Below are 288,358 nucleotides of genomic sequence, written 5' to 3' on the forward strand. Positions count from 1 at the left end.
TATTACATATACCCTGATGTACTCCTCACATATTACATATACCCTGATGTACTCCTCACATATTACATATACTCTGATGTACTCCTCACATATTACATATACCCTGATGTTCTCCGCACAGATTACATATACCCTGATATACTCCTCACATATTACATATATCCTGATGTACTCCTCACATATTACATATACCCTGATGTACTCCTCACATATTACATATATCCTGATGTACTTCTCACATATTACATATACCCTGATGTACTCCTCACAGATTACATATACCCTGATGTACTCCTCACATATTACATATATCCTGATGTACTCCTCACATATTACATATACCCTGATGTACTCCTCACATATTATATATACCCTGATGTGCTCCTCACATATTACATATATCCTGATGTGCTCCTCACATATTACATATACCCTGATGTACTCCGCACATATTACATATACCCTGATGTACTCCTCACATATTACATATATCCTGATGTACTCCTCACATATTACATATACCATGATGTACACCTCACAGATTACATATACCCTGATGTACTCCTCACATATTACATATATCCTGATGTACTCCGCACAGATTACATATACCCTGATGTACTCCGCACAGATTACATATACCCTGATGTACTCCTCACATATTACATATATCCTGATGTACTCCTCACATATTACATATACCCTGATGTACTCCGCACATATTACATATACACTGATGTACTCCTCACATATTACATATACCCCGATGTACTCCTCACATATTACATATATCCTGATGTACTCCTCACAGATTACATATATCCTGATGTACTCCTCACATATTACATATACACTGATGTACTCCTCACACATTACATATACCCTGATGTACTCCTCACATATTACATATACCCTGATGTACTCCTCACAGCTTACATATACCCTGATGTACTCCTCACAGATTACATATACCCTGATGTACTCCTCACATATTACATATACCCTGATGTATTCCTCACATATTACATATACCCTGATGTACTCCTCACAGATTACATATACCCTGATGTACTCCTCACAGCTTATATATACCCTGATGTACTCCTCACATATTACATATACCCTGATGTACTCCTCACACATTACATATACCCTGATGTACTCCTCACATATTACATATATCCTGATGTACTCCTCACATATTACATATACCCTGATGTACTCCTCACATATTACATATACCCTGATGTACTCCTCACATATTACATATACACTGATGTACTCCTCACATATTACATATACCCTGATGTACTCCTCACAGATTACATATACCCTGATGTACTCCTCACATATTACATATATACTGATGTACTCCTCACATATTACATATATCCTGATGTACTCCTCACATATTACATATATCCTGATGTACTCCTCACATATTACATATACACTGATGTACTCCTCACATATTACATATACCCTGATGTACTCCTCACAGATTACATATACCCTGATGTACTCCTCACATATTACATATACCCTGATGTACTCCTCAGATATTATATATACCCTGATGTACTCCTCACATATTACATATATCCTGATGTACTCCTCACATATTACATATACCCTGATGTACTCCTCACATATTACATATATCCTGATGTACTCCTCACATATTACATATATCCTGATGTACTCCTCACATATTACATATACCCTGATGTACTCCTCACATATTACATATATCCTGATGTACTCCTCACATATTACATATATCCTGATGTACTCCTCACATATTACATATATCCTGATGTACTCCTCACATATGACATATACCCTGATGTACTCCTCACATATTACATATACCCTGATGTACTCCTCACATATTACATATATCCTGATGTACTCCTCACAGATTACATATACCCTGATGTGCTCCTCACATATTACATATATCCTGATGTGCTCCTCACATATTACATATACCCTGATGTACTCCTCACAGATTACATATACCCTGATGTACTCCTCACACATTACATATACCCTGATGTACTCCTCACATATTACATATATCTAGATGTACTCCTCACATATTACATATATCCTGATGTACTCCTCACATATTACATATATCCTGATGTACTCCTCACATATTACATATATACTGATGTGCCCCTCACAGATTACATATACCCTGATGTACCCCTCACATATTACATATATCCTGATGTACTCCTCACATATTACATATATCCTGATGTACTCCTCACATATTACATATACCCTGATGTACTCCTCACAGATTACATATATCCTGATGTACTCCTCACAGATTACATATACCCTGATGTACTCCTCACATATTACATATATCCTGATGTACTCCTCACATATTACATATACCCTGATGTACTCCTTACATATTACATATATCCTGATGTACTCCTCACAGATTACATATACCCTGATGTACTCCTCACATATTACATATATCCTGATGTACTCCTCACATATTACATATACCCTGATGTACTCCTCACATATTACATATACCCTGATGTACTCCTCACATATTACATATATCCTGATGTACTCCTCACAGATTACATATACCCTGATGTACTCCTCACATATTACATATACCCTGATGTACTGCACACATATTACATATACCCTGATGTACTCCTCACATATTACATATATCCTGATGTACTCCTCACAGATTACATATACCCTGATGTATCCTCACATATTACATATATCCTGATGTACTCCTCACATATTACATATATCCTGATGAACTCCTCACATATTACATATACCCTGATGTACTCCTCACATATTACATATACCCTGATGTACTCCTCACATATTACATATACCCTGATGTACTCCTCACATATTACATATACCCTGATGTACTCCGCACATATTACATATACCCTGATGTACTCCTCACATATTACATATACCCTGATGTACTCCGCACATATTACATATATCCTGATGTACTCCTCACATATTACATATACCCTGATGTCACTTTTGTTTGGTACATCAGGGGTTTTGCAAATGCAACATGGCGTCCGCAAACCATTCCAGAAAAATCTACGCTCCAAAAGATAAATACCGCTCCTTTTCTTCTGAATTCTCCCATATACGTAAACAGCCTATTATAACCACATATGGGGTGTTACCGTACTCGGGAGAAATTACTTTACAAATGTTGGGGTGCTTTTTCTTCTCTATTCCTTGTAAAAATGAAAAATGTTGATCTAAAACGACATCTTGTTGGGAGAAAAATTTTTTTTTCATTTTCATAGCTTAAAGGGGTTGTCCCAAGTTGATAAATGGAGCCATAAAGCTCCCCCATGTAAAAATAAGAAGAATTCTAATTACCTGTCCGTCGTCCAGCGATGTCGTTTTCTTGATATCGTTGATTGAAGTTGCGGTCAGTCCCTCTTTGTATCCTGCTCGTTGCCTAGGTTCCCGGCCACCGCTATTTACCTTTAGCGGTGGCCGCGCATGCGTAGACATCCTCTGCGTCCGGAGCAGAGGATGTCATTTGCTCGTGAACGCGCATCGCGGCGCTTCTCGGCGCATGCGCAGAAGATGTAGTGGAAGGCACCCGTCGCAAGGAGAAGTCTGCGCTCCGCTAAAGGTAAGTGTGTATATGTTTGTTTGTGTGTGTGTGTGTGTGTGTCTGTGTTTGTGTATATATGGGTGTGTTTCTGTATATGTTTGTGTATGTGTGTTTGTGTATATTTGGGTGTGTTTGTGTACATGTGTTTGTGTATATGTTTGTGTGTGTATGTGTGTGTGTGTGTTTGTGTATATATGGGTGTGTTTGTGTGTGTCTGTGTTTGTGTATATATGGGTGTGTTTGTGTATATGTGTTTGTGCATATGTGTGTTTATGTGTGAGTGTATATATGGGTGTATTTGTGTGTATGTGTATATGTTTGTGTATATTTTTGGGTATGTGTGTGTGTGTGTGTATATATGGGTGTGTTTGTGTATATGTTTGTGTGTATATGTTTGTGTGTGTGTGTTTTTGTATATGTGTGTGTTTGTGTATGTGTATATATGGGTGTGTTTGTGTATGTGTGTATATGTTTGTGTGTGTATATGTGTGTGTGTGTGTGTATATGTGTGTTTGTGTATATATGGGTGTGTTTCTGTATATGTTTGTGTATATTTGGGTGTGTTTGTGTACATGTGTTTGTGTATATGTTTGTGTGTATGTGTGTGTGTATATGTGTGTGTGTGTGTGTGTGTGTATATATGGGTGTGTTTGTGTATATATGGGTGTGTTTGTGTATATATGGGTGTGTTTGTTTATATGTTTGTGTATGTGTGTTTGTGTATATTTGGGTGTGTTTGTGTACATGTGTTTTCTGTGTATATGTGTGTGTGTATATGTGTGTGTGTGTTTGTGTATATATGGGTGTGTTTGTGCATATGTGTATATGTTTGTGTGTATGTGTGTGTATTTTTGTATATGTATATTTGTGTGTTTGTTTATATGTGTGTTTGTGTATATATGGGTGTGTTTGTGTACATGTGTTTGTGTATATGTTTGTGTGTATATGTGTGTGTTTGTGTGTATATGTGTTTGTGTATATGTTTGTGTTTATGTGTGTGTTTGTGTAATATATGGGTGTATGTTTATATGTGTTTGTGTATATGTTTATGTGTGGGGTTGTTTGTGTAGGAGAGTATAAGTATCGGTATTGTTCACATTGATAACTTTTTTTTATGTTGTTGCAGATTTTGATGTACCGATTGGACTACGTCTTCGATTCGTTGGACTACTGCGTAGATCTACGTTTTTTTAAAATTTTAATAAAATGGTTAACGAGGGTTTTGTTGGGGATTTCTTATTTCAATAAAAAAAAAATTGTCTTTGTGTTTTTTTTTAAACTTTATTAGTGCCTAGATAATGGCAGTTGGCTGATTGACAGCGTCCATTATTAAGGCGGTACTTAGTGTTAGCCGGTGCAGAGGCTAGCACTAACCACCCATTATTACCCCGGTACCCACCACCACCAGGGGTGCCGGGAAGAGCTTGGTACGATCCAGTACCCGACCATCTGTTGTGATGGTCGGGTACTGGGGCGGCCGTAGGCTGGTATTATGAGGCTGGGAAGGGCCAAAAACAGTGGATCTTCCCACCCTTGTACTGCTAGGCTGCTGCTGCTGTGTTGTATCGGGCTGGTTATAAAAATGTGGGGGATCCCCACGTCGTTTTTTTTTTAAATTTAACAATAGACGTTGGGTCCCCCACATTTTTAATAACCAGCCATATACAAGGCCGCAGCAGCCTGGCATTACACGGGTGGGAGGGGCCACTGGTTTTGTCCATTCCCAGGCTAATAACACTGTGTTGTATGTGGCTGGTTCTGATAAATTGGGTGGAACCCCATGTCTTTTTAATAAAAATAATAAATAAATAATAAAAAAAAAAAATGACGTGGTGTCCCCCCCCCATTTTTATAACCAGCCAGATACAACACAGCAGCAGCAGCCTAGCATTACAAGGGTGGGAAGGTCCACTGTTTTTGGCCCTTCCCAGCCTCATGATACCAGCCTGCGGCCGCCCCAGAGCCCGCCCATCACAACAGATGGTCGGGTACTGGATCGTACCCAGCTCTTCCCGGCACCCCTGGTGGTGGTGGGTACCGGGGTAATAATGGGTGGTTAGTGCTAGCCTCTGCACCGGCTAACACTAAGCCTCCCCTTAGTAATGGACCTTGTCACTCAGACAGCGGCCATTACTAAAGTGATAGTAATAAAACTTGAAAATAAAACACAAAGATATAGATAAAATATTTTATTGAAATAAAGCACCCCCAACACAACCCTCATTAACCATTTTATTGATGAAATAAAAAAGCGTCATCTAAGTAGTCCTCGAAACCGACGTAGTCCAAACACCAAACCTGTAAAAAATCAAAAATATAAAAAAAATATGAAATAAAACATGTCGTAGGCTTAGTTTCACTTTCATGTGTGATACTGACTGTTATACCATGTATAGAAGCCTGCAGCAAAGTTGGCTTAGATACAGGGCGCCAGCAGACAGTATCATACATGGCCATACAGACATTTATACAAACAAACATACATACATACATGCAAACATACATGCACATATAGACATACATACAAGCAAACATACATACAAGCAAACATACATACAAGCAAACATACATACATTCAAGCAAACATACATACATACAAGCAAACATACATACAAGCAAACATACATCAAAACATACATACATGCAAACATACATACATGCACATATACACATACAAACATACATACATGCAAACATACATGCACATATACACATACAAACATGACAACATACATACATGAAAACATACATGCAAGCAAACATACATACATGCAAACATACATGCATGCAAACGTACATACATGAAAACATACATGCACATATACACATACAAACATGACAACATACATACAAGAAAACATATATGCACATATACACATACATACATACATGCAAACATACATACATACATACATGCAAACATACATACATACATACATGACAACATACATACAAAAATAAACTCACTAAGACGTTCCCACGAAGAGCTGAACGGTCCCGTCACTTTTCTTCTCCCATTCACAATAACATAGCGGTGGGCGCAGATGACATAATCACGTGGGCCTGATATGATTACGTCATCTGCGCCACAACGCATTGTTACTATGAATGCGAGCGGCGCCAAGTAGAAGGAAGATGGCAAGTGACGGGACTGTTCAGAGCGCCGTTAGAACGTCTTAGGTGAGTTTATTTTTTTGATATATTTTTAGTTGTTCGCCGGGTGCTGATGCAGCACCGGTACGGCGGCTACAAACATTACATGTAGTGACAGGGTGGGGGAGAAGTTGTTTGCCGAAACGGTGTGAGTGTAGTGTAGTGTAGTGTAGTGTAGTGTAGTGTAGTGTAGTGTAGTATAGTGTAGTGTAGTTGACATTCACGGTAAGTTCGTCTCAATCGGGCTTACCATGCCCGCTTGAGACGAACATTCTCCCGATGTTGCTAGAACTACAGTATCTAGCAACATCGGGAGCGCGCACACTGCGGAGCGGAGCGGCTTGATTGACATCAAGCCGCTCACGCCCCTTTTTAGAAAAGATAACCAGCACTTGCTGAGTTATCAAGTGTAAAAAAAAGGCACTTAGGAAATGAATTTTAAATTTTTTTTAACAGCAAATGTTTTAAAATTCATTTCCTGCTTAGAATGTTTAAAAAAAAAAATTTGAGTCAACTTGGGACAACCCCTTTAATTCTAATTAATTCAGTAAAAAACCTTTGGGATCAAAATTTTCACTATACCCCTAGATGATTCCTCAGGGAGTGCAGTTTCCCAAATGGAGTCAATTTTGGGGTGTTTCCACTGTACTAGTACTACAGGGGCTCAGCAAATGTGACATGGCGCACAGACACTATCCATAATCCAAATGGTGCTAGTTCCATTCTGAGCCCTACCGTGTGTCCAAACAGCCGTTTATGACCACATGTGGGGTATTGTTTTACTCGGGAGAAGTTGCTTTACTAATTTTATGGTGCTTTTTCTCCTTCAGTCCTTGTGGAAATGAAAAAAAAAAAAACTAAACCTACATTTTATTTGAAAAAATGTAGATTTTCATTTTTACGACCTACTTCCAATTTGTTCTGTAAAACACCTGTGGGGTCAAACTGCTCACTGTACTCCTAGATAATTTCCTCATGGGGTGTAGTTTCCAAAATGAGGTCACTTGTTGGGGGTTTCCACTGTTTTGTCCCCTCAGGAGCTTTGCAAATGCGACGTGGCCTCCGCAAACCATTCCTGCTAAATTTGAGTTCCAAAAGCCAAATGGCGCTCTTTCCCTTCTCAGTCTCGCCGTGTCTCCAAACAGCTGTTTATTACCACATGTGGGGTATTGTTTTACTTGGGAGAAATTTCTTTACAAATTTTATGGTGCTTTTTCTCCTTTCGTCCTTGTGGAAATGAAAAAAAATTAGCTAAACCTACATTTTATTTGAAAAAATGTAGATTTTCATTTTCATGGCCTAGTTCCAAAAATTTTTGCAAAAAAACTGGCCGGTCAAAATGCTTGCTACACCCCTAGATAAATTCCTCGAGGGGTATAGTTTCCAAAATGGGGTCACTTGTTGGGGGTTTCCACTGTTTTGTCCCCTAGGGGGCTTTGCAAATGCGACATGGCGTCCGCAAACCATTCCTGCTAAATTTGAGCTCCAAGAGCCAAATGGCGCTCTTTCCATTCTAAGCCCTGCTGTGTGTCCAAATAACCGTTTATTACCACATGTGGGGTATTGTTTTACTCGGGAGAAATTGCTCTACAAATGTTGTGGTGCTTTTTCTACTTTAGTTCTTTTGGAAATGAAAAAAAATTAGCTAAACCTACATTTTATTTGAAAAAATGTAGATTTTCATTTTCATGGCCTAGTTCCAAAAATTTTTGCAAAAAAACTGGCGGGTCAAAATGCTTGCTACACCCCTAGATAAATTCCTCGAGGGGTGTAGTTTCCCAAATGGGGTCACTTTTGGGGGGTTTCCACTGTTTTAGTTCCACAAGACCTGTTCAAAGCTGACATGGTGCCTAAAATATATTCTAATAAAAAGGAGACCCAAAATCCACCAGGTGCTCCTTTGCTTCTGAGGCCGGTGCTTCAGTCCAGTAGCACACTAGAGCCACATGTGGGATATTTCCTAAAACTGCAGAATCTGGGCAATAAATATTGAGTTGCATTTCTTGGGTAAAACATTCTGTGGTACAAAAAAAATGTATTCAAAATGAATTTATGGAAAAAAATAATGAACTTTGTAAATTTCACCTCTACTTTGCCTTAATTCCTGCGCAATGTCTAAAGGGTTAAGAAACTTTCTAAATGCTGTTTTGAATACTTTGAGGGGTGCAGTTTTTAAAATGGGGTGACTTATTGGGGGTTTCTAATATCTAAGGACCTCAAAGCCACTTCACAACTGAACTGGCCCCTGTAAAAATAGCATTTTGAAATTTTCTTGAAAATGTGAGAAATTGCTGCTAAAGTTCTAAGCCTTGTAACGTCCTAGAAAAATAAAATGATGTTCAAAAAACGATGCCAATCTAAAGTAGACATATGGGGGATGTTAGTTAGCAACATTTTTGTGTGGTATAACTGCCTGTCTTACAAGCAGATACATTTAAATTGAGAAAAATGCAAATTTTTGCAATTTTTCGCTAAATTTTGGTGATTTTCACAATTAAATACTGAATGTATCGGGCAAATTTTGCCAGTAACATAAAGTCCAATGTGTCACGAGAAAACAATCTCAGAATCACTTGGATAGGTAAAAGCATTCCGGAGTTATTACCACATAAAGTGAAACATGTCAGATTTGAAAAATGAGGCTCTGTCAGGAAGGTCAAAAGTGGCCAAAGAGGGAAGGGGTTAATAGACAGGCAATATCACCGGACTAAACCTTACTACTACACGACACATTTTGCTTCTATAGAATGCAAATATTAGTAACTCAAGCGCAGGCATATACAATAGAGTAACATTCTTATAGATACATTGGATAATACTATTACTCCGTACATGAGTGCTGTCCAGATTCACGGACAGAAGTGGTTACCCGCCACTATACACACGAAGTGTGACATCAAATCATTAAATAAAAAGAAATGGAGACAGCACTACCAAATTTTCAAAGTGAAGATCCTTTTATTCCACAGTGCAACGTTTCAGCTCAACACGAGCCTTTCTCAAGCATAATAATGTGACACACAGAACGCATATATATGTAATACAAGGTCATAAAGCCAATTACATACATATAGTAAAATTGTGTAATAGTGATACAGCAAGTATACAAAATTTTTTTATATCAATGGAATCCCCCATAGATGTGCTAATACATAAATAAAAAAATAAGTTAGAAACACTCCATATACATAGTGTAAATAGTGCATTCACTGTAATAAGGCCAATCAATCAGATGGGCTACATGTGTATAATAACATGTGAGAATGTTAGAAAACAGGTGTATAAAATAAAGTTAAAAACATCTTACCCTCGCTGGATCGGCTGATAGCGTTGTGCACTCTCTTACTACGTAGAACTAAACATTGCGTAATCCTAGCACCTGTGTGTATGAGTCATCGCACAATACGTCATTATGCGCATGCACATTGTCTACCAGAGGCGCTGATCGCCATATTGAAAGAGGGCTATACACCCATAGATGTTTCCCATGGATGACGTCGGATCCTGTCCGTCTCAGCTATGAGTCATTGGACATATCGTAGATTCGTGTCTGCGCAATGCCCATTAAGGATCGTTGGCCCCATTTTGAAAAAGGGCAACATCACTCCATATGTTGCAATCAATGGGAAGAAGGAAGGAGGCTGGCACTGCCAAAACCGCACAGTCGGAATGGAGTATTGAAGTGTGGCTTGCTTTCTATTTGGATAATTGCAGGTAAATTACCACGGAGTTGCTCATCGAAAGAGTAGCACAATCGGCTGAATATAAATGTGTAGAGGAATGATCGAGGCACTCACCGGAACTGGCAAACAATTTCTTTATTACAAAAAGATCTTGGTCAGGATGTGGAATTGCCAATTCCACATCCTGACCAAGATCTTTTTGTAATAAAGAATTTGTTTGCCAGTTCCGGTGAGTGCCTCGATCATTCCTCTACACATTTATCACTCCATATGTTACACATCTATTCTATCCACTATAGAGTCTAATAGGTCAAATATATAGCGATATGAACTACATGTACTATCTCTGTAATATAAATGAAGATAGATATTATGTCTCAGATCAATAATCCTTGTACCTCATCTGTAGCGATGGGGATTTTGGAGCACATATGGGTAAATATAAAACTCATAATATACAAACACAGAGATTTACATATCGTCTTAGAAATATTGTGGACGGAAGACATGAACGGCATATATGCGAAAACTTTTCCAAAAAATACGATGCATATAATCAGGTATAAGAGTAGTGCAAATATATAGCTTCAACCGATCCTTGAGGCAAATCTTGAGAATAATATCTAGGATGAAGGGAAAAATGTATAAAGTAATTTGTAGGACATTGACAATATATATCAGACCTAAACATTGTAAATAGCATATATAAAATGTAATTATAATATAGATATGGTCAAATTATTTCCTATTCTCCCAGTGCAATGAGGATGGGGAGGAACACGGGGAAGATGATGAATACACGAGCAGATGTTCAAATCGGAGTGTCCCACTTGGTTATCTAGAAAAACTTGGAAAGATCTTGAAGTCTATATTAAGACCTCTAGGGGATAAGGTATCTAATTTAAAAATCCATTCCAACTCCAACCTTTTCAATTTGGAGATCCTATCTCCACCTCGTCTATGACGCGGTACATGATCGACAATATATAACTTAAAGTCATTCTCCCCATGGTTATTTTCCACAAAATGTTTAGGTAATGGTAGGTCAATTTTCTTGGTACGAATGGTGGACTTATGGTTGTTTATGCGTTTTCTGCAATCTAGAGAGGTTTCACCTACATACAATAATTTGCAAGGACATTGAATGATGTATATTACATGATCCGATTTACATGTAAGATGATGTTTAATTTTGTAGGTAGAACCTTTAATGGGATGAATGAATACCTCGCTTTTAACCATATTCCTACAATTATTACAACCTAAACACGGGAAGCAACCAAATTTTTTGGGGGCTAATAAAGACTGATAATTCTTAGTCAAAGAGCCCACATCAGCATGTACTAGACGATCTCTCAAATTTTTGGTCCTGCGCTATACGCGGTGGGACTTCAAATTCTGGGATTTTATCAAAAGAACTCCTAAGTATACCCCATTCTTTTTTAATGATGTTGGCAATATCATTGCTCTTATGGGAGTATGTGGACACCAGTGTTAGTCTATGAGAGGGCGATTGTTTACGATTTTGCAGAAGATCATCTCGGAATCCCCTCCACTTTAGATCTTTTATTGTCCAATAATTTTTTAGGGTACCCCCGATTCCTGAATTTCTGAGACATATCACTCAACCTATCGTCGAGAGTTAAAGGATCCTGCACGATCCTCTTCACCCTCAACATCTGGCTATAGGGGAGAGAAGCGATCATAGGGTGGGGATGACAGCTTTCGAACCTCAGTAAATTATTACGGTCCGTAGGTTTACTGTACAAATCCGTGGTGAGTTTATGTTCCTGAATATACACTCTAGTGTCAAGAAAATTTAGAGATGTTGTTGAAGAATCCATAGTGAATTTAATATCGTCATCTATATTATTCAGAAAGCTAAAGAAACACTCCAACTCCACTTGAGTACCTGTCCAGATGACTAAGACGTCGTCTATGTATCTCCACCACCTCAAAACCTTAGTGAAGTGGGGAGAGCCATAGACGGCGCCTTCCTCCAAAGCTGTCATGAACATATTTGCGTATGTGGGAGCCACGTTAGATCCCATGGCCGTACCCCTCCTCTGTGCATAAAAGGAGTCACCAAACAAAAAATAATTTTCTGTAAGGACAATTTCCAAGAGACACATAAGAAGATTAATGCATTCATGGGTATAATTGGACTGTTGTAACGCTTCAGATACAATATTAAGACCTCTCGTGTGGTTAATTGAAGTATAGAGACTGCACACATCAAACGATACAAGTGTGCAGTCCCCCATCAACTCAACCTCATTCAATTTGGTCAAAAAGTCAGTAGTGTCCTGAATATATGATTTAGCATTAATGGCAAAATCACGTAACATTTTATCTAAAAAAATGGCTATCGGTGAAAAAATGGAGCCGCAACCCGATATAATCGGTCTGCCCGGAGGGTCTACCAATGCCTTATGGATTTTTGGAAGACAGTACAGCACAGGGACCACCGGATGCCGCACCGTCATAAAATCCAACAGGTCACTATCAATGATACCCGCATTATGGGCCTCAACCAATATTGTGTCAATGGTATTTTTGATTCTAAATTTAGGATCCCCAGGAAGTGGCTCATAGGCATTAACATCTGACAATTGTCTAGCCAATTCAGCCAAATAGCGTGATGTGGCCATGACCACCAAGGCACCACCCTTGTCTGCGGGCTTGATGGTCAGGGACACATCACGAGAAAGGCCATCAACCGCCACTATCTCATCCCTCGTCAAGTTAGGAGGACCTACGAATCTACCATTGTCGCTCTCTCTCAGGGTACGAATACAATGTTTCACAATATCAATAAATGTATCAATTGCAGGTTCATTAATAAAGGGTTGGTGTGCACTCTTTTTATGTAGCCCAATCTCTTTTAGTGTAATTTCAGTATGGTGTACAGATCTATTGTCAAAATTTTTACCGGCAAACAATACCTTGAATTTTATTTTACGAAAAAAATCAAGAAGGTCCAGTTCTAATTGGAACCAATCCACACTAGAAGTGGGACTAAATGATAATCCCTTATTCAGGGCTGAAATTTCCACATTAGATAAGTCACGTGATGATATATTTACCACAAGATTTTCTATGGATTTTTGCTGAGTTTGTATTCCTTGTTGACAAATTGACGGTCCCTCTTTGCTCTGAAGGCTCATCAGCGATCAGCGCCTCTGGTAGACAATGCGCATGCGCATAATGACGTATTGTGCGATGACTCATACACACAGGTGCTAGGATTACGCAATGTTTAGTTCTACGTAGTAAGAGAGTGCACAACGCTATCAGCCGATCCAGCGAGGGTAAGATGTTTTTAACTTTATTTTATACACCTGTTTTCTAACATTCTCACATGTTATTATACACATGTAGCCCATCTGATTGATTGGCCTTATTACAGTGAATGCACTATTTACACTATGTATATGGAGTGTTTCTAACTTATTTTTTTATTTATGTATTAGCACATCTATGGGGGATTCCATTGATATAAACATTTTTTGTATACTTGCTGTATCACTATTACACAATTTTACTATATGTATGTAATTGGCTTTATGACCTTGTATTACATATATATGCGTTCTGTGTGTCACATTATTATGCTTGAGAAAGGCTCGTGTTGAGCTGAAACATTGCACCGTGGAATAAAAGGATCTTCACTTTGAAAATTTGGTAGTGCTGTCTCCATTTCTTTTTTTGCCTTGACTGAGGGGTCACCTCGGACTGTGACCCAGGAGACGTGCACCCTCTTGAAAAATGTATCCTGTGCTGCTGATCTATACAAATCATTAAATAAAATTGTACCTTCAGAAGACTCAATGACGGAACCAGTGTATACCGGTTGACAGAGCGGAGTCACAGGCAATAAGTGCTCACCGGCTTGGGCCCAAGAATGAATCCACTGTCTCGGTCAGCACCACTCCTTGTTCCCATCTGGACGTCCTGAAGGACCATGCGGGAACACCAAATGTTATGGCAGTATAGACTCTTCTCAATCTCCATATGAAATCACATCATTCACTTTCTTTAGGTTAAGAAGGTTTATTGTGTGTACAGAGCTCTGAAGTCTTATTCAGAACGGACATCATCATTAATTACAGCAGTTTATATAGCCAATATGACGTATGTGTGACATGTGCACCAGGAAACCGAAATAATTAGCATACAATAGCAAATGTTTACATTACACAATGTGGCCAAGTTAAATTAATTATCAAACAATAGTCTACATAACAAAATGTGGTAAGGCTAATTTATCATATACACAAAGGTTAGTTGAACAGATGAACTTCCTGTAACTTTCTGTCTGTTAGCTGACACAATAGAATCAGTATAGCTTCAGTTCTCCTACTAGACACGTCAGTATTCTCCATATTGATACATTAGTAAAAAGTTTTAAGCGTAGCTAAAAACATATTTAAACTGCTATTATGTCCCTCTATGTGAATACATTACTCCTAGCAATTTTTTTCACTTCAAAGTACCTTTTTTTGTAGCTTTTTTTTCTTGTGAAACCGTCCACATCTATTTTCTCACACTTCCTGATTCTGGCAGTTGCTAGGGGCGTGTCTTACTGTGTGTGATGTTATGATTTGTCTGTATCTTTCATGGGCAGTGAACTCCGAGGTGATCATTACAATACTGTGAGCGTGCACTGAGCTATACAAAGCACAACACATTATATATAGAGATGGAAATATCTCTGCACACTCCAGAAGAAAGCAATCAGAGGTTTTCTTTTCACTTTCCCTGGCAAGGGAAGGGAAGATAAAACGGCAGGGTGATTGGGGGGGGGGGCGGTACGGAGCAGTCCTAGTCTTATCTGATGCTAATTAGCAGCTCAGATTACAGTGTCCAGAGACTCTTTGCTGGAGGGAAGGGGGAGAATCATCCAGGCACAGAGACCAGTGCGCACAGTGTCTTCCATGCGCTCTAATGCTAGAGAACTGTGTAGTGTATAGAGGCAGAGAGACCTTCCTGACGTCACGATGGGGGCGTGAACATCTGACGTGAGGATGGGGCCACCACCCACCCGTACTCATAGGCAGCAGACTCTGTACACTGATACATTCAAACGGTGTACAGATTTCTTCTAGCAACGGGAGAAATACAAGAAATAAAATGTGGTAGAAAAGTGTCAGAGTGGCCATTTATAACACAAAAGGGATCCAAATGAATTATTAAAGTATATTACAAAATATATTTATACTACACATGCTGCTAGAAAATACAAAGTTGATCGAACGTTTAGTTACGCTTTAATGTCTTAATTTTTGCCTATGACTGGGAGTTGTAGTCCTCTCCTCCCTGCGGTGTCCTCTGATATATCATAATAAAAGCCTGGGCATGCTGAAAGTTGTAGTCCTCTCCTCTTATACCTCCTCCCTGTTGTGTCCTCTGATATATCATAACAGCCTGGACATGCTGGGACTTTTAGTCCTCTCCTCTTCTACCTCCTCCCTGTAATGTCCTCTGATATATCATAACAGCCTGGACATGCTGGGACTTTTAGTCCTCTCCTCTTCTACCTCCTCCCTGTAATGTCCTCTGATATATCATAACAGCCTGGACATGCTGGGACTTTTAGTCCTCTCCTCTTCTACCTCCTCCCTGTAATGTCCCCTGATATCACATAATGCTATAATAAAGAATATCCACCCAATACGGAAAATAAAATACTACATTCTTTATTAAGACACAAAACAGTTGTAAATACCATTTAAATAGCAAACATAAAACCAAAATGTACCTAAAATAAAACAAAAAGAGGACAGTGCATAATCGTAAGGCAGGACATATATGGCGGTAACATAGGTCAAGATCACTCAATATAATGACTCTTCAAACACAAAACGGAGCCTTTAAGACAAAATGGATTCCAAATATCCAAGATGAAGTCCACACAGAATGTACTTATTTAACCCCTTTAATGACCAGCCTATTTTAGACCTTAATGACCAAGCTATTTTTTACGTTTTTCCATCGTCGCATTCCAAGAGCAATAATTATTTTTTTTTGCGTGGACATAGCAGTATAAGGTCTTGTTTTTTGCTGGACAAATTTTATTTTTTAATAGCACCATTTTGAGGTACATATTATTTCTTGATTAACTTTTCTTGGGGGGGGGGGAATAGAAATAAAATCAGACATTTCACCACTCTTTTTCGCGTCCTAAATCTATGCCGTTTTACCGTGTGGTATAAATAACACAATAACTTTATTCAGCGGGTTGTTACGATTGCAACGATATCAAATTTGTATAGTTTTTTTGTATGTTTTACTATTTTTATACAGCAAAAACGCTTTTCTTCCATATTTAAAGAGCTATAACATTTTTTATTGTTCCGCTGATGCAGATGTATGAGGTCTTTTTTTTTTTTGCGGAAAGACTTGTAGTTTTTATTGGTAACATTTTGGAGTAGATGCGACTTTTTATCAAATTTTTTTAATATCAGGATTCACAGAAAACAGCAATTTTTCCGTAATTTTTTATTAATTTTTTACGGTGTTCACCGTGCGGGTTAAGTAATGTAATAGCTTTATGGACGGGGTCGTTATGGACGCGGTGATATCAAATGTGTGTAACTTTTTTAATAGTAAAGCAGTTTGTAAGGGGAAAAAGCGGGTTTTTCATTTTTTTTTTTTATTGACTTTATTAAACTTTTTTTTACTAGTCCCACTAGGGGACTTTAATATGCGATCCTCCGATCGCTATTGTAATACACTTCAATACTTTTGTATTGCAGTGTATTACTGCCTGGCCGTTTAAAACGGTCAGGCATCTGCTAGGACATGACTCCGGCATGACCTAGCAGGCATTCGCTACAGGCAGACCTGGGGGCCTTTATTAGGCCCCCGGCTGCCATCGGAGACACAGGACCTCGGCGATCTTATCGCCAGGTGTCAGTGGGATGAGAGGGAGCTCCCTCCTTCTCTCCAAAAATTACTCTCAAGATGGGCGAACGGGCGAGATCGATACTTATATTGATCTCACCTGTTAAAATAGGGACGCCCCCAGCCCTCAGCTACGCCTGGCAGGTGAGAGCAGGGAGATTTGACAGCTCCCTGCTCTGTTTAATTTATTCTGATGCAGCGCCGTAAAAAGGCTTATGCATGAGAATAAAGCCCTTTAGTGGCCGCCGTGAAAAAGGCGTATTGGCGGTCACTAACGGGTTAAACATCAGTTAATCACTTTCACGTACACTTAATTATAAGAACGCAGTAACAGATGATTTTGGTTTCCTTAGACTTAATTCTTCTTTTTCTTTTCTAGTGAAATAATGAGAAGCAGATCAGCTAGGGCAATCCTACCCCTGACGAATAGGTCCGTTCAGTCCCTGAAATGCGTTGGAGCTTTATTGTCCATGCTGATACCCCAGGCTACTATCTCTTACATTACAGTTTAGTTTTTGAGCACTAACTACACCAGTCAGGGTGCCACTATAGTACAGGCAATCCTCCATTACTTTAATAAAATGTAGACACAATAAAGAACCAGGATGTGGTGCCAACTCCTGAGCATGAGAATAGCCCAACCAATCCTCAACAACCATCTGCCCAAGTGGCGAGTTTTCTGGTATCTTAGCGGAGTATCTTCCCTATCTCTAAATTTTAGACGTACTAGCTTGCTTACCTACTGCATGAAATACTTAGTGAGTAAAGTTGTGTGGACTGTAGGACTTTGATAAGGTGAATTATCCCTTTATCCTGGTCCATGGTGTATCACTGTCCCCTGGATGAGCAATCCCTAGAATCTTATTTCTCACATTCCAAACAAGAATATGGCTTCATGTAAATTCTCTAAGTTTAAAAAACGTATTTCCTTGTAAAATATATTCCACATATAGAGCATCAAAACAGCTTCTCCCCTGTGTGACTTCTCTGATGATCCTTAAGTTTGCATTTAGTAATAAAACATTTCCCACATTCTGAACATGAATATGGCTTCTCTCCTGTGTGAATTCTCAAATGTGTAACAAGACTTGCTTTATCTGTAAAACATTTCCCACATTCTGAACATGAATACGGCTTCTCTCCTGTGTGACTTCTCTCATGTATAACAAGACGTGATTTATCTGTAAAACATTTCCCACATTCTGAACATGAATATGGCTTCTCTCCTGTGTGACTTCTCTCATGTCTAACAAGATGTGATCTATATGTAAAACATTTCCCACATTCAGAACATGAATATGGCTTCTCTCCTGTGTGAATTCTCTCATGTGTAACAAGACTTGCTTTATCTGTAAAACATTTCCCACATTCTGAACATGAATACGGCTTCTCTCCTGTGTGACTTCTCTCATGTACAACAAGACGTGATTTATATTCAAAATATTTCCCACATTCTGGACATGAATATGGCTTCTCTCCTGTGTGACTTCTCTCATGTACAACAAGACATGATTTATATGTAAAATATTTCCCACATTCTGGACATGAATATGGCTTCTCCCCTGTGTGAATTCGCATATGCATAGCAAGACCTGATCTTTGTGTAAAACATTTCCCACATTCTGAACATGAATATGGCTTCTCTCCTGTGTGAATTCTCTCATGTACAACAAGTCTTACTTTATCTGTAAAACATTTCCCACATTCTGGACACGAATACAGCTTCTCTCCTGTGTGAATTCTCTCATGTACAGCAAGATTTGATTTACGTGTAAAACATTTCCCACATTCTGAACATGAATATAGCTTCTCTCCTGTGTGCCTACTCTCATGTACAGCAAGATGTGATTTTTGTGTAAAACCTCTCCCACATTCTGAACATGAATACGGCTTCTCTCCTGTGTGACTTCTCTCATGTATAGCAAGATGTGATTTAGCTTTAAAGGATTTCCTACATTCTGAACATGAATACGGTTTCTCTCCTGTGTGACTTCTCTCATGTACAGCAAGATGTGATTTCGATTTAAAGGATTTCCTACATTCTGAACATGAATACGGTTTCTTCCCGGTGTGACTTCTCTGATGTACAGCAAGATGTGATTTATGTGTAAAACATTCCCCACATTCTGAACATGAATACGGCCTCTCCCCTGTGTGACTTCTCTCATGTACAGTAAGATCAAATTTTCGTGTAAAACATTTCTCACATTCTGAACATGAATACGGCTTCTCTCCTGTGTGAATTCTCCAATGTCTAACAAGACCTGATTTATACTTAAAACATGTGCCACATTCTGAACATGAATACGGCTTCTCCCCTGTGAGAATTCTCTGTGTTAAAAGACCTGAGATTTTTGTGCATTGTTGACCACATTGAAACCTTTTACCGCCTTTCTGAGCTGTACTTGTGGTAGCAATCTGTGATTGGTCAGGAGAAGGTTCCTCATGATTAGGGGAAATATATGATAGATCTGTACTGTGAAGTCCTGGATTTACATTAAGGGTAATGAGGTTTTCTCCTGAAGACTGCTGCATATCTTTATCTTCTACTTTATGATTTATGGATAGCATGAAGTTTCCCTCAGTCTTCTTACTGGAGTTTTCTGTTAGGATTAGGATGAATATAATTAGCTTTTTTTAACCCACAAAGCAGACAAAATTTATAACATTCATTTCAGACAAACACAAATGCAGTTTTGACGGAGTTTTTTTATTTTTATTTCTTAAATTAAAGCCAGAAGTGGATCAAGCAGGAAGGAGAAGTATACGTAATTGGTTTTGATTCTACTCCTGGCTTTGGCTTAAAGAAAAAACTGATTACAAAATAAAATATATAGATGGACTTCCGATGGCGGGACATCCAGGATGGCCGCGTTTCAACTTGGCTCCTGCTCCACGCTGCAGCTCCTAGTCTCTGGACCAAGCATCATAGGCTTTTGAGACCTGAGACACGACTACACCCCGGAGACAGCCTTACTCTGCTGCGGGAGCTCATTATCTATTGCCGAATTCGGCCCAACAGGTGAGTGTGAGATCGCTCTTAGAGGCGGCGGTGCCATTACCCGCCAGGCCGCGGGATCTAGGGCCTAATTCCCTGACACGCTACAAGAGAGGTGACACAAACGACCACCGGAGAAAGGGCGGAAAGAGATGAGGGTCCCTTCCAGCACGGCTCCCTTCAGTGTAGTGGGATGATTTGCAGTGCTTGACCGCTGACGACTTCTCACACATTCCCGCAAGACCGACCGGGACACCTCACTGGTATCGGACACTACATCACCGCCTGGATACAGAGAAGTTCTCTGCACTGCTACCCTACTTGCCTCACTGCATGACAACATATCAATGTGGTTTGCTTATCTATGTGACTTGAGGAGAATAACGTTCCTTAAAAACTACTGTTCCCTGCGTGTGAACTGGAAACTTTTAGATATGAAATACAACTTACTGCAGAAACTGCACAGTGTCTGACGCCATGTAGTGGCTGATTTGTAGATTTCTCTACATCCCTGTAACTTTGAATCTCTTGACGCTGAAGTGCACTATACTCTTATGTGCGGACTGACATCTATTGACGGTTTATACTGAGAATACTTTTATATGCACAGGATACTCTACTATCTCTGGTAATCACTACCGACTGGATCATCGCATTCACTTTTACGACACAGATATTGGGAAAACTGCCCTCCTCTGTTACATCTTCTAACTAGATGACCGCAACTAGAGGGCGCCTATTCTTCAAATGAGGCAATAGAAATATGTACATGGGGACTGTGCTCTTTATGTAACCTATTTTGCATTTATAACTCTGCCTCTCCCTTGCATTTGAAACGGTCCGCTGGGACCTTGCTATGGACAGAAATCTTACTACAAAATCGTCTGGCAGACAGCTGCGAGCTGACTAAAGATCAGGGACAGAAAAATGCATATACAAAAGCTGCAGGCCAAATACAAGGCCACTTCCAAAACATCCAATACTAAAAGTAAAGTTTCACCTGATGAGGTATCCAATACGGCTGATCTTTTTTCAGGATATGACATCACTCCTCCAAACCGCTCTCCTAGTTCTAGTCCTCTGGGACTTTTTAATAGGGATGATCTTCAAGCAGTCTTGGTGGCTGACAAAGTATCACAACTATTGATCCCATTGTTTGACAAACGTCTCGAAGTGCTCCATACCTCAATAAATTTTGCGCTATCTCAAATTACTAACAATGCGCATAGAATAGTGGAATTGGAAACTCGGGTGCAAGGGATGGAACAAACTATTGCCCACCTTGAAACCACTCTACAACACAGCCAAACATTGGAGGTGGCACTCCGAGACCAGGTGGAAGACATGGAAAACCAACATCGTCGAAACAATCTGCGCTTTGTTGGCATCCCAGAGGGTGTAGGAGGGGAACATCTTTTCGACTGACTAAGGAACTGCCAGCGGCTCTGAAATTGGAGACACTGAGTGACCCTCTAACAATTGAAAGAGCGTTTGGAATTGGCCCTCTGGATGCCAACAGGGGAAACGGAAATAGCAGACCACGTTAGGTTATTGCAAAAATATCTAAATTTATGGGTAAAAGAGAATTCTGAGGGCATATAGACAGCAAAGGGAGTTGCGGATTCAGGGTAACCGAATCTTAAGTTTCCAAGATTTTTCAGCCGCAGTATCGCAAAAGAGGAAGACTTTTGTACCCATCTGTAAAGTGCTAGCAGAGAACACGAAATTTCAACTACTATACCCGGCCAAGCGGAGAATAAAAGATGGAACAAGATCACTAACCTTTGACAATCCTTTGGATGCCAGGCGACACCTTCACATGGAAGATGGCTGAGAATATCAAATCATAATTAGGGGAGAGACAGTCCCCACTTTAGCACATTCCTTTAAAAACTTGTTGAATTGCAGATGTACTATGTACTAAACTATATATGAGATTGGATCATATTAAATGCTAGAGCTCAGTACAAATCGTACGGTGCCAACCAGTAAGTGTAAACTATTATAATGCGAAAAGGGGAAAGGGACAAAGGGAACTGGGAAAGGGGCAAGGAGAAAGGGAAATTGAGGGGAAACCACTGGTAAACTGGCACTCGGCTCAGCGATGTATAAAAATATCAAAAATGTATTATCAGTAAGTTAAGAAACAGAGGGTAGCGATAAGTGCGACCCTGTATCAATTTAAACAATCAAACACAAAATACATACAATAGACAAACAAAAATAGACACCACAGGCCCGGCCGGGTCACTAGTACACATGAATTATCAATAATAATCAAGGATTATAACATCAAGTTCAAGATCAAGTGTTGCAGTATGGTAAGCTAGTAATAGACCCGTTCAGTAATGGGCAGTGTGCAGATCATGCGTTTAATAGACCCGTTTAGTAATGGGCAATGTGCAGATCATGCGTTTAGCGATTGTAATTAATGTGTGGAACATATTCAATGTGTCAGGTGTGGATACAAAAATGGGTGTAACGTCTTGATGCACTACATGAGTGCATCCACATATATAACCTATGGATCCCACTGTAAGGATACAATGAAAGGGATGTAAACAATATGTGTAACCTATAGAACTCGCTGTAGGAAATTACAATGAAAAATTGCAATAAATTGCATCAACATAGCATGCAGATTTTAGCCAACAAGATTTGTTCAACAGCCCATGTCAAATAATATACTTATCGCCAATAGTTATGGCTTCTGAAGTGGAGGTTGAGATGTTGTCATTAAATTCCATATGTGCTGTGGATCTGTCAGATTGCAAGCTTTGGTGCTTTTCCAGAGATCATGTTGTGGCCGGCATCCAGGCCAGAAATACGCAGGAGCCCAAAAGGCAATAGTGGTTTTTGAAAAGAAACAGTTATTGTTCAAATGAAGAGAGTTCCTTGATGAACCATATATCATATGGGTTAATAGGCAAGTAAACTAGGACGAAACGTATGTATATTAACCACGTCTCTGTGGTCGTCAAGCTCTTGAGTCATCAGGCTCTCATCGGCATGAAGGTTATACGTTTAAAACGTGTATGCAGCAAGCGGTTCCACAGGTGAGTCCACAGATCAATCCACACAATGCTCGGCATTTGACGTCACAGAAAGAGGTGCGTACGCTGACGCGTTACGTCACCACTTGACTTTCCCAGAGCTCTGAGGAAGTTACGTGGTGACGAAACGTGTCACCACATGAGCAGTGTGTGGATTGATCTGTGGACTTTAAGGAACAACTGGGTTCCTGCGATCCTTGGAGGATCACAAACTTAAACTCACGGAAATACAGATGCCATTCTGCGGTACACAACAAATTTTCATATTGATTATTTTTTTATATCCACTACACTCTTTACACACCATCTCGTATCCCGAATTAACCCAATACCAATTTCGGATCATGCACCTATACATATGTCTTTTCGGATAGCTATACCTTAACAGAGAACTATGTTCTGAAGGTTCGCATCGTACCTGGTAAATTCAGAGGACTTTAAATACTATTTAAAGATACAATGGACTAACTACCTGGATGATAATATGGAACACCTAGAAGATGCACCTTTGCTCTGGGCAACGGCAAAAGTCGTAATCCGAGGTCACATAATTGGCTACATAGCACATAGGAAAAAATACAACGGGAACAATTCAACAAACTACATACATCTTTGCGGTCAGCCCAATCAATATATGCTCAGGACCCGACCCCTCAAGCTCAACAAATATAACAGCTAAACATCTTCTAGAAACTTTTGGACAAGTGAACCCACAATGGCAGGTCAAACACACACAGAATAGATTCTATAGATGGGGAAATAAGGCAGGATCTTTACTAGCCACTATGGCAAAGTGAATTAAACCATACAAACCCATCCAGACACTGCGTAATCCTCAAACAGAGAGCTTAACCTGTAAACCGGACAAAATAGGGAAAATCTTCCAGGACTACTTTCAAGATTTATATCGAGCTGCCCCAGCGGACCCTTTAAAAATTTGATCTTTCCTTCACACTTTACAGGTGCCCACCCAGAGGAACAGCAAAATATGTTCGATTCTGTTATACAAAAGGAGGAAGTTTGTGATGTAATTAAAGCATCTGTAAATGGTAAAACACCAGGGTCGGATGGATTCTCGGCTGAATTTTATAAAATGCTGTCTCCAGAAATAATTCCAACTTTAACTAACCTATATAATTCCGCTTATACACAGACAGTTCTGTCAGACTACTTTACGGACTCCAGAATTATTCTCTTGCCAAAACTCAACAAAGATCCGATTGACCCACAGTCTTATAGACCCATATCACTGCTGAACAGCGATTATAAATTCTTATCTAAAATTCTAGCCAAAAGATTACAGCTCATTGTACCACAAATACTTAGTCCAACACAGACAAGCTTCACTTAGGGAAGGCAGTGCATAAAGAATATTCATGCGGCAGTAGCGGCCACAGTGATGGCTCAAAATCAACATAGCCAGGTAACTATGCTCAGGAGTCTAGACTCGGAGAAAGCGTTTGATAAGGTGGAATGGCCTTTCTTGACTGAGGCCCTAACACAGCGCAAATTCGGTGCTACTTTTATGAACTACATAGCGCTCCTACAAACTGACACTAGGACTACAATCACGGTTAACGGACATAACACACCTCATGTAGATAGGTTTAGAGGGGCATGACTAGGATGCCCACTTTCTCCCCTACTTTTTAATTTGTCGATAGATCCTTTATCATTTACAGATCTCCCCAGCATTTCCGGGCATAAAAAAAAGACGAGGTAGAACTCAAATTAGCAGCGTTTGCGGATGACATACTGCTGATCTCCAATCCCAAACAAGCCATACCTCATATATTGAGGGACCTGTCTACCATTTGAAGCCTTTCGGGCTACACTCTCAACATTGATAAAACGGAGGCACTTTTGCTTAGGGGACTGTCACGACCTTTATGGTCATCTGCATATCCGTTTAGGTGGCATGCTTTCTCGCTGAAATCTCCGTCCATACATACAAACTTTGGAGGTGACTCTGAAGATATGGGGATCTCTGGCCCTTTCATACCTGGGAAGAGCATACATGTTAAAAATTACCCAGACTTTTATATCTATTTCATACGTTCCCAATTTATCCCACGCCAGGGGGACAAAAAAGTCGAAATTTCTTATACCGTAATTTTATTTAGGGGGGGGGGGGGTGGGGAGGCCAAGGATAGAGTACAAACTGTTACAACAACCTAAACTCAACAGAGGGATAGCTTTCACTAATATCAGAATATATAATCTGGCATCCTTACTTCGGGTAATAAGGGATTGGATAAATAACACATCACATTTTTCAGACTCCAAGTTAGAACAAGACCTCCTCCCATATTGTGCACTACCCACCATGCTTCATTTACAGCATCAAATGCTGCCGGAAGAAGTGAAAGATAATCCTCTCTTGCTTTCTACATGGAAAGGGTGGAACAAAATCAGATGCATATTGGAAGTTTCCCCTTTGATCTCCCCTTATCTAACCTTAGTCAGGATGATGGGTCTCATGCAATATTTGGACACTGGTACAGGGCGGGTATCAAAAACATATATTTCTTACTTCATGTTGCCGAAAAGAGGATGTATACAAGAATAGAGCTTCTGCGGAAATATCCAGATATCTTATTCCCACAATTCATGTATTTTCAGGCGAAAAATTATATTAACACTTTATTACATAAACGAACCGATAGAGATTGGAACCCCACTATTCATGCGAAATTCAATAAACTCACAACTGTTAAGGGGGCGATATCACGAAACTATCAAGCTCTACAAATACTAATAAATTATGCAGAGGCGGCAGTTTCTCTTTCCAAGTGGGTACTGGATGATTCAACTCTTACTTATGGAAATGTTCTGTTGGCAAAAGTACAAGCTCATAAATATTTACCGTCTGCTAGGTATTTGGAAATGAGAATGCAGATATGTCACAGAGCGTATCTCACTCCCATAATGGGTTATTTGATGGGCATATATAATAGTCCTGTTTTAAATGTAGTGGGACTGATGCAAATCTGTACCACTGCTTGTGGCCATGCCCTGTAATGAAATAATTTGGGGATAGACTAAGAACTTTTACTTTAACACACCGGACTAACTTCGTTCCTAATGATGCCTTGTGGCCTATTTTTGGATGCTTGGACAAAGGAAGTTATAACTATACACTGGGAGCAGGTAAATTATTGCACATGATAGCAGCAGCAGGTGTAAAATCTATTTTACAAACATGGTTACAAAAACAAGCACCGCCATTCCAATTGTTTTTTGGAAAATAAATTTCCTTTTTTGTTTAAAATGGATTGGACGGAGACTTCGATACGCAAGACAGCGCTCAGACTCCTTTTTTGACACATGGGGTTTTATCTCTGTACTTCCGCACCGGATCAGGGAAGCTATACAAAATAATTTCCAGAACACTGTATGGTACCAGGAGAGGGTATTGATGGGGTCTCCGCCGATATCATAACAATATTATGAAATGTGAGTACTGGACATGCTCACTGATAGGCGGAATCGCACGATTCACTCTAAAACACTTTGGCGCATTTTTTTACCTATATATGTTGCAAGGGAATAGGGTACTTAGTCCTCATTGGGTGGCAATATCTCGGGGAACGTAGGGAGCATGGCTGGCTCTGAGTTCCTCTTAGGAACTCCTACTTATACTTATTTAAAGCACTGTTTGATACTTGACTTGGTGTTATTTTACGGTTTTCTTTACTATATGATTTATTGTACGGATAGTGGCGATATTCATTCCTATTTAATAACTTAGTAGACGCCTCTAAATACTTGAAGTTTGTACGCAAGATCAGCAACAAATTCTGATATAACATCGCTCCTAGATACAGTGGTGTTATTGCTTTGTTGTTTTTGTTCAACTGTAAAAGAGATATTTATTGTGCAAATAGCAATAAAAACATTTTGGAAAAATAATATATATATATATATATATCGATGATAAAGTACAGGTTTCTGGTCTATTCCTAGTCAGCGCTTTTATTACATAAACCTTGACTTAATAAAACAAATAAATGTGCGTGCCACCTTACCTGGCAATCAAGCCTTTCTCCTACCAACACATTTGATCCTTCAATACCAATTAGAAATCACTTTAATACTACAGCTTAAAGCAACCCTCCAGTTCCAGGACAATGTATTTAATATGATAGTGTATATGGTGTAACATTACCTGGTGCCCTTCAGTTGTGCCCCTCTCGCGTGGATTTGCCATTTTAGGGTTCCCTCTGTGCTGTTCCAAAATGACTGCACTTCTTTGACTATGAGACACTCCCACTGTTCTCGAATTGGCCAGAGCAGTTCTGTCCAATACGTGAACAGATGGAGTATGTTCGACAGTCTGAGAAGCGCTATGGCTTCCTTGAGAGAACACAGAGGGGACCCTAAAACTGTGTATCCCCGGCAGAGGGGCACAACTGATGGGCGCTTTAATATATTTACTGAGAATCCAACCTTACACACAGTCTACGTTTAACAGGATACTTTTAGAGAATCATGGACATGAAAATTAGATAATAATGGCTGCAGTCACCAGATCTCCATTTTATAGAACACATTAAGTATGTAGCAAATGTCATAATCTGTGGGTACGTGTACCCACTATGCCGCACCGCCGTAGCGCGGAGGCAGCTGGTCAAATAACAGAGTACCCAATAAATACAAAGTTCAGCACAAGGGTACCTGAATAGTCTGGACAGTCGCAGTAGCTAGGCACAGATGGAACTTTAGACGGCAGAGAATGTCACACATGGCGGAGGATATCAGGCGTGGCCAGGCGTGGTGTACGACAGCAGACTTAGTTACATAGTTACATATAGTTACATAGTTAGTACGGCTGAAAAAAGACACATGTCCATCAAGTTCAACCAAGGGAAGGGAAAAGGGAAGGAAACATTTCTACACATAGGAGCTAATATTTTTTTGTTCTAGGAAATTATCTAACCCTTTTTTAAAGCCATCTACTGTCCCTGCTGTGACCAGCTCCTGCGGTAGACTATTCCATAGATTCACAGTTCTCACTGTAAAGAAGGCTTGTCGCCTCTGCAGCTTGAACCTTTTTTTCTCCAGACGGAGGGAGTGCCCCCTTGTTTTTTGAGGGGGTTTTACAAGGAACAGGATTTGACCATATTTTTTGTATGTGCCATTAATATATTTATATAAGTTAATCATGTCCCCCCTTAGTCGTCTTTTTTCAAGGCTAAATAGGTTTAATTCTTTCAATCTTTCCTCATAACTTAAATTCTCCATGCCCCTAATTAGCTTCGTTGCTCTTCTTTGTATTTTTTCCAACTCCAGGGCATCCTTTCTATGAACTGGAGCCCAGAACTGGACTGCATATTCTAGATGAGGCCTCACTAATGCTTTGTAAAGTGGCAATATTACATCCCTGTCCCGCGAGTCCATGCCTCTTTTAATACACGACAATATCCTGCTGGCCTTTGAAGCAGCTGATTGACACTGCATGCTGTTATTGAGTTTATGATTTACAAGTACACCCAGATCCTTCTCAACAAGTGAATCCGCCAGTGTAGCTCCCCCTAGGACATATGATGCATGCAGGTTGTTGGTACCCAGATGCATAACTTTACATTTATCTACATTAAACTTCATCTGCCAAGTGGACGCCCAAACACTTAGTTTGTTTAAATCTGCCTGTAATTCATGAACATCTTCCATAGTCTGAACTATATTGCATAGCTTGGTGTCATCTGCAAAAATAGAAATAGTGCTATTAATCCCATCCTCTATATCATTAATAAATAAGTTGAATAGTAGGGGTCCCAGCACTGAACCCTGGGGTACACCACTTATAACCGGTGACCATTCAGAGTAGGAATCATTGACCACAACTCTCTGGATACGGTCCTTGAGCCAATTCTCAATCCAATTACAAACTATATTTTCTAAACCTATAGTCCGTAATTTACCCATTAGGCGTCTATGGGGGACAGTGTCAAATGCCTTTGCAAAGTCCAAAAACACTAAATCCACAGCGGCCCCTCTGTCTAGACTTCTGCTCACCTCTTCATAAAAACAGATTAGGTTAGTTTGACAACTTCTGTCCTTAGTAAAACCGTGCTGGCTGTCACTTATAATGCTATTTATTGTCACATAATCCTGTATATAGTCCCTCAATAGCCCCTCAAACATTTTCCCCACGATGGATGTTAAGCTTACTGGTCTATAATTACCCGGGGAAGACCTAGAGCCCTTTTTGAAAATAGGCACCACATTTGCCCTGCGCCAGTCCCTTGGCACTATACCAGTCACTAGAGATTCTCTGAATATTATGAAAAGGGGGACAGAAATAACTGGACTAAGCTCTTTAAGAACTCTAGGGTGTAACCCATCTGGTCCCGGGGCCTTGTGCACATTTATTTTATTTAATTTAGCTTGGACCATCTCTACATTCATCCAATTCAGTATATCAACTGATATATTAACAGCACTGGCACCGGCTACATCAGCTGCTCCTTCTTCAGTTGTATATACAGAGCTAAAGAACCCATTTAGTAACTGTGCCTTCTCTTGATCCCCTGTGATCAACTCCCCATTACCATTATCTAGGGGTCCCACATGTTCAGACCTGGGCTTTTTTGAATTTATATGCTTGAAGAATTTTTTGGGATTTTTTTTACTATCCTTGGCCACCTGCCTTTCATTTTGTATTTTTGCTAATTTTATTACATTTTTACAGATTTTATTAAGCTCCTTATATTTTACAAAGGCTACAGCTGTACCCTCAGATTTGTATTTTTTTAAATGCCCTTTTTTTGTCATGTATTGCCCCTTTCACAGAATGTGTAAGCCATGTGGGGTTTAATTTGAGTCGTTTATACTTGTTACCTGTAGGAATAAATTTTGCACTATAATAACTCAAAGTAGATTTGAAAATCTCCCATTTATCATTTGTTCCATTATTTGACATTAGTTCTTCCCGATGACAGAACACGACTCCAACACGACTTAGGGATCAGGAACCAACACAGCACAGGAACAGGCAGTAGGGCACTGGAATACGATAACACAGAGGGACCATTTGCAAAGACTAACATGGGAATTACAAACAATGCTCAGGCAGGGAGTGAAAGGGGAGGGCACCTTTTATAGTCCAGAGAGATTAGGGCTGATTAATAATAAAATTCATGTGCGCGCACTGGCTCTTTAAAGCCGGACACGAGCGTGCGTGCACCCTACGGGACACAGCCGAACAGAGCGGAAGTGAGTGCTGGCGTCTCCTAGGAAGGAGATGCCGGCCAGCACTCAGATCCATGGCCGCAGCCGCTGAGGGGTGAGTAGGAACGGCGGTTCGCGGCCGTGTACACTACAGTATGCCACCTCTTATTCCCCCTTTTCTTGGGACCAGAGCGAGAGAGAAATTTCTTAATGAGGGTAGGGGCATTAGGGCTCTCCTCTGGCTCCCAGGACCTCTCCTCAGAACCAAACCTTCTCCAGTCTACCAAATAGAAAGTCCTTCCTCTTACCCTCTTGCAGTCCAGGATCTCCCGCACCTAAAAAAAAACACATCAGATGAACTGCTGGGAGCAACTGCGGGACTGGGAGTCTTACTGTAGTGGCTCAGGACAACCGGTTTCAGGAGGGACACATGAAAAGTTTTGGGGATTCCGAGGGTAAGAGGCAGCCGAAGCTTACAGGAGACAGGGTTTATCTGTTGTAGTATTTCAAAGGGTCCGAGGAACCTGGGAGAAAACTTGTACGAAGGCATCTTCAGACGGATATTCTGTGAGGACAACCAGACTTTGGTACCTGGAAGATACAGAGGCGGCTCTCTCCTTTTAATATCCGTTTTTCGCTTCATGCGATCAACTGCTAGCAGAATAGAGGACCGGGTCTGTTGCCAGATTTGCAGAAAGTCCCCAAATGCAGAGTCCGCAGCGGGTACCTGAGATGTAGCCAAGACAGGAAGAGGGATTCTAAAATGTTCACCGTACACAATGTAGAACGGTGTGGAAGTGGTGGACTCACTTGTGCGAGTGTTGCATGAGAACTCACACTGTACCCAGTCATCATGCTGCATGGAGATGAAGTGGCAGAGATAATTCTCCATGATCTGGTTAATCCTCTCGACTTGACAATTGGACTGGGGATGGTAGGCTGAGGAAAAGTCCAATGTCACATCCAGGAGATTACAGAGAGCTCTTCAGAATTTCGAGGTGAACTGAACCCCTCGATCAGACAATATGTGAGGCAAGCCATGCAGGCGGAAGATGTGCTGAATGAAGAGAGATTAGCTAGTCAAGGAGCAGAAAATAGGCCAGTCAGCGGAACAAAATGAGCCATCTTGGAGAACCGATCCACCACCACATTGCATCACACTGATGGAGGAAGGTCAGTGATAAAGTCCATTGCAATATGCAGCGAGGGGGCGTTGGGCACAGGCAGAGGTTGGAGCAGACCGGCAGGCTTGGAGTGAGCAACCTTGTTAGAAGCACACACAGTGCAGGAAGAGAGATTGTCCACAACATCCTTGGGCAGTGTGGGCCACCAGAAATGACGAGTTATCAGGTCTCGAGTCTTACGAACACCCGCGTGTCCAGCCAGTTTGGAGCAGTGTCCCCAGCGAAGGATTATCCTCCTTTCTGCCAGCCCCACAAAAGTCCTCCCCGGCGGGATGTCTCTAATTTGAAGAGGATTAGGTCTATGATACATTGCAGGAACTCCATAATGTCCTTTGTTTCAAACGACCTGGATAGGGCATGGACCATTACATTTTTGTCAGCAGGACAGTAGGGAAGCACAAAGTGGCTTGACGGGGATTTAGCCATTAAGCCGATTGGAGAGAAGTGAGGTTCTTGTGGTCAGTGGATATAAAGATGGGATGAGCTGCGCCCTCTAGCAGATGTCTCCACTCCTCCAGAGCCAATTTGATGGCCAATAACTCCCAAACCCCAATAGAGTGATTGCGCTCAGTGGAGGAAAAAATTATTGAATAATAGCCACACACCACTGTCTTTAATTTGAAGCTTCTCTGGAACAGAACTGCACCTGCACCAACAGAGTAAGCGTCACCTCCAGCGAAAACTGTCAAGAGACGTCAGGATGATGGAGGATTGAGGCGGAGGTAAAAGCACTCTTGAGGCTATTAAATGCAGATTCTGCCTCTCGAGTCCACACCCTGGCGTTCACACCCTTCTTGGTAACGATAGAGATTGGAGCCGTCAGTGATGAGAAGTTTGGGATAAACTGCCGGTAGAAGTTGGCAAATCCCGAAAAATGCTATATGGACCACAGGTAATGAGGACGTGGTCATTCCAGGACGGACTTTACCTTCTCAGGGTCCATCTTGATAACTTGATCCGAAATGATGTAGCCCAGGAAGGGCAGAGAATTTTTTACAAAGACACACTTCTCCAGCTTGGCAGACGATTCTCCCTTAATCACAGTAGAAGTTGACGAACATGCCTCCGATGAGTCGTGGGATCTGGAGAGAAAATCAAAATATCATCGAGATAGACCACAACACAGACATAGAGATCTCGGAAGATATTCTAATTCCTGGAAGACCGCGGGAGCGTTACATAAACCGAATGGCATCACCAGGTATTCGTAGTGCCCGTCTCGAGTTCTGAATGCCGTTTTCCACTCGTCACCTGGACTAATTTGGATCAAATAGTAAGCCCCACGCAAGTTTAGTTACGAAAAAATCCTGGCTCCTTGTATACGGTCAAACAGTTTGGATATTTGTGGCAATGGGTATTTGTTCTTGACCGTGATCTGGTTGAGACCACTGTAGTCAATGCAGGGTCGAAGAGATCTGCCTTTCCTCTTAACTAAAAAGAAGGGGAGGAAGACTATTATATGCAACCCTTCTCCAGATTCTCATTGATGTAGGCTGACATGGATTGAGTCTCTGGCAAGGAGAGATGATATACCCATACACGTGGAGAAGCATTTGGAAACAGTTCAATTAGACAGTCGTAAGACCGGTGTGGGGGGAAGCATCTCAGCCTCCTTTTTGCTAAAGACATCTGCAAATTGAGAAAAATAAGTAGGTAATCCCGCTAATGACTGAGGCCGAGGAGGCTGGACGGGGTGGATCTGAAAAAGGCAACGCTGGAGACATTTGGGACCCATAAAGAACTTCTCCGGAACTCCAATCCAGGACAGGAGCATGCAGCCGGAGCCAAGGCAGGCCCAGTAGAAGCGGATTGATGGCTTTAGGCAAGACAAGGAAGTTCAATCAGTTCAGTATGAAGGACTCCAACTTGGAGCTTCAGCGGCTTGGTTTCAGACACGATTGGATCAGGCAGACGAAGACCATTCACCGAGGCAACAGCCAAAGACAGCTCCAGTGGGCAACTGGAGATGATCCACTAGGTCTTGCTGGATGAAGTGGGGTGACTAGGTCCGCGGCCGTGGACAATGAATAGACAGAGTGGGGTTATCAATCACAATCTGTAATAAAGCTTTCCAGTACATTGTTGAATCCATTCCACTAAAAGCCTGCTTCACACGGCCGTGTTCGTACCGTATGTCGGATGGATTTCCAGGACCAAACACAGTTCAGGGAGCCGGACTTCTACCATCATAGTTATTTATAATATTAGGAGTCACTATGCCGTGCTGAAATTTTGTCTTTAGTACAGTAGTCCCATGGAGAGACAGTGACTCATAGTATCATGCATCATTATGCTGCTAGGAGTCTGGCTCCCTGAACTGTATTTGGTCAGGGAAATAAAGCCAACATACAGTCCGAACACAGCCGTCAGAAGCAGGCCTCAGAATTGAGACTGTTCTAAGAGGAAAGAGGTTTCTATCTAGCACTGAATAGGTGGACCTAGTGCAGTGCCCTCTGAGAGAAGGTAATTAACCGGCACGATTAACCCCTTAGATGCCAAGGTCAATAGCAATCACGGAATCTAAGAGTTTTTTAGCCGACTGGCACCCCTGCGAGCCGATCATGTGGGTGCCAATGGTTGGTATGGCAACTGGAGGCCTAACAATGGCCTCCTTGTTTGCTAAGTCCGGAAGCCTGTTAGGACCTGCCTCTGGCAGGTCCTAATTGACTTGCTGACAGTGTCACACTAATAGCTCTAATACATTGCACTATGTAGGTAGTGTAATGTATTAGTATAGTGATCAGTGTTGCAGGCCTTCAAGTCCCTTAGTGAAAAAGTTAATAAAAATGTTGTATAATAAAAAAGTTTCAAAGTTAAAAACCCAACATTTTTTCCCATAATAAGCCTTTTATAATTGTAAAAAAACCAAAAACAAACAATACATAAATTGGTATCGTAGCATCCGTAAGGACACAAACTATAAAACTATTGTAATGACAGGGATAGGGAAACAGACAAGTGAGCCCTAATGTACCAGCCACTCAGTCCCTGCCTACTTGCAACGACCCGCCCTAGGCGACGGGGTACAACTGGGCGACGGTCCCTACACTCACTAAGTGCACGACAGACAACCAGACAAGGGAACACAGAACAAAAGGGAAACGGGGCAGTTGCCCACGGCAGCACCGTGAGCAACAAGAGTAGTAAACGAGCAGAGTCAAACCAGGAGAGTACGAGGTGCCAAACGCAGAGCAGGAGAGTAGTGAACAAGCCGAGTCAAACCAGGAGTGTACGAGGTACCAAACGCAGAGCAGGAAAGTAGTCAGTAAGCCAGGGTCAATACGAAGCAGGGACAAGTAGTACAAGAAGCTGCAGCAGGGCCAGGAAACCAACAGAGAAGAATCACAAGCAAGGAGGAACAGGAAAGGCAGGTATACATAGACAGAGGGCGGGAGCTAGCTCCGTCTGGCCAGGCTGTGATAGGCTCTCCCACTCCTAAGCCTGCCATCCTGAGTGGTGGAAGATGGAGTCAGTCTCACAGACATAGAAGCAGGTGCAGACTAATTATCTATGGGCGTTGATACAGAAGTTGTGCCTGGCAGATCTTTTACAACTATTATGTCATTTATCCCACACGGTGAATGCACAAGAAGAAAAAAATATATAAAAAAATAACACCAGAATCGCTGTTTGTAAGTCACATCTACTCCTAAAAAATGGAATAAAGAGTGATGAAAAACTCACATTTACCCCAAAATAGAACAAATATAATGACATTCCGTCCTGCAAAAAAAACGCCCCGACACAGCTTTGTCGACGCAAAAATAATTTTTTTTATAGATCTTAGACTATGGCAAATGGTTTTATGTTGTTGTTTTTTTTTTTTTAAAGTGATTTTATTGTGCAAAAGCTGGAATACTAAAAAAAACAAAAATGATATAGATTTGGTATCGCCGTGATCGTATCGACCCGGCAGAATAAAGTTAACATGTCATTTATGGCGTACGGTGAATGCTGAAAAAATAATACTTACAATTTTCTAAAAAGAATTACATAATTGTGTAACACCCATGGCCGCGGACCATCAGGATTACTCACCTCCTGACGGCCGCAGCCATGGATCAGTGAGCAATGGCCCGTATCTCCTCCTCAGGAGACACCAACGCTCACTTCCATTTCACTCTGCTGTGTCCCGTGGGGTGCTCTTAAAGGGCCAGCGCGCGCACCTGAATCTGTTACCAAATTAGCCCATGATCCTGGACTGTAAGAAGGGCCCTACCCCTTCCTGCATTGCCTGAGCATTGTTGTCATTTACCTATGTTCGTCTCTGCAAATGGTCCCTTAAGTGCTTACCAGTTCTCAGTGTTCCCATTCCTGCTTCCTGTCTCCCGTGCTATCCTGGTCCAAGTGCCGTCTAGAGTTGGAGTCGTGTTGTGCTGAGTACTATGCCTGTCTTGCCATACTACACCTAGTGTCGGCCTGCTGCCAAGGTCCCACCGAGCCTATCTTCGCTACTGTCAGAACTTACCACAGGTACACCTATTCGAACTATAGACTTTGACATGTATCCTGTTGGCCAGCTGCCATACCGTCAAGGCGGTACGGCCCAATGGGTCCACGCACCCAACGTGACAATACGCTTAGGCCATGGAGTCCGCTGGTCAGCCTAAGACTAGGCCGATCTGGGAGACCTGCGTCCACGACAGGACCAACTCCTCCCCCAGTGAATTCCACTGGACAGCGGCTTGCTGAACAAGATGCAGCCTCCTCAGCTCCTGTTCCAACTGATCCTCTTTCTACACCTCCTGTCAGCACCAGGGTTGATCCCCGATTCTCTCTACCACTACCGCAACGTTACAACGGAGACGCAAGTACCTGCAGGGGATTCCTCAATCAGTGGCAGATCCCCTTCTCTCTTCATGCCAGAGCATTTCCGACTGATGGCGCCAAGATTGCCTTCATTGTTTCTCTGCTTACTTGCAAGGCCCTAGCGTGGGCGAACCCGATCTGGGAAGGACAGGGAGCAGAGACCCGTGACTTCCAGGGGTTCCTCCGGACATTTTGTACTGTGTTTGAGGAACCTGGACGAGTTTCGTCGGCAGCGGCCTCCTTGCTGAACCTGCGCCAGGGAGACACCTCCGTGGGAGAGTACGCCATTCAATTCCATACCCTGGCAGGAGAGCTGTCCTGGAACGACAAGGCCCTGGTGGCTACATTCTGGCAGGGATTGTCGTCCGAGATCAAGGACGAACTGGCTGCTCGTGATCTGCCAACCAACCTGGACGCCCTCATTTTGCTTGCCATCCGGGTTGATAGGAGGCTCCGGGAACGATGCCAGGAGATTCGTCGGGTGAGAAGACTCCCTAGGCTGGCTCCTACCTTCCAGCAGTTCCTGTTACCCTCACCAGGTGGCCCACCTGAGGAGCCTATGCAGGTAGACTGGCTTAAATTATCCGTTCAGGAGAAAAAGCGCAGATGCACTTCGGGACTTTGTCTTTATTGCGGCTTCGGATGCCATGTTGTGCGCCTGTGTCCTCAGAAGCCAAAAAACCCCAATGCCTAGGATTGATTGGGGAGACAATCCTACGCGATACTGGGCTGGACAGACACTTTTCTTCTAAACTGTCTATCCCCGTGACGATTGCGTCCGGCGAGAAGAACCACTTGGTCTCTGCCTATCTTGACTCTGGGTCCGCAGCCAGTTTTATCTTCAAGGATCTAGTGGATCTCCTCCAGTTGCCTACGACCTCTCTGGAGAGGCCATTGATTGTCGCCTCGGTGAATGGGCTACCTCTGCCAGACCGCTGAGGCTTCAGGTAGGGGCTCTGCGTTCCGAACTCATCTCATTTCTTGTTCTACCCAAGGCCGTCAAACCTGTACTGCTTGGCCTGCCCTGGCTCCGACTACACGCCCCAGTTCTGGACTGGAATTCCGGAGAGGTTCTCCAGTGGGGTCCCAACTGCCTTGACTGCTCCATCTGGCCCCGCCTCCTCCTCCTCAATCTTTGACAGGATTGCCCTCTAATTATGCTATGTTCTCGGATGTCTGCAGGAAGAAGGAGGCGGAGTCACTGCCCACACCCCGGGCGCATGACTGTCCTATCGAACGGGTGCCTGATGCATCCCTTCCCCTTGGTAGGATATATCCTCTCTCTTTGCCAGAGACTCAGTCCATTTCCGCTTATATTAAGGAGGTTCTGGAGAAGTATTTCATACGGAAGTCCTAAGCCCCGGCAGGAGCCGTATTCTACTTCGTCAAGAAATACGACGGCTCTCTGCGACCCTGCATTAACTACTGGGGTCTCAACCAGATCACGGTCAAGAATAGATATCCGTTGGACATTGATTTCAGAGCTTTTTGACCGCATAGGAGGAGCTAAAAAAATCTCCAAACTAGATCTGCATGGGGCCTACAACCTAATCCGAATTCACCGGAGTGACGAATGAAAGACAGCATTTAACACCCGAGACGGGCACTATGAACATCTGGTGATGCCTTTTGGCTTGTGTAATGCTCCCGCGGCCTTCCAAGAATTTGTCAATGACATCTTCCGGGATCTCCCCTATGATTGTGTTGCAGTCTATATTGATGATCTCTTAATTTTTTCCCCAGACCCGTTGACTCATCAGAGACATGTCCGTTAAGTTCTGCTGCGATTGAGGGAAAATCGTCTGTATGCCAAGCTGGAGAAGTGCATGTTTGAGAGGAGTTCTCTACACTTCCTGGGCTACACAATCTCGGACCAAGGTCTCAAGATGAATCCGTAAAAAGTAAAGGCCGTACTGGAATGGTCACGCCCTCAAGGCTTAAGGTCCATACAGCGTTTTCTGGGATCTGCCAATTTTTACCGGCAGTTCATCCCGAACCTCTCCTCACTGACATCTCCCATCTCTACCCCCACCAAGAAAGGCATGAACGACAAGGTGTGGACTCCAGAGGGGGAATCCGCATTTAATAGCCTGAAGAGTGCCTTCACGTGAGCCTCCACCCTCCATCATCCTGATGTATCTCGACAGTTTTAGTTGAAGGTGGACGCCTCCTCTGTTGGTGGTGGTGAACTCCTGTTCCAGAGAGGTTCCAAGGGCAAGCAATGGTATGTGGTTATCACTCTAAACTCTTCTCTTCCGTAGAACGCAACTACTCGATTGGGTATCGGGAGTTATTGGCCATCAAATTGGCCCTGGAGGAGTGGAGGCATCTACTAGAGGGCGCAGTTCATCCCATCTTGATATTCACGGACCACAAGAATCACACCTATCTCCAGACAGCCCAATGGCTGAACTCTCATCAGGCCAGGTGGTCACTGTTCTTTGCTCGGTTCAAGTTTCCACTACCATCTGGCCGACAAGAATGTGAGGGTCGATGCCTTGTCCAGGTTGTTCGAGACAGAGGACACCATGGAGTCTCCACAAAATATTATTGATCCGTCTTGCATTGTCTCTGTCAACCCCCTGCAAGTTAGAAACATCCCTCCGGGGAGGACATTTGTGCACCTGGCAGACAGAGGGAGAATCCTCCGCTGGGGACACAGCTCCAGACTGGCAGATCACGTGGCTACCCGTAAAACCAGAGACCTGATTGCACGTAATTTCTGGGGGCCCACGCTGCCCAAAGACATCATGGACTTTGTTTCATCCTGCTCGGTGTCCGCAACGAACAAGGTTGCTCACTCCAAACCTGCTGGCCTGCTCCAGCCGCTGCCTATGCCCGATGCTCCCTGGCAGCATATAGCAATGGACTTTGTTACGGACCTGCCTCTGCGGGATGCAGTGTGGTCTGGGTGGTGGTGGACCGATTTTCGAAGAAGGCTCACTTCGTTCCGCTGACCGGTCTACCTTCTGCTTCTCGACTGGCCAACCTTCTGCTTCACGACTGGCCAACCACTTCATCCAACACATCTTCCGCCTGCACGGCTTACAGCGGCATATCGGGTCTAATCGGGGGTTTCCGTTCACCTCAAGGTTCTAGAGAGCCCTCTGTAAACACCTCAATGTAAATTTGGACTTTTCCTCAGCCTACTATCATCAGTCCAATGGTCAAGTCGAGAGGATCAATCAGATCATGGAGAACTACCTACGACACCATCTCCAGACAGCATGATGACTGGGTGCAGCTTTTTCCTTGGGCCGCATTTTCGTACAATAACCATACAAGCGAGTCCACAATAACTACACCGTTCTTCATAGTCTACGGCCAACACCCACAAATTCCTTTCCCAGTGTCCGTTATGATGTCTGAGGTGCCTGCAGCGGATTCTGCTTTTAGGGACTTCCTGCAGATCTGGCTCTAGACCCGATCCTCCATTCTGCTGGCGGTAGACCGCATGAAACGTAAGGCAGACACAAGGAGAGGACAACCTCCCAGGTTTCTTACAGGTACCAAGGTCTGGCTGTCCTCCAGAAATATCGGCCTGAGGGTGTCATCATACGAGTTTGCTCCAAGGTTCCTCGGACCCTTCGAGATCTTGCAATGGATCAACCTTGTCTCCTACAAGCTTCGGCTGCCTCCTGTCCTCAAGATCCCCAACTCCTTCCATGTCTCCCTCCTGAAGACTGTGGTCCTGAACGGCTACACCAAGATTCCTAGTCCTGCAGTTGCTCCCAGCGGTTCATCAGATACCGTCAGGGTTAAGGAGATCCTGGAAACCAGGAGAGTAGGAGAAATAACTTTTTATTCGGTGGATTGGAGGGGGTTTGGTCCAGAAGAGAGGTCCTGGGAACCAGAGGAGAACCTCAATTCCCCTACCCTCCTGAAGAAGATTCTCTCCCGCTCTGGTCCCAAGAGGAGGGGGCGTAAGAGGGGGGATACTGTACTCACCTCTTGACGGCCGCAGCCATGGATCAGTGAGCGCTGGCCCGCATCTCCTCCTCAGGAGACGCCAGCACTCACTTCCATTTCACTCTGTGTCCCGTAGGGTGCACCTGCGCGCTCGGTCTTAAAGGGCCAGCGCGCGCACCTCAATCTGTTACCAAATTCGCCCATGATCCTGGACTATAAAGGCACTGCCCCTCCCTGCGTTGCCTGAGAGTTGTTGTCGTTTACCTATGTTCGTCTCTGCAAATGGTCCCTTAAGTGTTTTCCAGTTCCCAGTGTTCCAGTTCCTGCTTCCTGTATCCTATATCTTGTGCTATCCTGGTCCAAGTGCTGTCTAGAGTTGAAGTCGTGTTGTGCGGAGTACTATGCCTATTTTGCCATACTACGCCTAGTGTCTGCCCGCTGCTAAGGTCCTATCCGAGCCCATCTTCGCTACTGTCAGAATTTACCACAGGTACACCTATCCGAACTATAGACTTTGACTTGTATCCTGTTGGCCAGCTGCCATATCGTCAAGGCGGTACGGCCCAGTGACAACGTGACAAATTGCTTGTTTTCGTTAAATTTCCTCTTCCAAAAAATGAAATAAAAAAAAGTCATCAAAAAGTTGCATTTGACCCAAAATGGAACAAATAAAATCTGCATCTTGTCCCGCAGAAAACAAGCCCTCACACATCTCCAACAACCGAAAATTAAAAAAAAGTTATGGCTCTAGAAATGCGTAGAGTAAAAAACAGCTTGACGTGGAGGAATATTCCTTCCTGTAGTACAACATAAAAAAACTATATAAATTTTATAACGCCGTAAACGTACTGACTCGCCAAATAAAGTTAACGTAATTTATACTGCACGGGAAACACCATAAAAAGAAAAATAAATAAGGAAACATTTTTTGGGTCCCTAGCCTCCCAGATAATGATGCCAGTAAAAATTATAGATCGTCCCAGGAAAAAAGACCCTGATCCAGTTATGTGGCTAGAAATAACAAAAAAGTTATGGCACTAGTAAGGCGGTGCTGAAAAAACATCCCTATGTGCAGGTCAAAGGGGAACATTCCTTCAGTTTCTAGAAGTAGTTATCAAGGACCTAGTATTTAGGAACCAGGAAGGGGAGGGCCATAGCACATCTGCCAGTAGCGTGGGCGCCCGTATCATACCAGGGCTTCACTTTCCAAGCAAAATTTCCCAAATTACAAAAGAGAGAAAGTCACAAAAGGGGCACTACCAAGCAAAATCCACGCTCCAAATGTTGATCTAAAACTATTTCTTAACCCCCACCCGCAAGAGTAAGTAACTGTACGTCGTTGCGGGAGGTTACTTCCCTCACGAGGACGCATAGTTACGGAGTGGTTTCCGGTGCACATTGTCGGCGACAGTGTGCACCAGGAACCGGGAGGTCAGCTGTCGCTGACAGCTGACACACTGCTCTTGCCGACCAGCGGTCCTTTGCCGCTGATTTCCGTTAATAACCCCTTAAATTCGGCGATCGGTTGCAATCGCCAAATTTTAGGGGTTTCTAGCATATCGGCAGACCGAAATCGCGGGGTTTGCCGATAGTTAGCATGGCAAACGGAAGCCAAACAATGGCTTCCGTCTCTGCCATGGACGGAAGCTCATCAGGACCAACGGATAGGCTTCGTGTCAGAGTGACAGGAAGTTACTGTGTCGTTCCCAATGAACACTGTCGGCGACAAGGTGTGCATCGGGAACTGGGAGATCAGCTGTCCCCGACAGCGGACACTCCAGTGTTGCCGATCAGCGGCTCATCGTCGCTGATTTCGGCAATTAACCCATTAAATGTGGTGCTCGATTGCCATCACCACGTTTGTAGCACATCTGCAGCCCCCATGCAATTGTGGGGGCTGCTGATGCTTGTGATGGCATCCGGAGGCCAGGCAACAGCCTCTGGGTCTGCCATGTATGGAAGCCTATGAGGACCAGCCTCAGGCTGGTCCTCGTAAACTTACTGTCAGAGTGACTGCGACGTCACACTGACAGTTGGAATACCCAAAACTAGGTAGTGTACTGTATTCTAGCAGCGATCAGAACTGCAGGTAAAAAAAGAAAGTGTAAAAAGTAAAAAAAAAGTTAATTACAAAAGGTTTTATAAAAGTGTAAAAATAAAAGTTTTTGTTTTCCTGTAATCAGTCATATATTATAGGAAACAAATGAAACAGTTAAAAAAAAAAGTACACATATTTGGTATCACCGTGTTCATAAACGACCCAAACTATGAAACTATAATGTTATTTTTTACGCACGGTGAACGCCGCAAACAAAATAAACGGAAAACTCTGTCAGCATCACTATTTTTTGGTCACCACCCCTCTCAAGATATAGAATAAAAAGTGATCAAAAAGTCGCAATTATTTTATAGAAACTTAATTTTATTGCACAAACGCTGCAAAACTTAAGAAACTAAACACATATGGTTTCGGCGTAATCGTACCAACCTGCAGAATAAAGTAAAACGTAATTTATTGAGCACGGTGAAGGCTGTAAGAAATAAAGAATGTAAAGCGACAAAATCGCTGTTTTTTGGTTACTTTAGCTCTAAAAAAGATCCTGTGGGGTCAAAATGCTCACTATACCCCTAGAAAAACTCCTTGAGGGGTGTAGTTTCCAAAATAGGGTCACTTTTGTGGGGTTTCCACTGTTTTGGTCCCTCCGGGGCGTTGCAAACCCGACATGGCACTGAAAACCAATCCAGCAAAATCTGCGCTCCAAAATCAAAAAGGCGCTCCTTCCCTCCTGAGCCCTGCTGTGGGTCCAAACATCAGTTTATGACCACATGTGGGGTATTGCCGTAATCGGGAGAAATTGCTATACAAATGTTGGGGTGCTTTTTCTCCTTTATTCCTTGTAAAAATGAAAAAATTATGTTTCCACAAGAAAAAAAATGTGATTTTTATCTTCACAGCCTAATTCCACTAAATTCTCCAAAAAAAACTTTAGGGTCAAAATGCTAACTATACCCCTACAATGCCTTGAGGGGTGTAGTTTCCAAAATGAGGTCACTTTTGGGGGGTTTCGACTGTTTAGGTACCACAAGACCTCTTCAAACCTGACATGGTGCTTAAAATATGTTCCTAAAAAAAAGGAGGCCCCAAAATCCACTAGGTGCTCCTTTGCTTCTGAGGCCAGTGCAGAATCTGGGCAATAAATATTGAGTTGCATTTCTCCGGTAAAACCTTCTGTGTTACAGATTTTTTTTTATTACAAATGAATTTTGGCCAAAAAAATGAAATTTGTAAATTTCACCTCTGCTTTGCCTTAATTCCTGTGAAACGCCTTAAGGGTTAAAATACTTTCTGAATGTGGTTCTGAATACCTTGAGGCGTGCAGTTTTCAAAATGGGGTGATTTATGGGGACTTTCTAAAAAAATGGCCTATTGAAATATTCTTGAAAATATGAGAAATTGCTGCTATAGTTCTAAACCTTGTAACGTCCTAGAAAAATAAAAGGACGTGAAAAAAAACAATGCAAACATAAAGTACACATATGGGAAATGTGAACTAGTAACTATTTTGTGTGGTATTACTATCGGTTTTACAAACAAATACATTTAAATTTAGAAAAATGAAAATTTTAGCTAAAATGTGAAGTTTTTCACAAATAAATATTGAATTTATCGTCAAAATTTTATCACTAACATAAAGTACAATATGTCACGAGAAAACAATCTCAGAATCTCTTGGATAGGCAAAAGCATTCCGGATTTATTACCACATAAAGTGACACGTCAGATTTGAAAAAATCATCTGTGTCCACAAGGCAAAAATAGGCTGTGTCCTAAAGGGGTTAATACTAATTAATTCAGCAAAAATAACCTTTGGTGTCAAAATTCTAACTATATCCATTGAATTCCTCAAGGGGTGTAGTATCCCAAATAGAGTTACCTTCGGGGGATTTCCACTGAACTGGTACTACAGGGGCTCTGCAAATGTGACATGGCGTCCAGAAACCAATTCAGCAAAATCTACATTCCAAAATCCAAATGGCACTCCTTCCCTACTGAGCCCTGCCGTGTGTCCAAACAGCAGTTTATGAGCACATATGGGGTGTTGTCATATGGGGTGTTGCTTTACAAAAGTGGAGGTTCTTTTTCTTCTTTTTTTTTCCTTGTGGAAATTAAAACAAATTGAGCTAAAACTACATCTTACTGGAAAAAATAGCAATTAGACCTACCGGTAATTGTATTTCCAGGAATCCATCATGACAGCACTACAGGAGGTTGCCCTATTGACCTCTGTAGGGACAGGAAGACAGAGAGGTTAAAAGGCCCCTCCCACCACCCACTTGCCAGTGTTTTTCAATTACTACACCAGGATGGATGCAACCCTATTTTATTTCTAGGGATAATAACTGACATGTTAAATGCACAAATCAGAATTCAATAAGGGAGGGATGTAATGGTGCTGTCATGATGGATTCCTGGAAATACAATTACCGGTAGGTCTAATTGCTATTTTCCAGTACATCCCTCATGACAGCACTACAGGAGCAATACCAGATTATAATGCTCAGGGCGGGACTATGGATTGAAGGACTTTCCGTCCAAAACTTAAATCCGTATCGGACAGAACATCGAGCCTATAATGTTTGCAAAACGTATGATGGCTTGACCAAGTGGCAGCTCTGCAGATTTGGTCCATAGAGGCTTCTCTTCTTTCTGCCCAGGATGCCGAAACTGCCCTCGTTGAATGGGCTCTGATGCCTTGTGGGGCACATAGTCCTTGGGACTTGTAGGCTTCTTGTATGGTGGTTTTTACCCATCTCGCTAGAGAGCCTTTTGAGGCTTTCTTTCCTCTATTCTTTCCCCCAAACAGGAGAAATAGATTTTTATCTAGTCTCCAGGAGGAGGTTCTATCCAGATACTGAAGAATTGTTCGCCTGACATCCAGGCAATGGAATTTTTCTTCTTGTTGGTTTTTTGGATCTGGATAAAAGGAAGGTAGAATTATTTCTTGTTCTCTATGGAAAGCAGTAGATACCTTTGGAATAAAGGAAGGATCCAGCTTTAGGATGATCTTATCCTCTTGTACTTTTAGGTACGGTTCTATGACTGACAGAGATTGTATTTCTCCAATCCTTCTTGCTGAAGTAATAGCGACTAAGAATGCAGTTTTTCGAGTTAAAAAATGCATACTAATTGTGTCGAGCGGCTCAAAGGGGGGGGGCTCACAAAGAGTTGGTAAACACCACATTCAAATCCCAGGTAGGAACTGATTTCTTTAGGGAAGGTTTCAGTTTAGAGACCGCTTGGGTGAATCTTCTGATCCACTGATGTTCAGCAAGAGGAGTGTTAAAAAATATTACCTAAGGCTGAAATCTGTACTTTTAAGGTACTAGGGCTAAGCCCTTTCTTGAATCCCGATTGTAAAAAATCTAGGATTTTCGCAATGTTGGGAGAAAAGGGGTCTGGTCCTGGGTTTCCATGCCAGGAACAGAATTTCTTCCAAATGTTTTGATAGATTTTAGAGGTAACTTCTTTATGACTTGATAAGATAGTTGAAATTACCTCATCTGACAGACCGTGGTTCCTCAAGATCTGCCTTTCAGGATCCAGGCTGACAATTTCAGAGTTTCTATTCCCTGAAAAAATAAGGGACCCTGGGAGAGAAGATTCTCCTTGACTGGGAGCATGATAGGGTCTTCCAACGCTAGGTATTTTACGATTGGAAACCAACTTCTTTTTGGCCAATAGGGAAGAATAATGATGAGCTTTGTCAAATCTTCCTGGATTTTTCTTAATACCATTGGTATTCGAGGAAACGGAGGAAAGGCATAGGCCAGATCCATGTCCCAGGGTTGGGACAATGCATCTACTCCCAATGGGTTGTCTCTGAGATTTAGGGAGAAGAATGTCTCTACTTGAGAGTTTTTCCTCGTGGCAAACAGGTCTATTTGTGGATAACCCCAATTTCGGGTTAGGGACAGAAAGACTTCCCTGTTTAGGGACCATTCTCCAGGGTCTACTTTTTCCCGACTCAGGAAATCTGCTGATAGGTTCTCTGAGCCTTTTAGGTGGACTGCAGAGACTGATAGGACATTTTCTTCTGCCCAACTGAAAATTTGTGTAGAGAGGGCCTGAAGAAGAGTGTGTCTTGTTCCCCCTTGATGGCGAAGAAAGGACACTGCTGTCGTGTTGTCCGATAAAATTCTTATATGCTTCCCTTTTATGATGGGTGAAGCTCTTCTAAGTGTCTCCCATACGGCTCTTAGTTCTTTGAAGTTTGAGGACATCATCTTCATTTGAACAGGCCATGTGCCCTGAAAGTGTTGGTCTTGGATTACCGACCCCCAGCCGTGTTTGCTGGCATCTGTGGTAATCACTACATAAGGAGAAGTTCTCCAGGGGACTCCCTTGTCTATGTTGTTTGTGCAGAGCCACCACAGGAGGGATGATTTCACAGTCTCGGAAATTAGAATTTTTGAATTCAGGGAGTTTTGTTTTCGATCCCACTGGGACAAGATCAGATTCTGTAAGGGTCTGGAGTGAAATTGGCTCCATGGAATAGATTGGATGCAAGACGTCATCATTCCCAACATCTGCATACATTCCCTTATGGAACAGGCGTCTTTCCCCAAAAATGTCCTTACTTCTGCCAGTAGGAGTATTTGTTTCTCTCTTGGGAGGAAGGAATGTTGAAGGGAGGAGTCCAGCAGTACTCCTAAGAAGACCTTCTGTTTCTGGGGAGGAAGACTCGACTTCTGAAAGTTGATTATCCATCCCAATTCCTGTAGTAGGGAAAGAACCTGTGACCGATGACTGACTAAGATAGCCGGAGTATCTACCGTCAACAAGAAGTCGTCTAGATATGGGATAATTACTATACCTTGACTTCTTATGAATGCCATGATCTCTGCAATAACTTTTGTAAAAATTCTGGGGGCGGAGGAAATGCCGAAGGGGAGGCAGACAAACTGTAAGTGGAGAATGGAAGGACCGTCCTGAATTGCGAATCGGAGGAATCTCTGGTACGCGGGGTGGATAGGAACGTGATAATACGCATCCTTTAAATCGATCGTACACATTGATGCCTCTTCTCTTATTAGAGGAATCGTTGATCTGATAGACTCCATCTTGAATTTTCGATATTTCACCCATTTGTTTAGGACCTTCAGGTTGATAATTGGCCTGTAGGAACCGCTTGGTTTTTTGACTAAGAATATTTTTGAATAGTGGCCTTTGCAGATTTCGTTGTGGGGAACTGGAGAAATGGCTCTCAATTTGAGTAGTTTCTGGACGTCCTGGATAAGGATCTGATGAAGGTCTTTTGCTTGGTACTGGGTTATTAGAAATTTCTCCGGAGGAATGGAGGAAAATTCTATTTTGTACCCTTCTTCTATGATCTTTAGAACCCAGGGGTTCTGGGTTATTCTCGACCATTTGGGATAAAATTGTAGGAGTCTTCCTCCTATGCTCTTGGCGTCATTGCTTTGAGGGCTGGAATGAATTATTTGGGTTAAGGAGATATCCTCGACCCCTTTTTCCTTTGGGGTAACTCCAGCGACCGGACTTCCCTTTCCCGCTGTAGTTCTGTAAGGTAGGATCCCTCTGTTGGCGAAATCTTCCAAACTGAGGGGGTTTTTTTGGTTTCTCTTCAGGAAACCCCTTTTTCCTATCTGTTGCACTTTCCAGCATGTTATCGAGGAGAGGACCGAACATCAGAGACCCTGTAAACGGGATAGAACACAATTTGTTCTTGGACTTCGTATCTCCTGACCACATTTTGAGCCATAATGCTCTTCTAGCAGCATTTGAGAGAGCCCCATTCCTGGCAGCAAATCTAATAGATTCCGCTGAAGCGTCTACCAAGAATCCGGTTGCCATTTTTTAGTAAAGGTAGAGATTCTAATAGATCTTGTCGTGATGTCTTCATCATCAAATGGGTCTCTAGCTGGTTTAGCCATATAAACATTGCTCTTGCTACTGATGTGGCCGCGATATTAGTTGAGATCAAGGCAGAGGAAGATTCCCACGCTCTTTTCAGTAGTCCGTCTGCCTTTCGGTCCATGGCGTCCCTCAACTGCGAGGAATCTTCAAATGGGATTGCGGTTTTTTTAGCAACCCTGGCTACTGGGACATCTACTTTTGGGATCTCATCCCAAGGCTTAGTGTCCTCTGGATCAAAGAGAAGTCTGTTTTTAAAATCTCTAGAAATTAAGAGCCTTTTTTCTGAATCTTCCCATTCAGTTGTCACCATTCTTTTAAGATTTTCGTTTACCGGAAAAACCCTTGTTTTCTTTTCTTTTCCGTTAGACCTCCAAACATCTCATCCTGGATGGTATGTGGTTGGTCTTCTTCGGGAATATCCATGGTTTCCCGTATTGCTTGAATTAAGGTATCCGACATCTCGGAAGAGAAGAAGAATTTTTTCTCTTGAGTGGAAGAAGTTGAAGGCAAGAGTTCCTCTCCTTCTTCTAACTCACCCTCCGATAGGTAATAACACTCCTGCTCAGAGTCAGACCCCTGAGAAGGAGGACAATATTTTTGATCCACTTCAATCTTGCGGAGGGGCGAGGGAGGCTACTGACTGACCCACTTCTTCACGAATCATAGCCCTAAGTTCAGACATGAACGTTGGTTGTTCCTCCTTTAGTATTTTTGCAATACAATCCTGACACAATTGTTTCCTATGGGACTCTGGCAATTTTTTTGCACAAGTCGCACATTTTTTAACCTTCTTTTTATCAGTTTGTCTCTGAGAGGAATCTTTTTCCTAGAGAAAACAGAAGGTAGGTAAAGTATGGTGTACATACATAAGGGGTCATAACCCTTCCCCAAGGGTGAGACTCACGTGGCCCTGGGACATATCTGGAGTTCCATCAGGACGAGGAAGTTCCATACCGCGACAGGTAACAGGCAATGCAATATGCAATCCACAAAAATAATCCAAGTTAGAGTTATCAGCTCTAACTACATACCTGTGCATGTCCCTTTAAATGCGGGCGTTTTGAATTTCCCGCCTTCCAAGATGGCCACGGACCGGAAGTAGCCCAACGTCATCTCCGGTCGGCTATTAGTCTCCAGCATGTTTTCCTTTGGAGTGCAGCCACGTTTATGGAGCTGCCGGTCCCCGCCTGGTCCGCGGCCAGGCCGAAGCCTGCTTGGGAAAACCCAGCCCCCACACACTACCCGAACCCTGCCTAGGATTCCTCCGGTAGGTGTCTCAGGGTGGGAGCTAAGGGACCCCTCGTTCGAGGGGTGTTAGCCTGGGCTTTAGGGGGAAGAGAAGGGGGAGTGCACGGACCCCCCGATCTTGCCCCCTGCCCGAGTTTTCTTTCCTGCAGTAACACAGGAGCGACGTCTCTCTGCTCCTGACCCTGTGGGGACAGGAAGAACACTGGCAAGTGGGTGGTGGAAGGGGCCTTTTAACCTCTCTGTCTTCCTGTCCCTACAGAGGTCAATAGGGCAACCTCCTGTAGTGCTGTCATGAGGGATGTACTGGAAAAATATATTTTTCATCTTCACTGCCCATTTCTAATAAAATCTATGAAACACCCGAAGGGTCAAAATGCTCACTACACCCCTAGATTCCTTTCTTGTGGGCTGTAGCTTCCAAAATGGTGTATATTTGGGGTTTTTCCTATGTTTTGACACCACAAGACCTCTTTAAACCTGACATGGTGCCTAAAATATTATGTAATAAAAAGAAAGCTGCAAAATCCTAAAAAAAAAGCATTAGAATTTAATTACAAATTTTTTTTTGAAATGTCACCTTCACTTTGCTTTCATTCCTGTGAAACGCCTAAATGGTTAAGAAACTGCTGTTTTGAATACTTTTCGGGGTGCAGATTTTAAATGGAATGTTTTATGGGGGTTTCTAATATATAGGCCCCTTAAAGCCACTTCAGCACTGAACCGGTCCCTAAAAAAAAAAAACAGGCTTTTGAAATTTTCTTGGAAATGTGAGAAATTGCTGCTAAACTTAGAAGCCTTGTAACGTCCTAGGAAAATAAAAGGACGTTCAAAAATTATTTTTCTGCTGCTCTGCTCTTTTAAATCCACTGGATAGTAGGGGCTGTGTCCTGCGCTCCCAATCTTGCCAGCACAACTAAGGCGCTCTCCCAATCTTCCCAGCACACCTCAGGCGCGCTCCCAATCTTACCAGCACACCTCAGGCGCGCTCCCAATCTTCCCAGCACAACTCAGGCGCGCTCCCAATCTTCCCAGCACACCTCAGGCGCGCTCCCGTACACAGGCTCCTCAGCATCCAGAGCCTGTGTTTCCTGTACTGCAGCCTCTCCAATCTGGACTTCCCTCTCTTTCGGTCTATGCTATAACCGCTTCTTTCTCAGAGGTGAAATCTGTAGATTATTTCTGATACACTTATGCCTTCTACAGAGCTCCTGGCTTGTAAATCTTCTCCCCCTCCCCCATCCTCTCGCTTTGTCGGTATGGGTATCGTAACTATCATCTTCTTCATAGTCAGCTGTTCATACAATCTACAGAGCTCCTGGCATGTGTGTCATACATTGTATGGGCATCATAACGGGGGATCCTCTGCATAGACTATGAAAGGGATCTCCATAGAGACAAGTGGAGGGGAGGGGGACAGTTGTATTACACATACAAGGAGAGGGAGACATACCATGGGACGACTTTACATTTTGGATTATATTTCACTGTAGACTTTTATGTAACATGGACAACACAAAAAATGTGCTGTGACCCCACGAGCCCCTATCAGCATTGATGTGGTGTTTAAGAGGTTAAACTGAGTTCTCTCAGATCCCGGATCCATAGGTCACCTTGTAGAGAACTTCTATGTGCAGTCACAGCTCCCTCAAGTCCTGCACTATGTGTAACACATTGTCTGACGTGTAAGGGTATGTGCACACGACAACGGCAATTCCGTCTGAAATTAAGGAGCTTTTTTCAGGAGAAAACAGCTCCTGAATTTCAGACGTAATTGCTCGTACCTGCATTTTTTACCGCATCTTTTTCGGACGGAATTTGGAGCTGTTCTTCATTGGAGTCAATGAAAAACGGCTCCAATTACGTCCCATGAAGTGTCCTGCACTTCTTTGACGCGGCCGTAATTGTATGCGCCGTCTTTTGACAGCGACGCGTAAAGTGACAGCTCGTCTGCACAGGACATCCTAAGACCCATTGCAAGCAATGGGCAGATGTTTGCAGACGTATTGGAGCCGTCTTTTCAGGCGTATTTCGAGGCGTAAAATGCCTCAATAATACCTGAAAAGTGGTCGTGTGCACATACCCTTACTGGAATGTAGAACTAAGGAGGAACCCCACCTTAACAAACCTCCCAATTCACTTTCTAAATTCATTATTACTGACCTCTGGTAACACCTCCTGGAATTTCCTCCTCCACTTCACTCTTACACGGTTGATCGCCCCTCACCTGCTCTTCTTCATCATCCTGCGCTTTATTATTAGTGAGATCTTCCTCCTGATATCACATATGTAACAATTCAGTACAATACAGCAGAGAGGGCGAAGAATCTAACAGATCAACATAAGAAACCACCAAAATCTATGACCCCATCTATGACCGCAGAACCAAAAACCTCCACACCCCCCTATATAGATCTGATATAGGGCTCAGCTTCATCTACCTGATGATTCTCTGGGACATTGTGATTTTCCTCTGGACAGTCCTTGGAATACAGAGGACTGGGACATCTCTCTGGTGGATTTCTCCTACTGGATCCATCTGTAGGAAACACACAGTGACTGAATACATGACTACTGTATATCTGTCTATATATCAGACACTTCTCTCTACACTTCTGTTTACCGATCAGAGCCGAAATCACAATGTTGAGGTCCTCACTACCTGTGTCGATGATCCTGCATCTTGTAAGCCGCAGGCCTAAAGTTGACTGTGACCCACCAGAGTGAATGGCGGGGCGCTGACGGCTCCCTGCTCCACCATAGTATTTAACTGTATCTGTGTTCTGTGGTCGTGGATACACATGAAAGTGGCGGGACACAGGGCGCCTCTATATCGAGAGTTCCCTACAACCAAAAAAAGTGTCTGGGCGTCAACTGCTTATTAGCCTCTTAAAGCCTGTGTACACCTCTGTAGGCAATATTGTCTATACATTATTATTAACCCCTTCACAACAGCCATATGGCTATATACGTCCCAACTGCTGATGCCCGGGCAGTTGTCACATATATAAACGTAGGCAGAATGGGACAGAATTTAATGTGTACAGCGCTGCACTTTCATGTCTGCCGGCTCTCTCCACAAGTGCAAGAACATCTCCCCCTTAGTTTCATCAAACTTAGATGCCAAACCCCTGCAGATAGCACCTTAACCCCCCTGTAGGAAGTGCCACACACCCCTGTAAACAGCGCCACCGCCCCCTGTAGATTGCGCCACTAAAGCTCCCTCTAGGAGCGGAATCCCTTGCCAGAGAATTGTGCTCCTAGAGGGAGCCCCTCACGTCTCTGTCCATATATGGACAGGGAGAGTGATGTCAGGGACTCCTCCGGGAGTGGAATCCACGGCCTATTTAAGAGAGAGGATCATTTCTCAAATCGGACGTGCCACTTTAAAGGGTATGTGCACACGGGGCAGATAAGCTGCAGATTTTCTACAGAGTATTTAATTGCGGGAAAATCTGCAGCGTGTTACAGCTGCAGCAATGAGGATGAGATTTCAACAAATCTCATCCACACGCTGCGGAAAAAACACGCAGAAAAGAAGTGCGGTGCAGATTCTCAATTTACAACATGTCAACATCTCCTGTGAAAATGCTGAGGAATCTCCACACAGAAAACCCGGTCAGAAGTTCCGCAGTGTTTACACGGTTATACTGACATTATATAGAAAACTATTATACTGCCGGAGTGTGCCGATGATAATACACGTCATGTAGAAAGACGATTATCGGCACACTCCGGCAGTATAATAGTTTTCTATATAATGTCAGTATAACCGGAGGTTCTCTTTAATATTACAAGTTATGGTACTAGATTCTGGAGATGGGACGGTGATCCAGGGATTTATTGTGATTTCCAGATTTGGGGTCGGGGGAGGAGTTTTCCCCTAATGAGACAATTGTCATCCTCCTCATGGGGGTTTTATCTTCCTCTGGATCGACACGGTCGGATTATAGGTTGCACTTGATGGACTTGTGACTTTTTTCCTCCTTAGTAACTGTACAACACAGAATGTATGGGAAGGTTGTAACGATCAGTAACTTCTCTTGTTTTCTGTCTGTTTTATGAGTCTATATAAACCTTCTTAAATGGTGATTATTAAAGTTAGTTTTTAGTCTCTACCCTTTACTAATCCCTTTATATGAGTTTTGAGGACACTATTTTTTCTTAAATGAATTGCAGCCATTATCGGCGTCCTGCAGAAGTTCTTCGTTTGTGAACTACTAGTCTAAAGCCGGTCATACACTCTAGATGTCAGGTGAACCATCGATCCTCCCCTCCTCCATGTACATGAACGCTCGGTCGGGTGTGTATGTGTCTTCAATAGGGGAAAGTCGCTGCCAAACTCCTCTGATAGTGACTTATCTACTAACAAAAGGATCCGGCATGTTGAAATTCCACAGCCCGATCCTTCTCTCTCCGAACATCTGACGTCCGGGGAGAGTTGGGAAGTCGCCATATACATTAGAAAGTCAGCAGGTCCGGGCGACATACATCTAATGTGTATGACCAGCTTAGCACCCTGGTGGAGAGTGATGACTGGCAGGAACATACACCTGGTACGACTGCCCATCCTCCGCACTACAGATGAGCGGCATGTCACAGAATATGATTGCGTTGCTCCTCCCCACAAATGTGCCGGACAGGAGGTAAAGCAAGGAACGTGTGTTTGGAGCTCCGGCATCGGCCCCCAAGAAACGTCTGTCACACCCTCAGATTTTATGATCAGGCCCACAAAGGAAAAGCTGTCAATCATTCTGTGTGGGCGGGGGATGCAGGACTCACAGGCTCTCTCTAGGAGTCCTGGCAGCATTTAGAAGGGAACCTGTCAAACATTCTGAGTGGGCTGGGGATGCAGGACTCACAGGCTCTCTCTAGGAGTCCTAGAAGCATTTAGAAGGGAACCGGTCAATCATTCTGAGTGGGCGGGGGATGCAGGACTCACAGGCTTTCTCTAGGAGTCCTGGCAGCATTTAGAAGGGAACCTGTCAGTAAGTTTGGAGTCATAACATTGAGCATGTCGTTATGTAGATGGAGTTTAGTGTTCCAAACCTGCCCTCGTCAAAACCCTCCGTTTCAGCAAAAGTAAAAGAAGTTACAAGTTACTGAGAGGAGTCCAGCGAGAATGAGAGCATGAACATTACACACATGAAGCCGAGGACGGTGCACCTCGCTTTCCTGCGCTCGTACAGCTCTGGGCTTCATTTGTGGCAAAGACAAAATCTGTCTGGTGAACGGAGCGCTCTGGATTTATTGGACATATACAGGAAACATAAGGATCTAACGTGAGGTGAAAAGAGCAGAAATTGTGGAGCTCCTACATTACACGTCATTGTACACACGTGTATATGTACTGAACATGACGATATTAAGACTTCAACATGGCCGCCAGTCCAGCCTGTGCCCCCAGTAATGCCAATATATATATATCTGTCTCTTCTCACCTTGTGATGTGCGCGGCCGGTACTCCTCCATCATGACCTCCTCGTACAGATCCTTGTGTCCTTCTAGATACTCCCACTCCTCCATGGAGAAATAGACAGTGACATCCTGACACCTTATAGGAACCTGACACACACAATGATACAGTCATCACCCGGACACCTCCAGTGCTGTTACTGTAGAAATTCCCAGCATTCCCAGTAGTGTCACCTCTCCAGTCAGCAGCTCAGTCATCTTGTAGATCAGTTCTAAGATCTTCTTCTCATGTATCCTGGAGTGAGGGGGAGGCTCTGTGATGGGGCTCTGACTACTGCTCCATCCTCCTGACTCATGGATGATGGGAGTCGTACAGTCACCCGATGTCTTCTTCACTATTGTGTACTCCTGTGTATGGAGAGAGACACTTAGAGAACTGAACACAGTATTCCCCCCTCAGTAGAAAGAGGGAGATTGTGACCCCGCTGTATAGAGCTCTAGTGACCCCACATCTGTAATACTGGAGACCTCACCTACAAAAAGACATTGAGAAAATAGAACGAGGCCAAAACTAAAAAGGAAATAATATTGGGGGGACTAGATGGACCATGTGCTCTCCTCCTGCCGTCATCTTCTATGTTTCTATATAGAGGTCATCCTGATCCTCCTGGTTCCTTGTCATTGCTCTACAACATTACTATTGCTGCATTGGTGACATGACACATAACTGACCATATTGGTGGCTGATCTTCAGCTTTTCTGCTGGTGGCTTCTTGACGTCACTTGGAAGGTCTAGACGCTGTTATACAGGACACTGGATTCTTCCTATTACTTCCTATTATGTATTGTCCCTTCCCTATGTGTGACTTGTTCTATAATGTAGAAATGTTTACCTCTCCGCTCAACAGGTAGATGATCTCCAAGGTGAAGTCTAATATTCTTCTGCTCATCTCATTCCTGTCCTTGTCCATCCTTGGTGGGTCACTCAGGAGAAGGAACGTTGTGGAGGAGAAGATGAGAAAACTGGAGGAACTGGAGGATCTAGTACTGCAGACGTCTTTATGGAGAAAGGAGAAGATGGAGATCATACAGGGGACATCATCATGTGTAACATACAGAACCTCACTTATTCATCATTGAGAGAAACATCTTCTCAGAGCCGTCACCACATGGAATAAAGGGGTATTCCCAACACGGACATTTCTCCCCAGGATATGCCAGAAATGTCTGGTAGATGCGGCTCCACCTCTGGCCGTGCTCGGCTGTTTCTGGACCTCCTATACAAGTGAATGGAGAGAGTCGTGCACATGTGTGGTCACCTCTCCATTCATTCTCCACCTGGATGTAGTCATCACCTCACCAGGCGGGTCGGGGGACCTGACAACCCGACACATGGCGGATACTGGGGAGACATTGCTGACATCTGACAAGACGTGGTGCACACTATGCAGTCAGTGTTTGATATGAACTGTGAGGTTCTGCAGCAGCTGAGGTGACATTATATATAGAGAACATGCAGTGTGATCTCTTATCACCATGTTACAGCGCAGGTGGAGCGGAGCAGAGTGATACATTGTTTAATGGGATAAGATTTAGTATAAACTTTTATTTTACTCATTTAACCCCTTCCTGCACAGGACATTTACCGCTCAGGAGTTGTTCACATGACATAGGGAAGACCGGACACCTGCTGCAAAGGCCGGAGACCGGAGAGAACTGCGATTACAGCCATTTAACCCCTTTGATGCTGCGGTCAATAGTGACTGAGGCATGGGTTTGAGGTTTGGGAGGAGGCTCCTCTGTGAGATCATCCGAACCTCGAGATTGTGGAGTAATGATGAGTTGTCAATTTCAATTGTGAACAGAAACAAAAAAAACTTCCTTACAAAATGTTTTATTATGGATTTTTTGGAACTATAAATAATTGTTATCACCCCAAAAATAATGTCCGGACTTATAAATGATGATATTTTACGACTTAGAAACATTATTGTAAACTGTCTTCCCATTTGCGGTCAGGACTGGATGACATTATTCGGGATGGTGTACGAGTTATTCCAGAGAGACCCCAACACGAGGACAACGTCTCCCCCGAGTTTATGTGAGAGTGAAATACGGAGTCAGACTTGTCTCACCACTGAAGGTTATTTCCACCGTGGTCATAAAAAGCCGATCCTGGAATTATAACAGAGCTACAAATAGTTCTTGGTCTTGTACAGATAACGGGGTGTCACTAGTAAGACAGATATAGATTATACACATCACGTCATTTATCTCATCCGCTCTCTACAATGTCAGGGTCAATATGTCAGTTGTACAACAGTTAGGGTATGTGCACATGACCTCTTTTCAGATGTAATGGAGGCGTTTTACGCCTCGAATTACGCCTGAAAAGACGGCTACAATACGTTGGCAAACATCTGCCCATTGCTTGCAATGGGTCTTACGATGTTCTGTGCAGACGAGCTGTCAAACTGAACGTCGCTGTCAAAAGACGGCGCGTAAAATTACGCCTGCGGCAAAGAAGTGCAGGACACTTCTTGGGACGTAATTGGAGCCGTTTTCATTGACTTCAATGAAAACCAGCTCCAATTACATCCGTAAAAGACGCCGCGAAAAACGCGTGCACTTGTAAAAACTTCTGAAATTCAGGAGCTGTTTTCTCCTGAAAACAGCTCCATAATTTCAGACGTATTTGGCGTTATCGTGTGCACATACTCTAATGGTGCGAATACATAAACCCGTTCTAGATAGTAACAAGACAGACGAAAGCAATCCATCAGTCATGTCCAAAGGCGGCCATCCCCATGACAACACTGAACGTCATGGTGCGGGGAGAAGTATGGAGCGGGTTTACAGGCTGAGCCCGCTCCAATGGAACCCATGAACGGAGCCCTGACACAGATGTGAACGAAACCTAAGCAGGCTAAAAAAGGTATCAACTATTTGTATATAAGACAGTCTCTCTCCTCTTTGTATATCCGACAGGAGAGAGACTGTCTAATGTAAATAGAGGAGAGAGAGAAACGCTGATACAGTCTCTCTCCTGTTTACTTCATAATTACCTGGCTGTAGTGGCTCCTCCTCCTTGGTTCTCTCCTTTTCCCTTTAGAGCCCGCAGGATCCAGTGTGTGTCCTCGGGTTCCTTATGCTCTAGTGCCCCTCCCGCCAAAATGTGAAGCCAATACCGTGGGGTCGGGACTGAGATCAATTTCACGATTCTAATAAAAATTTGAATCGTGCTGCAATAAAAGGGCAAATTAATTGAATTAATTTGATTAGGTGCTCAACCCCAGCAGCAAGTGTATTACAGCTGACACGTCGCACTAAGGCCCCATGCACACGGCCGTGCCTGTAGTCACGGCACGCGATGATGGGCACGGCCACCGCGGACAGCCACTCGCATTTTCGGCCCGTGCTCCCATACAAAGTGTGGGAGCAGGGCCCATAAAATGCAAAATAACTAACGTGTTCCATAATTTGCAGTATACTTCTACGGCCCGAACACCTTCCCTCAAATATATGGGAAGGTGTCTGTGGTCAATAGTAGTGGATGTACATGGGGCCTAACGGCCAGGAACAGAGAGAACTCCAATCCCGGCTATTTAACTACTTACAGTGAAGGAAATACGTATTTGATCCCTTGCTGATTTTGTAAGTTTGCCCACTGTCAAAGTCATGAACAGTCTAGAATTTTTAGGCAAGGTTAATTTATCAGTGAGAGATAGATTATATATAAAAAAAAAAAAAGAAAATCACAATGTCAAAATGATATCTATTTATTTGCATTGTGCACAGAGAAATAAGTATTTGACCCCCTACCAACCATTAAGAGTTCAGCCTCCTCCAGACCAGTTACACGCTCCAAATCAACTTGGTGCCTGCATTATAGACAGCTCTTACATGGTCACCTGTATAACAGACTCCTGTCCACAGACTCAATGAATCAGTCTGACTCTAACCTCTACAACATGGGCAAGACCAAAGAGCTTTCTAAGGATGTCAGGGACAAGATCATAGACCTGCACAAGGCTGGAATGGGCTACAAAACCATAAGTAAGATGCTGGGTGAGAAGGAGACAACTGTTGGTGCAATAGTAAGAAAATGGAAGACATACAAAATGACTGTCAATCGACATAGATCTGGGGCTCCATGCAAAATCTCACCTCGTGGGGTATCCTTGATCCTGAGGAAGGTGAGAGCTCAGCCGAAAACTACACGGGGGGAACTTGTTAATGATCTCAAGGCAGCTGGGACCACAGTCACCAAGAAAACCATTGGTAACATATTACGCCGTAATGGATTAAAATCCTGCAGTGCCCACAAGGTCCCCCTGCTCAAGAAGGCACATGTACAGGTCCATCTGAGGTTTGCAAATGAACATCTGGATGATTCTGAGAGTGATTGGGAGAAGGTGCTGTGGTCAGATGAGACTAAAATTGAGCTCTTTGTCATTATCTCAACTCGCCGTGTTTGGAGGAAGAGAAATGCTGCCTATGACCCAAAGAACACCGTCCCCACTGTCAAGCATGGAGGTGGAAACATTATGTTTTGGGGGTGTTTCTCTGCTAAGGGCACAGGACTACTTCACCGCATCAATGGGAGAATGGATGGAGCCATGTACCGTCAAATCCTGAGTGACAACCTCCTTCCCTCCACCAGGACATTAAAAATGGCTCGTGGCTGGGTCTTCCAGCACGACAATGACCCGAAACATACAGCCAAGGCAACAAAGGAGTGGCTCAAAAAGAAGCACAGTCTCCAGACCTTAATCCCATCGAAAACTTATGGAGGGAGCTGAAGATCCGAGTTGCCAAGCGACAGCCTCGAAATCTTAATGATTTACAGATGATCTGCAAAGAGGAGTGGGCCAAAATTCCATCTAACATGTGTGCAAACCTCATCATCAACTACAAAAAACATCTGACTGCTGTGCTTGCCAACAAGGGTTTTGCCACCAAGTATTAAGTCTTGTTTGCCAAAGGGATGAAATACTTATTTCTCTGTGCACAATGCAAATAAATATATATAATTTTGACAATGTGATTTTCTTTTTTTTTTTTTATATAATCTATCTCTCACTGGTAAAATTAACCTAGCCTAAAAATTCTAGACTGTTCATGTCTTTGACAGTGGGCAAACTTACAAAATCAGCAAGGGATCAAATACTTATTGCCTTCACTGTAGATGCCTTGGTCAATAGCAACTGCAGAATTTAAGCTGTTAAAATGAGGGGGTAGTCCTCTGACAGCTCATCGGCTCCTCCCGACGAGATCACGGGGTGCAGATGGTTGTCATGGCAGCCTGGGGGGGGGGGTAATGAAGGTCTGCCATCTTTCTACTCCTATTAAGCCCCAATAGTTCAAGTCGCCAAGGGAAGTAGTACAATTTGTTAAAAGTAGTCAAATAAAGTTTTTAGTTATGTTCAAAAATACTAAAATAACTTCCCATTTTTTCTCTAAAGTAACGTAAAAAAAACACTAAATAAACATAACTGGTATCACCGCATCCGTAAAAGTCATAACCATTACACTTTAACCCCTTAAGGACGCAGCCTTGTTTCGGCCTTAAAGGACGAGTGTCACGGAAAAAATATATCAATTTGCATTTAGTGTTTTATTATAAAATCTTTTATTTATGTGTGTGTTTTACTTTTTTCTAACTTTTACTTCACTATGGGGGCTGCTATGTTGTTTTTCATCTCCGTATGTGTCGATTAACGACACATACAGAGATGGAATACGGCAGCTACAGTGCATAGGAGTCAATGAACGGCTCCCGTCTATTGATTCTGCTCTCTCGCTCTGTACTGTGCAGACTCAGGTCAGAGTCACACAGAGCAGAGCAGCTGTTTGCAGGGAGAGAGCAGGCGCTATCTTGAAGACCAGCTGCACTGCAGGTAAGGTCTGTGTCTCTGCATGTCCCACTCTCTATCTCACAGACCCCCGCTCTCGTGCCCCCCCCCCCCCCTTGTATGAAGGACACACAATGAAACTGTACTGGGAAAGCCCTGAACGATAAATCTCTAGTTGTGCTGAGACTGTTTGGGGATGTGATTAATGAACCTCTCAGTCTCAGCACAACTAGAGAGATTTACTGTTCAGGGGTCTGGGAAAGCTGGGTGACCACCATTACCCCTCCTACTGGAGTATGAGAGGTTCATTAGTAACATCCCCCAACACACTCCAGTAGGAGTAATGGTGGTCACCCAGCTTTCCCAGACCCCTGAACGATAAATCTCTCTAGTTGTGCTGAGACTGAGAGGTTCATTAGTCACATTCCCAAACAGTCTCAGCACAACTAGAGAGATTTACCGTTCAGGGGTCTGGGAAAGCTGGGTGACCACCATTACCCCTGCACTGGAGTGTGAGAGGTTCATTAGTCACATCCCTAAACGCACTCAAGTAGGAGGGGTAATGGTGGTCACCTAGCTTTCCCAGACGCAGATATAACCAGGAAAGAGCTGGATGGATGGGCTGAGGGTGCACAGGGTTTTTGGCGATCCCCCTCTGTCATGTGATCGGACCTAGGTTACCGGTTCATCAGACGGGGTTCATGTGACTATAAATCTGTCCATAACAAGAGACAGTGCACTCAGGACAAGCCCTGCCCTCATGCCGTAGTTGTGCGGTTCTGTCTGCAGTGATGGCGGTGGGTGGCTCTGTCACCCGCCTCCCCCATCGGGTCATCTCAGGACAGAAGGGGTTTCCGGATTGGAGACACAGCGCCGCACCTGTCCTCAGGTTGTGTCTGGTATTGCAGTTCACCTCCATTGAAGTGAATAGGACAGAGCTGTAATACCACAAGCGACCTGAGGACAGGTGCGGCGCCATGTTTTCCTGGACGACCCCTTAAAGACTTTTCCCGTGTGTGTGTGTGGCAGAGCGGAGTGTGCACGGGCGCCGCTGATACTTCATAGCCGCTTATCATCTGTTTTGAAGAATGAGCCGCGAGCACCCCCCCCACACACACACAAATCCCCCAAACACGCAAAATCAAGTGTAATCAAGCATTTTTTATGTGTTTTTTTGCACGTAATATGTGCAAAAAACAAAACATGTCAAATACACGGCGTGTGAACTGGTCAACTGAAAAGTCATTCACTTCACTTTCATCATTCTAAGGCTGGGTTCACACGACCTATTTTCAGGCGTAAACGAGGCGTTTTACGCCTCGATTTACGCCTGAAAAAGACGGCTCCAATACGTCGGCAAACATCTGCCCATTCATTTGAATGGGTTTGCCGACGTACTGTGCAGACGACCTGTAATTTTACGCATCGCTGTCAAAAGACGGCGCATAAAATAAGAGCCTCGGCAAAGAAGTGCAGGACACTTCTTGGGACGTAATTTGAGCCGTTTTTCATTGAATTCAATGAAGAACAGCTCCAAATTACGGCCGTAATTGACGCCTCGCAAAACGCGAGTATGAGCAATTACGTCTGAAATGATGGAGCTGTTTTCTCCAGAAAACAGCTCCGTCATTTCAGACGTAAATGCAGTTAGCGTGTGCACATACCCTAAGGGTATGTTCACACACAATGTTTTCAGCTGAAAAATCGGAAGCAGAACGCCTACAAGCATCTGCCCATTGGTTTCAATGGGAAATACGGCGTTCTGTTACGTGGTAGTTTTCCAAAAACGGCACATAAAAAGACGCCCGACCAAAATGAAGTGCACATCACTTCTTGGGACGTTTTTCATTGACTTTATAGAAAACCAGCTCCAAAAACGGCCGTTAAAAAACGCGAGTTTGATTAAAAAATGGCTGAAAATCAGGATCGGTTTTCCCTTTGTTTAGTAAGTGTGTGAACATACACTTAGTCTTTTGGTGTGTCCTATAACTTCTTCCAGCTGCAGAATCACACCCAATATGGCTGCCGGATACTGCTCAGCAATTTGAAGACACCTTTTCCTGGCTTGTGAGAGGGGGGTGAGATTCCCTCCCACATTTACAGCAGCTGTGAGTCAGGTTGCTTTGCCTTATTCACCTTGCTGTAATTCTGGGAAGTGCTCCCCCTGGTGGCCAACATTGGAAAACATGTCAAATTATTATTTCATTTTTAATACTTTCCACCATACGGAAGAAAAAAAAAATACAGCAAAAAACTTAAAAAATATAATAGAAATAAGTAACGACACTTAAAAAAAAGGTTTAATTTGCGACACATTCCCTTTAACCCCTTAAGGACGCAGCCTAGTTTTGGCCTTAAGGCTCAGAGCCCATTTTTCAAATCTGACATATTTCACTTTATGTGGTAATAACGTCGGAATGCTTAAACCTACCCAAGCGATTCTGAGATTGTTTTCTCGTGACACATTGGGCTTCATGTTCGTGGTAAAATTTGGTCGATATATTCAGTGTTTATTGGTGAAAAATTGCAAAATTTAGAGAAAATTTTGAAAAAATAGCATTTTTCAGAATTTAAATGCATCTGCTTGTAAAACAGACGGTTATACCACCCAAAATAGTTACTAGTTCACATTTCCCATATGTCTACTTTAGATTGGCATCGTTTTTTGAACATTCTTTTATTTTTCTTGTACGTTACAAGGCTTAGAACATCAACAGCAATTTCTCATATTTTTAAGAAAATTTCAAAAGCCTTTTTTTTAAGGTACCTCTTGAGTTCTGAAGTGGCTTTGTGGGGCCTATGTATTAGAAACCCCCATAAAACACCCCATTTTAAAAACTAGACCCCTCAAAGTATTCAAAACAGCATTTAGAAAGTTTTTTAACCCTTCAGGCATTTCACAGGAATTAAAGCAAAGTGGAGGTGAAATTTGCAAATTTCATTTTTCTTGCTGAATTTCAATTTTATTCATTTTTTTTTCTATAACACAGAAGGTTTTACCAGAGAAACACTACTAAATATGTATTGTCCAGATTCTGCAGTTTTTAGAAATGTCCCACATGAGGCCCTACTGCGCTCGTGGAATAAAACACAAGCCCTAGAAGCAAAGAAGCGCCTAGTACATTTTGAGTCCTCTTTTTTATTAGAATATATTTTAGGCAGCATGCCAGGTTTGAAGAAGTGTTGAGGTGCCAAAACAGTAGGAATCCCCCAATAGTGACCACATTTTGGAAACTACACCCCTCAAGGAATTATTTTAGGGTTGTTGTTACGATTTTGACCGCACAGTTTTTTCACAGCACGTATTTGAATTGGGCTGTGAAATGAAAAAAATTTCATTTTTTCCAATAAAATGTCATTTGTGATCAAAATTTCTTATTTTCACAGGGAACAAAATACCCCATTTTGTTGCCCATTTTGTCCTTAGTGTGGCAATACCCCATTTGTGGTGATAAACTGCCGTTTGGGCCCATGGGAGGGCTCAGAAGGAAAGGAGCGCTATATGTTTGTTGGAGTCCAGATTTTGTTGGATTGGTTTTCGGGTGCCATGTCGCATTTGCAGAGCCTCAGAGGTATCAAAGCAATGGAAACCCACCAAAAGTGACCCCATTTTGGAAACTACACCCCTCAAGGAATTCATTTATGGTTGTTGTTAGCATTTTGACCACACAGTTTTTTCACAGCACCTATTTCAATTGGGCTGTGACATTAAAAAAATGAAATTTTTTCCAATAAGATGTAATTTTTTACCAAAATTTCTTATTTTCACAGGGAACAAAATACTCAATTTTGTTGCCCAATTTCTCCTGAGTGCATCAATACCCCATTTGTGGCAATAAACTGCCGTTTGGGCCCATGGGAGGGCTCAGAAGGAAAGGAGCGCTATATGTTTGTTGGAGTCCAGATTTTGTTGGATTGGTTTTCGGGTGCCATGTCGCATTTGCAGAGCCTCAGATGTATCAAAGCAATGGAAACCCACCAAAAGTGACCCCATTTTGGAAACTACACCCCTCAAGGAATTCATTTATGGGTAATGTGACCATTTAGACTCCATAGTTTCTTCACAGAACTTATTTGAATTGGGCTGGGAATTAAAAAAAAATATTTTTTTTCCAATAATATGTCATTTTAGCTCAAAAATTTTTATTTTCACAAGAAATAAAATACTCCATTTTGTTGCCCAATTTGTCCTGAGTGCATCAATACCCCATTTGTGGCAATAAACTGCCGTTTGGGCCCATGGGAGGGCTCAGAAGGAAAGGAGAACTGTGTGTTCTTTGGAGTCCAGATTTTGCTGGATTGGTTTTCGGGTGCCGTGTCGCATTTGCAGAGCCCCAGAGGTATCAAAGCAATAGAAACCAACCACAAATGACCCCATTTTGGAAACTACACCCCTCAAGGAATTCATTTATGGGTGTTGCGACCATTTTGACCCCATAGTTTTTTCACAGAACTTATTTGAATTGGGCTGGGAATGAAAACCAAATTATTTTTTTCAAATAATATGTAGTTTTGGCTGAAAATTTCTTATTTTCACAAGAAACAAAATACCCCATTCTGTTGCGCAATTTGTCCTGAGTGCAGCAATACCCCATTTGTTGTGATAAACTGCCGTTTGGCCCATGGGAGGGCTCAGAAGGAAAGGACCACCATTTGGCCTACTGGGGATTTTCTAGTGCGAAGTCATGTATGCAGAAGCCCCTGAGGTACCAGTACAGTTGAAACCCGCAAGAAGTGACCCCGTTTTAAAAACTACACCCTTAAGGCATTCATCTAGAGGTGTAGTGAGCATTTTGACCGGAGACCTACACCCCATAAACTGTAATGTGGGTTCTCCCGGGTATGGCAATACCCTACATGTGGCTGTTATCAGCTGCCTGGACACACAGCAGGGCTCAGAGGGGAAAGACGAGGGGGGATAAGCTGTGTGGAGTGCATCAGGGTAAGTAAAATTGGGGTAAATTATAAACCAAGGGATGGATGATAAATTTTAAAACACTCTTTCATACAGAGCTCTGGTTATTCGGGACACGTGTCACATTGATATATTGTGTCCTCCCTTATCCCCCTCTTATAGCAGACTTTGCACCTCTTTTGACTTTTTCCCTTCTTGCCAGTTTGGGGAACTTCTCCTGGAAAGTGTTGCCCTGGTACGATGCGTGTGGGCTCGCTTCCAGAAGTACTGGGTGCCCCCCCTTCTTGGTCCCTAAAGATTAGGTTCTTGATAATCACCTCTTGAAATTCCAGGAAAGTTCCCGTCTGGCCTGCACATCGATGTAGCATGTACGCATTGTACAATGCCATCTGTATGATGTGCCCAGCCAGCTTCTTATACCACACCGCATAGCGCTGTAGGGCTTCAGGGCTTGATCTTACAAGTCCATCCCTCCCATGTACCTATTGTAGTCCAGGATGCAGTCTGGTTTGGGGGTGGCCTTTCCTTCATATATCCTAAACCTGTAGGTATACCCTGATGCACTCTCGCACAGCTTATACATCTTCACGCCATACCTTGCCCTCTTACCCGGCAGGTACTCGCGGAATTGAACCCTTCCTTTAAAATGTACCAGGGACTCCTCAATAGAAATACACTTCTCGGGGGTGTATGCTTGGGAAAACCGGGCACTGGAACGGTCTAATAGGGGTCTCGGTTTATACAAACGGTCAAAACTGGGGTCATCTCGGGGTGGGCACGGCTCATTATCAGTATAATGTAAGAAGCGAAGTATTGCCTCATTTATTTATTTTTTTAGGTTCCAGTTCAGTTCTGAAGTTGCTTTGAGGGGCCCATATATTAGAAACCCCTATGAAATACCCCATTTTAGAAACTAGACCCCTCAAAGTATTCACAACAGCATTTAGAAAGTTTATGAACCCTTTAGGTGTTTCACAAAAATTTAGAGCAAAGTAGAGGTGAAATGTACATTTTTTTTTTGTCAGAAAATCCTCTTTATACCATTTTTTTTATAACACAAAAGGATTTATCAGAGAAACGCAACTTAATACGTATTGCCCAGATTCTGCAGTTTAGAGAAATATCCCACGTGTCCCTAGTGCGGTAATGGACGGAAGCGCCGGCCTCCGAAGCAAAGGAGCACCTAGTGGATTATGAGGCCTCCTTTTTATTAGGCACCATGTCCGGTTTGAAGAGGTCTTGTGGTGCCAAAACATTGGGAACCCCCCAAAAGTGACCCCAATTTGGAAACTAGACCCCTTGAGGAATCCATTGCAGTTTTCATGTCATGCATGCGGCTTTTTGATCAGTTTTTATTCTATTTTTAGGTGGCGTGGTGACTAAAAAAACAGCAATTCTACTATTGTTTTTTTTTCATTTTTTTTTACAGCGTTCACCATGCGCTATAAATGACATTCACTTTATTCTGCGGGGCGATACGATTACGGCGATACCAGATGTTTATAGTTTTTTTTTATGTCTTATGGCGTTTGCACAATAAAATACATTTTGTAAACAATCATTCACTTTTTGTGTTATCATATTCTAAGAGCCAGAACGTTTTTATTTTTCAATCAATAAAGCCGTGCGAGGACTTATTTTTTGCGTAACGAACTGTAGTTTCCATCAGTACCATTTTTAGTTACATGCGACTTTTTGATCTCTTTTTATTCCATTTATTGGGAGGTGAAGGGACCAAACAATTGTGATTCTGGTTCGGTTTATTATTATTTTCTTTTACGGCGTTCACCGCGCGGGATAAATAACGAAATAATTTTGTAGTTCAGGCCGTTACGGACGCGGCGATACCAATTATGTATAGTTTATTTGTTTGTTTATATATTTTTATTAATAATAAAGGAGTGATAAGGGAAAAGGGGGGATTTTTACTTTTAATACTTTTAAATCTTTTATTTTCTTATTTTTACACATCTTTTTTTAACTTTTTTTTTACTTTATTACTTTGTCCCACTAGGGGACATGAGGGCAGGAGGCCCTGATCGCTATTCTAATACACTGCACTACATGCGTAGTGCAGTGTATTAGAACTGTCAGCTACTCACTGACAGCAAGCATAGTGGGTCCTGACGTTGTCAGGACCCACTAGGCTTCCGTCTATGGCATAGCCGGACGCCATTGTTTGGTGTCCGGTTGCCATAGTCACCATCGCCGGCCGCTATCGCGTAGCAAGCCGGCGATGGCAGCTTAACCCCTAAAAAGCCGCGATCTCTATAGAACGCGGCTTTTAAGGGGTTAATCAGCGGGGACACAGCGATCGGTCCCCGCTGCAGGAGCTGTGACAGCTGCTGAACAAGACAGCAGCGTCACAGCTCCTGTATGTGTCGGGAGGACGGCCGAAACGGCCGTTACTCCCGAGACGTACTATTACGGCATGGAGCGCAAACGATACAGCTGCCATGACGTAATAGTACGACAAGGAGCGGGAAGGGGTTAAGGCTCAGAGTCCATTTTTCAAATCTGACATTTTACTTTATGTGGTAATAACTTCGAAATGCTTAAACCTATCCAAGCGATTCTGAGACTGTTTTCTTGTGACACATTGGGCTTTATGTTAGTGGTAAAATTTGTTCGATATATTCAGTGTTTATTGGTGAAAAATTGCAAAATTTAGAGAAAATGTATAAAAAAATAGCATTATTCAGAATTTAAATGCATCTGCTTGTAAAAGAGACGGTTATACCACCCAAAATAGTTACTAGTTCACATTTCCCATATGTCTACTTTAGATTGGCATAGTTTTTTGAACATTCTTTTATTTTTCTTGGACATTACAAGGCTTAGAACATAAACTGCAATTTCTCATATTTTTAAGAAAATGTCAAAAGCCTTTTTTTTTAAGGTGCCAGTTCAGTTCTGAAGTGGCTTTGAGGGGCCTATGTATTAGAAACCCCCATAAAACACCCCATTTTAAAAACTAGACCCCTCAAAGTATTCAAAACAGCATTTAGACAGTTTTTTAACCCTTCAGGCGTTTCACAGGAATTAAAGCAAAGTGGAGGTGAAATTTGCAAATTAAATTTTTCTTGCTGAATTTCAATTTCATTCAATTTTTTTCTGTAACACAAAAGGTTTTACCAGAGAAACACTACTAAATATGTATTGTCCAGATTCTGCAGATTTTAGAAATGTCCCACATGTGGCCCTAGTGCGCTCGTGGACTAAAACACAAGCCCCAGAAGCAAAGAAGCACCTAGTGCATTTTGAGGCCTCTTTTTTTATTAGAATATATTTTAGGCAGCATGCCAGGTTTGAAGAGGTGTTGAGGTAACAAAGCAATGGAAACCCACCAGAAGTGACCCCATTTTGGAAACTACACCCCTCAAGGAATTCATATATGGTTGTTGTTACAATTTTGACCGCACAGTTTTTTCACAGCACCTATTTGAATTGGGCTGTGAAATTATAAAAATGAAATTTTTTCCAATGAGATGTCATTTTTGATCAAAATTTCTTATTTTCACAGGGAACAAAATACCCCATTTTGTTGCCCAATTTGTCCTTAGTGCGGCAATACCCCATTTGTGGTGATAAACTGCCATTTGGGCCCATGGCAGGGCTCACATGGAAAGGACCACCATTTGGCCTCCTGGAGCTTTTCTGGTGCTAAGTCATGTATGCAGAAGCCCCTGAGGTACCAATACAGTTGAAACCCCCGAGAAGTGACCCCATTTTAAAAACGACACCCCTTAAGACATTCATCTAGAGGTGTAGTGAGCATTTTGACCCCACAGGTATTGTGTAAAAGATAATGCGCAGGAGATGGTGCAGAGTGAGATTTGCAATTTTCTATATATATATATGGCATGTCAGTGTCCGATATAGTGTGCCCAGCATGTGCCACCGGAGATCTACACCCCATAAGCTGTAATGTGGGTTCTCCCGGGTACGGCAATACCCTACATGTGGCTGTTATCAGCTGCCTGGGCACACGGCAGGGCTCAGAAGGGAAAGATGAGGGTGATAAGCTGTGCGGAGTGCATCGGGGTAAATTAAAAATTAAGGGATGTATGATAAATTCGAAAACAATCTTTCATACAGAGCTCTGGCTTTTCGGGACACGTGTCACATTGGTATATTTTTTCCCTCCTTATCCCCCTCTTTGAGCAGACTCTGCACCTCTTTTGACCTTTTTCCCTTCTTGCCAGTTAGGGGAACTTCTCCTGGAAAGTGTTTCCCTGGTACGATGCGTGTGGCCTCGCTTCCAGAAGTACTGGGTGTCCCCCTTCTTGTTCCCTAAAGATTAGGTTCTTGATAACCACCTCTTGAAATTCCAGGAAAGTTCCCCTCTGGCCTGCACATCGATGTAGCACGTACGCATTGTACAAAGCCATCTGTATGATGTGCACGGCCGGCTTCTTATACCACACCGCATGGCGCTGTAGGGCTTCAGGACTTGATCTGACAAGTCCACCCCTCCCATGTACCTATTGTAGTCCAGGATGCAGTCTGGTGTGGGGGTCTCTGTACTGGTACCTCGTACAGGTACATGGGTACTAGTGTGACATCTCTCTTGTCCTTGTACTTGACACACAATATATTGCTGCTAGATTGTGCCCTGCTCTCACCCCTTCTTGTTTGCCCTGCAGAGTCTTAGGGAGGCCTCTGAGATTTCTTCTAGCAGTGCCGCATGCCGCAGGACTTCTGGAAGCGAGGCAGTTGAACAGTGGGACACTGGTATAAAAATTATCCAGGTAGAGGTGGTAACCCTGGTCCAGCGGTGGGTGCACCAAATCCCACACAATTTTTGCATTAATTCCCAGTAAGGGGGGGGGACGACATTCTGGGGGCTGAATACTGGTGTCCTTCCCTTCATATATCCTAAATTTGTAGGTATACCCTGATGCACTCGCGCACAGCTTATACATCTTCACACCATACCTTGCCCTCTTACTCGGCAGGTAGTGGCGGAATTGAAGCCTCCTTTTAAAATGTGCTAGGGACTCATCAATAGAAATACACTTCTCGGGGGTGTATGCTTGGGCAAACCGGGCACTGAAACGGTCTAATAGGGGTCTCAGTTTGTACAAACGGTCAAAACTGGGGTCATCTCGGGGTGGGCACGGCTCATTATCAGCAAAATGTAAGAAGCGAAGTATTGCCTCATAACGCATCCTGGACATGGCCATACGGTACATCGGGGTGCGGTACAAGAGTCCATGCTCCAGTAGGTCCTAATGGATGGCTTTTTCAGAAGCCCCATGTTCAAATGAAGTCCTCAGAACTTGCCCAACTCTGCTGCGTCTACAGGGGTCCACCTGTGGGATTGGGCATAAAATGATGTGGGGTTCTTAGTAATACACTGTTGGGCATATAAATTCGTCTGGGAGACCATAAGATCTATACAGTCATCAGTGAAGAAGAACTTGAAAAAGTCCATTTCACTGAGCCCTGCCGTATTAAATTTTATCCCTGAGCTGCCCGTGTACTCTGGGATTTGGGGCTCATAAATGTCTGGTATGGGGGTCCAAATGGGGTCACTTCGCTCGGGGGCTTGAACTGTGGCCGGGTCACTTAGCTCGGGGGTTTCATATGCGGCGGGGTCATTTCGCTCGGGGGTTTCATATGCGGCGGGGTCATTTCACTTGGGGGCTTCAACTGCAGTGGTGGTCCTGGGGCGTCTCCTAGGGGGTTCCTCTTCTTCATCACTGGATGAGGAGGTGGAAAAGTAAAACAGAGTCTCACCACCCGACGACTCTGTGTCGGAGGCAAGAAATGAATACGCCTCTTCGGCACTAAATGTCCGTTGGGACATGTTTGATTGTTTCCTTCCCTAACTAGGAACAATAGGCTGCTACCTAAACCAGCCAAAAATATTGATGTTTTTATAGAACGAGTGGGCTTCCCTGACACTAAACCTAACTACTGCGAGGGTTCCTAACACTAAACCTAACTAGATTTTATTTGAACTTCCCTGAGACTAAATCTAACTACGGCGACTATTCCCTGACACTAAACCTATCTAGATTATTCCGAGCTTCCCTAACACTAAATCTAACTACGGTGACGGGTACCTGACACTAAACCTATCTAGATTATTCCGAGCTTCCCTGACGCTAAACCTAACTATGGTGATGGACCCCTAACGCTAAATCTAACTACAGTGACGGATTACTGACGCTAAATTCCCTGACGCTATACCTAACTACGCTTTTTGACGGTTCCCTGACACTAACTAACCCTAATACTAAACTAACCAGTTAAATTGTCTAAATAAAGTTTTTTTTTTATATATTTTTTTGTTTTATAAAGAAAAAAAAGAAAAAAATAATCCCCAGGGACCAAGAAATTGGTCCTGAAGACTAAGAAGTGGTCAGTGATAGGAGATCACTGACCAAAAACGTGGGGGGAACACAAGGAGGAAGGGTACAGGACTGGGTAGTGGATTGGGCAGGTGGGAAGCAGAAAAAAGTTGTTTTTTAACTTCTTATTTCACTTTTTCTCTTCTCTCTCTCACAACCGCTCTGAACGCCTCGCTATCTCCAACAGGGCGTTCAGGGCGGATGTGAGGTGAAGCGACTGATCGCCACTATTGGACAGTTACTCAGTAACTGACCAATAGTGGCGATCGTGGAGGCGGGACCATCGCGGCAGGATCCGGCGTATTGAGCTGTGATAGCCTGCTGTCGGAAACAGCAGCTGTCGCAGCTCGTGCACGCGCCGGGGGAAAATGGCGATGCAATGGCTGAGCGCGAACGATACACTTAGCACGACGGATTATGACGCCGCTGAGTGCGAAGGGGTTAATGTTATTTACCCGTACAGTTAACGCAATAGGGGGGGAAAAAAAGTGCTAGAATCGCTGTTTTGTGGTCACTTAGCCCTAAAAAATGATATTATATTTTCACTACTGCAATATATTAATATCGGCATATTATGATATATATCTGCACGCGCATATTTATGCATTTCTATATACTTATTACACATATTATTGGTATAATGTGACATATATTTGTACGTTTATATGTATTACACCTACACATATTGGATGACCTATCAAATAATGAAATAGAATATATCTTTTTTTATGGTATTATATATACGGTTTATTTTCTATTTATCCTTTTCATTCGTTGCACCTTTATCTGTTTTACATATTTATTATATTATCATATTTGTATATGCGATCACCGGCGTATTTTGCTATATATTCCTTTCATATCTATGCACTTTATTTTACTTTTCATATATTTTTAACTCTATATGTTTTTGATATAGTAATTAAATATTGTCTCACATCTAGATTTCATGATATCTACACGTATGGATTATAGCTCACTGTATATTCACTATGTATTTAGACATTTTTCGTACTTTTTGCACTTTTATGAATTTCATATAAGTATATATATATATTTTTCTAGCAAACACGTAGAGTGCAATTATTTGCTCAATAAATATGCAACGTTTCCGTCTGACTAATAGTGTTATAGATTTTTCGGGTGCCGTCTTAAGTCTTTTTCACGTTATTATTTCTCCCTATTTCTTCTTTTATTTTTCACTTCACGTGCACGCGCGATCACTCCCCTTACTCACTTTTTATTATTCCACTATTTATTTATATTGAAAATTAATATGTTGTTTTTTTTGTACATTTATGAAGTTCTAATCTTAGGGTGTCGCCTTTTCGATAGGGGCATTTATGTGCACGTATCTATCATATATATGTGTAATTAATCTTTTATTTTCTGTGAGCACATGTGTATATATATATACTGATCTATGCATATTTATAAGGGTATGTTGCGTCCAGGTTCTGGGTTGTGTCAATACCTATATGAACTGCCGATATACAGATGTAAATAGTCGATACAAACAGCTTATGATCTAACAATATCTGTCTGTTTGTAGTATAGTTCCCATCCCCCAGTGCGGAGACACGCCTTCTATCCCTTTACACCTAGACGTAATATTCTGGCATTATGCCAGTCTCCAAGATGGCGTAGCCCTCTTTGTGTTCGACGGACATGGATAGTCCGACTCCTCCTCTGCTATTCCGGCTGTCTTTGATGCGCACGCGCAGTGCGTACTCTCATGACTGTTGTCGTCATGTACGCTGATTCTGGCGCCCGGATGAGCGCCAGTGCGCATGCGCGATTCTGAGCGTCATGGCGCCTGCTGGCACGAGTCCAATCTCTGGTCTGCGCTTACATCTTCCGGTCCTGAGATACGGTAGGCGTGCGTATACTGATAACTACAAATGCCTATAACCTGTGTGTGCTCCATGCTCACTGGATGTTGACACAATCCACTCCTAATGCGTCCCATATTTAAGATGACGGTTATCCCATCAGTCAGTACCCCTTGAGAAAGCTGACGGCGAAACGCGCGTCTAGTGTGGCGATACTTTTTTGTGGGACAGATCACGCAGTCTACGGGTTGGTACAGCTACCCGAGGCCTTGACTTCAGGCTCACCTTTATGTTTGCTATGCAGTGTTAGTGAATTATCCACTGCTACATCTCTGTATTATTGTGATGTACCTTGTTTAGGTGTATATGACAATCAGGTTTCTGTCCTCTCTATCCTGCTTATGCTAGATCTTCTCTTTAGATGTCTGTACCTTACCACATCACATGATGTTTACATTCTATTAGCATGTTATGCGTATATGTCCCCGCTGTATCTCCACGCTATTCTTTTATTGCTTGTAGCATTGATTTTATCTTTTGATGGCCAACATATTGTCATGTGTATTTCAATAAAGTTTTTTACATTTTCATGGTACAATTTGTGTGCTGTATGTCATTTATCCAGTTGTGGATATACTATATATGTCTTCACATCTCGTGATAGGTATTTACATTTTGTCTTTTTTGATTTGTGTGGAGACATAAGAAGTCTTTTGGTGAAAGCCCCCGATTATCAGACGTTTTCTTATTCAAAGTCGTGTTTTTCGCTGCATTTTTAACGGCCGGTTTTGCAGCTGTTTTTCTATAGAGTCTGAGAAAAACGGCTCCAAACAGCTGAAGAAGAGACATGCACTTCTTTTTCACGCGGCCGTTTTTCAAAACGGCCGCGTAAAAAACGCCCCGTCGTAACAAAATCACGTTTTTCCCTTTTAAATCAATGGTCAGGTGTTGGAAGGCGCGCTGCTTCCCATTTTTCAGCCGTTTTTTGGGACGTTTACGACCTGAAAACACTTGTGTGAACATACCCTGAAAACTAAACCGAAAAACATTGTGGAGGAATCCATTTTTTCCCCCATTTCACCCCACAAGGAAGTTTTTTTCAGTTGCAGTGACATTATGTGATGCTTTATAGGACGCCCTGAAAAACGACAACTCGTCCCGCAAAAAATAATCCTTCACACCGCGGCACGGACAGAAAAACACAAAAAGTGATAAATCCCCGAAGACGGGGAGGGAAAAAAAATAAAATGGCCTGGTCGTAAAAGGGTTAACCTGCGGTGCGGATTATAAACACGCAGGATATCGGATTTATACCGCGGATTCGCTGCGCATTTGTTGCAGAATTTTTCCTATTAAGTTCAATGGGAAAGTCAAGTTCCGCAACAAACGCCATTGTTCCCAGAATCCTCTGCGGCTCCACCGCGTGTTCACAGCAACGCTGCAGGTTACACATATAGAAAAGAAGGCGTCATGTGACCCCTGCAGCCAATCACAGGTCACATGTCATTATAGGGGTCTCCTGGACACAGCCGGAAGAGCAGGGACGTGTTGCTATGGTAACGCTGGGAGAGGTGAGGATCGGCCTTGTTGTATTTCTGTAGTAGATATTCGGGGGGATTATACGTCCACCATTTGGGGTGATTTCCTTGCGTGTTGTGGGTCGTATTCGCTACGTGTGAACATTCCCTTAAACCGCACGGTGAACGACATTAACAAGAAACGTATAAAAGTCAGTGAATAAGTTGTATGTCCCGAATATTATGTCATTACAAACTACGACTCGTCCCACAAAACATCCGAAATAACAACTTACCCCAAAGAGTCCGGCACTGGAGGGGTTACATCCCGGCTAGGAGTCCAGTGGGCGGGGTCACTCAATGATTGCCAGCTCTCTGTATACACACTCATACAGGGGTGACTGATAACAGAGAGAACACCCGACCAGCGCTGCTCTCTACCTCATACACGGCAATAGCTGAAGGACCTGTGATGACGTCACCACCAAGTGATCGAAGCAGGAGGGGCGGAGCTTATCAGTGGACGAGAAGTGGATGAAGGACATGTAACGACTTCACGATCACGTGACCGCTGCATCAGGGGGCGGAGCTTAGAAGTGCAGAGAAATGATGAAGGACCTGTCATGATAATCACGTGACATGAGAGGTAATGGGGATCATGTGACCAGTGCAGGAGTGATCTGAGCTAAGCCGTGCAAAATATAATGAGTTGTGGCGAAAGGACCTGTGGTGACATCACCACCATGTGACCAATGTTTAAGGAGCGGGCCTATCAGTGGGGAGGAGACGTGGGGGATGACGGACGTGTGATGTTGATCACGTGACATGACGGGCGGCCCTATGAGGGGGCGGGGCTACTGTGCTGTGTGAAAAAGTGATTATCAAGTGACGTTATATCCCATAATAACAGCCTGGACATGCTGGGAGTTGTAGTTCTCTCCTCTTATACCTCCTCCCTGTAATGTCCTCTGATATCACATAATAACAGTCTGGACATGATGGTAGTTGTAGTTCTCTCCTCTTATACCTCCTCCCTGTAATGTCCTCTGATATCACATAATAACAGGCTGGACATGCTGGGAGTTGTAGTTCTCTCCTCTAATACCTCCTCCTGTAATGTCCTCTGATATCACATAATAACAGCCAGGACATGCTGGGAGTTGTAGTTCTCTCCTCTTATACCTCCTCCCTGTAATGTCCTCTTATATCCCATAATAACAGGCTGGACATGCTGGGAGTTGTAGTTCTCTCCTCTTATATCTCCCTGTAATGTCCTCTGATATCACATAATAACAGTGTGGACATGCTGGGAGTTGTAGTTCTCTCCTCTTATACCTCCTCCATGTAATGTCCTCTGATATCACATAATAACAGTCTGGACATGCTGGGAGTTGTAGTTCTCTCCTCTTATACCTCCTCCCTGTAATGTCCTCTGATATCACATAATAACAGCCTGGACATGCTGGGAGTTGTAGTTCTCTCCTCTTATATCTCCTCCTGTAATGTCCTCTGATATCACATAATAACAGCCTGGACATGCTGGGAGTTGTAGTTCTCTCCTCTTATATCTCCTCCTGTAATGTCCTCTGATATCACATAATAATAGTCTGGACATGCTGGGAGTTGTAGTTCTCTCCTCATACCTCCTCCTGTAATGTCCTCTGATATCCCATAATAACAGCCTGGACATGCTGGGAGTTGTAGTTCTCTCCTCTTATACCTCCCCCTGTAATGTCCTCTGATATCACATAATAATAGCCTGGACATGCTGGGAGTTGTAGTCCTCTCTTATACCTCCTCCGTGTAATGTCCTCTGATATCACATAATAACAGCCTGGACATGCTGGGAGTTGTAGTTCTCTCCTCTTATACCTCCTCCCTGTAATGTCCTCTGATATCACATAATAACAGTGTGGACATGCTGGGAGTTGTAGTTCTCTCCTCTTATACCTCCTCCCTGTAATGTCCTCTGATATCACATAATAACAGTGTGGACATGCTGGGAGTTGTAGTTCTCTACTCTTATACCTCCTCCTGTAATGTCCTCTGATATCACATAATAACAGCCTGGACATGCTGGGAGTTGTAGTTCTCTCCTCTTATACCTCCTCTCTGTAATGTCCTCTGATATCACATAATAACAGTGTGGACATGCTGGGAGTTGTAGTTCTCTCCTCTTATACCTCCTCCTGTAATGTACTCTGATATCTCATAATAACAGTCTGGACATGCTGGGAGTTGTAGTTCTCTCCTCTTATACCTCCTCCCTGTAATGTCCTCTGATATCACATAATAACAGCCTGGACATGCTGGGAGTTGTAGTCCTCTCCTCTTATACCTCCTCCCTGTAATGTCCTCTTATATCCCATAATAACAGGCTGGACATGCTGGGAGTTGTAGTTCTCTCCTCTTATATCTCCCTGTAATGTCCTCTGATATCACATAATAACAGTGTGGACATGCTGGGAGTTGTAGTTCTCTCCTCTTATACCTCCTCCCTGTAATGTCCTCTGATATCACATAATAACAGCCTGGACATGCTGGGAGTTGTAGTCCTCTCCTCTTATATCTCCTCCTGTAATGTCCTCTGATATCACATAATAACAGCACGGACATGATGGGAGTTGTAGTTCTCTACTCTTATACCTCCTCCTGTAATGTCCTCTTATATCCCATAATAACAGTCTGGACATGCTGGGAGTTGTAGTTCTCTCCTCATACCTCCTCCTGTAATGTCCTCTGATATCACATAATAACAGCCTGGACATGCTGGGAGTTGTAGTTCTCTCCTCTTATATCTCCTCCCTGTAATGTCCTCTGATATCCCATAATGACAGTCTGGACATGCTGGGAGTTGTAGTTCTCTCCTCTTATATCTCCTCCCTGTAATGTCCTCTGATATCACATAATAACAGCCTGGACATGCTGGGAGTTGTAGTCCTCTCCTCTTATACCTCTTCCTGTAATGTCCTCTGATATCCCATAATAACAGTCTGAACATGCTGGGAGTTGTAGTCCTCTCCTCTTATATCTATTCACTGTAATGTCCTCTGATATCACATAATAACAGTCTGGACATGCTGGGAGTTGTAGTTCTCTCCTCTTATACCTCCTCCTGTAATGTCCTCTGATATCACATAATAACAGCCTGGACATGCTGGGAGATGTAGTTCTCTCCTCTTATATCTATTCCCTGTAATGTCTTCTGATATCACATAATAACAGTCTGGACATGCTGGGAGTTGTAGTTCTCTCCTCTAATACCTCCTCCTGTAATGTCCTCTGATATCACATAATAATAGTCTGGACATGCTGGGAGTTGTAGTCCTCTCCTCTTATATCTCTTCCCTGTAATGTCCTCTGATATCACATAATGACAGTCTGGACATGCTGGGAGTTGTAGTTCTCTCCCCTTATATCTCCTCCTGTAATGTCCTCTGATATCACATAACAACAGTCTGGACATGCTGGGAGTTGTAGTTCTCTCCTCTTATACCTCCTCCTGTAATGTCCTCTGATATCCCATAATAACAGCATGGACATGCTGGGAGTTGTAGTTCTCTCTTATACCTCCTTCTGTAATGTCCTCTGATATACCATAATAATAGCCTGGACATGCTGGTAGTTGTAGTCCTCTCCTCTTATACCTCCTCCTGTAATGTCCTCTGATATCACATAATAATAGTCTGGACATGCTGGGAGTTGTAGTCCTCTCCTCTTATATCTCTTCCCTGTAATGTCCTCTGATATCACATAATGACAGTCTGGACATGCTGGGAGTTGTAGTTCTCTCCTCTTATATCTCCTCCTGTAATGTCCTCTGATATCCCATAATAACAGTCTGGACATGCTGGTAGTTGTAGTCCTCTCCTCTTATACTCCTCCCTGTAATGGCCTCTGATATCCCATAATAACAGCCTGGACATGCTGGGAGTTGTAGTTCTCTCCTCTTATACTCCTCTCTGTAATGTCCTCTGATTTCCCATAATAACAGTCTGGACATGCTGGGAGTTGTAGTTCTCTCCTCTTATACCTCCTCCTTGTAATGTCCTCTGACATCCCATAATAACAGTCTGGAAATGCTGGGAGTTGTAGTTCTCTCCTCTTATACCTCCTCCTGTAATGTCCTCAGATATCACATAATAACAGTCTGAACATGCTGGGAGTTGTAGTCCTCTCCTCTTATATCTATTCCCTGTAATGCCCTCTGATATCACATAATGACAGTCTGGACATGCTGGTAGTTGTAGTTCTCTCCTCTTATACCTCCTCCTGTAATGTCCTCTGATATCACATAATAATAGTCTGGACATGCTGGGAGTTGTAGTCCTCTCCTCTTATATCTCTTCCCTGTAATGTCCTCTGATATCACATAATGACAGTCTGGACATGCTGGGAGTTGTAGTTCTCTCCTCTTATATCTCCTCCTGTAATGTCCTCTGATATCCCATAATAACAGTCTGGACATGCTGGTAGTTGTAGTTCTCTCCTCTTATATCTCCTCCTGTAATGTCCTCTGATATCACATAATAACAGCCTGGACATGCTGGGAGTTGTAGTTCTCTCCTCTTATACTCCTCTCTGTAATGTCCTCTGATTTCCCATAATAACAGTCTGGACATGCTGGGAGTTGTAGTTCTCTCCTCTTATACCTCCTCCTTGTAATGTCCTCTGATATCCCATAATAACAGTCTGGAAATGCTGGGAGTTGTAGTTCTCTCCTCTTATACCTCCTCCTGTAATGTCCTCAGATATCACATAATAACAGTCTGAACATGCTGGGAGTTGTAGTCCTCTCCTCTTATATCTATTCCCTGTAATGCCCTCTGATTTCACATAATAACAGCCTGGACATGCTGGGAGTTGTAGTTCTCTCCTCTTATATCTATTCCCTGTAATGTCCTCTGATATCACATAATAACAGTCTGGACATGCTGGGAGTTGTAGTTCTCTCCTCTTATATCTCCTCCCTGTAATGTCCTCTGATATCCCATAATAACAGCCTGCACGTGCTGGGAGTTGTAGTCCTCTCCTCTTTTACCTCCTCCCTGTAATGTCCTCTGATATCACATAATAACAGTCTGGACATGCTGGGAGTTGTAGTTATCTCCTCTTATACCTCCTCCCTGTAATGTCCTCTGATATCACATAATAACAGCCTGGACATGCTGGGAGTTGTAGTACTCTCCTCTTATACCTCCTCCTGTAATGTCCTCTGATATCACATAATAACAGTCTGGACATGCTGGGAGTTGTAGGTCTCCCCTCTTATACCTCCTCCTGTAATGTCCTCTGATATCACATAATAACGTCCTGGACATGCTGGGAGTTGTAGTTCTCTCCTCTTATACCTCCTCATGTAATGTCCTCTGATATCCCATAATAACAGCCTGGACATGCTGGGGGTTATAGTTCTCTCCTCGTATATCTCCTCCCTGTAATGTCCTCTGATATCCCATAATAACAGTCTGGACATGCTGGGAGTTGTAGTTCTCTCCTCTTATACCTCCTCCTGTAATGTCCTCTGATATCACATAATAACAGTCTGGACATGCTGGGAGTTGTAGTCCTCTCCTCTTATACTCCTCCCTGTAATGTCCTCTGATATCCTATAATAACAGTCTGGACATGCTGGGAGTTGTAGTCCTCTCCTCTTATACCTCCTCCCTGTAATGTCCTCTGATATCACATAATAACAGCCTGGACATGCTGGGGGTTGTAGTTATCTCCTCTTATACCTTCTCCCTGTAATGTCCTCTGATATCCCATAATAACAGTCTGGACATGCTGGGAGTTGTAGTTCTCTCCTCGTATATCTCCTCCGTGTAATGTCCTCTGATATCCCATAATAACAGTCTGGACATGCTGGGAGTTGTAGTTCTCTCCTCTTATACCTCTTCCTGTAATGTCCTCTGATATCACATAATAACAGTCTGGACATGCTGTGAGTTGTAGTTCTCTACTCTTATACCTCCTCCGTGTAATGTCCTCTGATATCCCATAATAACAGTCTGGACATGCTGGTAGTTGTAGTTCTCTCCTCTTATACCTCTTCCTGTAATGTCCTGTGATATCCCATAATAACAGCCTGGACATGCTGGGAGTTGTAGTTCTCTCCTCTTATATATCCTCCTGTAATGTCCTCTGATATCCCATAATAACAGTCTGGACATGCTGGGGGTTGTATTTCTCTCCTCTTATAATCCTCCCTGTAATGTCCTCTGATATCCCTGTAATAACAGCCTGGACATGCTGGTAGTTGTAGTTCTCTCCTCTTATACCTCCTCCTGTAATGTCCTCTGATATCACATAATAACAGCCTGGACATGCTGGGAGTTGTAGTTCTCTCCTCTTATACCTCCTCCTGTGATGTCCTCTGATATCACATAACAGCCTGGATATGCTGGGAGTTGTAGTCCTCTCCTCTTATATCTATTCCCTGTAATGTCCTCTGATATCACATAATAACAGCCTGGACATGCTGGGAGTTGTAGTTCTCTCCTCTTATATTTATTCCCTGTAATGTCCTCTGATATCACATAATAACAGCCTGGACATGCTGGGAGTTGTAGTTCTCTCCTCTTATATCTCCTCCTGTAATGTCCTCTGATATCACATAATAACATTCTGGACATGCTGGTAGTTGTAGTTCTCTCCTCTTATACTCCTCCCTGTAATGTCCTCTGATATCACATAATAACAGCCTGGACATGCTGGGAGTTGTAGTTCTCTCCTCTTATATCTCCTCCTGTGATGTCCTCTGATATCACATAATAACAGCCTGGACATGCTGGGAGTTGTAGTTCTCTCCTCTTATACCTCCTCCTGTGATGTCCTCTGATATCACATAATAGCAGTCTGGACATGCTGGGAGTTGTAGTTCTCTCGTCTTATACCTCCTCCTGTAATGTCCTCTGATATCACATAATAATAGCCTGGACATGCTGGGAGTTGTAGTCCTCTCTTATACCTCCTCCGTGTAATGTCCTCTGATATCCCATAATAACAGCCTGGACATGCTGGGAGTTGTAGTTCTCTCCTCTTATACCTCCTCCCTGTAATGTCCTCTGATATCACATAATAACAGTGTGGACATGCTGGGAGTTGTAGTTCTCTCCTCTTATACCTCCTCCCTGTAATGTCCTCTGATATCACATAATAACAGTCTGGACATGCTGGGAGTTGTAGTTCTCTCCTCTTATACCTCCTCCCTGTAATGTCCTCTGATATCACATAATAACAGTCTGGACATGCTGGGAGTTGTAGTACTCTCCTCTTATATCTCCTCCTGTAATGTCCTGTGATATCCCATAATAACAGTCTGGGCATGCTGGGAGTTGTAGTTCTCTCTTAGACCCCTCCCTGTAATGTCCTCTGATATCACATAATAACAGTCTGGACATGCTGGGAGTTGTAGTTCTCTCCTCTTATACCTCCTCCTGTAATGCCCTCTGATATCCCATAATAACAGCCTGCACATGATGGGAGTTGTAGTTCTCTACTCTTATACCTCCTCCGTGTAATGTCCTCTGATATCCCATAATAACAGCCCGGACATGATGGGAGTTGTAGTTCTCTCCTCTTATACCTCCTACTGTAATGTCCTCTGATATCACATAACTGCCTGGACATGCTGGTAGTTGTAGTTCTCTCCTCTTATACTACTCCCTGTAATGTCCTCTAATATCACATAATAACAGTCTGGACATGCTGGGAGTTGTAGTTCTCTCCTCTTATACCTCCTCCTGTAATGTCCTCTGATATCACATAATAACAGCCCGGACATGATGGGAGTTGTAGTTCTCTACTCTTATACCTCCTCCTGTAATGTCCTCTTATATCCCATAATAACAGTCTGGACATGCTGGGAGTTGTAGTTCTCTCCTCATACCTCCTCCTGTAATGTCCTCTGATATCACATAATAACAGCCTGGACATGCTGGGAGTTGTAGTTCTCTCCTCTTATATCTCCTCCCTGTAATGTCCTCTGATATCCCATAATGACAGTCTGGACATGCTGGGAGTTGTAGTTCTCTCCTCTTATACCTCCTCCTGTAATGTCCTCTGATATCACATAATAACAGCCTGGACATGCTGGGAGTTGTAGTCCTCTCCTCTTATACCTCCTGCATCTAATGTCCTCTGATATCCCATAATAACAGTCTGAACATGCTGGGAGTTGTAGTCCTCTCCTCTTATATCTATTCACTGTAATGTCCTCTGATATCACATAATAACAGTCTGGACATGCTGGGAGTTGTAGTTCTCTCCTCTTATACCTCCTCCTGTAATGTCCTCTGATATCACATAATAACAGCCTGCACATGCTGGGAGTTGTAGTTCTCTCCTCTTATATCTATTCCCTGTAATGTCTTCTGATATCACATAATAACAGTCTGGACATGCTGGGAGTTGTAGTTCTCTCCTCTTATACCTCCTCCTGTAATGTCCTCTGATATCACATAATAATAGTCTGGACATGCTGGGAGTTGTAGTCCTCTCCTCTTATATCTCTTCCCTGTAATGTCCTCTGATATCACATAATGACAGTCTGGACATGCTGGGAGTTGTAGTTCTCTCCCCTTATATCTCCTCCTGTAATGTCCTCTGATATCACATAACAACAGTCTGGACATGCTGGGAGTTGTAGTTCTCTCCTCTTATACCTCCTCCTGTAATGTCCTCTGATATCCCATAATAACAGCATGGACATGCTGGGAGTTGTAGTTCTCTCTTATACCTCCTTCTGTAATGTCCTCTGATATACCATAATAATAGCCTGGACATGCTGGTAGTTGTAGTCCTCTCCTCTTATACCTCCTCCTGTAATGTCCTCTGATATCCCATAATAACAGTCTGGACATGCTGGTAGTTGTAGTTCTCTCCTCTTATACTTCTTCCTGTAATGTCCTGTGATATCCCATAATAACAGCCTGGACATGCTGGGAGTTGTAGTTCTCTGCTCTTATATCTCCTCCTGTAATGTCCTCTGATATCCCATAATAACAGTCTGGGCATGCTGGGGGTTGTAGTTCTCTCCTCTTATAATCCTCCCTGTAATGTCCTCTGATATCCCTGTAATAACAGCCTGGACATGCTGGTAGTTGTAGTTCTCTCCTCTTATACCTCCTCCTGTAATGTCCTCTGATATCACATAACAGCCTGGATATGCTGAGAGTTGTAGTTCTCTCCTCTTATACCTCCTGCCTCTAATGTCCTCTGATACCCCATAATAACAGTCTGAACATGCTGGGAGTTGTAGTCCTCTCCTCTTATATCTATTCCCTGTAATGTCCTCTGAAATCACATAATAACAGCCTGGACATGCTGGGAGTTGTAGTTCTCTCCTCTTATATTTATTCCCTGTAATGTCCTCTGATATCACATAATAACAGCCTGGACATGCTGGGAGTTGTAGTTCTCTCCTCTTATATCTCCTCCTGTAATGTCCTCTGATATCACATAATAACATTCTGGACATGCTGGTAGTTGTAGTTCTCTCCTCTTATACTCCTCCCTGTAATGTCCTCTGATATCACATAATAACAGCCTGGACATGCTGGGGGTTGTAGTTCTCTCCTCTTATACTCCTCTCTGTAATGTCCTCTGATATCCCATAATAACAGTCTGGACATGCTGGGAGTTGTAGTTCCCTCCTCATACCTCCTCCCTGTAATGTCCTCTGATATCCCATAATAACAGCCTGGACATGCTGGGAGTTGTAGTTCTCTCCTCTTATACCTCCTCCTGTAATGATCTCTGATATCCCATAATAACAGCCTGGACATGCTGGGAGTTGTAGTTCTCTCCTCTTATACCTCCTCCCTGTAATGTCCTCTGATATCCCGAAATAACAGTCTGGACATGCTGGGAGTTGTAGTTCTCTCCTCTTATACCTCCTTCCTGTAATGTACTCTGATATCACATAATAACAGTCTGGACATGCTGGGAGTTGTAGTTCTCTCCTCTTATACCTCCTCCTGTAATGTCCTCTGATATCACATAATAATAGTCTGGACATGCTGAGAGTTGTAATTCTCTCCTCCTATACCTCCTCCTGTAATGTCCTCTGATATCACATAATAATAGTCTGGACATGCTGGGAGTTGTAGTTCTCTCCTCTTATATCTCCTCCTGTAATGTCCTCTGATATCCCATAATAACAGCCTGGACATGCTGGGAGTTGTAGTTCTCTCCTCTTATACTCCTCTCTGTAATGTCCTCTGATTTCCCATAATAACAGTCTGGACATGCTGGGAGTTGTAGTTCTCTCCTCTTATACCTCCTCCTTGTAATGTCCTCTGATATCCCATAATAACAGTCTGGACATGCTGGGAGTTGTAGTTCTCTCCTCTTATACCTCCTCCTTGTAATGTCCTCTGATTTCCCATAATAACAGTCTGAACATGCTGGGAGTTGTAGTCCTCTCCTCTTATATCTATTCCCTGTAATGCCCTCTGATATCACATAATAACAGCCTGGACATGCTGGGAGTTGTAGTTCTCTCCTCTTATACCTCCTCCCTGTAATGTCCTCTGATATCCCATAATAACAGCCTGCACATGCTGGGAGTTGTAGTCCTCTCCTCTTTTACCTCCTCCCTGTAATGTCCTCTGATATCACATAATAACAGTCTGGACATGCTGGGAGTTGTAGTTCTCTCCTCTTATACCTCCTCCCTGTAATGTCCTCTGATATCACATAATAACAGTCTGGACATGCTGGGAGTTGTAGGTCTCCCCTCTTATACCTCCTCCTGTAATGTCCTCTGATATCACATAATAACAGTGTGGACATGCTGGGAGTTGTAGTTCTCTCCTCTTATACCTCCTCCTGTAATGTCCTCTGATATCACATAATAACAGCCTGGACATGCTGGGAGTTGTAGTTCTCTCCTCTTATTCTCCTCTCTGTTTATGTCCTCTGATATCCCATAATGACAGTCTGGACATGCTGGGGGTTGTAGTTCTCTCCTCTTATACCTCCTCCTGTAATGTCCTCTGATATCACATAATAACAGCCTGGACATGCTGGGAGTTGTAGTTCTCTCCTCTTATTCTCCTCTCTGTTTATGTCCTCTGATATCCCATAATGACAGTCTGGACATGCTGAGAGTTGTAGTTCTCTCCTCTTATACCTCCTGCCTCTAATGTCCTCTGATATCCCATAATAACAGTCTGAACATGCTGGGAGTTGTAGTCCTCTCCTCTTATATCTATTCCCTGTAATGTCCTCTGATATCACATAATAACAGCCTGGACATGCTGGGAGTTGTAGTTCTCTCCTCTTATATTTATTCCCTGTAATGTCCTCTGATATCACATAATAACAGCCTGGACATGCTGGGAGTTGTAGTTCTCTCCTCTTATATCTCCTCCTGTAATGTGCTCTGATATCACATAATAACAGTCTGGACATGCTGGTAGTTGTAGTTCTCTCCTCTTATACTCCTCCCTGTAATGTCCTCTGATATCACATAATAACAGCCTGGACATGCTGGGGGTTGTAGTTCTCTCCTCTTATACTCCTCTCTGTAATGTCCTCTGATATCCCATAATAACAGTCTGGACATGCTGGGAGTTGTAGTTCTCTCCTCATACCTCCTCCCTGTAATGTCCTCTGATATCCCATAATAACAGCCTGGACATGCTGGGAGTTGTAGTTCTCTCCTCTTATACCTCCTCCTGTAATGATCTCTGATATCCCATAATAACAGCCTGGACATGCTGGGAGTTGTAGTTCTCTCTTATACCTCCTCCCTGTAATGTCCTCTGATATCACATAATAACAGTCTGGACATGCTGGGAGTTGTAGTTCTCTCCTCTTATACCTGCTCCGGGTAATGTCCTCTGATATCACATAATAACAGTCTGGACATGCTGGGAGTTGTAGTCCTCTCCTCTTATACCTCCTCTCTGTAATGTCCTCTGATATCCCATAATACCAGTCTGGACATGCTGGGAGTTGTAGTTCTCTCCTCTTATATCTCCTCCTGTAATGTCCTCTGATATCACATAATAACAGCCTGGACATGCTGGGAATTGTAGTTCTCTCCTCTTACATCTCGTCCTTGTAATGTCCTCTGATATTACATAATAACAGTCTGGATATGCTGGGAGTTGTAGTTCTCTCCTCTTACATCTCCTCCTTGTAATGTCCTCTGATATTACATAATAACAGCCTGGACATGCTGGTAGTTGTAGTTCTCTCTTATACCTCCTCCGTGTAATGTCCTCTGATATCCCATAATAACAGTCTGGACATGCTGGGAGTTGTAGTTCTCTCCTCTTATATCTCCTCCTGTAATGTCCTCTGATATCCCATAATAACAGTCTGGACATGCTGGGAGTTGTAGTTCTCTCCTCTTATACCTCCTCCTGTAATGTCCTCTGATATCACATAATAACAGCCTGGACATGCTGGGAATTGTAGTTCTCTCCTCTTACATCTCCTCCTTGTAATGTCCTCTGATATTACATAATAACAGTCTGGATATGCTGGGAGTTGTAGTTCTCTCCTCGTATATCTCCTCCGTGTAATGTCCTCTGGTATCACATAATAACAGCCTGGACATGCTGGGGGTTGTAGTTCTCTCCTCTTATACTCCTCTCTGTAATGTCCTCTGATATCCCATAATAACAGTCTGGACATGCTGGGAGTTGTAGTTCTCTCCTCATACCTCCTCCCTGTAATGTCCTCTGATATCCCATAATAACAGCCTGGACATGCTGGGAGTTGTAGTTCTCTCCTCTTATACCTCCTCCTGTAATGATCTCTGATATCCCATAATAACAGCCTGGACATGCTGGGAGTTGTAGTTCTCTCTTATACCTCCTCCCTGTAATGTCCTCTGATATCACATAATAACAGTCTGGACATGCTGGGAGTTGTAGTTCTCTCCTCTTATACCTGCTCCGGGTAATGTCCTCTGATATCACATAATAACAGTCTGGACATGCTGGGAGTTGTAGTCCTCTCCTCTTATACCTCCTCTCTGTAATGTCCTCTGATATCCCATAATACCAGTCTGGACATGCTGGGAGTTGTAGTTCTCTCCTCTTATATCTCCTCCTGTAATGTCCTCTGATATCACATAATAACAGCCTGGACATGCTGGGAATTGTAGTTCTCTCCTCTTACATCTCGTCCTTGTAATGTCCTCTGATATTACATAATAACAGTCTGGATATGCTGGGAGTTGTAGTTCTCTCCTCTTACATCTCCTCCTTGTAATGTCCTCTGATATTACATAATAACAGCCTGGACATGCTGGTAGTTGTAGTTCTCTCTTATACCTCCTCCGTGTAATGTCCTCTGATATCCCATAATAACAGTCTGGACATGCTGGGAGTTGTAGTTCTCTCCTCTTATATCTCCTCCTGTAATGTCCTCTGATATCCCATAATAACAGTCTGGACATGCTGGGAGTTGTAGTTCTCTCCTCTTATACCTCCTCCTGTAATGTCCTCTGATATCACATAATAACAGCCTGGACATGCTGGGAATTGTAGTTCTCTCCTCTTACATCTCCTCCTTGTAATGTCCTCTGATATTACATAATAACAGTCTGGATATGCTGGGAGTTGTAGTTCTCTCCTCGTATATCTCCTCCGTGTAATGTCCTCTGGTATCACATAATAACAGTCTGGACATGCTGGGAGTTGTAGTCCTCTCCTCTTATACCTCCTCATGTAATGTCCTCTGATATCCCATAATAACAGTCTGGACATGCTGGGAGTTGTAGTTCTCTCCTCGTATATCTCCTCCGTGTAATGTCCTCTGATCTCACATAATAACAGCCTGGACATGCTGGGAATTGTAGTTCTCTCCTCTTATACTCCTCCCTGTAATGTCCTCTGATATCCCATTATAACAGTCTGGACATCCTGGGAGTTGTAGTTCTCTCCTCTTATACTCCTCCCTGTAATGTCCTCTGATATTACATAATAACAGTCTGGACATGCTGGGGGTTGTAGTTCTCTCCTCTTATATCTCCACCTGTAATGTCCTCTGATATCACATAATAACAGCCTGGACATGCTGGGAGTTGTAGTTGTTGGACGAATTACGTCCGAAGATGCGGCTCAAAAGCGTCGGCAAACATGTGCCCATTCATTTGAATGTGTCTTACGATGTTCTGTGCCGACGGTCATTTTTTTTACGCGCTGCTGTCAAAAGGCGGCGCGTAAAAAAGACGCCCGCGTCAAAGAAGTGCCTGTCATTTCTTCAGACATAAATGGAGCCGTTTTCCATGGACTCTATGGAAAAACAGCTCCAATTACGTCCCTAATGGACGCAGCGAAAGACGCCTGCACATGCCATTACGGCTGAAATTACGGTGCTGTTTTCTCCTGAAAACAGCACCGTAATTTCAGCCGTAATGGACGCTGCCGTGTGAACATACCCTTACACGTCAGACAATGTGTTATACATAGTGCAGGAGCTGAGACTGCACATAGAAGTTCTCTACAAGGTGATCTATGACTCCGGTCATGCACTAGGCTTAGTGTCAGATTTTCAGGGAGCACCAGCTGCGATTAACAGCTGCACTAATAAGAAAACTCAGTTTAAGGGGGGATTCACACGAACGTGTATTCGGTCCGTGCGGGCCGCGTGGTTTTCACGCGCCACGCACAGACCAATACAAGTCTATGGGGCAGTACAGACAGTCCGTGCTTTTTGCGCAGCGTTTGTCAGCTGCGCAAAAAGCGCGACATGCTCAATATCTCCGCGTATTTCACGCATCATGCACCCATTGAAGTCAATGGGTGCGTGAAAACCACGCAGGTCGTACGGAAGCACTTCCGTGCGAACCGACTGAAACAGCGCACCAGCTGTCAAAAGGATGAATGTAAACAGAAAAGCACCACGTGCTTTTCTGTTTCCAAACATCCAAACGGAGTGTCTTTGAGATGAGCGAACCCGGACAACCGAACCGAACTTCACCGGGTTCGGCCGAACTCGTTTTGGCCGAACCCGGCAAAAAATTTTACAGTACGCGACGTCAGGAGAAAGTCACTGTCCAGGGTGCTGAAAGAGTTAAACTGTTTCAGCACCATGGACAGTGACTTCCGATCCCAATATACATGAACCTGTAAAAAAAAAACGAAGTTCTGACTTACCGATAACTCCCGGCTTCTTCCTCCAGTCTGACCTCCCGGGATGACAATTCAGTCCAAGTGACAGCTCCAGCCAATCACAGGCCAAGCACAGGCTGCAGCGGTCACATGGACTGCCGCGTCATCCAGGGAGGTGGGGCCCGATGTCAAGAGAGGCGCGTCACCAAGGACGCGTCACCAAGGCAACGGCCGGGAGGGAAGTTCTCGGTAAGTACTAACTTTTTCTTTTTTTTTTAACAGGTTTCTCGATATTGTGTTCGCCATTCACTGTCGAGGGTGCTGAAAGAGTTACTGCCGATCAGTTAGCTCTTTCGGCACCTTGGACAGTGACGGGCGTCGACTAGCCTCATCTCGATGTTGCCGGCTGCGCGAAAATCACGCAGCCGCGCATCATACACGGATGACACACGCAGCTGTCAAGTGGTTTTTGCGCGCGCAACGTTCGTATGAATCTGCCCTAAGGCTGGGTTCACACAACCGATTTTCAGACGTAAACGAGGCGTATTATGCCTCGTTTTACGTCTGAAAATAGGGCTCCAATACGTCGGCAAACATCTGCCCATTCATTTGAATGGGTTTGCCGACGTATTGTGCAGACGACCAGTAATTTACACGTCGTCGTTTGACAGCTGTCAAACGACGATGCGTAAAATGACTGCCTCGGCAAAGAAGTGCAGGACACTTCTTTGCAACGTAATTTGAGCTGTTCTTCATTGAACTCAATGAAGCACAACTCAGGATTTACGAGCGTCTCAGACGGCTCGCAAAATGCGAGGAGGAGCATTTACGTGTGAAACGACGCAGCTGTTTTCTCCTGAAAACAGTCTGCCTTTTCACATGTAAATGACAGCTAGCATGTGCACATACCCTAACCACTTAAATACCGAAATCAATACTGATAGGGGCTCGCTGTGACATCTCCAACCTTGACACTGTGAGGGAGGTTTCAGACACAGAACGTTTTTTTTCCTGCCTTTTTGTTTTTCCCAAAAATACCGCAGGCAGTTGTTACATATAGTAAAATATAAAATGCACGGCATAAAGTAATTTTTCGTTTGTGGTGTTTTTCTGGCCTTTTGGTACAATTTATTATTTCTTTTTGGGTCCATGGCATTTAAAAAAAAAAAATCCAGCTTGCTCTGGGTATTTCATGAAAAACGGCACAACAAAAAATGCATGTTACAAATGTATGAATTAAAAAACGCTTGTAAAAAATGCATTATGTTCGAGACGAAAAGTTCTGAAAATAATACTGTGCAAAGGAGGACTAAGGGTAAATTCACACGTGGCAGAGTTGTTGCAGAAACTTCTGTGACTGTCCCATTTATCAGTATGAGGCGTACAGAAACCATTCACAGAAACAGCCGTACTCACAAGTATGGAGCTGATTTTTAGTTGCAGTAATTTGAGATCGGTTTGGAATGTCAAAAATTGGCTTTTCTACAATTAAGACATCACCATGACAAGATTCTGTCTGACGATACTATTTATGTCATCTGGGCCAAGGAAAATCTGTCCCTCTTATCAGTCCATCGGATCGAAAAACATGGTTGCGGACTTCCTCAGCTCGAAACATCTAGATATGAGGTCTTAAACCAAATTTTTTTTTAGGAACATGGATCTAGTATATACCCATGCGCGGCCCCCTCTCCAATCATACTCCGCCATGATGCAGCAGCCGGCTCATTAGGCAGGTCGGGGACACCTTTTATACACTTAGGAGCGGGTACCAGAGGCGGGACCTGCATCTACCAGACATTTATGGTATATTCTGTTAGGAATACCCCTTTATTCTGCTCTGTTTCCACATTGCAGCTTCCCGCTTCTATATTTTTTTAAGGTGTAATGACACCCTGTCTTGTCTCCAAGGCAGTCAATCCTTACCATGTGATGTGACATCATTGCCTTGTAGACAGAGACAGACAGATAACCCCTTTTAGGTACATTGATAAAACCCAATTCAACGAACGCTGAGAATAACAAAAAACATTGTGAGAGAAATGCACTTTATTAAAAAATAATATTCTAACAACACAACATTACACATAAGGTTTAGTGTAAAATGATGGGAGATCATTGAGCGGTTGTGTCAGGATAGGAACGGTAGTTCATGTAAAACCTGATCTGAGGATGGTAACACAACTATAAAAAAAATTCTTGTGTAAGTAAAACACTAATGTTATTTTAGTCTTACTCACAATCCTTCTTCTACCCATCAAAATTACACGTGTATGGACCCTGCAGTGTCTAAGTCTCCAACTACAGTCATGTAAAGACACCCCGTGTAATCTTTTTTTTTTTTTTTTTTTTTTACATTTTTTGACGTGTATCAATATTTAATCTTCATTCATACAGTATAAAAAGTGATAGAATTTTTTTTAGGAATTCAATTTTCAATAATTTTTCAAATACAAAAGAGAAACAACTCACAGATATGCCACTTCCTTCTATGGCTCAAATAGTTGGTTCTGCCCCTTTGGAAAAAATATCCCCAGCTGGCGTTTTTTTCATAATGCCTCATTCACACTTGTGTATTTTGGTTTGTACTTTCCATCAGTATTTTTAAGCCAACACTGGGAGCGGAGCATAAACAGAGAAAAGTATAATGGAAAGATCTGCATGTCTTCCATGATTTGGACCCATAATGAACAAAATATGCAAATGTGAATGAGACATTACAGTCCACTAGTCTCTTATATGGGAGATTTTGTTTCCTACTATTTCATGGGGAACATGCACAGCCAGATTTACACCCCCCCCCCTCAGCATCTTGATGGGATTTAGATCTAGGCTTTGACATTGCCATTAAAGAACCATCCATTTCTTTTCTTGGCCATTCCGTGGTGGGTTTACTGGTATTGCCATGTTCCAAAGTCTACTTTAAGCCGAACTTAAAGCTTTCTGACAGACGGTCTCACATTATCCTCAAACAGCCTCTGCCAATGTAGAATCCAGGTCCTGATGCAGTTTAGCAGTCCTAAACCATAACATTTCCTCCACCATGCTCACAAGTCTTTTACAAGTTTTTTTCTGGTGAAACCCGGTCTATAATTATGGCAAACATGTCTTCTGGTACTGGGGACAAATAACTTTTTGATTCTTCTTTCCATAGAAGACTGTTCCAGAAGTCATGTTTTTTGCCTAGGTGTTCACGAGCAAACTTTATTCTTGCCCTGATGTTTTTCTGGATAGCTAAGGTTTTCTTCTGGCACACCGCTATGTAGTTTTAATTTTTGAAGCATTTTTGCAATGGTAGAAATCAAGAGTGGCAAAATCTGAAGCAGATCTTTAAGAAATTCTGGGGTTTTCAGAAACTTCTCTTAGCATCTTGTGTTCTGCTCTCAGTCTGATCTTACTGAGACAGACTCACCTGGACCAATTGGCAGTTGTCTGAAATCTCAACCTGTAAATGGTTTTCTGGACAGTGGAATGATTGACAACCAATAGTTTGGACATTTTCCCTTTCCTGAATCATAGACATCCATAACCTTTCTGAGGGCCTTAGGCTGGGTTCACACTACCTATTTTCAGGCGTAAACGAGGCGTAGTATGCCTCAATTTACGCCTGAAAATAGGGCTCCAATACGTCGGCAAACATCTGCCCATTCATTTGAATGGGTTTGCCGACGTACTGTGCCGACGACCTGTCATTTACGCGTCGTCGTTTGACGGCTGTCAAACGACGATGCGTAAAATGACTGCCTCGTCAAAGAAATGCAGAACACTTCTTTGGACGTAATTTGAGCCGTTTTTCATTGAGTTCAATGAAGAACAGCTCTAAATTACGGTCGTCAATAACGACTCGCAAAATGCATGGACGAGCAATTACGTCTGAAATTACGGAGCTGTTTTCTACCGAAAACAGCTTCGTAATTTCAGACGTAAATGCAGTTTACGTGTGCACATACCCTTAGAGCGCTCTGGATCTCGGCATGGTGATACCACACATTTCAATAACAAGAAACAAATCAAACGTCAGAGGTTTAAATAAGACATGTTCCTCCTGGATCCCGTTTAAGGCCGGAATCACACATGCAGTTTTTTTTAGCCAAATCCAAAATTGTATTAAAAAGAATTGGGAAATATAAATGAAGGACTTCGACTTCTCCTTCTGGCTGAATCCACTTCTGGCTTTGAGGTGCAGTTTTTCATGTGTTTCTTTGAGCTAAACTGCATGTCTGATTCCAGTTCACAGATAGCAGTTTTGCTTCAGGAATGTGCGGCTCTTCCACTCATCTGAATGGTGATTTCAGAATCCATGTGCGCGCTGCAGAAACAACCCCACTCAGATGTATGGAACTATTTACAGTTTCAGGAATTTATACTACAAATCTGCCGCAAGTGAATCTACCCTGAGGGTAAGAACAGACGGAATGTCAACCACAATAGGTGACAAATGGACACACGGTTTAGCCGGTAAATATTGTGGTATTACAAGAAAAACTGTGTGGCCATTCGCCACATGTGGGCGTGATTTTGGGGGCCAACCTTGATTCTAATTCAGTGATAAATACACTTATGACATTTCCTTTTATGAAAATAAATTGGTGAATATTTATTTTATTAAATTAGCGAGTAAATTTGTTAGTGGATTTTTTCTTCGATTCCATCACCTTCATCTGTTTATACTGTTTTAATGAAAGTCAAATATAAAAATGTCCATATATGTTAAAAACAAAACGTTTACATTGTCCTTACTGTCCGTCTGGATTCTCCTGCAGAGCGGGGGAATTTATTAATACAGTAATAAGACGCGAGGTTCCTGGTGACAATTCATCGTCTCTGCTTTGTAAGTAAACAAGGCTCTTCTTTTCTTCCTTATATCCACAATACTTTTCCTTCATAGATCCCGGTCACAGTTGATCTCAGGTAAATATAATTTGGGTGTTTGGCAGATCCAGGCTAATTCCACCCCAAAAAATACAAAACATTCTTATTGGCTGTTTAACCCGTTAGTGACCGCCAATACGCCTTTTCACGATCCCTGCTGTAACGAGTAAGAGTGATATCAGTTTAACCCCTCAGATGCGTCACTCAATAGCGAGCGCCGCATCGGAGTGGTTTTGGAAAGAGGGAGGGAGCTCCCTCTCTAACCCCAACTGCACACTGCGCATGATGGCAGAGTGCTGGTGTCTTCTATGATAGCCGGGGGCCTAATAAAGGCCCCCAGGTCTGCCTGTAGTGTATGCCTGCTAGGTCATGCCAGAGGCATGGCCTAGCAGATGTCTGTCCATTTTACACGGACAGGAACTAATACACTGCAATACAGAAGTATTGCAGTGTATTATAAAAGCGATCGGAGGATCGCTTAAGTTAAGTCCCCTAGTCGGACTAATAAAAAAAAAAACTTTCTAAAGTTAATAAAAAAAATACGTGAAAAAAGTTAAAAACCCACTTTTTCCACTTACAAAATGCTGTATTAAAAAAAAAAAGTAAAAGGTACACATATTTGGTATCGCCGCGTCCATAACGACCCCAACTATAAAGTTATTACAATATTTAACCTGCACGGTGAACGCCGTAAAAATATAATAAAAAAAACCCATGCAAAAATCTATGTTTTCGGTGAATCCTGCCTTAAAAAAAATGTGATTAAAAAGTCGCACGTACTCCAAAATGGTACCGATAAAAACTACAAGTTGTCCCACAAAAAAAGCCCTCATACAACTACATCGGCGAAAAAAGAAAAAAATTATGGCTCTTTAAATATATAGACACAAAAACAAATAATAAAAAACATGTAAACATAGTAAAACATACAAAATCTATATAAATGTGGCATCATTGCAATCGTAACAACCCGCTGAATAAAGTTATTGTGTTATTTTACCACACGTAAATGGCGTAAATTTAAAGGGTTATTCCCAAGTTGAGTCACATTTTTTTTTTTTTAGACATTCTAAGCTGGAATTAAATAATAAAACATTTTCTGTGAAAAAAATTGTAAAAATTAATTCCCTAACTACCTTTTTATTTTTTACACTCGATAACTCAGCTAGTGCTGGTTATCTTTTCTAAAAAGGGGCGTGAGCGGCTCGATGTCAATCAAGCGGCTCTGCAGTGTGCGCGCTCCTGACGTTGCTAGATACTGTAGTTCTAGCAGCATCGGGAGAATGTTCGTCTCAACCAGGCATGGTAAGCCTGGTTGAGACGAACACACCGTGAATGTCAATAACACAACACAACACTCTATTCACCCCGTTTCGGCAAGCCACTTCCCCCCCTCTCACCCCATTTAATATCTTTAGCCGCCGCACCGGTGCTGCATCAGCACCCGGGAACAACAGAAAATATATTTAAAAAAACAAACTCACCTAAGACGTTCCTACGAAGATCTGAATGGTCCCGTCACTTTCCATCTTACTGCTACTTGGCGCCGCTCGCATTCACAGTAACAATGCGTTGTGGCGCAGATGACGTAATCATATCACACTCACGTGATTACGTCATCTGCTCCCACCGCTTTGTTATTGTGAATGGGAGCAGTAAAAAGAAAAGTGACGGGACCATTCAGATCTTCGTGAGAACGTCTTATGTGAGTTGTTTTTTTTTGTGTGTATGTATGTATGTATATATGTATGTATGTATGTATGTATGTATGTGTGTGTATGTATGTATGTTTGCATGTTTGTATGTACGTATGTTTGCATGTATGTATAAATGTATTTATATATGTGTGTGTATGTATATATATATCTGTGTGTGTGTGTGTGTGTGCGTGTGTGTATGTATGTATGTTTGTACACCATGTTCCAAATTATTATGCACATTGGATTTAAGTGTCATAAACATTTAATTATTCGTTTTTCAATTAAACTCATGGATGGTATTGTGCCTTAGGGTATGTATATAAGTGTCCCGCATATAATGTATATAAGTGCCCTGCACTTCTTTTGACGAGGCTGTATTTTTACGCGTCGTCGTTTGACAGCTGTCAAATGACGACGCGTAAATTACAGGTTGTCTGCACAATACGTCGGCAAACCCATTCAAATGAATGGGCAGATGTTTGCCGACGTATTGTAGCCTTATTTTCAGACATAAATCGAGGCATAATACGCCTCGTTTACGTCTGAAAATAGGTCGTGTGAACCCAGCCTTAGGGCTCTTTAAATCATTGTAATCAATCTCAGACACCTGTGATAATTAGTTTGCCAGGTGTGCCCAATCAAAGGAAAACTACTTAAGAAGGACGCTCCACATTATTAAGCAGGCCACAGGTTTCAAGCAATATGGGAAAGAAAAAGGATCTCTCTGCTGCCGAAAAGCGTGAAATAGTGCAATACCTTGGACAAGGTATGAAAACATTGGACATTTCAAGAAAACTTAAGCGTGATCATCGTACTGTGAAAAGATTTGTGGCTGATTCAGAACACAGACAGGTTCGTTCAGATAAAGGCATAATGAGGAAGGTTTCTGCCAGACAAATTAATAGGATTAGGAGAGCTGCTGCTAAAACGCCATTGCAAAGCAGCAAACAGGTATTTGAATCCGCTGGTGCCTCTGGAGTCCCACGAACCTCAAGGTGTAGGATCCTCCAGAGGTTTGCAAGTGTGCATAAAGCTATTATTCGGCCACCCCTAAACAATGCTCACAAGCAGAAACGGTTGCAGTTGGCTCAGAAATACATGAAGGCTAATTTTCAAACCGTGTTGTTTACTGAGGAGTGCCGTGCAACCCTGGATGGTCCAGATGGATGGAGTAGTGGATGGATGGTGAATGGACACGACGTCCCAACAAGGCTGCGACGTCAGCAAGGTGGTGGCGGAGTCATGTTTTGGGCTGGAATCATGGGGAGAGAGCTGGTAGGCCCCTTTAGGGTTCCTGACGGTGTGAAAATGACCTCTGCAAAGTACGTAGAGTTTATGACTGACCACTTTCTTACGTGGTACAAAAAGAAGAACCGTGCTTTCCGTAGCAAAATTATCTTCATGCATGACAATGCACCATCTCATGCTGCAAAGAATACCTCTGTGTCATTTGTTGCTATGGGCATAAAAGGAGTGAAACTCATGGTGTGGCTCCCATGTTCCCCTGACCTCAACCCTATTGCGAACCTTTGGAGCATCCTCAAGCAAAATATCTATGAGGGTGGGAGGCCGTTCACATCAAAACAGAAGCTCTGAGAGGCTATTCTGACATCCTGCAAAGATATTCAAGCAGAAACTGTCCAAATACTCACAAATTCAATGGATGCAAGAATTGTGCAGGTGATATCAAAGAAGGGGTCCTATGTAACATGTAACTTGGCCTGTTCAGTTTTTTTTTATTGAAAGAGCTTTTGATTTCTGTAAATATGACCTCCTGATGCTGCAAATTCAACAAATTACCATTTTAGTCTCTTTACAACCTGTAAAATGTTTTGATCTCTGTTGTGCATAATAATGTGAAGCATTTTGAGATTTTTACTTATAAAAATAAATCTGTAATCATTAGGAGATTTGTTCAATAAAATTTGCATTATACTCCAACGGTTGATGGCTTGAAGATTATACTGACTCTCATTTGCATCGATTATTTAGGAAAATCAGCGAAAAATAAAATTTGCATAATAATTTGGAATGCGGTGTATGTATGTATGTATGTATGTATGTATGTATGTATGTATGTTAGTATATATGTATGTATGTATCCAAAAAAGAGAGATAGAAGCAGCACTCAAAAAAACTCTGGTTTATTCATCCAGCATCCACTGCAACGTTTCACCTTCTCTATGAAGGCTTTTTCAAGTCAGGTGTGTTAAAGCATACACGTGTATATATAGGGGGCAAAGCCCAGACAATCAGTGTTACAAATCAGTACATAATTAATAAAAAATATAAAAATACTTAAATATTATAAATATAAAGTGACAAGTGAAACAAAATTCAGATAGTGAACATGAGTTATGACATGATGCAATAATACAAACAGATGATGCAATATGGCTAACATATAAAAATTGATCTTTATGATTGATTAAACCAACACAGTGTAATTGATTAAAAATTAGATCAGCTGGCACTCACCGATCTATGAAAGGAAAAAAGGTAATCATGAGACTCATATGTAACGCACGTAATCGTCCATAGTCATACAAACCGGCGTTAAACACACCATACTGCGCATGCCCACAGGGAGCGCATAGATTGGATAAACTGAACGTCAAATCGAATAACGTCAGGGCAACATGGAGCAGCAGAACCTCAAGTATGTCTCGCGAGATTCAACTATAGAGACGTCATCCCTTGTTTGGTATTCAAAACCGCCATCTTTAAAGAGGGAATATCGCAATCCCAGCCAGGTAAATCCATAGTTTAACCATAACCTATTTTTCTTACATAAAAGAGGATAGTTATCTCAAAAGGGGAATAAGATCCAACATGTCATTCCAACAAGAGGGAAAACGGTCCGTTCGCATTTACACAAACAACGTCATTTAGGCAATTTTCGTTCAGGCACTTACAAGGTATTCAACATCCCGGTACAGATTACATCTCTCATTATCCATAAGAGAGTAACCTGTCTTCAGTCACCACATAGACCTCCAGCGGATATATCATCCCAAGGAGGTTTTATAGTGGGTACTAGCCAAGAGGCGAATAAACCTAATTGACTCTATCAGAGCTCAGGAAGTTAAATGCATGGCTGAAGTCTTGGTGTAGAGGAGAAGGCTTTGGGTTCCTAGAGCACTGGGCTGACTTTTCATTGGGGTACAAACTGTATTCTGCAGATGATTTGCACCTAAATGGAAGGGGGTGGCTAAATTCTAGCTGGGGTGGCGGAGTGTTTAAACTAGGGCTGAGGAGGGAGGCCAATGTAGAAAATAAAGGGGTTGTCAGGTTAGAGAGGGGTCAGACTATATTGGTGGGGGGAGAAACAGACGGTGGGGAGAGGACTAGACAACAAGATAAGGAGATCCTTTTGTTACAAAACAGCAGTGAAAATAAAAAGGCCCAAATTTTAAATAATCACATTTCTGATACTGAAAGTGAAACATTTAAAGGCAAGTTAAAGTGTATGTTCACAAATGCCAGAAGTCTAGCAAGCAAAATGGGGGAGCTGGAGGCCTTGATACTGGAAGAAGATATAGATATAGTTTGTGTTGCTGAGACATGGCTGGACTCTTCACATGATTGGGCTGTAAATCTACAGGGTTTTACACTGTTTCGGAAAGACAGGACACATAGGAAAGGCGGTGGTGTATGTCTGTATGTGAGAAGTGATATGAAGGTGAGTGTGAAAGAGACAATAGTGGGTGAAGATTGTGAGGAGGTTGAAACCTTGTGGGTGGAATTACAAAGGGAGGTAAACACTGAAAAAGAGATAGAAGGTCAAATATATAAACAGATGGAGCGGGCTGCACAGGCGGGTACTGTTGTGATAATGGGAGATTTTAATTACCGGGATATTAATTGGTGTCATGGTTCGGCTTCAACTGCATAGGGGAGACATTTCCTCAACCTGTTGCAGGAAAATTTTATGGGCCAGTTTGTGGAAGACCCGACTAGAGGTGAAGCTCTGTTGGATCTGGTCATTTCTAATAATGCAGAGCTTGTTGGGAATGTCAATGTTCGTGAAAACCTCGGTAACAGTGATCATAATATAGTTATATTTTACCTATACTGTAAAAGACAAACACAGGCTGGGAGGGCCAAAACACTTAATTTTAAGAAGGCCAATTTCCCCAGGATGAGGGCTGCAATTCAGGAAATAGACTGGGAAGAACTAATGTTAAATAATGGGACAAATGATAAATGGGAGATTTTCAAATCTACTTTGGGTAATTATAGTGCAAAATTTATTCCTACAGGTAACAAGTATAAACGACTAAAATTAAACCCCACATGGCTTACACCTTCTGTAAAAAGGGCAATGCGTGACAAAAAAAGGGCATTTAAAAAATACAAATCTGAGGGTACAGCTGTAGCCTTTGTAAAATATAAAAAGCTTAATAAAATCTGTAAAAAGATAATAAAATCCGCAAAAATACAAAATGAAAGGCAGGTGGCCAAGGATAGTAAAACAAATCCTAAAAAATTCTTCAAGTATATAAATGCTAAAAAGCCAAGGTCTGAACATTTAGAACCCCTAGATAGTGGTAATGGGGAGTTGGTCACAGGGGATCAAGAGAAGGCAGTTACTAAATGGGTTCTTCCGCTCTGTATATACAACAGAAGAAGGAGCAGCTGATGTAGCCGCTTCCAGTGCTGTTAATATATCAGTTGATCTACTGAATTGGATGAATGTAGATATGGTGCAAGCTAAATTAAATAAAATAAATGTACACAAGGCCCCAGGACCAGATGGGTTACACCCTAGAGTTCTTAAGGAGCTTAGTTCAGTTATTTCTTTCCCCCTCTTCATAATATTTAGAGAGTCTCTCATGACTAGTATAGTGCCAAGGGACTGGCGCAGGGCAAATGTGGTGCCTATTTTCATAAAGGGCTCTAGGTCTTCGCCGTGTAATTATAGACCAGTAAGCTTAACATCAATTGTGGGGAAAATGTTTGAGGGGCTATTGAGGGACTATATACAGAATTATGTGACAATAAATAGTATTATAAGTGACAGCCATCACGGTTTTACAAAGGACAGAAGCTGTCAAACCAACCTGATTTGTTTTTATTAAGAGGTAAGCAGAAGCCTAGACAGAGGGGCCGCTGTGGATTTAGTGTTTTTGGACTTTGCAAAGGCATTTGACACTGTCCCCCATAGACATCTAATGGGTAAATTAAGGACTATAGGTTTAGAAAGTATAGTTTGTAATTGGATAGAGAATTGGCTCAAGGACCGTATCCAGAGAGTTGTGGTCAATGATTCCTACTCTGAATGGTCCCCAGTTATAAGAGGTGTACCCCAGGGTTCAGTGCTGGGACCCCTATTATTCAAATTATTTATTAATGATATAGAGGATGGGATTAATAGCACTATTTCTATTTTTTCAGATGACACCAAGCTATGCAATATAGTTCAGACTATGGAAGATGTTTGTGAATTGCAGGCAGATTTAAACAAACTAAGTGTTTGGGCGTCCACTTGGCAAATGAAGTTTAATGTAGATAAATGTAAAGTTATGCACCTGGGTACGAACAACCTGCATGCATCATATGTCCTAGGGGGAGCTACACTGGGGGAGTCACTTGTTGAGAAGGATCTGGGTGTACTTGTAAATCATAAACTAAATAACAGCATGCAGTGTCAATCAGCTGCTTCAAAGGCCAGCAAAATATTGTCGTGTATCAAAAGAGGCATGGACTCGCGGGACAGGGATGTAATATTACCACTTTACAAATCATTAGTGAGGCCTCATCTAGAATATGCAGTCCAGTTCTGGGCTCCAGTTCATAGAAAGGATGCCCTGGAGTTGGAAAAAATACAAAGAAGAGCAACAAAGCTAATAAGGGGCATGGAGAATCTAAGTTATGAGGAAAGATTAAAAGAACTAAACCTATTTAGCCTTGAGAAAAGACGACTAAGGGGGGACATGATTAACGTATATAAATATATGAATGGCACATACAAAAAATATGGTGAAATCCTGTTCCATGTAAAACCCTATCAAAAAACAAGGGGGCACTCTCTCCATCTGGAAAAAGAAAGGTTCAACCTGCAGAGGCGACAGGCCTTCTTTACTGTGAGAACGGTGAATTTATGGAATAGCCTACCGCAGGAGCCGTCACAGCAGGGACAGTAGATGGCTTTAAAAAAGGCTTAGATAATTTCCTAGAACAAAAGAATATTAGCTCCTATGTGTAGAACTTTTTTACTACCCCTTTCCCATCCCACTTCCCAAACCATTGGTTGAACTTGATGGACATGTGTCTTTTTTCAACGGTACAAACTATGTAACTATATTCTAATGACTATTATTATTAAAAGTTTATTAGTGCCATCACTGCTGCCAATCGAGACGCCACCGACCTCATAGTGGATGTAATGGCGGGGGTAGGGAAACAGACAAGTGAGCCCTAATCTACCCACCACTCAGTCCCTGCCTACTTGTAACGACCCGCCCTAGGCGACGGGGTACAACTGGGCGACGGTCCCTTTGCTCAATAAGTGCACGACAGACAAACAGACAAGGGTACACAGAAACTAAGGGGAAAAGGGGCAGTTGCCCACGGCAACACCGTGAGCAACAAGAGTAGTAAACGAGCCGAGTCAAACCAGGAGTGTACGAGGTACCAAACGCAGAGCAGGAGAGTAGTCAACAAGACGAGTCAAACCAGGAGTGTACGAGGTACCAAACGCAGAGCAGGAGAGTAGTCAGTAAGCCGGGGTCAATATGAAGCAGGGACAAATAGTTCAAGAAGCTGCAGCAGGGCCAGGAAACCAACAGAGAAGAATCACAAGCAAGGAGGAACAGGAAAGGCAGCTATAAATAGACAGAGGGCGGGAGCCAGCTCCATCTGGCCAGGTTGTGATAGGCTCTCCCACTCCTAAGCCTGCCACCCTGAGTGGTGGAAGATGGAGTCAGTCTCACAAACATAGAAGCAGGTGCAGACTGATTACCTATGGGCGTTGACACAGAAGCTGAGCCTGGCAGATCCTTTACAGTACCCCCCCCCCTTTTATGAGGGGCCACCGGACCCTTTCTAAGTGGACCTGGTTTATTGGGGAAACGAAGGTGAAACCTCCTGACCAATATCCCAGCGTGAACATCCCTGGCGGGTACCCAAGTCCTCTCCTCAGGCCCATATCCTCTCCAATGGACCAGGTACTGGAGGGAGCCTTGGATCATCCTGCTGTCCACAATCTTGGCCACCTCGAATTCTACCCCCTTTAGGGGTGAGAACAGGGACCGGAGGTTTCCTCGAGGGAGCCAAGGACGGGGAGCAGCGTGTAAGGAGGGAGGCATGAAACACGTTGTGTACTCGAAAAGATGGGGGCAACTCCAGTTGGAAGGAGACAGGATTGAGGACTTCAATGACCTTGTACGGCCCTATAAACCGGGGAGCAAACTTCTTGGACGGGACTTTAAGGTGCAAACTTTTTGACGATAGCCACACCAGATCCCCGACCATAAACAAGGGGTTAGCAGAACGTCTTCTATCTGCCTGAGTTTTTGTATGCTCTGGGACGCCTCTAGGTTCTTCTGAACCTGGGCCCAGACTGTGCACAGTTCCCGGTGAACGACCTCTACCTCGGGATTGTTGGAACTACCAGGTAAAACGGAGGAGAACCGTGGATTAAACCCAAAAGTACAGAAAAAGGGGGAGACCCCTGACGAGTTACTGACCCGGTTATTAAGGGAAAATTCGGCGAGGGGAATGAATGAGACCCAATCATATTGACAGTCAGAGATAAAACACGTTAAATATTGTTCTAGAGACTGATTAGTTCTCTCAGTTTGGCCATTAGTTTAAGGATGGAAGGCAGAGGAGAAGGACAGATCAATCTCCAACTTTTTACAGAAGGCTCTCCAAAACAATGAAACAAATTGTACCCCTCTGTCAGAAACAATATTGACAGGGACCCCATGGAGACGCAGGATGTGTTTGACAAACAAGGTAGCATTAGGTAGTTTCTTGAGGGGCACAAAGTGGCACATCTTACTGAAGCGGTCTACTACAACCCACACCACCGACTTGCCTTGAGATGGAGGCAAATCGGTGATAAAATCCATGGAGATACGGGTCCAAGGTCTCTGGGGAATGGGCAAAGAACGTAGTAAGCACGCTGGTCGGGACCTGGGAGTCTTGGACCTAGCACAAACTTCACAAGCGGCGACGTAGGCCTTAACGTCTTTAGGCAACCCAGGCCACCAATAGTTTCTGGCAATGAGGTGCTTGGTACCCAGGATGCCTGGATGACCAGATAGTGCGGAGTCATGATTTTCCCTAAGTACCCTTATCCGGAATTGCAGGGGAACAAACAGCTTGTTCTAAGGAAGACTCCCGGGAGCTGAACCATGATCAGCCGCAATTTCAGAGACTAAATCAGAATCAATAGAGGAAATGATTATACCTGGAGGCAAAATACAAGCAGGATCTTCCTCTAAAGGAGGGCTGGCCATGAAGCTACGTGACAGTGCATCAGCCTTACTATTTTTAGACCCAGCCCTATAGGTAACCAAAAAGTTGAATCTGGTAAAAAATAACGCCCATCGAGCTTGTCTCGGGTTTAGGAAAACCAGATTCTTGTGGTTGGTAAAGACCGTTACCTGGTGCCTAGCCCCCTCCAGGAAGTGGCGCCACTCTTCAAATGCCCATTTAATGGCTAAGAGTTCGCGGTTGCCAATATCATAGTTACTCTCAGTGGGCGAAAACTTCCTGAAGAAGTAGGTACAAGGACGGAGATGGGTAAGGGACCTGGTACCCTGGGACAAGAGAGCCAACACTCCCACCTCGGACGCATCAACCTCCACGATAAATGGCTCCATTTAGTTGGGCTGAACCAGCACCGGGGCCGAGATAAAGCACTTCTTAAAGGAAAAGTGTCACCAAAATTTTTTTTTTTATATCAGTTTTATGTTAGGGTTTTATTAAAAACGTTTATATTTATTTGTGTGTTTGTGTGTTATTTTTTTCTATTTTTACACTTTTTCTTCCCTATGGGGGCTGCCATTTTTTTTTCCATTTCTGTATGTGTCGATTAACGACACATACAGACATGGAATACGGCAGCTCCAGTCCCATAGGGAATGTGAACGGGGCCCGTTCCATCCACTATGGTGTACGCCGTGTGTGTGGGAACGGCGCATGCGCCGCTCCCACACAGTCCAATTTGAAATGCGCGCCGTCCGGTGCCATTTTCCTGTGGACCGGAAGTCGCGGTCGGACAGTAAGATTACTACTTCCGGTCGCAGCTTCCAGACTTGTGCACATGGAGCAGCGGCAGCATACGGAGCGGACGGACCGGAGGGAGCAGCGGCGACTGGAGCAGGTAAGTGATTTCTATGTATGTTCGTGTTTCAGTGTGTGTTTACTAGTGTATGTAAACCTTCTACACTGTGTGTTAGCTCAAAAAATGGTGACACACAGTGTAGGAGGTTAGACCGTTCAAACCCCTCGTTTCTCCCGGCACTAGCCAGGATTAAGGAGGGGGGGATTCTGAGAGCTCACTAGAGCGAGGGATTTTTTCCCAATTTTGCAGCATAAAGCAATGTGGTTGCTTTACCACATGCAATGCTGCAATTTTGGGAATTGCTCCATCTAGTGACCAGTGCTGGGAAATATTATAAATTGAATCCAATTTATAATATTTCCTGACTCGTGAAAAAAATAAAAAAAATTAGAACAATGTTTAATCACCTACACACTAATTGTTTAACTAAAAAAAAAAAAAACATGTTTTGCTGGAAACACATTCCCTTTAAGGACCTCAAAAGCCAGGACAGCCTCAGGAGGCCAGTGGAGGAGATCAGCACCTTTGCGAGTGAGATCCGTAAGAGGCTTAGCGATGACCGAGAAGTTAGCAATAAATCTCCTGTAATAATTAGCGAACCCCAGGAAGCACTGTAACGCCTTCAGGGAGGCAGGTTGGACCCATTCTGCCACAGCCTGGACCTTGGCAGGGTCCATGCGGAATTCATGAGGAATGAGGATTTGACCCAAAAATGGTATCTCCTGCACACCAAACACACATTTTTCGGTCTTCGCAAACAGTTTGTTTTCCCGAAGGACCTGGAGCACCTTCCTGACATGCTCAATGTGGGAGGACCAGTCCTTGGAAAACACAAGTATGTCATCAAGGTACACTACAAGAAATACCCCCAGGTAGTCTCTTAAAATCTCATTTATGAAATTCTGGAAGACCGCGGGAGCATTACACAACCCAAAGGGCATGACTAGGTATTCGAAATGACCTTCGGGCGTGTTAAACGCAGTCTTCCACTCATCCCCCTCTTTGATGCGGATAAGGTTATAAGCCCCCCCCCCCCCCCCCGTAGATCAAACTTAGAGAATCATTGGGCCCCCTGAACCTAATTAAAGAGATCAGGAATCAAAGGAAGGGGATACTGGTTCCTTACCGTGACCTTATTCAGGTTTCGGTAGTCAATGCATGGCCTAAGACCACCATCCTTCTTCCCTACGAAGAAGCCAGCACCTACCGGAGAAGTAGAGGGGCGAATGTAACCCTTGGCCAGGCATTCCTGGATATACCCTCTCATGGCTTCACGTTCGGGACAAGAGAGATGAAATATCCTACCCTTAGGGAGCTTGGCTCCTGGTACCAAATTGATAGCGCAATCGTATTCTCTATGAGGAGGTAACTCTTCGGAGGCCTCCTTAGAGAAAACATCAGCGAAGTCCTGAACAAACTCAGGTAGCGTGTTCATCTCCTCAGGGGGAGAAATAGAATTAACAGAAAAACATGACATCAAGCATTCATTACCCCATTTGGTAAGATCCCCAGTATTCCAGTCAAACGTGGGATTATGCAACTGCAACCAGGGAAGGCCTAAAACCAAATAGGACGATAATCCCTGCATTAACAGTACAGAGCACTGCTCCAAATGCATGGAGCCAACAAGGAGTTCAAAAACAGGGGTATGCTGTGAAAAATAACCATTAGCAAGAGGAGTGGAGTCGATACCCACTACCGGGACAGTTTTAGGCAAATCAATCAAAGGCATGGCTAGAGACATAGCAAATTCCACAGACATGATATTAGCAGAAGACCCTGAATCCACAAAGGCACTGCCGGTAGCAGACCTACCACCAAGAGACCTGAAAGGGAAGCAAACCTTTATTACGTTTCATATTTACGGGAAATACCTGTGCGCCCAAGTGACCTCCCCGATGATCACTTAGGCGCGGAAGTTTTCCGGCTGCTTGTTCTTACGCCTAGGACAGTTGTTCACTTGGTGCTTGTCATCCCCACAGTAGAAGCAGAGACCATTCTTCCTGCGGAACTCTCTACGTTGTTGGGGGACACGGAGGCCCCGAGTTGCATAGGTACCTCCAAGTCTTCCGAGGAAGAACGAAGCAACGGAACCTCGGGAGGCATCATGGGGGAGTCAGAGGAGAAAACACCAAGACCTTCAAGTCGTCATTCCCTGAGACGCCGGTAAGCAGGGACAAATAGTTCAAGAAGCTGCAGCAGGGCCAGGAAACCAACAGAGAAGAATCACAAGCAAGGAGGAACAGGAAAAGCAGGTATAAATAGACAGAGGGTGGGAGCTAGCTCCGTCTGGCCAGGCTGTGATAGGCTCTCCCCCTTCTAAGCCTGCCACCCTGAGTGGTGGAAGATGGAGTCAGTCTCACAGACATAGAAGCAGGTGCAGACTAATTACCTATGGGCGTTGACACAGAAGCTGAGCCTGGCAGATCCTTTACAGTGGATACACATACAGGATCAGAATTAGTCAGATTTAAAATATAGAAAAAATGGGCAGATTAATCCAAGGGTATTATTCATACTCATGCGGTACCGCTGCACCATATGACCAATAGAAAATTCAAAAAAATTACATTCATTATATAATTTTATCAACATAAATGTAGTCTAGAAGCACAACAGTCACATATGAGTCCAACGATTACTTCTTCCGATCGTGTGATTCCAATAACAATTATGAAGTAGTCCTTAAAAAATAAGAAAAAAGGAGAATGTCACTATACAGTCACCTTGGAATATATAATCAAGATATTAACACACATATTATATTCCAAATACCAGCCATCTATGTGTCAACAGGATTTATTGGAAGAAATACAGGCCAAAAGAGCAAATCCAGATGTATTAATGTATACAAAAAATTCATTTGGACAACGGAGGTATGTTATTAAGTGAGCCTAGCATTAACCTTATCTATATACATTGAGCGGATAATCCACATTCAGACCATAAGGATGTAAGGAATTAAGTTTTGTAATCCACTGTATTTCACGTTCTTTTAAAATCAGTTCCCTGTTACCTCCCCGTTTTAATGGGGAAACCCCATCAATGATGGTAAATTTAAGTTGCTGTACTGTGTGTCCAGTTTCAGCAAAATGTCGTGCTACGGGCAATTCCACCTTTTTGGTCCTTATGCAGTTGTCACAGGAAAGACAAGGGAAACATACCTTGCGTGTCCTGCAAGCCTGTCCACCATGTATACTGCCAACATCTGTTCTGACCAATTTGTCTTTTAAATTAAGACATCTTTTGTAGGAAAATAGAGGAGGGGAACAAAATTCTGAAACCTTATCATAAAAGTTTCCCAAAACGTGCCAATGTTTTCTAATGATTCCTGCAACATTAGCGCTCCCAGTGCTAAAAGTAGATACCATCGGGAGTCTTTTATCCTTAGTTGTTCTGTCTCTTTTCTCACTCAAAACCTCCCTATCCAATTGTTGTACCCTATCTAGATGTATTTAAACAATCTTTTTCGGATAACCCCTGTTTAAAAACGTATGCATCATCTCATTTAGTCTGGTATCCAGATCATTTGGGTCATCCACTATCCTCTTTACCCTAAGCAACTGGCTAAAGGGCAGAGACCTAATCATCCTGTTCGGATGATGACTAGTGAAATCAAGCAAAGTGTTACAATCAGTAGGTTTCGTATATAAATCAGTCTTCAATCTACCATCCTGAATAAAGACCATCGTATCCAAAAAGGTAAGGTTTGTATCTGAAACCATCTTGGTAAATTTTATATCTGGATCTATATTATTAAGAACATCAAAAAACTGCTCCAAACCTAACAAGTCCCCTGTCCAAACGAGGAAGATGTCGTCGATGTATCTCCACTACCTCAGCACAAAGCTGAAGTGGTGGAATACATAGACCGACATCTCCTCAAGGTCCGCCATGACTATGTTGGCATATGTGGGTGCCACATTCGAGCCCATGGCGGTACCTCTCAACTGCAGAAAAAACTCATCATTGAACAGGAAATAATTACACATAAGGACAATCTCAAGTAGTCCCAAGAGAAAACTCTTGCACTCCGTAGAAAAGTCAGTCCGATCAAGTACCGTCTTAACACTGTTCAAGTCTCGTTCATGATTGATGGATGTATAGAGACTCGTCACATCGAACGAGACTAACAGTGCTCCCGTAGGAATAGAGACCTCCCTGATCTTAAGCAAAAAATCAGAGGTGTCCCTCACATATGATCTGGCTGACGTTGCAAATCTCCTAAGGACCTTATCTAAGAAGATCGCCATATGGCTTAGTAAGGAAACCCTACCCGAGACTATTGGTCTACCAGGGGGTGTAGTCAGATTTTTATGTATCTTAGGCAAGCAATATAGCATAGGCATAATTGGATATTTTGGAATCAGAAATGAGTGTAAATCAGTATCAATGATATCACATGCAAAAGCATTGTCTATAAGAACCTGCATACGTTTCTCTATGTCCTTCCGAGGATCAAGAGACATCCTTTTATAGACATTGATATCTCCAAGCTGTCTATACACTTCCTGTAAATACATCGTTCGGTCCATAACGACGACCGCACCTCCTTTATCGGCAGGTTTAATCACCAGGTCGTCGTTGTGGACCAAATCATTAAGGGCCTTTTTCTCCCCAACCGTTAAATTGTTCTGCGCTCTCAATTTTAAACCTGTTAATCATTCTTGTTTAAATTTCTCAACGTCCTTCAGAACGGACAGAACAAACGTTTCAACCACCTGTAAACATGCAGGTGGCTGGAAATTACTCTTGTTGAATAATTGCCATTCTTTAAGACATAATTCCTGACATTTTATTACGTCATCCCGTCCAGGAATTACTTCCTGTTGTGAAAACCACGCTTTCAGGCGTACAGATCTAAAAAAATTGTTTCAATCAATATCTAATTGCAGCCAATTTATGTTAGTTACAGGACAAAACGATAGACCTTTGCTCAAAACAGAAAATTCCAAAGAGGTTAAACAGTGTGCAGATATATTTACCACTGATTTAAGTTTGGAGGCACCTTCCTCCCCACTTGTGTATTTAGTTTGGGATGCTTCATACTTCTGGTTCTTGAGCCATCGATTATAGTGTCTACCTCCCCTCCTTGTGCGACGCCGCCGTCCCCATTTCTTCTCTGAGGACCACCTAAAAAATTATCCTGATTATTAACAGACTGTCCAGCTTTGTTTCTAGGCATTCTTGTTTGTGAATCTCTCCGCATTGGTTTCCTCTGTGTTTTTGGCTGTTGCTCTTGTTTCCAACTATAGACTCATCCATTTGCATAATCATCCCTATCCCGATACCACTTGTGGCGTTTGATTTCTTCCTGTTCCTGTTGAAATTTGTGCAGGATAGACTGAAATCTTTCAATATATAGAGTGTGTTCATCATCCAACATTAATGTCCGCAATTTTTCTTCCATATCAACTTTCCTTTTTTCACAGCCCTCAATCTCTATCTGTAAAAATTCTATATTTAATAGTATCACATCAAGAGCATACTTGTTGGAAAGTCCCTCCAAACGAGTACAAAAATCAGTGTTGGTAGGAAACAGGGTTGGTTATAGATGTGATCGCAATCCACGAGGTATAATTTGATGTCGATAATATTCCCCCAATAATGACAAATGAAGTTTCAAACTGATAATCCTCCTAGATTCATATTCACAGTTGCGCTTGATATCCACTTTGGCTGGAATACCCAAAAATGCTCCATCTCCCAATGAGCATCCCAAAATCCTATTCACATCATCGGTGGTATAGGAAAAGATGTTGGATGAATTATTTAATGTCTCTATGGACTCCATGTTACTCACGTGCTTGATCTCCTGGTCAACCAGGTGTATAGACAAATCAAGGGTAGGAGCAGCACTGTGATTCCTTGCCTGTTAAGGCTGGTGCTCAGCTTTCAAACAGGGAGTGACCTCTCCCTGCACAAACGTGTATCCAAAAAAGAGAGATAGAAGCAGCACTCAAAAAAAACCTCTGGTTTATTCATCCAGCATCCACTGCAACGTTTCACCTTCTCTATGAAGGCTTTTTCAAGTCAGGTGTGTTAAAGCATACACGTGTATATATAGGGGGCAAAGCCCAGACAATCAGTGTTACAAATCAGTACATAATTAATAAAAAATATAAAAATACATAAATATTATAAATATAAAGTGACAAGCCCTATGGCGATCTTCTTAGATAAGGTCCTTAGGAGATTTGCAACGTCAGCCAGATCATATGTGAGGGACACCTCTGATTTATTGCTTAAGATCAGGGAGGTCTCTATTCCTACGGGAGCACTGTTAGTCTCGCTCGATGTGACGAGTCTCCATACGTCCATCAATCATGAACGAGGCTTGAACAGTGTTAAGACGGTACTTGATCGGACTGACTTTTCTACGGAGTGCAAGAGTTTTCTCTTGGGACTACTTGAGATTGTCCTAACATGTAATTATTTCCTGTTCAATGATGAGTTTTTTCTGCAATTGAGAGGTACCGCCATGGGATCGAATGTGGCACCCACATATGCCAACATAGTCATGGTGGACCTTGAGGAGATGTCGGTCTATGTATTCCACCACTTCAGCTTTGTGCTGAGGTAGTGGAGATACATCGACGACATCTTCCTCGTTTGGACAGGGGACTTGTTAGGTTTGGAGCAGTTTTTTGATGTTCTTAATAATATAGATCCAGATATAAAATTTACCAAGATGGTTTCAGATACAAACCTTACCTTTTTGGATACGATGGCCTTTATTCAGGATAGTAGATTGAAGACTGATTTATATACGAAACCTACTGATTGTAACACTTTGCTTGATTTCACTAGTCATCATCCGAACAGGATGATTAGGTCACTGCCCTTTAGCCAGTTGCTTAGGGTAAAGAGGATAGTGGATGACCCAAATGATCTGGATACCAGACTAAATGAGATGATGCAAAACAGGGGTTATCCGAAAAAGATTGTTAAAATACATCTAGATAGGGTACAACAATTGGATAGGGAGGTTTTGAGTGTGAAAAGAGACAGAACAACTAAGGATAAAAGACTCCCGATGGTATCTACTTTTAGCACTGGGAGCGCTAATGTTGCAGGAATCATTAGAAAACATTGGCACATTTTGGGAAACTTTTATGATAAGGTTTCAGAATTTTGTTCCCCTCCTCTATTTTCCTACAAAAGATGTCGTAATTTGAAAGACAAATTGGTCAGAACAGATGTTGGCAGTATAAATGGTGGACAGGCTTGCAGGACACGCAAGGGATGTTTCCCTTGTCTTTCCTGTGACAACTGTCCCCTCATGATTAAGGGTGATGTCTACACCCACCCCAAGACACATAAAATCTATAACATTAATTCCATCTACACATGTAGAAGTGAATATGTAATATACATACTACAGTGCCCGTGTGATTTAATCTATGTGGGTGAGACTACGACAGAATGTCGTTTGAGATTGAACAATCATAAATCTAGTATAAGGACCAAAAAGGTGGAATTGCCCGTAGTACGACATTTTGCTGAAACTGGACACACAGTACAGCAACTTAAATTTACCATCATTGATGGGGTTTCCCCATTAAAACGGGGAGGTAACAGGGAACTGATTTTAAAACAACGTGAAATACAGTGGATTACAAAACTTAATTCCTTACATCCTTATGGTCTGAATGTGGATTATCCGCTCAATGTATATAGATAAGGTTAATGCTAGGCTCACTTAATAACATACCTCCGTTGTCCAAATGAATTTTTTGTATACATTAATACATCTGGATTTGCTCCTTTGGCCTGTATTTCTTCCAATAAATCCTGTTGACACATAGATGGCTGGTATTTGGAATATAATATGTGTGTTAATATCTTGATTATATATTCCAAGGTGACTGTATAGTGACATTCTCCTTTTTTCTTATTTTTTAAGGACTACTTCATAATTGTTATTGGAATCACACGATCGGAAGAAGGAATCGTTGGACTCATATGTGACTATTGTTCTTCTAGACTACATTTATGTTGATAAAATTATATAATAAATGTAATTTTTTTGAATTTTCTATTGGTCATATGGTGCAGCGGTACCGCATGAGTATGAATAATACCCTTGGATTAATCTGCCCATTTTTTCTATATTTTAAATCTGACTAATTCTGATCCTGTATGTGTATCCACTATGAGGTCGGTGGCGTCTCGATTGGCAGCAGTGATGGCACTAATAAACTTTTAATAATAATAGTCATTAGAATATGACACGCTCTGATAGAGTCAATTAGGTTTATTCGCCTCTTGGCTAGTACCCACTATAAAACCTCTTGGGGATGATATATACGCTGGAGGTCTATGTGGTGACTGGAGACAGGTTACTCTCTTATGGATAATGAGAGATGTAATCTGTATGGGATGTTGAATACCTTGTAAGTGCCTGAACGAAAATTGCCTAAATGACGTTGTTTGCGTAAATGCGAACGGACCGTTTTCCCTCTTGTTGGAATGACATGTTGGATCTTATTCCCCTTTTGAGATAACTATCCTCTTTTATGTAACAAAAATAGGTTATGGTTAAACTATGGATTTACCTGGCTGGGATTGCGATATTCCCTCTTTAACCCGTTAGTGACCGACCCATCGTGTTTCTACGTCGGTCACTAACGGGCCTTATTCCGATGCCATAGACTTTTTACGTCGCGGCATCGGAATAAGTAAACAGAGCAGGGAACTGTCAGATCTCCCTGCTCTCAGCTGCTAGAGGCAGCTGAGGGCTGGGAGCGTCCCTGCTCTGCCGTGTGAGATCGATATTAGTATCGATCTCACACGTTTAACCACTCAGATGCGGTGCTCAATAGCGAGCACCGCATCTGAGTGGTTTTGGAGAGAGGGAGGGAGCTCCCTCTCTCCCCCACCGACACTCGCCGAGTGTCTGTGTCTCTAATGGCAGCTGGGGGTCTAATAAAGGCCCCCAGGTCTGCCTGGAGTGAATGCCTGCTAGATCATGCCGCAGGCATGAACTAGCAGATGCCTGTCCGTGTTAAACGGACAGGCAGTAATACACTGCAATACAAAAGTATTGCAGTGTATTATAAATGCGATCGCAGAATCGCATATTATAGTCCCCTAATGGGACTAGTAAAAAAGTGAAAAAAAGTTGAATAGTTAATTAAAAAAAAAATTGAAAAAAATGAAAAACCCAGCTTTTCCCCTTACAAAATGCTTTACTATTAAAAAAACAAAATAAAGTTAAAAAGTTACACATATTTGGTATCGCCGCGTCCGTAACGACCCCGACTATAAATCTATTACATTATTTAACCCGCACGGTGAACACCGTAAAAAAAATAATAAAAAACTATGGAAAAATTGCTGTTTTCTGTGAATACTGACTTTAAAAAAATTTAATAAAAAGTGATCAAAAAGTCGCATCTACTCCAAAATGGTACCAATAAAAACTACAAGTCGTCCCGCAAAAAAAAGCCCTCATACAACCGCATCGGCGAAAAAATAAAAACGTTACGGCTCTTCAAATATGGAGACACAAAAACAAATAATTTTGAAAAAAAAGCGTTTTTACTGTGTAAAAGTAGTAAAACATACAAAAACTATACAAATTTGGTATCGTTGCAATCGTAACAACCCGCTGAATAAAGTTATTGTGTTATTTATACCACACGGTAAACGGCGTAGATTTAGGACGCAAAAAAGTGTGACGAAATTTCAGATTTTTTTCTATTCCCCCCCCAAAAAAAGTTAATAAAAGTTAATCAATAAATAATATGTACCTAAAAATGGTGCTATTAAAAAATACAACTTGTCCTGCAAGAAACAAGACCTTATACAGCTATGTCGACGCAAAAATAAGAAGGTTATAGCTCTTGGAATGCGACGATTGAAAAACGTAAAAAATAGCTTGGTCATTAAGGTCCAAAATAGGCTGGTCATTAAGGGGTTAAAGATGGCGGTTTTGAATACCAAACAAGGGATGACGTCTCTATAGTTGAATCTTGCGAGACATACTTGAGGTTCTGCTGCTCCATGTTGCCCTGACGTTATTCGATTTGACGTTCAGTTTATCCAATCTATGCGCTCCTTGTGGACATTCGCAGTATGGTGTGTTTAACGCCGGTTTGGATGACTATGGACGATTACGTGCGTTACATATGAGTCTCATGATTACCTTTTTTCCTTTCATAGATCGGTGAGTGCCAGCTGATCTAATTTTTAATCAATTACACATGTTGGTTTAATCAATCATAAAGATAAATTTTTATATGTTAGCCATGTTGCATCATCTGTTTGTATTATTGCATCATGTCATAACTCATATTCACTATCTGAATTTGGTTTCACTTGTCACTTTATATTTATAATATTTATGTATTTTTATTCATTATGTACTGATTTGTAACACTGATTGTCTGGGCTTTGCCCCCTATATATACACGTGTATGCTTTAACACACCTGACTTGAAAAAGCCTTCATAGAGAAGGTGAAACGTTGCAGTGGATGCTGGATGAATAAACCAGAGTTTTTTTGAGTGCTGCCTCTATCTCTCTTTTTTGGATACACGTTTGTGCAGGGAGAGGTCACTCCCTGTTTGAAAGCTGAGCACAAGCCTTAACAGGCAAGGAATCACAGTGCTGCTCCTACCCTTGATTTGTCTATGTATGTATGTATGTATGTATGTATGTATGTATGTATCTATTGTGAGACAGTGACAGGTAAAGTCATTGAGGGAAGGTACATTTCCCCTAGAATCCTGTCATATGTATCCTAGGCTCCAGGGAATTAGTATTTTTTTTCAATAGAAAGCTCTAGCTTTCCAATCTCGGCTTAAAGAAAAGCCGGAAAAAGGGCCTGGAGTTGGATTGGGGAAGAGCAGGGCGGGTTCCCCAATCCCTAGTCCATCTCTGTTTGTAGGACAAGGCTGCTGCTCAATTAGCTGCACCTGCAGCCTGTATAAAAAAAGGTACAGACACAGTGCGTGTCAGTCTCACCCCTGACTCAGACCGGAGACTACTAAGTCTGGAGTAGCCTGTATTCTATGTGAGTAAAGACCTGTGTTACTTTGTGTCGAGTGCCTGGTAGGAAGGCACTTGGTATAGTTAGATAATATTTTGTTTAGTTAGTGCTCAGACGAGCAGGATTTATTTTGTATTTTGCCTTGTTGTACAAGAGGCTGTTTCTTTGACATGAATAAAACACAGGCAAAGCCCTGTTATGAACTTTAATGCACGGTGTCCCTGTCTCTGGCTACTAAGAAACCGCTGTACCAACCTCTCCTGATGCTAAACCCTCACATATGGTGGCCGATGCGGGCACGGTCTTAAAGAGACATACACCTATTTAAAAGGACTTTTGCTGCTGCAAGCGGAAAATCGTTGCTAGGGGCAACAACATAATTTTTTTTGCTCCCCGAGAGTGCTTGGAAGTGTATGTCTTGGGTGAAAGCGGCAACAGGGCTAGAAAAAGAGACTGTTAAAATGGATGAAATACTTAAACAGCTGATTCAGGCTAATATCAACCAGGGGAAGATAAGCACAGCTTTGCAAGAAGCCAGCGCGACTCAGCGAATGGTGCATGAGGAAGCCATGCGTGCACAGGCTGAAACCAATATTCTGCTGGGTGAAGCCCACAGACTGGCCTTAAAACAACAGCAGCAAATTAATCGCCATTTGCAAGACCAAATTCAGGCCTCAGTGGAGAGGTCAGCGGGGCCTCATGGTTTGCGCCAAACCACTCGTGCAGCGGTACAGACATCTCTGCAGAAGATGACACCCACCGACGACGTTGAGGCCTATCTCATGGTGTTTGAGCGAGTGGCAGAACGAGAGAAGTTATCTTCAGATCAGTTGGCAGCAGTGGTGGCACCTTTCCTAACCGGAGAGCCGCAAAAGGCGTACTTTGATCTCAATGAGCAGGATGCCAAGGATTACTCCAAGCTGAAGGGTGAGATCCTTGCCCGTCTGGGTGTTAATATGAATGTGCGTGCTCGACGGGTGCACAACTGGACTTTTGTGGAACACCTACCTGCCCGATCACAAATGTATGATCTTGTCCATCTTGCAAGGAAATGGCTACAGCCAGAGGAATCAACCCCTGCGCAGATCGTGGAGGGAGTGGTGCTTGACAAATACATCCGCTCCTTACCACCGAAGGTTCAGCGTTGAGTCGGTCAAGGAGATCCTACAGATGCGGAACAGCTGGTGAACCTGATTGAAAGGTACAGAGCTACTCAGGATCTACTCCAAGAAGTACCGCCTGGATGTTCTAACCCCAGGAACAGCAAATCGTGCGGAGCACCCGGTAAGACTGTTCCATTTACTAGAGGGGTGAAAAATGTCTTTAAGGGAGGTGGCTCAGAAGGGGAGCAGACGGAGGGAAGAAATCCCAGAGAGACACTGAAGGCCAGACCAGGGTCTCAAGTTGGGGACCGGGGCCGCATATAGTGCTGGCGGTGTTATGGACCTGGGCATATTGCTGCCAATTGTCCCCTGACTACTGAGCCAATGGAGTGTGATGCAGCAAGGCGAATATCCTTGTTTGCACGTCCTGTTTGTTCTGCTGAGACGATCTACGAGACTGTACAACAAATGTGTGTCGTAAAAGTGGAAGGGTGTACTGTGAGTGCCTTGCTGGATTCTGGTTACCCTGGTGCATGCCAGCCTGATAGACCCTGGGGTCCTGTGCATTCATGGGGACACTAAAGAATACCCCACCGCTTTGGTCACTGTAGAGACTTCCTGTGGAACCGCTTGCCATGAAGTGGGTGTGGTCAAGTCCCTGATGCACAGTGTGATCCTGGGGAGAGACTTCCCAGTGTTCTGGGACTTGTGGAGGAAGAAAGATGTAACCTCCACTGTAAATGTTAATGATGGTATTAATGTGTGCGCTGTGATTAGCCCAGAACCCTTTAACGAGGATGCTGAGGTGCCAGCAGTAGGGGTGACCACTGAGCCTGATAAATTTCCTCTGGATGTTTTTGCTGGTGAAACAGATGAGCAGGAGGAAATTTCTGATATACCAGAGTTAAATGTATCACGTAACAATTTTGGGACTGCTCAACTTAGCGATCCCACATTGGTAAAAGCCAGGGAAAATACTAAGGTATTAAATGGAGTGCCTCAACATCCAGGGGCTGATAAGGTGTTTCCACACATGGCGGTTAACCAGGATTTGCTGTATCAGATAGATAACGTACGTGGGGAGGTTGTTGAACAGCTGGTGATATCCCAGACGTATCGTAGAACGGTGCTGGACCTGGCTCATAAACACGTGCTGGGTGAACATCTAGGTTGCGAAAAGACCAGAAAGCGTATCTGTCACGGACACTGGGTTTGAGGACCCACTAGGCCGCTCCGCCGTAGCGGGGAGGCAGCTGACCGGGTCACAGTCTATGTGAAAGTAAGATGGCAGACAGTAATGCTTAGGTACCTGAAATAGTCCGGACGGTGACTGTGGCTTCAGCACAGATGGAGGCAGGTGCGGAAAGTGTCGCCAGACGTGGTGGGCAGTATCCGATGAGCAGATGGCACTTGACGTGGCAGAAGACACTTGACGTGGCAGATGGCACTTGATGTGGCAGATGGCACTTGACGTGGCAGATGACACTTGACGTGGCAGATGGCACTTGACCACGGGTAGGCACAGGAACAATGCGGAATACAGGAACAGTAACAGGGCACGGGTAACAGCTGGAACGGGAGACACTAAGGGACCATTTGCGAGACAGACAGGGAAAGACTAACAACGCTCAGGCAAGGATCAGAAGGGCTGGGGCATTTTTATAGAGCAGGAAATCATGTGGGTTAATGATCATTGTTTTCATGTGCGCGCGCTGGCCCTTTAAGAGCGGGTGCGAGCGTGCGCACCCTACGGGACCCGGCTGGACGGAGCGGAAGTGAGTGCTGGCATCTCCTAGGAGGGAGACGGTGGCCAGCGCTCACAGATCCATGGCTGCGGGTGTCGGGAGGTGAGTGAACCCGACGGCCCGCGGCGCTACAGTATCCCCCCTCTTACGCCCCCTCTTCTTGGGACCAGAGTGAGAGAGGAACTTTTTAATAAGAGCAGGAGCACTGAGGTTCTCTTCTGGCTCCCAGGACCTCTCCTCAGGACCAAACCCTCTCCAGTCCACCAGATAGAAAGTCCTTCCTCCTACCCTCTTGCGGTCCAGGATCTCCTTTACCTCGAATACATCAGAAGGACCGCTGGAAGCAACTGTGGAACTAGAGGTCTTGCTGTAGCGGTTCAGGACCACTGGTTTCAGGAGGGACACATGGAAGGAGTTAGGGATTCTGAGGGTAGGGGGCAGCCGCAGCTTATAGGAAACAGGGTTAATTTGTTGCAGGATCTCGAAGGGACCAAGGAACCTGGGAGCAAACTTGTATGAAGGCACCCTCAAGCGAATGTTTCGAGAGGACAGCCAGACTTTAGTCCCAGGAAGATACTGAGGCGGCTCTCTTCTTTTGGTATCTGCCTTACGCTTCATGCGATCTACCGCCAGCAAAATAGAGGACCGGGTCTGTTGCTAGATTTGCAGGAAGTCCCCATATGCAGAGTCAGCAGCGGGTACCTGCGATGAAGTCGACACTGGAAGAGGAACTCTGGGATGTTGACTGTACACGATGTGAAACGGAGTGGAAGTGGTGGACTCCCTTGTGTGGTTATTATATGAAAACTCCGCCCATGGTAGAAGCTGTACCCAGTTATCGTGCTGTGAAGAGATGAAGTGGCGGAGGTAATTTTCCATGATCTGGTTGATCCTCTCAACTTGCCCATTGGACTGGGGGTGATAGGCAGAGGAAAAGTCCAAACTCACATCCAGGAGTTTACAGAGGGCTCTCCAGAACTTGGAGGTAAACTGAACCACCCGGTCGGACACAATGTGAAGAGGCAAGCCACGCAAGCGGAAGATGTGCTGAATGAAGAAGCTTGCCAGTCGAGGAGCAGAGGGTAGGCCGGTTAGCGGGATAAAATGTGCCATCTTAGAGAACCGGTCCACCACCACCCAGATGGTGTTGCATCCTGCTGAGAGAGGAAGGTCCGTGACGAAGTCCATAGCGATGTGCTGCCAGGGGGCACTGGGTACAGGCAGGGGTTGAAGCAGGCCGGCAGGCTTGCTGTGAGCCACCTTGTTAGAGGCACACACCGTGCAAGCAGAGACAAAGTCCAGAACATCTTTAGGTAGCGTTGGCCACCAGAAGTGACGAGCGACCAGGTCTTGGGTTTTACAGACACAAGCGTGCCCAGCCAGTTTAGAACTGTGTCCCCAGCGGAGAATTCTTTTTCTGTCAGCCAACTGAACAAAAGTTCTCCCTGGAGGGATATTTCTAAGATGCAGAGGATTGGCGGTGACAACGCAGGATGGGTCTATGATCGTCTGAAGGGACTCCACCGTGTCTTCCGTTTCGAATGATCTGGACAGGGCATCGGCCCTCACGTTCTTGTCCGCGGGACGGTAGTGGAGCAGAAATTGGAAACGGGTGAAGTACAGTGACCACCTGGCTTGACGAGGATTCAGTCTTTGAGCGGACTGAAGGTAAGTGAGATTCTTGTGGTCGGTGAAGATCAGGATGGGGTGAGCAGCGCCCTCCAGAAGATTTCTCCACTCCTCCAGGGCCAATTTGTTAGCCAGTAGCTCCCAATCTCCAATGGAATAATTGCGCTCAGCAGAGGAAAACAGTCTTGAGTAGTAGCCACACACTACTGCCTTTCCTTTGGAGCTTCTCTGGAACAGAAGTGCGCCTGTACCAACAGAGGAAGCGTCCACTTCCAGTGAGAACTGCCGAGATATGTCAGGGTGATGGAGGATCGAAGCTGAAGTGAAGGCTTTCTTGAGGCTAATGAATGCGGACTCTGCCTCCGGAGTCCACACCTTGGCGTTCACACCCTTCTTGGTAAGGGTAGAGATAGGGGCCGTCAGAGAAGAAAAGTTCGGAATAAACTGCCGGTAGAAATTGGCGAAACCCAGGAACCGCTGTATGGCCCTTAGGCCTTGAGGACTTGGCCATTCCAGGACAGACTTTAACTTCTCAGGGTCCATCTTAACTCCTTGATCCGAGATGACATAGCCCAGGAAGGGCAGAGACCTCTTTTCAAATGTGCATTTCTCTAACTTGGCATACAAGCGATTCTCTCTTAGTCGCAGAAGAACTTGACGAACGTGCCTCCGATGGGTCATCAGATCTGGGGAGAAGATTAGAATATAATCGAGATAAACTACAACACACGTATAGAGGAGATCTCGGAAGATGTCATTAACGGACTCCTGAAATACTGTGGGAGCGTTACACAGTCCGAAGGGCATCACTCGGTATTCGTAGTGCCCATCGCGGGTGTTAAATGCCGTCTTCTATTCGTCACCCCGGCGATTCCGGATTAGATTATAGGCCCCCCTCAGATCTAGCTTGGAAAAAATTTTGGCTCCTCGTATGCGATCAAACAGCTCGGAAATGAGTAGCAACGGGTATTTGTTCTTGACCGTGATCTGATTGAGACCACGGTAGTCAATGCCGGGTCGGAGAGATCCATCTTTCTTTTTAACGAAGAAGAATCCTGCCCCGGCCGGGGAGGAAGATTTTAGAATAAAACCCCTCTCCAAGTTCTCCTTGATATAGGCTGACATCGATAGCGTCTCTGGCAAGGAGAGAGGATATACTCGTCCACGGGGAAGAGAAGCATTGGGAACCAGTTCAATGGGACAGTCATAACTCCGATGTGGAGGCAACGTCTCAGCCTCTCGTTTGCAGAAGACATCCGCAAAACTGGAATACTGAGAAGGTAGATCGGAGAGTGACTGAGGCAGAGGGGGCACAACAGGACGGACTTGTGACAGGCAATGGCTATGGCATCTGGAGCCCCATTGAAGAACCTCTCCAGAACTCCTTTCGAGTGTCGGGGCGTGTAGACGGAGCCATGGCAGACCCAGCAGGATAGGATTGATAGCCTTGGGTAGTACCAGGAAGGAGATCTGTTCTGAGTGAAGAGCTCCGACCCGTAATGTCACTGGCTCAGTGATGAGCATGATTGGATCAGGCAGCGGTAGACCATTCACAGAGGCAACTGCCAGGGGTCTCTCCAGACGGACAGTGGGTAGTTGAAACCGATCCACTAGATCTTGGTGGATAAAATTAGCAGCTGCTCCAGAGTCAAGATAGGCGGTCAAGATGATGCCTGTCCGGTGACGATGGCCACAGGTATCGATAATTTGGAAGAGGTTTTAACGTTTGGAGACGTTCCACCTAGAGTTGCCTCTCCAACCAACCCTAGGTACTGGAGTTTCCCGGTTTCTGTGGGCATTGACGCACAAAATGACGCTTGAGGCCGCAATACATGCAAAGTCCAGAGGAGCGTCTGCGCTGCTTCTCCTGTTCAGATAACCGGACTCTGTCTACCTGCATGGGTTCCTCAGGTAGCGCACTAGGAGTGGACAATTGTGGTCTCTGGGCAGGGGGTGCTGGTCTGTGGGCCCGGCTCTCCTGACGAACCTCTTGAGAGCGCTCCCGGATTCTCATATCAACCCGGGTGGCTAACAGGATGAGGGCATCCAAGGTAGAAGGAAGGTCGCGGGCTGCCAGTTCGTCCTTGATGTGAGAGGACAGTCCCTGCCAGAAGGTCGCCACCAGTGCCTCATTGTTCCATGCCAGCTCGGCTGCTAGGGTACGGAAGGAGATCGCATACTCCCCTACTGTGGAGCCTTCTTGCTTGAGGGTCAACAGAGTGGCTGCGGCAGAGGATGTTCGACCCGGCTCCTCGAACACGGCACGAAAGGACTGCAGGAACAAGGCTAGGTCAGCGGATACAGGTCCTTGTTGCTCCAAGATTGGGTTCGCCCATGCGAGGGCCTTGCCAGCGAGGAGGGAGATAATGAACGCTACTTTAGCCTCCTCGGAGGGGAAGAGATGAGGCCGTAGCCTAAAATGCACCGTGCATTGATTAAGAAATCCTCTGCATGCTCTGGGATCACCGTCGTAGCGAGGAAGAGGCAGAGGAACTGAGGATCCGGAACAAACAGGGGGAGCAACAGGCAGTGGCACGGCAACAGCTTCTGGAGGAAGAACCGGGGGTGGAACAGCGAGTAGATCCAGGCGGACCAGAATAGAATTCACCGCCTCAAGGAGTTGATCCTGACGAGTGCGTAGGTCATGCATCTCTGTCTGAATCTTCTGTACTGGGGTCTTGGGCTGGCCAGCGGGTTCCATGGCCTGAGCGTACTGTCACGGACACTGGGTTTGGGGACCCACTAGGCCGCTCCGCCGTAGCGGGGAGGCTGCTGACCGGGTCACAGTCTATGTGAAAGTAAGATGGCAGACAGTAATGCTTTGGTACCTGAAATAGTCCGGACGGTGACTGTGGCTTCAGCACGGATGGAGGCAGGTGCGGAAAGTGGCGCCAGACATGGCGGGCAGTATCCGATGAGCAGATGGCACTTGACGTGGCAGAAGACACTTGACGTGGCAGATGGTACTTGACGTGGCAGATGGCACTTGACCACAGGTAGGCACAGGAACAATGCGGAATACAGGAACGGTAACAGGGCACGGGTAACAGATGGAACGGGAGACACTAAGGGACCATTTGTGAGACAGACAGGGAAAGACTAACAACGCTCAGGCAAGGATCAGAAGGGCTGGGGCATTCTTATAGAGCAGGAAATCATGTGGGTTAATGATCATTGTTTTCATGTGCGCGCACTGGCCCTTTAAGAGCGGGCGTGAGCGTGCGCGCGCACCCTACGGGACCCGGCCGGACGGAGCGGAAGTGAGCGCTGGCATCTCCTAGGAGGGAGACGGAGGCCAGCGCTCACAGATCCATGGCTGCGGGTGTCGGGAGGTGAGTGAACCCGACGGCCCGCAGCCATGGGCGCTACAGTATCTTACAACGATTCTTCTGGCCGGGGGTATATACGGAAGTTCAGAGGTATTGCGAGTCCTGCCCGGAGTGTCAGATAACGGCTCCTATGCCACATTTTAGGAGTCCTCTGGTGCCTTTGCCTATTATTGGGATCCCTTTTGAAAGAATTGCAATGGATCTGGTCGGCCCTTTAGTCAAATCCTCTAGAGGACATCAATATATCCTAGTGGTGTTGGACTATGCCACACGCTACCCTGAGGCAGTCCCTTTGCGAAATTCCTCTTCAAAAGCCATTGCAAGAGAGTTGTTTTACATGTTTTCCCGTACTGGTTTACCTAAGGAAATCCTTACCGATCAGGGAACTCCCTTTATGTCCAAAATCACCAAGGAATTATGTAAACTGCTGAAAATTAAACACCTGCGTACCTCTATATATCACCCTCAAACTGATGGTCTTGTCGAAAGATTCAATAAGACATTAAAAGGCATGTTAAGGAAGGTGGTTAGTAAGGATGGGAAGGATTGGGACTGTCTTCTGCCCTATTTGATGTTCGCTGTAAGTGAAGTTCCTCAATTATCCACAGGGTTTTCTCCTTTTGAACTTGTATACGGCAGACAACCCTGTGGTCTCCTGGACATAGCCAAGGAAACCTGGGAGCAAGAGTCCACACCTTATAGGAGTGTAATTGAGCATGTCACGTTGATGAAAGACCAAATCGCTGCGGTCATGCCGATAGTTAAGGAACACTTGGAGCAAGCTCAGGATGCTCAGAGCAGGGTGTATAACCGAACTGCTAAAGTTAGAAATTTTAACTCTGGTGATCGATTGTTGGTCTTAGTACCAACCGTAGAAAGCAAATTTCTTGCTAGATGGCAAGGGCCGTATGAGATAATTGAAAAGGTCGGGGATGTAAATTATTAAGTTTACCAACCAGGTAAAAGGAAGACAGTGCAGTTATAGCATGTAAATTAATTAAGCCATGGAAAGAAAGAGAGACCCTGGTGGCAGTAAGTACCCCCTATAGTCTTAACCCAGATGTGTGTCAGAATCCCTCGCAAAGCCACAGAAACAGGAGACAAAAGAGTTTGTGCAGAGAAACACAGACGTGTTTTCAGAACTGCCAGGACAGACTAGTATAATAAAACATGACATTGTGACCCAGCCTCAGGTTCGGGTCCACTTGAAACCCTACAGAGTCCCTGAAGCTCGTAGACAAGCCATATCTGAGGAGGTCAAGAAAATGCTAGACCTTGGAATTATTGAAGAGTCAAAAAGTGAATGGTCAAGTCCCATTGTATTGATTCCGAAACTAGATGGGTCATTACGTTTCTGTAACGACTTCCGTAAGTTAAATTAGATGTCAAAGTTTGACGCATACCCAATGCCAAGAGTTGATGAGTTAATAGAGAGACTGGGCCATTCAATGTATTTTTCAACACTTGATTTAACCAAAGGCTATTGGCAAGTACCCCTCACGGAGGGCGCCATAGAGAAAACTGCGTTCATCACCCCGGATGGTCTGTTTCAATATATTTGTTTACCATTTGTGCTACATGGGGCTCCAGCGACCTTTCAAAAGGTTAATGGACATAGTCCTCAAACCCCATCGTCGGTATACTTCGGCATATCTGGACATTATAATCTTTAGTGATGACTGGGAAAGCCACTTACCAAAAGTACAAGCAGTACTAAACTCCCTCAGAGCCGCGGGGTTAACAGCAAACCCAAAGAAATGTTCCTTAGGCTTGAAGGAAGCACGGTATCTGGGGTACATAATTGGGAGAGGGGTGATAAAGCCACAGGTCAACAAAGTTGGGGCTATCCAAAACTGGCCCCAGCCCTCAACCAAAAAGCAGGTCAGAGCTTTTCTAGGAATTGTAGGTTATTACCACAGGTTCATTACAAACTTTGCCAGCACAGCAGCGCCCCTGACAGATCTTACCAAGGAAAGTAAGTCTGTCATAGTCAAGTGGGACACGAAGGCTGAAAGCGCCTTTCAAGAGTTGAAACTGGCCCTGTGTAACCAACCAGTCTTAGTCACTCCTGACTTAAAAAAGGAGTTTGTTGTCCAAACTGATGCTTCTGATGTGGGGCTCGGAGCAGTTCTGTCTCAAGAGGTGGGTGGTGAGGAACATCCTGTGACCTATTTGAGCAGAAAACTTACCCCGGCTGAGAAAAACTATAGCATAGTTGAACGGGAGTGCTTGGCAATTAAGTGGGCACTTGAGTCCCTGAGATATTATTTATTGGGTCGTCGGTTTAGGTTGGTTACAGATCACTCTCCTCTTACGAGGATATGTCAAGCTAAAGAGAGAAATTCAAGAGTTACACGGTGGTTTCTTACTTTGCAGTACTTCAAATAAACTGCAGGGCAATGCTGACGCTTTGTCTAGGACACACTGCCTTGTAGCTAAATGTGTCCGATCCCACGGGCTCGAACAGAGGAAGAGGGTATATGAGACAGTGACAGGTAAAGTCATTGAGGGAAGGTACATTTCCCCTAGAATCCTGTCATATGTATCCTAGGCTCCAGGGAATGAGTATTTTTTGCAATAGAAAGCTCTAGCTTTCCAATCTCGGCTTAAGGAAAAGCCGGAAAAAGGGCCTGGAGTTGGATTGGGGAAGAGCAGGGCGGGTTCCCCAATCCCTAGTCCATCTCTGTTTGTAGGACAAGGCTGCGGCTCAATTAGCTGCACCTGCAGCCTGTATATAAAAAGGTGCAGACACAGTGTGTGTCAGTCTCAGCCCTGACTCAGACCGGAGACTACTAAGTCTGGAGTAGCCTGTATTCTATGTGAGTAAAGACCTGTGTTACTTTGTGTCGAGTTCCTGGTAGGAAGGCACTTGGTATAGTTAGATAATATCTTGTTTAGTTAGTGCTCAGACGAGCAGGATTTATTTTGTATTTTGCCTTGTTGTACAAGAGGCTGTTTCTTTGACAAGAATAAAACACAGGCAAAGCTCTGTTATGAACTTTAATGCACGTCTCGTGTCCCTGTCTCTGGCTACTAAGAAACCGCTGTACCAACCTCTCCTGATGCTAAACCCTCACATAATGTATGTTTGCATGTATGTATGTATATATGTCTGTATGGCCATGTATGATACACACACACACATATACACACAAACACCTATACACACACACATATGCACAAACACACACATATACACACAAACACTTCACAAACCTTCAGCCGACCACAGACTTCTCCTTACGACTGGTGCCTTGCCCTCATCTACTGCGCATGCGCCGATTTGCGCGTTCATGAGAAAAATTACATTCTCTTCTAAGGACGAAGAGGATATCATTGCGCATGCGCGGCCATCGCTAAAGGTAAGTAGCGGTGGCCGGATCCCTAGACAACGAGCTACAAAGACGGACTGACAGCGACTTTAATCAACAATAGCAAGAAAACGACATCGCTGGGCGACAGACTGGTAATTAGAAAAATTATTAACTTTAGAAGGGTGAGCTTAATAGCTAAATTTATGAAGATGGGAATAACCCTTTAAGACGCATAAAAGTGTGGCAAAATTGCTGTTTTTTTTTCTATCCCCCCCAAAAAATGTTGTATAAAAGTTAATCAATAAATTCTATGTACTCCAAAATGGTGCTGTTACAAAATACAACTTGTCCCACAAAAGACAAGACCTTATACAGCTACGTCGACAAAAATAAAAAAAGTTATAGCTCTTTGAATGAGACGATGGAAAAACGTAAAAAAAATAGCTTGGTATTTTAGGGTACGCACGGCCTATTTTTGGGCCATAAACGCCCGAAAAACGGCTGAAAAATTGGAAGAAGAACGCCTCCAAACCTCTGCCCATTGATTTCAATGGGAAAAATGGCGCTTTGTTCTGACGGGTCGTTTTGAAAAATGGCCGCAAAAAAGAAGTGCAGGTCACTTCTTGGGACGTTTTTGGAGCAGTTTTTCATAGACTCTATTGAAAACAGCTCCACAAACGGCCGTAAAAAACGCTGCGAAAATCGCGAGTGGCTTAAAAAACGTCTGAAGATCAGGAGCTGTTTTCCCTTGAAAACAGCTCCGTATTTTCAGATGTTTTTGAGTTTGTGTGTGAACATACCCTAATGCCTAAAATAGGCTGGTCATTAAGGGGTTAAAGTCTGTGAATAATCTGATGCGTTTAAACTTTTTTTTTTTTTGCTCTTCTAGCATTTCCCACATTCTAAACGAGATTATGGTTTCTATTCCTTGTGAATTCTCTGCGGAGTTCTTAAATGTAAATTTCTTTGTAAAACATCTTCCGCATATAGAATATCAAAATGGCTTCTCCCCTGTGTGGTTTCTCTGATGAGCCCTAAGTTTGCCTTTAGTAGTAAAACATTTCCCACATTCTGAACATGAATATAATTTCTGTCATGTGTGACTTCTCTCATGTCTAACAAGATTTGATTTTTTTGTAAAACATTTCCCACATTCTGAACATGAATACGGCTTCTCTCCTGTGTGAATTCTCTTATGTCTAACAAGACCTAAATTATCTGTAAAACATTTGCCACATTCTGAACATGAATATGGCTTCTCTCCTGTGTGAATTTTCTCATGTTTAACAAGATTTGATTTATGTGTAAAACATTTCCCACATTCTGAACATGAATACGGCTTCTCTCCTGTGTGAATTCTCTTATGTCTAACAAGACCTAAATTAGCTGTAAAACATTTCCCACATTCTGAACATGAATATGGCTTCTCTCCTGTGTGAATTTTCTCATGTTTAACAAGATTTGATTTATGTGTAAAACATTTCCCACATTCTGAACATGAATATGGCTTCTCTCCTGTGTGAATTTTCTCATGTCTAACAAGACCTGAATTATCTGTAAAACATTTCCCACATTCTGAACATGAATACGGCTTCTCCCCTGTGTGACTTCTCTCATGTGTAACAAAATGTGATTTATCTGTAAAACATTTCCCACATTCTGAACATGAATATGGCTTCTGTCCTGTGTGTCGTCTCCGATGCATAACAAGATCTGATTTTTGTGCAAAACATTTCCCACATTCTGAACATGAATACTGCTTCTCTCCTGTGTGAATTCTCTCATGTCTAACAAGACCTGAATTATCTGTAAAACATTTCCCACATTCTGAACATGAATACGGCTTCTCTCCTGTGTGAATTCTCTCATGTCTAACAAGACCTGATTTATCTGTAAAACATTTCCCACATTCTGAACATGAATATGGCTTCTGTCCTGTGTGTCGTCTCCGATGCATAACAAGATCTGATTTTTGTGCAAAACATTTCCCACATTCTGAACATGAATATGGCTTCTCACCTGTGTGAATTCTCTCATGTGGAACAATATGTGATTTATGTGTAAAACATTTCCCACATTCTGAACATGAATACGGTTTCTCTCCTGTGTGAATTCTCTCATGTCTAACAAGACCTGATTTATCTCTAAAGCATTTTCCACATTCTGAACATGAATACGGCTTCACTCCTGTATGAATTCTTCTGTTTGTTAAAAGACCTGAGATTTTTGTGAACTGTTTACTACATTGAAACCTTTTACCCCCTTTCTGAGCTGTACTTGTGGTAACAATCTGTGATTGGTCAGAAGGTTCCTCTTGATTAGTGAAATTATATGATGGGTCTTTACTGTGAAGTCCTGGATGTAGATTAAGGGTAATGAGGTTTTCCCCTAAAGGCTGCTGCATTATATCTTCATCTTCTACTTTATAATTTAGCAATAACGTGAAGTTTCCCTCAGAGTTCTTACTGGGATTTTCTGTTAGGATTATAAAAAAAATAGTGATTTTGTTTCACAATAGAAAAGTTGACAAATTTCTAACATTCGTATTCGGCTGGAAACACACATGCAGTGTTTTGAGCCAAAGCCAGAAGTGAATCAAGCAGGAGGGAGATGTTTGCAGAACCTTGTCTGGCAATGAAGTATGCCCTTTGCTAACACATTTGGCCCTTTAACCCCTTTGTGACCAGGGCCGGACTAGATGGCGCCCCGTGCGAAGTTATCTTTCGGCGCCCCATCCCAATCATCCAAAAATGCCCACTAAAAAATAGAATGCCCTAAATAGTGCCCCCACACAGTATAATGCCCCTTTAGCGCCCCTCATACATTATAATAATTAATAATATTATAACCCTTTCAGGGACATAGTATTTTGTCCTCTAATTGTGCCCAAACAATATTGTGCCCCCACACAGTATAATGTCCGCTTAGTGGCCTCCACACAGTATAATGCCCCCTCCACTGGCTGCCACACACAGCCCCTCTTGTAGATAGTGCCCCACTGTAGATTGTGCCATACAGCCTCCCTGTAGACAGTGACATAATCACCCACCTCCCACTTGTAGACAGTGCCATACAGCCCCCCACCCAGAGGCGCAGCTAGGTTCTCCAGCACCCGGGGCAAAGATTCAGTTTGGCGCCCCCCCCCAACCTCTTTCCCGACACCTCCTTCCCCCTCGCCATGTTTGTTTTCTCTACCAATCGACGTGTCATTGCTTTTTATGTAACACATTTGTACATCTTACAAGCAATATGGTTCTATACACAACACCAGAACCAAACTCAGTACATAAATACAACACCAGCACAAATACAGCTCAATTTAGTGCAACCCCTGCTGTATAGGTGTGTACGGCGTAAAACTACAGCTCCCAGCATGGCCCGAACAATGGTAAGGATATGCTGTTTACCAAAAAAAAATCCTATCATAATCATCTCACTGCAGATCATACAGTGACTACATTACTGATTAGAGGCAGAATAAACATTTACATTAAGTGACTCACCGGTGACGTCTCAGATTCTAGTTCTTTTTCTCCATCCGGTCCAGACCTCTATGATGACTACTCCCGGTCACAGCCCATTTCTGCAGTTTGCCGCTCACATGTCTTCAGCTTCTCACTTTACCAACATTTCTGCACCTAGAAATAAAGATAGTTATCATTATACCACACACTACACCCCTAAATATAATAGTGCCATACACCGTGTCCCACACACACATTGTGCCCCCTGTAGATCGTGCCCCCATATAGCCCACCCCTGTATATAGTGTCCCACAAATAACTCCCTCTATAGTGCTCTACAGATAGCCAACCCCTGTATATAGCCCCCTGTAGATATAGCCCAGCCCTGTATATAGTGATCCACGTATAGCCCAACCCTGTATATAGCCCCCTGTACATATAGCCCACCCCTGTATATAGTGCTCTACAGATAGCCCACCCCTGTATATAGCCCCCTGTAGATATAGCCCACCCCTGTATATAGCCCACCCCTGTATATAGTACTCCACAGATAGCCCAACCATGTATGTAGCCCCCCTGTAGATATAGCCCACCCCTGTATATAATGCTCCACATATAGTCCTCCCCTGTATATAGTGCTCCACATATAGTCCACCCCTGTATATAGTGCTCCACATATAGCCCTCCCCTGTATATAGTGGTCCACATATAGGCCACCCCTGTATATAGCCCCCCTGTACATATAGTCCACCCCTGTATATAGTGCTCCACAGATAGCCCACCCCTGTATATAGTGCTCCACATATAGCCCACCCCTGTATATAGCCCCCCTGTACATATAGGGCTATCTGTGGATCACTATATACAGGGGTTGCCTATATGTACAAGGGGGCTATATACAGGGGTGGGCTTTCTGTGGAGCACTATAGGGGGAGATATTTGTGGGATACTATATACAGGGGTGGGCTATATCTACTGGGGTGGGCTATATCTACAGGGGGGGACTATATCTACAGAGGTGCTATATCTACAAGGGGGCTATATCTACAGGGGTGGGCTATATACTATATAGCCCCCCTGTAGCTATAGCCCACCCCTGTATATGGTGCTCCATAGATAGCCCACCCCAGTATATAGCCCCCCCTGTAGATAGACACCCCCCCGTAGATAAAGTCCCCCGCGTGTAGATAAAGTCCCCCTTGTAGATGAAGGCCCCCCCGTGAAGAAAAACTCCCCCCCCATATATAAAGTCTCCCCTGTAGACAAAGACGTCCCCCCTGTAGATACAGCCACATTTTTATTACAATTAAAAAAAAATTAAAAAAAACACAATTCAAACTCACCTTATTCCCGCTCCCACGCCGTCCGGCAGCCATGGAGACCTGCTCTCTTCTGCGCAGGTCTCCTGGGGATTGAACGCAGCGTCTATGAAAGGCGCTGATTGGCTGGGCAGGATGACTTTCCCTGTCAGTCAGTCAGTGCCTTTCATCGACGGAAGCGTCACTGGTACAAAAGGTACCAGTCGCTTCATTCGTGGAAAGGCGCTGAATGGCCGGTCATTCATTGCTTATAATTATACCTGTGTGCTTGCGACACAGGTACAATTATAGTGCAGGAGGAGGTGGAGCTGGCGCCCCGCCCTAAAATGCTCCCGGGGCACATGCCTTGCCTGCCCCCCCCTAGCTACGCCCCTGCCCCCACCTCTCGTTGTAGGTAGAGCCACACAACCGATCAAGCAGGAAGAGGTTTAAGCCAAGACTTTTGACTCCATTCCAGCCTTATAACGCTTTGTATAACACTTTAAAATAAATCCATGACAGTCCAGGATTCTGGTCTACACGCAGTCCTCCACTATTAATTTATTACACAAAGCTTGACTTAATACAATTATTTTTTTTGAAAAGCAGAACCTTGTCTGGCAATGAGGCCTATTCTCTGCCAACACATTTAGCCGTTTAAATGCTAATAAGGCATACACAATCCTAACTTAATATTGTTACAGACAGTCTAATATTGCCCACAGTCTACATTTAACCCCTTCCCGCTCCTGGACGTACTATTAGGTCATGGTAGCTGTATCGTTCGCGCTCCATGACCTAATAGTACGTCACGAGAGTAACCTCCATTTCGGCCGTCCTCCCGACACATACTGGAGCTGTGACAGCTGCTGTGTTGTTCAGCAGTTGCCGCAGCTCCTACAGCGGGGACCGATCGCTGTGTCCCCACCGATTAACCCCTTAAAAGCTGCGTTCAATAGTGATTGCGGCTTTTTAGGGGTTAAGTTACCAATCGCCGGCCTGGAACACGATAGCGGCCGGAGATGGTGACTATGGCAACCGGACACCTAACAATGGCATCCGGCTATACCATCGACGGAAGCCTAGTGGGTCCTGACAAAGTCAGGACCCACTATGCTTGCGGTCAGTGAGTAGCTGACAGCTCTAATACACTGCACTACGCATGTAGTGCAGTGTATTAGAATAGCGATCAGGGCCTCCTGCCCTCAAGTCCCCTAGTGGGTCAAAGTAATAAAGGTAAAAAAAGATGTGTAAAAATAAGAAAATAAAAGTTTTAAAAGTAATAAAAAGTAAAAATCCCCCTTTTTCCCTGATCAGTCTTTTATTATTAATAAAAATATATAAACAAACAAATAAACTATACATAATTGGTATCGCCGCGTCCATAACGGCCTGAACTACAACATTATTTCGTTATTTAACCCGCGCGGTGAACGCCGTAAAAGAAAATAATAAACCGTACCATAATCACAATTGTTTGGTCCCTTCACCTCCCAATAAATGGAATAAAAAAAGATCCAAAAGTTGCACGTACCTAAAAATGGTGATGATCGAAACTACAGTTCGTTACGCAAAAAATAAGTCCTCACACGGCTTTCTTGATGGAAAAATAAAAAAGTTATGGCTCTTAGAATAAGGTAACACAAAAAGTTAATTATTTTTTACAAAAAGTATTTTATTGTGCAAACGCCATAAGACATAAAAAAAACTATAAACATCTGGTATCGCCGTAATCGTATCGCCCCGCAGAATAAAGTGAATATGTCATTTATAGCGCACGGTGAACGCCGTAAAAAAATAGAATAAGAAAACAATAGTAGAATTGCTGTTTTTTAGTCCCTATGCCACTTAAAAATAGAATAAAAACTGATCAGTCCATGCACCCCATGAAAACGACAATGAATTCCTCAAGGGGTCTAGTTTCCAAAATGGGGTCACTTTTGGGGGGTTTCCACTGTTTTGGCACCACAAGACCTCTTCAAACCGGACATGGTGCCTAATAAAAAGGAGGCCTCAAAATCCACTAGGTGCTCCCTTGCTTCGGAGGCCAGTGCTTCAGTCCATTACCGCACTAGGGCCACTGCAGAACTGAACTGGAACCCAAAAAAATAAATAAATGAGGCAATACTTCGCTTCTTACATTATACTGATAATGAGCCATGCCCACCCCGAGATGACCCCAGTTTTGACCATTTGTATTAGACCGTTTCAGTGCCTGGTTTTCCCAAGCATACACCCCCGAGAAGTGTATTTCTATTGAGTCCCTGGTACATTTTAAAAGGAGGCTTCAATTCCGCCAGTACCTGCCGAGTAAGAGGGCAAGGTATGGCGTGAAGATGAGCTGTGTGAGAGTGCATCAGGGTACACCTACAAATTTATGATATATGAAGGAAAGGACACCAGTATTCAGCCCCCAGAATGCCCCCCCTTACTGGGAGTTAATGCAAAAATTGTGTGGGATTTGGTGCACCCACTGCTGGACCAGGGTTACCACCTCTACCTGGATAATTTTTATACCAGCATCCCACTCTTCAAGTGCCTCGCTTCCAGAAGTACTGTGGCATGCGGCACTTCTAGTATGTAATATGTGAGGAGCACAACAGGGTATATGTAATATGTGAGGAGTACATCAGGGTATATGTAATATGTGAGGAGTACATCAGGATATATGTAATATGTGAGGAATACATCAGGGTATATGTAATATGTGTGGAGTACATCAGGATATATGTAATATGTGAGGAGTACATCAGGGTATATGTAATATATGAGGAGTACATCAGGATATATGTAATTTGTGAGGAGTACATCAGGGTATATGTAATATGTGAGGAATACATCAGGGTATATGTAATATGTGAGGAGTACATCAGGGTATATGTAATCTGTGACTAGTACATCAAGATATATGTAATCTGGGAGGAGTACATCAGGGTATATGTAATATGTGAGGGGCACATCAGGATATATGTAATATGTGAGGAGTACATCAGGGTATATGTAATCTGGGAGGAGTACATCAGGATATATGAAATATGTGAGGAGTACATCAGGGTATATGTAATCTGGGAGGAGTACATCAGGGTATATGTAATATGTGAGGAGTACATCAGGGTATATGTAATATGTGAGGAGTACATCAGGGTATATGTAATATGTGCGGAGTACATCAGGGTATATGTAATATGTGAGTACATCAGGGTATATGTAATATGTGAGGAGTACATCAGGATATATGTAATATGTGAGGAGCACATCAGGATATATGTAATATGTGAGGAGCACATCAGGATATATGTAATATGTGCGGGTACATCAGGATATATGTAATATGTGAGGAGTACATCACGGTATATGTAATATGTGAGGAGTACATCAGGGTATATGTAATATGTGAGGAGTACATCAGGGTATATGTAATATGTGAGGAGTACATCAGGGTATATGTAATCTGTGAGGAGTGCATCAGGATATATGTAATATGTGAGGAGTACATCAGGGTATATGTAATATGTGAGGAGTACATCAGGATATATGTAATATGTGAGGAGTACATCAGGGTATATGTAATATGTGAGGAGTACATCAGGGTATATGTAATATGTGAGGTGTACATCAGGGTATATGTAATATGTGAGTACATCAGGGTATATGTAATCTGTGAGGAGTACATCAGGGTATATGTAATCTGTGCGGAATACATCAGGATATATGTAATATGTGAGGAGTACATCAGGGTATATGTAATATGTGAGGAGTACATCAGGGTATATGTAATATGTGAGGAGTACATCAGGGTATATGTAATATGTGAGGAGTACATCAGGGTATATGTAATATGTGAGGAGTACATCAGGATATATGTAATATGTGAGGAGTACATCAGGATATATGTAATATGTGAGGAGTACATCAGTGTATATGTAATATGTGAGGAGTACATCAGGATATATGTAATATGTGAGGAGTACATCAGGGTATATGTAATATGTGAGGAGTACATCAGGATATATGTAATATGTGAGGAGTACATCAGGGTATATGTAATATGTGAGGAGTACATCACGGTATATGTAATATGTGAGGAGCACATCAGGGTATATGTAATATGTGAGGAGTACATCAGGATATATGTAATATGTGAGGAGTACATCAGGGTATATGTAATATGTGAGGAGTACATCAGGATATATGTAATATGTGAGGAGTACATCAGGATATATGTAATATGTGAGGAGTACATCAGGGTATATGTAATATGTGAGGAGTACATCAGGGTATATGTAATATGTGAGGAGTACATCAGGATATATGTAATATGTGAGGAGTACATCAGGGTATATGTAATATGTGAGGGGCACATCAGGATATATGTAATATGTGAGGAGTACATCAGGGTATATGTAATCTGGGAGGAGTACATCAGGGTATATGTAATATGTGAGGGGCACATCAGGATATATGTAATATGTGAGGAGTACATCAGGGTATATGTAATCTGGGAGGAGTACATCAGGATATATGCAATATGTGAGGAGTACATCAGGGTATATGTAATCTGGGAGGAGTATATCAGGGTATATGTAATATGTGCGGAGTACATCAGGGAATATGTAAGATGTGAGGAGTACATCAGGGTATATGTAATATGTGAGTACATCAGGGTATATGTAATATGTGAGGAGTACATCAGGATATATTTAATATGTGAGGAGTACATCAGGATATATGTAATATGTGAGGAGTACATCAGGGTATATGTAATATGTGCGGGTACATCAGGATATATGTAATATGTGAGGAGTACATCAGGGTATATGTAATATGTGAGGAGTACATCAGGGTATATGTAATATGTGAGGAGTACATCAGGGTATATGTAATATGTGAGGAGTACATCAGGATATATGTAATATGTGAGGAGTACATCAGGGTATATGTAATATGTGAGTACATCAGGGTATATGTAATATGTGAGGAGTACATCAGGGTATATATGTAATATGTGAGGAGTACATCAGGGTATATATATAAGCTGTGAGGAGTACATCAGGGTATATGTAATATGTGAGGAGTACATCAGGATATATGTAATATGTGAGGAGTACATCAGGATATATGTAATATGTGAGGAGCACATCAGGATATATGTAATATGTGCGGGTACATCAGGATATATGTAATATGTGAGGAGTACATCACTGTATATGTAATATGTGAGGAGTACATCAGGGTATATGTAATATGTGAGGAGTACATCAGGGTATATGTAATATGTGAGGAGTACATCAGGGTATATGTAATATGTGAGGAGTACATCAGGATATATGTAATATGTGAGGAGTACATCAGGGTATATGTAATCTGGGAGGAGTACATCAGGGTATATGTAATATGTTTGGAGCACATCAGGATATATGTAATATGTGAGGAGCACATCAGGATATATGTAATATGTGCGGGTACATCAGGATATATGTAATATGTGAGGAGTACATCACGGTATATGTAATATGTGAGGAGTACATCAGGGTATATGTAATATGTGAGGAGTACATCAGGGTATATGTAATATGTGAGGAGTACATCAGGGTATATGTAATATGTGAGTACATCAGGGTATATGTAATATGTGAGGAGTACATCAGGATATATGTAATATGTGAGGAGTACATCAGGATATATGTAATATGTGAGGAGTACATCAGGGTATATGTAATATGTGAGGAGTACATCAGGGTATATGTAATATGTGAGGAGTACATCAGGATATATGTAATATGTGAGGAGTACATCAGGGTATATGTAATATGTGAGGGGCACATCAGGATATATGTAATATGTGAGGAGTACATCAGGGTATATGTAATCTGGGAGGAGTACATCAGGGTATATGTAATATGTGAGGGGCACATCAGGATATATGTAATATGTGAGGAGTACATCAGGGTATATGTAATCTGGGAGGAGTACATCAGGATATATGCAATATGTGAGGAGTACATCAGGGTATATGTAATCTGGGAGGAGTACATCAGGGTATATGTAATATGTGCGGAGTACATCAGGGAATATGTAAGATGTGAGGAGTACATCAGGGTATATGTAATATGTGAGTACATCAGGGTATATGTAATATGTGAGGAGTACATCAGGATATATGTAATATGTGAGGAGTACATCAGGGTATATGTAATCTGGGAGGAGTACATCAGGGTATATGTAATATGTTAGGAGCACATCAGGATATATGTAATATGTGAGGAGCACATCAGGATATATGTAATATGTGCGGGTACATCAGGATATATGTAATATGTGAGGAGTACATCACGGTATATGTAATATGTGAGGAGTACATCAGGGTATATGTAATATGTGAGGAGTACATCAGGGTATATGTAATATGTGAGGAGTACATCAGGGTATATGTAATATGTGAGTACATCAGGGTATATGTAATATGTGAGGAGTACATCAGGATATATGTAATATGTGAGGAGTACATCAGGATATATGTAATATGTGAGGAGTACATCAGGGTATATGTAATATGTGAGGAGTACATCAGGGTATATGTAATATGTGAGGAGTACATCAGGATATATGTAATATGTGAGGAGTACATCAGGGTATATGTAATATGTGAGGGGCACATCAGGATATATGTAATATGTGAGGAGTACATCAGGGTATATGTAATCTGGGAGGAGTACATCAGGGTATATGTAATATGTGAGGGGCACATCAGGATATATGTAATATGTGAGGAGTACATCAGGGTATATGTAATCTGGGAGGAGTACATCAGGATATATGCAATATGTGAGGAGTACATCAGGGTATATGTAATCTGGGAGGAGTACATCAGGGTATATGTAATATGTGCGGAGTACATCAGGGAATATGTAAGATGTGAGGAGTACATCAGGGTATATGTAATATGTGAGTACATCAGGGTATATGTAATATGTGAGGAGTACATCAGGATATATGTAATATGTGAGGAGTACATCAGGATATATGTAATATGTGAGGAGTACATCAGGGTATATGTAATATGTGAGGAGCACATCAGGATATATGTAATATGTGCGGGTACATCAGGATATATGTAATATGTGAGGAGTACATCACTGTATATGTAATATGTGAGGAGTACATCAGGGTATATGTAATATGTGAGGAGTACATCAGGGTATATGTAATATGTGAGGAGTACATCAGGGTATATGTAATATGTGAGGAGTACATCAGGATATATGTAATATGTGAGAAGTACATCAGGGTATATGTAATCTGGGAGGAGTACAACAGGGTATATGTAATATGTGCGGAGTACATCAGGGTATATGTAAGATGTGAGGAGTACATCAGGATATATGTAATATGTGAGGAGTACATCAGGGTATATGTAATATGTGAGGAGTACATCAGGATATATGTAATATGTGAGGAGTACATCAGGGTATATGTAATATGTGATGAGTACATCAGGGTATATGTAATATGTGCGGAGTACATCAGGGTATATGTAATCTGTGAGGAGTACATCAGGGTATATGTAATATGTGAGGAGTACATCAGGGTATATGTAATATGTGAGGAGTACATCAGGGTATATGTAATATGTGAGGAGTACATCAGGGTATATGTAATATGTGAGGAGTACATCAGAGTATATATAATATGTGAGGAGTACATCAGGATATATGTAATATGTGAGGAGTACATCAGGGTATATGTAATGTGTGAGAAGTACATCAGGGTATATGTAATATGTGAGGAGTACATCAGGGTATATGTAATATGTGAGGAGTACATCAGGGTATATGTAATATGTGAGGAGTACATCAGGATATATGTAATATGTGAGGAGTACATCAGGATATATGTAATATGTGAGGAGTACATCAGGATATATGTAATATGTGAGGAGTACATCAGGGTATATGTAATATGTGAGGAGTACATCAGGATATATGTAATCTGTGAGGAGTACATCAGGGTATATGTAATATGTGAGGAGTACATCAGGGTATATGTAGTATGTGAGGAGTACATCAGGGTATATGTAATATGTGAGGAGTACATCAGGGTATATGTAATATGTGAGGAGTACATCAGGATATATGTAATCTGTGAGGAGTACATCAGGGTATATGTAATATGTGAGGAGTACATCAGGGTATATGTAATATGTGAGGAGTACATCAGGATATATGTAATATGTGAGGAGTACATCAGGATATATGTAATATGTGAGGAGTACATCAGGGTATATGTAATATGTGAGGAGTACATCAGGGTATATGTAATATGTGAGGAGTACATCAGGATATATGTAATCTGTGAGGAGTACATCAGGGTATATGTAATATGTGAGGAGTACATCAGGGTATATGTAATGTGTGCGGAGTACATCAGGGTATATGTAATCTGTGAGGAGTACATCAGGGTATATGTAATATGTGAGGAGTACATCAGGGTATATGTAATATGTGAGGAGTACATCAGGGTATATGTAATGTGTGAGGAGTACATCAGGGTACATGTAATATGTGAGGAGTACATCAGGGTTTATGTAATATGTGTGGAGTACATCAGGGTATATGTAATGTGTGAGGAGTACATCAGGGTATATGTAATGTGTGAGGAGTACATCAGGGTATATGTAATATGTGAGGAGTACATCAGGATATATGTAATATGTGAGGAATACATCAGGGTATATGTAATATGTGAGGAGTACATCAGGGTATATGTAATATGTGAGGAGTACATCAGGGTATATGTAATCTGTGAGGAGTACATCAGGGTATATGTAATATGTGAGGAGTACATCAGGATATATGTAATATGTGAGGAGTCATCAGGGTATATGTAATCTGTGAGGAGTACATCAGGGTATATGTAATATGTGAGGAGTACATCAGGATATATGTAATATGTGAGGAGTACATCAGGGTATATGTAATATGTGATGAGTACATCAGGGTATATGTAATATGTGCGGAGTACATCAGGGTATATGTAATATGTGAGGATAACATCAGGAGATATGTAATATGTGAGGAGTACATCAGGGTATATGTAATATGTGAGGAGTACATCAGGGTATATGTAATCTGTGAGGAGTACATCAGGATATATGTAATCTGTGAGGAGTACATCAGGGTATATATAAGCTTGTGAGGAGTACATCAGGGTATATGTAATCTGTGCGGAATACATCAGGATATATGTAATATGTGAGGAGTACATCAGGGTATATGTAATATGTGAGGAGTACATCAGGGTATATGTAATATGTGAGGAGTACATCAGGGTATATGTAATATGTGAGGAGTACATCAGGGTATATGTAATATGTGAGGAGTACATCAGGGTATATGTAATATGTGAGGAGTACATCAGGGTATATGTAATATGTGAGGAGTACATCAGTGTATATGTAATATGTGAGGAGTACATCAGGGTATATGTAATATGTGAGGAGTACATCAGGGTATATGTAATCTGGGAGGAGTACATCAGGATATATGTAATATGTGAGGAGTACATCAGGGTATATGTAATATGTGAGGAGTACATCAGGGTATATGTAATATGTGAGGAGTACATCAGGGGTATATGTAATATGTGAGGAGTACATCAGGTATATGTAATATGTGAGGAGTACATCAGGATATATGTAATATGTGAGGAGTACATCAGGGTATATGTAATATGTGAGGAGTACATCAGGGCATATGTAATCTGTGAGGAGTACATCAGGGTATATGTAATATGTGAGGAGTACATCAGGGTATATGTAATATGTGAGGAGTACATCAGGATATATGTAATATGTGAGGAGTACATCAGGATATATGTAATATGTGAGGAGTACATCAGGATATATGTAATATGAGAGGAGTACATCAGGGTATATGTAATATGAGAGGAGTACATCAGGGTATATGTAATATGTGAGGAGTACATCAGGATATATGTAATATGTGAGGAGTACATCAGGATATATGTAATATGTGAGGAGTACATCAGGGTATATGTAAAATGTGAGGAGTACATCAGGGTATATGTAATCTGTGAGGAGTACATCAGGGTATATGTATATGTGAGGAGTACATCAGGATATATGTAATATGTGAGGAGTACATCAGGATATATGTAATCTGTGAGGAGTACATCAGGGTATATGTAATATGTGGGGAGTACATCAGGGTATATGTAATATGTGAGGAGTACATCAGGGTATGTGTAATATGTGAGGAGTACATCAGGGTATATGTAATATGTGAGGAGTACATCAGGGTATATGTAATATGTGAGGAGTACATCAGGGTATATGTAATATGTGCGGAGTACATCAGGGTATATGTAATATGTGAGGAGTACATCAGGGTATATGTAATATGTGAGGAGTACATCAGGGTATATGTAATATGTGAGGAGTACATCAGGATATATGTAATATGTGAGGAATACATCAGGGTATATGTAATATGTGTGGAGTACATCAGGGTATATGTAATATGTGAGGAGTACATCAGGATATATGTAATATGTGAGGAGTACATCAGGGTATATGTAATATGTGAGGAGTACATCAGGGTATATGTAATATGTGAGGAGTACATCAGGATATATGTAATATGTGAGGAGTACATCAGGATATATGTAATATGTGAGGAGTACATCAGGGTATATGGTAATATGTGCGGAGTACATCAGGGTATATGTAATATGTGCGGAGTACATCAGGGTATATGTAATATGTGCGGAGTACATCAGGGTATATGTAATATGTGAGGAGTACATCAGGATATATGTAATATGTGAGGAGTACATCAGGGTATATGTAATATGTGAGGAGTACATCAGGATATATGTAATATGTGAGGAGTACATCAGGGTATATGTAATATGTGAGGAGTACATCAGGGTATATGTAATATGTGAGGAGTACATCAGGATATATGTAATATGTGAGGAGTACATCAGGATATATGTAATATGTGAGGAGTACATCAGGGTATATGTAATATGTGAGGAGTACATCAGGATATGTGTAATATGTGAGGAGTACATCAGGATATATGTAATATGTGAGGAGTACATCAGGGTATATGTAATATGTGAGGAGTACATCAGGGTATATGTAATATGTGAGGAGTACATCAGGATATATGTAATGTGTGAGGAGTACATCAGGGTATATGTAATATGTGAGGAGTACATCAGGATATATGTAATCCTGTGCGGAGTACATCAGGATATATGTAATATGTGAGGGGCACATCAGGGTATATGTAATATGTGAGGAGTACATCAGGATATATGTAATATGTGAGGAGTACATCAGGGTATATGTAATATGTGCGGGTACATCAGGATATATGTAATATGTGAGGAGTACATCAGGGTATATGTAATATGTGAGGAGTACATCAGGGTATATGTAATATGTGAGGAGTACATCAGGGTATATGTAATATGTGAGGAGTACATCAGGATATATGTAATATGTGAGGAGTACATCAGGGTATATGTAATATGTGAGTACATCAGGGTATAGTAATATGTGAGGAGTACATCAGGGTATATATGTAATATGTGAGGAGTACATCAGGGTATATATATAAGCTGTGAGGAGTACATCAGGGTATATGTAATATGTGAGGAGTACATCAGGATATATGTAATATGTGAGGAGTACATCAGGATATATGTAATATGTGAGGAGCACATCAGGATATATGTAATATGTGCGGGTACATCAGGATATATGTAATATGTGAGGAGTACATCACTGTATATGTAATATGTGAGGAGTACATCAGGGTATATGTAATATGTGAGGAGTACATCAGGGTATATGTAATATGTGAGGAGTACATCAGGGTATATGTAATATGTGAGGAGTACATCAGGATATATGTAATATGTGAGGAGTACATCAGGGTATATGTAATCTGGGAGGAGTACATCAGGGTATATGTAATATGTTTGGAGCACATCAGGATATATGTAATATGTGAGGAGCACATCAGGATATATGTAATATGTGCGGGTACATCAGGATATATGTAATATGTGAGGAGTACATCACGGTATATGTAATATGTGAGGAGTACATCAGGGTATATGTAATATGTGAGGAGTACATCAGGGTATATGTAATATGTGAGGAGTACATCAGGGTATATGTAATATGTGAGTACATCAGGGATATATGTAATATGTGAGGAGTACATCAGGATATATGTAATATGTGAGGAGTACATCAGGGTATATGTAATATGTGAGGAGTACATCAGGGTATATGTAATATGTGAGGAGTACATCAGGATATATGTAATATGTGAGGAGTACATCAGGGTATATGTAATATGTGAGGGGCACATCAGGATATATGTAATATGTGAGGAGTACATCAGGGTATATGTAATCTGGGAGGAGTACATCAGGGTATATGTAATATGTGAGGGGCACATCAGGATATATGTAATATGTGAGGAGTACATCAGGGTATATGTAATCTGGGAGGAGTACATCAGGATATATGCAATATGTGAGGAGTACATCAGGGTATATGTAATCTGGGAGGAGTACATCAGGGTATATGTAATATGTGCGGAGTACATCAGGGAATATGTAAGATGTGAGGAGTACATCAGGGTATATGTAATATGTGAGTACATCAGGGTATATGTAATATGTGAGGAGTACATCAGGATATATGTAATATGTGAGGAGTACATCAGGGTATATGTAATCTGGGAGGAGTACATCAGGGTATATGTAATATGTTAGGAGCACATCAGGATATATGTAATATGTGAGGAGCACATCAGGATATATGTAATATGTGCGGGTACATCAGGATATATGTAATATGTGAGGAGTACATCACGGTATATGTAATATGTGAGGAGTACATCAGGGTATATGTAATATGTGAGGAGTACATCAGGGTATATGTAATATGTGAGGAGTACATCAGGGTATATGTAATATGTGAGTACATCAGGGTATATGTAATATGTGAGGAGTACATCAGGATATATGTAATATGTGAGGAGTACATCAGGATATATGTAATATGTGAGGAGTACATCAGGGTATATGTAATATGTGAGGAGTACATCAGGGTATATGTAATATGTGAGGAGTACATCAGGATATATGTAATATGTGAGGAGTACATCAGGGTATATGTAATATGTGAGGGGCACATCAGGATATATGTAATATGTGAGGAGTACATCAGGGTATATGTAATCTGGGAGGAGTACATCAGGGTATATGTAATATGTGAGGGGCACATCAGGATATATGTAATATGTGAGGAGTACATCAGGGTATATGTAATCTGGGAGGAGTACATCAGGATATATGCAATATGTGAGGAGTACATCAGGGTATATGTAATCTGGGAGGAGTACATCAGGGTATATGTAATATGTGCGGAGTACATCAGGGAATATGTAAGATGTGAGGAGTACATCAGGGTATATGTAATATGTGAGTACATCAGGGTATATGTAATATGTGAGGAGTACATCAGGATATATGTAATATGTGAGGAGTACATCAGGATATATGTAATATGTGAGGAGTACATCAGGGTATATGTAATATGTGAGGAGCACATCAGGATATATGTAATATGTGCGGGTACATCAGGATATATGTAATATGTGAGGAGTACATCACTGTATATGTAATATGTGAGGAGTACATCAGGGTATATGTAATATGTGAGGAGTACATCAGGGTATATGTAATATGTGAGGAGTACATCAGGGTATATGTAATATGTGAGGAGTACATCAGGATATATGTAATATGTGAGGAGTACATCAGGGTATATGTAATCTGGGAGGAGTACAACAGGGTATATGTAATATGTGCGGAGTACATCAGGGTATATGTAAGATGTGAGGAGTACATCAGGATATATGTAATATGTGAGGGGTACATCAGGGTATATGTAATATGTGAGGAGTACATCAGGATATATGTAATATGTGAGGAGTACATCAGGGTATAAGTAATATGTGAGGAGTACATCAGGGTATATGTAATATGTGAGGAGTACATCAGGATATATGTAATATGTGAGGAGTACATCAGGGTATATGTAATATGTGATGAGTACATCAGGGTATATGTAATATGTGCGGAGTACATCAGGGTATATGTAATCTGTGAGGAGTACATCAGGGTATATGTAATATGTGAGGAGTACATCAGGGTATATGTAATATGTGAGGAGTACATCAGGGTATATGTAATATGTGAGGAGTACATCAGGGTATATGTAATATGTGAGGAGTACATCAGAGTATATATAATATGTGAGGAGTACATCAGGATATATGTAATATGTGAGGAGTACATCAGGGTATATGTAATGTGTGAGAAGTACATCAGGGTATATGTAATATGTGAGGAGTACATCAGGGTATATGTAATATGTGAGGAGTACATCAGGGTATATGTAATATGTGAGGAGTACATCAGGATATATGTAATATGTGAGGAGTACATCAGGATATATGTAATATGTGAGGAGTACATCAGGATATATGTAATATGTGAGGAGTACATCAGGGTATATGTAATATGTGAGGAGTACATCAGGATATATGTAATCTGTGAGGAGTAAATCAGGGTATATGTAATATGTGAGGAGTACATCAGGGTATATGTAGTATGTGAGGAGTACATCAGGGTATATGTAATATGTGAGGAGTACATCAGGGTATATGTAATATGTGAGGAGTACATCAGGATATATGTAATCTGTGAGGAGTACATCAGGGTATATGTAATATGTGAGGAGTACATCAGGGTATATGTAATATGTGAGGAGTACATCAGGATATATGTAATATGTGAGGAGTACATCAGGATATATGTAATATGTGAGGAGTACATCAGGGTATATGTAATATGTGAGGAGTACATCAGGGTATATGTAATATGTGAGGAGTACATCAGGATATATGTAATCTGTGAGGAGTACATCAGGGTATATGTAATATGTGAGGAGTACATCAGGGTATATGTAATGTGTGCGGAGTACATCAGGGTATATGTAATCTGTGAGGAGTACATCAGGGTATATGTAATATGTGAGGAGTACATCAGGGTATATGTAATATGTGAGGAGTACATCAGGGTATATGTAATATGTGAGGAGTACATCAGGGTATATGTAATGTGTGAGGAGTACATCAGGGTACATGTAATATGTGAGGAGTACATCAGGGTATATGTAATATGTGTGGAGTACATCAGGGTATATGTAATGTGTGAGGAGTACATCAGGGTATATGTAATGTGTGAGGAGTACATCAGGGTATATGTAATATGTGAGGAGTACATCAGGATATATGTAATATGTGAGGAATACATCAGGGTATATGTAATATGTGAGGAGTACATCAGGGTATATGTAATATGTGAGGAGTACATCAGGGTATATGTAATCTGTGAGGAGTACATCAGGGTATATGTAATATGTGAGGAGTACATCAGGATATATGTAATATGTGAGGAGTACATCAGGGTATATGTAATCTGTGAGGAGTACATCAGGGTATATGTAATATGTGAGGAGTACATCAGGATATATGTAATATGTGAGGAGTACATCAGGGTATATGTAATATGTGATGAGTACATCAGGGTATATGTAATATGTGCGGAGTACATCAGGGTATATGTAATATGTGAGGATAACATCAGGAGATATGTAATATGTGAGGAGTACATCAGGGTATATGTAATATGTGAGGAGTACATCAGGGTATATGTAATCTGTGAGGAGTACATCAGGATATATGTAATCTGTGAGGAGTACATCAGGGTATATGTAATCTGTGCGGAATACATCAGGATATATGTAATATGTGAGGAGTACATCAGGGTATATGTAATATGTGAGGAGTACATCAGGGTATATGTAATATGTGAGGAGTACATCAGGGTATATGTAATATGTGAGGAGTACATCAGGGTATATGTAATATGTGAGGAGTACATCAGGGTATATGTAATATGTGAGGAGTACATCAGGGTATATGTAATATGTGAGGAGTACATCAGTGTATATGTAATATGTGAGGAGTACATCAGGGTATATGTAATATGTGAGGAGTACATCAGGGTATATGTAATCTGGGAGGAGTACATCAGGATATATGTAATATGTGAGGAGTACATCAGGGTATATGTAATATGTGAGGAGTACATCAGGGTATATGTAATATGTGAGGAGTACATCAGGGTATATGTAATATGTGAGGAGTACATCAGGTATATGTAATATGTGAGGAGTACATCAGGATATATGTAATATGTGAGGAGTACATCAGGGTATATGTAATATGTGAGGAGTACATCAGGGCATATGTAATCTGTGAGGAGTACATCAGGGTATATGTAATATGTGAGGAGTACATCAGGGTATATGTAATATGTGAGGAGTACATCAGGATATATGTAATATGTGAGGAGTACATCAGGATATATGTAATATGTGAGGAGTACATCAGGATATATGTAATATGAGAGGAGTACATCAGGGTATATGTAATATGAGAGGAGTACATCAGGGTATATGTAATATGTGAGGAGTACATCAGGATATATGTAATATGTGAGGAGTACATCAGGATATATGTAATATGTGAGGAGTACATCAGGGTATATGTAAAATGTGAGGAGTACATCAGGGTATATGTAATCTGTGAGGAGTACATCAGGGTATATGTAATATGTGAGGAGTACATCAGGATATATGTAATATGTGAGGAGTACATCAGGATATATGTAATCTGTGAGGAGTACATCAGGGTATATGTAATATGTGGGGAGTACATCAGGGTATATGTAATATGTGAGGAGTACATCAGGGTATGTGTAATATGTGAGGAGTACATCAGGGTATATGTAATATGTGAGGAGTACATCAGGGTATATGTAATATGTGAGGAGTACATCAGGGTATATGTAATATGTGCGGAGTACATCAGGGTATATGTAATATGTGAGGAGTACATCAGGGTATATGTAATATGTGAGGAGTACATCAGGGTATATGTAATATGTGAGGAGTACATCAGGATATATGTAATATGTGAGGAATACATCAGGGTATATGTAATATGTGTGGAGTACATCAGGGTATATGTAATATGTGAGGAGTACATCAGGATATATGTAATATGTGAGGAGTACATCAGGGTATATGTAATATGTGAGGAGTACATCAGGGTATATGTAATATGTGAGGAGTACATCAGGATATATGTAATATGTGAGGAGTACATCAGGATATATGTAATATGTGAGGAGTACATCAGGGTATATGTAATATGTGCGGAGTACATCAGGGTATATGTAATATGTGCGGAGTACATCAGGGTATATGTAATATGTGCGGAGTACATCAGGGTATATGTAATATGTGAGGAGTACATCAGGATATATGTAATATGTGAGGAGTACATCAGGGTATATGTAATATGTGAGGAGTACATCAGGATATATGTAATATGTGAGGAGTACATCAGGGTATATGTAATATGTGAGGAGTACATCAGGGTATATGTAATATGTGAGGAGTACATCAGGGTATATGTAATATGTGAGGAGTACATCAGGATATATGTAATATGTGAGGAGTACATCAGGGTATATGTAATATGTGAGGAGTACATCAGGATATATGTAATATGTGAGGAGTACATCAGGGTATATGTAATCAGTGAGTAGTACATCAGGATATATGTAATATGTGAGGAGTACATCAGGGTATATGTAATATGTGAGGAGTACATCAGGGTATATGTAATATGTGAGGAGTACATCAGGGTATATGTAATATGTGAGGAGTACATCAGGATATATGTAATATGTGAGGAGTACATCAGGATATATGTAATATGTGAGGAGTACATCAGGGTATATGTAATATGTGAGGAGTACATCAGGGTATATGTAATATGTGAGGAGTACATCAGGGTATATGTAATATGTGAGGAGTACATCAGGATATATGTAATGTGTGAGGAGTACATCAGGGTATATGTAATATGTGAGGAGTACATCAGGATATATGTAATCTGTGCGGAGTACATCAGGGTATATGTAATATGTGAGGAGTACATCAGGATATGTGTAATATGTGAGGAGTACATCAGGGTATATGTAATATGTGAGGAGTACATCAGGATATATGTAATATGTGAGGAGTACATCAGGGTATATGTAATATGTGAGGAGTACATCAGGGTATATATAAGCTGTGCGGAGTACATCAGGATATATGTAATCTGTGAGGAGTACATCAGGGTATATGTAATATGTGAGGAGTACATCAGGATATATGTAATATGTGAGGAGTACATCAGGGTATATGTAATATATGAGGAGTACATCAGGATATATGTAATATGTGAGGAGTACATCAGGGTATATGTAATATGTGAGGAGTACATCAGGGTATATGTAATATGTGAGGAGTACATCAGGATATATGTAATATGTGAGGAGTACATCAGGGTATATGTAATATGTGAGGAGTACATCAGGATATATGTAATATGTGAGGAGTACATCGGGGTATATGTATTATGTGTGGAGTACATCAGGGTATATATAAGGTGTGAGGAGTACATCAGGGTATAATAAGAGGGTATAATAATGGGGTATATAATACAATTCTCCATAGATGTGGGTTACGCTGTGATGAATCCTTTATGCACAGGCCGGTGATAAATGCTGTGCTTTCCTATCCCCTTTTGGTCCACACTCTGTACCTTTGTAGTTTGGGGTATTTTGCTGGGAAAGTGTTGTCCCGGTATAATACGGCCCCCCTCGCTTCCAGCAGATGTTTGGGCCCTTCTCTTCCTGGTTCCCAAATATTAGAGCCCTGATAATCGCCTCCTGATACAGAAGGACGGTTCCCCTCGGACCGGCTCATCGGCATATTTTTTCATCCTCGACTAATGGGAGCCTTTTTATTAACACCATTTTGGGCACTTGCAACTTTTGAAACACTTTTTATTCCATTTGTTTCCCCGGTTCTGTATAAATCTCGTTACCTTTATCCTGCCGGTTATTTTATTGTTTGGTGATTGAGCAGAGTAAAGGGTTATTTTTGTGGGCGAGCTGTAGTTTTATTGGTACGACTTTTTGATCACTTTTTATTACATTATTTTTTAGCGCTAAAGTGACAAAAAAAATATCGATTCTGCCGGTTTCATTGTTTTTTTTTTACAGTGTTCACCGTGCGATTTAAATAACGTTATATTGTAATTCTGCACCTGCGCGTTCGGCATGATGTTGGTGGTGGACTTCCGTCTAATGACGCGCCGGGAGTCACATGACCATACGTCACGGATGACATGGGCGACGGTGATTGGCCGTTTTCGAGGCTTTGCCTCAGCCCCAGGGGAGGAGTATTAATTCTATAAACACTGAGTCCTGAGTGGAGCGCGCCGCTGACACCCATGCGAGCACGCTTCCGTGTGTGTAACAGAATATCTCTTACAGTTCTACATCACTGGCGCTTCAGCCAGGCTGATAAAAGTACAGACCCCTGATGAAATAATACATAGAAACGCGTAGGTCAGATGAGAGAGGGATTATAGCGCAGGTGACAGTGGCAGCACTGGGGTACTGAGGAGCGGTAACTGAGGGCTCTGGTGTGTTGCAGGGTCCCATCCACTGATACACCAATGTTTAAGCGCTGATCCCACATTTTCAAGCACTCAATTAGAGGAGGGGTCACAAACGAACCAATAATTGCAGTATACATAGAATACGTTTTTTACCAAGCACGGGGGGGGGGGCTCTTTTCACGGTGGTGATTTTAATCCTGTTTTTAGAGAGTTATCTAATAAAAATGATACATTTTACTCATTAATCACTTCAGTGAACTCTTATATTGTAATTCAGACTTTTAATGATTCGGTGATACCAATTAGGTTTATTTTTTTACAATACTTTAACCCCTTTAGCACACAGCCTGTTTTGGCTGATGTGCTACAAACCCCCTACATGCGGAGATCGGGTTACTGTAATGTAGAACTAAGGAGGAACCCCACCTTACCAAACCTCCCAATTCATTATTACTGACCTCTGGTAACACCTCCTGGAATTTCCTCCTCCACTTCACTCTTACACGGGTGATCGCCCCTCACCCGCTCTTCTTCTTCTTCATCCTCCGCTTTATTATTAGTCAGATCTTCCCCCTGATTTCACATATGTAACAATTCAGTATAATACAGCAGAGAGTGCGAAGAATCTAACAGATCAACATAAGAAACCACCAAAATCTATGACCCCATCTATGACCGCAGGACCAAAAAGCTCCACACCCCCCTATATAGATCTGGTATATGGCTCAGCTTCATCTACCTGATGATTCTCTGGGACATTGTGATTTTCCTCTGGACAGTCCTGGGAATACAGAGGACTGGGACATCTCTCTGGTGGATTTCTCCTACTGGATCCATCTGTAGGAAACACACAGTGATGGAATAGATTATTTACATGGGATGATGAGATGATGGGAGTAGTATCTAGGTGACCCTCAATACAGGTTTGTCTTTACAACTAATGAACGTCCCCCCTCCTTACACTGATCAGCCATTACATCCGTCTCCTCTTCTGCTTCATCTTTAACCTCAACCTTAATATCCATCAGATTTTCACTCTAAACAAACAAGAAAAGAAAAAACATAGTATGAACTTCGGGTTAATTACTTTATGGTCATATTTTGATGAGACTTTGGCACCATCTACCCAGTGGCAGATTATCATTAGGGTTTGTTCAGCAGCCTGGGGCCCAAAGCTTCCAGGGGGCCCATGGCCGCCCGAACCGCACATGACCCCTCATACCTGGTCGCATCGCTAGCACCGGAGGGGGCCCGGTTCTAGCAACAGCCACTAAGGGGCATAGCTAGGGGGGGCAGGCGGAGCATGTGCCCCAGGCGCAATTAGGTGGTAGGAGGGGGGCTCCGCAGAGCAGCTGATCGGTGCTGATAGGTGCCCTGTATGTTGGGCACCTGCAGCAGCGATCAGCAGAAGGAAGAGCTAGGAGTTCATGCAGCAGCGTTCTGACTGTGGTCTCTGACTGCTCGGGAGTGGACCGGTCCAGTCACCTGACCTGTCACCTGACCTCATGTCAGTGACATGAGGTCAGATGACTCTGGTCAGGAGACTGGACCGGTCCACTCCCGGGCTGTCACCGACCCTAGTCAGAAAGAACTGTGCCACATGAACTCCTCGGCTCCTCCGATAAGTCACGTCAGGCAGAGCGGAGAGTGGTAGCTGTAGGCCCACGGCTTCAGTGTGTGGTAATATCTACCGGGAGTAGCGTGTGGTAATATCTACCGGGAGAAGCGTGTGGTAATATATACAGGGAGCAGTGTGTGTGGTAATATATACAGGGAGCAGTGTGTGTGGTAATATCTACAGGGAGCAGCGTGTGTGGTAATATATACAGGGGGCAGTGTGTGTGGTAATATCTACAGGGAGCAGTGTGTGTGGTAATATATACAGGGAGCAGTGTGTGTGGTAATATCTACAGGGAGCAGTGTGTGTGGTAATATATACAGGGAGCAGCGTGTGTGGTAATATATACAGGGAGCAGTGTGTGTGGTAATATATACAGGGAGCAGTGTGTGTGGTAATATATACAGGGAGCAGCGTGTGTGGTAATATCTACAGGGAGCAGTGTGTGTGGTAATATCTACAGGGAGCAGCGTGTGTGGTAATATCTACAGGGAGCAGTGTGTGTGGTAATATATACAGGAGCAGTGTGTGTGGTAATATATACAGGGGGCAGTGTGTGTGGTAATATCTACAGGGAGCAGTGTGTGTGGTAATATATACAGGGAGCAGTGTGTGTGGTAATATCTACAGGGAGCAGCGTGTGTGGTAATATCTACAGGGAGCAGCGTGTGTGGTAATATCTACAGGGAGCAGCGTGTGTGGTAATATATACAGGGGGCAGTGTGTGTGGTAATATCTACAGGGAGCAGAGTGTGTGGTAATATATACAGGGAGCAGCGTGTGTGGTAATATATACAGGGAGCAGAGTGTGTGGTAATATATACAGGGAGCAGCGTGTGTGGTAATATCTACAGGGGGCAGCGTGTGTGGTAATATATACAGGGAGCAGTGTGTGGTAATATATACAGGGAGCAGCGTGTGTGGTAATATATACAGGGAGCAGTGTGTGTGGTAATATATACAGGGAGCAGTGTGTGTGGTATTATATACAGGGAGCAGTGTGTGGTAATATCTACAGGGAGCAGTGTGTGGTAATATATACAGGGAGCAGTGTGTGGTAATATCTACAGGGAGCAGTGTGTGTGGTAATATCTACAGGGAGCAGTGTGTGTGGTAATATATACAGGGAGCAGCGTGTGTGGTAATATATACAGGGAGCAGTGTGTGTGGTAATATATACAGGGAGCAGCGTGTGGTAATATCTACAGGGGGCAGTGTGTGTGGTAATATCTACAGGGAGCAGTGTGTGTGGTAATATATACAGGGAGCAGTGTGTGGTAATATCTACAGGGAGCAGTGTGTGTGATAATATATACAGGGAGCAGTGTGTGTGGTAATATATACAGGGAGCAGTGTGTGTGGTAATATATACATGGAGCAGTGTGTGGTAATATCTACAGGGAGCAGTGTGTGTGGTAATATCTACAGGGAGCAGTGTGTGTGGTAATATATACATGGAGCAGTGTGTGGTAATATATACAGGGAGCAGTGTGTGGTAATATATACAGGGAGCAGTGTGTGTGGTAATATCTACAGGGAGCAGTGTGTGTGGTAATATCTACAGGGAGCAGTGTGTGTGGTAATATCTACAGGGAGCAGCGTGTGTGGTAATATATACAGGGAGCAGCGTGTGTGGTAATATATACAGGGAGCAGTGTGTGTGGTAATATATACAGGGAGCAGCGTGTGGTAATATCTACAGGGGGCAGTGTGTGTGGTAATATCTACAGGGAGCAGTGTGTGTGGTAATATATACATGGAGCAGTGTGTGGTAATATCTACAGGGAGCAGTGTGTGTGGTAATATCTACAGGGAGCAGCGTGTGTGGTAATATCTACAGGGAGCAGTGTGTGTGGTAATATATACATGGAGCAGTGTGTGGTAATATATACAGGGAGCAGTGTGTGTGGTAATATATACAGGGAGCAGCGTGTGTGGTAATATCTACATTGAGCAGTGTGTGTGGTAATATATACAGGGAGCAGTGTGTGTGGTAATATATACAGGGAGCAGTGTGTGTGGTAATATATACAGGGAGCAGTGTGTGTGGTAATATATACAGGGAGCAGTGTGTGTGGTAATATATACAGGGAGCAGTGTGTGTGATAATATATACAGGGAGCAGTGTGTGTGATAATATATACAGGGAGCAGTGTGTGTGGTATTATATACAGGGAGCAGTGTGTGTGGTAATATCTACAGGGAGCAGTGTGTGTGTGGTAATATATACAGGGAGCAGCGTGTGTGGTAATATATACAGGGAGCAGTGTGTGTGGTAATATATACAGGGAGCAGTGTGTGTGGTAATATATACAGGGAGCAGTGTGTGTGGTAATATCTACAGGGAGCAGCGTGTGTGGTAATATATACAGGGAGCAGTGTGTGTGGTAATATATACAGGGAGCAGTGTGTGTGGTAATATCTACAGGGAGCAGCGTGTGTGGTAATATATACAGGGAGCAGTGTGTGTGGTAATATATACAGGGAGCAGTGTGTGTGGTAATATATACAGGGGGCAGTGTGTGTGGTAATATCTACAGGGGGCAGTGTGTGTGGTAATATATACAGGGAGCAGTGTGTGTGGTAATATATACAGGGAGCAGCGTGTGTGGTAATATCTACAGGGAGCAGTGTGTGGTAATATATACAGGGAGCAGTGTGTGTGGTAATATCTACAGGGAGCAGCGTGTGTGGTAATATCTACAGGGAGCAGTGTGTGTGGTAATATCTACAGGGAGCAGCGTGTGTGGTAATATATACAGGGAGCAGCGTGTGTGGTAATATATACAGGGAGCAGTGTGTGTGGTAATATATACAGGGGGCAGCGTGTGTGGTAATATATACAGGGAGCAGCGTGTGTGGTAATATCTACAGGGAGCAGTGTGTGTGGTAATATATACAGGGAGCAGTGTGTGTGTGGTAATATCTACAGGGAGCAGCGTGTGTGTGGTAATATATACAGGGAGCAGTGTGTGTGGTAATATATACAGGGAGCAGTGTGTGTGGTAATATCTACAGGGAGCAGCGTGTGTGGTAATATCTACAGGGAGCAGTGTGTGTGGTAATATCTACAGGGAGCAGTGTGTGTGGTAATATATACAGGGAGCAGTGTGTGGTAATATATACAGGGAGCAGCGTGTGTGGTAATATCTACAGGGAGCAGCGTGTGTGGTAATATATACAGGGAGGTGTGTGTGGTAATATATACAGGGAGCAGTGTGTGTGGTAATATCTACAGGGAGCAGTGTGTGTGGTAATATCTACAGGGAGCAGCGTGTGTGGTAATATATACAGGGAGCAGCGTGTGTGGTAATATCTACAGGGAGCAGTGTGTGTGGTAATATCTACAGGGAGCAGCGTGTGTGGTAATATATACAGGGAGCAGTGTGTGTGGTAATATATACAGGGAGCAGCGTGTGTGGTAATATATACAGGGAGCAGCGTGTGTGGTAATATCTACAGGGGGCAGCGTGTGTGGTAATATCTACAGGGAGCAGCGTGTGTGGTAATATATACAGGGAGCAGCGTGTGTGGTAATATATACAGGGAGCAGTGTGTGTGGTAATATATACAGGGAGCAGTGTGTGTGGTAATATATACAGGGGGCAGCGTGTGTGGTAATATCTACAGGGAGCAGCGTGTGTGGTAATATATACAGGGAGCAGTGTGTGTGGTAATATATACAGGGGGCAGCGTGTGTGGTAATATCTACAGGGAGCAGCGTGTGTGGTAATATATACAGGGAGCAGTGTGTGTGGTAATATATACAGGGAGCAGCGTGTGTGGTAATATCTACAGGGAGCAGCGTGTGTGGTAATATCTACAGGGAGCAGTGTGTGTGGTAATATCTACAGGGAGCAGTGTGTGTGGTAATATATACAGGGAGCAGTGTGTGGTAATATATACAGGGAGCAGCGTGTGTGGTAATATCTACAGGGAGCAGCGTGTGTGGTAATATATACAGGGAGGTGTGTGTGGTAATATATACAGGGAGCAGTGTGTGTGGTAATATCTACAGGGAGCAGTGTGTGTGGTAATATCTACAGGGAGCAGCGTGTGTGGTAATATATACAGGGAGCAGCGTGTGTGGTAATATCTACAGGGAGCAGTGTGTGTGGTAATATCTACAGGGAGCAGCGTGTGTGGTAATATATACAGGGAGCAGTGTGTGTGGTAATATATACAGGGAGCAGCGTGTGTGGTAATATATACAGGGAGCAGCGTGTGTGGTAATATCTACAGGGGGCAGCGTGTGTGGTAATATCTACAGGGAGCAGCGTGTGTGGTAATATATACAGGGAGCAGCGTGTGTGGTAATATATACAGGGGGCAGCGTGTGTGGTAATATCTACAGGGAGCAGCGTGTGTGGTAATATATACAGGGAGCAGTGTGTGTGGTAATATATACAGGGGGCAGCGTGTGTGGTAATATCTACAGGGAGCAGCGTGTGTGGTAATATATACAGGGAGCAGTGTGTGTGGTAATATATACAGGGAGCAGCGTGTGTGGTAATATCTACAGGGAGCAGCGTGTGTGGTAATATCTACAGGGAGCAGTGTGTGTGGTAATATCTACAGGGAGCAGCGTGTGTGGTAATATATACAGGGAGCAGTGTGTGGTAATATCTACAGGGAGCAGTGTGTGTGGTAATATATACAGGGAGCAGTGTGTGTGGTAATATCTACAGGGAGCAGTGTGTGTGGTAATATATACAGGGAGCAGTGTGTGTGGTAATATATACAGGGAGCAGTGTGTGTGGTAATATCTACAGGGAGCAGTGTGTGTGGCAATATATACAGGGGGCAGCGTGTGTGGTAATATATACAGGGAGCAGTGTGTGTGGGATTATCTACAGGGAGCAGTGTGTGGTAATATCTACAGGGGGCAGTGTGTGTGGTAATATCTACAGGGAGCAGTGTGTGGTAATATCTACAGGGAGCAGTGTGTGTGGCAATATATACAGGGGGCAGCGTGTGTGGTAATATATACAGGGAGCAGTGTGTGTGGTAATATATACAGGGGGCAGTGTGTGGTAATATCTACAGGGAGCAGTGTGTGGTAATATCTATAGGGAGCAGCGTGTGTGGTAATATCTACAGGGAGCAGTGTGTGTGGTAATATATACAGGGAGCAGTGTGTGTGGTAATATCTACAGGGAGCAGTGTGTGTGGTAATATATACAGGGAGCAGTGTGTGGTAATATCTACAGGGAGCAGTGTGTGTGGTAATATCTACAGGGAGCAGCATGTGTGGCGCTATGTACAGGGGGCTGTGTGTGGCGCTATGTACAGGGGGCTGTGTGTGGCGCTATGTACAGGGGGCTGTGTGTGGCGCTATGTACAGGGGGCTGTGTGTGGCGCTATGTACAGGGGGCTGTGTGTGGCGCTATGTACAGGGGGCTGTGTGTGGCGCTATGTACAGGGGGCTGTGTGTGGCGCTATGTACAGGGGGCTGTGTGTGGCACTATGGACAGGGGGCTGTGTGTGGCACTATGGACAGGGGGCTGGGTGTGGAACTATGGACAGGGGGCTGTGTGTGGAACTATGTACAGGGGGCTGTGTGTGGAACTATGTACAGGGGGCTGTGTGTGGAACTATGTACAGGGGGCTGGGTGTGGAACTATGTACAGGGGGCTGGGTGTGGAACTATGTACAGGGGGCTGTGTGTGGCACTATGTACAGGGGGCTGTGTGTGGAACTATGTACAGGGGGCACTGTGTATGTGGTGCTTTACCTTACAGTGTTTGGTACTATTTTATTCAGAGGCGCAGTGTATGGTACTATTGTATTTAGGGGCGCAGTGTATGGTGCTATTATATTTAGGGGTGCAGTATATGGTGCTATTATATTTAGGGGCGCAGTGTATGGTGCGATTATATTTAGGGACACAGTGTGTGGTATTATATTCAGGGGCACAGTGTTTGGTGCTATTATATTTAGGGGCGCAGTGTATGGTGCTATTATATTTAGGGGCGCAGTGTATGGTGCTATTATATTTAGGGGTGCAGTGTATGGTGCGATTATATTCAGGGGCACACTGTTTGGTGCCATTATATTTAGAGGCACAGTGTTTGGTGCTATCATATTTAGGGGAATAATGTGTGGTACCATGATAATTTTATCAAGAATTTTATCTTCGTTTATAGGTGTGGAAACGTTGGAAAAGTGAGAAGCTGAAGACATCTGAGTGGAAAATTCTTCAGAAATGGGTCATGGCCTGGATACGATGGAGAAGAAAAGAGGAAAAAAAAAACTACTAGAGTCTGAGAAGACGTCACCTGTGAGTCACTAGATTTACAGAGAATCTGTCACCTCTGCTGACATGTTTATTATAGGAAATCCTTGTATTTCGCATAATGTCTTTGTGCAGTCCAGGACTGATAGACAAATGTGTGTTACCATTCGCCTTGTCAGGAGGATGTGTCCCTGCAGAGTGTGATACGGTCAGCGATGGTTGGAGATTGTCAGCAGGTAGGGACACAACCCTGTGACAAGGGGAATTGTAACACCCAATTGTTAATGATTGCACAAAAAGGTAGTGTTAACAATAGTTACGGCGCAGCAGTGGAGATGGGGGGCCCAAGTTTGGGTAACAGCCCAGGGCCTATGGTCTACTTAATCCGCCACTGCATCTACCTCATGATTCTCTGGCACATTGTGATTTTCTTCTGGACAGTCCTGGGAATACAGAGGACTGGGACATCTCTCTGGTGGATTTCTCCTACTGGATCCATCTGTAGGAAACACACAGTGACTGATATATAGACAGATATACAGTAGTCATGTATTCAGACACTTCATTAGGCCCACGGCTGCCATAGAACACCCTGCGATCTTACACAGGGTGCCGGTGGGGTGAGAGAGGGAGCTCCCTCCCTCTCTCCAAAACCACTCAGATGCGGCGCTCGCTATGGATACCAAAGAAACGCAACGCAATATTTATTCCTACGATTCCGCATTTTATAGAAATATCCCACATGTGGCCCATGTGTCCTATTTAGTGAAACATGAGCCCCAGAAATGAAGGAGCACCTTGTGGATTCTGGGGTCTCCTTTTCATTAGGGTGTTTTCTAGGCACCACTATAGGTTTGAGGAGGCCTTAAAGGGGTTTTCCAGACCCTAAAAATTGATGATAGGCCATGAATAGCTGAACGGTCGGGGTCCGACTCCTGGTACCCCCAACGATCAGCTGTTTTGAAGGGGGTGCAGTGCTTGTATGTTTTTTTTGGGGGGGGGGGGGGGGGGGGGGAATAGAAAAAAAAAACAGAAATTCTGCCATCGTTCTATGCATTATAAACTTTACGCCGTTTTTTTTATGTTTTACGACTTTTGCAGAATAAAATCCCTTTTGAACTAAATCATTTGTTTTTGCATCGTCGCTTTCCAAGAGCCAGAACTTTTTTATTTTTCCATCAATGTAGTGATATGAGGGCTTGTTATTTGCAGGACGAGACGTAGTTTTCATTGGTACTTTTTTGGGGTACATGGGTCTTCTTGATTAATTTTTATTATTACTTTTTTGGGGGCCAATGGAAAAAAAAATAACAATTCCGCCATTATTTTACGGCATTCACCCTGCGGTTTAAATTACATGTTAACTTTATTGTGAGGATCATTACGGTCGCGGCGATACCATATTTATGTACTTTTATTTATTTTTTACACTTTTACTAAATAAAAACACTTTTTAATGGAAAAAATGTTTCCAATGTAGTCATTTTTATTAATAATTTTTATTTCACAGTAATTACTTATTTTTTTCTCCCACTAGGGGACTTCACTGTGCGATCTTCTGATCGCAGATATAGTGCTTTGGTATACTTAGTATACCGGAGCATTTCTGCTTCTGGTACGGCCTAATAGGCACAGCCAGGGCAGGCCTGGGGGCTTTGTTAGGACCCCGGCTTCCATGGTACCTCATCGTGGGCCCGCGATCACGTTTGCGGGCCGCCCATGGGTGACAGAGGGAGCTCCCTCCCTTTGTAAACCACAATTGATGATGCGATCACCATTGACTGCAGCATTTAAGGGGTTAAATTGCCGTGATTGACGGAAACTTAGAGGTGGAGCACCCGCTCCAGCCTGCACGGGACGACCGTGCAGAACTTAGACTGGGCAGACATGAAAAGCCATTTTGGTGGTCACAAAGGGGTTAAACTTGCAATCGTTTTTCTTTTTTTCGTCTTACTAGGGGACTTGAAGATCCAACGTTGTGGTCACTGGTATAATGCTTATGTGTTGCAGGGTATTAGACCCGTCAGCTTTACACTGACAGACTGACTATTAGACTCCCCCTCTGGTAGGGCCTGACAGGCTTCCGTAGATGGCAGACCTGGAGGACATTGTTAGACCTCCAGTTGCCATAGCAAAGCCGAACAGAAACTAAACTGCTGAGTGCTTCTGCCGCTTCGTTTTAGCGATCGGTGGGGGTCTCCGTAGACGTCAGAAGTCTGGTGAACGTTTAGTTACACTTTAAGCATTTTTTTAGTCTAACGTTTAACTTATGTTCTGGGGTCAAACATCTTCTATAAAGTGTTTGTTTGGAGCTGCCAGCGACAGCTCTATAGAATGCCGGACAGCAAGCACTGGACATAAGAGAATAGGGGGGGGGGGGGTGACCCCATTATGTAATACAGCAGTGTGCAGTGAGCATGCTCCCACCTCGCCCCCTGTACGGAGAGGAGGGGGAGGCAGCCGCTCACTCCCTGGACCACACGTCTATCACACACCGCAGTATGGAGATGTGTATTACCAAGCTGCGGATGTGTATACCCCACATGATGACACAGAAGAGGGTCCCGGACAACAACAGTCTCATCATGTGGGGAATACACCCCCCCGACACAGCAATACCTCTGTATACTGCAGTGTAAAGATGTGCACTCCATGCAGTTATGGGGGAACTGGGGACAATAATAACGGAGGCTGTCAGGACATGCTGGGAGTTGTAGTTCTGCACAGCAGGAGCGACACAGGTTGGAAAACATTGCCCCAGGACATAAAGGCGACGGTGTAAGTGCAGAATGAAGTGTCTGCCAGGAGAACGTCTCATCCATGTGCAGAAGAGAAGACCCCAGTATTAGATCTCACACTGAACCTGCAGAACATCTTTCCACATGATTGTCATGTCCGCTGTTCACACATGGTAGAACTTTACACTCCTCATGTAGGAGATTATAAGAGCGGCGCAGATCAGTCACTGGTTATATAAGACCATGTTCACACACACAAGTCACTGCCCATCTCCGCTGAATGCAGCTGCTGCAGAAACTACAACATTCAGATATATGGAAACTTCTACAACAAATCTGTGACCATCCCCTAGTGCAGCACTGCAGCAAAGCGAGGAACGTGCGATCAGAGATCAGGAATCACATGTCTGTATATACTGCACATTACGAAACTAACACTGCAACAACAAACTAATAATATATCAATTATATATCTATATCTCACCCTGTGATGTGCGCGGCCGGTAGTCCTCCATCATGACCTCCTCGTACCGATCCTTGTGTCCTTCTAGATACTCCCACTCCTCCATGGAGAAATAGACAGTGACATCCTGACACCTTATAGGAACCTGACACACACAATGATACAGTCATCACCCAGACACCTCCAGTGCGGTTACTGTAGAATTTCCCAGCATTCCCAGCAGTGTCACCTCTCCAGTCAGCAGCTCCGTCATCTTGTAGATCAGTTCTAAGATCTTCTTCTCGTATATCCGGGAGTGAGGGGGAGGCTCTGTGATGGGACTCTGACTACTGCTCCATCCTCCTGACTCCTGGATGATGGGAGTCATACAGTCACCCGATGTCTTCTTCACTATTGTGTACTCCTGTGTATGGAGAGAGACACTTAGAGAACTGAACACAGTATTCCCCCCTCAGTAGAGAGGGAGATTGTGACCCCGCTGTATAGAGCTCTAGTGACCCCACATCTGTAATACTGGAGACCTCACCTACAAAAAGACATTGAGAAAATAGAACGAGGCCAAAACTAAAGAGGAAATAATATTGGGGGGACTAGATGGACCATGTGCTCTCCTCCTGCCGTCATCTTCTATGTTTCTATATAGAGGTCATCCTGATCCTCCTGGTTCCTTGTCATTGCTCTACAACATTACTATTGCTGCATTGGTGACACATAACTGACCATATTGGTGGCTGATCTTCAGCTTTTCTGCTGGTGGCTTCTTGACGTCACTTGGAAGGTCTGGACGCTGTTATACAGGACACTGGATTCTTCCCATTATGTATTGTCCCTTCCCTATGTGTGACTTGTTCTATAATGTAGAAAAGTTTACCTCTCCGCTCAACAGGTAGATGATCTCCAAGGTGAAGTCTAATATTCTTCTGCTCATCTCATTCCTGTCCTTGTCCATCCTTGGTGGGTCACTCAGAAGAAGGAACGTTGTGGAGGAGAAGATGAGAAAACTGGAGGAACTGGAGGATCTAGTACTGCAGATGTCTTTATGGAGAAAGGAGAAGATGGAAATCATACAGGGGACAACATCATGTGTGACATACAGAACCTGACTTATTCATCATTGAGAGAAACATCTTCTCAGAGCCGTCACCACATGGAATAAAGGGGTATTCCCAACACGGACATTTCTCCCCAGGATATGCCAGAAACGTCTGGTAGATGCGGCTCCACCTCTGGCCGTGCTCGGCTGTTTCTGGAACTCCTATACAAGTGAATGGAGAGAGTCGTGCACACGTGTGGTCACCTCTCCATTCATTCTCCACCTGGATGTAGTCATCACCTCACCAGGCGGGTCGGGGGACCCCCGTTCTCCACATAGAGGTGGGACCCCCACATATCAGACGTTTATGGCAGATCTCTCAGGTGAGAAGAGTAAAATGAAGACATTTCCCCCCACACAATGAAGACCTGACTCCTGACAACCTGACACATGGTGGATACTGGGGAGACATTGCTGACATCTCACAAGACGTGGTGCACACTAAGCAGTCAGTGTTTGATATTAACTGTGAGGTTCTGCAGCAGCTGAGGCAACATTATATATAGGGAACATGCAGTGTGATCTCTTATCATCATGTTATAGCGCAGGTGGAGCGGAGCAGAGTGATACATTGTTTAATGGGATAAGATTCTGTATAGACTTTTATTTTACTCATTTAACCCCTTCCTGCACAGGACATTTACCGCTCAGGAGTTGTTCACATGACATAGAGAAGACCAGACACCTGCTGCAAAGGCCGGAGACCGGAGAGGACTGCGATTACAGCCATTTAACCCCTTTGATGCTGTGGTCAATGAGGCATGGGTTTGAGGTTTGGGAGCGGGCTCCTCTGTGAGATCATCCGAACCTCGAGATTGTGGAGTAATGATGAGTTGTCAATTTCAATTGTGAACAGAAACGGAAAAAACTTCACCTTACAAAATGTTTTATTATGGATTTTTTGGAACTATAAATAATTGTTATCACCCCAAAAATAATGTCCGGACTTATAAATGATGATATTTTACGACTTCTTTCAGCGTGAAGTATAAGGAGCTCAGAAACATTATTGTAAAGTGTCTTCCCATTTGCGGTCAGGACTGGATGACATTATTCGGGATGGTGTACGAGTTATTCCAGAGAGACCCCAACACGAGGACAACGTCTCCCCCGAGTTTATGTAGAGAGTGAAATACGGAGTCAGACTTGTCTCACCACTGAAGGTTATTTCCACCGTGGTCATAAAAAGCCGATCCTGGAATTATAACAAAGCTACAAATAGTTCTTCGTCTTGTACAGATAACGGGGTGTCACTAGTAAGACAGATATAGATTATACACATCACGTCATTTATCTCATCCGCTCCCTACAATGTCAGGGTCAATATGTCAGTTGTACAACAGTTAGGGTATGTGCACATGACCTCTTCTCAGATGTAATGGAGGCGTTTTACGCCTTGAATTACGCCTGAAAAGACGGCTCCAATACGTTGGCAAACATCTGCCCATTGCTTGCAATTGGTCTTACGATGTTCTGTGCAGACGAGCTGTCAAATTGAACGTCGCTGTCAAAAGACGGCGCGTAAAATGACGCCTGCGGCAAAGAAGTGCAGGACACTTCTTGGGACGTATTTGGAGCCATTTTTCATTGATTTAAATGAAAACCAGCTGCAATTACATCCGTAAAAGACGCCGCGAAAAACGCGTGCACTTGTAAAAACGTCTGAAAACAGCTCCATAATTTCAGACGTATTTGGCGTTGGTGTGCACATACTCTAATGGTGCGAATACATAAACCCCTTCTAGATAGTAACAAGAAAGACTAAAGCAATCCATCAGTCATGTCCAAAGGCGGCCATCCCCATGACAACACTGAACGTCATGGTGCGGGGGGAGAAGTATGGAGCGGGTTTACAGGCTGAGCCCGCTCCAATGGAACCCATGAACGGAGCCCTGACACAGATGTGAACGAAACCTAAGCAGGCTAAAAAAGGTATCAACTATTTGTATATAAGACAGTCTCTCTCCTCTTTGTATATCCGACAGGAGAGAGACTGTCTAATGTAAATAGAGGAGAGAGAGAAACGCTGATAGTCTCTCTCCTGTTTACTTCATAATTACCTGGCTACCTCCTCCTCCTTCGGTCTCTCCTTTTCCCTTTAGAGCCCGCAGGATCCAGTGTGTGTCCTTGAGTTCCTTATGCTCTTGTCTGCCCCTCAGTACATGAGGGGCAGGGCCAGGAAGCAACGGTTGTGTTGCATGGTGAGGCGGCCCGGCAGGTGTGCAGAGGAGGGTGAAGACGTCGGGGGTCAGGGGGGTGTAAGTTCGGAGAGCCTGCTGGTGCTGGACTCGCTGCTGCTCTAGCGGCTTCTTCCTCCAGTGCCCCTCCCGCCAAAATGTGAAGCCAATACCGTGGGGTCGGGACTGAGATCAATTTTTACGATTCTAATAAAAATTGTAATCGTGCTGCAATAAAAGGGCAAATTAATTGAATTAATTTGATTAGGTGCTCAACCCCAGCAGCAAGTGTATTACAGCGGACACGTCGCACTAAGGCCCCATGCACACGGCCGTGCCTGTAGTCACGGCCCGCGATGATGGGCACGGCCACCGCGGACAGCCACTCACATTTTCGGCCCGTGCTCCCATACAAAGTGTGGGAGCACGGCCCGTAAAATGCAAAAAAACTAACGTGTTCCATAATTTGCGGTACACTTCTACACCCCGGACACCTTCCCTCAAATATATGGGAAGGTGTCTGTGGTCAATAGTAGTGGATGGGTCTGTAATTGCGGACCGTAATTACGGTCCATTTTTAAATTTGTGTACATGGGGCCTAACGGCCAGGAACAGAGAGAACTCCAATCCCGGCTATTTAACTACTTAGATGCCTTGGTCAATAGCAACTGCGGAATTTAAGCTGTTAGAATGAGGGGGTCGTCCTCTGACAGCTCATCGGCTCCTCCCGACGCAATCACGGGGTGCAGATGGTTGTCATGGCAGCCGGGGGGGGGGGGTAATGAAGGTCTGCCATCTTTCTACTCCTATTAAGCCTCAATAGTTCAAGTCGCCAAGGGAAGTAGTACAATTTGTTAAAAGTAGTCAAATAAAGTTTTTAGTTATGTTCAAAAATACTAAAATAACTTCCCATTTTTTCTCTAAAGTAACGTAAAAAAAACACTAAATAAACATAACTGGTATCACCGCATCCATAAAAGTCAGAACCATTACACTTTAACCCCTTAAGGACGCAGCCTTGTTTTGGCCTTAAGGCTGAGCCCATTTTTCAAATCTGACATATTTCACTTTATGTGGTAATAACGTCGGAATGCTTAAACCGACCCAAGCGATTCTGAGACTGTTTTCTCGTGACACATTGGGCTTTATGTTACTGGTAAAATTTGGACGATATATTCAATGTTTATTGGTGAAAAATTTCAAAATGTAGAGAAAATTTATAAAAAATAGCATTTTTCAGAATTTAAATGCATCTGCTTGTAAGACAGACAATAATACCACCCAAAATAGTTACTAGTTCACATTTCCCATATGTCTACTTTAGATTAGCATCGTTTTTAGAACATTATTTTATTTTTCTTGGACGTTACAAGGCTTAGAACATAAACTGCAATTTCTCATATTTTTAAGAAAATTTCAAAAGCCTTTTTTTTAAGGTGTCTGTTCATTTCTGAAGTGGCTTTGAGGGGCCTATGTATTAGAAACCCAGATAAAACACCCCATATTAAAAACTAGACCCCTCAAAGTATTCAAAACAGCATTTAGACAGTTTTTTAACGCTTCAGGCGTTTCACAGGAATTAAAGCAAAGTGGAGGTGAAATTTGCAAATTTCATTTTTCTTGCTGAATTTCAATTTCATTCAATTCTTTTCTGTAACACAGAAGGTTTTACCAGAGAAACACTACTAAATATGTATTGTCCAGATACTGCAGTTTTTAGAAATGTCCCACATGTGGCTCTAGTGCGCTCGTGGAATAAAACACAAGCCCTAGAAGCAAAGAAGCACCTAGTGCATTTTGAGGCCTCTTTTTTATTAGAATATATTTTAGGCAGCATGCCAGGTTTGAAGAAGTGTTGAGATATCAAAGCAATGGAAACCCACCAGAAGAAGTGACCCCATTTTGGAAACTACACCCCTCAAGGAATTCATTTATGGTTGTTGTTATCATTTTGACCGCACAGTTTTTTCACAGCACCTATTTGAATTGGGCTGTGAAATAAAAAAAATGTCATTTTTTCCAATAAGATGTAATTTTTGATCAAAATTTCTTAGTTTTACAGGGAACAAAATACCCCATTTTGTTGCCCATTTTCTCCTGAGTGCAGCAATACCCCATTTGTGGCGATAAACTGCCGTTTGGGCCCATGGCAGGGCTCAGAAGGAAAGGAGCGCTATGTGTTTGTTGGAGTCCAGATTTTGATGGATTGGTTTTCGGGTGCCATGTCGCATTTGCAGAGCCCCAGAGGTATCAAATCAATGGAAACCCACCAGAAGTGACCCCATTTTGGAAACTACACCCCTCAAGGAATTCATTTATGGTTGTTGTTATCATTTTGACCGCACAGTTTTTTCACAGCACCTATTTGAATTGGGCTGTGACAATAAAAAAATTAAATTTTTTCCAATAAGATGTAATTTTTGATCAAAATTTCTTATTTTCACAGGGAACAAAATACCCCATTTTGTTGCCCAATTTGTCCTTAGTGCGACAATACCCCATTTGTGGTGATAAACTGCCGTTTAGGCCCATGGCAGGGCTCAGAAGGAAAGGACTACCATTTGGCCTCCTGGAGCTTTTCTGGTGCTAAGTCATGTATGCAGAAGCCCCTGAGGTACCAGTACAGTTGAAACCCCCGAGATGTGACCCCATTTTAAAAACGACACCCCTTAAGACATTCATCTAGAGGTGTAGTGAGCATTTTGACCCCACAGGTACTGTGTAAAAGATAATGCGCAGCAGATGGTGCAGAGTGAGATTTGCAATTTTCTATATACAGTGAAGGAAATAAGCATTTGATCCCTTGCTGATTTTGTAAGTTTGCCCACTGTCAAAGACATGAACTGTCTTGAATTTTTAGGCTAGGTTAATTTTACCAGTGAGAGATAGATTATATTTAAAAAAAAAACAGAAAATCACATAGTCAAAATTATATATATTTATTTGCATTGTGCACAGAGAAATAAGTATTTGATCCCTTTGGCAAACAAGACTTAATACTTGGTGGCAAAACCCTTGTTGGCAAGCACAGCAGTCAGACGTTTTTTGTAGTTGATGATGAGGTTTGCACACATGTTAGATGGGATTTTGGCCCACTACTCTTTGCAGATCATCTGTAAATCATTAAGATTTCGAGGCTGTCGCTTGGCAACTCGGATCTTCAGCTCCCTCCATAAGTTTTTGATGGGATTAAGGTCCGGAGACTGGCTAGGCCACTCCTTGACCTTAATGTGCTTCTTTTTGAGCCACTCCTTTGTTGCCTTGGCTGTATGTTTCGGGTCATTGTCGTGCTGGAAGACCCAGCCACGAGCCATTTTTAATGTCCTTGTGGAGGGAAGGAGGTTGTCACTCAGGATTTGACGGTACATGGCTCCATCCATTCTCCCATTAATGCGGTGAAGTAGTCCTGTGCCCTTAGCAGAGAAACACCCCCAAAACATAATGTTTCCACCTCCATGCTTGACAGTGGGGACGGTGTTCTTTGGGTCATAGGCAGCATTTATCTTCCTCCAAACACGGCGAGTTGAGTTAATGCCAAAGAGCTAAATTTTAGTCTCATCTGACCACAGCACCTTCTCCCAATCACTCTCAGAATCATCCAGATGTTCATTTGCAAACTTCAGGCGGGCCTGTACATGTGCCTTCTTGAGCAGGGGGACCTTGCGGGCACTGCAGGATTTTAATCCATTACGGCGTAATGTGTTACCAATGGTTTTCTTGGTGACTGTGGTCCCAGCTGCCTTGAGATCATTAACAAGTTCCCCCCGTGTAGTTTTTGGCTGAGCCCTCACCTTCCTCAGGATTAAGGATACCCCATGAGGTGAGATTTTGCATGGAGCCCCAGATCGATGTCGATTGACAGTCATTTTGTATGTCTTCCATTTTCTTACTATTGCACCAACAGTTGTCTCCTTGTCACCCAGCGTCTTACTTATGGTTTTGTAGCCCATTCCAGCCTTGTGCAGGTCTATGATCTTGTCCCCGACATCCTTAGAAAGCTCTTTGGTCTTGCCCATGTTGTAGAGGTTAGAGTCAGACTGATTCATTGAGTCTGTGGACAGGAGTCTTTTATACAGGTGACCATTTAAGAGCTGTCTTTAATGCAGGCACCAAGGTGATTTGGAGCGTGTAACTGGTCTGGAGGAGGCGGAACTCTTAATGGTTGGTCGGGGATCAAATACTTATTTCTCTGTGCACATTGCAAATAAATATATATAAGTTTGACTATGTGATTTTCTGTTTTTTTTTAATTTTTATATAATCTATCTCTCACTGGTAAAATTAACCTAGCCTAAAAATTCTAGACTGTTCATGTCTTTGACAGTGGGCAAACTTACAAAATCAGCAAGGGATCAAATATTTATTTCCTTCACTGTATATGGCATGTCAGTGTCCGATATAGTGTGCCCAGCATGTGCCACCGGAGATCTACACCCCATAAGCTGTAATGTGGGTTCTCCCGGGTACGGCAATACCCTAAATGTGGCTGTTATCAGCTGCCTGGGCACACGGCAGGGCTCAGAAGGGAAAGATGAGGGTGATAAGCTGTGCGGAGTGCATCGGGGTAAATTAAAAATTAAGGGATGTATGATAAATTCGAAAACAATCTTTCATACAGAGCCCTGGTTTTTCGGGACACGTGTCACATTGGTATATTGTTTCCCTCCTTATCCCCCTCTTTGAGCAGACTCTGCACCTCTTTTGACTTTTTCCCTTCTTGCCAGTTTGGTGAACTTCTCCTGAAAAGTGTTGCCCTGGTACGATGCATGTGGCCTTGCTTCCAGAAGTACTGGGTGCCCCCCCTTCTTGGTCCTTAAAGATTAGGCTCTTGATACCCACCTCTTGAAATTCCAGGAAAGTTCCCGTCTGGCCTGCACATCGATGTAGCACGTACGCATTGTACAAAGCCATCGGCATGATGTGCACGGCCAGCTTCTTATACCACACCGCATAGCGCTGTAGGGCTTCAGGGCTTGATCTGACAAGTCTACCCCTGCCATGTACCTATTGTAGTTCACGATGCAGTCTGGTTTGGGGGTCTCTGTACTGGTGCCTCGTACAGGTACATGGGTACTGGTGTGACATCTCTCTTGTCTTGTCTTTGACACACAATATGTTGCTGCTAGATTGTGCCCTGCTCTCACCCCTTCTTGTTTGCCCTGCAGAGTCTTAGGGAGGCCTCTCAGATTTCTTCTAGCAGTGCCCCATGCCGCAGGACTTCTGGAAGCGAGGCAGTTGAAGAGTGGGACACTGGTATAAAAATTATCCAGGTAGAGGTGGTAACCCTGGTCCAGCAGTGGGTCCACCAAATCCCACACAATTTTTGCATTAATTCCCAGTAAGGGGGGGGGGGCATTCTGGGGGCTGAATACTGGTGTCCTTCCCTTCATATAACATAAATTTATATGTATACCCTGATGCACGCTCGCACAGATTATACAACTTCACGCCATACCTTGCCCTCTTACCCGGCAGGTACTCGCGGAATTGAAGCCTCCCTTTAAAATGTACCAAGGACTCACCAATAGAAATACACTTCTCGGGGGTGTATGCTTGGGCAAACCGGGCACTGAAACGGTCTAATAGGGGTCTCAGTTTGTACAAACGGTCAAAACTGGGGTCATCTCGGGGTGGGCACTGCTCATTATCAGCATAATGTAAGAAGCGAAGTATTGCCTCATAACGCATCCTGGACACGGCCATGCGGTACATCGGGGTGTGGTATAAGAGTCCGTGCTCCAGTAGGTCCTAATGGATGGCTTTTTCAGAAGCCCCATGTTCAAATGAAGTCCCCAGAACTTGCTCAACTCTGCTGCATCTACAGGGGTCCACCTGTGGGATTGGGCATAAAATGATGTGGGGTTCTTAGTAATATACTGTTGGGCATATAAATTCGTCTGGGAGACCATAAGATCTATAAAGTCATCAGTGAAGAAGAACTTGAAAAAGTCCATTTCACTGAGCCCTGCCATATTAAATTTTATCCCTGAGCTGCCCGTGCACTCTGGGATTTGGGGCTCATAAATGTCTGGTGTGGGAGTCCAAATGGGGTCAATTCGCTCGGGGGCTTGAACTGCGCCAGGGTCATTTCGCTCGGGGGCTTCAACTGCAGTGGTGGTCCTGGGGCGTCTCCTAGGGGGTTCCCCTTCTTCAACAGAGTCTCACCACCCGACGACTCTGTGTCGGAGGCAAGAAATGAATATGCCTCTTCGGCACTAAATGTCCGTTGGGACATGTTTGATTGTTTCCTTCCCTAACTAGGAACAATAGGCTGCTACCTAAACCAGCCAAAAATATTGATGTTTTTATAGAACGAGTGGGCTTCCCTGACACTAAACCTAACTACTGCGAGGGTTCCTAACACTAAACCTAACTAGATTTTATTTGAACTTCCCTGAGACTAAATCTAACTACGGCGACTATTCCCTGACACTAAACCTATCTAGATTATTCCGAGCTTCCCTAACACTAAACCTAACTACGGTGATGGACCCCTAACGCTAGATCTAACTACGGTGACGGATTACTGACGCTAAATTCCCTGACGCTATACCTAACTACGCGTTTTGACGGTTCCCTGACACTAACTAAGGCCTCATGCACACGACCGTAAAAACACCCGTTATTACGGGTCGTAATTACGACCCGTAATAACGGGCTCATAGACTTCTATTGGCCACGGGTACCTCCCCGTATGCTTACGGGAAGGTGCCCGTGCCGTTGAAAAAGATAGAACATGTCCTATTTCAGGCCGTAATAACGGCACGGGCAGCCCATAGAAGTCTATGGAGCTCCCGTAATGACGGGTGGCTACATGTGTGCACCCGTCATTACGGGAGCGTTGCTAGGCGACGTCGGTAAATAGTCACTGTCCAGGGTGCTGAAAGAGTTAACTGATCGGCAGTAACTCTTTCAGCACCCTGGACAGTGAATTCCGATCAGAATATAGAGCAACCTGTAAAAAAAAAAAAAAAGACGTTCATGATTACCGAGAACTTCCTGCTTCCTCCAGTCCGGTCTCCCGCCCGTTGCCTTGGTGACGCGTCCCTCTCGACATCCGGCGCAACTTCCCTGGATGACGTTTCAGCCCATGTGACCGCTGCAGCCAATCACAGGCCAATCACATGCTGCAGCGGTCACATGGACTGCCGCGTCATCCAGGGATGTCGGGCTGGATGTGAAGAGAGGGACACGTCACCAAGACAACGGCCGGTAAGTATGAATTTCTTTAACTTTTATTACAGAAAGGGCTGCCCCTTCTCTCTATCCTGCACTGATAGAGAGAAGGGGCTGCCGATTAGTGCAGTGCTATTTTTCAGCCAAAAACGTGCCTGTAAATACGGGTGGAATACGTGTGACACCGGGCCCGTATTTACGGGTGGGAAAAAATACAGTCGTGTACATGAGGCCTAACCCTAATACTAAACTAACCAGTTAAATTGTCTAAATTAAGTTTTTATATATTTTTTTGTTTTATATGTTTTATAAAGAAAAAAAAAAGAAAGTTACTCACTAACTGTCCAATAGTGGCGATCGTGGAGGCGGGACCATCGCGATGCATTTTCCCCGCGACGTAATAGTCCGTCACTGAGCGCGAACGATACACTTAGCGCGACAGATTATTACGCCGCCGAGTGTGAAGGGGTTAATGTTATTTACCCGTACAGTTAACGCAATAAGGGGGGAGCTAGAATCGCTGTTTTGTGGTCAGCTCGGCCCACAAAAAACAAGAAACCGTCACTCCGCTCCATCCACAGAAGATAAAATAGTTCTGGCTCTGAGAATACGGCGACACAAAACTCATATTTTTTTTCCGATTCGTTTTGTTCTTTGTAAATGTCGCACATCATGAAAAACGATAGAGATTTGGGATCTCCGTAATTGTATTGACCTTCAAAATAAAAAAAATGTCATTTTTACCAACCTGGTGAGCGCGATAAGGCTCTGCGCACACACAAAATAAACACCGGCTTAAACTACAATCGAAAACCGCTCCTGATTATCAGACGTTTTCGCTGCATTTTTAACGGGCGGTTTTGCAGCTGTTTTTCTATAGAGTCTGAGAAAAACGGCTCCAAACAGCTGAAGAAGAGACATGCACTTCTTTTTCACGCGGCCGTTTTTCAAAACGCCCCGTCGTAACAAAATCACGTTTTTCCCCTTTAAATCAATGGTCAGGTGTTCGAAGGCGCGCTGCTTCCCATTTTTCAGCCGTTTTTTGGGACGTTTACGACCTGAAAACACTTGTGTGAACATACCCTGAAAACTAAACCGAAAAACATTGGAGGAATCCATTTTTTCCCCCATTTCACCCCACAAGGAAGTTTTTTTCAGTTGCAGTGACATTATGTGATGCTTTATAGGACGCCCTGAAAAACGACAACTCGTCCCGCAAAAAATAATCCTTCACACCGCGGCACGGACAGAAAAACACAAAAGTGATAAATCCTCGAAGACGGGGAGGGAAAAAAAAATAAAATGGCCTGGTCGTAAAAGGGTTAACCTGCGGTGCGGATTATAAACACGCAGGATATCGGATTTATACCGCGGATTCGCTGCGCATTTGTTGCAGAATTTCCCCATTAAGTTCAATGGGAAAGTCAAGTTTCGCAACAAACGCCATTGTTCCCAGAATCCTCTGCGGCTCCACCGCGTGTTCACAGCAACGCTGCAGGTTACACATATAGAAAAGAAGGCGTCATGTGACCCCTGCAGCCAATCACAGGTCACATGTCATTATAGGGGTCACCTGGACACAGCCGGAAGAGCAGGGACGTGTTGCTATGGTAACGCTGGGAGTGGTCAGGATCGGCCTTGTTGTATTTCTGTAGTAGATATTCGGGTGAAATAACCACTTACCCCAAAGAGGCCGGCACTGGAGGGGTTAAATCCCGGCTAGGAGTCCAGTGGGCGGGGTCACTCAATGATTGACAGCTCTCTGTATACACACTTCATACAGGGGTGACTGATAACAGAGAGAACACCCGACCAGCGCTGCTCTCTACCTAATACAGGGCTATAGCTGAAGGACCTGTGATGACGTCACCACCATGTGACCGGGGGCAGGAGGGGCGCAGCTTATCAGTGGACGAGAAGTGGATGAAGGACATGTAACGACTTCACGATCACGTGACCGCTGCATCAGGGGGCGGAGTTTAGAAGTACAGAGAAATGATGAAGGACCTGTCATGACATGAGAGGTAATGAGGATCATGTGACCAGTGCAGGAGTGATCGGAGCTAAGCCGTGCAAAATATAATGAGTTGTGGCTAAAGGACCTGTGGTGACATCACCACCATGTGATCAATGTTGAAGGGGCGGGGCTTATCAGCGGGGAGGAGACGTGGGGGATGACAGACACGTGATGGTGATCACGTGACATGACGGGCGGGCCTATGAGGGGGCGGGGCTAGTGTGCTGTGTGAAGAAGTAATTATCAAGTGACGTTATATCCCATAATAACAGTCAGGACATGCTGGGAGTTGTAGTTCTCTCCTCTTATACCTCTTCCTGTAATGTCCTGTGATATCCCATAATAACAGTCAGGACATGCTGGGAGTTGTAGTTCTCTTCTCTTATATCTCCTCCTGTAATGTCCTCTGATATCCCATAATAACAGCCTGGACATGATGGGAGTTGTAGTTCTCTTCTCTTATATCTCCTCCTGTAATGTCCTCTGATATCCCATAATAATAGCCTGGACATGCTGGGAGTTGTAGTTCTCTCCTCTTATACCTCCTCCTGTAATGTCCTCTGATATCACATAATAACAGTCTGGATATGCTGGGAGTTGTAGTCCTCTCCTCTTATATCTCCTCCTGTAATGTCCTCTGATATCCCATAATAACAGCCTGGACATGCTGGGAGTTGTAGTTCTCTCCTCATATCTCCTCCTGTAATGTCCTCTGATATCCCATAATAACAGCCTGGACATGCTGGGAGTTGTAGTTCTCTCCTCTTATATCTCCTCCCTGTAATGTCCTCTGATATCCCATAATAACATTCTGGACATGCTGGGAGTTGTAGTTCTCTCCTATTATACTCCTCCCTGTAATGTTCTCTGATATCCCATAATAACAGCCTGGACATGCTGGGAGTTGTAGTTCTCTCCTCTTATACCCCTCCCTGTAATGTCCTCTGATATCATATAATAACAGTCTGGACATGCTGGGAGTTGTAGTTCTCTCCTCTTATACCTCCTCCATGTAATGTCCTCTGATATCACATAATAACAGTCTGGACATGCTGGGAGTTGTAGTCCTCTCCTCTTATACCTCCTCCTGTAATGTCCTCTGATATCACATAATAACAGTCTGGACATGCTGGGAGTTGTAGTTCTCTCCTCTTATATCTCCTCCTGTAATGTCCTCTGATATCACATAATAACAGCCTGGACATGCTGGGAGTTGTAGTTCTCTCCTCTTATACCTCCTCCTGTAATTATGATATCCCATAATAATAGTCTGGACATGCTGGGAGTTGTAGTTCTATCCTCTTATACCTCCTCCTGTAATGTCCTCTGATATCACATAATAACAGCCCGGACATGATGGTAGTTGTAGTACTCTCCTCTTATACCTCCTCCCTGTAATGTCCTCTGATATCACATAATAACAGTCTGGACATGCTGGGAGTTGTAGTTCTCTTCTCTTATACCTCCTCCTGTAATGTCCTCTGATATCACATAATAACAGTCTGGACATGCTGGGAGTTGTAGTTCTCTCCTCTTATACCTCCTCCTGTAATGTCCTCTGATATCACATAATAACAGTCTGGACATGCTGGGAGTTGTAGTTCTCTCCTCTTATACCTCCTCCCTGTAATGTCCTCTGATATCCCATAATAACAGTCTGGACATGCTGGGAGTTGTAGTTCTCTCCTCTTATATCTCCTCCTGTAATGTCCTCTGATATCACATAATAACCGTCTGGACATGCTGGGAGTTGTAGTTCTCTCCTCTTGTATCTCCTCCCTGTAATGTCCTCTGATATCACATAATAACAGCCTGGACATGCTGGGAGTTGTAGTTCTCTCTTATACCTCCTCCTGTAATGTCCTCTGATATCACATAATAACAGCCTGGATATGCTGGGAGTTGTAGTTCTCTCCTCTTATACCTCCTCCTGTAATGTCCTCTGATATCACATAATAACAGCCTGGTCATGCTGGGAGTTGTAGTTCTCTCCTCTTATACCTCCTCCTGTAATGTCCTCTGATATCACATAATAACAGACTGGACATGCTGAGAGTTGTAGTTCCTTCCTCTTATACCTCCTCCCTGTAATATTCTCTGATATCACATAATAACAGTCTGGACATGCTGGGAGTTGTAGTTCTCTCCTCTTATATCTCCTCCTGTAATGTCCTCTGATATCACATAATAACAGTCTGAACATGCTGGGAGTTGTAGTCCTCTCCTCTTATACCTCCTCCTGTAATGTCCTCTGATATCACATAATAACAGTCTGGACATGCTGGGAGTTGTAGTTCTCTCCTCTTATACCTCCTCCCTGTAATGTCCTCTGATATCCCATAATAACAGTCTGGACATGCTGGGAGTTGTAGTTCTCTCCTCTTATATCTCCTCCTGTAATGTCCTCTGATATCACATAATAACCGTCTGGACATGCTGGGAGTTGTAGTTCTCTCCTCTTGTATCTCCTCCCTGTAATGTCCTCTGATATCACATAATAACAGCCTGGACATGCTGGGAGTTGTAGTTCTCTCTTATACCTCCTCCTGTAATGTCCTCTGATATCACATAATAACAGCCTGGATATGCTGGGAGTTGTAGTTCTCTCCTCTTATACCTCCTCCTGTAATGTCCTCTGATATCACATAATAACAGCCTGGTCATGCTGGGAGTTGTAGTTCTCTCCTCTTATACCTCCTCCTGTAATGTCCTCTGATATCACATAATAACAGACTGGACATGCTGAGAGTTGTAGTTCCTTCCTCTTATACCTCCTCCCTGTAATATTCTCTGATATCACATAATAACAGTCTGGACATGCTGGGAGTTGTAGTTCTCTCCTCTTATATCTCCTCCTGTAATGTCCTCTGATATCACATAATAACAGTCTGAACATGCTGGGAGTTGTAGTCCTCTCCTCTTATACCTCCTCCTGTAATGTCCTCTGATATCACATAATAACAGCCCGGACATGATGGTAGTTGTAGTACTCTCCTCTTATACCTCCTCCCTGTAATGTCCTCTGATATCACATAATAACAGTCTGGACATGCTGGGAGTTGTAGTTCTCTTCTCTTATACCTCCTCCTGTAATGTCCTCTGATATCACATAATAACAGTCTGGACATGCTGGGAGTTGTAGTTCTCTCCTCTTATACCTCCTCCTGTAATGTCCTCTGATATCACATAATAACAGTCTGGACATGCTGGGAGTTGTAGTTCTCTCCTCTTATACCTCCTCCCTGTAATGTCCTCTGATATCCCATAATAACAGTCTGGACATGCTGGGAGTTGTAGTTCTCTCCTCTTATATCTCCTCCTGTAATGTCCTCTGATATCACATAATAACCGTCTGGACATGCTGGGAGTTGTAGTTCTCTCCTCTTGTATCTCCTCCCTGTAATGTCCTCTGATATCACATAATAACAGCCTGGACATGCTGGGAGTTGTAGTTCTCTCTTATACCTCCTCCTGTAATGTCCTCTGATATCACATAATAACAGCCTGGATATGCTGGGAGTTGTAGTTCTCTCCTCTTATACCTCCTCCTGTAATGTCCTCTGATATCACATAATAACAGACTGGACATGCTGAGAGTTGTAGTTCCTTCCTCTTATACCTCCTCCCTGTAATATTCTCTGATATCACATAATAACAGTCTGGACATGCTGGGAGTTGTAGTTCTCTCCTCTTATATCTCCTCCTGTAATGTCCTCTGATATCACATAATAACAGTCTGAACATGCTGGGAGTTGTAGTACTCTCCTCTTATACCTCCTCCTGTAATGTCCTCTGATATCACATAATAACAGCCTGGACATGCTGGGGGTTGTAGTTCTCTCCTCTTATATCTCCTCCTGTAATGTCCTCTTATATCACATAATAACAGTCTGGACATGCTGGGAGTTGTAGTTCTCTTCTTATACCTCCTCCTGTAATGACCATTGATATCACATAATAATAGTCTGGACATGCTGGGAGTTGTAGTTCTCTCCTCTTATATCTCCTCCTGTAATGTCCTCTGATATCACATAATAACAGTCTGGACATGCTGGGAGTTGTAGTCCTCTCCTCTTATACCTCCTCCTGTAATGTCCTCTGATATCACATAATAACAGTCTGGACATGCTGGGAGTTGTAGTCCTCTCCTCTTATATATCCTCCTGTAATGTCCTCTGATATCCCATAATAACAGTCTGGACATGCTGGGAGTTGTAGTTCTCTCCTCTTATATCTCCTCCTTGTAATGTCCTCTGATATCACATAACAGTCTGGACATGCTGGTAGTTGTAGTTCTCTCCTCTTATACCCCTCCCTGTAATGTCCTCTGATATCACATAATAACAGTCTGGACATGCTGGGAGTTGTAGTTCTCTCCTCTTATACTCCTCCCTGTAATGTCCTCTGATATCACATAATAACAGTCTGGACATGCTGGGAGTTGTAGTCCTGTCCTCTCATACCTCCTCCTGTAATGTCCTCTGATATCATATAATAACAGCCTGGACATGCTAGGAGTTGTAGTTCTCTCCTCTTATATCTCCTCCTGTAATGTCCTCTGATATCACATAATAACAGCCTGGACATGCTGGGAGTTGTAGTTCTCTCCTCTTATACTACTCCCTGTAATGTCCTCTGATATCACATAATAACAGCCTGGACATGCTGGGAGTTGTAGTTCTCTCCTCTTATAACTCCTTCTGTAATGTCCTCTGATATCCCATAATAACAGTCTGGACATGCTGGGAGTTATAGTCCTCTCCTCTTATACCTCCTCCCTGTAATGTCCTCTAATATCACATAATAACAGTCTGGACATGCTGGGAGTTGTAGTTCTCTTCTCTTATACATCCTCCCTGTAATGTCCTCTGATATCTCATAATAACAGTCTGGACATCCTGCGAGTTGTAGTCCTCTCCTCTTATATCTCCTCCCTGTAATGGCCTCTGATATCACATAATAACAGTCTGGACATGCTGGGAGTTGTAGTTCTCTCCTCTTATACCTTCTCCCTGTAATGTCCTCTGATATCACATAATAACAGTCTGGACATGCTGGGAGTTGTAGTTCTCTTCTTATACTTCCTCCTGTAATGTCCATTGATATCACATAATATCAGCCTGGACATGCTGGGAGTTGTAGTCCTCTCCTCTTATATCTCCCCATGTAATGTCCTCTGATATCCCATAATAACAGCCTGGACATGCTGGGAGTTGTACTTCTCTCCTCTTATACCTCCTCCCTGTAATGTCCTCTGATATCCCATAATAACAGCCTGGACATGCTGGGAGTTGTAGTTCTCTCCTCTAATACCTCCTCCCTGTAATGTCCTCTGATATCCCATGATAACAGTCTGGACGTGCTGGGAGTTGTAGTCCTCTCCTCTTACACCTCTTCCCTGTAATGTCCTCTGATATAACATAATAATAGTCAGGACATGCTGGGATCTGTAGTCCTCTCCTCTTATACCTCCTCCCTGTAATGTTCTCTGATATCTCATAATAACAGTCTGGACATGCTGGGAGTTGTAGTCCTCTCCTCTTATACCTCCTCCCTGTAATGTCCTCTGATATCCCATAATAACAACCTGGATATGCTGGGAGTTGTAGTCCTCTCCTCTTATACCTCCTCCCTGTAATGTCCTCTGATATCACATAATAACAGTCTGGACATGCTGGAAGTTGTAGTCCTCTCCTCTTATATTCCTCCCTGTAATGTCCTCTGATATCACATAATAACAGCCTGGACATGCTGGGAGTTGTAGTTCTCTCCTCTTATACTACTCCCTGTAATGTCCTCTGATATCACATAATAACAGCCTGGACATGCTGGGAGTTGTAGTTCTCTTCTCTTATACCTCCTCCCTGTAATGTCCTCTGATATCATATAATAACAGTCTGGACTTGCTGGGAGTTGTAGTTCTCTCCTCTTATACCTCCTCCCTGTAATGTCCTCTGATATTACATAATAATAGTCTGGACATGCTGGGAGTTGTAGTCCTCTCTTATACCTCCTCCTGTAATGTCCTCTAATATCACATAATAACAGCCTGGACATGCTGGGAGTTGTAGTTCTCTCCTCTTATACCTCCTCCCTGTAATGTCCTCTGATATCATATAATAACAGCCTGGACATGCTGGGAGTTGTAGTTCTCTCCTCTTATACTCCTCCCTGTAATGTCCTCTGATATCCCATAATAACAGTCTGGACATGCTGGGAGTTGTAGTTCTCTCCTCTTATACCTCCTCCTGTAATGTCCTCTGATATCACATAATAACAGTCTGGACATGCTGGGAGTTGTAGTTCTCTCCTCTTACACCTCCCTGTAATGTCCTCTGATATCCCATAATAATAGTCTGGACATGCTGGGAGTTGTAGTTATCTCCTCTTATACCTCCTCCCTGTAATGTCCTCTGATATCCCATAATAACAGTCTGGACATGCTGGGAGTTGTAGTCCTCTCTTCTTATACCTCTTCCCTGTAATGTCCTCTGATATCACATAATAACTGTCTGGACATGCTGGGAGTTGTAGTCCTCTCCTCTTATATCTCCTCCTGTAATGTCCTCTGATATCACATAATAACAGCCTGGACATGCTGGGAGTTGTAGTTCTCTCCTCTTATACTACTCCCTGTAATGTCCTCTGATATCACATAATAACAGCCTGGACATGCTGGGAGTTGTAGTTCTCTCCTCTTATACCTCCTCCCTGTAATGTCCTCTGATAGACCATAATAACAGTCTGGGCATGCTGGGAGTTGTAGTCCTCTCCTCTTATACCTCCTCCCTGTAATGTCCTCTGATATCCCATAATAACAGCCTGGACATGCTGGGAGTTGTAGCCCTCTTCTCTTATACCGCCTCCCTTTAATGTCCTCTGATATAACATAATAACAGTCTGGACATGCTGGGAGTTGTAGTTCTCTCCTCTTATACCTCCTCCCTGTAATGTCCTCTGATATAACATAATAACAGTCTGGACATGCTAGGAGTTGTAGTTCTCTCCTCTTATACCTCCTCCCTGTAATGTCCTCTGATATCACATAATAACAGTCTGGATATGCTGGGAGTTGTAGTTCTCTCCTCTTACATCTCCTCCTTGTAATGTCCTCTGATATTACATAATAACAGCCTGGACATGCTGGGAGTTGTAGTCCTCTCCTCTTATATCTCCTCCCTGTAATGTCCTCTGATATCACATAATAACAGTCTGGACATGCTGGGAGTTGTAGTTCTCTCCTCTTATACCTCCTCCCTGTAATGTCCTCTGATATCACATAATAACAGTCTGGACATGCTGGGAGTTGTAGTTCTCTCCTCTTATACTCCTCCCTGTAATGTCCTCTGATATCACATAATAACTGTCTGGACATGCTGGGAGTTGTAGTCCTCTCCTCTTATATCTCCTCCTGTAATGTCCTCTGATATCACATAATAACAGCCTGGACATGCTGGGAGTTGTAGTTCTCTCCTCTTATACTACTCCCTGTAATGTCCTCTGATATCACATAATAACAGCCTGGACATGCTGGGAGTTGTAGTTCTCTCCTCTTATAACTCCTTCTGTAATGTCCTCTGATAGACCATAATAACAGTCTGGACATGCTGGGAGTTATAGTCCTCTCCTCTTATACCTCCTCCCTGTAATGTCCTCTAATATCACATAATAACAGTCTGGACATGCTGGGAGTTGTAGTTCTCTTCTCTTATACCTCCTCCCTGTAATGTCCTCTGATATCTCATAATAACAGTCTGGACATCCTGCGAGTTGTAGTTCTCTCCTCTTATACCTCCTCCCTGTAATGTCCTCAGATATCACATAATAACAGTCTGGACATGCTGGGAGTTATAGTTCTCTTCTTATACCTCCTCCTGTAATGTCCATTGATATCACATAATAACAGCCTGGACATGCTGGGAGTTGTAGTCCTCTCCTCTTATATCTCCCCATGTAATGTCCTCTGATATCCCATAATAACAGCCTGGACATGCTGGGAGTTGTACTTCTCTCCTCTTATACCTCCTCCCTGTAATGTCCTCTGATATCCCATAATAACAGCCTGGACATGCTGGGAGTTGTAGTTCTCTCCTCTAATACCTCCTCCCTGTAATGTCCTCTGATATCCCATAATAACAGTCTGGACATGCTGGGAGTTGTAGTCCTCTCCTCTTATACCTCTTCCCTGTAATGTCCTCTGATATAACATAATAATAGTCTGGACATGCTGGGAGCTGTAGTCCTCTCCTCTTATACCTCCTCCCTGTAATGTTCTCTGATATCTCATAATAACAGTCTGGACATGCTGGGAGTTGTAGTCCTCTCCTCTTATACCTCCTCCCTGTAATGTCCTCTGATATCCCATAATAACAACCTGGACATGCTGGGAGTTGTAGTCCTCTCCTCTTATACCTCCTCCCTGTAATGTCCTCTGATATCACATAATAACAGCCTGGACATGCTGGGAGTTGTAGTTCTCTCCTCTTATATCTCCTCCCTGTAATGTCCTCTGATATCATATAATAACAGCCTGGACATGCTGGGAGTTGTAGTTCTCTTCTCTTATATCTTCTCCCTATAATGTCTTCTAATTTCACATAATAACAGTCTGGACATGCTGGGAGTTGTAGTTCTCTCCTCTTATACCCCCTCCTTGTAATGTCCTCGGATATCACATAATAACAGCTTGGACATGCTGGGAGTTGTAGTTCTCTCCTCTTATACCTCCTTCCTGTAATGTCCTCTGATATCACATAATAATAGTCTGGACATGCTGGGAGTTGTAGTTCTCTACTCTTATACCTCCTCCCTGTAATGTTCACTGATAGCCCATAATAACATTCTAGAGATGCTGGGAGTTGTAGTCCACTCCTCTAATGCCTCCTCCCTGTAATGTCCTCTGATATTACATAATAACATTCTGGACATGCTGGGAGTTGTAGTTCTCTCCTCTTATACTACTCCCTGTAATGTCCTCTGATATCACATAATTACAGTCTGGACTTGCTGGGAGTTGTAGTCCTCTCCTCTTATACTACTCCTTGTAATGTGCCCTGATATCACATAATAACAGTCTAGACATGCTGGGAGTTGTAGTTTTCTCCTCTTATACCCCTCCCTGTAATGATAAAGACTTGGTCATAAAACCAGCGGATAAAGGAATGAGTATGGACAAATCGGAATATGTGGAGGAGATCCATAGGCAATTGGAGGACAGAACCATCTACCTACCCATTAACTATGATCCTATTCATAAGATAGGCAAGAAAATCAGCGATACTTTACAGAAACATACTCTGGTGGGCACCATCGATTACGATACCATTAACTATCTAACCAATCGACACCCGATCACACCCGTTGTCTATACACTACCCAAAATACACAAAAGACTTGAGAACCCACCAGGACGTCCCATAGCAGCCTCCACAATGTCCATACTGTCCCCTGTTTCCATTTTTAAGGAATACAGTAAAAAATAGTGTAGTACCGTGTTAGCTAGAAATAATATGCAATGTTAAATACCTTTGTGTCAAAAAAGACAAAAGTATAGAAGGTATGATACCTTTATTGGCTAACCATAGAACTTTATAGAACTTTTATGGTTAGCCAATAAAGGTATCATACCTTCTATACTTTTGTCTTTTTTGACACAAAGGTATTTAACATTGCACATTTTTATGGAAAAAATGCTTACCCCTCTGATATAAAAATACCAGGTCATTTCTACTTGACACCAGTGCCCTTCTTACAGCCATCCATACACTCAACCAGATCCCATCTGACACATTCTTGGTCACCTTAGACATATGCAGTTTATACACCTCTATACAACATGACAAAGGTTTGACCGCAGTACAGGAGATCATGACCACATCAGGAAAGGATCCTAAAATAATTGATTTGAGTACAGATCTACTTACCTTAATTCCCACGGGGAATTACTTCCTGTTTGAGGACAGAACAGGGTACACCGATGGGATCAAATGTGGCAACGCCATGTGTGATCAGCTACATGGCCTATTTTGAGGAACACCTTATCTACCCTCACACTGACTTTAAAGAACACATAATCCTATGGAAGAGATATATTGACGACATTTTCTGTCTTTGGCGTGGCCCACACAACAAACTAATAGATTATACGAACTATCTGAATAACATTTGGACTGAGTTGCAGTTCACTATGACGCACAATATGTCGTCCATCAGTTTCCTTGACAGACAGGTGATAAAAAATTACACTGGCAGATTAATCACTGACTTACATACCAAAAGAACAGACAAGAATGGCCTACTCCACTACTCTAGTTGCCATCCTCTTTCAACAAAAAATTCATTACCAAAATCCCAGTACAATTAGGTACAGAGGATAGTTGATGACGAAAAGACTAGATTTAACAGAATGGATGAAATGGCTCAGAGATTTAGGGAAAGGGGCTACCCGGCTGATACACTAGATAGGGAAAGGGAGACCATTACACACAGAACCGCCAAAGAAAACAACAATCGTATTCCATTCGTACATACCTATCACCCATGTTCACATAAAATACACCATATAATAAGGAAACATTGGCCTTAACTTAAAGAAGCTTATCCTCAGATCGAGGAATTCAAATCCCCATTCTTTCCCTGTACAAAACAAAATAAAAATCTTAGGGACAAATTGGTAAAAGCCGATATAGGCTCCTCCAATGGAGCACAACGCCAAACATTCCTGAGTACCCCAAAGAAAGGAACTTTCTCTTGCCGATCTTGCCTTCAATGTTCCCATATCATCAAAGCGACAAAATACAACACCCACACACGGGTCAAAGCATACCAATTCATGTTTTTTTTTTACATGTAATACAAATTGGGTCATTTACATGATCAAATGCCCGTGTGGCATGGCCTATGTAGGAGAGACTACTCAATGCGTAAAAGACCGGATTGGCCAACATAAGTCCAACATACGTTGTTGCAAAACATTACTCCCAGTCCCAGCTCATTTTATTAAGAAACAACACAACATAGCACAATTCATGTTCCAGGTGATTGAGCACGTACCAGCCCCAAGAAGAGTGGGTGACAGGATCAAAACCCTTAAACGTAGGGAGGCCTTTTGGATCCATAGGTTGCAAACACTGGAACCGACCGGACTCAATAGAGAATATGAACTTGGCAGCTTTTTATAAAACTAAGCAGCACTAGGACTGTTAGCATCATGATTGAATGTTTAATGCGGCAATACAAGTGATATATCCAGAAGAATTATACAGTATTATTATATGTGAAGCCTTACTACTTCAAAATGTACCATAGCCAATGTATATTCCTGCTTATACCTTGAACCTAATCTATGATTGTTTCTTCCCCCAGACATGCTGAATTTATGCCTTAATACAACTGAAGATACAGTTGATCCATTAGACAGTTACGGTATCCTTTTTTAAATGGATATAGTAATAGAATATATTTTTTCTTATAGATATCCCCGTTTTTACTTTAGATCCACTGCCTCTAACTATTCCCCCTTCTATCCTGCCACCCTCCTACATATAACACACATTACCTCTATTTCATTTAATTTATTAACAGAAATCCTCTTTACTGTCTGTGTTTCATACTACACCATTCATTACTATGTCATTTTAGGACATTACACATACTTCCCCACTCCTTATACTAACATCCCTGCATATATAGTACGGGACTTGACACGTCCTTATCATATACCCGACCCCATCCTTCCTGCTGTGTTTAACGTTAATACACTTCAGAACTAGTAAACAACAATTCTAAAATGCCCTAATCGTGACTCTAACATCGTACACCGGCCCACATCGCATTTGCAGGTTCACGTTGTAATCTACGGACTACCTCGAGCCGGCCACGCCCCCTCCACTTCTCTCTGACGATCGAGAGACATGCCCACCTAGTTTACAGGAAACCTAGACGTCATCACGTTCCACACCTGATCAGCGTCAGGCTCACGGGCACTATACAAAATGAGAGTGTGGAACGCTCTCATACAGTGCCCAAGAAATGCGACCAGCCGCTTCTAAAAAGTAAAGCGCGTGTTTCCCTATCCCCAGTACGTCACAGGTAAGTCTGTGGGGGATGTTACAGACAGCCTTGTTTTTTCTCTTTATTATTTCTCTTTACTTTCCTCCTACGTTTTCTGTGGCTTGTGTCTATTGTCTCTGTTCCTATCTGGGACACACTGTACCAGTACTATGTGGTCTTCTATGCATTTGGTTGTATATACAACAGGACCAAACTAGAGGATGTATTGTAATTTTGTTGGTGTTACATCTAAAAATATTATTTCTATAGTGGCTAAACTTGATGAAGGATAATTTTCTTTCCTTAACCGATATCGTCAGACACTGCTATAGCAATAACAACACTGACACCACCGCCTTTAATTATACATAGAAATATACGATGATAAATTAGGTTGTACCTGTGTGTTGATGTACCTACCTGATTCTACCCTGATATGACTTTTATTTTCTCCGGCCAATGCTACTATTTTGTATCAAGTTGATTGTTAATGCAAACTGAATTATTATGACATGTATTTAAGGAGAAACCCCTCCCCCTATGTTTTGTTATATGTATTTTCCTTTTTCTAATTTTACTTCAACTGGTGTGCCGGATACTTTTTTCCTATACAGATTCGGGTTGGGCCCCTATCCGTGCACCCCCTCCCAAAGTGCTGGTGCTATCTGAACATCTATACATACAGTCTCTGCCCCTGGGAGGGGAAAAGGCATATTTATTTATAAGGAAATGAGAGTAGGTGTTCCCCTCATAATTGCACATATACATTCTACATATGGTAACATACAGAATCACAAGCTCTTTAGCCAAAAGAAATACAATGTCATCAGGTCTTGTACGTCAGCCTTTGTAACAGCTGAATGTAAAGTCATACACCAGAAGGCTTAAAATAGAATACCCCATCCTCCTCTGTAGGCTGTTTAATAGTTTCACCTGTCCATCATGTTGAGCAATTTAGGTTCACACATATAAAGATATTAAAATATCTTTGAGAATTCCCTTTTTGAATATAAATTTGCTTAGCCATGTATTAGAATACTCATTCACCGGTTACATTCTGATCAGCTCCCCTGAATCAGGGCACCGTGTGTCATTCACCTTTGGATGGGTACTCAGTATACGTGTCTAGCAATAGGTGAGTGTACAGCGTTACATACTGTACACACCTGAAGATTTAGGGAATTCCAGGTTTTACAATTCGGACAATACCATCTATTTTGGTGTCGTTCTACGGCTTAACAAATAACTTTATCAGGTATGGAAGCATTCAGTGTCACATATACAGGTCGCTCTCAATGTCTCCTCCTTTCTTGGTTCTTTGGGTGGTGGATGGTTTGAACCCAAAGCACTTTAATATCCTGTGCTATTTTCTTAACTGCTGATACTTTTGCAATCAAACATATTACAAGTTTAAACATAATATATCTCTAAGTAGCTGGTTGTAATCTGGCTAAGGTACATTCTCCTGGTCTCCTGGGTGGCAACCACTTATATGCTTCAAACCCACATATATGAAGTATATGTTTTGTGGACCACGTACCCTGGAGTGATTAAACACTCCTGCAATCCAGGAGAACTAGAACATGTCCCGTCAGGTGGCTTTCATCGATGCCACCTCTTTATTAGTTAGATTACCTCGTATTGCACTTTCTACGCCCTGCGTCATCCATTTACTAGCTGTCTCGGAGCACTGGGAGCTGCCAGTTGTTCTTATCCCCACACAATATACATATTCCGTGTTTGCTTTCCCTCACAGTCGGTGAGGTTTAAAGCATCAAACAACATGTCATTTTTATTAACCTGACCTATGTTTACACATTACACAGTGTAATTGGGGTAACCTCTAATTATGGACTGCAGTATTCCTGGCGTGAGATCTATTTTCCACAGTGCTTCCCTTTTTAAATGTATTACACGGTTAAACAGCCAGGGAACCAATGCCCACACTGCTATTACAAGAGAAACAACTCAGGAGAGTTGGTGTTATGCACTAGGGAAAAGAGATGGGACCGCAAGGCCAAGGCAATAACTTCATCTATCTTCAGGGGTATTGCTAGATATGGCATCGTTTTTGAATGGATACATATCCAACAGTCCATCAATTTAGTCAATACTGATATCACTTGATGTTTGATAAACGTGTCATTAAACTCTTCTTCTAGCTCATTAGACCATAGGTAAAGTAGAGATGACAGAAAAGATGAAGATCAGCTGGAGCTTGACGAGACCCACAGTTCAGCATCGTGATTGAGGACCTTTTAGCTGTGACTGGCGTGTATCCAAGTTGTCTTTCCTTCCAACTTAACGGATGTGGAAGTTGTGAGTTGGACTTGGAATGGACCGTCACAGTGCAGCTGTAGTGCTTTACGGTGTCTCTTTAAACACGCCCAGTCCCCTGGCTGTAAATAATGTCCTCCTTTCACTTTGGATTTGGAATGGAATTATAAACATATTTATACATCTGTGTTAGCTGTTTTTTTTACAGAGTTTCTAAATAACTGGTGAGGTCAGAGTGCAATGGGCTGACACCCAGTCCAGGGTTTATGGGTTTCAGCTATGACCTTCTGGATTTTTAACTTTAAAGTGCTATTCAACCTTTCTAACTTCCCACTGCTCTGGGGATAAGGGGTGTGAAAAGCTGATCTATGCCCAATGCCTGCAAGATTTCTTGGAGTACTTCTCCAGTAAAGTGAGTTCCTCTATCACTCTCTATTGTCTCAGGGACCCCATATCTACATACCACTTCTGAGAGCAATCTTTTAGCAGTTACTTTTGCTGTGGCCCTCGTTACTGGCCATGCCTCAGGCTACTCAGAGAACAGATCTACACAAACTAGTACATATTCATACTGTCCCACCTTTGGTAACTGAGTCAATCTGCAATCGCTGATATGGGTAGTCTGCCTTTACCATATGCCTTTTTACAACCCGCACAGTTTTGCCTATGTTATGGCAGGCACATCTCATGCACCTCTGGACAAATCTGGCAGTAGCACTGCTGAAACCTGGGGCTACCCGACATTTGGTCACCATTGCACACATTCCTTCTCTTGACGCATTGCGTTGGTCTTTGCATTAGTTGGGTTACCATGGAGAAGAGGAATCTGGGTAGGCACATCCTGTTACCCACAAAACCATATTCCATCCTCTTCACTGGTACCTTTTGTCTGCCACTAGCCTTTTTCTTCTTTTGTGGCTTGACTTTGTAGTCTACTTAATATTATCATAGAATGTAATTAAAACCACAGAAAAGGCCATATATGCTGTGCCTCACTATCCAAACACTATGCCTCCATGTTTTACACTACACTCACTTTTTTTGTTTCACTCACAGCCCTGATTTCTACACACCACATTTAGTCATGTCCCCTATACCTCACATGTGCACTATACACAGTACTTTATTATTTATTTATTATTATTACACATTTACTTCCATGCCCAACACACCACTCCCCTCAAGGTTAGTGGGAGTGGCTATCATTATTTAAACACACCTGGGCACTTCCCATCAACAGCATTCTCTGACCTGGTTGCGTCCTGTTTGGAACGGGTATTTTACCCACCACCTAATCTGTGAGTATGGCCTTTTCTGTGGTTTTAATTAATATTATCATGTCTGTGGGACCAGATGCTTTGCTGGTCAAGAATTCCTCCTCCTCTTTGAGGGACATGAGAGCCGCAGCTTTCGCAGCCTCGTCTGCAAGTCTATTTCCCCCCGCTTCAGGGGTAGCTTGCACTTTCAGTATACCTACCTATGTGCAATACCAAAAGCATATCTAGAGTCAGGATATATATATTTGCGGTTTTACCTTCAGCCAGTCTACACACCTCAGCGAGTACCTTTAACTCCACCTCCTATGCTGACAAAGAGGATGGGAGTGGTACTTACTTTATTACCTCTATTTCGGTAGTAATAGTATAACCAGTCTTGTAGCCTCCTTCATGGTGGTACCTAGGGCTATTTACGAAAAAAACTCAAAATCTGGATTAGATATTGGATCTTCTGTTACATTTTTCTAATATTTTCATCTCTATTGTCATTAATTCAGGACAATTATGTTTGTGATCTGGGTTATGGGGAATCAAATGTGCTGGGAAACCAACTTCCCACTTGGAGATTCACTGTCTGCTATTTCCTGCAACTTATCCCATTCCCGCTCAAGTCTCCCATTGATCATATACTTATCCTTCTCTTCCTACTCTGTTGGACCCTGCGGAAGCAATGTAGCAGGGTTCCACACTGTACATGTCTGTATGGTTAGGTTAGATGGGGCAATGAGACTAGTCTTATACTTAGTGATACGTAGAGTAGACATATACTTAGTATGCGTTTGAGTAAGAATCTCACTAACAGCATGGGGCACCATGAGAACTAGGGGCTAATCTTAGCACTGTCTATTGTCTTGTCTTTGAGTAGAGCAGCTGCTGCTACGACACAGATACAAGCATGCTTCAGACCGTTAATGGCTTCAACTTCTTCCTCTGTCAAAGTGAAGGGTTACTGCCCTATTGCATCGTATAGGAGTTGCATAAGGGCAAAGACGGAGTGCACCCATTCTTTACAGTACCCTATAAGAGAGGTACCGGAAGGTGCAAAGTTGCTTGGCATTCTTAGGGAGAGGGGTGTTTATAAAGGACATACACATTTCTTCAGTACCCCTGCCTCCAAATACTGTCTTATCTGGTTATCAATACTTTTCAACTGTGGGAGGCTCGGAGGGCACTGCTTCAACTGAGGTTTGGGGCTGTTTGCAAACATTTTCATAGTCACAGGGGCCACAGACATGCATCCTACATCTGTTTACCCTGTGCCCAGAAGTAGTCCAGGACTGCCCTCAATATTTCCTGAGATGTGAGGTCTTCCTCGCAGCGCGTTACCTCATAGAGTGCAACACACACAAAATTTAGCATATCATCAGTAACTTCAATTTGTCCATCAGGCTTATATTGGATGACAACCTACATTGCTAGAAGGATGTCAGAAACTATAAGATTGACTGGACAGGAATCTGATACCAGAAACTTGGCAGCAAGCTCTTCTGAATGCTGTAATCGTATTTGCATTTTCATTACATCAAATATATTCCCAATATGTGTGTGTGTGTGTGTGTGTGTGTGTGTGTGTGTGTGTGTGTGTGTGTGTGTGTGTGTGTGATGTGTATATATAACAGAAAAGATACTGGTATAAATAATAAATAGAGGTTTGCAAAATATTTGTTTCCTTAATTAGTATATGTCAATATTATATAAACCAATCTATTAACACAAATGATGAAACATATTGTGCACTATATGCATCATCATATGCCAATAAATAGAACCTTGTTAACATCAAATAATCATAAACGAAAATGTAACAATCACATATAAAAATATTTTTTGTCAATTCACTTATGTGGTGATTTCAAATAAACCATTTCCCTTAAAAATAGTTCAACACACACACACACACACACACACACACACACACACACACACACACACACACACACACACACACACACACACACACACACACACACACCAGTCACTCACAAATTCGGCTGTTACCAGACAATCTCAATAGTGAGAATCCAATTTCACACATTTATTCCTTTTGTGTGTACCTTTGTTAAAACAAGTATATAACTAGAGTGACTGTGTATAAACTCCTATGCTTTTATTATTCATTCGATGAACTATAATCCACATTTAGTAATGCGCATTATATTAAATATGAATGATGTTCTTCATTGGGGTCGACACATAAAACATATATAACGTAATATAATACCCAATCCTGTGATCTTATCAGGCTTTTTTTTTTTTCTTAATCTTTAAGTTACAGTTCTAATTTTGCATTAAATGTGTACTTTTCTGCATATGCAGCTATACAACAGATAACAGAGAATGTAGCATTAACCCCTTACTAGCCAAAACTTATGAGCTACAAGGTCAAAATGTCACCATGTGCTCCTGTCAATCAATGACCAAGCATCTTCACATGATCGGTCCACAATGGAGATCTGGGGCATCATGCTCTTGTAAGTAACATACGTTATTTTCTTATCATTAGTTATATTAGTCTGACACTGTTACTATAAATTAACACTATATGTTGTTAGACATTCCATGCAATTATTAAAATGACTGTTAAAGAAACCAAATAGGAAAAAAATTTACGGTAATGTTTAAAATGTCTTGGAAAAACTCCTAAAACAAGAGGAAATTTCATTAGTGACAATTTACGACAGATGATATACAGTATATTCCAACAACCATATCTGGATAGAAAGAATCTTCACTTTATCAATCTCACTTTTCCTTTTACAATCCATGGTCATTACACTTACAATTATCCTATTGGCTTTAACTCTATTTCTAGCTAATTCCTAATCCACGTCTAACCATCTGTCTATCAATAATCTCTGAACATTTCACCCAATGTTTCCTTTTTAGGAAGTGAAGAGTCAATTGATTCATTTATGAATTCAGATGACGCCTTTCTCTCAATTTATTGCTAATAACTGCGGACATATCGCCTATGGAAACCTATTGTTTCTGTAAACCTTTGATTTATAAAGCTGTGCATAGAAGAATTATACGTTGGTATTTTATTTTCTACTGGAATGTCACTATCTATAAAATTAGACGGTGGTTAATTCTTACTTACAAATGACAACTGTGTTTCCTTGTGTTTTTTATTTATTTCTGGTACATTCAATCACTTCTATCTGTTCTCTGCCACTCTGTCTATTAATCCGGGGCCCATCATCTCTCAAGAAACCATCCCATCTAGTATAACTGAGGGATGCCCCTGCTTGGGCATTCCCGCTTTCTACTTTTTTTCTCTCTGGGTTTTAAACTAAACCTTTCTCCGCATAGTTTTCTAACAATATCTGCTGCTGTTTTACCCCCACCCTAAACTTTGGGCGGCGTGTCCCTTCATCTTGGCTGGCCAGCAATTTGGGCACACGTACAGTAGCTGCAGATGTCCCCATGCACTCTGCTAAATCTTATAGTCTGTCATGGGGTTGCCCTATGCACTCTGCACTCTGCTAAATCTTTTAGTCTGTCATGGGGGTTACCCTATGCACTCTGCTAAATCTTTTAGTCTGTCTTGTGGTTGGTTACCCTATGCACTCTGCTAAATCTTTTAGTCTGTCATAGGGGGGGTTACCTTATACACTATGCTAAATCTTTTAGTTGTCAAATAAGATAACCATGTCTCTGATCTGTTTAAATCTAAACAGCAGCCAAATAATTATCAACAAGTTACATTAACCTACTTTGTGAGAGGAATGGATATGATTCATACCCGTCTAACTGTCTTAGGGGCCCTTGGATATTCTATAAACTTTCTAGTTACAGAGGTGTTACTTAATAATCAGCAACTCATTCAGATTGGGTGTCCGAGGATTAGCCCACATACATAATCTTTCTTCCGGCCAGGTGCGCCTCCTATGGGTCACAGTCTGGATGCGCGACTGTCCTAACAATCACTTGGGCAGTGATGGGTACCCGTCACTTCTGCAAGGATCAATTTGCAATCTGATCCTAATACAGGCTACACCCAGGGGCCGGAGGGAACACTTTGGACAGCCATTAAGTGTGATCTCGGTATTTGGTTAAGTTTCTGTGTGTCTTGGGATCAGAAAACAAATGCTCCCTTATCTCAGCCTCTCACAGATTCACTCACAGATTTGCTTCTACTCACACACCTATTCCTATAACACATACAACAACTCATAGACAAGTGGTGTCCATGGTTCCCAATTAGTCAAAAGAGACATAACCTGGACGCCATCTAAAACAAGCTGGACGTGCACAGTAAGAATAAAATTTCTTACTCACCGGTATTGTGTGCAATTCCCCGTTGCTTCCTCAGCTGTCGTCCACCTTCGATTGTCGCCTTCGATCTGTCTTGAGATCCTGGACGAGCCCCCAAGAAATGTCGCTGCAGAATTTACTTTGTCGATTAACTTTGGTTTTATCTGCATTTGTCTATGAGTTCCAAATTATTAATGCTCTCTCACTGGTGGATAGAGAGGCCGGCCGGAGAGAGACCATGACACGCAGTGTCGATGCTCAAAACAGTCTCTGCCCTAGGAGGCGGATCCATCTTTATTTATTTATAAGAAAATTAGAGTAGGTGTTACCCTCAAAACTTGCAAACATATACATTCTAAATATGGTAACATACAGAATCCCAATCTCATCTTACTATGTATCTTTACACAGTTTTTCATCTATTCTATTGGAGTGCTGCAAGATTTATTTCTACGGGATATCCATAGTAGTAGATATTAAGCACCTTTAGGTTCACAGATATAAAAATATCTTTGACACTCAGTATTTCATTCTCACATAAATTCGGGGAGAAACCTTGTCTTCATGTTGAGATCTCTCTGGATTAACTCTTACACCATCCTGAATAATGTCAGAAAACCAAAAAACTTCAATTTACAAAATGATTTATTATGTCTTTTTTTTTAAACTATAAATAATTGTTATCGCCCCAAAAATAATGTCTGGACTTATAAATGATGATAGTTTACAACTTCTTTCAGAGTGAAGTTAAAGAAGCTCAGAAACATTATTGTAAAGTGTCTTCCCATTTTTGGTCAGGACTGGATGACATTATTCGGGATGGTGTAAGAGTTAATCCAGAGAAACCCCAACACGAAGACAACGTCTCCCCCCCCCCCCCCGAGTTTATGTGAGAGTGAAATACGGAGTGTCAAAGATATTTTAATATCTTTATATGGTTTTCTTTCTGTACACAATTGAAATTGACAATTCATCAGTACTCTACAATCTCGAGATAAGGATGATCTCACAGAGGAGCCCCCTCCCAAACACTTAGATGCCTCAGTTACTATTGACTGCAGCATTCAAGGGGTTAAACGGCCATAATCACAGTTTTCTCAGGTTTCCAGCCTCTGCAGCAGGGTCTCGGGTCTTCCCTATGTTATGGGAACAACTCCTGAGCGGTAAATGTCCTGTACAGGACAGGGTTAAATTAGTAAAATACATACTCTCCTCCACCTGCGCTATAACATAAGAGATCACACTGCATGTTCCCTTTATATATAATGTTAGAAGTACAAAAGAAAAAATGCAAAGCGCACAATAGTGCATGAACCAAAAGAGATATAGGTCTGTTGAAGGTAACAATATATGCTCACCTTATGGAGTTATGCTAGGAGCATAACATCCATAGTTGCATGGAATATCCTTGATAGCAGTGACAGCTATAGTTTAGGTGCAGCCGGGGATCCAATTCGAGGTCTGTGAAACAGGCTCGATGTTTCAATAGCAATAGGGAATAGATAGAAAAAAAGGAATTTCCCTCTGGCGCATCCTCAGTTGGAAATAATTATTTGCATTCAAAGGAGGTGATTCAGGCTAAAACGATCTTTATTCAGGTACTTCTTACAGGTATTTTGTGGGCGGAGACCCTTCCCAAACCCGCAGTGTGAACCAGAAGGTTCACTGCAAAGCAGCAGATAGCACACCTTTGGAGCCTCTCAAAAACCATTCCTACTCCACCTTGCTTTAAAAACCATGGAATAGAAAATGGAACATTACAAACATCGCCTTGAAACAAGGGAGCGGCTAATCAATCAACTTACAGCAAGTATTGACTCTGACACGGTTCAATCTGAATCTATTTTTGAATCATTTACTATTGAGGATACCAAGAATATGACTGATATATTCAATGATTTAGAAAATCTATGTAAAACTGAGATGCAACATAGCCTGGATGTTATGTTTTTAGAAATATATTTAAAAGAAAAAATTTCGCCGAGGGGCCTGAGGATGCCTTTCTCGTCGACTTTCAAAGAGGATCTCCCCTTTACTATTGAATGGGAGACTTATATGGAGGAATGCACTAAAGGGATGATTGATAGATTACTCAACAAGAGAAAATCACTGTGTATCCTACTCAGTATTAAAATTGAAATAATTATTATAAAACTGCAATCTTATTCTAAACATCAAGATTTCCAATTTATTAATCATAATATTAATAATAGAATTTTCAAACTGGAACATGAATTAATCGAAAAAAAAGCCAATAAATTATCCAGAGATAGAAGAGATTATCAAACAAATCAGATAAGATCCCGGAATAAACAATTTATACGCCAATCTGAAGGAAATCCCACACAGGGAAATTTCACACAAAGAGAAACACTCCACAACAAGGAACTAGTACCCTAACACAAGATCAAAGACTAGAAATTGTGCAATCCCGCAGATTATTTCTTAACAGTAAATATAATAAAAATAATTAAAAAACACCTATACAAAACACTCCACAACAGGGAAATCTAAATCTGATACAAGATGAGAGAATTGAGACAGAAAGATCTTATAAAATTCCTCCAAAAAGTAAACCGAAGCAAACCTGTTTATACAATAACACTACAGGGGTCCAGCAATCAAAAGAGAGTCTATTAAATTTTCACCCTCCTACTACACCGAACTCTCCAACAGAGAACCTTTTGGATATGTCCCTCTTTACCATTCATAATTCACCACCTATTTCTCCTACAGCAAACAACTTGAGTAAAAAATTGTCAAATTCCCCTTTACCAAACTGGGACAAATCACCGGAGTTTGATCAGAGAAATAACTTCTTATTATCTCAACCATCCCACCCCTCAGTCAAATCTATAAGCACTATTATAGATAATACGAAAGAAGGCTCAAATATGTCAGTTCCATTTTTAACCTCAGTTTTTTCAAATGATCAATTAGATGAATCCATTCCATCTACTTCACAGCAACTCCTTTTTCCAAAGGACATAAACACACAATCACTAATCCCCATTACACATTTCTTTCATCCAAAAAAAAGAAAAAATGCTTCAGAGGAACTAGGGGAGGAAAAAAGAGGAAAAAAACAATAAAAACTCTAATACAAACCCCGAATCTAGAATACAGTTCAATATTCAACTTATCAAATCATATTCTGAATAGTGCAGAACTAACCCTTCTAAACAAAGGATTATCTTTTTGCCCCACATCTAAAAGCAATGGGTTTGAACTATTTCTGGACTTACATAAATTTACCAGAAAATTAACACTCCACAGAAACTTTGAAATTTTAGCCACAAAAACCACATTATCTAATGAAATTACCCCCCTGAACACAGAGGAAATCCTAGAAAATAGTCAAATTGATCCTTTCACACACACAGAACTCAAACCCCCCTCCAAATTTTACCCAATAGGTAATCAAGGAAATTTTGTGAACACATTCTACCATTTAGTTTCAACTGATCTAGAAAGCCTAGAGCTAGATAAAACAATTAAGAATAACAATTTGACCATAAATGAAATATCTGCCCTCAAAAATCTAAAAAAGATTAAAAATATAGTCATTAGATCAGCAGACAAAGGTGGTGGTATTGTCATACAAAATACTACAGATTACCAGTCTGAAGCCACCAGGATTCTATCAGATACGAATTATTACACAAAATTAACACATAATCCTCTATTTACAATTACAGAAAAACTCAAACATTTGATCAATCAGGCTTTTCTAAATAAAATACTAAACACAAAGGAAAAAAACTATTTAATACCTTCTAATATTAACATGCCATTCTTTTATCATCTGCCTAAAATGCATAAAAATGCAAAAATACCACCGGGCAGACCCATTATATCGGGAATCCAATCACCGACCTGTCATTTATCCCATTATTTAGATATACTTTTCCAAAAGTATGTTATAGAATTCCCAAGTTACCTTAAAGATTCCACACAATTAATAAGGGAGCTTGGTTCAATCAGCATGACAGATAACTCACTTCTCATTACTCTAGATGCTAGTTCCTTATATAGTAACATCGAGCATGAGATAGGTCTGAAAAACTTAAAAATAAGATTAGACAGAGATCCACTGCTTTTACCACCACAAAATGAATTTTTAATCAAAGGCATGGAATTCATTCTCAAAAATAATATTTTTACTTTTGACAAAGAAATATATCATCAAACGAGAGGCACAGCGATGGGGACACGTGTAGCACCTAGCTATGCTAATATTTTTATGGGTATGTTTGAAGAGGTACATATATGGCAACACATGTGGGCAACCACCCATTTGACTTTTTTTTATGAGATCTATAGATGACCTCTTTATTATTTGGAAGGGAGACGTCTCCTCTGCTCTATCATTCTGCCAGTCCCTGAACAATAATATCTGGGGCATCAGTTTCACTTTTAATATCCAGGAAAAATAAATTAAATTTTTAGACCTATTAATCACTAAATCAACAGAAAATTTCATCACACGAACCCACTTTAAACAAGTGGACAGTAATAGCTACCTAGACTACAAAAGCGGCCACTACCGCAAATGGCTCCAGAACATACCTTATAGCCAATACATGCGTATCAGGAAAAACTGTACATCACATACAGATTTTAACATACAAAGCCGTATTATTTATAAACGTTTTAGAGAGAAAAATTATCCCTGTACTCTTCTATCCGATGCATATAAAAAAACAAAAGACCTAAAACAACTGGATTGTGTTAAAATAGCTGAGCCAAAAAAAGCATTATTAAGTAAAGAAAAAAACAATACATTTTCGTTCAATTTTATTGCAAAATACAATAGTGAACACAAAAAAATTAGGGACATCATGTGCAAACATTGGCACATCTTGCAAAAAGACCCAATTTTAAAACACAATTTACCATTAAAACCGTTAATTACTTTTAGAAGAGCAAAAACCATCAAAAATATGCTTGCACCTAGCAGAGTAATTTTTCCTGATCATAAGAATGAAACCGAAGTAACCACTATTGTCAAACATATCAAAAAAGGCAGTTCGAAAATGTGGGAGAATAAGATGCCTATGTTGTAATATGATTACTAAAACTGATACGTTCACATCAAATCATACAAAAAATATATATAAAATTGATAAGCACTTAAACTGTCAATCACAATATGTTATATATCTGATAAACTGCCAATGTGGCTTACAATATGTGGGCAGAACTACACAACAATTACACTGCCATGTTAATAAACATAGGTTCAATTGCAAGAACAAGTTTATGCTACATAGTATCTCTAGACACTGTATGTTAGCACATAGTGACAATTTTGATTGTTTCACAATTACTCCCATTGAACAAATTTCAGCGTCCAACACCAACAGATTTGCGACTTTATGCAATAGAGAGAACTTCTGGATCTATAAATTAAAAACATTAGTTCCAGAAGGATTGAACGAAAAAATGGAGACAGTCATATAATTATAACTAAACTTTTATTTAATTATATTTATTTATAATAAAACCTTTAATAAGATGATTTTTTGTAGCTATATAACTATTAATTTCATAATTATACAATAGCGCATTAACGGCAAGTGGTTTCTTCTATACATCGAACGAATAGTCATAATAAATACAAAATAGCTTATTACTGTCAACGAATTATGATAATAAAAATACAGTACTATGATACGATCAAATAAAAAATGATGATATCTTTTCACTATACAGTTGTTTAATCGCATTAAAAATGAATTATTTCATCTTTTTCATATTATAAGTGATGCTTAGTTATTTTAATTTTTTAATTAATATTGTTATAAAATTTCTACCATTTTACATTATTTTAGCTGTTTATGTAATTTTTAAATATATTTATTGTATCTCTTTTAAAATAACAGGTGGTACTGTCTCCTTTTAATCATTGATATTGTTTCTTATTATAGTATATTAATATATTTGAACCTTTGGACAAATACAAGACCAAAGCAAAATAAAACAAAATAATTCTATGTAACATATAAGGTATAAACAAATTGATTTGGTATTTTAATAGAAAAACGAATTATTTATACATACCTTTCTTTTGAACTGCTGTTTGACCTGCCAATTTGACCCGGTAGTTGTTTCCTTGTTAATTACTCATCTGTGTTATAAAACAGAGACTGATATCCACTGTTAAGCACTCGTACACTACCTGAGGAAGAGATCAGTACGATCTCGAAACTTTTTTTTGTCGTAAATTGTACCTGAATAAAGATCGTTTTAGCCTGAATCACCTCCTTTGAATGCAAATAATTATTTCCAACTGAGGATGCGCCAGAGGGAAATTCCTTTTTTTCTACCTATTCCATATTGCTTTATATATAATGTCACCTCAGCTGCTGCAGAACCTCACAGTTCATATGAAACACTGATTGCGTAGTTGGCTCCATGTCTTGTGAGATGTCAGCAATGTCTCCCCAGTATGCGCCATGTGTCAGGTTGTCAGGAGTCAGGTCTACATTGTCTGTGGGGAAATTACTTCATTTTAGTCTTCTCTCCTGAAAGATATAACATATATGTGAGATATATTAAGGTCCCACCCCTATGTGGAGAACGGGGGATCCCCTGATCTGCCTGGTGAGGTGATGACTGCATCCAGGTGGAGAATGAATGGAGAGGTGACCACACATGTGCACGACTCTCTCCATTCACTTCTATAGGAGTTCCAGAAACATCCGAGCATGTCTAGAGGTGGAGCCGCATCTATCAGACATTTCTGGCATATCCTGGGGAGAAATGTCCGTGCTGGGAATACCCCTTTACTCTATGTGGTGACGGCTCTGACAAGATGTTTCTCTCAATGATGAATAAGGGAGGTTCTGTATGCCACACATGATGTTGTCTCCTGTATGACTTCCATCTTCTCCTTTCTTCATAAAGATGTCTGCAGTACTAGATCATCCAGTTTCTCAATTCTAACTATACATTAAATATAATTTAACCCCTTTAGGACACAGCCTGTTTTGTCCTTGTGGACACAGATGATTTTTTCAAATCTGACGTGTCACTTTATGTGGTAATAACTCCGGAATGCTTTTACTTATCCAAGCCATTCTGAGCTTGTTTCCTCGTGATATATTGTACTTTATGTTAGTGAAAAAATTTGGTCGATAAATTCAATATTTATTTGTGAGAAATTTCAAATTTTAGCAAAAATTTGCAAAAATTTGCATTTTTCTAAATTTAAATGTATTTGCTTGTAAAACATATAGTAATACCACACAAAATAGTTACTAGTTAACATCCCCCATATGTCTACTTTATGTTTGCATCATTTTTTTCATGTACTTTTATTTTTCTAGGACGTTACAAGGCTTTAGAACTTTAGCAGCAAATCACCCCATTTTGAAAGCGGCACCCCTCAAGTTATTCAAAACCACATTCAGAAAGTATTTTAACCCTTTAGGCGTTTCACAGGAATTAAGGCAAAGTAGAGGTGAAATTTACAAATTTAATTTTTTTTGCCGAAATTCTTTTGTAATAAAAAAAATCTGTAACACAGAAGGTTTTACCAGAGAAATGCAACTCAATATTTATTGCCCAGATTCTGCAGTTTTTAGAAATATCCCACATGTGGCCCTAGTGTCCTAATGGACTGAAACACAGGCCTCAGAAGCAAAGAAGCACCTAGTGGATTTTGGGGCCTCCTTTTTTAGGAATATATTTTAGACACCATGTCAGGTTTGAAGAGGTCCTGTGGTACCTAAACAGTCAAAACCCCCCAAAAGTGACCCCATTTTGGAAACTACACCCCTCATGGCATTTTCTAGAGGTATAGTAAGCATTTTTACCCCAAATTTGTTTTCCAGAATTTAGTGGAATTAGTCTGTTAAGATGAAAATCACCTATTTTTCTGTGGTAACATAGAATTTTTTCATTTTTACAAGGAATAAAGGATCAAAAGCACTCCAACATTTGTAAAGCAATTTCTCCCGATTATGGCAATACCCCATATGTGGTCATAAACTGATGTTTGGACCCACAGCAGGGCTCAGGAGGGAAGGAGCGCCTTTTGGATTTTGGAGCGCAGATTTTGCTGGATTGGTTTTCAGTGCTATGTCGGGTTTGCAATGCCCCGGAGGGACCAAAACAGTGGAAACCCCCCCAAAAGTGACCCTATTTTGGAAACTACACCCCCTCAAGGATTTTTTCTAGGGGTATAGTGAGCATTTTGACCCCACAGGATCTTTTTTTAGAGCAAAGGAGACCAAAAACAGCGATTTTGGCGCTTTCAATTCTTTTTTTCTTACAGTGTTCACCGTGCGCAACAAATTATGTTTTACTTTATTCGGCCGGTCGGTACGATTACGCCGATACCATATGTGTATCGTTTTTTCTAAGTTTTGCAGCGTTTGCACTATAAAATTACGTTTCTATAAAATAATTTATTTTCTGAGACACGATTTAACTTTTATTTTTTCGTCAAAAAAGCTGTGGGGGGTCTTGTTTTTTGTGGGACAGGTAGTAGTTTTTATTTGTACTATTTTGGGGCAAATGCAAATTTTTTATCACTTTTTATTCTATATCTTGGGAGGGGTGGTGACCAAAAAATAGCGATGCTGACATAGGTTTCCATTTATTTTGTCTGCGGTGTTCACCGTGCGGAAAAATGAACATTATAGTTTCATTGTTTGGGTCGTTACAAACACGGTGATACCAAATATGTGTACTTTTTTTTAACGTTTTCATTTTTACCCTATAATAAATGACTTATTATAGGAAAACAAAAACTTTAATTTAATTAACTTTTTTACTTTTTACACTTTATTTTTTTTGACCTGCAGCTTTGATCGCTGCTAGAATACATTAAACTACCTAGGTAGTGTGACGTATTCCAACTGTCAGTGTGACCTCACAGTCACTCTGACAGTTAGTCTACGAGGGCCTGTCAGAGGCTGATCCTCATAGTCTTGCATACATGTCAGACCCGGAGGCCGTTGCCTGGCCTCCGGATGCCATCACAAGCATCAGCAGCCCCCACAATTGCATGGGGGCTGCTGATGTGCTACAAACCCCCTACATGCGGAGATCGCAATCGAGCCCCGCATGTAACGGGTTAATTCCAGAATTCAGCGGCGATGAACCGCTGATTGGCAACACTGTCGGGGACAGCTGATCTCCAAGTTCCAGATGCACACCTTGTCGCCGACAGTGTGCATCGGGAACGACACAGTGACTTCCTCATTGTTTGGCTTTCGTTTGCCATACTAACTATCGGCATACCCCGCGACTTTGGATCGTAGTCTGCCGATATGCTTGAAACCCCTAAAATTCGGCGATTGCAACCGATCGCTGAATTTAAGGGGTTAATTTGCCAAAATCAGTGTCAAAGGACCACTGGCCGGCTAGAGTGGTGTCAGCTGTCGCCGACAGTGTGCACCTGAAAAAACTCAGTAACTATACGTCCTTGTGTGGGAAGTAACCTCCCGCAACGACGTACAGTTACTTACTCATGCAGATTTAAGATGGGGTTAAGATGGATCAAGAAGGAACATACACATACTTGTATTCCTGTACTCAAATCTAACTATACAATAAATATCACATAAGACGGATGAGTAGGGAACATACACATAGTTTTATTCCTGTACTCAATACTAACTATTCAATAAATATCACATAAGACAGTGATTAGTAGAGAACATACACATACTTGTATTCCCCTACTCACATTTAACTAGACAGTGATCAGTAGAGAACATGCACAAATTTGAATTCCAGTACTCAATACTAACTATACAATAAACATCAAATAAGACAGTGAGCAGTAGGGAACATGCACATACTTGTATTCCTTTACTCACATCTAACTATGCAATAAATATCACATAAGACAGTGAGCAGTAAAGAACATACACATACTTCTATTCCTGTACTCACATCTAACTATACAATAAATATCACATAAGACAGTGATCAGTATAGAACATACACATACTTGTATTCCTGTACTCACATCTAACTATACAATAAATATCACATAATACAGGGATCAGTATAGAACATACACATACTTGTATTCCTGTACTCACATCTAACTATACAATAAATATCACATAAGACAGTGATCAGTAGGGAACATGCACATACTTGTATTCCTTTACTCACATCTAACTATACAATAAATATCACATAAGACAGTGATCAGTAGAGCACATTCACAAACTCGTATTCCTGTACTCAATAATAACTATACAATAAATATCACATACGACAATGACCAGTAGAGAACATACATATACTTGTATTCACCTACTCACATTTAACTAGAGAGTGATCAGTAGAGAACATACACATACTTATATTCCAGTACTCAATATTAACTATACAATAAATATCACATAAGACAGTGAGCAGTAGAGAACATGCACTTATTTGTATTCCTGTAGTCACATCTAACATAACAATAAGTATCACATTAGACAGTGATCAGTAGAGAACAAGCACATACTTTTCTTCCTATATTCACATCTAACTATAAAATAAATATCACATAAGACAGTGATTAGTATAAAACATACACATACTTGTATTCCGTACTCAAAACTAACTCCACAATAATTATCACATAAGACAGTGATCATTAGAGAACATGCACATACTTATATTCCTGTAGTCACATCTCAATATACAATAAATATCACATTAGACAGTGATCAGTAGAGAACATACACATTGTTATGTTCCCGTACTCAATACTAACTATACAATTAATATAACATAAGCCATTGATCAGTAGAGAACATACACATACGTATATTCCCTTACTCAATACTTACAATACAATAAATATGACATAAGACAGTGATCAGTAGAGAACATACACATACTTTAATTCCTGTACTCACATCCAAATATACAATAAATCATCGCATTAGACAGTAATCAGTAGAGAACATATACATACTTGTATTCCTGTGATCATATCTTAATAAACAATAATTATCATATGACAGTAAGCAGTGGAGAACATGTACTTATTTGTATTTCTGTACACACATCTAACTATACAATAAATATCTCATAAGAAAGTGATCAGCAGAGAACATGCACATACTTGTATTTCTATACTCACATCTAACTATACAATAAATATCACATAAGACAGTAAGCAGTAGAGAACATGCACTTATTTGCATTCCTGTACTCACACCTAACTATACAATAAATATCAAGTAAGACGGATCAATAGAGAAGATACACAAACTTATAATCCTATACTCAATGCTAACTATACAATAAATATCACATAAGACAGTGATCAGTAGAGAACATACACATACTTGTATTCCTGTAGTCAATGCCAACTATACAATAAATATCAGATAAGACCGTGATTAGTAGAGAACATGCACATACTTGTATTCCTGTACCCACATCTAACTTTGCAATAAATATCACATTAGACAGTGATCAGTAGAGAACATACAAATAGGTGTATTCCTATACTCAATACTAATTATATAATAAATATCACATTAGACAGTGATCAGTAGAGAACATACAAATAGGTGTATTCCTATACTCAATACTAATTATATAATAAATATCACATTAGACAGTGATCAGTAGAGAACATACACTATACAATAAATATCACAGAAGATGTATTAGTAGAGAACATACACATACTGCTATTCCTGTTCTTAATACTAGCTATACAATAACTATCACATAATACAGTCATCAGTAGAGAACATACACATACTTGTATTCCCCTACTCACATTCAACTAGACAGTGATCAGTAGATAACATGCACATACTTGTATTCCTTTACTCACATTTTAATATACAGGGTGGGCCATTTATATGGATACACCTAAATAAAATGGGAATGGTAGGTGATATTAACTTCCTGTTTGTGGCACATTAGTATATGGGAGGGGGGAAACTTTTTAAGCTGTGTGCTGCCATGGCGGCCATTTTGAAGTCGGCCATTTTGTATCCAACTTTAGTTTTTTCAATGGGAAGAGGGTCATGTCACATCAAACTTATTGAGAATTTCACAAGAAAAACAATGGTGTGCTTGGTTTTAACGTTACTTTATTCTTTCATGAGTTATTTACAAGTTTCTGACCGCTTATAAAATGTGTTCAAAGTGCTGCCCATTGTGTTGGATTGTCAATGCAACCCTCTTCTCCCACTCTTCACACACTGATAGCAACACCGCAGAAGAAATGCCTCCCGATCTGACCCCCTTAGACTTTTATCTTTGGGGTCATCTGAAGGCAATTGTCTATGCTGTGAAGATACGAGATGTGCAGCAACTGAAACTACGGATACTGGAAGCCTGTGCTAGCATTTCTTGTTTGGCTGGGACTAGGCAGCAGGTATACATCAGGCGTGGAGTAGCAGGACAGGCATGGAATAAAGCACAGCACGACTTCAGCTCAGCACGGCACTTGAACAGGATAGCATGGGAACACTGGAAACTGGAAAACACTAGGAGACCATTTGCATAGACAAATGTTGGGTATGACAAACAACGCTTAGGCATGGGAGGAAGGGGCAAAGCCCTTCTAATAGCCCAGGGTGCTCTGGGAGCAATCAGCTCAATCTCCCACCTGCGTGGGCTTTGGCTTCTTAGCAACCACGGACGTTACAATACTTGTATTCCTCTACTCACATTTAACTAGACAGTGATCAGTAGAGTACATGCACATATTTGTATTCCTGTACTCACATCGAACTATACAATAAATTTTAGATAAGACAGTGATCAGTAGAGAAGATACACATACTTGTATTAATGTACTCATATCTAAGTATAGAATAAAAATCATAGAAGACGGATCAGTAGAGATCATACACATACTTGTATTCCTGTACTCAATACTAACAATACAATAAGTATCACATAATACAGTGTTCAGTAGAGAACATGCACAAACTTGAAGTACCCTACTCACATTTAACTAGACAGTCATCAATATATAACAGGCACATACTTGTATTCCGGAACTTGCATCTTAATATATAATAAATATCACATAAAACCACATCAGTAGAGAACAAGCACATACTTGGCATGGGAAGAAGGGGCACAGCCCTTTTATAGCCCAGGCTGCTCTTGGAGCAATCAGCTCAATCTCCCACCTGTGTGCGCTTTGGCTTCTTAAGTCTGGACTGAACTCGCAAGCGCACCCTGGTGGTCACTGTGGAACAGGACGGCCGTATGTGCAGATATCTCTGGAGAGAAGAGCGTCGACTGGATGTAAGGAGTTTGTGGTCAGCAACCACAGACGTAACAGTATCCCCCTCTTTTGCCCCCTCCTCTTGGGACCAGAACGAGAGAGAAACCTCTTAATAAGGGTAGGAGCATTGAGATTCTGTTCTGGCTCCCAGGACCTCTCTTCTGGACCAAACCCCTTCCTATCTAAATAAAAGGTTCTTCCTCTTACTTTTTTAGTGTCCAGGATCTCCTTAACCTGAAAGATGTCTGAAGGCAACCGCAGGGCTAGGAGTCTTGGTATAGCGGTTCAGAATTACCGGCTTCAGGAGGGAGACATGGAAGTTGGGGATCTTGAGGGATTGGAAACAGCTGAAGTTTGTAGGCGACAGGGTTGATCTACTGTAGGATCTTGAAGGGTCCGATGAACCTGGGAGCAAATTTGTATGATGGCACCCTTAATCGGATATTCCTAGAGGACATCCAGACCTTCGTGCCAGGGAGGAATTGAGGTTCTCTTCTCCTTGTGTCAGCCTTCCATTTGATGGAGGATCGAGTCTGCTGCCAGATCTGCAGGAAGTCTCTAAACAGCAGAGTAAGCCGCTGGTACCTCGGACGTATCGGGCACCGGGAAAGGATTTTGTGGGTGTTGGCCATAGACAATGAAGAACGGTGTATTCCTTGTAGACTCGCTGGTGTGATTATTATATGAGAACTCAGGCTACAGAAGAAGCTGCACCCAGTCATCATGCTGCATGGAGATGAAGTGGCATAGGTAGTTCTCCAAGATCTTATTGATACTCTCGACCTGACCATTGGACTGAGGATGGTAGGCTGAGGAAAAGTCCAACTTTACACCTAGGAGTCCACAGAGGGCTCTCCAGATTTTCGCAGTGAACTGAACTCCCCGATCAGACACAATATGCTGCGGCAAGCAGTGCAGGTGGAAGATGTGTTGTATGTAAAGTTTGGCCAGTTGAGGAGCAGACGGAAGACCGGTCAGCAGAACGAAGTGGGCCATCTCCAAAAATCGGTCCACCACCACCCAGACAGTACTGCATCCCACAGAGGGAGGCAGGTCCGTAATAAAGTCCATAGCTATATGCTGCCAGGGAGCATCGGGCACAGGCAATGGCTGGAGTAGACCATCAGGTCTGGAGTGAGCGACCTTGTTAGCTGCACACACTGAGCAGGAAGAAACAAAGTCCATAATGTCGTTGGGCAGCGTGGGCCACCAGAAATGATGGGCAATCAGGTCTCGGGTTTTACGGGTCCCCGCGTGACCTGCCAGTCTACAGCAGTGTTCCCAGTGGAGGATTCTCCCTCTGTCAGCCAGGCGCACAAACGTCCTCCCTGGAGGAATATCCCCAACTTGCAGAAGGTTGACAGAGACAATGCAAGACAAGTCAATAATATTCTGTGGAATTTCCGTGGTGTTCTCTGTCTCGAAAGATCTAGACAAGGCATCGGCCCTCACATTCTTGTCAGCCGGGCGATAATGAAGCTCAAACTGGAACCTGGTAAAGAACAGCGACCACCTGGCCTGATGAGGATTCAGCCGTTGGGCCGTCTGGAGATAGGTCAGATTCTTGTGTTCCGTAAAAATTAGTTTGGGATGAGCTGCACACTCTAGTAGATGTTTCCACTCCTCCAGAGCTAATTTGAAGCCAAATTGAACTCACAATCCCCAATAGAGTAGTTGCGTTCTGCGGAAGAGAAGAGCTTAGAGAAATATCCACATACCATTGACTTGCCCTTGGAACCTCTCTGGAAGAGAAGTGCACCAGCACCAACAGAGGAGGCGTCCACTTCCAACGATAACTGTAGAGAAACATCTGGATGATGGAGGATAGAGGCTGACGTGAAGGCACCCTTTATGCTATTGAATGCAGACTCTGCCTCAGGAGTCCACACTTTGGCGTTAATGCCCTTCTTGGTGAGGTTAGAGATAGGAGAAGTCAGTGAGGTGAAGTTTGGGATGAACTGTCTGTAAAAATTGGCGAATCGCAGAAAGCGCTGTATGGCCCTCAAGCATTGAGGGTGTGGCTATTCCAGGAGGGACTATACCTTTTCAGGATCCATATCGAGACCTCAATTCGAGATGATGTAGCCCAGGAAGAGTAGAGCATCTTTCTCAAACACGCACTTATCCAACTTGGCATACAGACGATTCTCCCTTAACCACAGCAAAACTTGACAAACATGTCTCTGATCAGTCATAGGACCTGGAGAAAAAAAATCAAGATGTTGATAACATAGACTACTACAAAAATATAGAGGAGGTCACGGAAGATGTCATTAACAAACTCCTGGAAGACCGCAGGCATTACTAGATATTCATAGTGTCCGTCACGGTTGTTAAATGCGGTCTTCCATTCGTCACCCCAACAAATTCACGCAGGTCTAGTTTGGAAAAAATCTTGGCACCAAGTATACGATCAAAGAGTTCGGAGATTAATAGCAATAGATACTTATTTTTCACCGTGATATAGTTGAGACTTTTTTCATGACAAAGAAGAATCCAGCTCCTGCCGGGGACGAATATTTCCATATGAAGCCCCTCTCCATGTTCTCATAGGCAGACATGGACAGAGTCTCTGGCAAGGAGAGAGGCTATACCCTACCACGGGGAAGGGATGCACCAGGAATCAGCTTGATAGGACAGTCATACACCCGGTGTGGGGGCAGCATCTCCGCCTCCCTCTAGCTGAAGACATCCAAAAATGCAGCATAATGACCAGGTAATCTTGCCAATGACAGAGACAGCGGAGGCTGAGCTGGGTGAATCTATATCAGGCAACGGTTGTGACACTCGGGGCCCCACTGGAGAACCTCTCCAGAGTTCCAGTCCAGACCTGGGGCATATAGTCAGAGCCAAGGCAGGCCCAGCAGCATGGGGTTAATGGCTTCGGACAAGACAAAGAATGAGAGGAGCTCGGAGTGGAGAGCTCCTACTTGGAGCCTCAGCGGCTTGGTCACAGCAATAACTGCGTCTGGCAGAGGTAGTCCATTCACAGATACAACCACCAATGACCTCTCCAGAGGTGTAGTGGGCAATTGGAGATGGTCCACCAGGTCTCTACAAAAGACATTAGCTGCGGATTCAGAGTCCAGATACGCAGAGACCCAATGCATTTTCTCGCTGGACACTATGGTCACGGGGATGAATAATTTAAACTGAAGTTCTTCTTTACCCAATGTTGTCTCTCCTACCAACCCTAAGCTTTGGGGCTTTTGGGGACACAGACACACAAGATGGCCTCTGAGGCCGCAATGTAGACAGAGTCACGAAGTGCGTCTGCGTTGTCTCTCCTGGGTAGAAAGCTTACACTGGTTCATCTTCACAGAATCCTTAGGAGGGTCGGCATCAGAGGACAGCAGGGGTCGCTGCAAGGTAGAGACCGGACTAGCTAGGCCTCTCCCGATGAGCTTCTTGGAGCCGTTCTCGGATCTAAATGTCCGGAGGAACCCCTGGAATTCACGGGTCTCTGATCCTTGTCTCTCCCAGATAGGATTCTCCCATGCAAGGGCCTTGCCAGTGAGGAAAGAGATGATGAAAGCGACCCTTGCGCCATCAGACGAAAATGCCCTTGCATACAGTCTGAAGTGGATTTGGCACTAGTTCAAAAATCCACGACAGGTCCCTGCGTCTCCATCATAGAGGTGAGGAAGTGGCAAAGAAAAACGGGGATCAACACTGCCAGGAGGTTTAGTCTGAGGATCAACACTGCCAGGAGGTGTAGTAGGAGGAACGGCAGCTCGCACCTACTGCCGACGTGCGATAATTTTCAAGGCCTGGAGGAGTTTGTCCTGTCGAGACCGGAGGTCTAGCATATCCGTCCGCATCTCTTGTTGGGTCCATGCCTGTATGTATACTAACTATACAATATATATCACATAAGACAGTGAGCAGTAGAGAACATGCACTTATTTGTATTCCTGTACTCACATCTAACTATACAATAAATATCACATAAGAAAGTGATCAGTAGAGAACATGCACATATTTGTATTCCTGTACTTACATCTAACTTTAGAATAAATATCACATAAGACGGATCAGTAGAGAACATACACATACTTGTATTCCCGTACACAAAACTAACTATTCAATAGTTATCACGTAAGACAGTGATCATTAGAGAACATTAACATACTTGTATTCGTGTACTCACATCTAACGAAACAATAAATATCACGTTAGACAGTGATCAGTAGAGAACATACAAATACTTGTATTACCCTACTCACATTTAAATAGACAGTGATCAGTAGAGAAAATGCACATGTTTGAATTCCAGTACTCAATACTAACTATACATTAAATATCACATAAGACAGTAAGCAGTAGATAACATGCACTTATTTGAATTCCTTTACTCACATCTAACTATACAATAAATATCACATGAGACAGTGATCAGTAAAGAACATGCACATCCTTTTTTTCCTGTATTCAATACCAACTATTCAATAAATATCGCATAAGACAGGGATCAGTAGGGAACAAACACATACTTGTATTCCTGTACTCACATCTAACTACAATGAAAATCACATAAGATGAATAAGTAGAGAACATACACATACTTGTATTCCAGTACTAAATGCTTACTATACAATAAATATCACACTAGACAGTAATCAGTAGAGAACATACACATATTTGTATTCCCATACTCACATTTAACTGGACAGTGATCAGTAGATAACATGAACATACCTGTATTCCTGTACGTACATCTTAATATACAATAAATATCACATAATAAAGTGATCAGTAGAGAACATACACAAATTTGTAATCCTGCACTCACATCTAACTATACAATATATATCATGTAAGACGGATCAATAGAGAACATACACATACATGTATTCCTGTACTCAATACTAACTATACAATAAATATCACATAATACAATGATCAGTAGAGAACATGCACATACTTGTATTCCTGTACTCACATCTAACTATACAATAAATATTACATAAGACAGTGATCAGTAGAGAACATACACATACTTGTATTCCTGTACTCACACCTATCTATACAATAAATATCACATAATACAATGATCAGTAGAGAACATGCACATACTTGTATTCCTGTACTCACATCTAACTATACAATAAATATCACATAAGACGGATCATTAGAGAACATACACATACTTGTATTCCTGTACTCACATCTAACTACAATGAATATCACATAAGATGAATAAGTAGAGAACATACACATACTTGTATTCCAGTACTCAATACTTAGTATACAATAAATATCACAAAAGACAGTGAGCAGTAGAGAACATGCACTTATTTGTATTCCTGTACTTACCTCTAACTATACAATAAACATCACATAAACGGAGATCAATAGAGAAAATGAACATACTTGTATTTCTGTACACACATTTTAATGCAGGGGGCACGACGTCAGGGAGGCACGACGTCAGAAGTTATCTCTGTCTAAGTGTCATATTGTCAAAATGTCCTGGCAGTTATACATGGCACAGATCTAACATCCATCTCTCTTCTCTTCATACAGGTATATAATCCACTCCAATCTTGCATTAACTACATCTCTGCTGTACCTGCATTTCAAAACGCTGAAACTTTTATTTTATGGTATATAATCCATTCTAATCCTGCATTAACTACATCTCTGCTGTACCTGCATTTCAAAACGCTGAAACTTTTATTTTATGGTATATAATTAATTCCAATCCTGCATTAACTACATCTCTGCTGCGAAAAGACCAGAGAGCGTATCTTACAACGATTCTTCTGGCCGGGGGTATATACGGAAGTTCAGAGGTATTGCGAGTCCTGCCCAGAGTGTCAGATAACGGCTCCTATGCCACATTTTAGGAGTCCGCTGTTGCCTTTGCCTATCATTGGGATCCCTTTTGAAAGAATTGCCATGGATCTGGTCGGCCCTTTAGTCAAATCCTCTAGAGGATATCAATATATCCTAGTGGTGTTGGACTATGCCACACGCTACCCTGAGGCAGTCCCTTTGCGAAATTCCTCTTCAAAAGCCATTGCAAGAGAGTTGTTTTACATGTTTTCCCGTACTGGTTTACCTAAGGAAATCCTTACCGATCAGGGAAATCCCTTTATGTCCAAAATCACCAAGGAATTATGTAAACTGCTGAAAATTAAACACCTGCGTACCTCTATATATCACCCTCAAACTGATGGTCTTGTCGAAAGATTCAATAAGACATTAAAAGGCATGTTGAGGAAGGTGGTTAGTAAGGATGGGAAGGATTGGGACTGTCTTCTGCCCTATTTGATGTTCGCTGTGCGTGAAGTTCCTCAATCATCCACAGGGTTATCTCCTTTTGAACTTGTATACGGCAGACAACCCCGTGGTCTCCTGGACATAGCCAAGGAAACCTGGGAGCAAGAGTCCACACCTTATAGGAGTGTAATTGAGCATGTCACGTTGATGCATGACCGAATCGCTGCGGTCATGCCGATAGTTAAGGAACACTTGGAGCAAGCTCAGGATGCTCAGAGCAGGGTGTATAACCAAAATGCTAAAGTTAGAAATTTTAACTCTGGTGATCGAGTGTTGGCCTTAGTGCCAACCGTAGAAAGCAAATTTCTTGCTAGATGGCAAGGGCCGTATGAGATAATTGAAAAGGTGGGGGATGTAAATTATGAAGTTTACTAACCAGGTAAAAGGAAGACAGTGCAGTTATACCATGTAAACTTAATTAAGCCATGGAAAGAAAGAGAGACCCTCGTGGCAGTAAGTACCCCCTATAGTCTTAACCAAGATGTGTATGTGTCAGAATCCCTCGCAAAGCCACAGAAACAAGAGACAAAAGAGTTTGTGCAGAGAAACACAGACGTGTTTTCAGAACTGCCAGGACAGACTAGTATAATAAAACATGAAATTGTGACCGAACCTCAGGTTCGGGTCCACTTGAAACCCTACAGAGTCCCTGAAGCTCGCAGACATGCCATATCTGAGGAGGTCAAGAAAATGCTAGACCTTGGGATTATTGAAGAGTCAAAAAGGGAGTGGTCAAGTCCCATTGTATTGATTCCGAAACCAGATGGGTCATTATGTTTCTGTAACGACTTCCGCAAGTTAAATGAGATGTCAAAGTTTGACGCATACCCAATGCCAAGAGTTGACGAGTTAATAGAGAGACTGGGCCATTCAAGGTATTTTTCAACACTTGATTTAACCAAAGGCTATTGGCAAGTACCCCTCACGGAGGGCGCCAAAGAGAAAACTGTGTTCATAACCCCGGATGGTCTGTTTCAATATATTTGTTTACCATTTGGGCTACATGGGGCTCCAGCGACCTTTCAAAGGTTAATGGACATAGTCCTCAAACCCCATCGTCTGTATGCTTCGGCATATCTGGATGACATTATAATCTTTAGTGATGACTGGGAAAGCCACTTACCAAAAGTACAAGCAGTACTAAACTCCCTCAGAGCCGCGGGGTTAACAGCAAACCCAAAGAAATGTTCCTTAGGCTTGGAGGAAGCACGGTATCTGGGGTACATAATTGGGAGAGGGGTGATAAAGCCACAGGTCAACAAAGTTGAAGCTATCCAAAACTGGCCCCAGCCCTCAACCAAAAAGCAGGTCAGAGCTTTTCTAGGAATTGCAGGTTATTACCGCAGGTTCATTCCAAACTTTGCCAGCACAGCAGCGCCCCTGACAGATCTTACAAAGGGAAGTAAGTCTGTCATGGTCAAGTGGGACACAAAGGCTGAAAGCGCCTTTCAAGAGTTGAAACTGGCCCTGTGTAACCAACCAGTCTTAGTCACTCCTGACTTCAAAAAGGAGTTTGTTGTCCAAACTGATGCTTCTGATGTGGGGCTCAGAGCAGTTCTGTCACAAGAGGTGGGTGGTGAGGAACATCCTGTGACGTATTTGAGCAGAAAGCTTACCCCGGCTGAGAAAAACTATAGCATAGTTGAACGTGAGTGCTTGGCAATTAAGTGGGCACTTGAGTCCCTGAGATATTATTTATTGGGTCGTCGGTTTAGGTTGGTTACAGACCACTCTCCTCTTACGTGGATGTGTCAAGCTAAAGAGAGAAATTCAAGAGTTACACGGTGGTTTCTCACTTTGCAGAACTTCAAATATACTGTGGAACACAGAGCAGGAAAACTGCAGGGCAATGCTGACGTTTTGTCTAGGACACACTGCTTTGTAGCTAAATGTGTCCGATCCCACGGGCTCGAACAGAGGAAGAGGGTAAGTGAGACAGTGACAGGTAAAGTCATTGAGGGAAGGTACATTTCCCCTAGAATCCTGTCATATGTATCCTAGGCTCCAGGGAATGAGTATTTTTTGCAATAGAAAGCTCTAGCTTTCCAATCTCGGCTTAAGGAAAAGCCAGAAAAATGGCCTGGAGTTGGATTGGGGAAGAGCAGGGCGGGTTCCCCAATCCCTAGTCCATCTCTGGTTGTAGGACAAGGCTGCTGCTCAATTAGCTGCACCTGCAGCATGTGTATAAAAAGGTGCAGACACAGTGTGTGTCAGTCTCAGCCCTGACTCAGACCGGAGACTACTAAGTCTGGAGTAGCCTGTATTCTATGTGAGTAAAGACCTGTGTTACTTTGTGTCCTGTGCCTGGTAGGAAGGCACTTGGTATAGTTAGATAATATCTTGTTTAGTTAGTGCTCAGCCGAGCAGGATTTATTTTATATTTTGCCTTGTTGTATGAGAGGCTGTTTCTTTGACAAGAATAAAACACAGGCAAAGTGTAAAGGATCTGCCAGGCACAGCGGGGTTAACTCCCAGAACTAATCAGTCAGCACCTGAGATTACATCCCTGAGACTGACTCCTGCTTCCACCATTCAGGCTGGCAGGCTTAGGAGTGGGAGAGCCTATCGTAACCTGGCCAGACTCAGCTAGCTCCCGCCCTCGGTCTATTTAAGCCTGCACTTCCTGTTCCTCGGTGCTTGTTATTGCTTGTGTTTCCCTCCTTGTGGTTTCCTGGCCCAGCTACAGCTCCTGCTATTTTTGATCCTGCTCCATACAGACCCTGGCTTACCGACTACTCTTCTGCTTTTCGTTTTGTACCTCGCACACTCCTGGCTTGACTCGGCTCGTTCACCACTCTGGTTGCTCACGGTGTTGCCGTGGGCAACGGCCCCTTTTCCTTGCTTGTGTTCCTTGTATGTTTGTCGTGTTTGTCGTGCACTTACTGAGCGCAGGGACCGCCGCCCAGTTGTACCCCGTCGCCTAGGGCGGGTCGTTGCAAGTAGGCAGAAACAGAGTGGCGGGTAGATTAGGGCTCACTTGTCTGTTTCCCACAAACAGACAAGGGAACACAGAACCTAAGGGAAACGGGGCAGTTGCCCACGGCAACACCGTGAGCAACAAGAGTAGTAAACGAGCCGAGTCAAACCAGGAGAGTACGAGGTGCCAAACGCAGAGCAGGAGAGTAGTGAACAAGCCGAGTAAAACCAGGAGAGCACGAGGTACCAAACGCAGAGCAGGAGAGTAGTCAACAAGCCAGGGTCAATACGAAGCAGGGACAAATAGTACAAGAAGCTGCAGCAGGGCCAGGAAACCAACAGAGAAGATTCACAAGCAAGGAGGAACAGGAAAGGCAGGTATAAACGGCCCCTTTTCCTTGCTTGTGTTCCTTGTATGTTTGTCGTGTTTGTCGTGCACTTACTGAGCGCAGGGACCGCCGCCCAGTTGTACCCCGTCGCCTAGGGCGGGTCGTTGCAAGTAGGCAGAGACAGAGTGGCGGGTAGATTAGGGCTCACTTGTCCGTCTCCCTACCCCCTGCCATTACATAATAACAAGCCCATACCTAGTCTACCCCTGGTCCCTGACACCACTATGGATCCCCGTGAGACCCTGGCTCAGCAAATGCAGGGTCTCTCCCTACAGGTCCAGGCCCTGGCTCAGAGGGTCAACCAGCCTGATGCTACCCTGGTAGTTCCCCTCACCGCACCTCTTGAACCCCACCTCAAGTTGCCCGACCGGTTCTCAGGGGACCGGAGGGCTTTTCTCTCCTTTCGGGAGAGTTGTAGGCTTTACTTTCGTTTAAAGCCTCATTCCTCAGGTTCTGAGAGCCAGCGGGTGGGTATAATTATGTCCCGGCTCCAGGAAGGGCCCCAAGAGTGGGCCTTCTCCTTGGCTCCTGACGCCCCTGAACTTTCCTCCGTTGATTGTTTCTTTTCTGCTCTCGGACTTATTTATGACGAGACTGACAGGACTGCCTTTGCCGAGAGTCAGCTGGTGACCTTAAGTCAGGGTAAGAGACCTGTTGAGGAGTATTGCTCTGACTTTCGGAAGTGGTGCGTAGCTTCTCGGTGGAATGACCCTGCCTTAAGGTGCCAGTTTAGGTTGGGTCTGTCGAATGCCCTGAAAGACCTGCTAGTTAGCTATCCCTCTTCTGACTCCCTAGACCAGGTTATGGCTTTAGCGATACGACTTGACCGACGTCTCAGGGAACGACAACGTGAACGTTTATGTGTTTTCTCCTCCGACTCCCCCATGATGCCTCCCGAAGCTCCGTTGCTTCGTTCCTCCCCGAAAGATTCAGAGATACCTATGCAACTCGGGGCCTCCGTGTCCCCCCAACAACGTAGAGAATTCCGCAGGAAGAATGGTCTCTGCTTCTACTGTGGGGACGACAAGCATCAAGTGAACAACTGTCCTAAGCGTAAGGTTGCAGCCAGAGAACTTCCGCGTCTAAGTGATCATCGGGGAGGTCACTTGGGCGCACAGGTATTTCCAGTAAATATGAAACGTACTAAGATCTTGCTTCCCTTTCAGGTCTCTTTTGGTGGTAGGTCTGCTACCGGCAGTGCCTTCGTGGATTCAGGGTCCTCTACTAATATCATGTCTGTGGAATTTGCTATGTCCCTTGCTATGCCTCTTATTGATTTGCCTAAACTTGTCCCGGTAGTGGGTATCGACGCCACTCCTCTTGCTAATGGTTATTTTACACAGCATACTCCTGTTTTTGAACTCCTTGTTGGCTCCATGCATTTGGAGCAATGCTCTGTACCGTTGATGCAGGGATTATCGTACGATTTGGTTCTAGGTCTTCCCTGGTTGCAGTTGCATAATCCTACGTTTGACTGGAATACTGGGGAGCTAACCAAATGGGGTAATGAATGTTGTACGTCATGTTTTTCTGTTAATTCTATTTCTCCCCCTAAGGAGGCGAATACGCTACCCGAGTTTGTTCAGGACTTCGCTGATGTTTTCTCTAGGGAGGCCTCCGAAGTGTTACCTCCTCATAGAGAATACGATTGCGCTATCGAATTGGTACCAGGAGCTAAGCTTCCTAAGGGTAGGATATTTAATTTTTCTTGTCCCGAACGTGAAGCTATGAGAGTGTATATCCAGGAATCCCTGGCCAAGGGTTACATTCGTCCCTCTTCTTCTCCGGTAGGTGCTGGCTTCTTCTTCGTGGGGAAGAAGGATGGTGGTCTTAGGCCATGCATTGACTACCGTGGCCTGAATAAGGTCACGGTAAGGAACCAGTATCCCCTTCCTTTGATTCCTGATCTCTTTAATCAGGTTCAGGGGGCCCAATGGTTTTCTAAATTGGATCTACGGGGGGCGTATAACCTTATTCGCATCAAAGAGGGGGATGAGTGGAAGACTGCGTTTAACACGCCCGAAGGCCATTTCGAATACCTCGTCATGCCCTTTGGGTTGTGTAATGCCCCTGCGGTCTTCCAGAATTTCATAAATGAGATTTTGAGAAATTACCTGGGGATTTTTCTGGTAGTGTACCTTGATGACATACTGGTGTTTTCCAACGACTGGTCCTCCCACGTGGAGCATGTCAGGAAGGTGCTCCAGGTCCTTCGGGAAAATAAACTGTTTGCCAAAACCGAAAAATGTGTGTTTGGGGTACAGGAGATTCCATTTTTGGGTCAAATCCTCACTCCTCATGAATTCCGCATGGACCCCGCCAAGGTTCAGGCTGTGGCGGAATGGGTCCAACCTGCCTCCCTGAAGGCGTTACAGTGTTTTTTGGGGTTCGCTAACTATTACAGGAGATTTATTGCTAACTTCTCGGTCATCGCTAAGCCCCTTACGGACCTCACTCACAAAGGTGCTGATCTCCTCCACTGGCCTCCTGAGGCTGTCCAGGCTTTTGAGGTCCTTAAGAAGTGCTTTGTCTCGGCCCCGGTGCTGGTTCAGCCCAACCAAATGGAGCCATTTATCGTGGAGGTTGACGCGTCTGAGGTGGGAGTGAGGGCTGTCTTGTCCCAGGGTACCAGGTCCCTCACCCATCTCCGTCCCTGTGCCTACTTCTCCAGGAAGTTTTCGCCAACTGAAAGTAACTATGATATTGGCAACCGCAAACTCTTAGCCATTAAATGGGCATTTGAAGAGTGGCGCCACTTCCTGGAGGGGGCTAGGCACCAGGTAACGGTCCTTACCGACCACAAGAATCTGGTTTTCCTAGAATCTGCCCGGAGGCTAAACCCGAGACAAGCTCGATGGGCGTTATTTTTTACCAGATTCAATTTTTTGGTTACCTATAGGGCTGGGTCTAAAAATATTAAGGCTGATGCACTGTCGCGTAGCTTCATGGCCAGCCCTCCTTCGGAGGAAGATCCTGCTTGTATTTTGCCTCCAGGTATAATCATTTCCTCGATCGATTCTTATTTAGTCTCTGAAATTGCTGCTGATCAAGGTGCAGCTCCCGGGAACCTTCCTGAGAACAAGCTGTTTGTTCCCCTGCAATTCCGGCTAAGGGTACTTAGGGAAAATCATGACTCCACACTATCTGGCCATCCAGGCATCCTGGGTACCAAACACCTCATTACCAGAAATTATTGGTGGCCTGGGTTGCCTAAAGACGTTAAGGCCTACGTCGCCGCTTGTGAGGTTTGTGCTAGGTCCAAGACTCCCAGGTCCCGACCAGCGGGCTTACTGTGTTCGTTGCCCATTCCCCAGAGACCTTGGACACATATCTCCATGGATTTTATCACCGATTTGCCTCCATCCCAAGGCAAGTCGGTGGTGTGGGTGGTGGTGCACCGCTTCAGTAAGATGTGCCACTTTGTGCCCCTCAAGAAACTACCCAACGCCAAAACGTTGACTACCTTGTTTGTCAAACACATCCTGCGTCTCCATGGGGTCCCTGTCAATATTGTTTCGGACAGAGGGGTACAATTTGTTTCATTGTTTTGGAGAGCCTTCTGTATGAAGTTGGGGATTGATCTGTCCTTCTCCTCTGCCTTCCATCCTGAAACCAATGGCCAAACGGAGAGGACTAATCAATCTCTAGAACAATACTTAAGGTGTTTTGTCTCTGACTGTCAATTTGATTGGGTCTCTTTCATTCCCCTCGCCGAATTTTCCCTTAATAACCGGGTCAGTAACTCGTCAGGGGTCTCTCCTTTTTTTTGTAATTTTGGGTTTAATCCACGGTTCTCCTCCGTTTCACCTGGTAGTTCCAACAATCCTGAGGTAGAGGTCGTTCATCGGGAACTGTGCACAGTCTGGGCCCAGGTTCAGAAAAACCTAGAGGTGTCCCAGAGCGTACAAAAAACTCAGGCTGATAAAAAACGTTCTGCTAACCCCCTGTTTATGGTCGGGGATCTGGTGTGGTTGTCGTCTAGGAACTTGCGTCTCAAGGTTCCGTCCAAGAAGTTTGCTCCCCGGTTTATTGGGCCGTATAAGGTCATTGAGGTCCTCAATCCTGTCTCCTTCCGGCTGGAGTTACCCCCGTCTTTTCGGATACACGACGTGTTTCATGCCTCCCTCCTCAAACGCTGCTCCCCGTCCTTGGCTCCCTCGAGGAGACCTCCTGTTCCCATCCTCACCCCGGAGGGGGTGGAATTCGAGGTGGCCAGGATTGTGGACAGCAAGATGGTCCAAGGCTCCCTCCAGTACCTGGTCCATTGGAGAGGATACGGGCCCGAGGAGAGGACTTGGGTACCCGCCCGGGATGTTCACGCTGGGGTATTGGTCAGGAGGTTCCACCTGCGTTTCCCCAGTAAGCCAGGTCCACTTAGAAAGGGTCCGGTGGCCCCTCATAAAAGGGGGGGTACTGTAAAGGATCTGCCAGGCACAGCGGGGTTAACTCCCAGAACTAATCAGTCAGCACCTGAGAATACATCCCTGAGACTGACTCCTGCTTCCACCATTCAGGCTGGCAGGCTTAGGAGTGGGAGAGCCTATCGTAACCTGGCCAGACTCAGCTAGCTCCCGCCCTCGGTCTATTTAAGCCTGCACTTCCTGTCCCTCGGTGCTTGTTATTGCTTGTGTTTCCCTCCTTGTGGTTTCCTGGCCCAGCTACAGCTCCTGCTATTTTTGATCCTGCTCCATACAGACCCTGGCTTACCGACTACTCTTCTGCTTTTCGTTTTGTACCTCGCACACTCCTGGCTTGACTCGGCTCGTTCACCACTCTGGTTGCTCACGGTGTTGCCGTGGGCAACGGCCCCTTTTCCTTGCTTGTGTTCCTTGTATGTTTGTCGTGTTTGTCGTGCACTTACTGAGTGCAGGGACCGCCGCCCAGTTGTACCCCGTCGCCTAGGGCGGGTCGTTGCAAGTAGGCAGAAACAGAGTGGCGGGTAGATTAGGGCTCACTTGTCAGTCTCCCTACCCCCTGCCATTACACAAAGCCCTGTTTATGAACTTTAATGCACGGTGTCCCTGTCTCTGGCTACTAAGAAACCGCTGTACCAACCTCTCCTGATGCTAAACCCTCACACTGTTTACAAGCAAAATACAAACAAACATGTTTACTCCCACACTCATCATTATAGCTGCTATTGGTTTACAATCCTTCCACCCATTTAGGCCTTGGCAAAAAACAGTCCACATCAGTCCCTCTCTCCTTTCCTCGCCCATGTACAGCTACCAAACACTATTCACTTTGCTCAGTCAGCTTAACCCATCTCATCACACTTCTCAACATAAAAATCACTCTCATAAATCACATAACCATCTGCTGTCTCTCTCCATTCTACTGCTACTAGCTGCAGGGGACATCTCTCCCAACCCTGGTCCTCCCTTTTCTTCTGCCAAGCTCAACCACTTACCTGCCACACATAGAAACTGTAATGATGGGGGTAGGGAAACAGACAAGTGAGCCCTAAACTACCCGCCACTCAGTCCCTGCATACTTGCAACGACCCGCCCTAGGCGACGGGGTACAACTGGGCGATGGTCCCTACACTCAATAAGTGAACGACAGACAAACAGACAAGGGAACACAGAACCTAAGGGAAACGGGGCAGTTGCCCACGGCAACACCGTGAGCAACAAGAGTAGTAAACGAGCCGAGTCAAACCAGGAGAGTACGAGGTGCCAAACGCAGAGCAGGAGAGTAGTGAACAAGCCGAGTAAAACCAGGAGAGCACGAGGTACCAAACGCAGAGCAGGAGAGTAGTCAACAAGCCAGGTTCAATACGAAGCAGGGACAAATAGTACAAGAAGCTGCAGCAGGGCCAGGAAACCAACAGAGAAGATTCACAAGCAAGGAGGAACAGGAAAGGCAGGTATAAATAGACAGAGGGCGGGAGCTAGCTCCGTCTGGCCAGGCTGCGATAGGCTCTCCCACTCCTAAGCCTGCCATCCTGAGTGGTGGAAGATGGAGTCAGTCTCACAGACCTAGAAGCAGGTGCAGACTGATTACCTATGGGCGTTGATAAAGAAGCTGTGCCTGGCAGATCCTTTACAGTACCCCCCTTTTAAGAGGGGCCACCGGACCCTTTCTAAGTGGACCTGGTTTATTGGGGAAACGAAGGTGGAACCTCCTGACCAATATCCCAGCGTGAACATCCCGGGCGGGTACCCACGTCCTCTCCTCAGGCCCGTATCCTCTCCAATGGACCAGGTACTGGAGGGAGCCTTGGACCATCCTGCTGTCCACAATCTTGGCCACCTCGAATTCTACCCCCTCAGGGGTGAGAACAGGGACCGGAGGTTTCCTCGAGGGAGCCAAGGACTGGGAGCAGCGTTTAAGGAGGGAGGCATGAAACACGTCGTGTACTCGAAAAGATGGTGGCAACTCCAGTCGGAAGGAGACAGGATTGAGGACTTCAATGACCTTGTTCGGCCCTATAAACCGGGGAGCAAACTTCTTGGACGGGACTTTCAGGCGCAAATTTTTTGACGATAGCCACACCAGATCCCCGACCATAAACAAGGGGTTAGCAGAACGTCTTCTATCTGCCTGAGTTTTTTGTATGCTCTGGGACGCCTCTAGGTTCTTCTGAACCTGGGCTCAGACTGTGAACGACTTCTACCTCGGGATTGTTGGAACTACCAGGTGAAACGGAGGAAAACCGTGGATTAAACCCAAGATTACAGAAAAAGGGGGAGACCCCTGACGAGTTGCTGACCCGGTTATTAAGGGAAAATTCGGCGAGGGGAATGAATGAGACCCAATCATATTGACAGTCAGAGATAAAACACCTTAAATATTGTTCTAGAGACTGATTAGTCCTCTCAGTTTGGCCATTAGTTTCAGGATGGAAGGCAGAGGAGAAGGACAGATCAATCTTCAACTTTTTACAGAAGGCTCTCCAAAACAATGAAACAAATTGTACCCCTCTGTCAGAAACAATATTGACAGGGACCCCATGGAGACGCAGGATGTGTTTGACAAACAAGGTAGCTAACGTCTTAGCATTGGGTAGTATCTTGAGGGGCACAAAGTGGCACATCTTACTGAAGCGGTCTACTACCACCCACACCACCGACTTGCCTTGAGATGGAGGCAAATCGGTGATAAAATCCATGGAGATATGGGTCCAAGGTCTCTGGGGAATGGGCAAAGAACGTAGTAAGCCCGCTGGTCGGGACCTGGGAGTCTTGGACCTAGCACAAACTTCACAAGCAGCGACGTAGGCCTTAACGTCTTTAGGCAACCCAGACCACCAATAGTTTCTGGCAATGAGGTGCTTGGTACCCAGGATGCCTGGATAACCAGATAGTGCGGAGTCATGATTTTCCCTAAGTACCCTTAGCCGGAATTGCAGGGGAACAAACAGCTTGTTCTCAGGAAGGCTCCCCGGAGCTGAACCTTGATCAGCCGCAATCTCAGAGACTAAATCAGGATCAATAGAGGAAATGATTATACCTGGAGGCAAAATACAGGATCTTCCTCCGAAGGAGGGCTGGCCATGAAGCTACGCGACAGTGCATCAGCCTTAATATTTTTAGACCCAGCCCTATAGGTAACCAAAAAGTTGAATCTGGTAAAAAATAATGCCCATCGAGCTTGTCTCGGGTTTAGCCTCCGGGCAGATTCTAGGAAAACCAGATTCTTGTGGTCGGTAAGGACCGTTACCTGGTGCCTAGCCCCCTCCAGGAAGTGGCACCACTCTTCAAATGCCCATTTAATGGCTAAGAGTTCGCGGTTGCCAATATCATAGTTACTCTCAGTGGGCGAAAACTTCCTGGAGAAGTAGGCACAGGGACGGAGATGGGTGAGGGACCTGGTACCCTGGGACAAGACAGCCCCCACTCCCACCTCGGACGCGTCAACCTCCACGATAAACGGCTCCATTTGGTTGGGCTGAACCAGCACTGGGGCCGAGATAAAGCACTTCTTAAGGACCTCAAAAGCCTGGACAGCCTCAGGAGGCCAGTGGAGGAGATCAGCACCTTTGCGAGTGAGATCCGTAAGAGGCTTAGCGATGACTGAGAAGTTAGCAATAAATCTCCTGTAATAATTAGCGAACCCCAGGAAGCACTCTAACGCCTTCAGGGAGGCAGGTTGGACCCATTCCGCCACAGCCTGGACCTTGGCGGGGTCCATGCGGAATTCATGAGGAGTGAGGATTTGACCCAAAAATGGTATCTCCTGCACCCCAAACACACATTTTTCGGTCTTCGCAAACAGTTTGTTTTCCTGAAGGACCTGGAGCACCTTCCTGACATGCTCAATGTGGGAGGACCAGTCCTTGGAAAACACAAGTATGTCATCAAGGTACACTACAAGAAATACCCCCAGGTAGTCTCTTAAAATCTCATTTATGAAATTCTGGAAGACCGCGGGAGCATTACACAACCCAAAGGGCATGACGAGGTATTCGAAATGACCTTCGGGCGTGTTAAACGCAGTCTTCCACTCATCCCCCTCTTTGATGCGGATAAGGTTATAAGCCCCCCGTAGATCAAACTTAGAGAACCATTGGGCCTCCTGAACCTGATTAAAGAGATCAGGAATCAAAGGAAGGGGATACTGGTTCCTCACAGTGACCTTATTCAAGTTTCGGTAGTCAATGCATGGCCTAAGACCACCATCCTTCTTCCCAACGAATAAGAAGCCAGCACCTACCGGAGAAGTAGAGGGGCGAATGTAACCCTTGGCCAGGCATTCCTGGATATACTCTCTCATGGCTTCACGTTTGGGACAAGAGAGATTAAATATCCTACCCTTAGGGAGCTTAGCTCCTGGTACCAAATCGATAGCGCAATCGTATTCTCTATGAGGGGGTAACACTTCGGAGGCCTCCTTAGAGAAAACATTAGCGAAGTCCTGAACAAACTCAGGTAGCGTGTTCACCTCCTCAGGGGGAGAAATAGAATTAACAGAAAAACATGACGTCAAGCATTCATTACCCCATTTGGTAAGATCCCCAGTATTCCAGTCAAACGTGGGATTATGCAACTGCAACCAGGGAAGGCCTAAAACCAAATCGGACGATAATCCCTGCATTAACAGTACAGAGCACTGCTCCAAATGCATGGAGCCAACAAGGAGTTCAAAAACAGGGGTATGCTGTGTAAAATAACCATTAGCAAGAGGAGTGGAGTCGATACCCACTACCTGGACAGGTTTAGGCAAATCAATCAAAGGCATAGCTAGAGACATAGCAAATTCCACAGACATGATATTAGCAGAAGACCCTGAATCCACGAAGGCACTGCCGGTAGCAGACCTACCACCAAAAGAGACCTGAAAGGTAAGCAAGATTTTATTACGTTTCATATTTACGGGAAATACATGTGCGCCCAAGTGACCTCCCCGATGATCACTTAGGCGCGGAAGTTCCTCCGGCTGCTTATTCTTATGCCCAGGACAGTTGTTCACTTGATGCTTGTCATCCCCACAGTAGAAGCAGAGACCATTCTTCCTGCGGAACTCTCTATGTTGTTGGGGGGACACGGAGGCCCCGAGTTGCATAGGTACCTCCGAGTCTTCCGTGACGGAACCTCGGGAGGCATCATGGGGGAGTCAGAGGAGAAAACACCAAGACGTTCAAGTCGTCGTTCCCTGAGACGTCGGTCAAGTCGTACCGCTAAAGCCATAACCTGGTCTTGGGAGTCAGAAGAGGGGTAGCTAACTAGCAGGTCTTTCAGGGCGTTCGACAGGCCCAACCTAAACTGGCACCTTAAGGCAGGGTCATTCCACCGAGAAGCTACGCACCACTTCCTAAAGTCAGAACAATACTCCTCAACAGGTCTCTTACCCTGACGTAAGGTCACCAGCTGACTCTCGGCAAAGGCAGTCTTGTCAGTCTCGTCATAAATGAGTCCGAGAGCAGAAAAGAAAAGATCAACGGAGGAAAGTTCAGGGGCGTCAGGAGCCAAGGAGAAGGCCCATTCTTGGGGCCCCTCCAGGAGCCGGGACATAATTATACCCACCCGCTGGCTCTCAGAACCTGAGGAGTGAGGCTTTAAGCGAAAATAGAGCCTACAACTCTCCCGAAAGGAGAGAAAAGTCTTCCGGTCCCCTGAGAACCGGTCAGGCAACTTGAGGTGGGGTTCAAGAGGTGAGGTGAGGGGCACTACCATGGTAGCATCAGGCTGGTTGACCCTCTGAGCCAGGGCCTGGACCTGTAGGGAGAGACCCTGCATTTGCATTTGCTGAGCCAGGGTCTCAAGGGGGTCCATAGTAGTGTCAGGGACCAGGGTAGACTAGGTATATGGGCTTGTGAATATGTAATGATGGGGGTAGGGAAACAGACAAGTGAGCCCTAATCTACCCACCACTCAGTCCCTGCCTACTTGCAACGACCCGCCCTAGGCGACGGGGTACAACTGGGCGACGGTCCCTACACTCAATAAGTGAACGACAGACAAACAGACAAGGGAACACAGAACCTAAGGGAAACGGGGCAGTTGCCCACGGCAACACCATGAGCAACAAGAGTAGTAAACGAGCCGAGTCAAACCAGGAGAGTACGAGGTGCCAAACGCAGAGCAGGAGAGTAGTGAACAAGCCGAGTAAAACCAGGAGAGCACGAGGTACCAAACGCAGAGCAGGAGAGTAGTCAACAAGCCAGGGTCAATACGAAGCAGGGACAAATAGTACAAGAAGCTGCAGCAGGGCCAGGAAACCAACAGAGAAGATTCACAAGCAAGGAGGAACAGGAAAGGCAGGTATAAATAGACAGAGGGCGGGAGCTAGCTCCGTCTGGCCAGGCTGCGATAGGCTCTCCCACTCCTAAGCCTGCCATCCTGAGTGGTGGAAGATGGAGTTAGTCTCACAGATCTAGAAGCAGGTGCAGACTGATTACCTATGGGCGTTGATAAAGAAGCTGTGCCTGGCAGATCCTTTACAGAAACCTTGCAAATCTTCTTACCATTCCTTGTACGTCTTCTCCTATCTCTTTTAACTGTGCTCTCTGGAATTCTCGGTCCGTGTGCAACAAACTCACCTTTATTCATGACTTATTCCTTTCTAACTCTCTCAACCTTCTGGCTCTTACAGAAACCTGTCTGACACTGCTTCCCCTGCTGCTCTATCTTATGGTGGTTTCCAGTTCTCTCATGCCCAAAGACCTGAGAACAGGCAGGGTGGAGGAGTAGGTAAACTTCTTGCCCCACACTGTACTTTTCAGGTCATTCCCCCGGTACCCTCACTCACATTTCCCTCTTTTGAAGTCCACACCCTCAGACTCTTTCATCCTTTTTCCTTCAGATTGGCAGTTGTCTACCGCCCCCCTGGCTCACACCGCCAATTCCTGGATCATTTTCCTGCCTGGCTTCCACAATTCCTATCATCTGAAACACCCACTCTCATCATTGGTGACTTCAACATACCTATTAATAACCCAATCTCCCCATCTGCCTCCCAGTTTCTATCTTTAACCCCATTCGCACTCAGGTCAGTACTATTACGTCGTACTGAGCGCATCGTTCGCGCTCAGCTCAGTAATAGTACTGACCTGAGTTAACACGGTGCCATCTTTCCCCGGCGTGTGTTTGAGCTGTGATACCTGCTGTTTCCGACAGCAGGCTATCACAGCTTAGTGTGCAGGGACCGATGGCGGTGGTCCCCATCGATTAACACCTTAGAAGCCGCGTTCAATAGCGATCGCGGCTTCTTAGGGGTTAAGCTGCCATCGCCGGCCTGCTACACGATAGCGGGCCGCGATGGCTACTATGGCAACCAGAATCCTAACAATGGACTCTGGCTACGCCATAGACGGAAGCCTAGTGGGTCCTGACAAAGTCAGGACCCACTATGCTTGCTGTCAGCGAACAGCTGACAGTTCTAATACACTGCACTACGTATGTAGTGCAGTGTATTAGAATAGCGATCAGAGCCTCCTGCCCTCATGGTGGGACAAAGTAAAAAAAGTATAAAAAAGTAAAAAAAAGTTGTGTCAAAATAAGAAAATAAAAGTTTTAAAAGTGCTAAAAGTAAAAATCCCCCTTTTTCCCTTATCAGTCCTTTATTATTAATAAAAATATATAAATAAACAAATAAACTATACATAATTGGTATCGCCGCGTCCGTAACGTCCTGAACTACAAAACAATGTCGTTATTTATCCCGCGCGGTGAACGCCGTAACAGAAAATAATAATAAACCGTACCACAATCACAATTGTTTGGTCACTTCATCTCCCAAAAAATGGAATAAAAAGAGATCAAAAAGTCGTATGTACCTAAAAATGGTACTGATCGAAACTACAGTTCGTTACGCAAAAAATACGTCCTCGCACGACTTTCCTGATGGAAAAATAAAACAGTTATGGCTCTTAGAATAAGGTAACAAAAAATAAATTATACTTTACAAAATGTATTTTATTGTGCAAACGCCATAAGACATAAAATAAAACTATAAACATAGGGTATCGCCATAATCGTATTGCCCCGCAGAATAAAGTGAATATGTCATTTATAGCGCATGGTGAACGCTGTAAAAAAAATGTAATAAAAAACAATAGTAAAATTCCTGTTTTTTAGTCACCACGCCTCTTAAAAATAGAATAAAAACTGATCAAAAAGTCGCATGCACCCCAAGAAAACTACAATGAATTCCTCAAGGTCTCTAGTTTCCAAAAAGGGGTCACTTTTGGGGGTTTCCACTGCTTTAACACCACAATACCTCTTCAAACCGGACATGGTGCCTAATAAATTAAATTAAATTAATTAAATGTCACCTCTACTTTGCTCTAAATTCCTGTGAAACATCTAAAGGGTTAATAAACTTTCTAAATGCTGTTGTGAATACCTTGAGGGGTCTAGTTTCTGAAATGGGGTGTTTGATAAGGGTGTCTAATATATAGGCCCCTCAAAGCAACTTCAGAACGGAGCTGGAAACTAAAAAGTAAAATAAAACATTAAAAAATTCCACCAGTACCTGCCGGGTAGGAGGGCAAGGTATGGCGTGAAGATGTATAAGCTGTGCGAGAGTGCATCAGGGTATACCTACAAATTTAGGATATATGAAGGGAAGGACACCAGTATTCAGCACCCAGAATGCCCCCCCTTACTGGGAGTTAATACAAAAATTGTGTGGGATTTGGTGCACCCACTGCTGGACCAGGGTTACCTGCTCTACCTGGATAATTTTTATACCAGCGTCCCACTCTTCAACTGCCTCGCTTCCAGAAGTCCTGCGGCATGTGGCACTGCTAGAAGAAATCTGAGAGGCCTCCCTAAGACTCTGCTTGGGCAAACAAGAAGGGGTGAGAGCAGGGCACAATCTAGCAGCAACATATTGTGTGTCAAGTACAAGGACAAGAGAGATGTCACACAAGTACCCATGTACCTGTACGAGGCACCAGTACAGAGACTGCATCATGGACTACAATAGGTACATGGCAGGGGTAGACTTGTCAGATCAAGTCCTGAAGCCGTACAGCGCCATGCGGTGTGGTATAAGAAGCTGGCCGGGCACATCATACAGATGGCTTTGTACAATGCGTACGTGCTACGTCGATGTGCAGGCCAGACGGGAACTTTCCTGGAATTTCAAGAAGTGGGTATCAAGAACCTAATCTTTAGGGACCAAGAAGAGGGGGCAACCAGGACTTCTGGAAGCGAGGCCACATGCATCGTACCAGGGCAACACTTTTCAGGAGAAGTTCACCAAACTGGCAAGAAGGGAAAAAGTCAAAAGAGGTGCAAAGTCTGCTATAAGAGGGCGATAAGGAGGGAAACAATATACCAATGTGACACGTGTCCCGAAAAACCAGGGCTCTGTATGAAAGATTGTTTTCGAATTTATCATACATCCCTTAATTTTTCATTTACCCCGATGCACTCCGCACAGCTTATCACCCTCATCTTTCTCTTCTGAGCCCTGCCGTGCGCCCAGGCAGCTGATAACAGCCACATGTAGGGTATTGCCATACCCGGGAGAACCCACATTACAGCTTATGGGGTGTAGATCTCCGGTGGCACATGCTGGGCACACTATATCGGACACTGACATGCCATATATATATAGAAAATTGCAAATCCCACTCTGCACCATCTGCTGCACATTATCTTTTACACAGTACCTGTGGGGTCAAAATGCTCACTACACCTCTGGATGAATGTCTTAAAGGGTGTCGTTTTTAAAATGGGGTCAATTCTCGGGGGTTTCAACTGTACTGGTACCTCAGGGGCTTCTGCATACATGACTTAGCACCAGAAAAGCTCCAGGAGGCCAAATGGTGGTCCTTTCCTTCTGAGCCCTGCCATGGGCCTAAACGGCAGTTTATCACCACAAATGGGGTATTGCCGCACTAAGGACAAATTGGGCAACAAAATGGGGTATTTTGTTCCCTGTGAAAATAAGAAATTTTGATCAAAAATTACATCTTATTGGAAAAAATGTCATTTTTTTAATGTCACAGCCCAATTGAAATAGGTGCTGTGAAAAAACTATGCGGTCAAAATGCTAACAACAACAACAACCATAAATGAATTCCTTAAGGGGTGTAGTTTCCAAAATGGGGTCACTTCTGGTGGGTTTCCATTGATTTGATACCTCTGGGGCTCTGCAAATGCGACATGGCACCCGAAAACCAATCCATCAAAATCTGGACTCCAACAAACACATAGCGCTCCTTTCCTTCTGAGCCCTGCCATGGGCCCAAACGGCAGTTTATCACCACAAATGGGGTATTGCCGCACTCAGGACAAATTGGGCAACAAAATGGGGCATTTTGTTCCCTGTGAAAATAAGAAATTCTGATCAAAAATGACAACTTATTGGAAAAATTCTCATTCTTTTAATTTCACAGCCCAATTCAAATACGCGCTGTGAAAAAACGACATGGTCAAAATGGTAACAATAACCATAAATGAATTCCTTGAGGGGTGCCGTTTCCAAAATGGGGTCAGTTTTGGGGGATTCCTACTGTTTTGGCACCTTAACACCTCTCCAAACCTGGCATGCTGCCTAAAATATATGCTAATAAAAAAGAAGCACCAAAATGCACCAGGTGCTTCTTTGCTTCTGGGGCTTGTGTTTTAGTCCACGAGCGCACTAGAGCCACATGTGGGAAATTTCTAAAAACTGCAGAATCTGGACAATACATATTTAGTAGTGTTTCTCTTGTAAAACCTTCTTTGTTACAGAAAAAAAATTGAATAAAATTGAAATTCAGCAAGAAAAAGGAAATTTGCAAATTTCACCTCCACTTTGCTTTAATTCCTGTGAAATGCCTGAAGGGTTAAAAAACTTTCTAAATGCTATTTTGAATACTTTGAGGGGTCTAGTTTTTAAAATGGGGTGTTTTATGGGGGTTTCTAATACATAGGCCCCTCAAAGCCCCTTCAGAACTGAACAGGTACCTTAAAAAAATTTTCTTAAAAATATGAGAAATTGCGGTTTATGTTCTAAGCCTTGTAACGTCCAAGAAAAATAAAATAATGCTCTAAAAACTTTGCAGATCTAAAGTAGACATATGGGAAATGTGAACTAGTAACTATTTTGGCTGGTATAACCATCTGTTTTACAAGCACATGCATTTAAATTCGGAAAAATGCTATTTTTTCAAATTTTTCTCAAAATTTTGCAATTTTTCACAAATAAACACTGAATATATCGACCAAATTTTACCACTAACATAAAGCCCAATGTCTCACGAGAAAACATTCTCATAATCGCTTGGATAGGTTTAAGCATTCCGACGTTATTACCACATAAAGTGAAATATGTCAGATTTAAAAAATGGGCTCTGAGCCTTAAGGCCCAAACTAGGCTGCGACCTTAAGGGGTTAACCTCGTCCCTAGGTCTTTCACGACTTACTAACTCTCCTACACATGAAGACGGACATTCACTTGACCTGGTCTTCTTCCGTCTCTGCTCAGTTTCTGACTTTATTAACTCTCCTCTCCCGCTCTCTGACCACAACCTTCTCTCCTTTACTATCAAATATTCTCTGCCTCCTCAGGTCATGCCTACATATCAGACATACAGAAATCTACATGCCATTTACACTCAGAAACTCATAGACAGTCTACAGTCCTCATTGTTCCCTATCTGTTCATTCTCCTGTCCCAATATGGCTGCCAAACTTTACAATAAGACTCTCAAAAATGCATTGGATGAAGTAGCCCCCCTACACTCTGAACCACCCGAGAAAGACGACGACAGCCCTGGCACACGCCTCAATCCCGCTTTCTTCAGCGGTGCTTGAGATGTGCCGAACGACTGTGGAGAAAATCGCATTTGGCTGCAGACTTCCTGCATTACAAATATATGCTTAAAACTTACAACTCTTCTCTTCACCACGCCAAACAAGTCTATTTCACTTCTCTCATCTCCACACTATCTAATAATCCAAAACGCCTCTTTGATACTTTTCACTCCCTCCTTAGTTCTTGTTCTGGCCTCGCCAGCTAGTCCAGTTATTTATGTAATAATACCTCTTTTTTGTGTAGGATTACCAGTACAGATATTGCAATCGCCTGTTCTTGTACCCCATCTATATTATATTGTATTGTTATAGCACCATCTACTGGTGGTTTAGTGTTTTCCTAGATTGTAGTTTTCCATGTATTATGGGAAAGATCCTTCGGCATTGTGGGTTATTTCCTGTTCCTGTTTGTGTATGAGTAGCAGCCATTATCCTCATCATGCCAGTTCTACCTCAAGTTCAGTGCCAACAGCCTGTTCTAAGCATAGTCGGTAAGATCAATATCTATATGTTATATCCTGTGGTTCACTGTATGTTTTGCTGTATCAGATAGCACATTGTCAGCTTGCAGTATTACCTCATGTTATATTGTGTGTGTAGCAGATTATTTGTATCCTATGTTTATGAGGAAAGATTAAAAGAATTAAACCTATTTAGTCTTGAAAAAAGACGACTAAGGGGGGACATGATTAACTTATATAAATATATTAATGGCACATACAAAAAATATGGTGAAATCCTGTTCCTTGTAAAACCCCCTCAAAAAACAAGGGGGCACTCCCTCCGTCTGGAGAAAAAAAGGTTTAACCTGCAGAGGCGACAAGCCTTCTTTACTGTGAGAACTGTGAATCTATGGAATAGCCTACCGCAGGAGATGGTCACAGCAGGGACAGGAGACACCGCAGGAGCCGTCACAGCAGGGACAGGAGACACCGCAGGAGCTGGTCACAGCAGGGACAGTAGATGGCTTTAAAAAAGGGTTAGATAATTTCCTAGAAGAAAAAAGTATTAGCTCCTATGTATAGAAATTTTTCCTTCCCTTTTCCCGTCCCTTGGTTGAACTTGATGGACATGTGTCTTTTTTCAGCCGTACTAACTATGTAACTATGTAACTATGTAACTATGTAACTATGCACTGTACAGTTGATATATTCTGAATACTACTGTTCTTTCATCCTATAGATTCACCCTTTCCTGTCTACCAGCAATAAAGAGAGAGATTACAGTTTCACAGCCTTTTTCATAAGAAGACAGGGGGTTTAGCTACATGTCAGATTACACACCGTGCTATCGTGTATGAGGACAGAATAGTTCTAAAGTGCAGATGCCAATCACAGATCTCAATGCTGAAGACCTGGCCACTTATTTTAAAGGTAAAATTGACAACATCCGGCATGATATTATCTCCCAGTCCCCTAGCAACATTGATCCCCTTCCCTCTTGCACTTCCTCTTCTTCACTTTCAGCATTTGACCCAATAACAGAAAATAAGTCTCTAGGCTCCTCTCTTCTTCTCGTCCTACTACCTGCCCTAGCAATCTTATCCCCTTACACCTTGTCCAGTCCCTCTCCCCAGCTGTCACTAGTAACCTGACTAAGATATTTAACCTCTCTCTTTCCTCTGGTATCTTTCCCTCCTCTTTTAAACATGCCATTGTAAACCCATTACTGAAAAAAACAACTCTTGACCCATCCAGCGCTGCTAACTACCGACCAGTCTCTAATCTCCCCTTCATCCCCAAACTCCTGGAACGCTTGGTCTACTCTCACCTTATCTGATATCTCTCTGCTAACTCCATTCTTGACCCCTTACAATCTGGTTTCCGCACTCTACACTACACAGAATCTGCTCTTACTAAAGTCTAAAATGATCTCTTGGCGGCTAAATCGGACGGTAAATCCTCTCTCCTGATTCTTCTGGATCTCTCTGTAACCTTTGATACTGTAGACCACAAACTCCTACTTAACATGCTCCACTCTATTGGCCTCAAGGACGCTGCTCTCTCTTGGTTTTCCTCCTTTCTCTCTGACCGCTCGTTCAGTGTGTCATTTGCTGGTTCTACTTATTCTCCTCTTCCCCTGGATATCGGGGTTCCTCAGGGATCAGTCCTAGGTCCGCTTATCTTTTCTCTCCACACAGCGCCTATTGGACAAACCATCAGCAGATTTGGCTTCCAGTACCATCTCTACGCTGATGACACCCAATTATATGCCTCTTCCCATGACATCACCGCTGCTCTAATACAAAACACCAGTGATTGTCTGTCCACTGTCTCTAACATCATGTCCTCTCTCTATCTCAAACTGAATCTTTCTAAAACTGAACTCCTTGTGTTCCCACCATCTTCTAACCTCCGTAAACCTGATGTCTTCATCTCTGTGTGTGGCACTATCATAACTCCTAAGCAGCACGCCCGCTGTCTCTGGGTTATTTTTGACTCAGATATTTCCTTTACTCCTCACATTTAATCACTTTCAAGTTCCTGTAATTTTCATCTTAAAAACATCTCCATAATCTGCCCTTTTCTTACGGAGGAAACAGCCAAAACTCTCATTGTTGCTCTGATTCACTCTTGTCTTGACTATTGTAACTCATTACTAGTTGGTCTTCCCCTCACTAAAGTCTCCCCTCTCCAATCTATCCTTAATGCAGCAGCCAGGCTCATCTTTATAATCAACCGCTAAACCAATGCCTCTAAACTTTGCCAGTCACTGCACTAGTTACCCATCCCCTTCAGAATAAAATTCAAACCTATTACTCTTACCCACAAAGCTCTCCACAGTGCTGCACCTCCTTACATCTCCTCCCTCATCTCTTTCTACCACCCTACTCGTGCTCTATGTTCTGCCAACGACCTTAGATTAGAATCCTCCATAATCCGAACCTCCCACTCCCGTCTCCAAGATTTTTCTCGTGCTGCACCAGTCCTCTGGAATGTGCTACCCCAGACAATCAGATTAATTCCCACTATCCACAGTTTTAAACATGCCCTGAAAACACATCTATTTAGACAGGCCTATAACATTCCCTAATCTGACTCCTTTCCATGGCCCCCCTTTTAGATTAGTCATCAGAATAAGATTCCCTCACACTCCTTCTCTTCATGTACGTCATACACGGATACTGGCTGGTGACCGGCTCATGCAGCTTTATGTGAACCACCACATGTGTATAAAAAAAATGGCTGGACCATTGTACAGAACAAACACTGTTACACTTTGTGTCTCCCTTATTTCCTCATAGATTGTAAGCTCTTGCGAGCAGGGTCCTCACTTCTCTGGTTTGAATTGTGAATTAAGTTTGTCACTATGTAATGTCTGATATTGTTTGTTTCATGTTCCCTCTAAATTGTAAAGTGCTGCGTAATATGTTGGCGCTATATAAAGATTATTATTATATTATTATAATATACAATAAATATCACATTAGACAGTGATCAGTAGAGAACGTGCACATACTTGTATTCCTGTACTCACATCTAACTATACAATAAATATCACATTAGACAGTAATCAGTAGAGAACATACACATACTTGTATTCCTGTACTCACATCTAACTATAGATTAAATATCACATACGACAATGTTAAGTAGAGAACATGCACATACTTGTATTCGCTTACTCATATCTAACTATACAGTAAATATCACATAAGACGGCTCAGTGGAGAACATACACATACTTGTATACGTGTACCCAATACCAACTACTCAATAAATATCACATATGACAGTGATCAGTAGAGAACATGCACATACTTGTATTCCCTTACTCAATACTTACTATACAATAAATATCACATAAGACAGTGGTCAGTAGAGAACATACACATACTTGTATTCCTGTACTCAAATATAACTATACAATAAAAATCACATAAGACAGTGATCAGTAGAGAACATGCACATACTTGCATTCCTATACTCACATCTAATTATACAATAAAAATCACATAAGACAGTGATCAGTAGAGAACATGCAGATAAAGATTGAGCCGTTTTTAGCATGACTTTTAACGCATTAAATAAACAGTGGTTGGATCTCTTATCTTGACTTTTTCAATGACTTTTCAATGATATCATACTGCAGCAAGTTATTAGAGTCAAGATAAAAATGGGTACATCCGTACTTATGTTCCTGTACTCACATCTAACTATATAATACATATCACATAATACATGATTAGTAGAGAACATGCACATACTTAGATTCCCGTACTCAATACTAACTATACAATAAATATAACATAAAACAGTGATCAGTAGAGAACATGCATATACTTGTATTCCTGTACTCACATCTTACCAGAAATTAAATATCACATATGACCGTGATCAGTATAGAAAATACACACACCTTTACTCCCCTACTCAAAACTTAGTATACAATAAATATCACATAAGACAGTGATCAGTAGAGAACATGCTCATACTTGTATTCCAGTACTTATATTTAACTATACAATAAATATCACATAAGATGGATCAGTAGAGAACATAAACATACTTGCCTTCCTGTACTCACATTTAAAGGACAGGTGTGGCGGAATTTTTTTTTATATATAAATTTGCTTTTATTGTGTTATTTAAATACATTTTATTTATTTGTGTGTTTCTGTTTTACTTTTTTATTTTTTCTAACTTTTACTTAACTATGGGGGCTGCCATTTTTTTTTCCATCTCTGTATGTATCGATTAACGACACATACAGAGATGGAATACGGCACATACTTCCCAATAGAGAATGCGAAGGGGAGACGTTCCATTCACTATGGTGTACGCCGTCTGTGTGGGAACGGCGCATGCGCCGCTCCCACACAGTCCAAAAGGAAGGTCTTCGGCCGAGCGACATCCGGCGCCATTTTCATGTGGAACGGAAGCCGAGGCTGAACAGTAAGATGACGACTTCCAGTCGCGGCTTCCGGACATGTGTTCAGAAGCAAGCACTATGAGCGGAGGGAGCGGAGGGAGCGGAGGGAGCGGAGGCAGCGGCAGGAGCCAGTAAGTTATGTTTGTGTATATTTGTGTTTTACTGTGTGATTACCACTGTATGTAAGCCTACATTAAACCCCCTCCTTTCTCCTGGCACTAGCCAGGATAAAGGAGGGGGATTAATTGAGCACACTAGAGCGAGTGTGTCTTCTCCAATTTTGCAGCATAAAGCAATGAGGTTTCTTTACCACATGCCAATGCTGCAATTTTTGGAATTCCTCCCTCTAGTGACCAGCACATGGAAATGTTATAAATTAGAATCTAATTTATAATATTTTCTGACTTATAACAATGTCTAATCATGTATATACTAACTGTTTAACAAAAAAAAAATATACATATTTTTCTAGTGACACATTCCCTTTAACTAGACAGTGATCAGAAGAGAACATGCACACTCTTTTATTCCTGTTCTCACATCTAACTATAAAATAAATATCACATTTGACAGTGATCAGTAGAGAACATGCACATGTATTCCTGTACTCAAAACAAACTAATAAATAATTATCACATAAGACAGTGATTATTAAGGAACATGCACATACTTGTATTCCTGTATTCACATCTAACTATACAATAAATATTACATAAGACAGTGATCAGTAGAGAACATGCACATACTTGTATTCCTGTATTCACATCTCAATATACAATAAATATCATGTAAGTCAGATCAATAGAGAACATACAAATACTTGTGTTCCTGTACTCAAAACTATCTATACAATAAATATCACATAAACCAATGATCAGTAGAGAACATGCTCATGCTTATATTCCTGTACTCAATACTAACTATTCAATAAATATCACATAAGATAGTGAGCAGTAGAGAACATTCACATACTTGTATTCCCCTACTCAAATTTAACTAGACAGGGATCAGTAGAGAACATGCACATATTTGAATTCCAGTACTCAATACTAACTATCACATAAGACAGTGAGCAGTAGAGAACATACACATACTTGTATTCCTGTACGCACATCTAACTATACAATAAATATCACATAAGACAGTAATGAGTAGAGAACAAGCATATCCTATTATTCCTGTACTCACATCTAACTAAAAAAAAATCACATAAGACTAGTGATTATTAGAGAAAATGCACATACTTGTATTCCTTTACTCAATACTAACTATACAATAAATATCACATAAGACAGTGGCCAGTAGAGATCATACACATACTTGTATTGCCCTACTCACATTTAACTAGACAGAGATAAGTAGGAAACATACACATACCTGTATTCAATACCAACTATACAATAAATGTCACATACGACCGTGATTAGTAGAGAACATGCACATACTTGTATTCCTGTACTCACATCTAACTACACAATAAATATCACATAAGACAGTGATCAGTAGAGAATATGCAGATACTGGTATTCCTGTACTCACATCCAACTATACAATAAATATCACATTAGACAGTGATCAGTAGAGAACATACACATACTTGTATTAACCCGTTAGTGACCGCCAATACGCCTTTTAACGGCGGCCACTAACGTGCTTTATTCTGATGCATGTGCATTTTTACGGCACTGCATCAGGATAAAGTAAACAGAGCAGGGAGCTGTCAAATCTCCTCGCTCTCAGCTGCCAGAGGTAGCTGAGGGCTGGGGGCGTCTCTGCTCTGCCGTGTGAGATCGATATAAGTATCGATCTCACCCGTTTAACCCTTCAGATGCGGTGCGCAATAGCGTGCACCGCATCTGAGTGGTTTTGGAGAGAGGGAGGGAGCTCCCTCTCTCCCCCACCGACACCCGGCGATACGATCGCCTAGTGTCTTTGTCTCCAATGGCAGCCGGGGGCCTAATAAAGGCCCCCAGGTCTGCCTGGACAAATGCCTGCTAGATCATGCCGGAGGCATGACCTAGCAGATGCCTGTTTGTTTTAAACGGACAGGCAGTAATACACTGCAATACAAAAGTATTGCAGTTTATTATAATAGCGATCGGAGAATCGCATATTAAAGTCCCCTAGTGGGACTAGTAAAAAAGTTTAAAAAAAGTTTAATAAAGTTAATTTAAAAAAAAAAAATGTGGAAAAAAATGAAAAACCCACCTTTTCCCCTTACAAAATGCTAATAAAACCAAAATAAAGTAAAAAATTAAACACATATTTGGTATCGACCCCGACTATAAATCTATAACATTATTTAACCCGCACAGTGAACGCCGTAAAAAATGTAATAAAAAACTATGGAAAACTTGCTGTTTTCTGTGAATCCTGACAAAAAAAATGTGATAAAAAGTGATCAAAAAGTCGCATCTACTCCAAAATGGTACCAATAAAAACTACAAGTCTTCCCGCAAAAAAAAAGCCCTCATACAACAAATGCATCGGCGAAAAAATAAAAACGTTACGGCTCTTCAAATATGGAGACACAAAAACAAATAATTTTGAAAAAAAAGCGTTTTTACTTTGTAAAAGTAGTAAAACATTCAAAAACTATACAAATTTGGTATCGTTGCAATCGTAACAACCCGCTGAATAAAGTTATTGTATTATTTATATCACACGGTAAACGGCGTAGATTTAGGACGCGAAAAAGCGTGGCAAAATGTCAGGTTTTTTTCTATTACCCTCCAAAAAAAAGTTAATAAAAGTTAATCTATAAATAATATGTACCTCAAAATGGTGCTATTAAAAAATACAACTTGTCCCGCAAAAAACAAGACCTTATACAGCTATGTCGACGCAAAAATAAAAAAGTTATAGCTCTTGGAATGCGACGATGGCAAAACTTAAAAAATGGCTTGGTCCTTAAGGTTTAAAATAGGCTGGTCATTAAGGGGTTAATGTACTCATTTCTAACTATACAATAAATACCAGAGAAGACGGATCAGTAGAGAACATATACATACTTAAAATCTAACTACATGATACTTGAACATTCCATGTCATCACAAGACCACATGATATCTGAACATTTCATGACATCACAAGACCACATGATACGTGAACATTCCATGACTTCACAAGACCACATGATACATGATTACATGAACATTCCATGACCTCATAAGACCACATAATACCTGTACATTCCATGACATCACAAGAAAAAACAACATTCCATGACATAACAAGACCACATGATACCTAAACACTCCGTGACATCACAAGACTACATGATATCTGAACATTTCATGACATCACAAGACCACATGATACCTAAACATTCTGTGAAACCATAAGGCCACATGATACCTTAACATTCCATGACATAACAAGACCACATGATACATAATTACATGAACATTCCATGACATCATAAGACCACATAATACCTGTACAATCCATGACATCACAAGAAACAACAACATTCCATGACATCACAAGACCACATGATACCTGAACATTCCATGACATCACAAGACCACATGATACCTAAACATTCTGTGAAAGCATAAGACCACATGATACCTTAACATTCCATGACATAACAAGGCCACATGATACATGCATATTCCATGACATCACAAGAACACATGATACCCTAACATTCCATAACATCACAAGATCACATGATACATGAATATTTCATGATATCACAAGACCACAACACACCCCAACATTCCATGACACCACAAGACCACATGATACCTTATCATTCCACGACATCACAAGATAGCATGATACTTGAACATTACATTTAATCACAAGATTACATGATACCTAAACATTCCATGACATCACAAGACCATATGATACCAAAACATTGCATGACATTGCAAGACCCCATGATACCTGTACAATCCATGACATCACAAGACCACATGATACCTAAATATTCCATCTAATCACACCACATGATACCTGAACATTCCATGACATCACAAGATTACATGATACCTGAACATTTCATGACATCACAAGACCACATGATACATGAACATTCCATGACCTCATAAGACCACATGATACCGGCACATTCCATTCCATGACATCACAAAATACAACAACATTCCATGACATCACAAGACCACATGATACCTGAACATTCCATGACATCACAAGACCATATGATACCTAAACATTCCATGACATCACAAGACCACATGATACCTGATTATTCCATGACCTCACAAGATCACATGATATATGAACATTCTATGACATCACAAGGACACATGATACATGAATATTTCATGACATCACAAGACCACAACACACCACAATATTTCATGACACCACAAGATCACATGATACCTTAACATTCCATGACATCACGAGACAGCATGATACCTGAACATTCCATTTAATCACAAGATTACATGATACATGAACATTCAATGTCATCACAAGACCACATGATACCTGAACATTCCATGACATCACAAGATCACATCATACCTAATTATTCCATGACATCACGATACTACATGATACCTGAACATCCCATGACATCACAAGACTACATGATACCTAAACATTCCATGTAATCACAAGACCACAACACACCACCACATTCCATGACATCACAAGACTACATGATACCAGAACATTCCATGACCTCTCAGGACAGAGGCGTAGCTGGGTTCTCCAGCACCCGGGGCAATGATTCAGTTTGGCGCCCTCCCCAACCTCTTTCCCAACAGCTCCTTCCCCCTTGCCATGTTTGTTTTCTCTACCAATCAATGACGTGTCATTTCTTTTACACATTTTTCTTATGTAACTCGAGCATAAAAACATTTGTACATTTTACAAGAAATATAGTTCTATACACGACAGCAGAACCAAGATCAGTACATAAATACAACACCAGCACAAATACAGCTTCAATTTAGTGCAACCCCTGCCATATAGGTATTTACGGAACACAACTACAGCTCCCAGCATGGCCCGAACAATGGTAAGGATATGCTGGGAGATGCTGTTTCACAAAAAATAAATCATATCATAATCATATCACCCATCATCTCGCTGCAGATCATACAGTGACTACATTACTGATTAGAGGCAGAATAAACATTTACATTAAGTGACTCACCGGTGACGTCTCAGATTCGAGATATTTTCCTCCATCCGGTCCAGACCTCTATGATGACTTCTCCCGGTCACAGACCATTTATGCAGTTTGCCGCTCAGATGTCTTCAGCTTCACACGCACGCACGCACGCACGCACGCACGCACGCACGCACACACACACACACACACACACACACACACACACACACACACACACACACACGCAGTGCCCCCTGTATATAGTGCCTGCCATGAAGCCACCTTTAGATAGTGCCCCATATAGCCCGCCCCTGTATATAGTGTCCCACAAATAGCTCCCCCTATAGTGCTCCACAGATAGCCCACCCCTGTATATAGTGTCCCACATATAGCTCCCCCTATATTGCTCCACAGATAGCCCACCAGTGTATATAGCCCCCCTGTAGATATAGCCCACCCCTGTATATAGTGCTCCACATATAGTCCACCCCTGTATATAGTGCTCCATAGATAGTCCACCCCTGTATATGGTGCTCCACAGATAGTCCACCTGTGTATATAGCCCCCTGTAGATATAGCCCACCCCTGTATATAGTGCTCCACAGATAGTCCACCCCTGTATATAGTGCTCCACAGATAGCCCATCCGTGTATATAGCCCCCTGTAGATATAGCCCACCCCTGTATATAGTGCTCCATAGATAACCCACCCCTGTATATAGCCCCCCTGTAGATATAGCCCACCCCTGTATATGGTGCACCATAGATAGCGCACCCCAGTGTAGTGCCCATGGCCGCGGGACGTCGGGTTCACTCACCTCCTGACGCCCGCAGCCATGGATCTGTGAGCGCTGGCCTCCGTCTCCCTCCTAGGAGATGCCAGCGCTCACTTCCGCTCCGTCCGGCCGGGTCCCGTAGGGTGCGCGCGCCCGTTCGCGCCCGCTCTTAAAGGGCCAGCGCGTGCACATGAAAACAATGTTCATTAACCCACATGATTTCCTGCCCTATAAGAATGCCCCAGCCCTTCTGATCCTTGCCTGAGCGTTGTTAGTCTTTCCCTGTCTGTCTCGCAAATGGTCCCTTAGTGTCTCCCGTTCCAGCTGTTACCCGTGCCCTGTTACCGTTCCTGTATTCCGCATTGTTCCTGTGCCTACCCGTGTTCAAGTGTCATCTGCCACGTCAAGTGCCATCTGCCACGTCAAGTGCCATCTGCCACGTCAAGTGTCATCTGCCACGTCAAGTGCCATCTGCCATGTCAAGTGCCATCTGCCACGTCAAGTGTCATATGCCACGTCAAGTGCCATCTGCCACGTCAAGTTTCATCTGCCACGTCAAGTGTCATCTGCCACGTCAAGTGCCATCTGCTCATCGGATACTGCCCGCCACGTCTGCCGCCACTTTCCGCACCTGCCTCCATCCGTACTGAAGCCACAGTCACCGTCCGGACTATTTCAGGTACCTAAGCATTACTGTCTGCTATCTTGCTTTCACATAGACTGTGACCTGGTCAGCTGCCTCCCCGCTACGGCGGAGCGGCCTAGTGGGTCCACAAACCCAGTGTCCGTGACACCCAGTATATAGCCCCCCTGTAGATAGAGCCCCCCGTAGATAAAGCCCCCTGTAGATAAAGCCCCCCTGTAGATAAAGCTCCTCTGTAGATGAAGCCCCCTGCAGATAAAGCCCCTCTTGTAGATAAAGCCCCCCGTAGATAAAGCCCCCTGTAGATAAAGCCACCCCCGTAGATAAAGCCCCCATAGATAAAGCCCCCTTGTATATAAAGCCCCCCGTAGATAAAGCCCCCTGTAGATAAAGCCCACTGTAGATAAAGCCACCCCCGTAGATAAAGTCCCCCTTGTAGATAAAGCCCCCTGTAGATAAAGCCCCCTGTAGATAAATACACCCCCGTAGATAAAGTCCCCCGTAGATAAAGCCCCCCATAGATAAAGCCCCCTCTGTAGATAAAGCCACACACTTTTATATTACAATAAAATAACAAAACGATTCAAACTCACCTTAATCCCATTCCCACGCCGGCCGGCAGCAATAGAGACCTGCTCTCTTCTGCGCAGGTCTCCTGGGGTTGAACGAAGCATCTATGAAAGGCGCTCATTGGCTGGGCAGAATGACTTTCCCTGTCAGTCATGCGCCTTTCAACGATGGAAGCGCAATACCTATAGACACAGGTACAATTATAGTGCAGGAGGGGGTGGTGCTGGCGCCCCCATCTAAGTTGCACCTGGGGCACATGCCCCACCTGCCCCCCCCTAGCTACGCCCCTGTCACAGGACCACATGATACATGAACATTCTATGACATCATGAGACCACATGATACATGAACATTCCATGACATCACAAGACCACATAATACATAAACATTCCATGACATCACAAAATCACATGAGACCTGAACATTCCATGACATCACAAGACCCCAACACACAACAACATTCCATGACATCACAAGACCACATGATACCTTATCATTCCACGACATCACAAGATAGCATGATACTTGAACATTACATTTAATCACAAGATTACATGATACCTAAACATTCCATGACATCACAAGACCATATGATACCAAAACATTGCATGACATTGCAAGACCCCATGATACCTGTACAATCCATGACATCACAAGACCACATGATACCTAAATATTCCATCTAATCACACCACATGATACCTGAACATTCCATGACATCACAAGATTACATGATACCTGAACATTTCATGGCATCACAAGACCACATGATACATGAACATTCCATGACCTCATAAGACCACATGATACCGGCACATTCCATTCCATGACATCACAAAATACAACAACATTCCATGACATCACAAGACCACATGATACCTGAACATTCCATGACATCACAAGACCATATGATACCTAAACATTCCATGACATCACAAGACCACATGATACCTGATTATTCCATGACCTCACAAGATCACATGATATATGAACATTCTATGACATCACAAGGACACATGATACATGAATATTTCATGACATCACAAGACCACAACACACCACAATATTTCATGACACCACAAGATCACATGATACCTTAACATTCCATGACATCACGAGACAGCATGATACCTGAACATTCCATTTAATCACAAGATTACATGATACATGAACATTCAATGTCATCACAAGACCACATGATACCTGAACATTCCATGACATCACAAGATCACATCATACCTAATTATTCCATGACATCACGATACTACATGATACCTGAACATCCCATGACATCACAAGACCACAACACACCACAATATTTCATGACACCACAAGATCACATGATACCTTAACATTCCATGACATCACGAGACAGCATGATACCTGAACATTCCATTTAATCACAAGATTACATGATACATGAACATTCAATGTCATCACAAGACCACATGATACCTGAACATTCCATGACATCACAAGATCACATCATACCTAATTATTCCATGACATCACGATACTACATGATACCTGAACATCCCATGACATCACAAGACTACATGATACCTAAACATTCCATGTAATCACAAGACCACAACACACCACCACATTCAATGACATCACAAGACTACATGATACCAGAACATTCCATGACCTCTCAAGACAGAGGCGTAGCTGGGTTCTCCAGCACCCGGGGCAATGATTCAGTTTGGCGCCCTCCCCAACCTCTTTCCCAACAGCTCCTTCCCCCTTGCCGTGTTTGTTTTCTCTACCAATCAATGACGTGTCATTTCTTTTACACATTTTTCTTATGTAACTCGAGCATAAAAACATTTGTACATTTTACAAGAAATATAGTTCTATACACGACAGCAGAACCAAGATCAGTACATAAATACAACACCAGCACAAATACAGCTTCAATTTAGTGCAACCCCTGCCATATAGGTATTTACGGAACACAACTACAGCTCCCAGCATGGCCCGAACAATGGTAAGGATATGCTGGGAGATGCTGTTTCACAAAAAATAAATCATATCATAATCATATCACCCATCATCTCGCTGCAGATCATACAGTGACTACATTACTGATTAGAGGCAGAATAAACATTTACATTAAGTGACTCACCGGTGACGTCTCAGATTCGAGATATTTTCCTCCATCCGGTCCAGACCTCTATGATGACTTCTCCCGGTCACAGACCATTTATGCAGTTTGCCGCTCAGATGTCTTCAGCTTCACACGCACGCACGCACGCACGCACACACACACACACACACACACACACACACACACACACACACACACACACACACACGCAGTGCCCCCTGTATATAGTGCCTGCCATGAAGCCACCTTTAGATAGTGCCCCATATAGCCCGCCCCTGTATATAGTGTCCCACAAATAGCTCCCCCTATAGTGCTCCACAGATAGCCCACCCCTGTATATAGTGTCCCACATATAGCTCCCCCTATATTGCTCCACAGATAGCCCACCAGTGTATATAGCCCCCCTGTAGATATAGCCCACCCCTGTATATAGTGCTCCACATATAGTCCACCCCTGTATATAGTGCTCCATAGATAGTCCACCCCTGTATATGGTGCTCCACAGATAGTCCACCTGTGTATATAGCCCCCTGTAGATATAGCCCACCCCTGTATATAGTGCTCCACAGATAGTCCACCCCTGTATATAGTGCTCCACAGATAGCCCATCCGTGTATATAGCCCCCTGTAGATATAGCCCACCCCTGTATATAGTGCTCCATAGATAACCCACCCCTGTATATAGCCCCCCTGTAGATATAGCCCACCCCTGTATATGGTGCACCATAGATAGCGCACCCCAGTGTAGTGCCCATGGCCGCGGGACGTCGGGTTCACTCACCTCCTGACGCCCGCAGCCATGGATCTGTGAGCGCTGGCCTCCGTCTCCCTCCTAGGAGATGCCAGCGCTCACTTCCGCTCCGTCCGGCCGGGTCCCGTAGGGTGCGCGCGCCCGTTCGCGCCCGCTCTTAAAGGGCCAGCGCGCGCACATGAAAACAATGTTCATTAACCCACATGATTTCCTGCCCTATAAGAATGCCCCAGCCCTTCTGATCCTTGCCTGAGCGTTGTTAGTCTTTCCCTGTCTGTCTCGCAAATGGTCCCTTAGTGTCTCCCGTTCCAGCTGTTACCCGTGCCCTGTTACCGTTCCTGTATTCCGCATTGTTCCTGTGCCTACCCGTGTTCAAGTGTCATCTGCCACGTCAAGTGTCATCTGCCACGTCAAGTGCCATCTGCCATGTCAAGTGCCATCTGCCACGTCAAGTGTCATATGCCACGTCAAGTGCCATCTGCCACGTCAAGTTTCATCTGCCACGTCAAGTGTCATCTGCCACGTCAAGTGCCATCTGCTCATCGGATACTGCCCGCCACGTCTGCCGCCACTTTCCGCACCTGCCTCCATCCGTACTGAAGCCACAGTCACCGTCCGGACTATTTCAGGTACCTAAGCATTACTGTCTGCTATCTTGCTTTCACATAGACTGTGACCTGGTCAGCTGCCTCCCCGCTACGGCGGAGCGGCCTAGTGGGTCCACAAACCCAGTGTCCGTGACACCCAGTATATAGCCCCCCTGTAGATAGAGCCCCCCGTAGATAAAGCCCCCTGTAGATAAAGCCCCCCTGTAGATAAAGCTCCTCTGTAGATGAAGCCCCCTGCAGATAAAGCCCCTCTTGTAGATAAAGCCCCCCGTAGATAAAGCCCCCTGTAGATAAAGCCACCCCCGTAGATAAAGCCCCCATAGATAAAGCCCCCTTGTATATAAAGCCCCCCGTAGATAAAGCCCCCTGTAGATAAAGCCCACTGTAGATAAAGCCACCCCCGTAGATAAAGTCCCCCTTGTAGATAAAGCCCCCCTGTAGATAAAGCCCCCTGTAGATAAAGACACCCCCGTAGATAAAGTCCCCCGTAGATAAAGCCCCCCATAGATAAAGCCCCCTCTGTAGATAAAGCCACACACTTTTATATTACAATAAAATAACAAAACGATTCAAACTCACCTTAATCCCATTCCCACGCCGGCCGGCAGCAATAGAGACCTGCTCTCTTCTGCGCAGGTCTCCTGGGGTTGAACGAAGCATCTATGAAAGGCGCTCATTGGCTGGGCAGAATGACTTTCCCTGTCAGTCATGCGCCTTTCAACGATGGAAGCGCAATACCTATAGACACAGGTACAATTATAGTGCAGGAGGGGGTGGTGCTGGCGCCCCCATCTAAGTTGCACCTGGGGCACATGCCCCACCTGCCCCCCCCTAGCTACGCCCCTGTCACAGGACCACATGATACATGAACATTCTATGACATCATGAGACCACATGATACATGAACATTCCATGACATCACAAGACCACATAATACATAAACATTCCATGACATCACAAAATCACATGAGACCTGAACATTCCATGACATCACAAGACCCCAACACACAACAACATTCCATGACATCACAAGACCACATGATACCAGAATATTCCATGACCTCACAGGACCACATGATACATGAACATTCCATGACATCATAAGACCACATGATACATGAACATTCCATGACATCATAAGACCACATGATGCATGAACATTCCATGACATCACAAAACCACATGATACCTGCATATTCCATGACATCACAAGACACAACAATATTCCATTACATCACCAGACCACATGATACCTGAACATTCCATGACATCACAAAACAACATGATACCTGAACATTCCATGACCTCACAAGATCACATAACACCTGAACATTCCATGACATCACAAGACCACATTATACCTGTCACAAAGCGTCTGTGGACCCACTGGGCCGTACCGCCTTGGCGGTATGGCAGCTGGCCAACAGGGCGCAGGTCAATGTCTATAGTTCGTTTAGGTACCTGTGGCAGCTCGGACAGTAGCAAGGCAGGCTCGGCTGGGACTAGACAGCAGGTAAACATCAGGTGAGGTGAAGCAGGTCAGGCGTGGTATACTGCACAACACGACTACAGCTCAGCACGGCACAGGACCAGGATTGTATGAATTGCAAGGAACAGGAACACACTAGGAGACCATTGCATAGACAAACTAGGGAAACAACAGCAAGGCTCAGACATCAAAGCAGGGGGCTGGACCTCTCTTATAGTCCAGAGTACTCACGGCCTCATGTTCATCAAAGTCTGATACGCGCGCTGCCACTTTAAGAGCGAGCACGAGCTGAGGTGAGTGGAAGCGAGCACTGGCGTCTCCTGAGGAGGAGGCTGGGGACAGCGCTTGCCGACTCGTGGCTGCGGCTGTCAGGGGGAAATTGGAGCTCACAGACAGCAGTGACGGATATGACAGTATCGCCCCTCTTACGCCCCCTCTTCTTGGGACCAGAGCGAGAGAGAAACTTTTTCTGAAGAATAGGAGCATTGAGGTTCTCCTCTGGCTCCCAGGACCTCTCTTCAGGACCAAACCCCCTCCAATCCACCAAATAAAAAGTCTTTCCTCTCAATTTTTTGGTGTCCAAGATCTTCTTAACCTCAAAGGTGTCTGAAGGGCCGCTGGAGGCAAGCGCAAGGCTAGGAGTTTTGGTATAGCGGTTCAGAACCACCAGCTTCATGGAAGGCGTTGGGGATCTTGAGGGTAGGAGGCAGCCAAAGCTTGTAGGTGACAGGGTTGATCTGCTGTAGGATCTCGAAGGGTCCGATGAACCTGGGAGAAAATTTGCATGACGGCACCCTTAGTCGGATATTCCTAGAAGACAGCCAGACCTTCGTGCCAGGGAGAAATTGAGGAGGTTCTCTTCTCCTTGAGTCAGCCTTCCGTTTCATGCGGTCGACTACCATTAGGATGGAGGATTGAGTCTGCTGCCAGATCTGCAGGAAGCCTCTAAAAGCGGAGTCAGCCGCTGGTACCTCGGAAGTATCGGGGACCGGGAGAGGAATTTGTGGGTGTTGGCCGTAGACAATGAAGAACGGTGTATTCCTTGTGGACTCGCTGGTGTGATCATTATATGAGAACTCAGTCCACGGAAGCAGCAGCACCCAGTCATCATGCTGCTTGGAGATGTAGTGGCGTAGGTAGTTCTCCAAGATCTGATTAATCCTCTCGACCTGATCATTAGACTGAGGATGGTAGGCTGAGGAAATGTCCAACTTCACACTGAGGAGTCCGCAGAGGGCTCTCCAGAACTTTGAGGTAAACTGAACCCCCGATCAGACACAGTATGCTGTGGCAAGCCGTGCAGGTGGAAGATGTGTTGGATGAATAGTTTGGCCAGCTGAGGAGCAGAAGGAAGACTGGTCAGAGGAACGAAGTGGGTCATCTTCAGAAACCGATCTACCACCCAGACAGTACTGCATCCGGCAGAGAGAGACAGATCCGTAATAAAGTCCATAGCTATATGCTGCCAGGGAGCATTGTGCACAGGCAATGGCTGGAGCAGACCAGCAGGTCTAGAGTGAGCGACCTTTTTGGCTGCACATACAGAACAGGAAGAAACAAAGTCCATAATGTCCTTGGGCAGCGTGGGCCACCAGAAATTACGAGCAATCAGATCCCGGCTCTTACGGACCCCCGCGTGACCTGCCAGTCTAGAGGAGTGTCCCCAGGGAAGGATTCTTCCATGATCAGCCAGGCGCACAAAACTCCTCCCTGGAGGAATGTCCCCATTTCAGAGGATTGACAGAGACAATGCAAGATCGATCAATAATGCTCTGTGGAATCTCCATGGTGTTTTCCGTCTTGAAAGACCTGGACAAGGCATCGGCCCTCACATTCTTGTCGGCCGGGCGATAATGGAGCTCGAACTGGAACCTGGTAAAGAACAGTGACCGCTTGGCCTGACGAGGGTTCAGCCGTTGGGCCGTCTGGAGGTAGATCAGATTCTTGTAGTCTGTAAAAATTAGGATTGGATGAGCTACGCCCTCTAGTAGATGTCTCCACTCTCCCAGAGCCAATTTGATGGCCAGTAATTCCCGATTCCCAATCGACTAGTTGCGTTCTGCGGAAGAGAAGAGCTTAGAGAAATATCCACATACCATTGACTTGCCCTTGGGACCTCTCTGGAACAGGAGTGCACAAGCACCGACAGAGGATGAGTCCACCTCCAATGAGAACTGCAGAGAGACATCTGGATGATGGAGAATAGAGGCTGACGTGAAGGCACTCTTCAGGCTATTGAATGCGGACTCTGCCTTGGGAGTTCACACCTTGGTATTCATGCCCTTCTTAGTGAGGTTAGAGATAGGAGAAGTCAGTGAGTAGAAGTTTGGAATAAACTGTCTGTAAAAATTGGCGAAACCCAAAAATCGCTGTATGGCCCTCAAGCCTTGAGGGCGTGGCTAATGCGTCACAGGATCTGGAGAAAAAAATCAAGATGTCATCAAGATAAACCACAACACAAACATAGAGGAGGTCACGGAAAATGTCATTACCAAACTCCTGGAAGTCAGCGGAAGCATTACACAGACCGAAGGGCATTACTAGATACTCATAGTGTCCATCACGGGTGTTAAATGCAGTCTTCCATTCGTCACCCTGGAGAATCCGGATTAGGTTGTAAGCCCCACGCAGGTCTAGTTTAGAAAAAATCTTGACACCACATATACGATCAAACAGTACAGAGATCAGTGGCAACGGATATTTATTCCTCACCATGATCTGGTTGAAACCTCGGTAGTCGATACAAGGACAAAGAAAGCCATCTTTCTTTTTGACAAAGAAGAACCTGGCTCCTCCCGGGGAAGAAGACTTTCGTATGAAGCCCCTCTCCAAGTTCTCTTTCACATAGGCAGACATGGACAGAGTCTCTTTCAAGGAGAGAGGATATACCCTACCACGGGGAAGGGATGCACCAGGAAACAGTTCAATAGTGCAGTCATACGCCCGATGTGGAGGCAATGTCTCCGCCTCCCTCTTGCTGAAGACGTCCGAAAATGCAGCATACTGACCCGGCAATCCTGCCAATTACCGAGGCAGATAATGCTGAACCTAATGAATCTGCACCAGGCAATGGCTTTGACACTCAGGGCCCCACTGAAGAACCTCTCCAGAATTCCAGTCCAGGACTGGGGCATGCAGTCGGAGCCAAGGCAGGCCCAGCAACACAGGGTTAACAGCTTTGGATAGGACATAGAACGACAGGAGTTCTGAGTGAAGAGCCCCTACTTGGAGCCTCAGCGGCTTGGTCACAGCTATAACTTGGTCTGTAGTCCATTTACTGAAGCAACTGTCAACGGGCTCTCCAGAGGCGTGGTGGGTAATTGAAGAAAGTCCACCAGGTCTCTACGGATGAAATTAGCATTGGATCCAGAGTCCAGGATATGCAGATACCTGATGTGTTCTCTCACCGGACACTATGGTCACAGGTATGGACAATTTAAACGGAAGTCCTTTCTTAACCAAGGTTGTCACTCCTAGCAACCCTAGGCTTTGGGATCTTTGGGGACACAGGCGCACAAGATGGCAACCGAGGCCGCAATAAAGACAGAGTCCAGAAGTGTGTCTGCGTTGTCTCTCCTGGGTGAATAGCTTACACTTGTCCATTATCACAGACTCCTTAGGAGGATCGACATCTAAGGAGAGATGGGTTGCTGCAAAGTAGGAGCCAGACTAGGGAGGACTCCCTCCCGAAGAACCTCTTGGAGGCATTCTCGGATCCGAATATCAATCCGGGAGGACAGAAGGATGAGGTCATCCAGGGTAGGCAGCTGGTCTCAAGCGGCAAGTTCGTCCTTAAGTTTAGAAACCAGTCCATACCAGAATTCAGCCACCAGGGCCCCATTGTCCCATAACAGCTCTCCCGCCAGGGTGCAGAAGTGGATGGCGTACTCACTCACGGAGGTATCTCCTTGGCGTAGGTTAATAAAAGAGGCCGCTGCAGATGAGACCCGACCAGGTTCCTCAAACACCATACGAAAAGTCCGGAGGAAGGCTTGGAAGTCACGGGTCTCTGGTCCCTGGTCCTTGTCTCTCCCAGATAGGGTTCGCCCATGCAAGAGCCTTGTCAGTGAGGAGAGAGATGATAAAAGCGACCCTTGCGCCATCAGACGAAAATGTCCTACTATACATGCTGAAGTGAATCTGGCACTGATTCAGAAATCCACGACAGGTACTTGCATCTCCATCATAGCGGTCAGGAAGTGGCAAAGAAACGCGGGTCAACACTGCCAAGAGGTGTAGTCTGAGGATCAACACTGCCAGGAGGTGTAGTAGGAGAAACGGCAGCTTGTGCCTCCTGCCGACGTGCAAGAATGTTCAACGCCTGGAGAAGTTGGTCCAGTCGAGACCGGTGGTCTAGCATATCCGCCTGCATCTCTTGAGACGTCGTCATGGTCTTGAATCGACCAGCGGGGTCCATGGCCTGAGCGTGCTGTCATGAAGGATCTGTGGACCCACTGGGCCGTACCACCTTGGTGGTATGGCAGCTGGCCAACAGGGCGCAGGACAATGTCTATAGTTCATATAGGTACCTGTGGCAGCTCGGACAGTAGCAAGGCAGGCTCGGTGGCAATAGGCAGCAGGTAGACATCAAGTGAGGTGAAGCAGGTCAGGCGTGGTATACAGCACAACACGCCTACAGCTCAGCATGGCACATGACCAGGATAGTATAGAATGCAAGGAACAGGAACAGGAACAGGAACACACTAGGAAACCATTGCATAGACAAACTAGGGAAACAACAACAATACTCAGGCATCAAAGCAGGGTACTAACGGCCTGATGTTCATCAAAGTCCGGTGCGAGCGGGCCCTACGGGATCTGGCTGAGGTGAGTGGAAGCGAGCGCTGGCGTCTCCTGAAGAGGAGGCTGGGGCCAGCGCTTGCCGACTCGTGGCTGCGACTGTCAGAGGGAGATTGGAGCTGACAGCCCACAGCCACGGACATGACAATACCTGAAAATTCCATGACAAACACAAGACCACATGACACCTAAACATTCCATGACATCACAAGACGACAAAACACCACAACATTCCATGACATAACAAGAACACATGATACAATAACAATCCATGACATCACAAAATCACATGATACCTGAATATTCCATGACATCACACGACTACAACACACCACAACATTCCTTGAAATCACAAGACCACATGATACCGTAACATTCCATGACATCAGAAGACCACATGATACCTGAAAATTCCATGACATCACAAGACAGCATGATACCTGAACATTCCATGAGATCACAAGAACACATGATTCCTTAATATTCCATAACATCACAAGATCACATGATACATGAATATTCCATGACATCACAAGACCACAACACCCACAAAATTCAATGACATCACAAGACCACATGATACCTGAACATTCCATGACATCACAAAACCACATGATAACCGAATATTCCATGATATCACAAGACCACATGATACCTGAACATTCCATGACATCACAAGACCACATGACACCTAAAGATTCCATGACATCACAAGACCACATGATACCTGAACATTCCATGACATCGCGAGACCACAAAACTCCACAACATTCCATGACATCACCAGAACACATGATACCTTAACATTCCATGACATCACAAGACCACATGACACCTAAACATTCCATGACATCACAAGACCACAAAACACCACAAACATTCCATGACATCAATATGCCACATCATACCTGAACATTCCATGACATCACAAGACCACAAAACACCAGAACATTCCATGACATCACAAGAACACATGATACCTTAACATTCCATGACATCACAAGATCACATGACACATGAACATTCCATGACATCACAAGAACACATGATACTTGAATATTCCATGACATCACAAGACTACAACACACGTCAACATTCCATGACATCACAAGACCACATGATACTGTAACATTCCATGACATCACAAGAACACATGATACTTGAATATTCCATGACATCACAAGACTACAACACACCACAACATTCCATGACATCACAAGACCACATGATACCGTAACATTCCATGACTTCAGAAGACCACATGATACCTGAACATTCCATGACATCACAAGACAGCATGATACCTGAACATTCCATGACCTCACAAGACCACATGATACATGTTATCTGAACATTCCATGACATCATAAGACCACATGATACATGAACATTTCATGACGTCATAAGACCACATGATACCTCAACATTCCATGACATCCAAGACCACATGATACCTGAACATTCCATGACATCAAAAGACCACACAATACGGGATTTTTCCATGACCTCACAAGACCACAGGATATATGAACATTCCATGACATCACAAGAACACATGATACTTTAACATTCCATAACATCACAAGACCACATGATACCTGAACATTCCACGACATCACAAGACAGCATGATACCTATACATTCCATGACATCACAAGACCACACTTCAACCGAATATTCCATGACATCACAAGACCCCATGATACCTGAACATTTCATGACATCACAAGACCCCATGATACCTGAATATTCCATGTAATCACAAGACCACATGATACCTAAACATTCCATGACATAACAAGACCACAACACACCACAATATTCTTCATCACAAGACCCCATGATACCTGAACATTCGATGACATCACAAGACCACATGATACCTGAATATTCCATGACATCACAAGACCACATTATACCTAAACATTCCATGACATCACAAGACTTTATGATACCTGAACATTCCATGACATCACAAGACCACATGATACCTAAACATTCCATGACATTACAAGACTATATGATACCTGAACATTCCATGACATCACAAGACCACATGATACCTAAACATTCCATGACCTTTCCATGACTTCATAAGACCGCATGATACATTAACATTTCATGACTTCATAAGACCACATGATACCTGAACATTCCATGACATCACAAGACCACATGATACATGAACATTCCATGACATCACAAGTCCACATGACACCTAAACATTCCATGACATAACAAGAGCACATAATACCTGAACATTCCATGACATCACAAGACCACATGATACATGAACATTCATTGACATCACAAGTCCACATGACACCTAAACATTCCAACATAACAAGACCATATAATACCTGAACATTCCATGACATCACAAGACCACATGACACCTAAAGATTCCATGACATCACAAGACCACATGATACCTGAACATTCCATGACATCGCGAGACCACAAAACTCCACAACATTCCATGACATCACCAGAACAAATGATACCTTAACATTCCATGACATCACAAGACCACATGACACCTAAACATTCCATGACATCACAAGAACCCATGATACCTGAACATTCCATGACATCACAAGAGTACATGATACATGAACATTCCATGACATGACAAGACCACATGACACCTAAACATTCCATGACATCAATATGCCACATCATACCTGTACATTCCATGACATCACAAGACCACAAAACACCAGAACATTCCATGACATCACAAGAACACATGATACCTTAACATTCCATGACATCACAAGATCACATGACACATGAACATTCCATGACATCACAAGAACACATGATACTTGAATATTCCATGACATCACAAGACTACAACACACCACAACATTCCATGACATCACAAGACCACATGATACAGTAACATTCCATGACATCAGAAGACCACATGATACCTGAACATTCCATGACATCACAAGACAGCTTGATACCTGAACATTCCATGACCTCACAAGACCACATGATACATGTTACCTGAACATTCCATGACATCACCAGAACAAATGATACCTTAACATTCCATGACATCACAAGACCACATGACACCTAAACATTCTATGACATCACAAGACCACAAAACACCACAAACATTCCATGACATCACAAGAACCCATGATACCTGAACATTCCATGACATCACAAGAGTACATGATACATGAACATTCCATGACATGACAAGACCACATGACACCTAAACATTCCATGACATCAATATGCCACATCATACCTGTACATTCCATGACATCACAAGACCACAAAACACCAGAACATTCCATGACATCACAAGAACACATGATACCTTAACATTCCATGACATCACAAGATCACATGACACATGAACATTCCATGACATCACAAGAACACATGATACTTGAATATTCCATGACATCACAAGACTACAACACACCACAACATTCCATGACATCACAAAACCACATGATACCGTAACATTCCATGACATCAGAAGACCACATGATACCTGAACATTCCATGACATCACAAGACAGCTTGATACCTGAACATTCCATGACCTCACAAGACCACATGATACATGTTACCTGAACATTCCATGACATCATAAGACCACATGACACATGAACATTTCATGACGTCATAAGACCACATGATACCTGAACATTCCATGACATCCAAGACCACATGATACCTGAACATTCCATGACATCAAAAGACCACACAATACCGGATTTTTCCATGACCTCACAAGACCACAGGATATATGAACATTCCATGACATCACAAGAACACATGATACTTTAACATTCCATAACATCACAAGACCACATGATACCTGAACATTCCACATCATCACAAGACAGCATGATACCTATACATTCCATGACATCACAAGACCACACTTCAACTGAATATTCGATGACATCACAAGACCCCATGATACCTGAGCATTTCATGACATCACAAGACCCCATGATACCTGAACATTCCATGTAATCACAAGACCACATGATACCTAAATATTCCATGACATAACAAGACCACAATACACCACAATATTCTTCATCACAAGACCCCATGATACCTGAACATTCAATGACATCACAAGACCACATGATACCTGAATATTCCATGACATCACAAGACCACATTATATCTAAACATTCCGTGACATCACAAGACTTTATGATACCTGAACATTCCATGACATCACAAGACCACATGATACCTAAACATTCCATGACATTACAAGACTATATGATACCTGAACATTCCATGACATCACAAGACCACATGATACCTAAACATTCCATGACCTTGCAAGACCAAATGATACATGAACATTCCATGACTTCATAAGACCGCATGATACATGAACATTCCATGACATCACAAGTTCACATGACACCTAAACATTCCATGACATAACAAGAGCACATAATACCTGAACATTCCATGACATCACAAGACCACATGATACATGAACATTCCATGACATCACAAGTCCAAATGACACCTAAACATTCCATGACATAACAAGACCACATAATACCTGAACATTCCATGATATCACAAGACCACATGATACCTGAACATTCCATGACATCACAAGACCACATGACACCTAAAGATTCCATGACATCACAAGACCACATGATACCTGAACATTCCATTACATCACAAGACCACATGATACCTAAACATTCCATGACCTTGCAAGACCAAATGATACCTTAACATTCCATGACACCACAAGACCACATGACACCTAAACATTCCATGACATCACAAGACCACAAAACACCACAATATTCTTCATCAAAAGACCCCATGATACCTGAACATTCGATGACATCACAAGACCACATGATACCTGAATATTCCATGACATCACTAGACCACATTATACCTAAACATTCCGTGACATCACAAGACTTTATGATACCTGAACATTCCATGACATCACAAGACCACATGATACCTAAACATTCCATGACATTACAAGACTATATGATACCTGAACATTCCATGACATCACAAGACCACATGATACCTAAACATTCCATGACCTTGCAAGACCACATGATACATGAACATTCCATGACTTCATAAGACCGCATGATACATTAACATTTCATGACTTCATAAGACCACATGATACCTGAACATTCCATGACATCACAAGACCACATGATACATGAACATTCCATGACATCACAAGTCCACATGACACCTAAATGGCTTACACCTTCTGTGAAAGGGGCAATACATGACAAAAAAAGGGCATTTAAAAAATACAAATCTGAGGGTACAGCTGTAGCCTTTGTAAAATATAAAGAGCTTAATAAAATGTGTAAAAATGTAATAAAATTAGCAAAAATACAAAATGAAAGGCTGGTGGCCAAGGATAGTAAAACAAATCCCAAAAAATTCTTCAAGCATATAAATGCAAAAAAGCCAAGGTCTGAACATGTAGGACCCCTAGATAATGGTAATGGGGAGTTGATCACAGGGGATCAAGAGAAGGCAGAGTTACTAAATGGGTTCTTTAGCTCTGTATATACAACTGAAGAAGGAGCAGCTGATGTAGCCGGTGCCAGTGCTGTTAATATATCAGTTGATATACTGAATTGGATGAATGTAGAGATGGTCCAAGCTAAATTAATAAAATAAATGTGCACAAGGCTCCGGGACCAGATGGGTTACACCCTAGAATTCTTAAAGAGCTTAGTTCAGTTATTTCTGTCCCCCTTTTCATAATATTCAGAGAATCTCTAGTGACAGGTATAGTGCCAAGGGACTGGCGCAGGGCAAATGTGGTGCCTATTTTCAAAAAGGGCTCTAGGTCTTCCCCGGGTAATTATAGACCAGTAAGCTTAACATCCATCGTGGGGAAAATGTTTGAGGGACTATATACAGGATTATGTGACAATAAATAGCATTATAAGTGACAGCCAGCACGGTTTTACTAAGGACAGAAGTTGTCAAACTAACCTAATCTGTTTTTATGAAGAGGTGAGCAGAAGTCTAGACAGAGGGGCCGCTGTGGATTTAGTGTTTTTGGACTTTGCAAAGGCATTTGACACTGTCCCCCATAGACGCCTAATGGGTAAATTAAGGACTATAGGTTTAGAAAATATAGTTTGTAATTGGATTGAGAATTGGCTCAAGGACCGTATCCAGAGAGTTGTGGTCAATGATTCCTTCTCTGAATGGTCACCGGTTATAAGTGGTGTACCCCAGGGTTCAGTGCTGGGACCACTATTATTCAACTTATTTATTAATGATATAGAGGAAGGGATTAATAGCACTATTTCTATTTTTGCAGATGACACCAAGATATGCAATATAGTTCAGACTATGGAAGATGTTCATGAATTACAGGCAGATTTAAACAAACTAAGTGTTTGGGCGTCCACTTGGCAAATGAAGTTTAATGTAGATAAATGTAAAGTTATGCATCTGGGTACCAACAACCTGCATGCATCATATGTCCTAGGGGGCGCTACACTGGCGGATTCACTTGTTGAGAAGGATCTGGGTGTACTTGTAAATCATAAACTCAATAACAGCATGCAGTGTCAATCAGCTGCTTCAAAGGCCAGCAGGATATTGTCGTGTATTAAAAGAGGCATGGACTCGCGGGACAGGGATGTAATAATGCCACTTTACAAAGCATTAGTGAGGCCTCATCTAGAATATGCAGTTCAGTTCTGGGCTCCAGTTCATAGAAAGGATGCCCTGGAGTTGGAAAAAATACAAAGAAGAGCAACGAAGCTAATAAGGGGCATGGAGAATTTAAGTTATGAGGAAAGATTGAAAGAATTAAACCTATTTAGCCTTGAAAAAAGACGACTAAAGGGGGACATGACTAACTTATATAAATATATTAATGGCACATACAAAAAATATGGTGAAATCCTGTTCCTTGTAAAACCCGCTCAAAAAACAAGGGGGCACTCCTTCCGTCTGGAGAAAAAAAGGTTCAAGCTGCACAGGCGACAAGGCTTCTTTACAGTAAGAACGGTGAATTTATGGAATAGAATACCGCAGGAGCTGGTCACAGCAGGGACAGTAGATGGCTTTAAAAAAGGGTTAGATAATTTCCTAGAACAAAAAAATATTAGCTCCTATGTGTAGAAATTTTTCCTTCCCTTTTCCCTTCCCTTGGTTGAACTTGATGGACATGTGTCTTTTTTCAGCCGTACTAACTTTGTAACTATGTAACTATGTAACTATCACAAGTCCACATGACACCTAAACATTCCATGACATAACAAGACCACATAATACCTGAACATTCCATGATATCACAAGACCACATGATACCTGAACATTCCATGACATCACAAGACCACATGACACCTAAAGATTCCATGACATCACAAGACCACATGATACCTGAACATTCCATGACATCGCGAGACCACAAAACTCCACAACATTCCATGACATCACCAGAACACATGATACCTTAACATTCTATGACATCACAAGACCACATGACACCTAAACATTCCATGACATCACAAGACCACAAAACACCACAAACATTCCATGACATCACAAGAACACATGATACCTGAACATTCCATGATATCACAAGATTACATGATACATGAACATTCCATGACATGACAAGACCACATGACACCTAAACATTCCATGACATCAATATGCCACATCATACCTGAACATTCCATGACATCACAAGACCACAAAACACCAGAACATTCCATGACATCACAAGAACACATGATACCTTAACATTCCATGACATCACAAGATCACATGACACATGAACATTCCATGACATCACAAGAACACATGATACTTGAATATTCCATGACATCACAAGACTACAAACACACCACAACATTCCATGACATCACAAGACCACATGATACCGTAACATTCCATGACATCAGAAGACCACATGATACCTGAACATTCCATGACATCACAAGACAGCATGATACCTGAACATTCCATGACCTCACAAGACCACATGATACATGTTACCTGAACATTCCATGACATCATAAGACCGCATGATACATGAACATTCCATGACATCAAAAGACCACACAATACCGGATTTTTCCATGACCTCACAAGACCACAGGATATATGAACATTCCATGACATCACAAGAACACATGATACTTGAATATTCCATGACATCACAAGACTACAACACACCACAACATTCCATGACATCACAAGACCACATGATACCGTAACATTCCATGACATCATAAGACCACATGATACCTAAACATTCCATGACATCAAAAGACCACACAATACCGGAATTTTCCATGACCTCACAAGACCACAGGATATATGAACATTCCATGACATTACAAGAACACATGATACTTTAACATTCCATAACATCACAAGACCACATGATACCTGAACATTCCACGACATCACAAGACAGCATGATACCTATACATTCCATGACATCACAAGACCACACTTCAACCGAATATTCCATGACATCACAAGACCTCATGATACCTGAACATTCCATGACATCACAAGACCACATGACACCTAAACATTCCATGACATCACAAGACCACAAAACACCACAAACATTCCATGACATCACAAGAACACATGATACCTGAACATTCCATGATATCACAAAATTACATAATACATGAACATTCCATGAAATGACAAGACCACATGACACCTAAACATTCCTTGACACCACATGATACATGAACATTCCATGACATCACAAGTTCACATGACACCTAAACATTCCATGACATAACAAGAGCACATAATACCTGAACATTCCATGACATCACAAGACCACATGATACATGAACATTCCATGACAACACAATTCCAAATGACACCTAAACATTCCATTACATAACAAGACCACATAATACCTGAACATTCCATGATATCACAAGACCACATGATACCTGAACATTCCATGACATCACAAGACCACATGACACCTAAAGATTCCATTACATCACAAGACCACATGATACCTGAACATTCCATGACATCACAAGACCACATGATACCTAAACATTCCATGACCTTGCAAGACCAAATGATACATGAACATTCCATGACTTCATAAGACCGCATGATACATTAACATTCCATGACATCACCAGAACACATGATACCTTAACATTCCATGACATCACAACACCACATGACACCTAAAGATTCCATGACATCACAAAACCACAAAACACCACAAACATTCCATGACATCACAAGAACACATGATACCTGAACATTCCATGATATCACAAGACAGCATGATACCTGAACATTCCATGACCTCACAAGACCACATGATACATGTTACCTGAACATTCCATTACATAATAAGACCACATGATACATGAACATTCCATGACATCAGAAGACCACATGATACCTGAATATTCCATGACATCCAAGACCACATGATACCTGAACATTCCATGACCTCACAAGACCACATGATACAGGTTACCTGAACATTCCATGACATCATAAGACCACATGATACATGAACATTTCATGACGTCATAAGACCACATGATACCTGAACATTCCATGACATCCAAGACCACATGATACCTGAACATTCCATGACATCAAAAGACCACACAATACCGGATTTTTCCATGACCTCACAAGACCACAGGATATATGAACATTCCATGACATCACAAGAACACATGATACTTTAACATTCCATAACATCACAAGACCACATGATACCTGAACATTCCACGACATCACAAGACAGCATGATACCTATACATTCCATGACATCACAAGACCACACTTCAACCGAATATTCCATGACATCACAAGACCCCATGATACCTGAACATTCCATGACATCACAAGACCCCATGATACCTGAACATTCCATGTAATCACAAGACCACATGATACCTAAACATTCCATGACATAACAAGACCACAACACACCACAATATTCTTCATCACAAGACCCCATGATACCTGAACATTTGATGACATCACAAGACCACATGATACCTGAATATTCCATGACATCACAAGACCAGATTATACCTAAACATTCCGTGACATAACAAGACTTTATGATACCTGAACATTCCATGACATCCCAAGACCACATGATACCTAAACATTCCATTACATTACAAGACTATATGATACCTGAACATTCTATGACATCACAAGACCACATGATACCTAAACATTCCATGACCTTGCAAGACCACATGATACATGAACATTCCATGACTTCATAAGACCGCATGATACATTAACATTTCATGACTTCATAAGACCACATGATACCTGAACATTCCTGACATCACAAGACCACATGATACATGAACATTCCATGACATCACAAGTCCACATGACACCTAAACATTCCATGACATAACAAGACCACATAATACCTGAACATTCCATGATATCACAAGACCACATGATACCTGAACATTCCATGACATCACAAGACCACATGACACCTAAAGATTCCATGACATCACAAGACCACATGATACCTGAACATTCCATGACATCGCGAGACCACAAAACTCCACAACATTCCATGACATCACCAGAACAAATGATACCTGAACATTCCATGACATCACAAGACCACATGATACCTAAACATTCCATGACCTTGCAAGACCACATGATACATGAACATTCCATGACTTCATAAGACCACATGATATATTAACATTTCATGACTTCATAAGACCTCATGATACCTGAACATTCCATGACACCACATGATACATGAACATTCCATGACATCACAAGTCCACATGACACCTAAACATTCCATGACATAACAAGAGCACATAATACCTGAACATTCCATGACATCCCAAGACCACATGATACATGAACATTCCATGACATCACAAGACCACAAAACACCACAAACATTCCATGACATCACAAGAACCCATGATACCTGAACATTCCATGACATCACAAGATTACATGATACATGAACATTCCATGACATGACAAGACCACATGACACCTAAACATTCCATGACATCAATATGCCACATCATACCTGAACATTCCATGACATCACAAGACCACAAAACACCAGAACATTCCATGACATCACAAGAACACATGATACCTTAACATTCCATGACATCACAAGATCACATGACACATGAACATTCCATGACATCACAAGAACACATGATGCTTGAATATTCCATGACATCACAAGACTACAACACACCACAACATTCCATGACATCACAAGACCACATGATACCGTAACATTCCATGACATCAGAAGACCGCATGATACCTGAACATTCCATGACATCACAAGACAGCTTGATACCTGAACATTCCATGACCTCACAAGACCACATGATACATGTTACCTGAACATTCCATGACATCATAAGACCACATGATACATGAACATTTCATGACGTCATAAGACCACATGATACCTGAACATTCCATGACATCCAAGACCACAAAACTCTACAACATTCCATGACATCACCAGAACACATGATACCTTAACATTCCATGACATCACAAGACCACATGACACCTAAACATTCCATGACATCACAAGACCACAAAACACCACAAACATTCCATGACATCACAAGAACACATGATACCTGAACATTCCATGATATCACAAGACAGCATGATACCTGAACATTCCATGACCTCACAAGACCACATGATACATGTTACCTGAACATTCCATTACATCATAAGACCACATGATACATGAACATTCCATGACATCAGAAGACCACATGATACCTGAACATTCCATGACATCACAAGACAGCATGATACCTGAACATTCCATGACCTCACAAGACCACATGATACATGTTACCTGAACATTCCATTACATCATAAGACCACATGATACATGAACATTCCATGACATCAGAAGACCACATGATACCTGAACATTCCATGACCTCAGAAGACCACATGATACATGTTACCTGAACATTCCATGACATCATAAGACCGCATGATACATGAACATTTCATGACGTCATAAGACCACATGATACCTGAACATTCCATGACATCAAAAGACCACACAATACCGGATTTTTCCATGACCTCACAAGACCACAGGATATATGAACATTCCATGACATCACAAGAACACATGATACCTTAACATTCCATAACATCACAAGACCACATGATACCTGAACATTCCACGACATCACAAGACAGCATGATACCTATACATTCCATGACATCACAAGACCACACTTCAACCGAATATTCCATGACATCACAAGACCCCATGATACCTGAACATTCCATGACATCACAAGACCCCATGATACCTGAACATTCCATGTAATCACAAGACCACATGATACCTAAACATTCCATGACATAACAAGACCACAACACACCACAATATTCTTCATCACAAGACCCCATGATACCTGAACATTCCATGTAATCACTAGACCACATTATACCTAAACATTCCGTGACATCACAAGACTTTATGATACCTGAACATTCCATGACATCACAAGACCACATGATACCTAAACATTCCATGACATTACAAGACTATATGATACCTGAACATTCCATGACATCACAAGACCACATGATACCTAAACATTCCATGACCTTGCAAGACCACATGATACATGAACATTCCATGACTTCATAAGGCCACATGATATATTAACATTTCATGACTTCATAAGACCTCATGATACCTGAACATTCCATGACACCACATGATACATGAACATTCCATGACATCACAAGTCCACATGACACCTAAACATTCCATGACATAACAAGAGCACATAATACCTGAACATTCCATGACATCCCAAGACCACATGATACATGAACATTCCATGACATCACAAGTCCACATGACACCTAAACATTCCATGACATAACAAGACCACATAATACCTGAACATTCCATGATCTCACAAGACCACATGATACCTGAACATTCCATGACATCACAAGACCACATGACACCTAAAGATTCCATGACATCACAAGACCACATGATACCTGAACATTCCATGACGTCGCGAGAACACAAAACTCCACAACATTCCATGACATCACCAGAACACATGATACCTTAACATTCTATGACATCACAAGACCACATGACACCTAAACATTCCATGACATCACAAGACCACAAAACACCACAAACATTCCATGACATCACAAGAACACATGATACCTGAACATTCCATGATATCACAAGATTACATGATACATGAACATTCCATGACATGACAAGACCACATGACACCTAAACATTCCATGACATCAATATGCCACATCATACCTGAACATTCCATGACATCACAAGACCACAAAACACCAGAACATTCCATGACATCACAAGAACACATGATACCTTAACATTCCATGACATCACAAGATCACATGACACATGAACATTCCATGACATCACAAGAACACATGATACTTGAATATTCCATGACATCACAAGACTACAACACACCACAACACTCCATGACATCACAAGACCACATGATACCGTAACATTCCATGACATCAGAAGACCACATGATACCTGAACATTCCATGACATCACAAGACAGCATGATACCTGAACATTCCATGACCTCACAAGACCACATGATACATGTTACCTGAACATTCCATGACATCATAAGACCACATGATACATGAACATTTCATGACGTCATAAGACCACATGATACCTGAACATTCCATGACATCCAAGACCACATGATACCTGAACATTCCATGACATCAAAAGACCACACAATACCGGATTTTTCCATGACCTCACAAGACCACAGGATATATGAACATTCCATGACATCACAAGAACACATGATACTTTAACATTCCATAACATCACAAGACCACATGATACCTGAACATTCCACGACATCACAAGACAGCATGATACTTATACATTCCATGACATCACAAGACCACACTTCAACCGAATATTCCATGACATCACAAGACCCCATGATACCTGAACATTCCATGACATCACAAGACCCCATGATACCTGAACATTCCATGTAATCACAAGACCACATGATACCTAAACATTCCATGACATAACAAGACCACAACACACCACAATATTCTTCATCAAAAGACCCCATGATACCTGAACATTCGATGACATCACAAGACCACATGATACCTGAATATTCCATGACATCACTAGACCACATTATACCTAAACATTCCCGTGACATCACAAGACTTTATGATACCTGAACATTCCATGACATCACAAGACCACATGATACCTAAACATTCCATGACATTACAAGACTATATGATACCTGAACATTCCATGACATCACAAGACCACATGATACCTAAACATTCCATGACCTTGCAAGACCACATGATACATGAACATTCCATGACTTCATAAGACCGCATGATACCTTAACATTTCATGACTTCATAAGACCACATGATACCTGAACATTCCATGACATCACAAGACCACATGATACATGAACATTCCATGACTTTACAAGTCCACATGACACCTAAACATTCCATGACATAACAAGAGCAGATAATACCTGAACATTCCATGACATCCCAAGACCACATGATACATGAACATTCCATGACATCACAAGTCCACATGACACCTAAACATTCCATGACATAACAAGACCACATAATACCTGAACATTCCATGATATCACAAGACCACATGATACCTGAACATTCCATGACATCACAAGACCACATGACACCTAAAGATTCCATGACATCACAAGACCACATGATACTTGAACATTCCATGACATCGCGAGACCACAAAACTCCACAACATTCCATGACATCACCAGAACACATGATACCTTAACATTCCATGATTTCACAAGACCACATGACACCTAAACATTCCATGACATCACAAGACTACAAAACACCACAAACATTCCATGACATCACAAGAACACATGATACCTGAACATTCCATGATATCACAAGATTACATGATACATGAACATTCCATGACATGACAAGACCACATGACACCTAAACATTCCATGACATCAATATGCCACATCATACCTGAACATTCCATGACATCACAAGACCACAAAACACCAGAAAATTCCATGACATCACAAGAACACATGATACCTTAACATTCCATGACATCACAAGATCACATGACACATGAACATTCCATGACATCACAAGAACACATGATACTTGAATATTCCATGACATCAGAAGACCACATGATACCTGAACATTCCATGACCTCAGAAGACCACATGATACATGTTACCTGAAAATTCCATGACATCATAAGACCGCATGATTCATGAACATTTCATGACGTCATAAGACCACATGATACCTGAACATTCCATGACATCAAAAGACCACACAATACCGGATTTTTCCATGACCTCACAAGACCACAGGATATATGAACATTCCATGACATCACAAGAACACATGATACTTTAACATTCCATAACATCACAAGACCACATGATACCTGAACATTCCACGACATCACAAGACAGCATGATACCTATACATTCCATGACATCACAAGACCACACTTCAACCGAATATTCCATGACATCACAAGACCCCATGATACCTGAACATTCCATGACATCACAAGACCCCATGATACCTGAACATTCCATGTAATCACAAGACCACATGATACCTAAACATTCCATGACATAACAAGACCACAACACACCACAATATTCTTCATCACAAGACCCCATGATACCTGAACATTCCATGTAATCACTAGACCACATTATACCTAAACATTCCGTGACATCACAAGACTTTATGATACCTGAACATTCCATGACATCACAAGACCACATGATACCTAAACATTCCATGACATTACAAGACTATATGATACCTGAACATTCCATGACATCACAAGACCACATGATACCTAAACATTCCATGACCTTGCAAGACCACATGATACATGAACATTCCATGACTTCATAAGGCCACATGATATATTAACATTTCATGACTTCATAAGACCTCATGATACCTGAACATTCCATGACACCACATGATACATGAACATTCCATGACATCACAAGTCCACATGACACCTAAACATTCCATGACATAACAAGAGCACATAATACCTGAACATTCCATGACATCCCAAGACCACATGATACATGAACATTCCATGACATCACAAGTCCACATGACACCTAAACATTCCATGACATAACAAGACCACATAATACCTGAACATTCCATGATATCACAAGACCACATGATACCTGAACATTCCATGACATCACAAGACCACATGACACCTAAAGATTCCATGACATCACAAGACCACATGATACCTGAACATTCCATGACATCGCGAGAACACAAAACTCCACAACATTCCATGACATCACCAGAACACATGATACCTTAACATTCTATGACATCACAAGACCACATGACACCTAAACATTCCATGACATCACAAGACCACAAAACACCACAAACATTCCATGACATCACAAGAACACATGATACCTGAACATTCCATGATATCACAAGATTACATGATACATGAACATTCCATGACATGACAAGACCACATGACACCTAAACATTCCATGACATCAATATGCCACATCATACCTGAACATTCCATGACATCACAAGACCACAAAACACCAGAACATTCCATGACATCACAAGAACACATGATACCTTAACATTCCATGACATCACAAGATCACATGACACATGAACATTCCATGACATCACAAGAACACATGATACTTGAATATTCCATGACATCACAAGACTACAACACACCACAACACTCCATGACATCACAAGACCACATGATACCGTAACATTCCATGACATCAGAAGACCACATGATACCTGAACATTCCATGACATCACAAGACAGCATGATACCTGAACATTCCATGACCTCACAAGACCACATGATACATGTTACCTGAACATTCCATGACATCATAAGACCACATGATACATGAACATTTCATGACATCATAAGACCACATGATACCTGAACATTCCATGACATCCAAGACCACATGATACCTGAACATTCCATGACATCAAAAGACCACACAATACCGGATTTTTCCATGACCTCACAAGACCACAGGATATATGAACATTCCATGACATCACAAGAACACATGATACTTTAACATTCCATAACATCACAAGACCACATGATACCTGAACATTCCACGACATCACAAGACAGCATGATACTTATACATTCCATGACATCACAAGACCACACTTCAACCGAATATTCCATGACATCACAAGACCCCATGATACCTGAACATTCCATGACATCACAAGACCACATGATACCTAAACATTCCATGACATAACAAGACCACAACACACCACAATATTCTTCATCAAAAGACCCCATGATACCTGAACATTCGATGACATCACAAGACCACATGATACCTGAATATTCCATGACATCACTAGACCACATTATACCTAAACATTCCGTGACATCACAAGACTTTATGATACCTGAACATTCCATGACATCACAAGACCACATGATACCTAAACATTCCATGACATTACAAGACTATATGATACCTGAACATTCCATGACATCACAAGACCACATGATACCTAAACATTCCATGACCTTGCAAGACCACATGATACATGAACATTCCATGACTTCATAAGACCGCATGATACCTTAACATTTCATGACTTCATAAGACCACATGATACCTGAACATTCCATGACATCACAAGACCACATGATACATGAACATTCCATGACTTTACAAGTCCACATGACACCTAAACATTCCATGACATAACAAGAGCAGATAATACCTGAACATTCCATGACATCCCAAGACCACATGATACATGAACATTCCATGACATCACAAGTCCACATGACACCTAAACATTCCATGACATAACAAGACCACATAATACCTGAACATTCCATGATATCACAAGACCACATGATACCTGAACATTCCATGACATCACAAGACCACATGACACCTAAAGATTCCATGACATCACAAGACCACATGATACCTGAACATTCCATGACATCGCGATACCACAAAACTCCACAACATTCCATGACATCACCAGAACACATGATACCTTCACATTCTATGACATCACAAGACCACATGACACCTAAACATTCCATGACATCACAAGACCACAAAACACCACAAACATTCCATGACATCACAAGAACACATGATACCTGAACATTCCATGATATCACAAGATTACATGATACATGAACATTCCATGACATGACAAGACCACATGACACCTAAACATTCCATGACATCAATATGCCACATCATACCTGAACATTCCATGACATCACAAGACCACAAAACACCAGAACATTCCATGACATCACAAGAACACATGATACCTTAACATTCCATGACATCACAAGATCACATGACACATGAACATTCCATGACATCACAAGAACACATGATACCTGAACATTCCATGATATCACAAGACAGCATGATACCTGAACATTCCATGACCTCACAAGACCACATGATACATGTTACCAGAACATTCCATTACATAATAAGACCACATGATACATGAACATTCCATGACATCAGAAGACCACATGATACCTGAATATTCCATGACATCCAAGACCACATGATACCTGAACATTCCATGACCTCACAAGACCACATGATACAGGTTACCTGAACATTCCATGACATCATAAGACCACATGATACATGAACATTTCATGACGTCATAAGACCACATGATACCTGAACATTCCATGACATCCAAGACCACATGATACCTGAACATTCCATGACATCAAAAGACCACACAATACCGGATTTTTCCATGACCTCACAAGACCACAGGATATATGAACATTCCATGACATCACAAGAACACATGATACTTTAACATTCCATAACATCACAAGACCACATGATACCTGAACATTCCACGACATCACAAGACAGCATGATACCTATACATTCCATGACATCACAAGACCACACTTCAACCGAATATTCCATGACATCACAAGACCCCATGATACCTGAACATTCCATGACATCACAAGACCCCATGATACCTGAACATTCCATGTAATCACAAGACCACATGATACCTAAACATTCCATGACATAACAAGACCACAACACACCACAATATTCTTCATCACAAGACCCCATGATACCTGAACATTTGATGACATCACAAGACCACATGATACCTGAATATTCCATGACATCACAAGACCAGATTATACCTAAACATTCCGTGACATAACAAGACTTTATGATACCTGAACATTCCATGACATCCCAAGACCACATGATACCTAAACATTCCATTACATTACAAGACTATATGATACCTGAACATTCTATGACATCACAAGACCACATGATACCTAAACATTCCATGACCTTGCAAGACCACATGATACATGAACATTCCATGACTTCATAAGACCGCATGATACATTAACATTTCATGACTTCATAAGACCACATGATACCTGAACATTCCTGACATCACAAGACCACATGATACATGAACATTCCATGACATCACAAGTCCACATGACACCTAAACATTCCATGACATAACAAGACCACATAATACCTGAACATTCCATGATATCACAAGACCACATGATACCTGAACATTCCATGACATCACAAGACCACATGACACCTAAAGATTCCATGACATCACAAGACCACATGATACCTGAACATTCCATGACATCGCGAGACCACAAAACTCCACAACATTCCATGACATCACCAGAACAAATGATACCTGAACATTCCATGACATCACAAGACCACATGATACCTAAACATTCCATGACCTTGCAAGACCACATGATACATGAACATTCCATGACTTCATAAGACCACATGATATATTAACATTTCATGACTTCATAAGACCTCATGATACCTGAACATTCCATGACACCACATGATACATGAACATTCCATGACATCACAAGTCCACATGACACCTAAACATTCCATGACATAACAAGAGCACATAATACCTGAACATTCCATGACATCCCAAGACCACATGATACATGAACATTCCATGACATCACAAGACCACAAAACACCACAAACATTCCATGACATCACAAGAACCCATGATACCTGAACATTCCATGACATCACAAGATTACATGATACATGAACATTCCATGACATGACAAGACCACATGACACCTAAACATTCCATGACATCAATATGCCACATCATACCTGAACATTCCATGACATCACAAGACCACAAAACACCAGAACATTCCATGACATCACAAGAACACATGATACCTTAACATTCCATGACATCACAAGATCACATGACACATGAACATTCCATGACATCACAAGAACACATGATGCTTGAATATTCCATGACATCACAAGACTACAACACACCACAACATTCCATGACATCACAAGACCACATGATACCGTAACATTCCATGACATCAGAAGACCGCATGATACCTGAACATTCCATGACATCACAAGACAGCTTGATACCTGAACATTCCATGACCTCACAAGACCACATGATACATGTTACCTGAACATTCCATGACATCATAAGACCACATGATACATGAACATTTCATGACGTCATAAGACCACATGATACCTGAACATTCCATGACATCCAAGACCACAAAACTCTACAACATTCCATGACATCACCAGAACACATGATACCTTAACATTCCATGACATCACAAGACCACATGACACCTAAACATTCCATGACATCACAAGACCACAAAACACCACAAACATTCCATGACATCACAAGAACACATGATACCTGAACATTCCATGATATCACAAGACAGCATGATACCTGAACATTCCATGACCTCACAAGACCACATGATACATGTTACCTGAACATTCCATTACATCATAAGACCACATGATACATGAACATTCCATGACATCAGAAGACCACATGATACCTGAACATTCCATGACATCACAAGACAGCATGATACCTGAACATTCCATGACCTCACAAGACCACATGATACATGTTACCTGAACATTCCATGACATCAGAAGACCACATGATACCTGAACATTCCATGACCTCAGAAGACCACATGATACATGTTACCTGAACATTCCATGACATCATAAGACCGCATGATACATGAACATTTCATGACGTCATAAGACCACATGATACCTGAACATTCCATGACATCAAAAGACCACACAATACCGGATTTTTCCATGACCTCACAAGACCACAGGATATATGAACATTCCATGACATCACAAGAACACATGATACCTTAACATTCCATAACATCACAAGACCACATGATACCTGAACATTCCACGACATCACAAGACAGCATGATACCTATACATTCCATGACATCACAAGACCACACTTCAACCGAATATTCCATGACATCACAAGACCCCATGATACCTGAACATTCCATGACATCACAAGACCCCATGATACCTGAACATTCCATGTAATCACAAGACCACATGATACCTAAACATTCCATGACATAACAAGACCACAACACACCACAATATTCTTCATCACAAGACCCCATGATACCTGAACATTCCATGTAATCACTAGACCACATTATACCTAAACATTCCGTGACATCACAAGACTTTATGATACCTGAACATTCCATGACATCACAAGACCACATGATACCTAAACATTCCATGACATTACAAGACTATATGATACCTGAACATTCCATGACATCACAAGACCACATGATACCTAAACATTCCATGACCTTGCAAGACCACATGATACATGAACATTCCATGACTTCATAAGGCCACATGATATATTAACATTTCATGACTTCATAAGACCTCATGATACCTGAACATTCCATGACACCACATGATACATGAACATTCCATGACATCACAAGTCCACATGACACCTAAACATTCCATGACATAACAAGAGCACATAATACCTGAACATTCCATGACATCCCAAGACCACATGATACATGAACATTCCATGACATCACAAGTCCACATGACACCTAAACATTCCATGACATAACAAGACCACATAATACCTGAACATTCCATGATCTCACAAGACCACATGATACCTGAACATTCCATGACATCACAAGACCACATGACACCTAAAGATTCCATGACATCACAAGACCACATGATACCTGAACATTCCATGACGTCGCGAGAACACAAAACTCCACAACATTCCATGACATCACCAGAACACATGATACCTTAACATTCTATGACATCACAAGACCACATGACACCTAAACATTCCATGACATCACAAGACCACAAAACACCACAAACATTCCATGACATCACAAGAACACATGATACCTGAACATTCCATGATATCACAAGATTACATGATACATGAACATTCCATGACATGACAAGACCACATGACACCTAAACATTCCATGACATCAATATGCCACATCATACCTGAACATTCCATGACATCACAAGACCACAAAACACCAGAACATTCCATGACATCACAAGAACACATGATACCTTAACATTCCATGACATCACAAGATCACATGACACATGAACATTCCATGACATCACAAGAACACATGATACTTGAATATTCCATGACATCACAAGACTACAACACACCACAACACTCCATGACATCACAAGACCACATGATACCGTAACATTCCATGACATCAGAAGACCACATGATACCTGAACATTCCATGACATCACAAGACAGCATGATACCTGAACATTCCATGACCTCACAAGACCACATGATACATGTTACCTGAACATTCCATGACATCATAAGACCACATGATACATGAACATTTCATGACGTCATAAGACCACATGATACCTGAACATTCCATGACATCCAAGACCACATGATACCTGAACATTCCATGACATCAAAAGACCACACAATACCGGATTTTTCCATGACCTCACAAGACCACAGGATATATGAACATTCCATGACATCACAAGAACACATGATACTTTAACATTCCATAACATCACAAGACCACATGATACCTGAACATTCCACGACATCACAAGACAGCATGATACTTATACATTCCATGACATCACAAGACCACACTTCAACCGAATATTCCATGACATCACAAGACCCCATGATACCTGAACATTCCATGACATCACAAGACCCCATGATACCTGAACATTCCATGTAATCACAAGACCACATGATACCTAAACATTCCATGACATAACAAGACCACAACACACCACAATATTCTTCATCAAAAGACCCCATGATACCTGAACATTCGATGACATCACAAGACCACATGATACCTGAATATTCCATGACATCACTAGACCACATTATACCTAAACATTCCCGTGACATCACAAGACTTTATGATACCTGAACATTCCATGACATCACAAGACCACATGATACCTAAACATTCCATGACATTACAAGACTATATGATACCTGAACATTCCATGACATCACAAGACCACATGATACCTAAACATTCCATGACCTTGCAAGACCACATGATACATGAACATTCCATGACTTCATAAGACCGCATGATACCTTAACATTTCATGACTTCATAAGACCACATGATACCTGAACATTCCATGACATCACAAGACCACATGATACATGAACATTCCATGACTTTACAAGTCCACATGACACCTAAACATTCCATGACATAACAAGAGCAGATAATACCTGAACATTCCATGACATCCCAAGACCACATGATACATGAACATTCCATGACATCACAAGTCCACATGACACCTAAACATTCCATGACATAACAAGACCACATAATACCTGAACATTCCATGATATCACAAGACCACATGATACCTGAACATTCCATGACATCACAAGACCACATGACACCTAAAGATTCCATGACATCACAAGACCACATGATACTTGAACATTCCATGACATCGCGAGACCACAAAACTCCACAACATTCCATGACATCACCAGAACACATGATACCTTAACATTCCATGATTTCACAAGACCACATGACACCTAAACATTCCATGACATCACAAGACTACAAAACACCACAAACATTCCATGACATCACAAGAACACATGATACCTGAACATTCCATGATATCACAAGATTACATGATACATGAACATTCCATGACATGACAAGACCACATGACACCTAAACATTCCATGACATCAATATGCCACATCATACCTGAACATTCCATGACATCACAAGACCACAAAACACCAGAACATTCCATGACATCACAAGAACACATGATACCTTAACATTCCATGACATCACAAGATCACATGACACATGAACATTCCATTACATCACAAGAACACATGATACTTGAATATTCCATGACATCAGAAGACCACATGATACCTGAACATTCCATGACCTCAGAAGACCACATGATACATGTTACCTGAAAATTCCATGACATCATAAGACCGCATGATACATGAACATTTCATGACGTCATAAGACCACATGATACCTGAACATTCCATGACATCAAAAGACCACACAATACCGGATTTTTCCATGACCTCACAAGACCACAGGATATATGAACATTCCATGACATCACAAGAACACATGATACTTTAACATTCCATAACATCACAAGACCACATGATACCTGAACATTCCACGACATCACAAGACAGCATGATACCTATACATTCCATGACATCACAAGACCACACTTCAACCGAATATTCCATGACATCACAAGACCCCATGATACCTGAACATTCCATGACATCACAAGACCCCATGATACCTGAACATTCCATGTAATCACAAGACCTGAACATTCCATGTAATCACAAGACCACATGATACCTAAACATTCCATGACATAACAAGACCACAACACAACACACAATATTCTTCATCACAAGACCCCATGATACCTGAACATTCCATGTAATCACTAGACCACATTATACCTAAACATTCCGTGACATCACAAGACTTTATGATACCTGAACATTCCATGACATCACAAGACCACATGATACCTAAACATTCCATGACATTACAAGACTATATGATACCTGAACATTCCATGACATCACAAGACCACATGATACCTAAACATTCCATGACCTTGCAAGACCACATGATACATGAACATTCCATGACTTCATAAGGCCACATGATATATTAACATTTCATGACTTCATAAGACCTCATGATACCTGAACATTCCATGACACCACATGATACATGAACATTCCATGACATCACAAGTCCACATGACACCTAAACATTCCATGACATAACAAGAGCACATAATACCTGAACATTCCATGACATCCCAAGACCACATGATACATGAACATTCCATGACATCACAAGTCCACATGACACCTAAACATTCCATGACATAACAAGACCACATAATACCTGAACATTCCATGATATCACAAGACCACATGATACCTGAACATTCCATGACATCACAAGACCACATGACACCTAAAGATTCCATGACATCACAAGACCACATGATACCTGAACATTCCATGACATCGCGAGAACACAAAACTCCACAACATTCCATGACATCACCAGAACACATGATACCTTAACATTCTATGACATCACAAGACCACATGACACCTAAACATTCCATGACATCACAAGACCACAAAACACCACAAACATTCCATGACATCACAAGAACACATGATACCTGAACATTCCATGATATCACAAGATTACATGATACATGAACATTCCATGACATGACAAGACCACATGACACCTAAACATTCCATGACATCAATATGCCACATCATACCTGAACATTCCATGACATCACAAGACCACAAAACACCAGAACATTCCATGACATCACAAGAACACATGATACCTTAACATTCCATGACATCACAAGATCACATGACACATGAACATTCCATGACATCACAAGAACACATGATACTTGAATATTCCATGACATCACAAGACTACAACACACCACAACACTCCATGACATCACAAGACCACATGATACCGTAACATTCCATGACATCAGAAGACCACATGATACCTGAACATTCCATGACATCACAAGACAGCATGATACCTGAACATTCCATGACCTCACAAGACCACATGATACATGTTACCTGAACATTCCATGACATCATAAGACCACATGATACATGAACATTTCATGACATCATAAGACCACATGATACCTGAACATTCCATGACATCCAAGACCACATGATACCTGAACATTCCATGACATCAAAAGACCACACAATACCGGATTTTTCCATGACCTCACAAGACCACAGGATATATGAACATTCCATGACATCACAAGAACACATGATACTTTAACATTCCATAACATCACAAGACCACATGATACCTGAACATTCCACGACATCACAAGACAGCATGATACTTATACATTCCATGACATCACAAGACCACACTTCAACCGAATATTCCATGACATCACAAGACCCCATGATACCTGAACATTCCATGACATCACAAGACCACATGATACCTAAACATTCCATGACATAACAAGACCACAACACACCACAATATTCTTCATCAAAAGACCCCATGATACCTGAACATTCGATGACATCACAAGACCACATGATACCTGAATATTCCATGACATCACTAGACCACATTATACCTAAACATTCCGTGACATCACAAGACTTTATGATACCTGAACATTCCATGACATCACAAGACCACATGATACCTAAACATTCCATGACATTACAAGACTATATGATACCTGAACATTCCATGACATCACAAGACCACATGATACCTAAACATTCCATGACCTTGCAAGACCACATGATACATGAACATTCCATGACTTCATAAGACCGCATGATACCTTAACATTTCATGACTTCATAAGACCACATGATACCTGAACATTCCATGACATCACAAGACCACATGATACATGAACATTCCATGACTTTACAAGTCCACATGACACCTAAACATTCCATGACATAACAAGAGCAGATAATACCTGAACATTCCATGACATCCCAAGACCACATGATACATGAACATTCCATGACATCACAAGTCCACATGACACCTAAACATTCCATGACATAACAAGACCACATAATACCTGAACATTCCATGATATCACAAGACCACATGATACCTGAACATTCCATGACATCACAAGACCACATGACACCTAAAGATTCCATGACATCACAAGACCACATGATACTTGAACATTCCATGACATCGTGAGACCACAAATCTCCACAACATTCCATGACATCACCAGAACACATGATACCTTAACATTCCATGATTTCACAAGACCACATGACACCTAAACATTCCATGACATCACAAGACTACAAAACACCACAAACATTCCATGACATCACAAGAACACATGATACCTGAACATTCCATGATATCACAAGATTACATGATACATGAACATTCCATGACATGACAAGACCACATGACACCTAAACATTCCATGACATCAATATGCCACATCATACCTGAACATTCCATGACATCACAAGACCACAAAACACCAGAACATTCCATGACATCACAAGAACACATGATACCTTAACATTCCATGACATCACAAGATCACATGACACATGAACATTCCATGACATCACAAGAACACATGATACTTGAATATTCCATGACATCAGAAGACCACATGATACCTGAACATTCCATGACATCAGAAGACTACATGATACCTGAACATTCCATGACATCACAAGACAGCATGATACCTGAACATTCCATGACCTCACAAGACCACATGATACATGTTACCTGAACATTCCATGACATCATAAGACCACATGATACATGAACATTTCATGACGTCATAAGACCACATGATACCTGAACATTCCATGACATCCAAGACCACATGATACCTGAACATTCCATGACATCAAAAGACCACACAATACCGGATTTTTCCATGACCTCACAAGACCACAGGATATATGAACATTCCATGACATCACAAGAACACATGATACTTTAACATTCCATAACATCACAAGACCACATGATACCTGAACATTCCACGACATCACAAGACAGCATGATACCTATACATTCCATGACATCACAAGACCACACTTCAACCGAATATTCCATGACATCACAAGACCCCATGATACCTGAACATTCCATGACATCACAAGACCCCATGATACCTGAACATTCCATGTAATCACAAGACCACATGATACCTAAACATTCCATGACATAACAAGACCACAACACACCACAATATTCTTCATCACAAGACCCCATGATACCTGAACATTCCATGACATCACAAGACCACATGATACCAGAATATTCCATGACATCTCAAGACCACATTATACCTAAACATTCCGTGACATCACAAGACTTTATGATACCTGAACATTCCATGACATCACAAGACCACATGATACCTAAACATTCCATGACATTACAAGACTATATGATACCTGAACATTCCATGACATCACAAGACCACATGATACCTAAACATTCCATGACCTTGCAAGACCACATGATACATGAACATTCCATGACTTCATAAGACCGCACGATACATTAACATTTCATGACTTCATAAGACCTCATGATACCTGAACATTCCATGACACAACATGATACATGAACATTCCATGACATCACAAGTCCACATGACACCTAAACATTCCATGACATAACAAGAGCACATAATACCTGAACATTCCATGACATCCCAAGACCACATGATACATGAACATTCCATGACATCACAAGTCCAACATGACACCTAAACATTCCATGACATAACAAGACCACATAATACCTGAACATTCCATGATATCACAAGACCACATGATACCTGAACATTCCATGACATCACAAGACCACATGACACCTAAAGATTCCATGACATCACAAGACCACATGATACCTGAACATTCCATGACATCGCGAGACCACAAAACTCCACAACATTCCATGACATCACCAGAACACATGATACCTTCACATTCTATGACATCACAAGACCACATGACACCTAAACATTCCATGACATCACAAGACCACAAAACACCACAAACATTCCATGACATCACAAGAACACATGATACCTGAACATTCCATGATATCACAAGATTACATGATACATGAACATTCCATGACATGACAAGACCACATGACACCTAAACATTCCATGACATCAATATGCCACATCATACCTGAACATTCCATGACATCACAAGACCACAAAACACCAGAACATTCCATGACATCACAAGAACACATGATACCTTAACATTCCATGACATCACAAGATCACATGACACATGAACATTCCATGACATCACAAGAACACATGATACTTGAATATTCCATGACATCACAAGACTACAACACACCACAACATTCCATGACATCAGAAGACCACATGATACCGTAACATTCCATGACATCAGAAGACCACATGATACCTGAACATTCCATGACATCACAAGACAGCATGATACCTGAACATTCCATGACCTCACAAGACCACATGATACATGTTACCTGAACATTCCATGACATCATAAGACCACATGATACATGAACATTTCATGACGTCATAAGACCACATGATACCTGAACATTCCATGACATCCAAGACCACATGATACCTGAACATTCCATGACATCAAAAGACCACACAATACCGGATTTTTCCATGACCTCACAAGACCACAAGATATATGAACATTCCATGACATCACAAGAACACATGATACTTTAACATTCCATAACATCACAAGACCACATGATACCTGAACATTCCACGACATCACAAGACCACACTTCAACCGAATATTCCATGACATCACAAGACCCCATGATACCTGAACATTCCATGACATCACAAGACCCCATGATACCTGAACATTCCATGTAATCACAAGACCACATGATACCTAAACATTCCATGACATAACAAGACCACAACACACCACAATATTCTTCATCACAAGACCCCATGATACCTGAACATTCCATGACATCACAAGACCACATGATACCAGAATATTCCATGACATCTCAAGACCACATTATACCTAAACATTCCGTGACATCACAAGACTTTATGATACCTGAACATTCCATGACATCACAAGACCACATGATACCTAAACATTCCATGACATTACAAGACTATATGATACCTGAACATTCCATGATATCACAAGACCACATGATACCTAAACATTCCATGACCTTGCAAGACCACATGATACATGAACATTCCATGACTTCATAAGACCGCACGATACATTAACATTTCATGACTTCATAAGACCTCATGATACCTGAACATTCCATGACACAACATGATACATGAACATTCCATGACATCACAAGTCCACATGACACCTAAACATTCCATGACATAACAAGAGCACATAATACCTGAACATTCCATGACATCCCAAGACCACATGATACATGAACATTCCATGACATCACAAGTCCAACATGACACCTAAACATTCCATGACATAACAAGAGCACATAATACCTGAACATTCCATGACATCCCAAGACCACATGATACATGAACATTCCATGACATCACAAGTCCACATGACACCTAAACATTCCATGACATAACAAGACCACATAATACCTGAACATTCCATGATATCACAAGACCACATGATACCTGAACATTCCATGACATCACAAGACCACATGACACCTAAAGATTCCATGACATCACAAGACCACATGATACCTGAACATTCCATGACATCGCGAGAACACAAAACTCCACAACATTCCATGACATCACCAGAACACATGATACCTTAACATTCTATGACATCACAAG

General features: G+C 42.7%; 2 protein-coding genes and 1 long non-coding RNA gene across 3 annotated transcripts; 1 reads left to right on the forward strand and 2 right to left on the reverse strand.

The window, feature by feature from the left end:
- Positions 1-14,312: 14,312 nt before the first annotated feature.
- LOC142664530 (uncharacterized) lies at positions 14,313-176,606 on the reverse strand. Its single transcript, XM_075843686.1, has 7 exons — positions 176,306-176,606; positions 56,010-56,173; positions 55,351-55,524; positions 55,143-55,266; positions 52,143-52,240; positions 51,865-51,976; positions 14,313-19,997 (listed from the first exon to the last, which is right to left on the reverse strand). Exons 2-7 carry the CDS (start codon positions 56,085-56,087, stop codon positions 18,352-18,354), a joined length of 2,232 nt encoding a protein of 743 aa, XP_075699801.1. The 5' UTR covers positions 56,088-56,173; positions 176,306-176,606; the 3' UTR covers positions 14,313-18,351.
- LOC142664556 (uncharacterized) lies at positions 128,751-132,263 on the reverse strand. Its single transcript, XM_075843715.1, has 2 exons — positions 132,161-132,263; positions 128,751-131,132 (listed from the first exon to the last, which is right to left on the reverse strand). The coding sequence occupies exon 2, from the start codon at positions 131,059-131,061 to the stop codon at positions 129,751-129,753; it is 1,311 nt and encodes a 436-aa protein (XP_075699830.1). The 5' UTR covers positions 131,062-131,132; positions 132,161-132,263; the 3' UTR covers positions 128,751-129,750.
- Positions 176,328-191,082, forward strand: LOC142664581 (uncharacterized). The gene is made up of 3 exons (XR_012851324.1): positions 176,328-176,646; positions 188,004-188,063; positions 189,011-191,082. It is a non-coding gene; the product is annotated as an uncharacterized LOC142664581 (long non-coding RNA).
- Positions 191,083-288,358: the final 97,276 nt, after the last annotated feature.

The sequence above is a fragment of the Rhinoderma darwinii genome, chromosome 1, assembly GCF_050947455.1.
Source record: "Rhinoderma darwinii isolate aRhiDar2 chromosome 1, aRhiDar2.hap1, whole genome shotgun sequence".
In the NCBI taxonomy this organism is placed as follows: Eukaryota; Metazoa; Chordata; class Amphibia; order Anura; family Rhinodermatidae; genus Rhinoderma; species Rhinoderma darwinii.

What these genes read in the sequence shown, in the direction of transcription:
- LOC142664530 (XM_075843686.1), bottom strand. Translation starts at nt 56,087, where the DNA reads ATGGACAAGGACAGGAATGAGATGAGCAGAAGAATATTAGACTTCACC. An exon ending in TCTACCTGTTGAGCGGAGAG is followed by an intron (nt 55,525 to 56,009) that starts GTAAACATTTCT and finishes CTCCATACACAG; the next exon opens with GAGTACACAATAGTGAAGAA. An exon ending in TCCAGGAGGTGTTACCAGAG is followed by an intron (nt 19,998 to 51,864) that starts GTCAGTAATAAT and finishes TAATCCTAACAG; the next exon opens with AAAACTCCAGTAAGAAGACT.
- LOC142664556 (XM_075843715.1), bottom strand. Translation starts at nt 131,061, where the DNA reads ATGCAGCAGCCTTTAGGGGAAAACCTCATTACCCTTAATCTACATCCA.